General features: G+C 43.8%; 3 protein-coding genes across 41 annotated transcripts; 1 reads left to right on the top strand and 2 right to left on the bottom strand.

Annotated features, from left to right (window-relative positions):
• Positions 1–24,235: 24,235 nt before the first annotated feature.
• Positions 24,236–39,080, bottom strand: LOC113843619 (maestro heat-like repeat-containing protein family member 2B). The gene is made up of 39 exons (XM_072037658.1): positions 38,886–39,080; positions 38,577–38,704; positions 38,120–38,242; positions 37,821–37,986; positions 37,508–37,606; positions 37,012–37,163; positions 36,547–36,690; positions 36,291–36,383; positions 35,928–35,997; positions 35,703–35,816; positions 35,543–35,616; positions 35,130–35,249; positions 34,881–34,988; positions 34,517–34,679; positions 34,219–34,401; positions 33,823–33,875; positions 33,487–33,594; positions 33,078–33,197; positions 32,838–32,960; positions 32,577–32,732; positions 32,258–32,380; positions 31,877–31,956; positions 31,545–31,683; positions 31,333–31,425; positions 30,902–31,006; positions 30,570–30,693; positions 30,274–30,386; positions 30,027–30,179; positions 29,642–29,796; positions 29,307–29,469; positions 28,852–29,039; positions 28,004–28,141; positions 27,695–27,806; positions 27,358–27,501; positions 26,973–27,155; positions 26,677–26,829; positions 26,418–26,540; positions 26,172–26,274; positions 24,236–25,858 (listed from the first exon to the last, which is right to left on the bottom strand). Exons 1-39 carry the CDS (start codon positions 38,908–38,910, stop codon positions 25,797–25,799), a joined length of 4,776 nt encoding a protein of 1,591 aa, XP_071893759.1. The 5' UTR covers positions 38,911–39,080; the 3' UTR covers positions 24,236–25,796.
• A 2,527-nt stretch (positions 39,081–41,607) lies between these two features.
• NSUN7 (NOP2/Sun RNA methyltransferase family member 7) lies at positions 41,608–59,036 on the top strand. Of its 3 annotated transcripts, XM_027457208.3 has the most exons (15): positions 41,608–41,898; positions 42,024–42,106; positions 43,207–43,270; positions 44,566–44,925; positions 45,325–45,383; positions 46,380–46,510; positions 47,876–48,028; positions 49,419–49,602; positions 50,525–50,735; positions 51,494–51,637; positions 52,356–52,457; positions 52,967–53,081; positions 55,498–55,615; positions 57,260–57,907; positions 58,571–59,036. In XM_027457208.3, exons 4-15 carry the CDS (start codon positions 44,613–44,615, stop codon positions 58,583–58,585), a joined length of 2,193 nt encoding a protein of 730 aa, XP_027313009.2. In that variant the 5' UTR covers positions 41,608–41,898; positions 42,024–42,106; positions 43,207–43,270; positions 44,566–44,612; the 3' UTR covers positions 58,586–59,036. The 3 variants fall into 3 exon arrangements, with proteins under 3 accessions (XP_027313009.2, XP_038033912.1, XP_071893792.1); XM_038177984.2 differs by lacking the exon at positions 41,608–41,898 and having other exon boundaries at positions 41,950–42,106; XM_072037691.1 differs by lacking the exons at positions 41,608–41,898; positions 42,024–42,106; positions 43,207–43,270 and adding an exon at positions 44,073–44,162.
• Positions 59,037–60,252: 1,216 nt separating this feature from the next.
• APBB2 (amyloid beta precursor protein binding family B member 2) lies at positions 60,253–219,576 on the bottom strand. 37 transcript variants are annotated; one of them, XM_072037683.1, is made up of 19 exons: positions 219,328–219,482; positions 203,744–203,883; positions 170,558–170,656; positions 161,872–161,984; positions 159,172–159,281; positions 150,731–150,799; positions 146,289–147,089; positions 120,294–120,499; positions 116,267–116,329; positions 115,776–115,861; positions 115,607–115,667; positions 101,335–101,481; positions 96,942–97,069; positions 68,846–68,960; positions 66,409–66,496; positions 65,261–65,341; positions 64,677–64,792; positions 63,987–64,166; positions 60,253–63,406 (listed from the first exon to the last, which is right to left on the bottom strand). In XM_072037683.1, exons 6-19 carry the CDS (start codon positions 150,747–150,749, stop codon positions 63,239–63,241), a joined length of 2,259 nt encoding a protein of 752 aa, XP_071893784.1. In that variant the 5' UTR covers positions 150,750–150,799; positions 159,172–159,281; positions 161,872–161,984; positions 170,558–170,656; positions 203,744–203,883; positions 219,328–219,482; the 3' UTR covers positions 60,253–63,238. The 37 variants fall into 37 exon arrangements, with proteins under 37 accessions (XP_071893784.1, XP_071893775.1, XP_071893781.1 ...); XM_072037674.1 differs by lacking the exon at positions 161,872–161,984 and having other exon boundaries at positions 65,261–65,344; positions 120,294–120,502; positions 219,419–219,576; XM_072037680.1 differs by lacking the exon at positions 161,872–161,984 and having other exon boundaries at positions 65,261–65,344; positions 219,419–219,576.
• Between the last annotated feature and the right edge of the window lie 5,477 nt (positions 219,577–225,053).

Genomic DNA, 225,053 nt, shown 5'->3' with positions numbered 1-225,053 from the left:
CTCGGTTGGCCTGTTGTCATATTTCTAAAATGGGAGAATGCATACAATTAAAAGTTGAAAATATTATTACTGATTTAGAAAAAAAAAAAAGGAAGATTATGTACATAAAGCTTAGAAATCTCATCTATACTGTGACATAATGTTATAATTTCTTACAAAAGAACTTTGAAAACAAATATGATTGGCCTTATACACTTGTTACGGAGTGTGATCAGAAGCTGTAGCCTATAAGGCTGAAGTATGCAGGCACTGTAATTACCTGGTACCAATGTTTGGAAGTAAACTTTCTTAAAATTACTTATTAGTTAGCAAAAGCAATTTGAATTAGGATTAAGTGCAGCAATGGCAGCATGGTTTCATATCCTATTCCAAAATATATATATATAAATATATATATATATGTAAATTTACTTATAATTTTCCACCAACTTCAGGAAGAAAAATTGTGAGAAGAGCAGTGTTTTTTCCTCTCTGTGCATTTCAAGAGAAAATGGTGGATTCAAGAGTTACCAGCAACTGCCAGGCCTGGGGGTAAGGCCTGGTGCAGGGTAGCACCAGCAGCCTGCTAGGAGCAGGCCCAGCAGCCAGCGAACGGCCATTTTGTCCCCTTGGCTGCCAGGACAACTGCAAGAACAAGATGTCTCCAGGAGCGAGGCTTTGCTGGAAAAGAGAAAAACCATGAAGGGCAGCCACTACCTTGAGCTAATGGGGATTGCTGGCTTTATTTTGCAGAAGGCAGAAAAATCCATCCTTCGCAGTGCTGAGGCCATGCTTCCATTGCAGCAAAAAAGCAGTTCTTTCCTGTGAAGAAATGAATGCCTTCCCCATTCATTTATATCAGTTCTTGGTGAAGGGATGCAGAGATCAATACTTGCATAAATACACAAGTTTCCTAAACTCTGAACTACAGAAGTTTTTTTTTTAGATTAATTTACCTTCAGCCCACAGGTCCCTCCCCATCAGTTCCTCTTGCAGCCACACTGCCAAGCAACAATCCCACCACTAGTATGGCCCTTCCATCAGAAAAAAAAGAGTTGGAAGTCCATCTACCTTTGGGTTATCCAAAACATGGCCATATTACAGCCTGCTTCAGTCAAACCATTTCATTTAATAAGAAAACGAGGCCTATGGGCTACATTTTATTTGCAGATGCTTGGAACAAAGGCTGATTTTGGAGGATGGCATATTGCAAGGGCTACTAGGTACTCTGAATCATTTGCATCACTTTTTTTTCCCCTCATATTCTCAGGATTTTGTGATGTTCCTGCTTTATCTTTTAAGTAAGTACAGGCACAGATGGTGCTTAAAGCTCTTGACAGCTTAGCTATGTTGTAAGAAGTGCAAAATTAATGACTTACCCTGTGCAAGAAGAAGCCAGTTGGTTGGCAACGATACCAGCAAAAGAATTCTTTGCTGTCTATTAGACCATATACTATCTATAGACTATTTTCCTCAGTTTATAAACTATGCCAGCAATGAAATATCCCAACTATTTCAAACTACATCAATAAGAGGATCTGCGACTCAACAAACGACTTTCCTCCTAACTCATGCAAGACCTCAGAGAGGAGGTGTTTAAACCATCACTCTGCAAGGATATTTGAGGTATCTAATTTTGAGGATCTTTAAAAAGTATGTCAGTCACAGACTTGATCTTTCAATGTTATGCACCAGCCCCATTCCCTGAAAAGTAGTCGTTTGTTGTTAATGATGGTTGTCAATGACTAGGGTTAAGCTGTAAGCTGATCTGGAATTTTTTTAATAAAGTGCCTATTATTTGTGGAAAACTGCTGAGTAAGGCAGTTCATTTATATAATGCCACCCTATATTTAAAAACATTATAATAATGAAGAGCTAGCCATGCATTTAACTGTGAGGTCTTGCAAAGGGCATGCACCAGTCAAACTCCAGCAAGCAGTACAGGTACAAACTGAACCTGCGGGGCTGATACAAGAACTGAAAACCCAGTGCAGTCAAATGTGACCACTTGTAATTTGCACATATATTCTCCAACTCCAAGCAGTTTCTGATGTCTTGAAGAACAGAAAGATCCAGCAGTGCTGTCTCAACATTAAGTGTCTCAAAGTCTTCATATTGGACAACTGTCTTCCTGAGTCTCAGCTGACTTACACATCCAGATGCAAACTCCTTCCAGCTGAACCTGATGTCTTCAACACAGACTACTCAGCTCTGGGCCATTAGTCTTCTGCTTATACAAACCTCATGTTTGGAAGCTGACCTCACTTGTATTACCTAAAGAGAAAGGCATTCTGGAAAAAAATAAAACAAAACAAAACAAAACCCAAACCAAACAAAAACAAAAACAAAAACAAAACAAAACAAAACTGCTGCTATATTTTTCTTTTATGCATTCTAGCCTGGTGTTTTGAAGCCAAATACTAGCTATTACCTTTGTCAAGAAAAAAACAGAAAACCACACAGCCTTTCTGAAAAGTCTTATATTCTTCCTTGGGTTGCTCACCAAACTGTTACTAGCAGACATGAATGATGCTTGTTTAGGGATGTAAAACTTCTGAAGGAAAGAAATACAAACAGAAACTGGTAAAATCAAGAGAGAAGGGAAAAGGCTTAGAGGGATATATAAAACCCTGGAAATCCCCTTATTCTAAATGTCCCCTTGCTGGTGGCACATGCAGTAAGAGCACAGAGGTGTCCAGACTCAAGCCCACCCTACAGAAGAAGGAATGGCAGGTACAGCCCAGCTGGAGCAAGCCGAGAGTTGTGGGACATGTGAGGATGAGTTGTGGATGCAGGCCCACAGCCACCAACGTCCCCAGTGCAACCTCCTCTTCCTGGTGGCACGTGTGACCAGCGTGGCCAGGGCCAGGAGGAGGCTGGCTGGGGGTTCCTGCAAAGCTACAGCTGCTAAGATAAGGAGTCTTTTTTGTTTTGTTTTGTTTTGTTTTGTTTTGTTTTTAAGTGTCTAAATATCCCCTCAAACCCTTTGGCAGGCCATGCAAAGTCCTTTCTGCCCTGGTGCTGTCCCAGGTGACCTCCTATGAACTCTGTGGTGTGATCGTAGGGAACAGTAGGACAAGCCTCTTGCTTTCCTTCTCTGAGGTGGAAAAAGCTGGCTGGAAAGAACTGGAAGGGAGAGATACAAAGTTAAAAGCTCTCTTTTCCTTTTCCCTACCCCATCTGATTTTCAGAGTGAATATTAGTACTGTTTTATTACTTCGATGGCATGGCAGAGCTGCTCAGAAGCAGCAGCTGCCTCTGTGAGTTCTCAGCAGAACATGAACTACATGAACTCTGACAATGTAATGAAGAGGCCAGAGGACACCCTTCAAATTTATACACTTTCTATTCAATACAAAGCTGTTAAAAATTATTTGCATGGCTTTTTTTATGGCCTGTTAAGTTAGACTTACTAATGCTCTGCAGAAACAAAACAAAACAAAACAAACAGCTCACAAACTTCATGTTACAGGGAAGTAACCTTCTCTTCCTCATAATGAGCCATATCCCATAATAATGATATAACCCACTTAGGTAACAGGGTAATTGTAACCAAGAGTGGTACGTAATACATAGTATTTTCTTTACCTAAAGCTTTAAAATGATCATTCTTTGCTTTTTCTGCAGGCATTGAGTATACCCATAGCCAACCAGCCAATCTGATAAAGTACATGACTGACAGAAATATGGTTCTCATGAAGGACGAGAGACAAACAAAGCAGGTGAATGAAAGCTCAGCAGGGCCCTCTTTGGCCTGTTAGCTCTGTTTATAGATAGACAGGCTTTTGTTTAGGTTCTTGGCATTTTGCAATGGAGTAAAAGAGATCTAATATATAGGAAATCTAGAAGGTGGGGTTTTCTTTCTCTCTGTCTTTCTTTTTTTTAAAACATTTTTAAAGCATTCCAAAGCATTGACCTGGGTATAGATCACCTCACCTACATCAAACAATGAAAACACAACCGCACAAAAAAATCCCTCATTGTAAAAAAACATTACTTTTCAGTGTTGCAACCACATAATTGTATTAAACAATAGTGTCAAATTCCCCAGCTAAAGAAAGCATTTGTAAAGTATTTGAGGAAGCCTCAGTAAAGAAAAACTTAAGACATACAAGACCTAGTCTATTAAGTTACTTCTCAGGGCTATAAAAAAAAAAGTGCTGTTACTCTTTTCCTTTCTTTTTATCTCTCCCTTCTCTCTCTCTTTCTCTCTCTCTCTCTCTCTTTTTTTTTTTTTTTCCTTTTTTTTTTTTTTTTTTTAAGCTATGGTTTTGCAGACTGTAACCATGCGCCTCAGACTGCTTCACTAGCTTTAGGCTATGTGCTCATTTTCACTGAACAATAGGGGAAACTTCTAACCAGCAGCATTACTTGGCTTCTCTCCTTTTGTGCTGATTGTTGAAAGATAGATGGTGAATGCAGACAAGCAAACTATTCAAAGACAGCTCTAGGACAGATTCCTCCAATCCAATGGAGTAGCAAAGGTCTTATAGCACCTCCTGCATCATCCTACACAAATTCGGGAAGGTAAATATAGCTGGGGTTTAGTCTGATGGAAGAAGAGTGTGTGCTGGATCTAACAATGTCAGGCAAAATGAGGGCCCAAAAAATGCAGGTGAGACCATGTTCAGAAAACTGCATGTGTAAATGTGTCCAGTATACACAGGCGGGTGAGAGGTTTCCTGCCCCAAGGTATCACTCCTGGTCACACACGGTCAATGGGAGCTTTGCTACACAAGTGCTTTCACAGGTCCTTGAGCAAGTCAGGCAAGCTAACATTTCTTATTTACATACAGGCATAGTGTTACTTTAACTAGTAGTATAACAGTCTTTCCTTGCTTATGGGGTTGTTATGTCATGAGGAAATTTTTGCCATAATATAATGTTGACCAAATATTCCTGAATTTTGACTTAAAGTGACTTAATTATTTTCAAGACCCCACCAGATTTGAAGAGCTGAAATGTCCCAAACACTGCAGTATTTCAGGGAATTTTGTGAAACTCTTTGTGGGGATGAGATGGAGTTTTCACCAGCACAAGTCACCAGGGGAAATGTCCTCAGAACCATGGCCTAAGGGATGACAAGATCTTTCTTTCACCTCTTTTTTGGGCTATGATAAACAGAATGTAAGCACTGACACCCCTTCACTTCCCTCTCTGCCTGACCACTTGCCTACCTGCTGGCTGAATCCAGAAGGAATAAGTTTAAATGCAATGAGAAAATGAAATCTCTAAAATAACAAGTATCATCAAGCACAATTTTTTATAGCAGATGCCACATATCTGCAAAAAGAAAATATGAAATGAAGACTAGGTCTAATTCAAAATTTCTATTCCACTAGAGCTGTGCTGGGTTGATTCAGAATGGAAAATAAAAAAATTAAATGTAAAATTCAAAATGCAAAATTGAACTTTCACTGTTTAGGTAATTCTGCCTTGCAACTGAATTTCAAAACTTTACTAGAAACACAGTTCTTACCAGGCATACATCACACTGGTGAAATAATACTAGTCCTCATCTTATTCTCTTTCCTTGTCAAGCCATGCCTTTTTTGTATGATACTAGAATACTTAAATAAATTCATATTTTTAGATAAATCTTCCATAATCATGTAATATGGGTCTTCTACTTCACTATCAGCAGACCACAGACAATTTAAACACATAGGAAATGAGGCCTGCAGATTTCTGAGCACAACGTCAGGTGCTTACATTTGGTTGTACAAGATTACAGCACAGGTCTGCCTCGGTTCTCCAAATGAGAAGCCTCTCCTACTTCCTAAGGACACATCTGAAGGATGCATTGGATTAGAGCCTTCTTCATCACATCTCATTCAACCTCCTCATGAAATCGAGCAGTTACTAGCCACATTTGGCACCATTTGCAACTCCTTTATGTACCACAGATCCTCTGGAAATCACCACAGGATTAGCTCTAGTCCAAGACTTCAAAGTAGGGCCGTAGTGACATGCAGGTAAAAGATGCAAAGACAAAGAGTTACAGGTAAATAGAGGAAGAGAGTTTATTTTTATAATATCACACTGCATACACAGAGATAGGCAGAGAGATTTACTAACTAACTGGGATCAACCAACAGAAATTTCTGGGCCTACTTTAGTGATAACTTGAAATTCACCATACACAGGGACAGAAAAAGGTTGCAAGGTATGACTTTCATTTATTTGTCATGGAATTAAATGTCTGGGCAACAGGACAGCAAGATCTGGATGGCATGGGCATTGCAAGCAGTGAAGAGCTAACTTCACTGAAGCTGGCCCAAGGAAGCACAAACATCACATCTTTCAACTTGCAAAGACTCTGTTGGCCTATGAGACTTCCACCTCTCAAATTGTTGAACTTTCTTCTAGCACCTTGATTGAATATGGCCCCAATAAGAGGTGTATGGATCATTTCCTTTTTATTAATTTTTATTATTATTATTATTTATTTATTTATTTTTCTTGCAACCTTTTTTTTTTCCCCCAATTGGCTCTGGCCACTACCACTGGTTTCACAAACGCTCTTCTCTTCAGCAGAGGGGGTTACAGCTGGTTTACAGCTTCACAACTTCTGAGTAGTCTCTATCCACCTTCTCTTGATCCGGAGAGGAGGCTGGCTCTCCCTTCCTCAGGAATTCTCCATTTGTGATGCCACCATCTCTGGGGACCTCCAAAGTTAAAAGCTCGAACTACTACAATTTGGGCTACGGCAGCAGTGCTTACAGGGTCAGCTGCACATTTCTGGACACAGAGGAATGGATGCATAACTTCTTTTGGAAGCACAGTGGGTTATGCTGTATTGATTCATTCCTGATTACTAATGACTGCTTTGGGAAACCACTCCAAAGCCTGCCTTTCCTGCCACATCCAGATCACACTGCCCTGTATTGCAAGCTACCCTAAAGAACCCTGCAAGGCAGCGTTGTGCCTCTTACACAGCTGAGGTGGCTGGAGCATGAGAAGTGAGGAGCTGCTGGCACCCAGCCCTACTGCCAGAGGAGAAAGGGGAGCTGGAGGATTTTCTGAAGGGCACCGAGTTGCACGGCCACATGCAGCACATGTTACCTGTAAACAATTCGTGGCAGAGGCACCACCGGTCTCTGGGGCACGGGGATGAAAACAGAGAACAGGGACAACAGCAGGAAGCTCCAGGCAGCACAGAAGGGGGAAAAAAACTACCATACATCAAGCAAATCTATGGCTTTGCTTTGTGGGAATGTGAAACAAAGGGAAACGCTTTGATGCTCCGCTTTGTGTATCACTGAAAGCATCCTGGGAGTCACTGTAATTGTTCTCCCCAAGTTCCAGCCACACAATTAGTGCTCTGCCTTCCCTTAATGTCAGCAAGGTGTGGCTCACTAGTTTCACAGCACAAAAATGAGGAGGCATGTTAATACAAACGATGCACAAAAAGTGCATCTGAAAGTTCAGTAGAGATTATTGTTATTAGGCACATTTTAAAGTTGCATTTAATAACAAGCGGCATTTCAATGACTCCTACTAAACGAGCGAAGCCTTTTACCCTCATGGATGTGTGCACGTGTGCATGCATGTGAGTCTGCAATGATTTAAGGAATGGGTAAGTGATTTTGATAGTTTTCAAGGACATGGCTGTACTTTTGACAAAGATAGCATTGTGCTTCTTGTTACGTCAGAGCAAAAGTGCAAGTGCAAAAGGTTATGAGGCCAGATCACAAAACTAACTTTCTTGGTTAGCTACTTGAGTAGCCACCTAAATGCAATTAAGAAAAAAAAATAGGATGCAGGAATTTTAATTGTGGTCCTTACTTAGAAAACATTAATGTTCAACTCAGCTTGAGAAGCCTGAAGGGTGATAACCTTGCTCTTAAGAATAACTTGGAAAATCAGGTCAGGTACAGTCCAGATTGGCTACGATTCCCCAAGAGTAATGTTACAAATGAAAATAATCCCAAACCCAAATTTATTATTAATTACCTATCAATGAGTTAAAGGGCATGCAGTAAAGATAATGAAAAACTGCAATAAATACACAGTAGTAATTTATCATTTTCAGGGAAGAGAAAGGATTAGGGACTCTCTACCACTGAGCAGAGCATTGTCTTTCTTATTCTAGCAAAAAATGGTAGAATAAGACTCCATTACAGATGGAGGTACCCCTTCACTATTTGAATATGTATCAAAACAGAATAGTTTTGCTTTCTTTGCGAGCTTGGGGAACATAATGATATGTGTGTATATATATAATATATATAAATATATTTAGCAATGTTTCTTCAGAAATTTGACACGGTTGACTTTGTAAATTCTCCCACTCCTACTGTACTTTAAAAAGATTCATATACTAATTAGTGAACAATATTACCCATCAACGATGATGAACATATATTTTAAGGCTTTTATTTTGTGAAATTGAGCAAGATAGAAGCCAAATTCAGAGATCATCAGACATTCAATGATACATTTCTTACCTTTTAAATCAGACACCATATTACACTCACTTTTTTCTACATTTATTTTTATTAGCCATGGAAAAAAAATACTTTCCTGTTTACATCCACATCTACTTCATACAATTAGAACATCAGTGATGAAAATACTTGTCGAAACCCTAGACATTTTTAGCCAGCAAATTTGTAATCCCTAGTCTTGATTGGGATCTTGCAATATAAAAAATTATATTACAAAGATGGGTAATTACTGACTGCAGACCTTTCAAAGCTACCTATACTGAAGCTAAATCCATGAAGCAGGATTGCTGTTCTCACTAGATGCTAAAGCATGCTCTGTAGTGCTCTCAGTGGAAGCCTAGAGCTATACTCAGATGAAGACACAAACTTATCCCAGCTTTCAAGCTGGAGATAAGGTGGTAGTTGAAAAAATGCAAGTGATGAAAGGGGAAGGAAAATCAATTTCTTTGTAGTCTGAACAGGGTGGCAGATAAGTTTTGTTTCAGGAGTGAGTAAACAAAGGAAGGGCTCTCAGAAAAAGAGTGTGAGGAAGATAATGGCTCACATTCACCTCTGAGTTTCAACTGGACTTTGAAGTAGGACCAAGTCCCTGCATTTCCTGATGGCACATTAGCTCAGGCACAGAACCTGGAAAAAGTCAAGTTGCCCTGACTTAAAAAAACTGCAGATACAAGGTGATCTCTAAAAGCAGTGCAACTCTTTCCTTCACAGTGGTATCAAACGTAGATCCACAAATTTAGATCCACAGATATTTTTTTTCATATTTTCAAATACCTGCATTTCAACACCTGGTCTCTTTGTGTGCCTGCAGTTATCAGGGTGCAACTGCACTGTATTTATGCCTCAAGCTTCACCTTTCTGTTTACAACCAAAGATTCTTGCTTGAAGGTGATCAGAAATGTTCCCCCCAAAAGATGCCATAACCACTGGACCTGCAATTTCCTACTGAAACAGAAATATCCCAAACAGCTTCATGGTGTTTTACATATATCAGAAACATGGGCAGACAGACATTGGGGAGTTCCTAGAAACCCTTCAGCATGACATTTCTGAGCCATGGTCTCCCTACATCAGCTCCTAGTGCAAAAGCTTGGTGATCCTGCCTGGTGAGGCTGAGGCAGACACGACCCAGCCTCCTTTTCAGTTCCAGACTTGCACAGCTCTGCAAAGATTGCTTGTGGGCTGGCTCTGCTTGTGGTTATCCTGTGTGACTGTCTCCCATTCCCACTTGATCGAGTAGCTCTAAACAAATAAACATGTTCACAGCGACACATGCTAAAAGTCCATCCTTTTGATTAAAGGAAGCAGAGGGTCTGATGTTATCACTAAGTATGGCATGGGAAGCTTCCAGGATAAGCTTCTGGCCTTTCCTCACCTATTCTTTGCATGGAGATTTCTCTGCCCCAATCTGACTGGAACAATTCCTGACTGTGTGTGGCAAGACCCACATAAATTTATCACCAGTCAAGTGGTTGCTAAAGCATCTTTTGATGATACGATGAAGTAGGCAGAGAAGAAGACAAATTTCACCTCAGTAAAATTCTTTTTCACCTGGATTTAGGAACATGCCAGGCTGATATAACCAATAGACAGGATAGTATAGCTGGAAATTAATATATACTGCTGATTGGCACTTTGAGTCTTATGTCCATGTCCCTGGAGCTTTGAAGAAGTATTGGGCAAACCACCTGAAAAAAAAAAAAAAAAAAAAAAAAAAAAAAAAAAAGTATATTTCAAAGGCAGCATTAACTGTAAAATTCTGGATCCATATCTTAACCCAACCTTTGCTAAAATACAGATTTGTGTATTTTCTATTTGGCCTTGGGGCTTCTTCTGATCTACGGTTTAGATACACACCTAACGAGGGAGCTCACCTGCCCCAGGACTAGAAGACCTACCAGAGCTGCACATCACTTGGCCATAAAAGGCATTCAGGCAAAAAGTGTAAGTATCCGGTCACAGTGGGCCTCAAATCAATTTATATTCATTCCTTGTGCACGAATGTCAAATGCTTTTAGGAGCTGGACAGTTATTTTATTGTTTACTAGGGTGCCCAGCTTGCTGAATGAAAAATAAGCCATGGTCTTACAAACACTTAATGAGGGAGGGAAAAAAGACCAGTGTGACACTGCACAGTTAGGGATAGAGTCATGAGGAACAAAGATAACAACCAAACCAGCCAGCAAAAACTAGCCAGAGGGAAGTTATTGGATAAACCTGATAAGAATAAGACCCACATCCTGCGGAGAGCTTTGTACTTACTAACTTAAAGCAAGTAAGTTGCCTTTTTGCTGCCCTTGTTTCCTAGGTCTACTCGCATTCATAACACCCCAGAAGTACAAAAGCATTGGCAGGTAGAGGTGTAGGACTGAAATAAAACCCACATAGACAACTTGTTGCAGGATCTGACCCTGACAGAGTACTACCATAAGATAAATGAACAATAAGAAACAAACATCCATGAAGGAGATCAAGGGTAGAGGCTGAGATATAACAATAGAATTAATACATTTTAGTAACGAAATGGACCAATATACAGATAAGGTAGAGGAAAAATGTATGCTGATGTCTTCTAGATTATTGATAGTAAATATCTATTGCCACACACCGGCAATGATTTTAAGCTGCCATTTTAAATACCTTTGCTTATGGCACGCTATTCTCTTTGTTTCAAAATACTCCAATAAATAAGTTTAAAAATAAACAAAATTAAACTTTCCTTTTAACCATATTCATAACATCAAGTCTCTTGTACCTGGATTGCACAGATGTCATATACAGAGTTGCTGATGATTGAAAATGAAAGCAACAACAAAAAATAGTACCCATAAGTACTGGAAAATACTAAGTTCACAATGTATCTTGTAATCCTCAGCAAAACTGAGAATAAATCAGCAGACAGTAGATGAGTGTCTCATAAATAAATGTCGTATATTTGAACTATTGTATAGTACCTTAGAAAAAGGGGAACTCGCCTTACTAATGACTGCAGGTGTTTTTCTTGAGGATTAAGCCTGGGAGAAATTGGCTGCGTTGTTCCTACAACTCCCCTTGCTGGACGAGCTGTAGAGATGCAGGGTCAAAAAGTAAAAGAGAGGCGGTTGATTCTCGCTTTCTTTACTGTAAGCAACAAACAAGACAAGTCATTTTCCAGCTTCCAGCTGAAGGAACCCTTTCATCATTTAATAAAGGGAAATGCCTGAAAATATACGGTGCCATAATGCAGAGTTAAAATAGTGTGGTTATATGCCTCAGTCCTTCTGGCAGAAATATGTTGCCTTCTGGCTGCAAGCTTGCTAAATACTAGAAGATGATACTATGGCAAAAAAAAATACTAAAATGAATTGATAATTACATTGATATATACATTCATCAGTACCAGACAAAACATTTAGTTTCACAGTACTCAGATATGTTTAAAAAACAGCTCAGAAGTCATCATCCATAAAACAGCTATTCACATCAGAATAATTTTCCAATGATCAGTGGGACCCTGGATGTTGAATTGTTTACCCATTGAGGTCTTTGAATCTAGTTAAATTTAAGTTCATGACCCGCATCCAGGAAGAAACAATGTTTGAGAAGTTTGACTCTCAATTAGCATTGTGATTTCTGCTCTATTTCAGAAATAGTAGACCCATAGGTGTCTTTTACATTTAAAGTGTGCTTAATGAAATGGTGGTGAAAAGTGCTGAGCTGCCAGTCCTGAAGACTGACATATAGCATTTACCCAGAGGAAAAAAAAGCTTCCAAAAACGAGCTTTAACTATGCCATAATACATTACAAAATTTTCAATAAATTAGTTTTTACTTTGGGAAACTGCGTATGAAGCTACTGATGTAGGAATTCTAAAATGCTGCCATAAGTTCAGGTCTCTTTTTCTATCTTAGTATGTTTGCATAAGGTTTTCGAATACATAAAGACCCTCTGCATGCCTTCTAGTTTGAAGTCCTCACATAAGCACTCTTTCTGTGATAGAGTTTGCAACGCTTCTTCCTCCAGTGTAGTAAGGCCATGGGAAATTATCTTCTCTTCCAGAATGCTGCCTAGATGATGAGTTTCTCTGCTGCCAGGGTATCTTTTGGCCTCTATTGCCTTCTTTTTCACATGTCTACAAAATGTAATTTAAAAATCTAATTAAACAGCCTCTCTGCTGTTGTAAAACTGGGCATATTCATCCAACCGGAGACACAGAAGAAAGGCTACATAATGGCAACCACAATATTTTTCTACTGGTTTTGTTGTATTTATTAACTACTCAGCACTTTAATGTTTTGATATATTTCTGAGATTTAAATAGAAAATGCATCTGTAAAACTGTTTGCCAAACTTAATGTTAAAATGTTTCATACCCAGTAAGTCGAGGAAGACTCAAACAAAATGGTAAGTCTTTCGCTCTACTTTAAATGAGACTGAGCTCTATGCATACTTCTGTTAAAGGACCCTAGGGAAAAGGGCCATACCGAAAGACAAGGTAGAAATCAGACAGAAAATAGTCACAGGAAAAGTGTCAAGAGATTCACAGTGCTATGGCTCCCAGCTGTATGTTGCCCTCTCTGAACGTGTTCTGCTGATTGAAGAGAACACATGGCCATTCCTGTGCATCCATGAAAAGCCATGCAGTGTAGCTTGAACCACCTGCCACTACAGATAAAGCTAAGCCACCAGACTTTGTCCTGATGTGGCTGAGGAGTGTTCACTCGTGTGATCCCACAAGGGGTATCTGGTGGAGCAGCGATAATAAATCCTGGGTGAGAGGTGTGATACGGCATTAGCTCTAACTCATTTGTTAAACATAAACCTAAACCTAGCTTTACTTCTGTACTGGACGCGGGGTGTGTCCCCACCACATATTGGTTATATAGGAGAGTGGGACAGACGGTAAAGCAGAGGCAAGAAAAAGGAGGCTGTAGACCACTTCCCATTTGTCTTAGGTACTAGAGAACAAACACTGAATTTAGCATCGCACTTGAAGTCGACGCACAGGGAACACCTTAGCAGCCTCCCCTGCAGGGCAGCAGCAACAAGGCAGACACCACAGCAACCCCCTGGCAGTGGGTAAGGAAATGGCCGCCCTGGCCCAGGCCGGGCCGCCCCGGCCGGTGCCCGGCAGCCGCCGGCAGGTGGCACCGCAGCCACGGCCGCGGCCTGCGGCCTGCGCCAGCTCCAGGGGGAGCCGAGCTGATGGCAGCGAGCACCAGGCACGACGGTGAGGCCAATCGTGAACATTAACAGCAGGAATCACGCCGTTAATTAATTCATTTTCATGCAAAGCTCGGACTTACGAGTTGGCCCCTAACTCTGCCGTTACCATGTGCTATGTCTCCAGTCGTATTTTCTGAGCAGCGAGATACAGCTTACCAAAACGCGTGCTTTATTTCTCACAGAGATCACAGCTGTCATTCATTCCTTTGATCCAAAGATTTCAAAGAGTTAGGGAAATTTTCTTATTTGACTCCAGGGCTTGGATTTCAACAGGGAGAGATATAAAGACAGAACAAGGAGAATTTGGATACGTAGCATTAATGCAATCAGATAACTGAGCTGTCTGATCAAACATTGCCAAATTGACCGTGTCCTCTATTGAATTTATATACATATTATGTGTAGGAAATTTAGTGCAATGTTACAGAATTTTGTTGTAAAGTTCATTATTAAAAAATAAAAAATCTGCATTAATCTGGCAAAACTCAGTTTGGGAATAATGTTTTTATTTATTTATTTATTTATTTTCCTCCGCTGGAATTTCTTTTTATGCTAAGGAGTATCAGGTAGTATATTTCCATTTACAAATGCTTCAGTTCATGTATCAGGCTGTAACTGTGACTCTAGCTCTGCAAAGTAAGCTTGAAGAGTGTGAATACTGCCAGGGAGTACTAGAAACATCAAAAACTCAGCATCACACAGAATGTGATTTTAGCTACCTCTACCTGTTCTCTTGGTTGAAATGAAATTACAACACAACCCATTTCTATAAATCTTTCAGACCAGGAGGCTAACTCCCTACTGACCTCTCCACACATGGGGGGAGCTTTCACATCAGTGGGGGTTATTGCCAAGTATCAGAGCTTCAAACTGCTAAAGGAACATGAGAAAATTTGCCCTAAGTTCTGAATCTGTCATCTGACTGTTCATGCTGTGAACTTTAAAGACAAACTTGAGACACTAAACCTGGAAGGTTTCTCAAGAGCAATGTGATGCCTGTTTAGAAGGTTCAGGCTAATCACTGGAATATCACTGAAATTAACCTCGTTGTAATTATTTCTCATTTTTACTGGTAGACCTCAAGTTACAAGTTGCAGTAATTAAGTGGCATGAAACTGCTGGGTGAATATCCTCAGGTCAAAGTAAAATGCTTTTCATTTGCTATAGCAACATTTATCAATTTTCGTAAATGCCAGTCATCTCAATGAATAAATTAAGAAATGGCTCGATTTCATGTAACAAGGACATGTTTAATTCAGACCTTTAGCTAATACAGTTTTAGCTCAAACTGGGTGAGCTAATGCAGCATTTTGTCAGTCCAGGGCTTGCAATGATCAGTTATTCACCTCTGAAACCAAGGGAAGGTGATCTGAATGGACAAGATAAGGATTTAATAAATTAGAAAAGAAAGATTACAAAATGGAGGTCTTGTTCTATAATTTAGGTATAAACTTATTTAAGATCTTGTTTCAGAAAAAAAAAATAGTGCCTAGACTTGCATCCTTTTATTTTCCTTTCACTGAGGTTCTATAGAGAAGGGGAAATTCAGAGGCACATATAAAACTGCTGTTAAGAACAAAACCTTCAAATTAACAATAAATAAATAAATATCAAACATTAATTTCATCATCAAAGTCGAAACTCAGAGCCCTGCAGTCCTTCTATTATCATTAATACCATCACCGGGCTTTTTAACAACAGAAAGAATAAAACAGCAACAGTTTTCTATGTATTTTCACAACTTCATGTTATGATATCCTTCACTAGTGTAATGGAACGAGCTCTTCACCAAGGATTTGGTAGAGGCAAAGTTTTGGAAAAAGGAGATGGATGGTAACTGTGCACTATGTTCAATCGTTTATTTTCTTTCTCTTTGTTTAGTATTTTCCTTCTAGTTTCCTTATGGTACTTTGAATAAAACCATTTTTCTCCCATCAAAATTCTGATTTTAATAGCCTCTATGGGAACACGTAATGCTCATGCACACAGTGTTCTTTTGCTTGAACCAGATCAGTGTACAGATGCAGAATCAGTGAAATTTTACATGAAGCCAAAACAATGTAGTTGTTTTGATTTAGGACAGATAAGCACACTGCTATTTCAGTTCAGGAAAGTTTTGTTCAGAGAGCTAGTATGATCACAGTGGTATGCAATGGGATTCAGCAGCCCTAGCTAATAATGCTAATGAATTAACTGCTCAGAAAATGCAGCCTTATCACCGACATCAACTGAGTAATACAAAAAAGCAAATATAACACGAAATGCAAGGTTCTATACACAGGCCAGTCCATAATAAGAACAGTAAGAGACCAACAGTGTAAACATTTTTATGCTAAAATCACAGGCAAGAAAATTGTCTTCTTCGCTGCATGTTGGCCAACCCGATACTGCAGTGATGACTTTGGCCTGCGTAGAACCAACTTAAACCTGAAAATCTGAAATCAGCAGCTTGTAAATAAGCTCAGTTTTCTGAGCTTATCTCTATGTCTCCATACTTCAACAGTGTGCTTACTTACATGTTTGTGGCACATACACTATTCCTTGCCTACAAGGCCACTATTAGATGCATGAAAGCAGTTGGAAGGTTGTGTCTTCTACACCTGCCTTATTTTGCAGAGTACTTAAACATTGCAGGATAGAGGCTAAGGGAGTGCCAGACTTTCTGTCAGGCCTCTGCTGTGCTCTGTTCCTTCAAATAAACTAGTTTTACAGTGAGGAATATAAAGAGAGGAAAGGATAGGCACTGTGAAGACAGGCTCCAACCCTTAGCAGTATCTGTCCTAGACAACAAAAAGCCAAGTGTGAAAGTCATTGGGGTATGCAGGTTACATGTTTCACTGGCAATATGTCTAAAAAGAGACACTAATCTGAGCTATGTCAGAAGGCACCCAGTGACAAGTTTCATCTAATTTCAGGTTATATCCTGAACAACACTGAACTCCAGCAAAAGGCCAGAGCACAGACTGTGATCCCCAAACCCTGCGCTTCCTCTCCCCAACTTTGATGAACACTCTTATGCTGCCTCTGCTTGTTGAGTGAATTATTTTCTTTTCAACTCTGGTTGGGAGAACTATTTCATTTTTGTTCACTCAGGAACATGAAAATGCAGCTGTGACTTGTCAGGACAAAGAACGTGCATTTTCATTATCTCTGTTTGCTAGGTGTTGGTGAAAGTACTTATCAGAATGCAATAGACATATTAAAAAACGTGTCGATTCATGTTATTAATGGAGTATTTTGTTGTTATTGCTTGAAAACTGTGACAAATAATTTATAAGGGAAAAATCCCATGCAAGAGCACTTCAAGTGAGCTGCAAATGGTAAAAAGCAACAAGCAGTAGCACAGTGTGTTTCTTATTCCAATGACTGCATAATAGATCAAGCAACCTCATTCCCAGCCAAAGATTTGATAATGCATATGCACTGCCACAATAGCTGCATTGAAATTGTATTGCTCAAGAAACAGTTTTCACAAATCTGTTTCATCTAAAATACATTTGAGAGGTAACTGAATGATCTTGTGAATAGGGCTGAGTTAAGTTAATTCTGAGACTTAAAATGGCTGGCATTATTCCAAGGAGAGTTGGACTCATGGCTTTCTCTAAAATATTGCTATCTGCAGAGCAGTGCCAGAGATTTCTGAAACAGGGTGCTTCCTCACCAGAGAAAAATATGTACAGGCACCATGATGAACACTCTTAATCAGGAAGATAGTCTATAACAAAGATGTCCTGTATCTTAAGTGGCAAAGTCAGCATGTTGACATTCAGCTGAGACTTAGCTCTTCAAAGAATAATTTCCAGTAGGCAAAGAAAGCAAGAAAATCATGACAAAGATGCCCGTTTTCTGCCTTAGTTGATAGTTGAGAGCCTGATCCCATGAAGTCTACTGGATTGCAAGAGGGTTTCTTACAATAATGTGCCAAACTAGTTGAGGGTTTAAGCCCAGCAAATATGAATCTCCATGGTTTTAAGCTTCACAGATTTGTTTTATAACACTTCCTAATATATGACAAACTTTTAAAAGACACATGAAAATAGCCTTGGCTGAAATATGTGAAAAGTATGTTGCTGGATGGTAGTGAGTCACAGTGAATCACTGGAAAGCACGGGTCATCTGCTAAATCGTCCCAACATCAGGCATGGGTGCCCTGGACAAACAGGCAAAGTTGTTTGATCTGGCAGACAGGTCCTCCTAGTATTCTACGTAAAAGGCTGGAGCTGGAGCTGAAGATGGAAGGAATTTGAAAAATTATTTGGGACAAATGCCACAATGCACTAAGGATCTCAAAGCTGACATAATTGGTGGACATTAACTGGGCAGAAGCAGGAGGCAAGAGTCTTGATCCTGTATCACTGAATTTGGTAGGAATGTTTAAATTCAGCTCAATGGATGCAGGTTGTGAGAGGGAAGGCTGCCAGGACCCCACTAGCTGAAATCTGTTCTGACTTCTATTAGTACCACTGTGGGGGTACTAAAGAAGAACAAAGGGGTCCACTTCTGTACATCTGCTCAGTTTGTTTTGTTTCTAGACACTTGAGGATTGTCTCTGAACCTGAATTATAGGATAAAGGAGCACAACAGACAAAGTGTTGTGCACCACATTAAACACATTCCACAAAAATTTTACTAACAAGGCAGGTTATAATTTTATTTGCAATTGTAGTAACACGAACAAATCTTTTGAGCTTCAGTTCTTCATGCATTTATAGCTTCAGGGCCTTCTATTCTGTATAGATGTGCTTGCCATTGTACAAGAAAATTAAATGAGTTGTTTATGTCACTAAAACCTGAACATGTTGTCCCTGACAGGTGAAAGAATGTTCTCTCTTACACCTTGCCAAACCACATGACCGCTCCTTTTTGGTGTCAAATTATCTGACTGTGCTTTACTTCTCTTTACTGGATCTCCTTTATGTTCCTGGCTGGCATCTTTGCAATTTTATTAGCATACACATAAATCAATATTGTCTTGCACAAATGGTTTCTATGGAATGTATGCAATGCTTTTGTTTTTCATGATAAACTATGAATGTTGGCAATTGATGTGACACAGATTATATCTGTATTTTTGAGCTGTAATTAGATTACGGGAAGAAATATTTCACAGGTTGGAAGAGACCTCAAGATCATCGAGTCCAACCTCTGACCTAACACTAACAAGTCCTCCACTAAACCGTATCACTAAGTTCAACATCTAAATGTCTTTTAAAGACCTCCAGGGATGGTGACTCCACCACTTCCCTGGGCAGCCCATTCCAATGCCTCACTACCCTCTCAGTAAAGAAGTTCTTCCTAATATCCAACCTAAAACACCCCTGGCACAACTTTAGCCTGTTCCCCCTCGTCCTGTCACCAGGCACGTGGGAGAATAGACCAACCCCCACCTCTCTACAGCCTCCTTTAATGTACTTATAAAGAGCAATAAGGTCACCCCTGAGCCTCCTCTTCTCCAGGCTGAACAAGCCCAGCTCCCTCAGCTGCTCCTCATAGGACTTGTTCTCCAGACCCCTCACCAGTTTTGTCGCCCTTCTCTGGACTCTTTCGAGCACCTCGATGTCCTTCTTGTAGCGAGGGGCCCAAAACTGAACACAGTACTCGAGGTGCGGCCTCACCAGAGCCGAGTACAGGGGGACAATCACTTCCCTAGCCCTGCTGGCCACACTGCTTCTTATACAAGCCAGGATGCCGTTGGCCTTCTTGGCCACCTGAGCACACTGCTGGCTCATATTCAGCCGACTATCAACCATCACTCCCAGCTCCTTCTCTGCCTGGCAGATCTCCAACCATTCCTCTCCCAGCCTGTAGCTCTGCTTGGGGTTATTGCGCCCCAGGTGCAGGACCCAGCACTTGGCCTTGTTGAACTTCATGCAGTTGACCTCAGCCCATCGGTGCAGCCTATCCAGATCCTCCTGCAGAGCTTTCCTACCCTCGAGCAGATCGAGACACGCACCTAACTTGGTGTCATCTGCGAATTTACTGAGGGTGCACTCGATCCCCTCGTCCAGATCATCGATGAAGATATTAAAGAGGACCGGCCCCAGTACTGAGCCCTGGCGAATGCCACTAGTGACCCGCAGTATAAGTACTGCGTGATGACACTCAAGATAATCTGCTCCATGAGCTTCCCTGGCACTGAAGTCAAACTGACAGGCCTATAGTTTCCTGGGTCTGCCCTCTGGCCCTTCTTGTAGATGGGCGTCACATTTGCTAACCACCAGTTGACATTGCCTTCTCTCCCAGCCTTGCCATTGTTACCCCTGGCACAGCTCTAACAAGCCTTGTTTCAGCCCTGTCCCCCTTCTCACCTAATTTAAAGCCCTCTCAATGAGCCCTGACAGCTCCTGGACTAAGATCCGTTTTCCCCTTAGAGATAGGGATCTGTCTGTGGCCATCAGGCCGGGTGCTGAGTAAAGCGCCCCATGGTCAAAAAAAAACAAAATTTCTGTGTTGGCACCAGCCTCTGAGCTATGTGTTTATTAGGTGGGCATTCTGTGTCCTCTCTGTACCCCTCCCTGCCACCGTAGGAATGGACGAAAACACCACCTGTACTCCTGCTCCATCCACTAACCGTCCCAGTCCCCTAAAGTCCCATTTGATAGTCTTCAGGCTTCTCTCTTCAGTGTCATCACTGCCAGCCTGGATTATTAAAAGAGGATAATGGTCAGAGGGGCGAACCAGGTTGGGAAGCTTTCTGGCAATGTCCCTGACCCTGGCCCCAGGGAGGCAGCAGACTTCCCAATGGGTAGGGTCAGGCGGACAAATAGGTCCCTCTGTTCCCCTGAGAAGGGAGTTGCCCACAACAATCACCCTTCTTTCTGTCCTGGTGGAGGCAGTCCTGAGGCGTGGAGTCGACTTCCTTGCCCTAGGCATCCTCCTGGGTAGACTTTCCACCTCTTCCTCAGTTACCGGTCTCTCAAGCTGCAGGGCCTCAAACCTGTTGCATAAGGGCACCTGGGAAGGTGGGGCCTGTAGGAGGGGGCATCGCCTGCGATGCCGAGCAGGGACCTGTTTCCATTCCTCCTCAACTCCTAGGTCCTCTGCCTGACAGCAGCAGGGCAGGGGGTCCACCCCCATTTGGGGGTCTCTCCCCGGTACGTGTCCTTCAGGCTGCGCAGGGAGTTGCTCCACAAGTCTATCTCCCGCTCACACTCCCTGATATCCCTCAACCTCTTGACTCGTCCTTGAGTTCTGCCACAAGGCAGACCAGGTCGCCCACCTGCTCACACCTCACACACAGTCTCTTTGCCCCCCGCAGGTGGTAGCAACAGGCTCAGGCACTCCCTGCACCAGGAGACCTGAACTGCCGCAGTTTTGAGCGGGCAGTCGGACTGGGTGCGTACAGACTTCCTGGAGAGCGCACTGTGCCTGGTGGAGACCATTGCAGCTGAGCTAGTGGTAGACCACTGTTAGAGGAGGTGTTCGTATGGGCGGGGGGGAGGGCGCTGCCCTGCCTGCTCGCCTTGCCTTTGTGAACTGCTGCGCCAACTGCTGCGCCACTCCCTTCTGACGCACCACGCCCTGTTTGCCCGTCTTGTTCGCCATGTTCCTGGTCATTGCGAACGCCTACGTCTCGTTCTCGCCTCCTTCACCTCCCTCACTAGGTCTGCCGGGTCCTGGTGGCTCCCTTGAGTGGGCTCAGTGCTGGAAAAATTATCCCTGCCTGTCCAATCCCCCACTCTGCTGCAGAACGCGTCTGCCCTGGAGCCGATCGCTTCGGCTGTACTGGTTATTGTTCTGTTCTTTACTTCAAGGAATATTATTACATGTATAAATGTAGCTACATTTATTTTAAGGACAACTCAGAAGGTTTTTTTGTTTGTTTGTTTGTTTTTGTTTTTGTTTTTTTTTTTTGAAGGATAAGCCAAAGTTCAGATTTGTTACATGAAATTATGATGAGAATTGTCCACTTATGCCAACAGGAGTTCTTGCCTGTGATGGAAATGTTTCTGAAAAGTATCTGTGAATAGAAAATCACCGTTGAATCCTAACATTAGCAGCAACGATTGCCACATTAGTTAAAGGTCATAACCATCAGAAACAAGGAACATAACCTTACATTTTTCTTGGTAAATAACACCTAACTTATAGACCAATGAAATTAAAGAGGATTGTTTTATGAATACTCCGACTACAGTGTTTCTACCAAAAATCTTAATCATACCCTTTGAAGACTTGGAAAGCTAAGGTCACTAGTGCCAGAATACATTAATCACTACTGCAATTACGGCCATTTTACCATGTTTCTTTCTGACTGGAAACTATTCTTCTCTGCTCCTTTTTTGATGGCCTCTGGATAGCAACTTTGGCTCTATTTCTCTCTTACTCCTGTTGCCCTGAAGCAGTTCACTTTCCTCTTGTTCAAGCACTCCTTTTCTAAGCCTCTACACATCTTAATAGCAACTATTCTGGTGTTTCACATTCAGATTTCTTTCTGAGACTTCAAAATCAGCTTTCCCTTGTCCTTCATGCTTCAAATTTCTAAAACAATGTTTTACTAATACTACTGTTTTGTAGCAGGATATTCGTAAATCTTAAGCCCTTTCATTGTTCTTACCGATTTACGGCCAACGTCCTCCAAGCTGTAAAAGAAATGGTTGGAAGAGTGAATGGGGAAAATTATGATGTTCTGGATCAAACTAAACTTTTTTATTAATATTATAAAACATAATCCAAGATTCTTGTAATCATTATAACAACAACAACAAAAGTAAATGAAAACACAGAACATATCTGGGCAACCATTTCAGTGAGCAGTTGATCATTCGGAAGCTGGTAGCAATTTTTGGACTTATTTGGCCATTAGCTTAAAAAAAAATCCAGACAAACTGAATGTCAAAAATTGTTTTGACATTTTAAAAATTAACCTCTAACATATTTTGGCTGGATTTGCAAGTAGGCTAGAAAAGCAAGGGAGGAAGATTTGTTTTATCATCTTTCTTTTCTCAGTCCTATATTCTCAGTTTAGTTTGGAGGCCAGGAATTAGTTTTTGTATGGTTGAATGGTATTTAAGGTTGAAGTTATTATACTGTATTCAGATTAACTTCTAACTCTAATGAAATACTGACTCTCTGCGCCAGTACTTAAATCTTCCACCTCTGAGGCAGGAGACCTGACCCTAATCAAAATACCAAAGAATATTTCAGAAATTTATAGTAAGTGTAATGCATAAACATGGAGGAATGGCATACAAGAAAAAATGGAATTTAAAGTAGTTCTTGTATGTCTTTTCCCACAGTATCTCCTTGAAGGCTTTAAATTTAAGACACAGTTCTTGTTAAATGCTTTAAAAGCAAAACAAAGACATCTTTGAGCCACCAAAACATTACAGTGACTCTCTGTTTTGAACCATCATATTTCTGAAAAATTCTGCAACAAAACTTGCTTTCAGATTCAGATCTATTAAACCACAGTTAACTCACACAGCATTTAAAGAGAGAAAAAACCCTTGATGTCTTTGTTCTGTTACTAACTTTCTGTTGCTATATAAATAGATCTATTTACAGATGAATTTTGCAACCTGTGTTGGGTCAGATAAAAATGGTATCCTTCCTCATAGGTTTAATCTAGTATGTCTGACAGAGCTACCACAACAGAGCAACAACACAAAGGGTCAAGAACAACATGATGCTAAATGCAGACATGTCTATGTTACACATAAACATGTAGCTAAATGTAGTTCTGGTAGCTAACATTAACAATGTCTTATTCACTTGTTATAAGTAAATTGTATACTAACCACTCATTATGAACAAGTTCACAACTTGTTCCACACAAGTTCCTGTGAGTGAAGAGTCATGAAATATCTCTTCTAGAAGGTGAAAGACTTGGATGATAGGAAAGTCACATGAACAGGTATCTTAGGTTTTGATACGTTTGTTGTCTGCACCTGCCGTTTCATTTGAAAAATCAAATGTTTGGGGTTTCTTGATTTCTTTGGGAAATTCAACATTTCACAAATCGGCAATGACAAGAAGTCTGTGGGCATTGGCCAGATTGGCAGATTTGGGTCTTTTTGCCTTTCTATATTTTACCATATTTGGACTGTAATTTCAAAACAATGGGGATAAAAATGTCCCTGCATGGAAGAATGATTGATGAGAAGATAGGAAGGGAAGCTGTAAGGGGAAGTCACCAGTGGAATTCTACAGTAATTCATATTGGCATTTTCTTTTGTGTTCAGCAACTACCTGGAAAGGGAGAGAAGCAATGAGATAAAATAGTTTGCTTATATATGAAGACATTCAGATTAGTGAGGATGAGGGAAGGTGTTAGAAATGAGGTCAGAAAGACCTTGTAAGACTGAGTGACCAGTCAATAAAATGGCTGATAAAATCAGTGCAGGTAAATGATGCACACAGGAAAAAGAGTCCTTGTTTCAAACACAGGCAGATTGACTCTGAGCTGGCATGTGCCACTCAGGAGCAAGGCCTTGTTCCCCATTATTGACAGTTTCCATAAAAGTATCCATTCAATGCATAGCATTCATTCATTCAATAAATAAATAAATAAATAAATAAATAAATAAGCAGGAAGGAGTAGAAAACTAAAACTTCCATGCCACTGGCTCCATAGTTTCCCAACATCATTAAAACTATGTTTCTGATTCCCCACATCTCCAAAAGTATACAATATGGGAGGGAAACAATAAAACGAGCACATGTATATAATAGGACTTTCTATCCTGGAAAAATTAAGTCTTACTGGAGATGCAAGGTCTCCAAAATCACCACAGGCATAGGCATAGTGTTTAGAGACTAATAACCTAACAGACTAAATTGTCTATTGCGATAGAAAGGAATGTGAGGAACTTACATCAGACAGAAGAGGCTCGAAGCAAATAAATTGCTCTTCAGACAATATGAAGAATCTTTGCTGTAGATGCTGGTGTATGCTAAAAGTTTCCATGGGTTTAAGCAGAGTTTGGAATAATTCTTGGAATAGAAGTCCAATGAGAAGTATGTCACATAAAATACCATGGGTGGCTCAAAGAGTCCTGAGCTGCAAATGGCTTGAATAGCAGGAAGGTACCTAGGGGAGGTATTATGTGCTTGTCCTATTTTTATTCTGTTCTCTAGACAACTGCTTTTTGCTGCTGTTGGGTACAGAACAGCGGAGCAGATGAACCTTTGGTCAGATCCTAGGAAGCTATTCTTCTGATTTTAGCATTGTTGCCCCATTTTTGACCTGTGCGGTAAAGATGAAGTTTGGAGTCTCCTGTGTATATTTTCTGCGGTTTTGTTATGAGCTGAAATTGATGATGGAGAGATTTTTTAATGCAATTTTGCCTACTCATAGGTATGTATAAAATCTTGTTTCCCCACCTAGTTCTCTTGTTCAGAGCACCAAGATGCTTACAACCAAGGCACCCGCAGGATCAGTTTGGGAAGGATGGCATCCCATGGGAGCGACTCCACAGCACAGAGGACAAGAGTGACCAAGAAGGAGCAGTGAAGTGCCATAGACTGACCACAGCCCCCATTCCCCTGCGCCGCCTGGGGGGAGGAGGTGGAAGAGGGTGGATGGCCTTTTGGGTTTCTTTCCTTTGTTTCTCGCTTCTCTAGCTTGTTAGGAAAAGGCAATAAATGTGACTGTCTCCCTACTCTGGCCTGTCACGATCATTGTTGAGCAATCTCCCCGTCCTTATCTCAACCCTCAAGCCCTTTGCATCCTCTTTTCTCCCTGTTCCTCTTTGAGGAGGGGGAGTGAGAGAGTGGTTGTGGTGGAGCTCAGCTGCCCACCCGAGTAAAACCATCCCAGAAGCGCATGTTGAGAACTGCTTTGGAGAGCAGTTTTCCAAAGATGCCCAAGATGAGTTCCTGGAATGTGCAAAGGGTGCAAAGGGCTCTTTAGTGAAACCTGGGGGAAAAAGTTAAGATCCAGGTTAGAGTAGTATACGTTCTCTGCGCTTCTCATGAATTGGACACGTTGGGAAGAGGAGTGGCAAGCAGTTTCTTTTTCAGGGAAGTTAAGGAAGTTAAGTTTCTTTTTAAGGGAGGAAACAAATTTGGAGGGGCGTCGTTTGCTCCCCGGGCCCTACGAAAAAGACCTTTTGTCCGCAGAGGGGAGGCCACGTGGAGTTGGATTTCCCCAAGGACACAGCGAGCGCTGAGACCACGTACATGTACAGAGTTTTATTGCCAAAGGGTGCCACGGTCACCTAGGGCCTTGTCTGCCTTCTCCACGCTCGGGTGTCCTCAGTGCTGCTCGGGCCCTGGAAAGCTGCAACAAGACAGACAGAGCTGTGAGCAGCCAGCCCAGGCAGCTGTGCCCCCTGATCACTCCTGATGCTTGCTGGATCCCTGATCTCCAGATCACTCCTCGATGCTTGCTCAAGCTTTTGAAGGAACTCGGAGGCAGGTTGCAAGGCAAAGCCCTGCGTCCCTGTCTACCCCATCTTCAGCCATGGGACACAGCACGGTGTGTGCCCTGTTCTGCAAAGGCAGGGCCCGGAGGAAAGAGCAAAGAGAAAGCAGAGGCCCCTACAGCTCCCTGGTCAGGAAAGGGAGTGGGAAGTTCCAGTGCGGGCTCTCACCAAGGATTTCGAAGGTCGATGGGTGCAGCCTCTGCCCGTTCTCTAGGAAGCCTCTCCTGGCTACGGTATGGAGCCTCTCCAACATGGGGGGGGCGTTTCTGGCCTAGGGCAAGACAGGAAGGCACAAGTTCACAGGGTCCAGAAAGATGCCTTCTGTTGCCCCTCAGCCAGCTGGGGCAGGGGGAAGGGGAGAGGCAGGGCAGGGCCACAGGGCCCTGACGTCTCGCTGGAGCACAGCTTCCTTACCAGGTAAGTGCAGAGCGCATCCTGCAGCTCTTGTGCACCCAGCCTCTCGCAGAGAGAGATGATGTCCTGTGGCCGCCTCAGCCCCATAAATGGAGCACAGAGACTGAAGGTGATCTTGCACATCTGAAAAAGAGAGTTGTGCCGTCATTCCTCCTCCAGCAGCGTGTGTGGGACCTGCCCAGGGAGCTCAGCCAGCCACGCCTGGGCCGTGGCCACGCAGCTTTCTGGGGCTTTGGGAGCAACCTCCAAGGGCACTTACGCTGGCAACTGCAACGTCGGGATCCCGGAGGTGCAGGAAAAGGCTGACCCATGTTTCCGCCACTTCTCCGGCAAAGAACGACCGCTTGCTCGAGGCTGAGGAGGCCAGGACTGAATAGAGGCGCAAGGCCGAGTAGCGAAGGTACTCTTCTTCCTGCAAGCAGAAAGCCGTTTGTCAGCTGGGTAACGAGGCCGAAGCAGGCACTCAGCCAGCAGAGGCCATCCAGGCAGCGCGTGCAGGCCCCTGCCCACCCCACGCTTCTCAGAGCAGCGGCAGCAAGAGCTGGCTTCACTCACAGACTCGAAGAACATCTTGGTGGCCCTGGCGATGTCTTCAAAGGCCGATCCCAAGTTCACTGCCTGCAGCACCCTCACGAGCTCAGCTAGCGCCAGCATGCTTTCTGCAACCACCTCGGGACAGGCAGTGTCCGCCAGGCTCTGTTGCAGCACCTGGACAACTTGTCTCCCGTGCTTCCGCACCTGCAAAGCCAAAGACGTGCACAGACTTTTTTACTCTGACGTTTGGCACCCAATTTGCCCTCGGCAGCCCTGCTGGCATCAGGGAAAGGAGCCCTGCTTTTGCCTTTGCCGCTCTGTCCAGGCCCTTGAAGCAGCTCTCCCCCAGGGTCTTGCTAGGGAGGGGAATATCCCTGCAGTCAGAGTGCAGGGAAATCCGTCTCACCTCCACGGGCATGCTGCCGGCTGCGTTGCCCAGAGCTCTCGCTGCCAGCTGCCTTATGGTGCTGCTTCGGTGCTGTGCTTTCTCAGCCAAGACACGCAGAATCTTCAGGACGTTCCTCTTCTCAAGAGGCGGCTCCTTCATCAGCTGCAACAGAGCAACACAGCCACGAGAGTCAGGACACAACCTCAGCCCAGGCACAGCACACAAGCAGGCTTCGCACAAAGGAGTCTCGATGGGGACGCTTGCTTCTCATCTCTCCCCACAGCAAGAGGCAGCCCAAGCAGCAATGTCTTTCAGAAAAGCCCTGGGGAGCCCCCCTGCCCTCCTACTGCCTCACCTCAGCAAAGAAAGCCATGGCCGTCAGCTGCAGGTTTGCTGATGGGTAGCGCAACCACTGGGAGAAGATCTCAATCAGCTCCCGGGAGATGAGCTGGGCACGGAGCAGGACACTGCACAAAGAGCACAAGGGGCAACGCCCGGTCAAGTGGGAAGGCTGCAGGCTGCCACCGCGGACTTGCCCTCCTCCAGCACAGGCGCTGCTCTGCCCTGCACAGAGCTCCCCGAGCACGCAGGAACGGGCCCCGGCAGCCGTTCCCCTGGGCGCAGCCACCGAGAAGAAGGCGAGATGCTGCCCTGGGGCTCTCACCTCGTCAGGAGGCACATGCCCTCGGCATAAGTGCGGGGGCTCTCCAGCAGCGCCGACATTTTCTGCCTCCAGAACGGCCTCAGCCAGCTCTTCTCAGTGCATTTGCTCAGCACTGCCATGAGAGTTTTGCAGAAAGGCCTGGGAAAGAGCAAGAGCCAGAGAAGTCTCAGATCAGAGCAGTGTTCCGCAGGGATCTTACAGAACTTACAGGGACTTAGCAGAGCAAGAATGCTCAGCAGCTTTACGAGCCGCTTCTTCACTCATCCCAAGCTCCAGCGACGGAGAGAGAGGCAAAGAAGTGCAGAGGCAACGCTCTGTAGCCACCAGGTCTGTGGCAAAAGCCGGCCAAAAAAGCAACTGTCTATTTAAGCCCTGGCAAGGTGCCCTGTTGTGTTGTGTTGTGTTGTGGGGGGACTGATGTGAGCACTCAAACCTCCCCAGGGAGGCAGCACCGCCTGAGTGCAATGCTTGGTGCACCCTGACAGGCCGGGAATTACACCGGCAGAGCCTCCACGGCAGGAAAGCACAGCTGCCCGTGGCCAGAGCTGGGCCACAAACCCTGCGAGGATGTGGCAGCTGTGCTTGTGCTCCCTGGGAGTCACCGCCCAGGAAGACCCTCAGCACACAGACATCTCTACCACAGTGAAAACCAACTTTGCACAAGCCATCGTGCAAGAATGACAGAGAGAAAAACAGAGAAAAGAAAGCCCCAAACAAACAGGGATGGGAGGAAAAAAGCAAATCTGCAGCCTCAAGTGGCCTCCCGCCTAGGAAGCAGGACAGGAAACAACCAAGCATGCTTGGCTAGGCAATTCAAGACCCCTTGCCCTGCCCCTCCTGCTCCTGACCTGCACACGTTGCCCTCTTGCCGCTGATCCTCAGCGTGCCCTCTCCAGGGGCTGAGGGGCGCAGACAGCATCTCTTCCCCCAGTGCCTTGCTGAGCTGCAGCAGGAGCCCAGGGAGGAGGGAGGGAAGCAAGCACTGGACCCCCTCCTTGTACTGCACGGACACCATTACGGAGATGGCACGGGTGACCTGCAGGGAAATGAGAGCACCCGACAAGCACCTGTTAAACAAGAGCTTTGCCACCAGCCCCGGCCCGCTGGCTGCCTGGGGCACTTCTACTGCCTGCACGCCCCGTCTCCGGGACAGCCTTGCAGCCTGGGAGCAGCGGCTGTCCCGGCCGTCCCGAACTGCTACTGCTGAGACACTGCAGCAGAGACACTTGCAAAGGGCACCCAACGCCTTGCCCTCGGACTGGGAGTGGGGGAGCAGGCACAAAGCCTCTGCCACCGAACGTACAGTCAAGGACTCCGGAGAAGGCTGGTGGGCGTGCAGCCTGCGAGTGGGCGAGCTGGGCTGGCAGCTGTCGTCTCCCACTCTGTTCAGCTTCCTCGCTAAGTGCTTCAGCACACCGAGGCCAATGCTGGCTCTCCCCAGAGTCCTCCACAGCTCCAGTGTGTTTCTGCCAAGAGATGTGCAACCATGAGCCTGTATGCTCTGTTACCAGTGCTACAAGCACACCTCCGACATTTGGCTGGAGGAGAAGGAGCTGCTGCTCCCCTTGGATCGCCCTAGGGGAGGGGAGGCAAGCTACGGCTCTCTGAGCCCAGCAGGAAAGGGAGGAGCGCATGTACCTGTCCAGAGGCACAAACTTCTCAAGGATGACGTTTATCGTGAGCTCCCGGTGATGGCGGGCCAGGATCAGCACCGCTTGCTGCACAAAGTACACGAACGAGGGCTCCAGCATGGACTCTGTGCAGGTGTGCAGGGCGGAGACGATTCCTCGCACCTGAAAGAAGCAGGGGAGAAAGAACGTCTTGGCACGGGAACATGGACGTTCAGCCCATGAGCCACGCCTGCTCCCTTGCCACGCTTTCACGCTCGAAGGCGAAATTTCACCCCTAGCACCCTGCCCGAGCCCTGACTCTGCACCGAGAGCTTCTTTAGCACACAAACGGCAAGATGTGTGGTGCGACAGCCAAAGCAAAAAAGTCCAAGGCATGGCAAAATGTCTCTTACGTCTGGACCAATGTCCTTGCCACACGCTTCCAGAAAGGTGAGCATCCAGTTGCCTGCAGCACACACACGCCTTCCTCTGGAATGCCGGAAGGGCCCCAGGATGGCATTCATGAAGTCTGCGGCCTGTTCTTTGGGGACGTTTTTGCAAACGACCTGGAAAGATGCAAGAACCAGGAGAGATCGAGAGCCCGTCACGGCTCCGCTCCAGCTCTTCAGAACATAAGGCAAGCTTGAGGGCACTCCTTACCTCTGCGATGCGGATGGAGGTCTGGAGCTGCTGAGAGGCGTCGCTGCGAGCACTCAGCCCCTCACACAAGCTCGCAGGGTCGTCTGTCTCCAACAGCCTGTTCGTGGCCTTGGCTGCAACGAGCACGGGGAGAAAAGGGGAGTCCCACTTAGGGCAACTGAACTTCCCTTCCCAGCCTTTGCTGAAGGCCAGGGGAGTCAGTCTTGAACTCGCTGCAGCGGGATGGCCCTTGCCAGGTTCCCGCTAGGGCCAGGCGGGGCAGAGGGCCGGCAGGCGCCTGCTCTACTCACACTCACCTTGGATGTGGAGAAGGGAGCTGAGGCAGGCAGCGGCCAGCTGGCGGGAGCTGCTCGTGGGCTCACAGGTCAGAGGCCCCAGCAATCCCGCCAAGGTGCCAAACGGCAGGTAGGCACCTCTTGTCTGCAGGGGCGAGAGGAAGAACAAGGGCTGGAGGTGGCCCCAGCACTCCCTTGCGTCTCCCAGCTGCGCCCTGCTCAGGCCAGGACTGGGCACAGGGGCCACCCCAGAGCGCTGCGCTGGGGGACCCCACAGCCCGTGCACAGCTGGGCAGAGCTGCCCTGCCAGGCCCCCTTGCAGCTGGGGGCACACGCTGGGCATCCTTCCTCACCTGAAAAGCCACTCCATCTCTGCAGTCCTCCAGCAGCTGGGCGCAGACCTGCAGGGCTTTCTTGCACACCCACGGATCGTCCGAGGAGAGCCAGAACCACAGCACCTGGGGCAAAGCAGCTCTGTCTGCCAAGGGGCATCTTTCCCTTCCCACCATCCCTCTCCATTTCCCTCCCTTCCTGGCACTTTCCCTGCGGCACTGCCCCACTCTCTTCAGACGCACCTGCTCCCACCCAGGAGCTTTTCCCTGCAGCCAGCTCCCTGCTGCAGCCAGCCAGGGGCTGCCTCTTGGCTTTCCCCCATGCAGGGCCCACTTCTTGGCCTCCCCGAGCTCACAGTCACCTGGCATGGCAGCAGGAGGTTCCTGCTCCTCTGCTAATTCCCCACTGGTGACAGGAGGGACGCTTGCCCCAGCGCCCCATGGATACTCACCTCGGCGATGTCTACCAAGTCGACAGGGCTTGGCTTTGCCTTGAGCAGGACTGCCATGAGCCGGCCCAGAGCCTTCGTGGCCATGTGCAGAGACTGAAAGCGGACGAGAGGGACGCAGATGCAGGATCATGGCTGCTGCCAGCACACAGCTTGTGCTGGGGAGGGCAGCTTGTCCTGAGCGAGAGGTGGGCAGGGAAGGGACAGCAAGTTACCTGGAGCTGCAGCACTGCCTGCTCTGCATTCCTGATCTCCCCAGTCTGCTCAGCCGCTGAAGGAAGTGGCAGGATGGCCCGGCAGCAGTCAGACAGCAGGCTGCAAATTTCCTTGCTGCTGAACGAGATCTCCAGCTTGCTGGCAAGGGGAAACAAAAAAAGAGGATTTCCTAGCACTCTCCAGAGAGGGTCACATGGCATCTGGGCTTGTCCTCATTGACAGCCCCAAATCCAACCAGCCTAGGCTGTGGCAGGGAGTGCTGCTCTTTGGGAGCTCCCCGACAGGAGGAACGTCATCCCGCCTCACAGCCCCCGCAGCTCCTCGCTCTTACCTCCACTGCTCCAGGGCCAGAATCACCTTCAGGTGCAGGGACGCTGCCGGGAAGCCCCAGAGAGTCGTCTTCATCAAGTTCTGCAAGAGAAAGTTGCCAAGTGGGCATTGGGCACAGGAGAGCTCTCGCAACCTGCCTGGGGACGGGCACTCCTGCCAGACACTGGCTGCAGTGCTCCCGCAGCTCCCACAGGGGCGCTGCAGGATGGAGCAGCTCCCCAGCGGCTGCCCAGCCATGGCCACTGCCTGCCAGCACCCAAGGGCCCCCCCCACCAGCTGGGGACACGGCTCCAGGAGCTCCCACGCGGCTGAGGGAGACCTTCCTGCCTCCTGGCATGGCCCCAAACTCCCCTGCAAGACAGCCCTGGCTCTGGGCACTCACCTGCAGGATCAGCAGCAGCTTGTGCTTCAGGACAGGATGGAAGCTGCCCAAGTTCCCCGCAGCGTGGATGGCACAGCCGACCTCAAGGATGCTCTGCGCCAGGGCAAGATTGGTCTGCAAGTTCTGGGGCCCAAGAGAGAAGAAAACCCTTGGAACTGGAGGAAGGGCCACGGGCTGCGAGAGGAACATGAGCCCACGGGGGAAATCTAGGGGAAGGCCTTGGATCTTCCTGCTGGGACAAACCATTCCTCGGGGGACCCTGAGAAAGAGACGGCCCAGCTCAGGTGCAGCCCTGCCCCTGCACGCCCCGAGCTCTCACCTGGCTGCTGGAGATGGAGAGCAGCAGGATGTTGCCCGCGATGTCTGCCTCCACGTGGGCGAGCAGTTGTTCCTTGGAGGCACGCAGTGCCATGCTGCTGTGGGCGAGCATGACAGCCCTGCAAGTGGCCTCAGCTCTCCTGCTGGCCTGGGTCGTCTGCGTTGCAAGAGATGCTGTGAGACGTCCGCCCCATGGCCCCCCACAGCCCACGATGAAGAGCAGGTGGAAGACAGCCAGGGAGGGAAACCCCAAACACCTCACCTTCCTGCCTCTGGAAACCCTAAGGCCCCGGACACTGCTCGAGGTGGCAGCAAATGTTGTCAGTGTCTCCAAGGCCAGGCGGAAGTGGCTGTCGGCGGCTTGGCAGACGAGAGAAATGATTCCCTGCAACAAAAGAGCGAGGGACAGTTGGCACAGGCCCAGTCGTTCACAGTGGCGGGAAGCGATGAGGAGCTGGAAAAGGCCTGGAGCAGGGCCCAGGGACAGAGCAGGGAAGCTCACCTGGGCCTCAGATGGCTCCTCAGGTTGTGCTCTCGTCAGATGGTGCAGCAGGTTCTCTTGGACGTGTGGGAGTTCCTGACAAGCTCCCAGCGTCGTCCCAAGAGCCTTGTACAGGAAAGCCTGCAAGGGAAGAAGCCGAGCCTGAGATGCAGCAAGAGCCTGGCGTGCTGCAACGGGGCCAGAGCAGGACAGGCGCCAGCGCACGGGGAGCAGCCGAGCCCGGACGCAGGGATGGGCTTTCGCCAGCCCCGCTCAGCACGGAGGGAAAGGCCGCGGGGGGCAAGGGCCGGGGAAGCAGCGCAGACAGCCCTCGTGGGCAGAGCAGCGCCTGCAGCCCCAGCCCCAGCCCCGCACGTGGGCGGGGGCCCCGTGGCTGCGCTGCCAGGGGAGAGCCGAGCAGGGAACCGACCTTCTCCCCAGAGCTGCTGGGAGAGCTGTCCAGCCGCTGGCTCAGCGCACAGCTCAGGCGCTTGATCCAGGCGTCGTCCCCGATGGTTTCCAGGGATGCCCTCAGGAACTGCAGGAGAGAACAGGAGAGGAAGCGAATGCTTCTTGGCCTTTGACAAGCAGGAAGAGGCAGTGCCAAGGCACACGGCCACGCCAGAGTGGCCTTCCACGAGAGCTGTGGCCCGTGGGAGAAGGGAGAGACTCCTCTAGGAGGAGGAGTGGGGTGCCTGGGAAACACCCCTGCCAGCTGGGGAATGCCACCTCTATCTATATGCTACGCCTCCCAGGGCTGCAGTACCTGAAGCAGACGGCGCTCCCACTCGGCAGCGTCTGGGATGTTCCCCTTTCCTCCTAGAAAGAAGACAAAAACCTTGCTTGGGACCAAGCCACAACAGAAGAGCTGCTGCAAAGCTGGCCTGGCCCAGGGAAGCTGGTGGCTGCACCCGCTCCAGAGGCAGCCGTCCGTCCCTCCCCACAAGCACCGCCCCAGCAGGGCCATGGAGGTGCCACCAGGGCCGGGACGAATGGATGGCTGTGGGACCGCTCCCCCCAGCTTCAGTGCTGGCTCCCCGGCAGGGAAACGAAACGGCAGCAGAACAAGCACTGGGCACCAGGCGGGGATTCCCCTTAGCCATGCTGGGAAGCTGACTTGCCATGCCCTCCCTCCCTTTCCCCCTCCCCAGCAGCACTTTACCTTGGAGGTACTGCAGCAGCAGGGGAATCTCGCTGTTCCACGTGGCCCCCACAGCTCCGTGGATCCTGCTGTGGAGGCTCTGCAGCACCAGCAAGGCAGCAGCTTGGAGGTCACTGCCCGCAAAAGGAGACCCCGCCACCACCAGCAGGCGAGCCAGCAAGTTGTGCGGAGTCAGCGTCGTGTCTGCGGGGAGAAAGAAATGCTGGGTGAGATGCCGAGCCACACCGTGCCCTGCCACGCTGCCGTCCCTGCAGGGCGCAGACCCAGAGGTCAGCATTGGGGGAGTTGCTACTCCTACCTTGCAACAGGGCGTTGAGGACATCGGGATCCAGTTCGTGATGCTCGTGCCCTGCTGTCAGCTCATTGCTCTCAGCCAGGGCGCGGAGACAGCGCGAGAGGGGGATCAGCATGCCCGTGTACTTGGCTGGCATCACATAGATCAGCAGCCTCGGCCACAGGAGCTGTAGGCAATGAGACAATTCAGCCCGTCAGCATTTCTGCCTCAGCTCAGAGATGGGGAGGATGGTGTGCATCTCCCTGAGCATTTGAGAGCATGCTGGGGGGGAGCCTTCAGGTGTGCAAAGGGGGCTAGGAACAAATGGCCTGACGGAGAGGAGAGGAGAGGAGCAGCAGCAGCAGCAGCAGGACAGAGGAGGACTTACTTTGGCCATCCCTCTCACAGAGATGTCCAGTGACCCCAGGACGTCCATGCACAGCCCTTGGAGAGCTCCTTCTTCCTGGGCTTCCTGGGCAGACAGGAGTCCCGCAGCCTGCAAGACACCATTGGGAACCCCCCGCCCCGCTTGCTCTCAGTTCCTGCCCCAGAAGGCTCAGGCGTGGCCCCAGCAGGCTCCCATGCCAGCCTCCTGGCAGCAGATCTCCCCAGGGAAGATGTTGCACGCTGGCCTTACCCTTCTGCTCGAGCTCCGGCTGAACTCGCTGAAGATGTAGCCCACAACGTCCCACGCTGAGCAGCTCTGGGCATTGGCACTGAGCAGCTCCCTGATGAAGTGCAGAACTGCCCTCCTCACCTGCCAGGGGTCAAGTGTGCTTAGCACAGGGACACGGGGACCTGCCCATGCTGGCAGCGGCATCACCTCTGGCTGTCAGCCCTCCCTCCGGTAAACACGAAGGAGCGGGGAAATGGCTGCCTGGGTCCGAGCCCTTCTAGTCCAGCCTTGCCGGGCTCTGCCTCTGCCCTGAGGGAAAAGGTTGCTCTCCCACCCCGACCCCGACCCCGACCCCGACCCCGACCCCGACCCCGACCCCGACCCCGACCCCGACCCCAACCCCGACGGCACAGTCCCTTCCCAAAGCAGCTCACCCGCATGCTGGGGTCCCTGCACACACGCTTGACAGCCTCCACCACCTGGGGCAGCTTCTCTGCCATCGCGGGCTCTGCAAGAGATCCAGTGAGGCATGCGTGGAGGCACAGCCCAGAGGGCGGAAGAGAGCCCTCCAAGCCCTGACCCCGCAGTACTGACCGTCACAGCGTGCCAGAGCACCGAGCAGACCCAGGGCTGCCATGCGCACGGCCTCCCTCTCGTGGCCCAGCTGGGACTCCAGGAACAGGATCGTCTCCTCTGGGCAGATGCGAGCTGTGGGGAGGAAATCCCATCCTGCATTAGCAAGCAGCTTACCCCCATTGCTGAGCTTTGGGAGAGAGCTGCCGGGACACCATGGGGCATCGCCACAGCTCCTCTCCTTACCTTGCAGCAGGATGCACTGGCTCAGCTCTGCCTTCTGGTCCTGGCTGTGCTCTTTGGTGTCGGCAGTGAGCTGTGGGAACAAGGTGGGAACATGGTGGAGAAAGTCCCAGCAGCATTGAGAGGGCCCGAAAAGAAACAGCGCTACCAGCTCTCATCTCCCTGGGCACTGGTGGCAAGAGGACCCCCAGCCAAAACCCAGCCCACCCCACAGCATCCCCAGGGACCCACGCACAGGTCTGGAGCACCCAGGAGCCACCCAGGAGCCAAGGCTGAGCAGCATTCAAAGACTCGGGGCTCTGGAGTCCTCCCGAGACTCAGCCAAGAGGGAATTGCTGTGGCTGTGTGGGTGCAGGCTCCCCTTACCTCGCTGTACACGACGCTGTTAATGGCAAGACACTTGCCCTTGGGGACGGGGATCTGAACTTGCTCCAGGGCCTCCAGGAAAGAAAGGAGGCTCTGCAAGAGAACGGGAGAGGAAGAAAGGGCCGAAGCCATGTCAAGCCACTTGCAAATGGAGCAACTGTGCACAGCCACAGAGCTCCCTGTGCAAACAGCCCCTGAGCCCTCGTGCCACTTGCACAGACCCCACGGCCGTGCCAGGCCCTGCGCCACACCTCACCTTGGTCACCCTGGAGGCGTCTTGCACCGTCCGGTACTGGTGCAGGAGCCAGAGGAGCTGCTCCCAGACATGCTCCCGGTGCTCCTCCTTGTGCAGGAGGACACGCATCAAGGGAGTCACGGCCCCGATGACGGCTTGCTTGTCCTGGAGAGGAAGCGGGGAGGCCCAGCGTCAAAGGCTGAAGGTCTGCCCTGCCCACAGAGAGGCCTTCCCCTTGCCCTTTCCCTTCTGCCCTGCAGGAGATGGGCTTGCTCTGGAGGGCAGAGAGGTTTTCCCCACCCCTCACCCCCCGCCCTGCCTGCCCAAATGCCCTGGGCTTCAGCTGCTTCCCCGCAGGGAGCCCCCAGCCCCAGGCACAGAGCCAGTCTGGGGCCTTTTGCAGCCAGCCCGCTGGGCACAGACAGAGGCACAGGCACAGGGGACATCCCTGCTGCCGTCCCCAGCTGGGAAAGCAGCACTTCTCACCTCTTCCTCCTGGCAGTCCAGCAAGGTGCTTGGCACAGAGCAGAACACCTGGGCAAGGTTTTCGTAGAGCTGCTCCTTCTCCGTAGCAGGCAAGGAGCATCCTTTCCAGGTGCAGATGTAAACGTTGACCACTTTGGCCCACTGCTCCAGAGCTGCAGCAAGAGAAGAGAAAAAGGAGCCTGGAGCAGGGAAGGGAGCGGCACCCCCCGCCAGCCTGCTGGAAGCCCCATTTTTGCCCATCAGGGCACATTCACCCGGTAGGAAAGCCCAGGAAGGCAGCAAAGGGACCCAGGAGTTCCCGGGCACCTTCACCTCCAGCCCACAGAAACCTTCAGCCACCCTTTCCAGGCGCCCCCAACGCTTTGGGATGGCAGCAGCGTGGGCTCAGGCCCGCCATGCCCGCTCTGAGACCAGAGCGAGGTGCCAGGGGCTGCCCTGCCCCTGCCCCTGCCCCTGCCCCTGCCCCTGCCCCTGCCCCTCCCCAGGGTCCACTCACCACCGCAGGCAGCACGCAGGATCCGGCCGCTCCCTAACTGGCCCACCACGGTGCGCAGCCCCAACAGCACCACGCGCATGAAGGGGATGCACTGCAGGGCTGCGAAGAGAGCGGAGAGTGGCCACGGTCAGAGCCCCCAGCCGGCACTGGCAGCGAGGGAGGAGGCGCTGCAGCCACGGTGCCCCCCAGCTCAGCACGGCTTGCGTGGAGAGGGGAAGGATCCCTTTCTATCCCAGCTCTCCCAGCCTGGCCCAAAGCGGGAGGGGAGGGAGGGAAGGAGGGAGGGAGGGAGGATGGCGGTGCTGGACCGTACCGTTGGTGCTGAGGAGTTTGCCCACAGTGATGAGCACGAACTCCTTGGAGATCTGCCCTGGGGCATTCAGCTGGGCCAGGAGCTCGGCTAGCACGAAGCTGAAGTGGGAGCGGGCCAGAGCCACCAGGACGTCACTGGCAGCCACCTTCGTGTCTTCCGTCACGCCCTGAAACAGAGGCTCAGGTTGGCTCAAGAGCCTCTGTGGGGCCCCAAGGCCAGCAAAACCTGCCTGTGTGCTCCGCATTGCCCTCCAATGCCTGGCAGGCTGCTCCCCTCGCCTTCCAAGAGCACCATCTCACCTGGTCAGCTGTCAGGTCCCAGGACACCTCTGCTAGCAGCCGGTTGACGACACCGCACTGCAGGCAGCTGTCATCTCCCCACAAGACGGTCTCCAGCTCGCAGTAAGTCTGCGCTCTGTCGCCCTGGGGACAGAGCACCATAGGGATCACTTGCACTTGCTTTGCTCCTCTTGCCAGCGCGCCGCCAGCTGCCCGCCCTCGCTCTGCAGAGCCTAGGGATGTGCTGCTGGGGCTGGGAAGCTGCAAGAGGGACACAAAGCCCCTGGCCTCTGGGCTTGGGCAGCCAGGGGACCTTGGGATGGGGCCCGGGCAAATGACTGCTCCTTGAGAAGCTCCAGGCTGGGCACTTCCCTGTGCCGGGGCTTCTGGATGACAAAACCAGGAGGGCAGAGGTGCCGCCAGGCACAGGCTCCCCCTGCTCCCCCCGCTGCATCATGGTGGGGAGCCCCCAGCTCACCTCCTCGTCTTGCAGGCGCGCTAGCAGAGAAGTCACAACACTGGCAGAGGTCGGGGCCGCTTCAGGGACTGGCCCTGGCACCCTGCCTCTGCCCTGGCGACGGCTACGTCTGGGCCAGCAGCCCACACCTGGAAGGAAGGAAAGAACGGAGCAGGTGTCATCGGTGCTGCTGGCCGCAGGGGGCTGGAGCTGGTAGGGACGAGGATCTTGGCCAGCTGGGAGAGAAATCTCTGCAGGAGACGCAGCCCCGAGCAGCCTGCTGGGAACGGTCCTGCTTCAGCCCCCAACCTCCCTCCCGCTGCCCCTCACCGCTAAGGGCTCTCAGCCTCTCCATCGCAGCAGGATGTCCCCAGATAGACACAACGCTCTCTCTGGGTCCTCCTCCTACCGGCCCCACAAGCAACTGGGCCACAGCTGGCACGCACAGCAGAGGGATGTAGGAGGGATACACTGTGACCTCAGCACCAGGGCCTGTTACCACACAGAGGGCCGTCCCTAGCTCATGGCTGAAGTAGACTTGAGGAGGAAACTTCGGCACCAAAATCCATCCTGGCAAACCTACCGTATCTTGGTCTGGTTGTCGCCTTTCACCACTTCTCCAGTGGGGTCATAGAACCACAGAATGTCCTGAGCTGGAAGGGAGCCACGAGGATCGCTGAGGCCAACTCCTGAGTCTCCAAAGTGTTATAAATGAGGTCTCAACTCAATCTGAATTTTGTAATATTTATAAAACAAATATTTCTAAAAGGTATAAAAGGCAAGTAAACAGCGCTGGGTGTGCGGGGAGTCTACGCTCCACCAACACGCACACACAAACATCAATTTTCTAAATATACAGCACGTTGCTTTACATACTAAACCCGAGTATGCCTACACATACGCACAATCAGGAAAGGTAACAAACAATACTTTAAGTTCTATTACTTACTAAAATCGAGTACGCCTATACATAATCACAAGCAGAAAAGGTAACAAAGAATCCTTGAAGTTCCACGACTTAACAGTCTCCATTTCCCATTCCTTTTCTTGATTACATACAAGTCTCCATTTTCCATTCCTTTTGACCAATATGTCTCGCTTTAAGTTGTCAAGCAACTCGGTCTTCAGGCCTTATGTATCTTAATCTTCCTGGATCGAATAAAAACATACCAGTCTCCTTTTCAAGGCCAATAGGCCTGGGTCAAAAGGCACGTCCAGGTCAGCAGGGGGTGGAACAGCAAAAGCCTTGGATGGCTGTAGCAGCAGAGGGGCCCATGGCGTAGCAGAAGGATCAGTAAAGGAGCCCGCAGCTCCCTCACTGTCTGGCAAACCACACGTTTCTGACTGTGGTCCCACAGGGCTCTTTAAGGCCTCAGAGATTGCTCGCCAGGTGCTGAGCAATCCCACCGCAACCTTGTCGTTTTTAGTAGCAGAGTCCCACACCTTGACCTCAATTTGGTCCCATGTTTCAGGCTCATAAACTGTCTGATTGTCAATAAGGAGAATAAGCTGTAAGGTTACCAGGACAGTCTTTGTTCCTAAGGACGTACATGTATGATTCCCCACAAATTGCAGCTGCTTACCAGTGAGGGGCAGCTGTGTGCGTGGCTCCGCTTCTCTCAGCTTGAGCTTCTCTCCAGCTCCGGTGTGCCATTTCCAGCGACTTTCTGTGCGAGCTTCTCTGAGCAGTTTGGTGAGTTTGGCCATACCTATCTTCATGGGGCAATCAATGTCACTGTTCCCGTCCTGGTCTCCGTTCTGCTGGCCTGTTCCTCTTCATTCCTTCTTTCTGCTTCTTTATTGATGACATAACTTCATCGTGTTGCCTTCTTTATCTTGAGGGCAGGCTCCCCTCTTCTACCCTTCTCCCCACAGCAGTCCTTTTCAAAAACAACTTTTCATTGGTCAAACAACTTTGCATATAACAGCAACAGCAAACACCCAGAAACTTCCATGCCTTAATGGAGAACAAGAAACCGGAGACTGCATGGCATCTCCTGAATCACCCTTCCTTTTTCCCTCTAAGCTCTTTTACATTCCTGATGGCCTCATCGTTAAGAGTCTGATGTTATCATCAACCACGGGACTTGCTGACCCCCATGGCCACACTCCCAAATCTCCCCTTTCTTTATTAATATCAACCATTTTCTCGACACGAATTACCACTGCATATATAACATTCCCCAAAAGGTCTGGGGCCTCAATTTCTAAAAATGTGTATGTGCTAGATGTGTGCTAAGCCTTACTAAACATAGTATCATCCTAGCCCCAGATCCTGGTTAGTCAGTTTTTGAGCAGTCCTACTGCAGAAGTGAGTCTAAAGAACTTAACTTTCTAGGACTTCTGCATGTGGCAGATGCTTAGGCAACGTGCAGGAAAGGGCACGCTGTCAGGCATCGTTGATTTTAACTGAATCACGGGGGATTTTACTATTTTCCTTTATTCAGCAGAATTTAAGCATTGCCCATAACAGCACTGATGTAACAGGAACAAGGTTTATGGGGATGAAGTAGATTTTTGCAAGGTGATGGCTCAGCTATTAGGAATAGTGTCAAAAACTGTTTGTAAACCATTAAAAAGCCTGGAAGTAAATAAAGGCTTGATCCATTTATGTGCATCAAGATAGAATATAAAACGAGGTTGAGGTGGTTAAAACTCTCTCACAGCACCTTGTTAATTTCAAGTGCAAATGAATAGTGAGTGCCTTGTCTGGGTGGGTAACCGGCGCTACGCATGGATATCCAGCAATTTCCAGCCCCGCGACTGCAGGTGGTTTTGATGGAGTAAAATATGTGCGTATGAAAGATTTATAATTTAAAAGGAGACATTGAGTTTACAAGAATTCGTGCCCTATGGGGATGTAAACGTTGAAAACAAAGCAAAACAAACAAAGAAACCACCACCACCGAAAACCAAACCAAACCAAACAAAACACTAAGCTAACCCTCACCCCAAACCAGGAAGGGGCACAGGGTGAGCTCTCGCTGCCCAGAAATGGGGCTTTTTCGCCGAGGTCCCGTCACGGGCTCACGGCGCACACAGATCCACCCCCGCCGTTGCCAGGGCGGGCTCCATGGCGGCTGTGATCCCTCAGGCGGCCCGGGGAGGAGCCGGGCTTTAAGGGCGGCTCAGCCCGGCCCCTGCAGCCCCCTCCCGGCCGGCCCAGGCCCCGCAGGGCACCCCCAGCACCCCGGCCCCCTGCTGCTGAGGGGCGGCGAGCCCCGGCCCGAGCCCAACGGCCCGGGGGAGCTCGGTGCCCGCCGGCCGGGGCAGGGGCCGGCATAGGGCTCATGGGGCCGTGGGGGAAGCGGCACCCCGGGGAGCCCGTGGGGTGTGTGTGCAGGTGGGTGCCGCCCTGCTGGGTGGGGCCCTGCTTCCTGGCTCGGCATGTTTGCTGTTAAAGGGGTGCTGGGGGGTGTGTTTGGGGCTGGCTTCCGTGGTTTTTAACTCGTCTTCCCTCACCTCCAGCTTCGTTAATGGAGATTGGGACGGTGGGAAGCTTGGCAGTCTGTAGGAGCTCTGGGACAGACGGTCACGGCTGATGTTAGCAGGTATGGTTGTGCATACCCATGCGATTACCAGGGTAAACTACAGTAGGGAGCTGCCAAGGATTTTCCCTTAATGTATAAGGAACCCCGTCCATGCCCACAGCCACTCTGCATCAATTCCTGTTAGCATGAATTCCCATTAACGTGAACAGGTGGCCAGCCTGCCTTACCTGGCATAACCCAAATGCTGAGGGGCTGCTTATTGCCTTTTCTGAATGTAGTTGTGGTAGAGACTTCCAAAAATAGGTGATAACTGATGAAATAGTGAGTATATTTGAGTCTATAGTGAGTAAGCGTCATAGTTCTGTTCACCTGAGTTCATAAAGTTAAAGCTGGAGCCAATCCTAAAACCCAACTGTTTGTGTTAGTTGACTTAAATCTAAGTGAAGTTACATATAAACTGGAAGCATCTGACTTACTCTTCATATTGATCTATATTGTGTGCCACAACTAATGCATTTGTGTAGTGCTGTTAATTCAGTTTGTAACTGCAAGACTACATGGGCTGTGGGCAGCTTTGCTTGAAACAGAGCATTCGAATAAATTAATCCAATTTTTCTTCACTGGTAAACCTCGTGGTGGAAAGGGTGGTGCACCTCTGGTGTTGGGAAGTGATAACTGAAAAATCTCTCAATGATTTAGACCTGATGGCCTTGAGACAATTGTATTTGGTGGATATCCTGTGAGGATACCTGGCAGACGTTTGGTGTATCATTCTTTCCCAAATGGTTTAGAGACTGAGGGCAAAGACCACCCCAAGCTTGTTGTTCAAGAGCTTGAACATAAAGGCTTTATTCTCTGTCACCCACATTCTCTTTATGTGCTGTTCCTGGGACTTCCCTGTAGTCTTACAGATGTTGAACCCTCCAAATATTTGCTGAGACCTCTACTCAATCACTGGAGAAAAAAATAAAAAATGTTATTCCTCCACTGTGAACACCCCGAAGCCTCTTAAGATGCACTGCCTAGCAGAAAGGTTATGTAGCTCAGTTCCCCAGCTGCCTTATTGCTCAGTGCTTGCCACGTTCCTACTCTACTACTGGAAACCTGCAGTATCTTCATTGCTATTGTTTATACTTAGATAACAGTAATTTGTATTACAGGAATCTGCCAGCTTCCATTATACAGGTGTTTTCAGAAGAGAGATGTTTACATCCCTTTGCACAGGTAATGGACACAATCAACTCCACTTTTGCCTTGTGATGCTACTGGTAGTGCTCATTGAACTGTTGTGCTTACAGTGGGTTTCTTGATCATTGTTACCGATTTAGTGGATTATGACTTGGAACCAGAAGTGAGGAGATACTTTCCTGCCTGTTTTCAGTGCTTTTACAAGCACATAGATAAATGGAATGGGTCTCTTCTCTCCCCTCTACTTCCTCCCAGCAGAGCTTCCTATTAATCAAGCTTGGTGTTCTCTGCTTGGCACACAGTTCAGTAATCCAAGCTATGATTAACAGTACTGCAACAATGTGGTGTGTCTGCACAGGGTAGAGCACTGTCATCTCATCTTTATTAAGATGACATTTGTCTTTGGGGAAAGTGTATTCATTGAATCATCTTAATAGCAGTGTCAGCAAAGGCAGCTTGTCAAAGAATTTACAAACAATCAGGAATTCTACAAGGCTTGAAAGTCCTGACACCACAAAAATTGGTTCACTTGCCCCTTATTCTCAAAATAAATATTTTGTGTTCAGATGGAGGAGGGGTTTGAGCTCTGGGTCCATGTTAGGTGCTGTCCTCACTTCTGCAAAATGAGGGATATCTGTCCTCAGATCAAATTAGTACAAAGTAACTTGACAACATTTAAAATTTTTCTTCATTCAAAACACACGAGTTCTGGTTTCATTTAGGTAATCTGAAACTCTACTCTAGCAAAGAGTCACAGCTTTCTTCTGGTAGAACTACTTGCTAGGTTTCAATATGACATCGTAAAATAAATTTACATGCGATCCATGGTTCCATCTGTGCTGCACCTAACACTAGGCACACTGGTGCTTGACTCTCAACAGAAGAAGACGTTTGTCTGACCACAGCATCTTCTCCCAAGCACCAGGTGGTAAGACAAGAGGAAATGGCCTCAAGTTGCAGCAGGGGAGGTTTAGGTTGGATATTAGGAAAATTTTCTTCACTGAAAGGGTTGTGAAGTAGGCTGCCCAGGGAGGTAGTTGAGTCAACATCCCTGGAGGTCTTCAAAGCACATGTAGATGTAGAGCTTAGTGACATGGTTTAGTGGTGGACTTGTCAGTGCTAGGTTAAAGGTTGGACCAGATTATCTTGGGGGTCTTCTCCAACCTAAATGCTTCTCTGATTCTATGACAGACTTACGCAAGTATAAATGTATTTTCAGAATTAGAGCCTAGAAACAAATTCTATTGAAAATTTGAAAATGAAGGTAAAAGAGTGTTCTAGTAAAAGAAAATGTCGTAATTCAATGCAAACTTTTTTTTTTTTTTTTGCAGAGGCAGCAATCCTGTGACTTGCACTTGCCCAATCAAGGACTGGAAGAATGCCACGTTCTAAAAGTAAATCGGTGTCTTTTCATGAGGATGTTACAAATGATACTTTTCACTTGAGTGAAACGAAAATTTCAGATGTAAAAGGATCTGCTGAGAAAAGAACAATGACTCTGATTGGGAAGAATGTCTGTCATGACTCTGTCTACATAAACGCCGCTAAGATTTTTCAAGGCATTCGTAATAAAAAACCTAAAGATAAGATGTTAGTGCGGTATGGTGATGACTCAGTATCTCCTGCGCTAACTTTTGAAGATGAGTATTCCCAGCGTGTGTCTTACGAACTAGCTTTCAATGCTCTGAAATGTAAGTACAAAACTTTTTTTCAAAGAATTGCCAACAGAAGTGATGTAGCAGGGAAAAGTGTATAAAATCTAAGTGATTAGTTTCAGCCTGGCAGCAGAGATTTGGGTAAGTTTTTGCAAATGAAGTAGTAAGTTACTACTAGATGAATACTATCCCTCAAATATTTAAATATATCTAAGTGTTGGTAGTGTTTTGTGGAATCAAGCATTTAAAATCTATGTTTTTTCATGTAAGGTAATTATGCTTAGAGTTGTTACTGTTTGTGGGTGAACTTGGCTTTAATTTTCATGATACAAACTTCCAGGCTTTTTTCTAGTAGTTGGTAAGTTTTTATTTTTCTTGCATATAATCTTGTATTTCATTGTATAACTTGAGAATATTTTTTTTTTTTTTTTTCAGATCAAGAGTTTCTTGAAGAAATACTGCTAGACAGTTGTGTTTACCCTTGTCAGTCAATAGTAAGTGAACATTTTTTTTAAGGAAACATATTTTGTATTTTCTGAGTTGATGTAATCAGAATCTTTTCAGAGGATCCTGACTAGATAGTAGCCTGAGTCTGAAATATTGCTGTCTTTTTTTAGTTATTTGCCTAAAGTGTTTATCTCAAAGCTACTAGATGCGTGTTGTACCCTGATGCTGGGAATTAAAAGCTTCAAAGAAAGAAAGAGAAAAGAAAATCTAGAGGTGGCAGAAGAATCTGCTGTTCCTTCTAGTTAGTCTTTGATGCCTTTTGAAAATTACAAGATGAATTTGAACTGATGTTAATTGTGAAGATTGATGTGAGTAGGCAAATGATCCAACGCTAACGTTTGATTTTCAGCTTATGCTTATAAGGAAATAAGAAATTGAGACTTAGGTAATCACATGTTATGTTTCACGGTATGTCCCTAGTAACTTGAGTTTTCTAGCTTGTTTCAGTCACGTTTGAGAGAAAGCAAGATGTAACTGAAGTGCTTGTATCTAGTGTCTTTAAGGAGACGCTGCCTTATTCCGACATTTAGACATGAGAAGGAAATTTTACATTTGTCCCAGCTGCAGAGTTGTTGGAGTTCATGAGTTGCTATATATCAAAGAATCCTACAAGAGACAAAATGTCAGGAAGTTTGTTACCTCAGCTACTGAGGGAACTACTTTATGAGAAGAATATAACTTGCAAGTTTAAATTCTGAGAACCGTGAAAGTTCTTAAGATATCCATGTTATCTGTGTGTATACAGGATGTTTTTAAGTTCTGATAAGCTAAATAACATTATATTTTGTTGTTTTTAAATTTTTGGTAGTTTACTAATTTTACTAATTCTTCATGAGGAATTATTTACATATTCTCAGAAAGAAGTGTTTAATTGGAGGTTTGTATGCTTCTTATGTGGGAGACTGCTGTTTGATATGGATTTTTTTGCAGAAGTAAAGCAAGCTTTGTGCCGTGTTCTTTACCCAGTTGTTTTTCTGTTGCAGCCAGATGAATTAACCAGCTTGCTTGTTGTGATGCTTTATGACCTCCAAGACCGAAAGTTTGAAGCACGAGAGATTTTTGATGAAGAGGAACCTGTAGCAGAAGTTAGGAAGATAGAACATTTTCTATACAGGTATGCATGCTAAGAATTTTTTTTTTTTTTTGTGTGTGTGTGTTACATATGAGCAGAAACAGATTTTTATAACCACTGCCTTTTTTTAATTTGTGAATATCACAGATGCCTTTCATCTTGAAATTTTGTGGACTTTGTTTTTAATTTTTGATGAGAAAGTGATTTGAAGGGAAAGTTTCATATTCTTATAGCTAAGAAAAATATTGCTAACAAACTATCTTTATACTTTATTAGATTATTAGAAAAAAGTTATGTTATTGTAGAGTTGTTGAACTTTTTTTTTCATACAATTTTAGGAAAGAAGAAATATTTAGTAAACATTCATATTTATGAAAGTAATAGTGTCTAGAGCCTAAGTGTTGTGTAATGGAATAACATACATTTATTTAGCTATGCTGCTATTTTGGAACTTTGATAATATATATTTATTTTAAGTAATGAGAGAAAAAAAACAATAGGTACAATAAACATTTTAAATAGTGTTCAAGTATTTGTTTCCTAAGTCTGAAGAGATCAACTGGTATTTGGTAGACAATTGTTTTGCTGCTAGCTACAGAGTAGCCCCAAAAGTTTGTGAACACCCTAAACACAAGGTATTCCTGCAAGGCAGTAAGCAATGTATCTTAATATTTGAAGTAGCTCACCAGCGATTTTTATTTGGTTTGAAGTATCATGTATCGAGATTAGGCATGAAGCTTTTAGGAGGAAAAGACCAGGAATATTTCATCTGACATTTCATGTAACGAAGAAGAGAAGTTGTGGATGTCTCATCCCTAGAAGTGTCTAAGGCCGGGTTGGATCCCCATTCCCCTTTGAACAACCTGGTCTAGGGGAAGGTTTCCCGGCCCATGGCAGGGGGGTTGAAACTATGTGGTCTTTAAGGTCCTTTCCAACCCAAACCATTCTATAATTTTATGCTAACAAAACTGACTCCCGATTTCCATCATAATTCTATTGTTTCTGCATATGTTTAGAGGTCAGCTTTTTTCAGATGCTCATTCTGCAGTGCATGTGTTTATGTCATTAAATACCTAACAAAAATGTGGTTATATTCCACAGATTGCAGTTCTAATACATATTTACCTTGTTCTTTCAAAGGTGAGAAAATTGACTTGTGGAGTCACTTGTCAGAATTCCAGTCCTGTGTGTATTCAAATAAAATAGTTTCAGCTATACCAGTATATAGTAAAATACCTCTCACTATGTATATAGTAAAATACCTCCATGTATTTTCTGTAACAGCTTGCAAAGCATAGTCTCGCTGTTGGTTTCTGAGCAAGACACTATTGTAATGGAATTGTTGCATGTCAGTAGTTGGTGCAAACATTGGTAGAAACGTATTAAACCTGTGACTATGTTTTGTAGTTTTAGGATCAAATTGGCAGCTGCACTAGCAAGATATCGCATCAAACATGATGCTCTTTCAATTGAATACATCCTACCAGAAACCATACAGAAGCAAGAACAAAGGGCTTCTGCCTTACCTTTGTGTGTCTGGATAAATACATTTAAGACCAGGTAACATCTTAAAAGTATCACATAACATTTAATTTTTTTTTTTACATATGCCATCATATAGGTCCCGTACACTTGTTTTGGAATTTCAAGGTTATGTTATTACCAGGAACTTAAGTTTCTTACAGTAAATGCTGCTTAGTACAGTAACATTGCCTTATGCTTTTTGGAAGTTTTTATATATTGCAGTAATGGTATTCATAAACTGTAAATGAAAGATAGAGTTCGTTATATTCTGTTGTTTTAGAAAGTTAAAAAGAACTATGTGGATGAAAAACTCTTAAAAAGTGGGTGTATTGCTGTAAGTGATAACATTGGCCAAGGGTGCAGAGACAGGTGCAATACTTAAAATTGGTGTTTATTCTGTAAGGGTAGCATAAATGTGAAATTAAAATACACTTTTAAAAATCATTAATCAGTGATTATCTTGATGATTATGATTATTGATTATTATTAATCATTGATCAGTGATTACTCCATATGAACACTAGTGCTCCCAGTCCCATGGTGATAAGTTAAACCATACTGGGTTATTTTGTTATGCATTTTGTTATAAAGATAATGCATTTTAACTTGTTTTAAACAATTTAATACTTTTGTTTTGGATCAGTGTTTTGTGCTTACATTACAGGCTTTTTAAGATAAAGAAGGTGTTTTACACCAGTTGTAATTTTGTAAAGTTTAGCTAAGATTAGTCTGAAAGCTGCAGTGTTGGCTCTGCATTTAAAGTACTATATAAGTTTATAGCACTATATAAAACTGCATTTCAACAAACAAGTCTTGGTGTATATACCTTTAAATCTTCATTATATTTGAACTGCAAACCTCAGCATTTCTAACTTCATTATGTTTACAGAAGGATTACTTCAGATATTAGCTGTTAAATTCATTGGTGAGCTGAACTACTTTGAAAGCAATTGAAAGAACCAAGCTATTTCAGCAGTAAATTTGCTACAGGGTCTCCAGAGCACATGGACAGTTGCATATTGATGCTTTGAATCATCCTCTGGAGACATATGCCTCTTTCTTAATTTCTGTTATCAGACTTACTCAGACTTAGTAACTTAAGTGTTTTGAAATGGAACTTAGATGTCTTAAATAGTGTGAATTCTCCTCCTGCATTAGGCAGTATTACTTTTTTTGTTTTGTTTTTATATATATGTTTGTGTATCTAGTCTGTAAAAATACATGTTTTAGATACACATACAATAAATATTTTAGATGCCTGCAGGTGTGTGTGTATAGTGTGTATATACACACTAAAGAAATCAATCTATAGGCAACACCCACTAAGAAATCACTAAAGGCAACAATCCAGGTCATCAGTATCAATGTGAATTATACTGCTTAAATAAGCACTGTATATTTAATGGTCAGGGCTGTATGTTAACAGCCTTCAAGATGTCGTCAGAGATCTGAAGAATAAGGGATTCACAGAAGTTGAATCTGTGTCAGACTTCAACCGTTACACTTACTGTATGGACCAGCATTGCCACGATGTATTGTTTTTTCCTTCCTCTCTTAAAGAAGAACTGCTGAATTCAGATCTTTTTGCAGATTGCAAACTCTTATTACAGGTGAGTTGATGTCACCCTTGAGTGAGTGATACTAATCTGCAAACTAAAATAATATAATATTAGGATGAAGTCATGTATTGTGTGACTGTCCTATACAGTTGTTCAGACATAAACACACTCTGAATAAGTCATGGAAGCAAATTCTGAATGTTACTATTTAAAAATTTTCAAAGTGAGGAAACAGAACCCTGAAAAGCTCCATTTCTCTCTAGTGGGACATGGTGGTTCTTGACTGATGTATATATAGAGATGCTAATGTGAATTTAGTGCTGCTCTCCCACCCCTAACATAAGTGTTTGCCAGATTTGGTCCAAAAGTTTGCACCTGTGCTTCATATCTTCACTCTGCAATTTCAAGGAATTTGATAGAGATGTTTGATATATATCACTTTTTCCTCTTCAGTATCTGTAGTGTGAGATGATTTACACGTGTTGTCTATATTTTCTGTGTGCAAATCTGTCTCTGTGTTGTCCAAACTTAAGCAAAATATTACTTTTTAATCTGTAAGTGCTTCATTTCACCTATATAGCTCTCCTTCTGGAGCTGTGTGAATAGCTTTACTTTTCCTTGATAAGCTGCACCTGAGGATAAATTTTGCATGTTATGGACCATGTTTGTCTTTCCTAGAACTGTCATTGAGTCCCCTCTTAAGGGGATAATACGCACACATTTCTTTTCACCTATAGATACTATGTTCTATTAAGCATTAAACTATTTAAATTTAGTGAGTTTGACTTCAGATGTTCGAGTTTGTATTTTTTTAAAATTCTATATTAGCTATATCTGATTAATTTATCTTCTCCCCTCTTTCCTGTTTGTCATGAAAACAGTGAAATAACTTCCTAATTTGGAAAAGAAGGGTGGTACTGTGAGAAACCAAATTAGTTGGTCGTATTTAATTTTTTGTGTCATTATTTTGTAGGATAAGTCCCGCAGTCTTGCTGTACACTCTGTACAGGCGCTGCTGAATACGGATGGTGACATTATAGTGGCTCATGTAGGTTCCCATCTGACCATCGCCCATATGTCAGCGCTGAGAAATCACAGCATGTCCAGAGTTTTTGTTTGTGGTGTAAAATCTTCAGCAAAAGCAGATGAACTGAGGAACTTGTTCAATCATATGGGATGTGAAAGTATGTGTTTAAACAGGTGATTTGCATAAGGTATTGTTATGTAGGTGTGTGATCTCTATAGATGTGAGATCAGTATGTGTTACATGTTTATGATATCTATAAATATGATAATTCTGTCAGAATTCAGGATCACTTGTTTGAGGGTTTGGGAGGGTAGTAACAACTTGTTATTAATCTGCAAACTTGATGAGCTTGAGTGTAGCTGAAGAGTTCTCAGTTCACCTGTTAATTGTTCACCCACTACAGTCACAAGGTGAACTGAGAACTCTTCAGCTACACTCAAGCTCATCAAGTTTGCAGATTAATCATGTCATAGATTCAGACTCCTGATAGGTCATGGCAAAGTTCTCCACATAAGTGGTTAATATATTAATTGTTGTTGTCCGGGAACTTTGGAATCAGTGTATTTGGTGCCTTGGCTGTTGCTTTCAGGTTGATCTATACCTGTTTGTGAGAACGTTAATCCAAAATCCATGCATTCATCCAGCATACCCAGAGGACATAATCAGAACAGACTGTAACAAGACTGGCACCCCATTATCGGTCCCTTCAGTGGAAGAATGTAAGGCCTAATCCTTCTAGCTGTTTGAAATCAGCAGGACATACTTAGGAGGATCTGGTCTAGCAGGCTGTAGCTCTATGGCCGTTTGTGGAACACCATTGTTTCTGCACCCTTACCACATTAAAATTAGGCAGGCTTGCCTTCTTGTGGAACCACCGCGTTTCCTCCCTCCCACTCTATTTTTGTTTTCTTTCAGATATTCAGTTGTTATATGAAGATTTTACTGAGATTCGACCAACAGATCCCAGACTTCAAAACGCAAAAGTGATTTTGTTGATACCACAATGCTCTGGACTGGGTTTTAGTAATCCAATAGATTTTATTTTAAGTGAACATGGAGGTAACTTTTGATTTTTTTTAACTTTTTTTTGTAACTTTTTTTTTTAAAAAAAAAACAAAAAACACCCATTTCCCCCAAAACTTCCTTTTAGATTTCTAACTACTATAAAACTTACATTAAACAACTTGCATAAATCTATGCGTGTAATGGACTTCCACAGTAGTCTACTTGTACAAAAGAGAATAATGAGAAAAATCAATTACGATTTTTCTACATAAAATGAGTGGGAGTGTATTTGGCCTAGCTTAGGATTCTCAATAAGAAAAAAATATCTTTCTGTGTGGCACTGAAGGATTAAGAGCATTTTGTCATAGCAATTTCAAGTCAATAGTATGAAGTTTGGGGGTTGTTCTGGGTGGCAGCTTATATATATGTATATCTTTCCCTAAAGTAAAAAGACTATAGGCAGAAAAGTATCATTCAATATACCAATGAGTATACAGTTTTCCATTAATCACGTTCCTTTATTGACTTAATGTAAGTCTATTCATTGTCCAATTCTTATTAAACAGAAACAAAGAAGAGGCAGTAGTAATTACAAGTAAACTTAAGAAAGAAAGAATTGTTTAGGCACTCCTTAGTGTTGTAATTCATAAAGCCTACCTTCCCACTGCACCAGCAATGATAATGTTTGTTACCAAAGCTTTTTCTGCTAAGAACTGAATTTTAAGACGCTAATAGCAGTAGTATTAATAAATTTACAACTTTTTGTATTTAGATGCCGGATTGCTAAGAGACCTTTTACAAGGATCTGTGTCCAAGGATAAACTCTGTCGTCTTGCTGAGCGGCAGCTTACCGAGTTGATGCATGCAATGAAATGTAAGTGTGCCGCCTCTCAGGCTTCTGAGGGCACCTGGTACTATCAGCTTCACTGTACTACAACCAGTTGTAGTATTGTTCAAGACATACTGATTATTAACAGCAAGTGTGTAAACAAAAGCTCTAAATAATGATCCTCACAACACTAAGGGTATTTCTGTGCTGTAATATTCACCAGCCATTAATACAATTATCGTCGGGTTTGTGTAGAGAATGGGCTGAGTCATACTTGGTTCTGACTCCATCTTCATGCTGCAACTTTCTTCCCCCCTCCCATTAGCAGCTGTGTGAAAAGACTGGATGCATCCCTGAATTTGTGCTGAAATCTGCAAATATTTGAAAAGGTTTTGATTATCCTCCTGCACATAAGTTTTTTTATATACTTTATTAGTAAAAGTGACATACAAGCATAAGTTTTATGCTGCTTTTGGTTCTTACTAAACCACTGTGTGTAGGAAGAATTTTAGCACTTATTATATATATATATATTTTATTTTTTATTTTTGTAGTTAAAGTACAAGCTATTGTTTACTGCACTTCTTCGGTTTACCCAGAAGAGAATGAACTAGTAGTGAAAAAAGCACTGGAATCTGGTGTGGAAGGACATAAACTAAAACGATTTAGGTATGAAATAAGTTCTCCATAGACAGAACTACTTAAAGTGTAAGTTTAAGTTGTAGCATAATTCTTATCCTAGACTGTTCTGTCTCTTCTATTAGATTAACATTTACCATAGTTTTTTGCTGCCTCTGATTCTGTTCCTTTTGATGCTCTGAGTACGAAGTAGTACGCAACTTTGTCATCTATTGCTTTCACCCTGTAAGTAGCTTAAAGGAGAAAGAAGCTAGTTTTAAGATAAAATGAGACTAGAAGTCAATGAGCCTGCTACTGTGCTCTCAGCTTCTGACCTAGAACGATCAGTTCAAGGAAAAGGAGAAAGAAGGTAAGTCTTAAAACGAGAACATAATGTAGAACGAGAACCTCTGCTGCTCAACAGTTCGTGCCTGTATTCAGATGAATGGACTTCTGAGGGGGGAACATGTTATAGTTACAGAGCATCCTTTGTAATCATAATAGATGTGAATATATATAGATGAAGAAAGTATGTGTGTTTGTGTGCATACTGTATATGTAGTTAAAACATGTCAGCTGTCATCCTTGTCAGCTGAAGAAGTTGTTAGAAGTCTGATGGATGTTTTGATTTTCCTTTTAGTCAGTTGCATAAATGCAGACAGTTGGTACTTGCTCGCACATAGATAAAACAATTGATTACAGGATGCAGGTTAAGAGTTTTTGTTGCATAATACTGTCTTTATTTATTTAACTATCCTAGATTAAGCTAATGACTTGGCCATCCTGAGGAAAGGTACTGTGGTTCAAGATAGCATTCAGTGTATTTACATTTTGTATAATTAAAATGTTAAACATTAACTATGACCAATCCAAAGACTTTAAAAAGAAAGATGTTACATGTACTAAGATACAGTACAATAAGATGCATCTTTCTTTCAAGTCACCAGTACAAAAGAGAAACCTGCTGGAAACTTTACTCCAAATGGTATGAATGAAAGCAGGGCATGTCTTGTCAGTGGTGCTGTGCTAGTCCAAAAGTGTTTGTGGCCTCCTCCTCTAAATTATCTTTTCCTTTAGGATTTGAAATTCTGTTAGTCTGTCATGTCTTGAAGTCTATGCAGCTATTACTGCAGGTGAATTACGAGGACCTTGGAACACAGAGGTCTCTAAATTATGTGAACATAAATAGTACATAGTTTTGTTATTATAAATAATGAAATTAATACTTTTTTTTTCTAAAAAAAGGAAAAACAGGATTTTTTTCATGAGCTTTGACTTTTTCAGGAAAAAAAAAAACCCTCACTCAAATTTTTCCCCAAAGTCAAAAACAGATTCTGTGTTTTACAGCAATGTTATGAAACTTGTCGTACCACCAAATTATACTTGTACTTTTAAATCTCAGATGGTAGGAAAGGGAAGGTGAAATTACATTAGAATTTTTGCAGACCTGAGCAAATTTGTGAGTGAAGACTGCTGGAACTTCATAAATGCCAACTCCAGAATCCTTCATTGTCATGCACAGATCTTGGACTTTTTCCACGCATAGTTGTTGCTGTAATAAAGCTGCTGGTAGCCAGTGTAAACAGAGCAGTAACAGAATGCCGAAAATAAAATACGTAGCGGGAAGATACTTGTCTTAAGGTGAAAGCTGGAGCTGTTTATTACTTATGACAGTTCCTTAGGCACCTTCCTTAGAATTAGCTAACATTTGACTAAAATAATGCAGAATAGAATGAAAAACTGTCACATAACTACTGGCACCTGTGCTGGGAGTAGTGGCTTTGAGAGAAACAGCTTATCCCAATACAACACCCTGTGTGATCATCACACATCTACTTAGTACTAATTTGGTTTTCCAAGAAAATGGAGGACTCTCAGGAAACTCTCGGGCCAGTTGCACTTAATGTGTGTTAGGTGTTTTGGAATTATTCTGTGTTGTTGGAGTGGTGTCAAACAAAATGGTAAGGCCATGCTGGAGTTTGGGGTCAAACAGCCAGTCTTACGGCTGTTAAAATGTAAAGGGCATTTTCAAATGTGTACGCACTTTTCATGCTGAGCTTTCTTTAAGGATATAGTTCATAGCAAAGGCTCTACCTTACGTAAGAGTACACATTGCAAACAGGTGTATGGAGGAGAGACTCCAAACCATTCATGGATTTTCTTTTGGCCATATCAAATTTAAGTCAAATTCTGCATTAATTTTCAGGGTCAGCTCATCCATTAAATAGACTCATGGTAACAGTGACCTGTATATAGCAATCAGACTAAGGATTAGCATTTTAGCATTTGGTGGTTAATATGATTGAGGTCTCATGTTTGTCTTGAATTGCCTTTTTTTTTTAAAGTGAAAATAGGCTTCATAAAACTTTCATTGCAAGATATAATTTGGAAATTGTTCTTAATATATCATTTACCCTCTTTTATATCCTTAAATAATATCTATTGGTCATTTCTTTATTTTCTGTAGGCTTATTCCTCCTGTTTTTCCTACATGCTCCAATCCAGAGTCCTGCACTGACTTCTTTTTCAGAACAGAACTATCAGAAATTTCCAGTGGCTGTTTCCTAGCTATTATAGCAAGAGAGGTAAGCTAAGAAAATTACAATTTAAAAACGCTACACAGAAAAAGAATATTGTCATTTTCCACAAAAGAATATATAAAATGGAACAGTTTAAAAACACACGCGCGCACACACACACACACACACAAAAACCTTGCTCATCTTTGGATGTCTCAAAAAGACCAAATATCAGGGGAGCAATGCTGCAGATTTTCTAGAGATAATTAATTGAAATGTGCAACTCCTAGGGTTTTATGTTGAGCACAGCTTTCCAACATGCTTTTTATGTCAGAGCAGTTTGTGGTCAGAGCAGTCGCTTAATCTAGGTCTGTGTGAGGAATGTTTTTAGAGGAAACACACTGTTGTCACACCTTGGAATAGAATATGCAGTTTGATTGAGAATCATGATAAATGGTGTCTAGGGAAGTTATACGTTAGGTCTGTATGTATCACCAAGCTTTGCCAGTATCAAAGTACAGATTAAAACTTCATTATAATTTTACTAAAATAGGTATGAATGTTTCTTTCCAAAACTAAGGCATGTGCAGATCTGGGTTGACAAGCAGAAGGCTTTTGTTGGCTAAATGGAAGTCTGAGGAAAGGCCTTACAGGGATGGTTTGTACCCCTTAGCATCTAGCTTTTCATCTTGTGGCTGAGGAAAGTCGGACTTTCTTCACCAAAGAAGAAAGCAGGAGGAGCTAATTAGAAATTCCACTGAAAATTAAAGATACGAGATCTTATTTGGTTATTTGTATCACTTTCTGTAATACTCCCAATTCCAGTGCTTGAAAGAAGCTTGTGTGTCCTGGGGAGAATTGAAAGGGGAATATTTTATGAGAGTAAGAGGATCACACTTGAAAAGCCTTTCAGGTTATTGATTATTGACCTCTTTCTTTTCCATATAGAATATTTTTTAACCTGGTTTTCTGAGCTAGTAAGTTTTAGTGAATCATGGTGTATACATCTGTCTACCCTATTCTCTCCAATCAGAGAGAGAAACACTTGTTTGAGGTAATTGATTTGAATCATTTTTCAGTGAAACTCTACTGCACAGAACCAATTGCTCCTAATTGCATCAGTGATCAGATTTTAGGAGACTCTAGAAATTAGGGTTTTCTAACAAAACTTACCTTGAGAAGTTAAACTGCAGCCTCTGTTTTTCAGGTACCAACCCTTTTTGTGTAGTTTTAAATGATTTCTTCCCCATTGCTTCTCTTCAAGTGTTTGGCTGTTGACCTAGTTCCTAGTTAATGTAGTTTGCGTTCTTTGCTTATGTATTATGAACAGAGATTTTCAGTATCATGAAAATCAGTCATGCTTGACATTACTAAAATACAGAATTATTAATAATAATTATTTCTCTCTCACACACAGTGTTATAGATACGTTACAAAGCAAATCAATAAGGGAGATGCATTAAAAAGTCCAGAATTCATTTCTACTCTTCAGGGCAAAGTCTGTGAAGAGCAACTGTGCAGATACCACTTTACACAACAGCCACATTATTTACTTCTTGAATAAATAGTTACTGTTTATCAAATGTGACTGAAGTATTTCTGCTAGAGTCTGCCATATCTTTCTTGTGGGTAAATTCTGAGGAATCGGATCAATGTGATGAGTTTACAGCTGTGGTGTAGATGTATTATTGTTTCCTTTGAAATTTTCAGAAAGATTCTTCTGAAAATGTGTCCGTTCAAGACATTTTGGCTCGTGCTGCATCTAAAGGACTACTGGGCACCACTGCAGAAGAAACAAAGGACGATGAGAAAAAGCAATGGAAAGTGACAGAACATGGAAATGGTGTTACTGCTAGTGGTACAAAGCCAAGGAGGGCTGCGTTCCATCACCATGAAGTTCCATCACCATCTAATATTAATACTGCAGTTTCAGTATCTAAAGCAGTAACTAAACTGAGAAAAAAGAACATCAGCCAACCAGTCGGTTATGTTCAACCAAAGAAACCTGTCAGCCCAGCTGCAGGCACAGGTCTTCCTCGAGTTCTGAAACACACAGCTCATTTGCCATCCATTGGCAAGGTGCACGGAAGACAGATGCTTGCCAGAAAGGCGCGCGCAGAGCGTAAGAAGGTTGTGTTGAAGCCTGTGGAAATTGTTTTTCCTCCAGTGATATCACCATATGGACGTCCCCAAGCCGGGATGCCAACTTCCAGTTCCTATTTTGATCGGACTGGAGCAAAGAGCATGAGTGACAGGGCGCTTCCACCACCTCTGCCTAAAAGTGGTCAAACCAACCGTGCTAAGGAATCAGCTGTGGCTGCAAGAGTCCTTAAACTTTCCTCCAGATTTACAGAAAAGGTAAGGATTCCTGAATATATTCATTTACACACTTACATTACAGTTTATCATTATTCAGGATAATCTAACTATGGGAAACATACTATGGGATGCCTGGATGGAAATAGCCATGTTAATCATGTAAAATCAGTAATTACATTTGGTACAGCACCTGGCCAAACACATGGTTTGCTTTCTCATACTTATTCCTTCAATTTTTATCCCCAAATGCTTAAAAACTATCATCAGTGGAAACTAGATAAATAATCTGATACTAAAAATAATGAATAGTCATAATAATGTAATGTCAGACAATGCCACGACTCATCTGAGTTGAAAAGAGGCGTTACTGTCAAAGTAGGTTATTTTTATAAATAGTATTGCTAATCATCTGAATAATGACTAAACACAGAGTAGTTTTTCTTCAAAAATCAGCTGTGGGATTCTAACCTGCTCCCTGCTGCAAGCAAATGAAGAGTAACTGGTAAATACCTACACTTGTTTTATAGTCTGAGCATAGCATAAAAGGGACACACACTTTTAATAACTGATTTATTGTTAAATGTGGCAATGTAAGTACGAAAATGGCAAACTGATAGAACGACTGTAAGAGGTAATTTGGGGATTGTTAGGATTTAGACCTATCCAGAGAAAATGTTTTAACACGTGTATGTTTTCCCTTAGCACCAGTCAATGTAGCTGGATGAGCTTTAGAAAAAAAGGATGTATTACACCACCAGTGCAGACAGCTGCCTCATGTTCATCACATAAATATCAGTGCCTCACCAAATCAGTGAACACTTCTCTTAGTGTTTTTAATCCTCACCAGCTGTTGTACTCAGTCATCACTCACCCGCTGTATATCCTTGTGTACCCATGCTCCTTACCTGTTCCAAGAAAAGGATAAGCTCTGTTTCTGGAGAAACTCTAAGGATGTATCTAGACCTGCGTGCTTCTAATGGATAGAACTGAAAAGAAATCCCCATTTTATTTCAAAACCATCTTAAAGGAGGATTCAACACTAGACAAAAAGAAAGGAAAGTAAGGAGTTCTCTTTTTTTAAATACTATTGTTAAATGCCTTAAAAAAAATTAAGAGATTTTGTAGTTAGAGAAGTGAACTCCAATTAAAAAAAATGTATGTATCAAAATCGGTGTCACTCATTTATTAGTTGTCATTGAAATGACTTCAAGATGAACGCGCATTTTCTGATGACAGGTATGCAGGGCTACTTACGTAACAAACATCATGGTGTTCCACCATTGGCCTTATCTTGCTTGGCGAGGTTTGAGTCCCTGAAATGTTGTGGAGGCTAAACCAGTTATGAGCTTGATCTTAACAAAAATATCAAAGAGCCGCTAGTGAAGAACTCGATTGCGCAGGTCACCAGCTTACTCTGCAAGCACCAACCATCGCATGGTGGTGATATCTGGGGCTGACTTCAGCTGTCGTGTAAATAGAAGCCTGAGTACTCAAACACTTTAAAAGTGATTTTCTTCCAGTAACATTGTATCTTTCATAAGAAAACTAGTTGCATATTTGTAACTTTCAACTAGAAATTGTTAATTCAGCTTTCCAGATACAAAAAGCTCCATTGCCTCTAAACCAGTATGTTTTTCCCTCCCAGACACAATTTGGAAAAAAAAAAAAAAAGAATTTCCCAGTTCCATGGCCCAGTAACAGTTCAGACAATCATTTTATGCAGCTAGATTTATTCTCAGAACAGATTACATTTAAATGTGCAGAAGTGGTCAACAGCAGGGAAAATTATCCTTTTCAGTGTCAATTCGGTGCTTTGTGCAAGACTGAGCTCTGCTAATAAACAGTGGCTGTTTCCTTCTTTCTTAATGCTGTTAAAATAAATCCAACTTACTTCTGCTGATTGTACAGCACAAGTTTTAGTAAAGTACTGACCTGCCCGAGGAAGGAATCACGGCATTATTGGTAACGCTGTAAAGGCTGAGCCCCGATTAGCTGCTGAAATAAAGTTCTGTTTTCTGTGGGTGCTTTACTAACAATTTTAGATCCCTAATCAAACAATGACCTATGAAATGCTTGATAAAATGAAAAGGGATGTTGAACTCTCAGTAAATGACACAGAACTGGCCTAAGCTATTAGATACTCCCCAGCTTTTCTTCCTATCACAGAGGGGCCTCTTGTTTCAAGAGGCAGAGGTGGCTCTGCACATAATGTTTATCACTAAGAACTCATTTTATTGTGAGTGGATTCTATGCCCCTTCCATGCAATTTTTGTTACTCCCACTTAACCCCCCTGTAGGTGGCCTCTATGGCCTTACATCTCCCGCATCCCATTTTCCCCCTTCAAATGAAAGTAAGTGGCTTAAATAAAACCTACAGCCAGCACTGCAGATTTCAAAAGAAAGGCTTTTATCTCTAGTTTCCGACTGTGAATATAAATCTCCTTGCTTCTGCAAGGGAGCACATTAATGACATGACTGACATGTGATACTTACCTCTAACTTACTACTTGCATTGAAAAAATTAAGAAATTAGCTTTGCTTTACATGATTTTTCTACAGGCTTCAATAAAAATGTGACTACAAATAATTACAAGGCTTGCCTTTTTTTAGGCAACCTATAGTATACAGAGTAGAGAATGTTACAAGATCACGTCCAGTAAAGACAATACATCAACATAATAATGCAGGATATTTCAGTAAAAATAGAATAAATAAAATAAAAATATTTTAAGCTGTATTTAACAGGTTAATTTAAAATATGGCATCAGACATACAAGGCATACTGAACATGGCTGCCTGCCTACAGAATCACTAGGTATTATAAAAAAATGCATAGATAACTGAAGGGTTGCTAGAACATCAACTAAAACAGTGACAATTACTCAAACACACGTATGGCATACATACATTTTTGGCCATGGTAAAAGTGTCTTGATAGATTGTTTAACAAAAGGTAATGGGCTTTGCAAAATAGTTCTGATTCTGCAAACACCTGGGTGTGTTTAATTTTTTGGAAAATAAGGAGTTCTGCTGCAGCAAAAGGGCCAAATGTATTCAGACCATTTGGCACACTGCTTAAATATTTGCAAAATCAACAGCATTTTGGTAACGGACACAAAACTCAAAACACGTATTGGCAAGTGACTACAGCTTTTCAAATACCTGTCTTCTCCTTCAGCCCTTCCTGCAACTGCACGATTTGCTAGTGAAAGCTAACTAGATGTTCTAGCCTTGACGACACGGATGTGTAAAGGTTCTTCGCCCAGGTTCTTGCCTTTACACTGCTGTTTCCTAAGTGGGGGTTTAGTTTAAACACAGAGTCTGTATCTCTCTTGGGGAGACTCAGCACTGTGTAGGTACAACTTCCAAACTGGATTATACTGCTTAAAAGTCTTTGTAGAACAGCTGCAAATCCGAATCCTGAATGGGGTGGGTTTGCCTTCCCATCGCCTCCAGCTTTCCCTGCCTGCTTGGCATAACCTGTCATCTGCACAGCCAAGTAGCCAACTGGATCACATTCAGAGACCTGGCTGATTTCTCTGTGTCTTCACATTAGGCTGATCTGACTTCTCTTCCAACTGTACAAACAACAGATCTGGTCCAAAGGAGGCAGCAGGAAAGGAAAGAATTGCTCCACTGCCACGGGTGCAGACTCCCTGTCATGCAGAGATCAGAGGAGGCTCAGCTCCTCCAGTTTAGATGTCCACAGTTGCATAGCTAGCCTTCGCCTACACCTGCTCATACCTTAGGCTTTTACTCTAATAGTTCTATATTTTCCATGCAGAAATGTCTTGAATCATAATTATTTTCCCCTATATTCTCAATTTACTTTGCCCAGGTGTTGCTGTTGGTTTCTTCCAATATGAAAAAAATAAAATTATTTGTTTAGAACAATCTAGTAGAGTAAAATAAAAAGTCCTTGTAAAAAACAGCCTTGGCAACATTCTTTTAGAATTACATTGTGACCAAATTTACAGACTTCAGAGACAGATACAGTTTGGAACATACCTGTAAGTGGAGGCAAAACATTTTTAACAGTAGTTAAAAATATCTTTAATTTTCCATTTCCAAAATTTGTACCAATCTGCAGGTCTAAAGAGAAGATGGCAAAGGGAGAAACTAAAGATATGTAACTGCAGTTGAAGATTAGCATGAAGTACAATTTCAAGGGGCAATACTTTGCCAACTTTGTCAGGATCTGCACTACTGTGTGGATCAAGGCAATTACAGGAGGCCTTTGGAGCAAAAGCATCGAAATTAAGTTGTCCCACTTGAAGCACTGCCCTGTTAGAAAACATCTCTCACATTATTCTGTCACAGAGCATTAAAAGTAAAAGAAATTTCATTGAATTGTGCAAATAAAAAATATGATTGTTCTTTTTGTGACACACTAAGTATTCAGCAACAAACTCTGAAAGGAAGGGGGAGTTGTGCAACCAGAAAATTAATTAAACATATAATCAAATACTCATATGGAAAAGATAGGTAACATTTTAGTCTCTGTAAGAGTTTTAAGACAGTAAAACTACCGATTCTTTCTTAGTCTTGGTTGGTATGAGCTCTGTGTGGAACAAACTGTATTTTTGATGGGTTAATGACAGATTCGGGACAATGAGTTTAACTGCCAACATTTGCATTTGTATGTTTAAAAATGAAAAGCTTCAGTGGGTCACCCTGTACTCAATTACTGAAAACACTCCTCTATTTTTCAGCATTGGTTTGGTATCAGACATGATTCTTCTCTACAACCATAATGTAGAAACAGGCGATCAAATGACGCAATGATTCAAAAGCACGTCAGGGAGATGCTGCAGTGATTGCTAGACCAATGCTGACAAACAATTTAAAACTAACAGGTGTAGTTCAGTAAAAAATAAAACTTGGTATTTAATCTACAGTAATTCAACGGCAGCTGATCCTTGGTACCTACTCCAGTGTTGAAAACCGAGCAAAGTGCGGTAGGATTTAAGATTGGTTTGTGGCAAATCCAGCTCGAGACGGTGAACCTATCAACTCTGGCATCACTCATTCCAAGGACTTTAGCATGAGTTCACTGGGAAGGACGTGGCCATATTCTTTTTTTTGTGTGAGTTTTGGTAATGTTCATGTATTTACAGTCAAGCAGACCTTCCATTGCTCATGGTGTAACTCACTGACAGCAAAAAATTATTCATGCTTCTTTTCATATCACACGATGGTGGCAAGAACGAGAGAACATGCTTGTCTAACATTGTTTTGATAAGGATAAATTCTCTGAAGACAAAGCATCAGCAATTTGAAATGGAAGGCCAAACGTTGTCAGTTCATTTTCCTTAGTGTAGCTACTGTTATCTGCAGTTAAACGTTAGGAGAATCTTCTCTTGTACGCAGCTAGGGCATCTCGGTGACGGGGCGTTTCTGTTTCAAAGTGTCAATGAGGGATAACACTCCTCTTTTTACGTTAGTTGTAACTCTTCTTGTCACCGAATCTGCAGGAGGTGGGGGTGGCCGAACTTTCTGTGAAGGTGGTCTGGCTACTAAGCACTTCTGATACCGTAACTGCAACAGAGCAAAAGCATTCTGCAATCCTCACTGTGTCCAACACTTTCAGAGCATTTAAAATACATTTTTAGTATTTTCTTATGAAATACAGTCAAACCTCCATTTTAACTGTGACAAACAGCCCTACCGAAGTCAATGGGACGTGGGTCTGTCAGTCTCTTCTTTAGCACATGACAGATCTGCTATACTAAGTCATAGGAACAACCCTTTGTAAATTGAAAAATAAGTTTTCTGGATTCATCTATTGTTGAACAGGGATTATTTTTCAGTGCATTGTCACTGCATTGTATAACACAGCTCTAAGCACAGTGTTTTTCCAGCACTAGGTAACTTCTGTAACAAAGGAAGAGATCTCTACCTTACACAGGTGTTGAAACATTGGTGGAGGTAAGACGTTAAAGGGGCATTGCTCACTAAATTGACATTTCAGACTCATTAAATAGATCAGAATCCCAATTACTAGCTTTGTGTGTTCCTTCTATCTCAGAAAATTAATATAATTGCAAATTTGGAAATACGTTTATTGAGGTAGCGGAAAATCTTACATACTGTTAGGTGCCTTTTGAAGGTCACTTACCATACAAGCAGCCTGAACAGCTTCTGATACGTTGGCTGCATTTGGCTCACACCAAAAAACATGGCACTCAAAATGCTGGTTTCCTGTATCCATAATGAAGGCGAATGTGTGAACATCCTTGCCGACTCCCATGAAGGACAGGAACCGTACACGACATTCCACCATGATTTCCTCTTCATTCTGGTTATGAATAAAACGAATGTGCATTACTATGGGATATTTTACAAAACTTTACTACCAACTTTAGGTTGAATAAACAGGTGTATAGAAATGTTGCTTTAGCACCTCATCAACAGATGCAGATAAAAGGACAGGATGTGAAACAAACTGTAGTGTTACCTTTGGCTTCCATACCAAGAATAAAGTTGGATTGCTGCTTAGGGCTTATCCTGCAATATTTTAGGCTCAAAACTTCTAGAAAGGATAACACTGAATTTAAGTATCTAATGAATACTTATAATTTATATTTCTGAGAATATGCTTGGAATGGTAAATAAAGCCAAAGCTGAAACAAGCAGTAACAGCCTCTAGAAAACAGAGATGTGTGCAGACTCACAGCCTTGGAAAGAAATAAAATGTAAAGTAAGCAAATGAATTCTAGTAAAAGTGAACACTTTCTTCTAGACCTTATATGTTCCCAGCTTTCAACACTCATGTTAAACATGTTTTAAACAAGACAGTCTGCCTTACTCTTTCATTGATGACTGTGACAGTAGCGTCAGCAACATTCATGGTAACTGGCATCCAGTCCTCCTGGCTAGAGGAAGCCATCAGACTTTCAATAGCACTGTTCAGAGTATCCATCCCTGAAACAGAAGAAAATGCGTGTAAGTGAACAGTAACAATTTTATTTGCACATAGCAGTACAGAAAACACATTGTTTTGGAATCATTAAAAGTAATTTGATGATGGGTTGTGAAGTTAGTTTTCTTCATCTGCAAAAGCAAAACAGGTGCCTCTGACTTAGAAAAAAAATGTGTTTAGCTGCTGCACCATTTCAGTTCTCTAAGGCCCTTCTCATTAGTAGCAGAGCTCATATTCAGAGAAAGCAGTATAAAGAAAATGCTTTCTTAGCAGCTCCCAAAATACCCTGGTTGCAAAACACGTTTACATGAAGTGTTGAACACTAAGATGTCTTCACGTCTGGCTGCTATGACTGAAGTTCAAGAAGTGCTACCCTTTGAAAACCATGCATTTATGCTTGGTGAGCCAGAATCCAGTCCTTAGAGTTTATGAAAGTTACCGTTGAAGTCACAATTCACAGTGGTACATACCCACAGGTTTAGCTACAGGCAGCATGCCCAGGTACTGGACGTGGAACTTCTGCACCAGTTCTGTCTTTGGTGTTGGGAAATCTACTGCATGGGAACAAAGATAGATTTCTGTTTATCACTACTCATGGCTGGGAAAAAGACTTTTATTTCATCAATAACATAAAACAGTTTACCTAGTCATTATACTCTGCAGATATTGTATTGATTAAAACAAATCGACACTTCCTCTGACAAGAATAAAGCCAAATAATTTCTAAGAGAATCAGAATGTTGCATCATCTAATTCTTCACTTCAATTCTTCTTCATTTATGCTAAGAATAGGGTCACATTGTATTGCTGACATATTAAAAAAAACAACAGAGAATATAAATGAACGTGCCTCTGAGACATACAGACCTGAGCTTCACTGCATAACCATATAAAGTCTGGAAACAGTTTTAATACCATCCCTGTTAATGTGTTAAGCACAGGCTACAAGTAATCAATACTTCTGCCTGAGCAGAAAATTACACATGTTGATGGATTAAGGGTAAGCTATTTAGTATGAACTGGTGGATCTAAAAGCATGTATTTTCCTGTAAGCTCACACATAGTACATTTGTTCTCCGGGAATACTTTCAAAACAGCAGCTATTCAGCTAGAACCAACAAAGGCTTGCAAAGGCAACTTGCTTTTACCATGCAGTGAGTGTGCAGAAGACCCTTAGGTCGGATAGCAACCCACTTGCACCTCTTGCCCTGGAAGTTGCTTAAACTGATGATAAAACCTAGGGGGAGGAGTCCTACAGCTCCTCTGAGTCTATGTGGTTAACTGGAGCGTAGTCTGCTTTTAGGGCATATTTGGCCAATTTGTGCAGTCTAAAGTCAAGAGTATTTTGATGTGAGCAGGATATACGTGCAAGTAGCCATAAGTAAGATTTTGTGTTTGCAAAATTCCTGTTTTGGAATGCAAAAGCTGTCATGACTGCATTACTATAAACATGACCAAGAATTAAAAATGTTTCATACAATACCAGCTTACCAGATTCAGTAGTTAAAACAGGATTACACTCCTGACCTCTCCACCCATTTTGGTCAAAAGCAGCAGCAGAAATGAAACATATCTAAAATAGCACAATCCCAAGGATTTGAGCTGTAATGTATAGTACCTTGCAGAGGAACATCAAGGGTGACGTTACTCCTCTCTTGTAGTGAGCTGCAAGCCATAGCTTTAGCATTCTTCCGTTCAGCCATAATCTGAATAAGACAGTGATAACGCGATATTTTTTCAAAAATGTAGTGCAGTAGTATCTCCAAGTATAACTTTACTCCTATTACAAGGCTCATTCCAGAAATTAGTCAGGAATTACATAACTAAACAGGTTTAGGAACTTTAATTTGCTGCCAGTTTATTCACCATTCTTTATCTACATCAAGAGCCTAAGAGACGTCCAAGCCTAGGTGACAGACAAATGGAAGAGGAAAATAAATAAATAAATAAATAAATAAAAACACAGCCATTTTTATCAACAGAAAAATTGCAGAGAGGAGTAACAGAGCAAGAAATATAAATATTTAATGTACAAAGAAGTGCGTTCATTATTTATGTTCCTCTGATCTATCTTCTGCTACGTGTCATTTTTTCCTCCCTTTTTATGTTTCTTCTGGAATTAAAAATCCCATGCAAAATGCAACATGTTCCTCCCCAAAACGTACAATACTAGCACTAGATGAAAACCCTTCAAAATAGGCACTTTGGATGATCATTCCATAAAAATGTATGACTGAGGAGGGACCCAGGGAAGCTAAAGTAGGTTTTCCAAAGCTCATGTATGAAACATTTTTAGCTGCTTCTTTACACTGATGACTATCAATTGTAATTAAGCTACAGAGATAACTAGTGTTCCAGCAGACAACGCTTGGTCTGAAGATACTTCTGGCAAACTTCTTTCTTTTTTTTCCTTCTAAGTTTCATATTTGGAAGTATTTTCTGTTACAGGGACATATGACAGTACTCCCCCTGAGGATGAAAAATGATACGCACTAGCTTAGGGATAAGCCCTGACTCAGCAAAGGGGTCCGGTGTGCCAGAGAGCACATGCCAAGCGCTGGCTGAATCAGTTATACATATTGCTGAACTACGAAGGAACAGGCTCTGCCTAACAGCACAACCCTATTTCATTCAGTGTTACACTTAGCTATGGCTGAAAACGCTCAGTTGCTCTCTGATCCCAAATTATTGCTGGGAGTTTCATGCCACAATTACACACGTGACAGCTCTGCTGCCTTGCTGACAGCACAGATACCCCTGTGTATAGCCACCATGGCATTTCCTAGATGCTGTGCTGGCTGGATAGAAGCAGCTGTGGCAGGGCCCACGTAGCACATTTTTCCCTGCTAGACTTGCTAGAAACACCTGCGAGAACTGAGAGCTGGAGAAGGACGAGGGACACAGCAGGTCCAGGCTTTGCCAGGCTCAGCCCCTGTGGCTAGGGAGCCGAGCATGTCCCCGGGCAGCTTTGCACAAGGACAACCTTCTGCTGCTGCCTCGGGCAAACCCTGCTGCCAGGAAGGTCACAGTAATAAATACAGGGTAAATTTGCTCTTTGTTGGCATGAAACATCATGAATTCAGTAGCCCTGTCTGCAGCATTGCAAAAATTAAACATTTTTAGGCTATACAGCTGGCTACAGAGAGGAACTTGACACCTCTGACCTTCACTCACTAACATGAACACAAAATGTAAAAAGGAAACAAGCACGGGCATAAAATAAATCAGCAGAATTTTAAAACCCAAGGGTTTAATAATGAGCTTTTCTGGAAGAGCTGTGACTCATGAGGAGGACAAGTTACACAGGGAGAACTGATCGTATTCTTCTGTCCCCTCTTCCTCTGGTGCAATCTGACACGTTTTAACAAAAACCAGAATGAGCAGTGTAATATTTTTAAAAAAGCAAATATAGTCTCAAGTTCACCACAGCTCAGTAAGAGAATTCAAAATAGTTTCAAGCAGTCTGGTTTAAGTTTCTTGCTATAAAGCCTTTCAAACAGGTTTTCCTGCTGTAAAGGATGTGCTGCCTTAACACTGCATGAAATGACCATACAGGGGACACTCATGAGCTGACCATTCATGAAAACCAAAATTAATAACCAGGGAATGGTGGCAGATACGTAAGGTGAAAGGACTGAAGAGAACAGTCCTCTCCAGTATTACAGACAGTACTACTACAGGTACCAAGATCCTTCATTTATTTGTAACTACAGTAGCTTAACTCCCTCCATCTCACTGATTTTTTTTAATTGGGCACTATCATGTTAGCAACTGTTTTCATGCTTGAAGAATACCATTCAAACAAGGTCTGATATGAGGTTTCATATCACCATTTCACATTCATTGAAACTGCATGTTCTTTTTCCATTTTGAACCCACATCTTTATGCTCACCCTCCCACCATGCCCATTCGTGTCCTTTCCTTTAGAAATTCTCCACACCATTTCCTATTGCCAGAGAGAAAAAATAAACCAACGGTGCGTAAGATCACCGATCATGCATTGTGCTCAGGGACCTTTCAGCAGACTAATGCAGCTGCCTTTAAATCCACTTGCCTTTGAACAGATTTCGTGTAAACTTGTGGCGATGGCTTTTGCTGGTGTGTCACATCGAAACACATGACATTTCAGAATTCTTGTGTCCTTGTCTCTTGCCACATAAGCAAAGTCTCTGCACAGACAAAATGAATTAACATGTTAGAAACAGTAGTACCTGCAAAACAGTACATCCTGCTTTAATTTAACAAGTGTTACGTCTCAGCTGCCAGAGAATAAAGCATGCCTTAAACAAAGCAGATCTACAAAATTAATAACTTGCATACCCTAAAACATAGTTAAGGTTTGATGCTTAACCTATACAATTAAAGAGCTCATTACAGTTTCATAACACTGGCGATTCATTGAACTTACAACCTGTAATTCCAACTGCATTTGTAAATACACCAGAAAAATTTACTCAAATATTTTATTGAAGACAAAGGAGAGGAGAGAACTGCAGAATAAGACAAAAAAGAAAACACGCAAAGCTCTTAAATGATAGAAAAGCTGAGAAACTGCATACAACATTAGGTAGAGAACAATGTATTTCAAAGGACTATATAAAGTGTTTAAAATATGCAGATAATAATTAGAGATCTGGTTGCATAAGGGAGATGTGAACCTGCTGAGCTTTGCTCACATTAATTGGCCTAAATTTCTGACCTTCTTTTTTCAAAAGTTAAATAAGGATGCCCTACAAAAGAGATAATTTGCACTGTACCAACCAGTCACCACAAGCTGAGTGCAGACACTGCACTCTCTGGTTTTGCACCTCTGCCTTTTCATGTCCTGAGCAGCCACCACCCCATCCTACTTTGGGACCCTTGTGCTGTCTGCAGATTTCTTTGGGACTCTGCTTCTCTAGCAGAGTGACGGTGAGTTGCTAACTGGAATTAGACCTGACCAGGGAAGCTGGAGCCCCCAGCAGACTGCTACACCCAAAGCCCCTTTCACTGCCTTTCCTCTTTACATGTAACCAATTGCCAGCAGTACCCTAACTGGTGAAGAAATAGGAGGGATATCCCACGTGGACAAAAAGAACCATAACGCCCCTTCCCTCCTAAACCATGTGATTTGTATATAGGAATATTTCAAAAAATATGTGAAGTCTGTAAATATCCCTAGCAGGGTTCAACTTAGCATGGATTGCCAAGTTCTTCATTTACTGTAGAAGCTAATTGAGTTGAATATGTTTGTCCTGGAGTCATCAGGGAAAACCAGAGACTGTGGTTTAATCTAGTGTAATAGTCCAGGAAGGTGCTGTCTATTAAGGAGGATGCCTGGAGCTTTCCTAGCTCCAGCTTCATGCTTGAGTACTTCAGCCACAATCCGCAAGAGCCTCCCAGCAACTTTTTCCCTTGCACTGCACTGCAAGCTCACTGAGGCATTGAGTGTCCTGGAAAAAGATGGTGCTTTGCTTCTCTGCACGCGTGCCAAGCCTTGCTTTAAAAGGGCTTCTTTCCTCCTAGCTGAATGGTTCAAAAGCAAAATGAAGATTCCCAGCTGGAATCACACACACGCCAAACTTGCTGGCAGTGACCATCGCTGCAGGCTAACGAAGATGCAGAGACAGGGAGCCTGCTGCACACACCTCACTGCTGGAACAAGCCTGTTCTTTCAGAGGGCAGATGTAATAGCTGAAACCAGTGCTCACATTAACTTAAACAGCACTGAAAGTCATCTGTGGTACCATTAGTTGCATGGCTATTTATTACTATTTATGAGCATTAACCTCAAATCAGTAATACTCCTTCGAGGACACGTAAATGAGTGATTTATGTGTTCCTTTACAAGACAATCCCAGGAGCAGTAGCCTGTGCTGTTTTGCTGAGTTGCTCGTGCTGTGCAACCCACTTAACGAAGCAGCAACCTGCCCAGCCCCTGGGGCACTGTGCGGTACCAGGATTAGACAAAGCCATCACCTCTGAGAGGCTGCACAAACACAGATGATAACTCGCATCTTCTGGTAGCCAGAAAGCTATTGGAAACATATTGTTACTAAAAAACGAGATGGGGCAAAGCCACCGAAACAAGTCACAGGGGCTTGGAAGATGTAATGCATTGCCAGCAACTCAAGCTTTAACAGCCTCAGAGACTGACTGTGACTGCCACAACCAACTACCCAGGACGCCAGGCCAGGCAGGGCTCTGGCTCTGTGCCACCCAGCCCCGATGGGTTTTGCTGACCAGCCCCCATAGCCACATGAAATCTCACCCTGCAGAGGGTTTCCCTGAGGCCTAGAATCAGCTGTGAGGATTTCAGGCCTTAAGGGAGTCTGTGAAGCAACACTACATGCATCTGGCCAGCACCTCACCTCCCTGTGAAACGCTCCAAGGATTGCAGAGATAAAAATGAGTTGAATGTCGAAAATGGTGTTAAAGACTGAGCTCTGTCAGGATCAAAGACAAGATTTCAGTCACGATTAAACAACACTCACAACTACACCCTGTAAGTTGGAAACACCTTAGGCGAGAGTATTTTCAACAGGCCTTTAAAGGGAGAGGCATGGACTGGGGGCAGCCCGCTGAGCCTCACTTCTCTCACAAGCATAAATTCAGTTTTCTGACCAAAGGAGAGCCGTGTGGAAGGAGGACAGCACTAGCACTTAATGAGCATGCCTGCTTTTCAGGCAGAGGTGACACCTCTCTGTCCCTGCAGGCCTAACAGCAGCCAAGGGACCAAGTCACCATACTCGTGGTGAAGGGGCCCACCTCCCTCTCTGGTCCTGTTGTCCCTGTTAGAGGAGGATGACAGCAGTCCTGATGAGAGCTCTGCACTTGCCAAAGGGCAAATACTGCCCACAAAAATGTTCCTTTTAGTCAAAACGCACTGCTTTCATTTTCTGACAGAGCTGGTAGCAACCCCAGGTCACCTAACACTCTCCACCATGGATGTCTTGAAGAAGTGCTAATGCCTCTCTCCTGTTTGTCCTGTTAAGCCCCCTAAGCTGTGAGAAACATCTTTTCTTTGTCCTGTGAAATCTCACTCGCACTCTGTCAACCTAAGGAAGTGCAAAAAGCAGCAGTTCCTGATGTGGATACTGCCGGTGGGTGCTGGGATGGAGCTGCCAGGAGGGCCCTGGACCCCTCGGCTCGGGCAGCGTGGCCTCAACACAAACACCTCTCACAAGCACCTCCCGACTCCGGCATTTGGTCCTGCTGCTTCTGTAAATATTTCTGTGTGTAACAGCATGCATGTGCAAACAAGGCGGTATGAAATTACAGCACCGTTACGGCAGCGAATGAAACACCAGCTACTACATCAATTTTGACTGAGCTAATAAAGCCCGCAGAGCGGTGTTTCAGGCGCACACGCCAGTGTTTCACTTTAAGTACCTGAACAGCTTGAACAAAGTAAATCAGCTAATTACATATGGTAATTGTGAATATGCATAAACCTGTAGATGATCAGGGCCCACGTCTGTAAATCTGCTGAGACAGAGGAGGAAATGTGAGTTCCTCGAAACCGGCAGCAGTGCATCATCCCCAGCCCTGCCAGCACCATCTGCTTTCAAGTCATCAATCAAAATTAGCTAGCAAGCCACCCTCTCCCATTTTGACAGCGTGCAAACAATACTTCCAATTTCCTTAATCCTGAAGTCACCCCAATGCCACGCTCCCAGGAGCACCCCCACAGGGCAGGCCAGCAGCAGGCACCTGGAGAAGGCTGCGCAGGCTGGTGGCTCCTCCATCCCCAGCAGCAGCCTTGCTTCAGGCATTTCTGTGTGCAGGGCCAACAAAGCTCTCCTGGCAAAGGGCATGGCTCTGAGCACTGTGTAGCATCTGTCCCAGCATCATCGGTAACAGAATAAAACTTGGGAGAAGCCTTGTTTCCCTACATAAGACCAGAAGGCAACTAACAATTTGTCCAAAGCCTCGAGTACCAAGCAAGCCCTAAGACTGCTCTCTGATACTTCTTTTGCTTCAGGTCCCTTCTGGGTCGCTTACTCTTTCATTCGATGGCAGCTCACTTGAAGCTGATTAACATTTAAGTGAGATTTATGTGCAACCAGCCCCTTTGATAATGAAGAAGTGCTAAGTAATGTGTTTGTAATAGAAATTTATGGAAAAGGGCAAATGCCTCCTCTGACCGTTCTCCTGCCTTTACACCTTGCTGGGAGAACAAGGGAGAGAAGAAAATGAAAAGCCTTTATAAAACCCATCGCTGGATACAGATTACAGCACAGGATTAATAGATCACATCTCATCCAGCTGGAGTCTTACCCATCTCAAAAAGATGTGTGCACATGTGAAATTTGTAGGCTTTGAACCACAGCTCCTGGTAAAATTCCCTTCAGCAAGGAGAACAAGGGAGTTTAATGGGAGAATAATGTATTTCATTGCAGCAAAAAGCTTTATATTTACTGAAAGTTCACAACACAAACACACCAGCTCTGTTGGTACAGGATTATAGAGAAGGAGACTGCATAGACTGGATTATGTTTTAATCACTTGCAAGTGTAGTACAAGATCCACCGGTATCTTTCAGGATACAGGAGCTGGGTGTAAATCAGTACTCTGGAAAAAAAGCCAGAAAACCAGAAAAGTAGGTGAGAAATTTATTTTGCTGCACAAGACTAATGGGCAAGGCTGGCTCTGCTGAATAGTTAAAAAATACAGCAGAAATTTCTTAATTTTTCATAGAGTGCAGTGCTACCAAGAGACATTTTAAAAAGCAATTTAGAGAACTGCAAGGGCAATGTAAGGTGCTAAGTAGAAAGGAATTTCATTTTTATTTGCTCTTTTACCCTCCTTAATTGTTGAATGTCTACAGTAATTGTCTGCAACTTAGATAGCCATACCTATTTAACACCTGGCTAGGCATCACTTAGATGCTTAACCCTGGGTGAATATAATCACATTAAATGTGATTTATGCTAATGCTGTCCTGTCTGAGTAGCAGTCACGGCCATTTGCCACTATTAGGCTGAAGTCCCAGGAGACATCCCAATTAGGTACAGCCTGAAAGAGCAGCACATCCTCCATTGCCTTCTCAATATAAATTTACTTTTCCAAAGGTGTGTAGAACTGCATTAACCCTTTTTTTTCTCTCGTTGTTTAATAATAATAATAAAAAAGCCAACAGCCTAGTCTTGAACCCTGAAATTTTTACTTGTATCAATCAAAATTGAGTTGTGTCTATTTTAAACAACTGTGTTAAAATGATACCTGTGCAAAAAAAAATGTAAATTGCTTTGCAGATTTATATATTACAAACTGTAACAAGAATCCTCAAAGCAGAAAATGATATCCTCTGGGCTTGGCTTAAAATTCATTCCAATGCACCCAAAAGAGCCTACAGAAAATGACTGTTGATTTCTATGTCCTGATGCACACCACACACGCACCCATGAGTGTGGGGCCACAAAGCACAAGACCACGCTCATTAGGTTTTTCTGTGACACACAAATATTCCAGTATCACGAACCGCAGAGACGTTGAGGAGCAAGAAGCTGTGCAGTAATACATATGACAACAACTAGAAGGCTTCTGGATTAATGCTTTAAATCTTTTACCAAGACTGCTGTTTCACATAGGAGGAAGGGAAATGATTCGTAACTGGAACAAAGTGTGGGATGCTGCTCAGGCCAGTTGTTTTTAGCAGGCTCACATCAAGTAGTTTGCAATGTTGGGGAGAAAAATCCAAAGGCAAGAAACCAAAATTAGATGAAACAACATTCACTCAAGCTGCAAATCTCTTTGGAGAAGATTTACTGAGGACCTTTCAACTTGCATTTCACCTGCCAGATATCAGACACACTGAATGAGACCACTGCTTTCCTTACACTCCCTTCAAAGGAAACTCGTAACCCTCTTCACCAAGTAACTATCTCATCCACTGTGGAATAAAATCCTGCAGGAGAAGGCACAAAAATCCCCACTCATGAGTCTTCTCCTTCCCATTTCCCCCAGACGGTCTCTGTGCATTTAACCACATATATTCCTCTCTCCTCAATGATTAGAGTTGGAAAAGTTGTGGGAGAAAAGGAGTTTTCCCAAAGCTTCTGATAGTTGTTGGCAATCCTAAAAATGTACAAAAGCCATGCAATTTCTCTTCACTCCAGCCTACAGAGCTCCTGTGCTGTTTGGCTGCTCCCCAGTTGCAACCCAGTATGGCAGGCTTCTCCACCATTACATGCCCTGGGCATTCAGTTTTGGCCGAGGTAGTTAAGCAAGCAGAGACTTTTATTTCAATCCTCACACAACTCTAAAAAAAAATAAAAAACGGGGTTTCCTTGAAGCAAAACATCAGTTCTGCACTTATTAAATTCTCCTCAAAGGGTCTGGCGCTGACAGAGTGTAGCTTGTTTTTCTAATTCATGCATAAAATGTGCAGTGCAAATTATCCCCTGCTGGAAGGCTGAGTTCGCTTCGTTCCTTGATAACGTCACTCGCCAGCTCTCGAGGAGGAGCCGTGGCTACTTTGTGCGATACTCAGAGGCTTTCATCTGGCAGCCCTAAAACACACAGCCTGCCGGTTGCTCTTTGATGTCTTATCGTTGCCACTGTTCTGCGCCCTTCCAAGTCAGTTTGTTAAAACCCTCGTGGAGCTGATACACGTCTGATACCCAGCTCGGCCCTCTGGAGCCCAGCGCTTCCAAGCCTGGAAGCATTTGCACGACTTTCACTCCGTTTTCTTTCTGGCACATTGAACCGCACAAAGCTGCAGAAGCTGTTCCCCTAGATGTGTTCCCACATCTCCAGGCTGGCTGCCACCTCCTCTCGGACAGGGCTCCCCTCAGACTTGCTGCCACTGCCTCCCCAGCCAGAGGATGGCTCTGAGATGTTACAAACCCTTCTCTTTTTACTACCAAGGGCTGCAGAGGACCAGAGATTTACATAAACAGAGCCGTGCCAAGGTGTGACGTTATATATGAGCTCTCCAGATCCCTCAGCTGTGCCAACACAGGAGCAGCAACACACCTCGTACAGCTACGATTCCTGTTCCATGCTGGTTTTCCTTCCTAACCTCACCTCAAAATCAAACAGCTGAAGCACTGCCTTCACGGGCAAGGCGAGGAGGATTGCCTATCAGCTGTGGTCACCACCAAGGCTGTCCTGGAGACTCCATCTCGTAGCGCTGGCAGTGTGCTGGTGAGGGCAAGCCCCGGGGTGCCCATGCACCTCCAGCACAGCATGTGGCCACCACTGTTCCACATTGGGCTCGGGGGGCAGGTAGGGCTCACTGCTGCTCTCCAACTGCTGGATAGACAGGGTAGGCTGGCAAGCAGCAGTTCGGGCATCCCGTTTTTTAAAACAAATGTAAATGAAGACAGAACTTCAGGGGTAGATCCTATGAAAACCGGTGGAGACAATGACCGCTGACATTGTATTTTATTTTTCAAGGTGATTTTTTTTAATTGCTTCACAGCGTTTATGAAATATGCATGGGCAGGGGGCTGCCTTCCGACCCCGCGCAGCGTGGCTCAGGGAAAGCACACAAATGAGGAAACTTGTCAGGCCCGCTGCAGCTGCTGCTTCTCTTTTGTAGCAACACAAACTGTTGGTTTAACTCCTCGGGACGGCCGGTCTATCATATTTCATGGATGCTGTATTTCCTTAAAATAGATGAACGTGTTGTTATGCCTATGAACCACCGAACAGCCTTTGTGCAATCGATCCCGTAAATTTGATTTTAACAAATTAGTACTTAGACATTTCTGACAATGCTTCCGTCTTCCAGATCTAATTGGAAGATGTAGGCCTCTGTTTACAGGGAATATTTAACGATTTAATAAAGAAATACATCAAGTTGAGATGCTCAAAGCAGCGCTGCGCGTTTAAGCGAAGACGGCAGACTCCACCAGAGCAGCTAATGTCTCCGCTGAGAATCGTTTTATAAGTGATGCTCCCTGGTTCCCCTTGCTCTTTGTTATGCAGACAGAGAACACCGCAGTCATGCACAGACACTACCCACGAATCTGCTTGCAGCACACTTCTGCCCGCGTTTGTCTGGGAGGATGCTTGCTTCCCGCACGCATGAAGCCTGCATTAGATTGCAAAGCCATCATCAGGAAAGTTCAAACATTTCCCTAGGCCAACGCTGCCTAAAGAACTGATTAAAAACCAGCCAAGCCTGGAAAGCGTCCTCATTATATTCCACAAAGCAAACCTGAGCAACCGCTTGCATCTCTAAACCACTTTTCCTCCACCCGGTCCCGGCATCAAGTCTTTGCAATTTAGAAGGGCAAACAAAACCCACATCTCATCCGTGGGATACGATTCCAGCAGCAGGAGACTTTGGCGTGGCTGCAGCCCTTGTGCTGCAAAGCACGGGACTACAATGCCTCGCTGTGTGTGCTCCCACACACAGGCAGCATTGTCCGGGGTCCCAAACGGTCCCTTTGTACGGCCGAACAAACCCAACGCACCGGTGAGAACTTTTCGTCCCGCTCAAAGGACGAGCGAGCAGCCCAGCTGCAACCAAAACGAATGCAAAAAATGGGAAATAAGGGATCAACGTTTCCAGCTGCCACTATAATTAGCTCCTCTAGCCCCCTGCTCTTAACATCACACTTTTTAAAAATGAAAGATGGTATTTTAATGTAACTTTTCTGCATTTCAGATTACAGAGAACAGCAATATCTACACCAGAAGCCAACATCACAACCCGCTGTATTGCATGGCTTTAAACTGTGCTAAAACTTGAAGGTCTGGGTCCTGGAAAAGAAAGAAACAGTCAGTTCAACTCGGCAGTGCAGTTAATAGCAAGCTGAGAAGGTGACAGACATGTGAATTCACCTCGCTGAATTTTAGCTCCTATAGGACAGTGTTCACAAGCAAACTGATACAAGCACTGTTTGGTGCATGCCAGGAGGATAAACAGAGAAAAATGGGAAAATGAAAATCATTTACCTCTCTCTGAATCCAGGAAAGCATGAAGAAAGAGAAAGAGCAAGTTAGAAAGCACTCACACAGACAGATCTCCAGCATACGATGAGACAGGGCGGCTGTAAAGTGCTGCACATTTTGTATTCACTACTTGTTTGTAGCACAGCGTATCCAAGTGTCCTGCAACTATTTCCTTCCAGCGCTTATTTTGGTCGAATCCTGTTGCTCTGAAGTTCGTATTTTTGGAAACATGCAACGAAGCCAACAGGCATCAGCTGAATTTAGAGAGGCAGCACAGACATATCAACACGGGGAGGTAATGAAGCTTAAAATACCACACACAAACAGGGGAAGTAGTACGCGGTAAGCAAAAATGGACTGACAAAGTGCACAAACCCTCCTTCTTCTAAAATAACTCTACTTAGAGCAGACACTGACAAAACAAACAATTGTTCAGGCTGTGAAAACCTTACAGTTGTCTAAACTGCAGGAGCATACAGATCTGCATGAGCACGTTGAGTGCCTTTTCCACAAGCTCCTGCTCTGAGGTCACTCGGGCTGCCCCAGAAGGCACACGCTGCAGAAGTCACAGCCTGGGGAACCGCCTCGCACAGGCACTGAGCTGACGGCAGGAGCACAAAATCCCCACATGCCTTCATTCTTGAGGCACTCAGGACTGTGCGGACACTAACTCTTTGTATACCCCTTCCTAAAGATGGGCAGGACAGGGCCAGGAGCGTGTCCTTCTAGGGGTGCCACGTGCAGAAAGCAGCTGGTTTCACCTGACATTTCCACAAAGCACTACGTGCACCTGGAAGCTAGGTGGGTTGCTGCCTGCTTCTCCCCACCTCTCCCTGAGAACAGGACAGAGCTTCCTGCAATGCACAGTGCCACTACACAGATAACAACCTTAACCTGTGGAGGTGGGAGCTGCTTTCTGCTCCTCCAGACGCCAGGGAGAGCCAGGCTGAGGAGCCACATTCTGCAAAGCACAACCGTGGATCCAGCTTTCCAACAGGTCCTCGCAAACAAGTCTCCGTGGGCTATGCAGTCCTGCCCTCCACGCCCATGCACCACAGACCTCAGGTCTTTTAAGGACTCATCTGAGCAAGATTCACGCACAGCACAAAAACTGTGGGACTCTACATCCCCCTGGTTAGTTCTGCCTCTGAGAAATGAGTAGTGGAGTGGAAAAGTCACCCCGTGTACTTAAGGGTAGGATTAGAGACAGAACACGCTGAAGGGAAGGGATCCAATTCCCATTAGACATCTCACTTTAGCAAGCTTGTGAAGCTTACACGGGTATCTGTTGCTTAGAAATGGCTTAGTGAGTAGATCTGGAATAAACAGAGGCTTTCTAAGCCAGGTTTTAAGTAAATGTGCATATGGTTAACGAATGCGCCCATCCAACATAGGAGTGTGAGCACACATGGGTGCATATGTCCAGAGCTGGAGGTTTAATTGCAGGATACAACTCCACGAGCCTTCTGCAAAGCTAGCTGTGGCACTTATATAATGTTTAAAGGAACTGTTGGATTTGATTTTAAAGCCACATTTTAAAAAGACAAGAAACACCCTTTAAATGTCATAGCCTGGAATATAAAGCTTCAGGCTTACAACAAGCACACAGAAGTCTGCTTCAGCAAGGACTTGAGACGAGCCAGTGGCAATACCTATGCAAAAAGGACCTCTACAGATCCCATCTTCTGCACCTGGCAAATCTCAAACTATAAAGCATGAAGTTCTACTAAGATTTCATATTCATGCCTTAGAAACAAAGCACACGCATTCGTGTCCTTTAAAGTTGATGTTTTATATCATAAATGAAGCATTCAGTACATCTGAGTACTGAAGCACAGTTTATCCTTGTTGTTTTTGCCTAAAGAACAAATCCATTTTACCAATGTAGTACCCAGATTGCTTGAGAAAAACAAATACGCTCAATCTCCTTAGATACCCCAGAACAAAATTTGTTAAAAAACAAAAAAGCTTGTCTGGTGCAGTTCCTAATGCTCTACCTTAAGAACTGTTGAAACTCTACATGTTACAATTCTTACCCTCCCTCACATAAGTCTATTTCCATTATTTTACTCACTTCTGTCATCACAACGGCAAACACAGGTACCTGACAGAAGTAACATCCTTGACAAAAGGATTCTGACTTATTGCTTAGATCATGAATATCCCCCAGTTTTACCAGGACAGCACAGCAACATCCACAAATCCTAGTACGTTAACTCTCTCCCCAGATCAGTTTCTTCTCATTCCTTAATATTTTATTTCTTCATGTGCAGGACGTGGTTTCTGATCTCTCTATTTAAGAACAAAACCAGGCTTCATTTTTCTCCTGGACTCCCTCATTCTGTTTTGTGCAGAGGGCCAAGGTGCCAGTACAAAGAAAGGCAGCCACTCCTTGAGCTGCTGGCGTACAGTTGCTGTTAGAACACAATGCAGCCCTGACCTATTTTCCTTGTCAAAAGAGTACAGAGGCTGCTCCTGAGAGGAGCTGATGACAAATTGCTCTATAAAGGCTTGATTCAGGCATTTAAATAATTGTTATGGTTACTTTTTGATCCTGTAATGGATTTTTTTTTCTATTTATAGACTCCTTCATCTTAGTATTACTGATTTCAGCATAAGCAGAGTAGTGGTGTGCCTTCCATTGTCCAAAACACTCCACAGCGTGGCTAGTGAAAGCAGCCAAGCTGGACACAAGATCCATATTTATGAACGTAGCAGACATTCCCAGAAATGGTACGGTGGAAGCATGGGCCGTAGTCTGGTTGTAAAGAAGAAATAATATGGGCCCCTCTGCTCTGCTTCTTTCCAGGTGGTGAACTTGGGAGTTCCCCCTTTTTGACATCCAGTGGTGACCCGTGGAGATGTCCTCAACCAAAACCCCACTCACACCTTCGCTCCAGCTCCACGGGCTTTCAGCTGGGCTGGAAAGGATTTCACCAGGCTGCCAGCATGCAATAGACTAAGAGGTTAAAAGTAGATCTCTGTACTGTGAATACTGAAAGTTTTTTGAGCACAGACAGCCCTGATTCTTTATCTCAATGTCAACTTGAAAATATGAATAAAAAAATAGCATGATTTGTATTTTTCAGGAGAATAGAGTCAGTGTTTCCAAGTAGTATGCGCAGCAGAACAGGGATCATCTTCTCCACATGTTAATCACTGGCTTTATATGAAATGGACATGGAGTGATTACCTCTCCCAACAAAGCTTTATATTGGAAAAATATTCCAGCAATTTAGACACAAAGTACTAGGGAATGAAAACAGAACTAGAAGAAGAAATGCCTTGGATCTAGCAGGTTTTGAATGTAGTATGGTTAAACACAAGCCATGACCTGCTGGTGCAGACTCTTGAAGGGAAATCTATTAATTTTCCCATCACTGTGCAATATGCACTTGTACAGAACAAGCACACTGCAGCTGCAAATGCAGACAAACAAAACAACAAAAAACCAAACCAAAACAAAACCAGAGAAGGAAATTCAGGAAGGTGAGAAAAACACAAGCAGTCAGGCTGCCGGACTTCCCCAGGCAGCAAACGGGATTCTCCGGCTGCGGGATTCTCACACATCCAGCAGGGCTGCATCCTGCTTCTAATCAGTTAATTACAGCTTCCAAATTAATCCAGTAGCTCTTCATAGAGTGCCTTGTAATTAATGAATTAATTTCATACAGAAGACTACTTGCCTGTGTTCCTTTCATATTCCAGTAGCTCAAATACAGTTGAATCATTTACCTTTAAAAAAAAAAAAAAAAAAGGAAAAAAAAAAAGAAAGAAATGCACCCCAAGGATAGAAAGCAGCCATGGAAAGTTTTCCGTTTCCTGGCAGATTTTATTGATGGCTCTAAGTGCCAGAAATGCCATGAGAGCAGCTGTGCAAGTTCCTCAGTGCAGCGCTCTATATATTCTTTTCCAAGCTGACTGAGTTAAAAGGGGTCAAGCCAGAGCCTGCCTATATTGGGAAGATGATACCTAGAAAATACTGCCAGGGCTGCTATGCAGCATTTGAGATTCATTTCTGAGGGGAAAAGGCCAAGTCCTGTGTGGAAAACAGCCTGTTACCTCCCAGCCTGCGGGGATGTGAGCAAGGAGCATCCCTGCCAGGGACAGCCCCCAGGGGATGCTTCCTCCCCGGGAAGGAGGTGATGATCTCTGCCAGGCCCATTTATTCTGGGTTGTTTTCTGACTTCCAAGCACATTGCAGTTATGCCAGGGTCGCCTACTTCCCCCGATCACCCCCCTTCATCCTCTCTCCTTTCGCAGAGCTTCAGCACAATGCGTCCTTGTCCTCACCCCTGTCCCAGGAGAGCAGAAATGCAGCAACCCGCAGCCTCTGTGGAGTCTCCTACTTCAACTAAGCAGAGCCACTGTGCAATGGAAAATAAACCACAGCGAGAAACTTAGCAGGTTTTGCTCTTGTTGGCATCTCTGGCAAGTTACTAAAGAAGCAAGGTAACGCTGCTCTGCTCGAGTAATGCTTTGGTGGTCACTGCACTGCACGGGAGAGAATAAGGAGCCTCCCTCCCTGTGCCCAGCAGGTGAATTTAAACACAGCCTGGCCACCTGGGTGTCTGACACACTCAGCTAACAGGGCAAAGAGGTTAGCACTTGACACATCTTCATTCCCGTAGCTTCCCCCAGAGTCTGGCTGACTGCAGCTCCCCCAGTTACCTTGTTTGAGCAGATCAGAAGGAAACCAGGCTGCCACGTGTCGCCTACACCACGCACAAGTGCAGGGGTCTGCCCTCCAACCTCCACAGCCCTCAGACATCTCCACGTGGGACTACACAAGGCACAATCTGCTCTGGCCACCTCTCAGAGATAATGACCAACTGAATTTTCTTTGCTTTCAATTACTGGAAGATTTTATTTCCAGGCACATTTTACTTGGTTAAAAACACTGATGCGTGGCACAGTATTTACAGCTGTAAGTCCCCGTCCAGGCGCACCCTCTGAGGCACAGACGAGGCCCTGCTCTGGTTTTCTAATTTGTAATTACAAAGTGTAGGAGCACTTTATGCAGCAAAATGTTTACGTAAAATGTACTTACACCTCAATATCATAACATGATCAAATAAATGACCTTCATTTCCATGCAGCTGAAGTCCCTCTGTTGCTTAGAGGGTGATTATGTTCTTCCACCTATATATGCCATTAGAAAAATATATTTGTTTTCGCTGAATGTAAAATGTAAAAGCTTACAGTATTCGAAGGGTTCAGTAGCTCCTTAACCTTTTTTTTTTTTGTAAATTATCCTTAGGTTTTTTTGTCTTCCAAAAAGTATCAGACTATTCCAACAAGCTGTGGCCTTGTGTTTCTGGGCCCCTCTCACCACCAGCATGGAGACTGAGCCGAAGCACAGCCCAACCCTACAGCAGAAAGTCCCTGTTCACCGTGGGCCAGATTGTGCCATCAATTTTTAAGCAATTCACTACTGGTAGCAAAGAAGGTTTCTGCTTAAAAATTGATGGCTTGATCTAGCCTTCTGCTGCTAATCATATATTATGAAGACTGCAATAACCTAGTCGGGTTCTATTTTTAAAAGAAAAAGAAAATACGAGGCAGATTGCCACGTCAAATGAACCCAGGTTTTGTAATGGTTGAACTCTGCTCTTAAGACCAGAGGCTCTGAATCTAAAGCCCCACTGATGGTTTGGGTGCTAGACATCACACTGGCATCTGACAGGCAAGACGGGTCCTTGTTACTCCTCAAGCCCAGACCAAAAATAAGCACGGAGCAACCCCAGGTTACTTCACCACATCTTCAGGGCTTCCCTCACCTGTGCACAGCGACTGACGCCCTGAGATGAAAGAGCTGCTGCCCTTACAGACCCCTGCAGCTCACGGCCACCCCGGGCACTCACTCACCTGATGTAAGCCTACATCGGGGGGCTTTCCTTACCCGCTGCAGACCACTGCTTTCCCTCTCCTTGGGAAACGTCATGCTTGGCTTGTTAGGAACCTGGCAGCATGAAAAGAACTTTGAACAGCAGGCCACTGTTCCCAGTGATTCTCTGTTTTAATTTTTTATAGAATTACTGAATTCAGCCAAAAAGATATTCCAGAACAACAGTTTGGAAACTTGTTAAAACACGTAGAGAAGAATTTAATATTAAATCAAAATACTGTAAGAAAAATGGGTATGTTTTTTTTTTGGCAGGCACCAAACCAAATGCAGGGACACGCCACTTACTTTCTAAAACAAGGACATGAACCTGAGCACTTATTACTGGATTGATATTCCCTAATTTAAGTTTTTGACCTGGATTAACTTCACCCAGAGAATGAGGGCATTTCAACCTATCTCAAACTCCACTGGAGCAAAACCTGCACTCGATGGCTAATTAAAGGCCTAGAGAGCAGTTGAATCAATATTAGCGCTTGTATCAATTAGATCAGAGTGGTGTCCACAGTAACACAGACTTTTCACGTCATGAAACACAGGAAAGTCTGCACGGCAAACCAGAACAGCCTGCTGCACAGGACACCCAACAGACTGTCCCAGTGCAGAGGCATCCAACAGACACACCGCTTCCTCACCCAAAATACTAACTCACACCGTTTGTTTGATCCTCATCTGTATTTCAGCTGAGTGTTTAAAATAACATCCACTCTTGTAAAAGGGAAAACTAATCTGTACTTTAACAAATCTAACTTGCATTACATAATAAAGCCACACTATCTTTCTCTTTTTTCTAAATCCTCATGAAAATAAACAAGCCATTTTTTACCGAGAAATGCTCCAGGGCTAAATAACATCCTTCTCCTCACTCACAAGTTGTTATATTTACATTAACTGTGAGGCAACAGCTACACAACCGTAATTAAAGCCATGGTTTTAAGAGATTAAACAGTTCATATATTTCACTAGTAAATATCAAGACTCCACTGTGTTCAGTATCCTTTAAGGAAGCAAAACCTTCTGCCCAGAACAGGGAGAGCAGCGAAGCTCTGTAAGGTGTGAGAGACCTAATTTAAGAGTGAAGCTGCTGAGTTTAAAGAAAAAGATTAATGTGCTTGTCTCTCTTCCCTCCCTTTTGCACACAACGTAACGAGGATTCAAAGCTATATATCAATTAACAAATCAATGAAATTTCTCCTGCTGCAAATTCTTTACGAATACAGATAGGATTAAGCAAGCCCAGAGACCTCAAGGCAATACATTACATTTAAATCACGAAGTTTCCTCTTCTGTCAAAAGAGCCATTAACCATTTCACTTCAACTACCCATATTTTTACATGCACGTATCCCTACACACAGCGTGACACTTCTGCCTGAAAAATGTTTAATTCTTTTGGACTGCCACAGACTGAATGATGCCCACTGACAATTATGGGCTGAAGGAAGAAAGCCCAGACTAGCTGGCTAGAAGTTAGCTGGGAATGACACAAAAATCATTATGTACGCACTGAATGTTTGAGTTAAAACAGAGAGGTTTCTTCTTTTTCAGTACATGAGGTTCTTGCTATTCACAACTACAGCACCTATTTGCCCATTAATGCAACATTAGCAGTGAAAACAAATCATGATTATCCGCTACAGACTCCAGCTGGTCAATACGCATCCAGTAACTGCAGCTGGCTCAGGAACAATTAATTTTGAACTGAATACAGACCCCCCAAGCCCCTTAAACATCAAGGTCCATTACTTACTGCTCAAACGAGCGCATCTGAAGGGAGAGCAGCATCAAACACTCACCGCTTTCCACACAGCCCAGCATTTCTGCTACAGTGCTCTCCCAAAGGCTGTTAAGCGGCAGCTCTTGGAGAAAAGAGATCTGACTTGCCTTTGTCACACCAGGAGCTGCAATTTGCCTCGCAGGCATCCACACAGAGGCTTTAGGCTAATGGACCAAAGCTTTGAAAATACAGCTAGAGACAAAGGCTCCTACCAACATGAGACTGTTGTCCGTGAGGGGGTGGGGATAGGGATGGGGCAGGAGGATTTTTCCTGCCACTTTTTTAAGTTTCTTACCTTGTTCTTGCAGCGAGCAGGAGCGTAACTCCGGGCAGGTGGCACGCCAACACCCAACGCAACGCTCTGCCCGCAGCGCGCGTCCCGGCACCAGACGATGCACGCCACGCACAGGCTCTCCATCAGCGGGGGCCCGTCACCCCCGAGCACAGCAGCTCATTCATTTTGCAGCCAGCATCACACACCACACAGGCTCCCCCTCTCCCGACAGACTGGGCACGCTTCTGTTCGCCTGCTCCAGCTGCGAGCCAGCAGCGTTTCCCCCAAAGGGCTCTGCTCTTCTCCTGCCTTCCCGTTGGCTTTACCATGGGCTCCGAGTGGCTGGAGAAGCCCCTCTCCTCCCCCTGCGCCACGTTGCCAGCCCGTGAACTTGCCAGGCGATGCGCTCTGACAGCAGAGATCTTCTGGGGGATGCCGAGGTGCGCAGGGACTCTTTCCCCCGCAGTTTCCCCGACCCCGTGCAGTGCGTTCACAACGTGACTGCAACCGGCTGCGATGGGGAAATCCTCTTGAACAGGCTGCCGAGATGCACTGCCAAACCCGAGGGGTCGGGCACAAATACAGCCGTGTTTACTCCAGTGGAATTACCCCTGCTCATGCTCGGAGTCAGATTGATCCCTGAGCCGTAAAAACAAACACGCCAAATAATTTGATTTCCCGAACTGCCACACGTGGCAACAGGAAATCTAATTTAGAGGGGCTGCTTTGCTCTAAAGGTGACAGCAAAACCAGCCTCCTGCAGCTCCGGTTTTTATTCTCTTTTGGGAAACCTCAGAGAGAAAAGTGGGTGCCTCTGGGTGCCGGGGGGACGAATGGCTGAACACGAGTGCCAGCAGGGCAAGGAACACCACGGGTGTTCCCCCCCGCAGACAGGAGGGTGAAAAGCATCCAAGGACGGCTTGCTGGCAGGTGCTTCTTCCAGCCACCCGGCTCTTTCTGGAGCAGGATGTTTCTTCACAGCCTAAAATTACCCTGAGAGTCTACAGAGGTTCCTTCCTTCCTTCCTGTGTGCCATCAACAAGGTTTGGCAGGCTGAATTATGCAACCTGTGCCATCCCGAAAGCTTTCTGTTGATTTCCATGGGAATAACAGGTTGGAATTTAATAAACAAAGCTGTCAATGCTGCCTACGAAGAAACAGATCCAGCGCTTTCTTTCTTGGACGTGCTGGATGCCCAGCACTAGCAAGAATTCAAGACCATATAATAATGTTGACTCTTTCAGCATAGCTCGTTTAAGCTTGAAAATGATGACAATTAACCTGACAGTGATGAGAACTACCCTCTCTCTCTGCTGCTGTTCCCCTCCTTCACTCTCAGCAACTACAGCACTTACAGGCTGTGGTGGTTTTCCAGCTGGCCAAACGACAGCGCTTGTGAGAACAACGTTAGACACTGACTTGAAAGGCTCCTAAGGACAGAAGCCAAACTTTGCTGTTTTAATATGCTGAAACAGTTTGTGGGAGAGAGCCACTGTTCCCTGAACTTTGAAAATGTGTAAAAATTAGCCTAATGAACACCACATCCCAGGTTTCAACTTTCTAGCTGGCTATCCAGTAAATGAACTGGGACCGAATTCTAATCCCTTGTTGGTTTTGTTATTTTGGTACACGATGCTTGTGGTCTGTGCACCTTTCAGTAAAGATATGGCTGGGTAGGAGCATGCTGGCTCCACTACTGAGCCCTGCTGTCAGCCTTTCAGCTTCCCTTCCCCTACCCCATGCTCTCTGCTCTAAGTTTGTGCCTTCTAGTTACAGAAAAGCAGCAATGGGTTTACCTCTGCCGTCAGCAAGAGGAAAATCTCCCAGGGCTTGGCCAACAGGCAATTCCCAAAAATGAGAAAGCAATTTGGGCCCAGCATCTTCCATTTTGTGCACACACAGCTTGCTCAGGAACCACAGCCATAATTCATACTCACAGCTCTGGCAAAACTTAACTTTGCCAGTCCTCATCCCAACCCAAAATAGTGCAGTGGCTAACCTTGGACATGCATTTAAAATTCTGTATACAGGCTATATCTAGGGAGCTATCACAAACACTTCTAGCACAAACTGCACCAAATCCAATTCCCCACTGCCAGCCAGAGGTGGGAGCTTGCACCCAAATCCCTCATCAGGAAACGGGAGGGCTGTCAGTGGTGCACTTCACCTACAGGCAGGAGAAAAATTGAGCTTGCAGCACAAAATGGGCCAACGTGTTCCCCACTGCCAAACCCTGACAAGGTGAACACTTCCCAGGAGAGCTCTCAGCACCCAACAAGTTCAACACCTACACTGATAGATGTGCTGATTTCAAGGCAGCAGGGATGTTTTGGGGCATGCCTGGTATGTGAACTCAACACATGTCGTTCCAGCCTCTCCCAGCTATCACGTGCCCCCTCTCCTGGGTCTCCAGTTGGGTTATATATCCCCAGGCTGCTCTGTTCCTCACTGGAGATAAGGTTCAGCCAAGCTAACAGTGAGGGAATGGATATTTAACAGGGAAGAATCTGGGCAGGTCTCCATGCACTTGGCAGTGGTCCTGAGCCCAACTCCCCGGTTAAACTGGCAGAGAACAGCAGGGCAACTGAGCAAATGAACCTACTTATGCTGTAGGCACGGGGATGGGAGCACATCCTCCCCAGATTCATCAAATATTCCTCTTGCACAGCCAGAAGCTGATTTAACTCGGAGCAAAACACCACACATCCCAACACACAGCCCTGTAATGCCAGCAGAGCTGTGGCTGGGCTACAGAAAGGTGAACATCACCAGCAGCCGAGATCCTCGCTGCACCCACCCTGGAGGTACTGGCAGATCTTCAAAAGATGTGGATTTGGGGAGTGTTGTAACACACAACTGCAAATCCAAAGCACGGTGGATCTGGAGTCCCATTCTTGCACATCCTCTCTATCTAGTTTCATCACAAATTACCAAGAAGCCACAGCACTGCCAAATATTCTAATTTATCTGAAACTTCATATTGTTTTCAAAAAGAGCAGGGAGAAAGTGAAGGAACTTTTCATAAAGTTTAAATCCTGGATTCAGACAGGGATCTAAGAATCTCCATACACACTGCAGAACAAACTTCCAGCATCCATGGATGGGTGAGGGAAGTTTGAAATCCTACCTTTACCCCTAAAGGCTCTAATGTGACAAAATGATTACCATTTCTGAATGCCTCAGTTGGCAATATCCCATAAGGGCTTTGTTTGCTTTTTTACACTCAGCCCCCTGAAGCCATGTACGTACTTCAGAAATGAATAGAGGCCACGAGCAAGCGTTCAGTTTGCTTTGTCTAATTCATCTCATTATGCTGCTATTGGAAGTTGAGCGATAGCAGAGATTAAAAGCAATTTTCCTAATTAAATACACACGGTGCCAAAAAAAAATCTTTCTTAGTGCATCTGTTCTTGTGGGTTTGGGTACTTTTTTGTATCATATGTGTATCTACATTTTGGAGACATACACGTAAGGTTTATTTAGACTCTTCAGACTGCACCAAAAGGAACAGGCAGAAGATGAAACTTCTCAATCAACAAATACTGATGATACACAACTACAAAGCAAAAGCAATTCAATATATCCTTAGCCAACTGAACTAGACCTGCTATCGGCTTGCCCAAAGACCTACACCATTAAGAGACTGTCTGCAAACGCAGAGGACAGGCTACAAGGACCCACGTGGACCCTTCCACTTGGAGCTACTGAAAAATGATTCCTTAAGTAATCTACAATTCCTCTTTATGCATCTTCTTGACAAACACAGCATCACCCCAAACACGGCCATGTGTCAGTAACAGGCATCCCAGAACAAAGGCAAGCTCAGTATCACAGGTGCTTGGCTAAAACAGAAAAAATCACTGACTTCATCCACATTAAACATAAGGTCAGCAGGATACCAGGTCAGGTACTGATGCCAGCCATCCTTCCTGACCTAGCAGACCTCAAACTCCTTTGTACTCTTTTTAAGATTAATCGTTTGCTCCTTTCTTTTCCACCAGTTATTTTCGGCTATTACAAGAACCACCCTAGCCCTGCTGGGAAATAACAGCTGAACTATCCTGCTGCTCCCCGAGGTATTACACGATTGTACTCAGCAATGCCCAGGGTTTCCAGCCCCACACCTGTAAGTTATGGACTAACCCAACTCATGCTGAAGGTAATGAAAGACTTCCCATTAATTAAAAGGGGAATTTGGTCAGACCCAGAGGGCACAAGAGTCTACTTCTAGCCAGCTTTGAAATTTGTCACAGTGCAGAAAGGGGAACTTCAAGCAATAAATTTTAGAGGCAATTGAGTTCTGTATTTAATGCATCATTCAAATTATAAATTTAACTTATTTTTACAGCATTAAGTTGAATTAAGACGAATAGCATTTATGTGAGATATGAAAGATATAATGCACAGATTTTTCAGTGTCATCAAATTTTCAGTGTCATCAAGCACAATTTTCTTCCTGCAAAACCACAGACGTTCACGTAACACTAAACACAAAACCAAGTCAGTCAGTAAAAAAAAAACTAAACGTTTAAGACACTTGCAGCATCTGTTGAAAAAAATCTTTCAGTTTACTCAAATTAGTGTTTAAGTTTCTGCTAATCAATTTGCACATATCAAAGAGACTTCAGCAGGCTACCTACCTCCATGGCCGGAGGGCGAATTGTGCTGAATGCCACAGCCAAACAAAGGCCCTTCCCCTGTGGAGCCAACATCAGGAACCAAGCCAACACATCGCTCTCAGAATTATGAGCCTGGAGTGAAAACGGTTTCTAAGCACACGTAATGGTTAAGGCTGTACACGCTCTGATTTCCATAAAGACATCCTGCATATAAATATTTGAATCTTAATCAGCTAGTAGCGAACAGGGAAAGGGATCCCGAGGCAGACACAGCATTTAAATAATTGAAGTGGGGAGCTGAGAGCAAGCTCATCCCCTTGTGTTTTAGAGGCATGTTCCAAATGACTACAGCGGTGCACTTCAGTCAAGTTTGTGACAGAGCTCAGAGACAGCACAACACTGAGAGCTTATTTTACTCTAGCACATGTTGAATTTCAGAAGACCTTCAGTGGTTTACAAATACACAGGCATCTCACAAGTGCCCTTGATATCAGAGTATAACACTGATGCAAAGTGTTTACGTAGGTGGATGTAAATATTGACACGGAGAAGGCACATATAGAAACATCCCATCTATAACTCTCCAGCACAGCACATGAACTGCTTGAAGAGAAGGAAAAACAAGAGATGGATCGTTTTCTGGCTGCACTTTTGCTTTTTAATTTGCTGTATTAGCAAGTCATGAATGCCCCACATTTCATTAAGTAGTGTAACACAGAGATAACCAAATTAAACCCTTTCTACTGCCCAGGAAGTTTTCTCCTCTGAATTACTTTACCAGAAATGACTTGCCCAGTCCAGTAATCATTTGTAGGAAGTCAAGTTTTTGCCTACCACACAAAACAATGAGCGAAGTAAATATGTCTTACAAAACGTTGACCTTTCCAAATAAGCTCCCGCATGACAGAGCGTCTGTTACTGCTCACAGAGACATGCTGTAATCAAGGTAACAGGGAGCTGTGTCGGGCATTTCAGCCAGCATGGGGCTTTTAAGTATTCTTAGCATGATTTTTCTTTAAACACTGCTTGTTTCTTTGGTGACCTGTGCTCTCTGTGCCTTTTCTGCTCAGGTTTTCACATGCCCATCTTATTGGTAACTGAACAGCTTCAGAGGGAGGATGCTATTTTTTAGTGGTCTCTGCATGCGCAACTGATTGCACGTGCACCCATGTGCATGACAAGGCAAAGTAAATAAATTAATTTGAAATCACCTTTAATTGGCACTTAAGAGCCAAGCTTCTAGTTGGTGTTGAAAACAAGGGGGCTTGCAGAGAGCTTGGGAGTGGGACATTTGCTGTCCCAGAAGGAAAGCAGCTGCCTTCTGCATCACTTGCATCGGTGTTTTGCCATGAAGTTAAAGCAGGTAAATAGAGGAGCTCAGCCTGCATGTAGCACCTGTTTGATTAACATACAGCGGAAAGAATAACAGAAGCATCAAATTTCTACCCTACAACAGCCGACAGTAGCTCTCCTGTGCCACAGGTACTTTTCACAGGCAGTCCAGCTATTATCAAGGGACCTGAGAACTTCAGTGGCTATCACACAGATTACCCTAGTTGTATCCTAAATCCTTTAACAGCTGGAATCCCAGGGAGTGCACGGAGATTTTCTAGCACAAATCTGTACAAACACACTAAGCCTTACTAAGTCATTATGCCATCTTTTCTACTAATTGAGATAACCCAGCAGCATCACTGTGGCTATTTGTAGTCCAGGCTCAGATATACAATTTGACTTAACTGTGAGAAAGGCGTGTCAGAAACAGCAAAATCCCCTGTTGTCACATGTAATCATTTTTCATCCCATTAGTGGAACTGGGCAGAAGGGATATTAGAGATGCTGCCCTAACATGGTGTAAACCACTATTGATACAAAACCATACATTAGAGGAAAACTAGAGATGCTTATTTCAAGTTAGTATGGCCCTATTTCAACTCACCTTCAACGTACTGTCTTTTAGGCTAAAACTCTGAAACTAAAACACACCACTTTTGTTAACCAAAATAAGAATGCACACATACAGCTTTTTGCACCCACTTAACCACATTTCTTTGAAAATACATTTCTCCCTTCACAGCTGCAGTGTTTCATTACTCCTCACAACACACTGCACCTGCAAATGGTCATGTCAGGCCTTATGGGCATGAACTGAAGTTTTGTACAGAAAATCATCTAAACTATTGTTTTGTGAGAGGAAAATGCTATCAAAATATATCAAAAAGGATATTCAGGTGCAATTGGCTTAGGGAAAAGGAGAAAAGAAGAGATTACTTACAAAAGCCAGCAAAGTATATGGGTGAGAAAAGCCAGAGCAAGCCTTTTCCCCCGTGTAATCCCTCACCTGTGCCCTATTACCTGATTCCTAACTGCATGCTTTGTCCTCATTCCAAGGTTATGAGGCCCGAGGGGAATAGGCAATATTGATTCACGGCATCTCCGAGTTTGAAGAGTTCAGCTGGAATTACACGTGCTTTGAAGGGTGTTATCTCCTCAGAAGAGCAGGTGCATGCACCATCCTGGTTTTAATTTATTTTATTTTCAGCTTTTCTTGACCATGTCTCTTTATGCGGAAGAGAAAGTTTATTACTTGTTATCTCGCACAGCTCGATAAGCTGCTTGCATGGAATTGGAGAAAGGCTCGACCTCAGAGCACATTCAGGGTTTCAATCACCACCTTAAAGGGAAGGCAAATCTAAAAGGCCTTCAACACCTCCCTGAACAATGCAATTATAAGCCACACTACATCACCAAAGCCTGATGTTGTGCTGCTTGTACACAGAATATTTTCTGAAAGGGGGAATGATAAATTACAGATACACCAGGATACCCCAGGCACACTAAACTTATCTTTATTGTACACACTTAACTTTTAATTACCTAATTAAGGCCAGGTATCCCTCCCCAAATCTGATGCCTATATGATAGATGTGCAGTGGGGTTCAAGCCAGGTAGTTCATGTAAACACACAGTCTCAGCCAGGAAACAGGGGTTATAACTCCACGAGACAGCCACCCTACCTGCAGCACAGCCTCCAGATTCCCCACCCTCCCCCTCCTCTCCTCTAACAAAACAATTCTTGCTCAAGCCTTTCTTCATCCCTCTTAGCTTGACATGCACTCACAATTAAAAATAAAATGCTTAACCTGCTGTAGCAATGCTGTTCAAGTGAAAACCTCCAAATCTGGCTGTCTAGAGAAAGGTAGTTCCCGGTTTGCTGAGACTTTCTTCTCCTCCAGCCTTACAGGATTATTCCCATCTGACTTGGGGCATTCATTCATTTTGTTGCCCACCTCCCATCCTGAGGTTGACTGTGCCTCATTCCCAGTGTGTGCATCATGCCACTTTCTCCAGCATCGTCCTCCCCTCTGCCCCTTTTTGATTGCCAGCCTCATTTTAGTCCTGGTATCTAAGGGAGCAATGAACCACGAGCAGTCCAAAGGAATGGGAGTATGGACATCCACACAGCTGCAGAGATCCTCACCATCACCACCTGCCCGAACGGGTGGTATTAGGGCAGAGGAGGGAGCACAACACTTTGGCACTGTCTGTTCAGGGATCGTGAGACCATAAAGCCCCAGTGAGAGAATCTCCCCCATTTAAGAGCCAAGAGCAACTGCCCTCCCTTCTCTGCCTCCACAGAAACACACAAACCATACCAAAAAAAAAAAAAAAATCATGAAAGAAGTTTTAAAAGTTGATCTGGGCTTTGCATTGGTGGAAGAGCAATGAAGATAGAGGAGGATTCAAGGGATGTGTTAACAGAAACTCGTACAAAATGGATGGGCCATTACCTCCCTTACTAGAGTGGCTCAGAAAGCAAAGGGCATGCACCAGCAGCTGAGAAGGGGACACAAAACCTGACCTAAAGCATGATTAATGTACAGTCCTGCAGCTCACAACTGAAGAGAACAACCCTGGCACAGCTTCAGGAAGGCTGATTGTTTCCACGATGCTTTTAATGCCCAGAAAAAAACACACCATGGCCTAATTGTTAAGAAAGGACTGCAGCTCCACAAATGATGCTGGTACACCTGTGATACCACCCCTCACACAATTTAACCGAGTGCCAGGATTTTTCTCATATTTAAGAAAAAATAAACGAAGTATCATGATCTTTTTGGTAAAGGCAACAAAATGCAATGGCTTTCACTCTTAAAAAGTCACAAGATGTCACCTAAGAAACACAGACTCTGCCAAAAGGATGGCCAGGTACAATATATTTATTTTCCTTCACTGCCCATACATGCGTATCAAACACAGGAGCTCAGAGTCTACACATACAGCCATGCATACAAAACCTCCAGCTTAGCTTCTCTGGTGGGAACCTGCTTTTGTTCACGATTTTATGAAGGCACTCTGGTCTTTCCTAAGGTCAAACATACTGTACTAAGGGATTAATTTGAAACAAAGGATGCTCCTTTTCACAACACAGAATCACCACACAGCTTAGGTCAACAAAATGATGGAGCCTTTGCTTATCACACAACTATTTTGTGTATGTTTTTTTTTCTCTCTTTTTTTTTTTTTTACAGTAACTCTAGAGGTCAAGATAACAGTGCAATGTATGGAGAGAATTATTACAGCCTCCCAGTAGATGTTTCTGCCTGAGGTGAGCTAGCTGACATATCCTTAGATTAAACTTTCATCAGCAAATCGCTGTATTTCATCAATCTTTCATTATGGCATTGCTTAGAAAATCATCCGGTCAGGTGTCATTAGAAAACCTTTTCATCTTGCAAAGCCAGATCTACCCAAAAAAACTACTACAAGGAAAATGCAGTTAAAAATGAGGGCTAGTGGGTCATGATGCATTTCAAGAAGGTCAAAAGAGAAGAAAACATACATTTCTACAGTATTTAAACACTGTCTTTCAGAACAAACCCAGTTGATTTTATTATACGGATTCTTGGAACACGAAATGTAGCTAATGAACAACTTCCATGTGCAACAACTTCTGGGCAAGTTTCATGCCAGAAAGTGGGATTTTGTCACCATATCACACAGTTAATCCACTACAAACAGCAAGGCGTTCCCCTTTCTTTTCTCTAATGATGACAAACTCATCGTCAGGGAAAGCTGCGGTTGCAGTTATTGCATGACTCTGGTGTTTCTTACCTCGGGACCACAGCTAATTTTCCCAGAATGAACCCAAGGTCTGCATGCGAATGCGTACATGAAAAGAGATACAATGCAATTTCCTTTCCAACTCAGCAGTGATGTTTTCTCCTACTCCCAAACAGTAAACCAAATGCTGAGATGATAGGCTCTCTTTTGGCCTTCCATCACAGCTCAGGTTCTTGTCACCTGAAGCGTTTTTCTTGTGTGTTGGTGCTTGTTGAGCAAATGTTACATCATTTATGCTACCCTCCAGAGTGCTTTTCCTACACTGACCCTCTCTATATGCAGAACACGTTGTACATCTGGCTGCTCAGTCACAAGTTTGTAACTTTCTGCTTGTCTTTTGGATCTCCTGTCCGTTAATTAACATCACGTGCAGTCTGAGTTTACTTACAAATAATGTACACTCTGTTTTTCCAACTATCTTTTTTTTTTTTTTTAATGGGTTAATAAAATGTTATATAAATTGCATTTCAAAAAGCATGGACTCCAGTCCCAAAAGCCATACTGGACACACAATATACATTGAAGAATCCATCAAAATTCTTGAAGGAGTAAGAATCTGAAATCAAACTTACTCTGGTGAAAAAAAAAAAAAAACACAACACAAACACAACAAATGCCAGTAAAAGTAGTATGTTCTGTCTCAAACATGGCCACAAAAGGCAGCAGCTCTTTAGCATGACTCAATCCTTACTACTCAGGATGGGTACTGCCTGAAGATCCTGGGATTGCTCTACGTGAATGGAAATATTCTGGATAGATCAGAAAACTCAGTGAGACAGGGAAACAGCTCGCTATCCTGCTCTAAATAAGTTACCTTCACAATCCTGTTTCCACAGCAGATATAGCATGGAAAAGGATGCTCCCAAAAGATCAGTCAGGAATGAGAGCTAATGCAAGACAGGCTCCTGTTCAGGAAAGCCTTTACGCACACATTCAGGGTTGCTCCCTAGGGCAAGGGAGAACTTGAGCTCACCGTCAGTCACGTGTCAGTGAAAAAACTCACTTTTCTGCAATACGCTTTGGAATTTTCTTGCTTCAGAAGCTTTAAGCAATAACCACAGAGTAAAACCATTACTTTTCCCTCAGTCAAATCAAACATGCCAAGAAAGTGGAAACAAATGCACACAGTCATGGAAAAATAAGGAGCACAGTTAACTTGCAGCAGCAGGAAGAATTGCTTTCACACAGCCAGGAGAACTATATTATGGGCCATATTTGAAAACATGGTTTGACATGAAATGATATTAAATACACAAACAAAACAAAATAATGTTGCATGTCCAGTTTGATGTGCCTAGCTGAATCCATTTGAAATGTTTCCTCAACACAGGTTTAGCAAAACAGGATACAAGCGATATGCTATGAAAAGCAGAGATTAAAAAAAAACGTACTACGAGTAAGAAAAAGAATTTACCCATTGTCTCATCATCCCAGGACACAATTACCCAACCAAATGGATGGTTTTGATACCTAACTCACTCCAGATACATCCACACTCCTGTATGTGTATGTGGCAAGACATAGGAAGCACCAGGTAGTAGGAACAAGGAGAGTGCAGACTCACCGGCCGTTGTCACGCCCCACGCCCCACACTCTGATGCTCACGATGGGCTGCGAGTGAAGAACTGTGCGATCCATGGGGTCGATCAGGTTCAGCATGTCGTTCTCCAGGATCAGGTACATGTCCTTGCCCTGCAGCTCCAGAAAAGGTACAGTTACAGAGTACGTCCCCCTCTCAAAACTGGGATCAAGGTGTTATGCCTTCATCTTCTTGGGACAAACCGAAACTCAAAGTTTCCATTTGTCCCAAGAACAATAGAGAACAAGCTTGTTCACTTCTAGTGTGAAAAAGATAAAAGATAGCATTTTGTTACTACTATATTTTTGAATTATCCCAATTACAAAAACCTTTGATATTTTTTAAATGCAACTGTTGGACTCATTCAACCACAATTTGTTGAGTAACTCAATGGCTTATTTTGTTTATCCTATCTCTAGTAAATTCTTCTAAATATAGCAGAAGAACCGTGTTAATAGTAAAGGCTTGCATCAACCTCTCTATACTCTTAGGGCAGAGTTCCCTCCTTCGAACAATACGTGCTTTGTTTCCATAAACTTTAGCCAGTGGGTCATAGGAACAGACAGCAATTTGTATGTGCCAGAGGATTTATAGGATACTCATTGAAGAAAGATTAATTAAAGGGAAAAAAAAATAGCATTAAGGCATGAATGCAAATTGTGCCAGTGACTGCAGATTCCTGGAGCCGGTATTTCTCCCTAATTTTTCTGGCATGTAAGAACATGAAGAATCCTTTTTCCCTTTAGAGGAAATAAATTTATGGGCAATTTTCCTTTGGATGCTAATTCAGAAGTGTTAATCTTCCTCCTATTGCTAGCATCTGCAGAAAGGCTGTTGCTTCTTCTGCCACATTTAATAGCTCTCTTCTCAGAGGCTGCAGACTGTGGGATCCCATGGAAATGATCCCGGACTTATTGCCAGAGACATAAGACAAGCTCCTGCTGATAAGAAGGTGGGAACTATCAGCTAAATATAGAGTAATTTGTTTCCCCTCTATTGTGCCAGAGTCTATAAATGAACAGAAAGAATGGAAAGGGTCTGACTTCCCACTGACAAGTATTTCAGAAATGACCTTTTTCTTCACCTCAATGACACAGAAACCCTCTCCCTGCCTGGTTACAGTGGCTCAAGTTTTAATGATGTCTAATTTTGTGTTTGTAAGTGACATATACTGATGTCACCCTGCCCCCAGGGCTTCAAGGCCAGGCAGCGAGGGGCAGGCACTGCCCACTGATGGGGGAAGGTGGTGAACCACAGGGACCCCAGCCTAAACCTTCTGCCCTATGTGGGTCCAACCACCTCTCCCCCCGAAATCCCCTAATGAGCATCCAAACCGTGACACAGAGCTGGCAACGTGAGCTCTGAGAGGGGCATGGGAGAGGAGGGGGAGGCAGGCTGCTATACCTGGTGTCTGCACAAAAACGTCATTTAGCCCCATAACCATGCATGTAAACGGGGCAAAACCATGGGAAATAAAGGACAGAAACCAGGATAGCATAGGTAGACCAGGACGATGGAGGAAACAAAACTGAGAACATATTCACCATAAAGAAAAAAGGGTGAGAAATGTGCTTGGAGGTCTGAAGCAGTAAGTAGTTTGTGTAAAAAATGTTACCAAGTGCCACAAGATTGCTTTTCTGACCCATTTTCTACGTATGTATTTATTCCAGAAGAAAATTATTACACGAAGGTAAAATCTGTTCATCATGCAAAATACGCTGGGATTAAGGTAATAAAACTAAATCCAAATTAGCTGGAGAAGATTGGAAAAATGGACAGATAAAGAACATAAGTCACAGGAAATTATCCTTGCAATGCTAGAGGGACAGCTTGGCTGCAGCCAGAAGCAATACATTTTGCTAAGTTTTGTTGCTTTATTATACAAAAGCTATTTTAAAGATGGAAATACCACAACGGGCATGGAGAAAGGATTTAGACTCAGCAGAACCTGATTGTCTCGGATGGCTGAAGAGCTGCAGGGACCTGATGCTCCAAGGAGGAGGGCTCTGGCAGGAAGGACCACGAAGGGAAAGGGAATAAAGGAAAGTCTCAGACCCAAAAGCATTTCAGGGAGGTGTTATGTATGGTGGTATAGAGGCCAATGGCATCAGTACATCTTCACTGAAGTGATTTTGGAAGGTAAAGGGATATAATGCACGGCAAAGTAGTGATACAAACAGGTGAGTTGCTTTTATTTTTTCCCTTAGATTCTAGAGGACTGTGAAAGTTAGAAATTTACAGGGAATTTGTCTTGGGAGGAGGTGTGAAATCCTGTACCAAAGCCAGTGACAAAGCTTCTGTAGGGTCAGAATTTTATTCAGGGTGGTTTATTTTTCTATTTCTTTATTTTTTATTCATGAAAATTTGGGGATAGTCCTAGTCCCAATTTCACTTTCATTACATTCTAGCTAAAATAAATCTTGAGGCAATCTTAAAACCCCTATCTGCAGCCATCAGTTCTAGCTTTGTAATAGATTTCTGCTGTACAAGCTCTGTTATGACAATGACAACCACATTTTTCAGATTCCTCTCTAAACCATGTCTCTTCCAATCACTCTCGAAACACTACTTTGCCAGCAGAAAAACGTGGTTGTAATGATTTCTTTTTAAATCAAGAAGACAATTTACTTCAGGAGCCACCTACTCAAGCACAGCATCTCTACTGTTTTGTCGTGCTCGTTTTTATTTTATTTTTATGAATATCATGATGAATTAAAAATTCATTTCCAGGGGACCAAAACTTGTCACCAGCTTGGCTTGAAAACTGGCAAGAGTTTTGAACAAAGAACAATGGGATTGACAGAGGGGAATAAGGACAAATCTGAACATTAAATTTTAAACAACATAAAACACATGATTTCAAAGTAAGCATTTAAAGCTCATCAAAGTTCTGTTTTCTTAAAAATAGATGAGATTACACACATTTGAAGAGAATGTGGTTTTTTTTTCACCCCTGCCAGGAACAGCAGTAAGTCCAAAGTCTACAACTGAGTCATCTCTATCTGCTTGTCTAGGTATGCTAACTGAATAAAACCATTTCCAGAAGTAGGGAAAAGGCAGACCAGTTATCTTGCTTATTTGTATGCATAATACACACTTCTTACATTAAAAATACACCTTCTGAAATTACTTTCTATAGATGGGGTACTTTAAATGTGTGCCCCTGGAAACATTATTTTCATTTTTCAACAGGTTCTTCCTCCCAGCTGCTCCTCTGAAGGGTCTCTGCGTTGCTGTGGTTGAGCCAGGACTGAGAACATAAGCCACAGACTGTAGAGAATGAAGCATTTTTCCCCGATTTATTTCTTTATTTAACCTAAACAGGCGATTCTCTTCTGTTTGGCAGTGCTGTTTCGCTACGATAAATACCAATGAAGCTAACAACATTCACTCTTACATCACTTTTGCATTCAGATCTTGTGCAGTAAATGCACATTAGCGTAACTCCCCTGAAAACTGGCCAGGAAAGCGGGTGAAGATGAGATGTAACTGAAGTTTAAGGATGTTGTTTCATGAACAATCAAACAATGAAGACTGATTTCCTGTGGGTTTGTCTTGTGTCCTCTGTACATCCCACCAATACAACACCAGGTTTTCCTGTCTTATTTCATCTACTGATTCCTCCACACCTTCAGCTCTTTCATCCGTCCCCAGCACACCTGCTTCCACGTCCACACCACCTCTGCCTACCTTCATGTTTGCACCTTAGCTCCCACCGTGTTACTCCATATTTGCTGCCACTCCAGAAATACAGCACGGACCTTGCAGCATTCAGGTTGATGAGGGTGCACAGCCCTTCAGTTTGTGGGAATCTGACACCCTTCACAACTGAACAACACTGGTCAACGCATTCAAGAACTATTGGAGAGGAACCAACAGACAGACTGATGAAATTCATTTCTTTCTGAAAGACTGATAAAATAATCATCTTAAAATAAGCCATCTGTCCATCACTCTCAACCTTCTCACCCATGTTAGAAGCACAGGTCACGCCAGCCAGGGTTTCCTTAAAGCCCTGTTGTCCCTGGGAAACACGTGAAGATGCTGTTCCAAAGCATCACATTAAAACCTCTGGCCAAGAGAAGGATTTCAACAGTTTTGCTTGCGTGTCCCCAACTCTGATATTGCACAGGTGTGTGCTAGTAAAGATGTAAATGTTAAGGTGAGGTCTTTGGGGTCCCTGCTGTCCTGAGCAGTTTGGAACAAAAATATGTCAGCACTGTCCTTGAACCCTTTCATATTTTCTAGCAGGATTAGCTGAGATAGAGATATCCCAAACACAGAATATGGATATATTTGCCTTAAGAGCTCTTCTTTCGAGCTGTTTTAAAACATGAGAGGGATGTTCCAAGAGGAGGACAAGTTTATCTGTTCTTACCTCTCCCCAGATACCAACAGTGTCTCTGATGTCGTTTTTACAGTAAGAGAGTTGTCTGATGCAATTGTTCACAGCAACACTGCTTTTCCCAGGAGCAAGATCTTCTTCTGCCATTTCTACCCAGCCCAGAGAGCGCACAGCAAAGCACTAGAAAAGAAACCAGAAAATATCTGAACATGGATCATAGTGCACAACACAGTGACTGCCGCGACACAAACACAGACACACACACAGGGAAAAAGGAAAAAGCCCAGATACAATAGAAGGAAATTTTAGCAAGTATCTTGAGCTCCACTTGACAAGAAATAAAATACTATTGGATTAAGTCTGTTGTGAAATTCATGCTCATAGTATATCTCACTGCCTGGCTTCTATCTGGATTTTTTTTTGTGGATTACAGCAATCATTTTTTACGGTAAGTTTAAGGTAGCCAGCAATAACAAAGTTAAAGGACTGACAAAATGATAAGCTAGCGTAAGAGGAAGGCAGGATTTTCCTAGAAGAAATTAAAAATGACCTTTAAAACAAAACAAGTTAATTATACAGTTTTTTAAGCAGAAGGATGTTTAGCCAACCAGAGCACAAGTTGGCAGAACAATCTATGGTGGCAATGCTTTACACATATGGTGCTTTCTGCAAACAAAACAAAATGAGAGAAATTGAAGGGAAGTATTTTTACCCTACATTTACCAGGGCAGAGATTAAAAAAAACAAACACCAACTTTTGAAAAAGAAACACCAAACCACACCATATTTGCTCTCAAGGTTTTACAGCAGGTGAAATACAGACTGCACAGTAAAGCAATGGGAGCTTGTCTGTGAGACTAAGATTTGAATCAGAGAACATCACGAGCATCTCGTTCTTGTGTTGCACCACACTGCCAGCAAAGGATGCACAACAGACACGCCAAACTTTTATGACGGTCCCAAAAGGTTCAGCAATAATAGTTCCTGAGACATCCCGTATACAATTCCTGCTCCTTTCTAGGCATATAATATGGCGATGGGCCTCAAACACTGCTAAATCAAATCCCATCCCATCTCTGCACTCCAGTTTTGCTAGAATAACATGAAGAAACTGTTTATTTAAGTCAGTGATTCAGGAGTGCCTCAGGACCAAACCTGTGCTCACTCCCTGCACTCAAATCCTCATTGCTAGCCTCACTGCCACCCGTGGAGGTGCAGGATTTGGCAGGCACAAGTTACAGAAGCAAAGGTGGGACAAGGAGGAACTAATCACTGAAAACCTGCCACTGTCCATCATCGTCGTTCTTTTAGCCTCAGCCTCCTCTTTCCAAAGTGGGTCAAGGATCGGTGTTAATCAGCACTGAGCCTTCTCATCGAAGGCAGAAGGCAACAAACACCCTGTGCAAATTGTGCTAAACTCCTTTGTGAGCGTGGGTAAAACATTAAAGCCTCCCGTGCCTCCATGTTTTTCTTGGCTTTTACTTTTTTTTTCCTCAAAAAGAAGGAAACCAATACGCAAATTCTCCTGCACCGCCTGCTGCCTGGCCCGGCTCTGCAGGAACCCACAGAGGTGTTGCCTTCCAGCTGCACAGAGAGATGAGGAAGAAGGTGAAAGAGGAAACAGTGGAGGGGTCACCACTGAGGGGGTCCTCTTCACTTCAGGGCTATACAAGCTATCAACCCCCCACACACACACTTGTTTTTTAAGCCATTATTAAGCTCATCTAATCTTAAGATTGCAGGATTAGTTTTGGCACATCAGATGCTCATGACTCTTGCTGAAAGTGCTGTGATGCCCATGCAGGTATTAAATATTTATCTTTGCAAGCTTTTTAAATGCAGATTTTTTTATTTTATTTTTTTTTACTGGGCCAGAAGGCTTTTTTGTTGTGTTTTGGCTGGGGTTTTAATACAAATATTTCAATATTGCACTGAGTAGAGGATACTAGCAGTGAGAATAATTTCCTAAATTGGCTGAGGAGAAATGAAAAGCTAAATGTATGTAACAAGCATATTGCTTCCTCATTATTCTTCATATCTCAACAACATCTGCAATTTGTTAGCTGATTTCCAAACACAGAGAGAAATCCAGTCCTTGCGCTGAACGGAGTATATATCTTAAGGCCAACAACTGGTGAAAAGCAACCAGCTCAAGTTGACAGCAGGCACAGCTCTGATTAATAACAAAAGTGAGGATGGCGAATTGGTGTTTTTGTTTTTTTTCCTCCTCTTAGACATCATTATTCTATGTTTTAAATTCACCAGTGGTGGCACCTGCTGCATTTCTTTCCCTTTGTAGCCTGCTGTCACGACAGCACAGTGAGCTGAAGAGGATGCTCTGCTGTCCATCCCACACGTTCCCCTTCACAGGGGGAGCTTGGCATCCTTCCTCACCTCCAGCCCCTCTCAGTGCTTCCACGCCAGGTAGACGAGAGAAAACCAGGCAGCTGCTGGCACCTGGCAATTTTTTGTTTGCGTGGCTTAACTGAATAGCTGTGCTGGTCTGACTCGGAGGTAGGGACAGACTTTTGAGCAGATTTCTGCTCTAATTGATATGATTAACATGAGATACATACTATGGTTTATTTTTCATGAGTATAATAAATAACAGAAGTATATATACATGCACCTGTACAAGGGGAGGGCAGTATAAGTGTGTTCATGCATACTGCATGCCCCTCTTGTGTATTGCCAGTAACTGTAGAAAACTTACAGAAGTGCTTCAGTAGCTGGCAGAGCATCACGGCATCACGGTTCCCAGCTCCCCCCAGCCACACTCACAAGCCAAGAAAGTGCTTCCTTGAGCTGAGCGAGCTCTGCTCATGCAGCCTCCTCTCTCCTGGAACTAACACGTGGAGTCAAAACCAGCCTCACTGGAAACCAGAGTGCAGCCCTCCTTGACTAAGAGCTTAGGAGCTCGTTAAAACAGACACCCCTGGTAATGCCAGCTGGGTAAGTCCCTCTGCTCAAGGCTCACAGCTAATTTTTGGCAAATGATCATTTCGAGGTAATCCAGATGCCAACTTTAAGCCTACAGAAGTCTACCTCATTATAATTTCCCCCCCTCCCTTAGGGAGTAAACAAACTGCCGTTTGTTTGTTGTACCTTTATGTCATGTTAGACGTTTTCACCACTAACGTACAAAGCAAAATCTTAGCTTTTTGTGCCTGGTTAGGACTCTCTGCATTATCTTAATATTAAGTCCCTAAAAAGGATGATTTAGAAAAACGTATCTGAATAAATGAAGCATGATTTTCCTGCCTGCTTGAATCTAATGTCCCGAGACTTTCCAAGTGCTGGCAAAGGCAGCTAGGTCTGAAGCAAACCAAAGAACACAAATATAGGAAGAATGACAGGTTTAAGAATGGTGTTACTGCATTGGAAGCATTTGGACATTACTGTTTGGGATGGGGAGAGATCAAAGATATGGAATGAAAAGGCAGGTATCCCTGTTCAGTTTTCCAGTTGCAGAGAGCATTTGTTTGCCTAGCTGCAAATCCAATTACTGTTTAAGAGTTAATGGTCTGCAGTCAAAGAACCAAACTCATAAATGCTGCAATCCAAGCCCTGTAAAAGGCTGTAAATCTCTCTCGCAGTGCAATTCAGACGTAAAGTATCACATAAAGCTGAGTAGTTTTAGAGGTTTGAATGAATTTGGCGAATCATGGTTTGCTCTCCTGCTCTTTAGTGTCACAAACGCCTTCACAACAGGGAATGGTCCCGCTCTGCGAGAACTTTTCCAAGAGGATCATCAGCAGGAGCTTTTCAAGGAATGTAGGACTCCGATATCCCTGCACGAAAGCAGGCACCACATTCTAGCTGTTGCCTCATGTAGTGCTATAAAGGTAGCGTTAGAAAAAAACACAATGAAAAACCCAAAGCAAATGCAATCCCCTGCTAGGCAGAGGACAATTACACAGGACTGAAATCAGAGCAGTACTGGGAACTGGGTGGATCGTAAGGACACAGGTAGACCAGACCCCATGACAAGGAAAAATTGCTTTAGGACATCAGCTTGAGTACAACGAACCAAGGGACATGCTAAAAACACAGACTGACTGTTTTTAGGTCACACAGCTGCAGGTACCCACTACAAACTCGATCGCATTTGGGTACGTGTTCCTTGGTGATTTATACATATGCTACTGATTTCTTCTCTGCTTCTACAGGACTTTAATTTGAGCTTTTTTCCTTCGTTTCCCTTTATGTTTTTCCTTTTTAAAGGCTGTATCTGTTGGCAGATATACGTAAATCACTACAGTGTTCAATAGGGCCTTTTATCACAGGCCACTGAGCAGACTTGTGCCTGAGATGCAGCATGTAGGTCACATTATTAATCGCTCCTTATGCAGCCAGCACAATCTTGAAAATTCCAATTACTTTGTCTTTAATGGCTTCAAAATAAAACAACCCATCTCCTTGCTTTATGTTTTGGAAGTACCATAAAATACAGCCGCTGCATCCAAGGAAAGAAATACGTCCCAATATGTTTGCCTGCTCCCATCAATTTGCATCGATTTCAGATGAAAATATTGGAGATGATCAAAGCCAAACCGAGTAACAAAAGAATAAAGAGATGCTGCTATGCAATTAACCAACAAACACTTCCATTTAATTGCTGCGAACAGACATCATTGCATCCATTTTCTCATAGAAACGCTCAGTTGTCACATAAAACTTCTTAATTAACAAAATTTGAAATGCAGAAACAAACCCATACTAATAAGATTTTTCACCATTTCCAGCTTTCTGTTGCAGTTCATGTTGTATCATCTGAACTGCAGAGAATGTGTAGATCATACAGAAATTTGCACACAGATGCTCAAATCACAACAGGATTCAGAAATCCACTAGTAATTGCTATTGCAAGGAGGGGGTTATAAATTCAGCTCTTGCGGAGTAGAATGTGAGGGCTTTACAAATACTGTAAATTAACTTTTTAAATAAATTATATCTCTAGGGCAGGTCAATATTGAACTCTCTGCTTTGTCAGTCCCTCGCTCATTCTCCAAGACACTACAGCCTCATTTTTTCCAGACACTCAGACTCCGGTGCGTGGGATGACAGAAGTGGCTCTCTTCTTTTCAGTTTAATACTTGTCTCAGTGGTGCCTACTGGCTCACAGCCAGAGGTCAAATCCACTCTATCAAGACAAGAAAGCCTTGCAGGACCATTGTGCTGGTTCAAGATTTTTATGAATCCCATTTTTTTTATTCATTACTGCATTTCTGATCAAGTAAAAAGCCTACTCAGTTGAGCAAAATGGAATAGATGCTATTATTCTCAACTGATACCCATTTGGTAAATACAGTTCTGAAGTAGAAATTAAAATTGCCTTTTCTCTGGTCTTCTCAGTAAAGAATAGGCTTTGATTTCAGATGCTTTGCAGGTACCTTAACTTCATACCCTAAAAGGCTGGGGTTATGGACTTTGCTTTAAACTACAAATGGTGTTTTGGGTTTCATTTTAATACAGTGAAATAACAAATATGCTTCCTCTGTGCAGAAAAGGCAGTCACTTTGTTCACCAGAAACTACCAATGGATGATTGTTACAATAATGCTCAAGTGAGGGTCTATCTTGCAGAATTACTGACCTGTAGGATAACTCAAACAGGTTTTGTTTTTCTGCTACGCATAAAAAAAAGCACTAGCAAACACATATTTGCATTGCCAGTGAAGACAAGCCCTGCAGGAGTTCACAGGTTATGGAAGAATGTGTGTTCATTTTTAAAAAACTGATGCTCTGCAGTTGTTATCCTTAACCTTAAGTGAAATATAGCTGTTTTTCTGATGAGGGCTCTTGTGCAGGCTGATGGATGTAAGAGGCTCTAACACAGCCAGAAGTGCCTCATTCAGTACTGCTGTATGCAATTTCAAAGGTAGTATGTATGACATCCAACTAAAAAAATAAAAATAAAAAAATAAACCTTTAGGTGAACTCTCAACCTTAATGAAACAATGGCAAAAAAATCTGCCTTCAGTACAGTCAGGATTTCAGGTCTCTTTAGAAGCAATGTTGTTAAAGAGTAATTTGTTTTGTGCAGTGATTACATTTAGGACATGTCCTGGTTTCAGTTAGAACAGAATTAATTTTCTTCCTAGTAGCTGGTGGAATGCTGTGTTTTGGCTTAGGATGAGAAGAGTGCTGATAACACCCCGATGCTTTAATTGTTGCAGAGCAGTGCTTATACTAAGCCAAGGACATCTCAGCCTTTTGCTCTGTCCTGCCAACGGGCAGGCTGGGGGTGCAGTAAGAGCTGGGAGGGGACAGACCCAGGACAGGTGACCCAAACTAGCCAAAGGGGTATTCCATACCATCTGACGTCATGCTAAACAATATATAGGGGTGGCTAGCCGGGGGGAGGGGGCCGGACTGCTCGGGGTTAGGCTGGGCATCGGTCAGCGGGTGGTGAGCAATTGCATTGTGCATCACTTGTTTGTACATACTATTATTACTTTCATATTATCACTATTGTATCATTATTATTATTATTGTTATTATTATTTTTGTTATTATTATTTTTCCCTGTCTTATTAAACTGTCTTTATCTCAACTCACGGGCTTCACTTTCCATTTCTCTCCCCCGTCCCAGAGAGGGAGGGGGGAGGGTGAGCGAACGGCTGCGTGGTGTTTAGCTGCCGGCCGGGTTAAACCACGACAGTCTTTTTGGCGCCCAACGTGGGGCCCGAAAGGTTGAGATAACGGCAGATCTGATCAGAGTGTGTTAAACTAAAATTGGTGTAAGAATTAGACCTGCTTAATAGTCACCTGTCATGATGCTGATTGCTTTAATCTCAACTCTGCTGCGCCTGTTTTCCAAATTGAGTATTATAGTACATTATTTTCCGTATTTGCTCTCTGTCGTGTTGTTTATCCTCTCCGGGCCCTGGTTTCAGATCATTATGGTACTGAGTGTTATAGCAATGGCTTATGAGACGATAAGATATCTGGTCATGACTCTAACTTGGTATTTATACTCAGTAACATCGTGGACTCTGTACTTTGGAAACAGTATCTTGGGAACTATTAGCAATTATACCTATTGTTTTTCTCCACTAGAGAGTCAATCTGTGGAGGGAAAAGGGGAAGATAATTTTTCTTACTTGATTACTCTCCCTTTCTCCTTCACCACCCCTGTATCCTCCTGGATCACTCTGCCTTCCTCCTTCACCACCCTCTTATCCCCTGAGCTTGTCAAAATAGCTCTCCAAGATATTGAATATTATTGGGATACTCGGAATACCATAGTCTTGTTGTTCTGCCTCATGAATGCACTTCAGATTCTGCTTAAAGTTAAACAACTACTTGGGGAGCTCATCTGGAGATCTGCCCGGAGGCTTTTTTTTTTTTTTTTTTTTTTTTTTTTTTTTTTTTTGAGATAAAGAAAAGACTGTCGTGGTTTAACCCGGCCGGCAGCTAAACACCACGCAGCCGTTCGCTCACCCTCCCCCCTCCCTCTCTGGGACGGGGGAGAGAAATGGAAAGTGAAGCCCGTGAGTTGAGATAAAGACAGTTTAATAAGACAGGGAAAAATAATAATAACAAAAATAATAATAACAATAATAATAATAATGATACAATAGTGATAATATGAAAGTAATAATAGTATGTACAAACAAGTGATGCACAATGCAATTGCTCACCACCCGCTGACCGATGCCCAGCCTAACCCCGAGCAGTCCGGCCCCCTCCCCCCGGCTAGCCACCCCTATATATTGTTTAGCATGACGTCAGATGGTATGGAATACCCCTTTGGCTAGTTTGGGTCACCTGTCCTGGGTCTGTCCCCTCCCAGCTCTTACTGCACCCCCAGCCTGCCCGTTGGCAGGACAGAGCAAAAGGCTGAGATGTCCTTGGCTTAGTATAAGCACTGCTCTGCAACAATTAAAGCATCGGGGTGTTATCAGCACTCTTCTCATCCTAAGCCAAAACACAGCATTCCACCAGCTACTAGGAAGAAAATTAATTCTGTTCTAACTGAAACCAGGACAGGATATATAAGTCAGTGAAGTTCAATCACTGCTGATTGATTTCACTCTTTTATTTGAAAGTGACTGAAATGAAAATGAATCCCAAGTCCAGAAATCTTGATTCCCAAACCCTGGTGGGCTTCCCATGTCTGAAGACCCATTCACTGTCCCACTGCCTCCCTGCAGCACTGCAGAGCTATCATCCTAAAGTATATGGAATATTGCATACCTGAAGACGTAGAGACGTGGCACCACAACGTATTGCATATCTCATGCTTTTACAACTTCTAAGTGGTAAATATTGCCTCCTACTCCCTTTTCTCTTTGCTGAAATGCAAGAAATGCTGGCACCCAAGACCTCTGCTCCTATAAAGTACAATCTAGAGCTAGAACTAATACCAAAATAAAAATGCACACAGGTTAGAACTATCTAAATATTGCTCTGTCATTCGACACAATGTTGCATTTAAATTGATTTTTAAATTAACTTCCTCCATAAATCTAGCTTTCAGCAAGTCCACTATAGACAAATAACCCACCAAAGTTTTACCATGCTGTTTTCAAACTGTGTATAAATAATATATATTGTGTATATACATAACATACATAAATATGTAATGCATATGGATATATAATATCTCAATATGCACTCTGTGTTTTTTCATTAAAAATCTATGCAACTTAGTGATAAAGTTTGTGACACTGCAGACAAGCACGGGCTGCTTTCCCTGAGCCGCCCTCAACTGGCAAGCTAATATAAATAATTGAAGAGAAGCACAAAAATATCATCTGATCAGTTCATTTTGTAGCAGCAATGTGATGAACAGATATTCCAGAGGCAGTTCACGATCAACAGTCTCTTCTAAAACTGGAGCTGGTAGAGGCTATATATTGTTTTAGAGGTAAAATAATCGGTCTCCAGTGGGGAGTATGAAGGGCTGCAAGCTGTGATTACTTCAGCAGTGTATTAACAAAGCAATAGCAGCAGAGGCTGAGCTAAACGGGGAGCTTCCCGCACACCAAATCCATCGATCTGCAGAACAGCAAGAGGAGCTTTCTGCCATGGGACGTAAGTATGATGAAGATTGCTTCTTCCCCCAGTTTCTGCCCATTCCCAAGGACTCCTTATCAGTCACGCATACAGCACTGCTGGCCCAGGAAGAGTTGATACTGTGCTGTGCCACAGAGCACTGAGCAAACTGTGATTAATTAAAAATAAGATAAAATAAGAAACATTAAAATAAAACCCACAACACTTATGTCATTGCTTCAAGGGAAAAGTATAATTTGAGACAAAAGGGTTCTCGTATTTTAGCTTCTCTTTTCCCACTCCTGTAGAAACCCAGCAGTGCAAACCTTTCGTCCATTGTATCTCAATAAATAAAACACTGATGAAGTCCCCAAATTCAAGACATTATTATTGCTCTACAAACTTGGAGACTTACAGTAAATTTTGAAGCATCTTCCATTCTTGCTCCCATGAGGAATGGCTTTGTGATACCTTTTTCTAAGAAAGGCTTCAAGAAAATCTTTCCCTACACATCTCTTCTGCTGCTCAGTCACCCATGTCCTGATCTGCCACAGCAGACTCATATCTAATTACATCTTAGAGAGAAGCTGGATTTCTAGGAGTGAAAGACATCCAACATTTTTGCAGGATCTAACAATAAATCTCATAGTCCTGAAGGGCTCAAGAAATTAAATTATATTATCCCAGATATTTATATTATACATATATTATAATAAATAAGCAGATTGTAGCTATGTATACCACTAACAAGCCAGTCGACGAGATTTGGGTACAACCATGTCTTCCTCTTTCTGGGGCTAATCTTTGTGTTTGATTATAACTAACACCCCATTTTGGGACAAGAGGGAAGAAAATATCCTATAGATGGAAATCCATATTATGATGGATGCCACATCATAACATTATCACTTATAACCTCACCTAATGACACAGTAGATGTTAGTAGTATTTATTAAGACTTCATTTCCAAATTACCATTCTTCCCTCTGAAAGTCTTAAATAGGCCAATACCAAAAGGAAAAAAAACAAATGAAAGTACTTAAATCTTATTCTAGTTCTTCTGATTTAAAACATTCCCAAATATCATTTAAGGAAGATCCATGAGCACCAAATATAGTCTTTTTTCCTGCATTTTGAGCAACCATTTTTATGCTATTTCATGAACAACAGGAAAAATCAAAAACAAACAAAAAAAACACCTGCCTTTCAGTCTTTTCAATGTCCTTAGGTGTTCTTTGGGCTAACCCCCCAAATACAAATTTCTGCTGTTTACAAGAAAATTTCATCTGCCAGCAAAAATACTTGAAAAAATAAGGCTCGCCCCCATGCCCAAGTGATATTGAAATCGAGAACTTTTCTTCCATGGCCTCATCTGACGATCACTTATAAATACTGCCTGTAACTATGGCTTAAGTTGCAAGGAAAGGGATTACAGGCAGAAGCTGAAAAAGTAAATGGAATTGCATATCAAGAATTTTCCAGTAGGGAGGGTGGCTATTTTAGATCTCCTCTACAAGGTTTTGGAAAAAAGTCCATCCGAAGTTACAAACCTGATCAGCTGTACTTAAAGGCAGCAGCTCTTTGTTTTCTGCAATACTCAAGGAAACAAGCACTCGTATTATAGGAAGATAGCAACCCCAGATTTTAGTTGAGATGGACTAAATCAAAGCTTTTTGTAGAGTTTCATGTGCTCACGAGAAGTTCATATACAGGACTGTGGAACTACTGGAAGAGCACTGAATGCTCCCTGTTTGTACCAACAATTTTAGAAGCTACTCTGAATTTGAGAGAGAATTACAGACTTTAAAGTGGAAGGATTATCTTTTCTTGTAATTACTTGACAGGACAGAAACTACTGCTCTTTGGTTAAGTCTTCACTTGGACGAGAAATCAGACTCATCTCCATCCTTAAGGAGACAGTCAGACTGCTAAAAGTCCTGTGTCTAGCCAGGATGTTTGCTTCTGGAAAAGATGAGAATCAAGCAAACACAGGGTGTCTCAAAACCACACGTACCTACCTCCACAGCAAGAGAAGCAGCACAGAGATGGAAATTAATTCTTTGGGGGCCACTTAGTATTTTGTAAAAAATATTTCAATAGTACTATTTACAGGCTGCTTTCAGGACAGCCACAAGTAGCGTGACAAGACACCTTGTCAGAAACGTCCCTTGCATCACTGCAAAAGGCCCAACTGGTTAATCCTTAGTGCTCAGGAAATGCATAGGAGTTCATCACCAACTCATTTTCTGGATCTTCAACTGAATTGTCATTCACCTGCAGATAAGTCATCAAATTTAAATACCTGACATCAGCATCTTCTACCTCTGCCCAACTCAGAAATGATGTCCTCTTCCTTTCTTTTGAACCACTGAACATTTACTGATTTCTAAATTAGAAAACAGACTTTTGGAGCAATCACTTAGTACTTCAGCAGGTATAAATACTTCTTCCATTTCTTAGACATCAATACATAGCTACTCTAAAATGGCAAAGCTGGGAAGCAGAGCCCTGCTGAACAAGCTAACGTAGACTGGGAATTTGAAAATCCATACAGAAAGACTACATTAAGCCTAAGCAGAAAACCACATTTGAATGGAAAAAATAAAAGCAAGTCCAAATGTCAGGCCAATTCTGTTCAGATTTCAGAGAAATTGAGTCCCACTGCTCTTCCATCTTCCACCCCCTCCCTGAGGATGGAGACAGATTTCCCAGGAGGTTCAGTTTCTTTGCACCACCACAACGAAAAATTTAGCATCTTTCTACTCTTTTACACACAGCCATCATATTTTACAGCACTGTAAAAAGAGACAGGCCAGAGAAGTTTACAGTCCAGGACTGGGAAAAGTATCTTTTTACCTCCCTTGAAACTCAATTAGGAAGGCACAGGTTTCTCTATAAATTAACTAGGAAGGTTATGATCTGTCTCCTGGGAAGCACCAATTCAAAATTCATTTCCAGTTGTGCATGTTTCACATGCAGAATTAGTATCCCTGTCAAGTGCAATGAGCCATCTCTTCAAGAAATTCCTACCAAAATAAATCACTGAAATCGAGAAGCTGGATGTAATCATCCTCCCCTTCCTCCCCCTTCCCCTTCTCTTTTATGGTCTTGTGCAGACAACCTGCACCAAATGCCAAGGATCTGAAGCTGAGAACTGTACCTTGAATGCATGATATACAGGGAAATGTTTGTTTATGCACAACTTTGAATGCCTGACTGCATCACTGCATAAATCCTTTTTCTTACGGGATCTGTGTGAATTCTACGACACACTTTTCTTAACCCTGACATTTTTGCAGTGCTAAAATCTTTAGTCTCTGGGGAAGGTAACTACCTGAGCTTTCCACAAGGTGGCACAGTTCCCTTTGCTGAAAGATAACATTACTCAGTGCCACTGAGGGAATTATTTTTTTTTTTTTTAATGTACAGGCCATTACCATGAATAGATTTAAAATCTCCAAAATATCTCTAACAAGGATCGTTTTAACAAATTCTTCCAATAGAGAGATTAATGAGTTCAAAAAGCTTCTTTCTAGGCTGTAATGAAAGAAAAAAAATCCGTGCTTGCTAATACAGCTAAGGCAAGCCACGTGGCAGAGGAGAGGCTAAAATTCTGCTTTATACAAGTGTCAGGGCACCAGTTTCAAATCTTATCACACTTTTTACTCACAATATTTTGGGTACAGTGGGCTAGCAAGGAATTCACCTACCACACACACCTTTACCATCCGCGTGACCACTGAAGATCCCACCGGTAATGGGATCTCCCTCTTGTTTCCTGACCATCTCCCATCCCTGCCAAGTATGGTTATGCAGCAGCTGCTTGTCTTTGAGTCAAGAGATTTGGGAAAACATAAAATACATGTGTAATTCCTCCTCTATTTCTCATCTTGCTCCTCTCAGTCAGTTCTCCTGTGAATGTTTCAGTGTTCAGCTATTACTCATTTAAGTGTCATCAGCATGGTTTGGCCTAAACAGGAAAAACAAACAGCTGATAACAGACAAGCTTTTGGCTTCAACCCGTTTCACAGATACTGGATGGGTGTCAGTTCCATAACTCTTGGAGTTAAATTGCTAGCCACACAGGGAGGGAGATGCCAACATGAGTATTCCTTGTCCACACGAGCACTGCCACAGTCCTCCATGCAGGACAGGCTCCCTAATCCTACCTAGCACCTGGTAAAGAATCAGACTTAGCAGAATACTGTCTCCCTGCAACGCTTTCCACACCCTAAGACTTATCTTTTAAGGGACAGCTTCCTGGTTCTGAGGACTGCTACCTAACGCTCATCACTCCCCCACTCCATTACCGTGCCTGTCATTATAAGGAGCGCAGCTGAAACCTTGCTTTTTAACTGCCAGCCTGCCAAGCGGAGCACGCTTATTTACATCTGATTTAAACATCACAAGCCAAATAATCAAGATGACAAAGACGTTTAAGTGCCCTGATCAATCTGTTTTCTCTCCTAAAATATATCATTAATGCTATTATAATTATTAAATCTGTTGCATACATACTGTCTTTCTGCATATAAGCAGCTTCTGCTCCTGTCAGTCACTGCAGTTACATGGCACAGCCAAAACACTTATTGAAATTACTTGGATTTCCAATTATAGCAATTCACATACATCCTTAAAAATGGATGCAAGCACATGGCAAAACTGTCAACAAGACAAATCTGGAGATATGTATGCAAGCACTCAAGACCTTCTGCTACTTCTTTCCCCTCAAAAAGTTTAGATTACATCAGTAAAGGCCCTGATTTAATTATGGTACTTGCTCACATAGTGGTCTCATTTTTCTTCACAAATTTTATCCTCAAACTAAATTGCATTCTCTGTTCTCTAAAATACAAAGTTCCTTGTTTTAAAAAAGCAGATTCCCTGTTACTAGCTGAGAATTTGAGAAGCCACATGAACAAGGGTATTTAAAAGGGGGATAGACTTCAGAATACAGAACAAATGCTGTCATGGAAAGCCCCAGGAAGCTATCCAGCCATGATAAACTACAGATCCCTCTCGTATTTAGGACAGAAGACTTGCTTGGTTGTGCAAGAGGTCATTTCTTACTTCTGGACAGTAGAATCTCCAGCTGTAACACTGTCACACTTTCCTGGCCAAACTGAATGAAGCAAATCTGCAAATTTCTTTGATGGAGTAAGTCTGGAGTGGTCAGTCTACATTGTGCCAAAAGAAGGAGTGTATTTAACTTCGCAACCAAGGAGACATTCTGCAGCATGGAAGTTATGTTCACAATTGCAAATTTTTAATCATTATGCCATTTCGTGTATCTTGTTACAGACCTTGGCTTCTGGATCACTGTTGATGCTACAAGAATCATCATCATCAGACTGAGGAGCATTTCTGTTACAGAAAAAAAATAAAAATCAACCTTAAAATCACAAAAAAAAAAAAATACAGCAAAGCACGAGATAGATCTAGTCATTCCAGAGACTTCTGAAGTCACTGTACCTGAGCTTCAAGGAGGCATAGCGCAACGTTGCTCCTTCAAACTCCTTCAGACTTGGGTCTGGGTTCACAGTGGCTGCATGCAGATCCTAGAGATAAAGGTAGCATTGTCAGCATAGTATTAAGGACACCACCACGTTAGTTCTTATTTCAAAGGGAAATTAAATCCTCCCTGCAAAGAAGCGATAGTATTTCTGGCTGAAGTTGAAAAGAGGCATGCATACATAGTCTCAAGCTGCATTTCATTCAGTGCAGGCATCTTATTCATTACTTATGGCAGTTGCCCTGCAAGTTTAGACTGAATCCATTCCAAGTGGAAAGATCAGAAAAAGCAGCATGTTTGTGAGCTAGACATCCCTAGCAGTACCCCCATTCACTTCAGCCTAGGTTATGAATGACATTCATGGAAAAATAAAAGGGGAAAAAACAGCCACTGCCATGCAAAAAACAAGGGTAATAGTATTAAAGGTTCTAAAATCTGACAATATACTTGCCTTCCAAATGTCACTATTAATCTTTCCCCCATTCAGTACAGCAAAATCACTCCATGGCTGTTTCTAGACACATAATTATTCACACAGGAAGAAGCACATTGATAAAAAAAAAAAAAAAGAAAAAAGAAAAAGAAAAAAAACACAAGACACTGTTGTTAGCATTGATATTTACAGGATGGGTTAGGGAACAGATCACCTCAAACTTCAGCTAATTACTGTATCGTGGCATTTGGAGGAAAGGGGAGAGAAGACATGCCTCTAACAGTTACTTACCAAAACAAATGATTAAAACAAGGGAAGTTAATATAAATTAGGAACGGACAATGAAATTACTCTTTAACTATGATCTTAAAAAGCAAGCAAAATGAATCTGAATATGAATGTTGGCCACAGCTGCTACAGCCTTTGATAAACAGCAATTAAGGGGAAACATTAGGATTTCCATTTGATTGGCACATTTGTTAAAAGACTAACACTACTGGAACTAGGTATACTGAAACACAACGATATATACAAGGATAAGGTACATACAAGGTAAAGATCAAATACTTTCTAGAGAAAAAGCACAAGAAATGGACAGCGAAGGGAAGGAGGATTAGTAAGGAGTACAGAGAGATGTCTGGCTGAAGAAATAGTTTTGTAAAGTCTACCGGCCTTTAAAAACAAAAACAGAACCAGTAAAAAACAAGCAAAAAAGAAACAAACCACCCACCCTCTCGTTTTCCATTCAACTTTCTAAAAGGTTTTGGAGGCCTTCACTGGTGCAGTCAAGAGAGAGGAGCGGGTTTAGCCCTACAGCAACCTGAGGTTTGTCCTCTGCAAAGCCTGGCAGGAGCAGCTGGTGGTGGAGCTGTCCCTCTGCTTCCCCATAGGGACAGGGACCCCAGAGTCCTGAACAAGAGCCAGGTGGGACAGGAGATTTCGGTGCTGAGACGCCCCTCTTGGCAGCTCCCCAAACCCCCAACTACTCACTGCTTAAGCCCTCTCAAGATGAGCCCTCCAGGTTGCCCAGCTCTGAGCCCCTCACCTCAGAAGTGTTTTCAGGATGTCCCCACTGGAGCAATTATTTGTGAAAAACAGTTCCCATCAGTAACTCTGCCTGAGCACACCTCTGAATTGCTTAACAGCTGTTAGCTTTTCCTACCAAGCCCCTCATTTTTAATTATTAGCTGCTAGCAGCTACATTACCTACGGAAGAGCTCCTACAGGTGATGCAGGCCTGTGATGAGTCAGCCTTTAAGAAGACACAGCTACCATCACCAAATGGGGCCGGGACCTCAAAGAAGCTCTTACTGGATTACCACATGTGTCAAAGGAAGAAAAGTTTCTGTTTGCCATATCATTTGAGAGACAGGGACACGAAGTTCAAAATAAAAAAAAAAAAGAAAAAGAAGGAACAAGACAAAGCGTGAAAATAACATTAGTCTGGGGAAAAAAAAGAAAAAAAAAAGAAAAAAAGTGTTTCTAAATGTTTATTTGACAAACCCAAAAGCTGAAATAGCCCAAATAAACTCATCTCGGGTCTAGCACATGATGCTTCACAGAAAAATGTGAAAAGGATAAAAAGACTTTTAGGGACTCATGGAAGCCTGCTGGGACAGGTAAGAAGCGCTACCCATGCTTCGATCCTAGATTATACTTTTCCATCCCTCTAACACCTCAGTTTCCCCAGCCTTTTCAGAAGAAAACAACACAAATACCAGCACATGGGAACGAGCTACAGCAGCCCTCCCAAAGCACAGGCTTCCAACAGCTCTGTGGGAAGCAGCCGAGCACAGCTCCCGCGTGCTCCAACTTGGAGCTGGAGCCCGTCCACCACCGCTGCTGCTGCCAGTGGCAGCACCAGGATAAAGATGCTTGGGAGCCCCTATCCTAGACCAAAATCCGCATATTTTGTGACATGTCAGATCGGCCAGACCACAGATTTCCAGATTAATCCTATCAGTCTGCTGGTATTTTAGGGCAATGTTATCTTTGGTAATGGCCACGTCAAAAAAAAATAAATCAGTATCATTTAAATAATGGTATGTTAGAAGCTTATAAATGAATGCAAAACCCTCAAGAGACAAATGCTTCAGCCTATACCTACAATTTAAATAGCCATATGATATTATCATATTAATATAAGTATTAGAGACTTGCTTATTTTCTGCATCATCTTTTAAACTGCAGTGTATGGTTTTGATGCTGCCAAAGATCTGCAAATGCGTACAGCGTGGCTGGATCTGATTGTCCAGTGCATTAGCACTTCCACATCAAAACCTAAATGCGCCTATTATGTACTTGCACATACCACATTTTAGAATAACTCCTCAAATATATTATTTTATGCATCTGCACTGTATTAAAACCTATATTGTTACAATGCCTACGTTTTATACTCTTGATGGTAATGCTGGAAATTATTATTTATAGTGACAAACTTCTCTTTTTAAAGCAAACAAAATTATAAAAGGTTAAAGGTACATCTGCCACATTACTAGCAGGTCTGACATTTTCCTTGTAGAGACATTTTAAACAGGGGTAGAAAAATATTTCAAATGAATATATGCATTCTGCCTCTGCAGTTCTGCCAACTAAACTGATTTCTGGGGGCTCCTGAAAGACATCTCTAACTTACTGTAATTGAAGCCCTGTTGTCCATATCCTAGAGTACAAGAAAGTGGTGAAGTGGTGAAGTTATATCCCTCACTTAAACATTCCAGGAATTTATACTGGAAGAATGTGCAGCACTTTACTTTCAGCATTTCTGAGTGTTTTTCTTGTTTTCTACATGACTGATACAAATTGTTGTCTTTCTCCATGAACCTCTCTCAGAAATAATTTCCGATGTGTTTGGTGCACAGTGCATTTCACAGGAGCTCCACTGTGAACTGTAACTGAAATGTTGTGGTTGTTTGTAACCTTACGACTACCATTTATGAACATGTGGGAGCATTCCTTCTGAAATAAGGAACAAGAAGGTACATGTGTAAACCTATCTGGGATAAGGGTCAAGACTGTAATACACGCTTGGATGTCCTTAACTGCTCTTAGCTTTCATTTAAGCTATTTCGGTTCATGTATCAACAAAATCAAGAACAGAAGAAACGTCATATCTAAATACATTTAAAAATAAATAAAGACCAAGGATTGCCTGATCCAAAAACCAAAGCTAGTACAAAGACTTCCATTGATTCTGTAAAAACTGTGCACATTCTTCTGAAAGATTAGTTCAAAAAAGATGACATTTCAAAATGATTTGATAGTGTTAGTACTCCAGCCCACAAAAATCTTCCCAACTTACAAAACTAAAATGATAGCACTTTTTGAAGCACACTCTACTTTCTGAGGATTTATTTTATATTTCTACATATATGACATCAATCAACCTTCTGGATGGTGCCTACAAGGATTATTTTAAGAGGCTGTATCATCTATTGCTCTTTCAGCCCATGTGGAAGAAAAGAGCATGTTTCTTTCTGTTTTTAGTTAAAAGACTGACTGCAACACAGTGATCCACTTGTGCAGCTATTTTGTACTCATGGGAGTTAAGAGGCTTATACTTCAGAATATTTGATGTTTAGTTAATAAAAGCTACCCTGTAAAGGAACTGGTGTCTCAAATGATGACTCAGGTTATCTTTGTGTGCTACTCCTACCACGTGAAACAGAAAGATGCAATTACAAAGAGTCTGGCAAAAAAAGAAAAAGACTGCTATAATGTGCAAAAATTTTACGTATCCTGTACCCATATAATGGAGTAATGCTTCAGCACATGCTAGAGAACAACAATCATTTCACATCAATCACACACTAAGTAATTTATGTGAGATGTCTGATTTCATCCTACGCATCCAAGGTCTAGGATGCTCCATGAGGCACAGCTAGTACAAAATATACATCAATATATCAACAAATAGCTATGCTTTGGGATAATATCAGGCCCTGTGTTCTAAAGCTTACTTTAGGTAATGAACTGCTACTTCAAAAAATTATATCAATATTTTTTTATGCAGTATGCAGCACATAACAGGACAGTGTGTTACCTCAGTTTCTGGAGTAGGGGATGGAGTAATGGAGCCAAGGGATCCTTTCCGTGAGCCCTGGAGATCTGTTGGAATGGACACTGGACGTTGCCATTGAGTTGTTCCTGTTGGTATGTGCCAGTAGTAGATCCCAGCAATGTCATTGATCTTTTTCCAGCCAGGTGGTAAGTCTGGGTCTGTCTGAAATGATTGATCACTCCATATATCTGCTGGGAACAGCGAAAGAAAAAGGAAAAAAAAAAAGAATCAATGCTACGAAGATATGAGCTGTTTTTTCATGGGCTTTCTCTGTGATGCAAGCAACGCACAGCAGGTACTGCTGATTACTGCTCTTGTGAAAATGAACACCAGAAAAACTCACTGAATTATTGAGTCTCACAATATGGTAACAAAACCTGCATGGCTTCAATTAGCCTACAAAGAGAGGGAAATCTTACCAAAGAGCTATTCCAATACGGAGGTTACCTAATGCCATCAGATAAACTAGTTCTTCTAATAAGGTTTAGCTTCAACAACAAAACAACAAATAAAACAATAAAACAATTGGACAACTTGCACTGGCTTTACTTGCAACATCCAAGAAATTGCTTGCTCAAAACCACGTGAATAAAAGAACAGACTGATCATTTTACATACAACCATGACTGTCACAAACATACTGGTTTGAATTGGCTTTATAGTGGGGTAGGAAAAAAACAAAACTCACCAACAGTGCTAACACAGGGATGATAAACTGGGTTTTCTGGTGAATCTCCTGTTAACTTAAGAACATGCCAGCAATACTTATCATAACCAGAGACATTCCCAGAATAATATGGGTTTATAGATGCACGTAAGAGATGTCACCAGTAGAAAAAAAACAGTGCTTTTTAGAAAGGCAGGGGTATTGCCTGTGTGCACACCACAGGGACAATTGTCTTCTGAGGGCTATGTGCTCTTCAGAGGCTGGGAAGGGAGCCAGTGCTCTTCTAAACCTCACTGCTAAACTGCTTTGGAGGTGTCATTATGTTCAGTGCTATCAACCAGCTGCTATGCTGTACTCCAAGAACTGCCAAGCTGCAGGGAAAGACAAGTACCCTCCTGGACATTTCACCAGCACTCGAGCAGACATGACAAGAACTGATCCTGGCACTCTGAACTGAGCTATTGCGAGAAGAAAAAAAAAAAAAAAAAAAAAAGGAAAGAAAGAAAACACTATACCAAGGAGCAGTGGCTCATCTACTCCAGCAACTTTTCCAGCCTTCAAAGACAGTCCTTAAAACACACAGAGCGGAGGGCAGATGAATAACCTGACCAGGGGAAGATGTCCACCCCATCAGAAGCACTGGAATTTGTTTAGGAAATTGTTCTGAAGCTGATAGGATAAACACTCCATTATTTTGACTCATATGAAATTAATGGAAGCTAATGGAAGGTCAATAATTTGAAACTGATGGACAACACATTTTATGGAGTGTTTTCTTACATTATTGTGAAAAAAGAGCCAACAGGAAAAGACAAAAGAACATCTTAATATCTTCATTTATACAGTTTTATTTCTCTTCCATGTCTTTTTTGAATTAAAAGTTTCTTGTTAATCTGACCTCAAGTCTCTTAAGTGCTTTAGCACTTCTGTTGCCCATTGAATCCCTCTCATTTCTGCTATCCATATTTATGCACCTGCATGCACGCAAATGCCATGATAACTTGATCTGACTCTCACTTTAGGACACAACCCAGGTTATTTCTCCCACAAAGCCACTCACAGTTCTTAAGTCACTGATTTACGACTTCAAGACTAATCTTAGAAAGCTCTGCAGAGAAGAAACACGACAGCATCATTACACTTAAATTCAATAATGAGCCTCACAGACCACAATTCATGGCCCAGTATCTGAAAACAGTGACATTCGAATAATCAACTACAAAAACTCCCAAGTACAGTGAACACCCACTTCTATATGCCCCCCTCTATATTCTCTACTGCACTCACCCACGTAGTTCCTGACTCCAAGGTCTTACGTGCTCTAAAGCCCCATTCACCTTCAGTCTTGCATGTTTTATTTTTCCAGTCTAACAACTTACCTGCACTTTTCCCAACCACACAAAAATAAAAGCAAGACACTTTCAATAATTTGATCACATCAGGCAAAAAGTGACAGGTACAAATACTGAATGTCTAAATATCACACTGAAGTCTGTGTGGTGACATCTGCAAGTCCATGTACACGTGGGTAAATGTAAATAACCGGTTCATGGAATTACAAAATATCACAATAATGCCAGCGTTCACAAAACACGTATCAGGCCTTTCAGTGCATGCTGGAACAGGAAAATAATAAGTCTTTGTTATATAGAGAAGAGAATTTCAAATTAGTTCAGGTTCATATAGTTTATGGCATTAAACAATCATACTTCAGCATTGCCATGACATGAAATGCCTTCTCCTTGCTTTAATGTAGACACTGCTTCTGTCCCTGGCTTACAGACACGTGTGCACACGTATTTACAGATACAGTTAGCAAAGTGTTATGCTATGGATGCACTGAATTATTTATTTCAAACCAATCAACCACGGATGCAGAGGACACAACAAACTTGTTATAATAATTGTACCAGAAAGACCTAAACAAAATGATTTCAATTACTACAGCCCAGGACATTCAAAGAGCTGTATTTCCCACACAAAACCACGATGCAGTCTGTGGGTGAGACACTTGGTGCTCGTGTTGGGGTACTCCTCGTGCAGAGGTACTGGGCTGGGACCACACGCTGAACACGGCTGAACAGGACGAAGCCAGACCCGATGTGCTCACACTGAAACACCATTTGCCAAACCAGTCGGTTAAGGGAATAAAAACACAGACTAGAAAGCCTGCCTACTTCACTGCCTGCTCTCGGAGATGAAAGCATTCATCGTGCAAGTCAAAGGCAATGAACCACTGCAAGAGATGCAGCATGTGAGAGCTGGAAGTAAGAGTCAACATACAAATACAATCTGACAGGGCACTGTGGCACCAGAGACCTACTACAGGACACCCACACGTTTTCTGTCCTTCAATATAGAATTATAGGTAGTAAAATATTTTTTTTTTTCTCTGAAACTAAAGGACGTTGTTAAATAGCATGACATCGAGTCACAAAGCCTACTGTTTGTTGCATGGGCCACTGTAAGGATGGTTCCTTACCAGGGCACAGGGAACATGAAGGCACCATACTGATACCCTCCTACACCCAATGGTCCTTTCAGTTCCAATTTTCTTCAAAAGGGAAAGTGCCAGCCACAAGATGAGGGAGAAGGGAAGCAGGCATCTGTATCTACTCAAGCCAATTCTGTTCACTTTGCGCCAGACAACCTGCATGTAACAAACCCAAGAGAAAATATAATTGAACACCTTGGACTTCATCTGAAATTAAGAACTCCTCTTATGTCTCCAAGGTTTTGGAGCATAAAACATTAGATGGAAGCTGTTCCTTCTGGTCTGTGGATGACCAAGCCATACATGCTTCCTCAGTGGCAGATGATTTATGGCCATCAGGAACCCTCCTGCAATTCCTTCCCAGTCATTCCCAGGAGGTAAAGTTCTGCCTGGCATCTCCTGGCCTTTTCCGTGTTCTTCACTGATTAGCTGATGAAATAGTTCTGGCTGTGACTCCGTGTAGACTGCTGATATGAACTCTTATATCCTGATGACATATGGTACCATCATGCCTTCCAAAAGGCAGATGTGAGGCCAGGAAAGGTGGATGTACCCCCTCTAGAAAGACTTTTTGTGAAACCAATAACTGAAAAATTTCTGTACAACAGAAGCAGGCCTATCACAGTGAGAAACCAAAAGCACAGACATGCTCAAAGAAACAGGCCTGCGTGTGCTTTTTGAAAAGTGTTGTTGTTCTGATAATATGAAAAGCATGGCTTACAAAACAAAATTAGGATATAATTCAAGAAAATGTGTATCCGTTTGTACCATGGTTGGTTTATTTACCACGCATATTACAGAAGGCCAGGGTCTCCTGAAAGGCTATACCAGAAGAGGTTTCTTGCATGAAATGCATAGAGCAACGGGACTACGAAAAGCAATTCTGAAATAGAGTACGATAAAACCACTGTATCTGAACTGCAGGAAAAAAAAAAAAAAAAAAGATACTGAGATTAAGAACCTGGTTTCATATTACCTCTAGAGCTTGTCTCTCTACAGCAAGAAAGATTCAGATTCTGATCAGTGGAAAAGACCATTGCACAACCACACAAAAGGATGAGCTCTAAGCCATGCAGGTTCCCACAGGGCTGCAGATCTTTGAAAGCCAGTTTTTCTGGAGCACTTGGTGCACAGGGTGACTCCTCTGCCTGCATGCACACAGGTGATGAAGTCCAGTGTCAGCCCCAAAGGCAGGGGGCTAGAAGCTCCACGTGCACAGCTCAGCACAGCAGCAAGGACTTGTTCTCTTGCTGCAACTGTCTTGTCTAGTTTCACTCAAATAAATGCTTGTGTCTGAATTTTTGTCTGAATGGCTGAAGCAAGCTGCCTGTAATGAATAAAAAAAAACAGCCACCACCTAATACAGCCTTCATCCCGGTATCACTGTAACTGAGGAGTTCAGAAAAAAATCAAAAATACCAGGAAAATAAAGCCTGGTACACAAAAGGAAACCGCTACTTCAGCCGTTTGAAAGAACTAGCAGACACAAACCTCCGTAAAGACGAACACATTTAGCTGGTAATTCAGGCTAGGACAGCTTTGTGAACACATTTTGCATTCTGAAGAAGATACCATAAAGCCCATACAGTGTACCATACTGCTGCTTGTAACTCCCTTTCCCAAATGTCAGCCTCTGCCAGCTACCTGACAGCGAGCACTCAAATTCCACGCTGCAGCTCCGGATCAGGTACTAAGCCTGGCACAGCAACTAGAAAATGTAGGAATTGCATTGTTATTTCAAAGTAAAACTATTTTATGATCTGGTGCTGATCTAGGAAAACTGTGTTACGATACTGAAAAGAGATGGTAACGATATATTTTACTGAAGAGCACATGTGATTGGTGAGGAGGTTCTTCTGCAAAAGTAGGACTTTGATCATTTATTTCACTGCTGTTTCAGGGGAAGAAAGAATACTAATCAAACTGCTGCCACGACGAATCACTCTTTAGCCCTCATTCAATTACCGCAGCATTCAGCAAGATCCATCAGAGCAAACGTGCAGCATGCGAGGCCATCTATTTCTCCATCCTTTTGCAACGCCACAACCATGACTGTTCCCTCACAGCAGTCACCCCGTGTCACTCCAGGGCAGCGCTGACCGAGTGCAGGCCTTATCGGTGGCACCACGACAGATGCAAACAGTGCGCCCTGAACCTAAACGCAGCAGCCTCCCAGCTGCTGCTCCTGACTGCTGTCTGTGTGTCATTTGTGGATGTTTCACGATTAGAGAGGCTCAGTGCCATGCAGCAGGAGCAGCCTGTAACTAGTTCAGGCCTTCTCCTGCAGGCAGAGCTAGAAACCACTGCCAGGGGAGACCCAGGCCAGTCACTCAGAAAAAACACAGACTGGAAGAAATTGGCCAGAGCTCTGCAGAAAATTTCCAGAAGAGCAGGAATGCAAAGGTGCAGCACAATATTTGTTAATTAAAGAGTAAGCTGCGTTGAAGTTTTCATTTTATATATATATATCTCTAGGGGAACATTAGCTATACACCGGATTTCCTGTGGACCAAATTCTGCTACCCAGTAATCCAGTATCTCCATTGTCCCTTGTAAAGTTGGCATTTATCAGTATAAAACAAGCCAAGCACTCCACCCACTGCTGTCGTCAGTTGATTTATCACCAGTCCAGTACTGAAAATCGGGCTGTATGGCACTGTGTTTGTGCTAAATTAAATAAACCTGGATCTCTTCTTGACAAAGGCTAGAAATCCCACCTCATTTCAGTAGCAAATCTCAACACTCTTGGCTGGAAAAAAACAATCTAGCTCCTTCCCTTTGCAGAGATAAGGTAGAGGAAGATGCCTGGTGTATTTACAGGTTGCTTAGGCCTGGAAGAAAAAGATCGCATTTTGTGATACAAAGAAAAGCTGATAATTGATACCTCAAGGAAAAATGCACCAGCACGGGTACTGTACATGAACACAAAAAATAATTTAAAATAGATCAGAAGCACCTTTTCTGTTTTCCTTTAGATAAACTAATCAAAGGCTGATAAAAGCAGCAGCTTGGTGTTATCTCCACTTCAATGAGAACTTGGTGGTGATGACAAACACGGCGCAGTGGATGGAGACAAAAGTCAGTGACTAAATTTTTTTTAAGGGATTCGCTTCCATGGCCATCATCACTTGTACTTGGAAGCAGCTGATGATGTAAATGTAGTCTCCAGCTGATGCAAATGCAGCTCCACTGGAATCACGGGAAGGGCCTGATTTTCTGTCAGTCCTTTCACTGTGTGGCAGCTGAATGACCAAGGGAGACCACTTGCCAGCAAGACCCAACAATACCTGCAAGCACTTGATCCTCATTATCTAAATAGGTTAGGAAATAAAATACCCATACTGTGCGAAGATAAAGATGAGAGATCTCACTTTTCTCCTTTCAGAAAGTAGGTACGCTTGGTTTAGCTCTCTCAATTCGTGTTTTGTGTCTGCTCTTCCTAAAATAATCCTCCAAAGAAAAGGGATACCATCCAACTGCAGGACTTGATCTAGACTTTGATTCTCTCAAAAGCATATTTCCACATTGAGAAGTTAATTGAAAAGAAAAGGAGTGTTCAGTGTCCAGCCTGGAAGTACAATGGTCTAAACAGGGACATGGTCAGATTTCTCCAAATCGAGAAAAGTAATCTGGCCACCAGTAAATCCACTAATCCATTTTTTCAGTCTCTCACATCCCAGCAAATACATTGTACACGAAGGAATTTAAACTATAAAGGCTCATTTTAAAGTAAAAGATCTGCAGCAAAGTTCCAAAAATTGCAAACAATGGGACAGAGACAGGATCCAACAGCGTGCTGCCAACAGCGTGTTCAGGTAGCAATGGGAAACCACTACATAAAATCTGACGGCTTCCTTCATTGCTGGCGTGAAAGCATAAGGAAAGAGCAGGCTCATAATGTGATGTGTGTGTTGTAGATATTGTACTTCTGGGCACACAAGGAGAAGATGGGAAGGGGGAAAGAAAGGTTTTATTAAAAATGATAGAATGGATAGAAAGGCTTTATTAAAAATGAGGGGGGTAGGGTGGGGGAAAGCATTTCTTCCTCTTCAGAGCCTTTAGGATTTTGAAATAAAAAATGTTTTCCTTCTATCTCCTGGGCCTAAACAAAGAAAAAAACAACAAACAAAAACCACACTGATTTTTTCTTGAGAAGAGCCCACTGATTTCAACAGATTTGGCATTTGACCCTAAGAGGAGTGTATTCCCCCCTCTGCCTGCCCCATATTCACACTGAAGATCAAGAAAGGCATGAGAAGGGACAGGAAGACGAATTAATAAGTGAAGGCAAAAATAAACGAGCACCCTCCATTAAACAGCACAACAGAAAGAGCACTGACCCCGAATGTTTTTATCCCATTCATTTCCTGCAGCGGGCTCAGTGCACGAGGTCCAGCTGCCAGGGTGTGCCAACCAAACACACCCAGAAGCCAAATTTTCTCCTCACTCGGCATGCCTTACAGCACTGCTGATGGTACCACCCATCCTCGTAATTCAGAGCAGCGATGGGCAGCAGGTAGCCCTGCCGAGCATCACCACGAGAGGCACGAGTGTTATCTCAGAAATAAAGGCAGCAGAGCCGCAAGTCACCGGGACGGGTGATTATAAATCAAGCAAGCCTGCCGAATGTAGGAAGCCGAACGAGGAGGAGTGACAAACAGGCAGAAACCGGCCATTCGGTGTCACCTTTCCTCACAGATCAGCAGGCAGCTGGTTGGCATGACAACCCCATCCTCCTCCTCCTCCTCACGGGGGCTGCTGAGCCAGCCGCCTGCGTTTCGTTTCGGGAACTCAGAGGAGGGAGATCTCCAAACGGGTCCAGGAAACGGTGCTGAAGAGTGGTGTGGATGGGCATACCCCCACCCGGCACCATCCGTGCCAAAAGGAGCTGCCATTTTGGCCACCTGTGCTATAAGGCATTACCGGAAAAGGCTGATGACTTGCAAATCCTACAGAAGCTTGGGATGAAGCGCTCGTGCTGTTCTCTCTTAATAGTTTTTTTTAAAAGACGATGTGATCTTTGTCCTGCTATGTAAATAATGAGCTACTACAGGCACACAAGGCGTTCAAAGCAGAGATGACTAATCTGAGGGAAGAGAGAGGAAAGCAGATTAGTCAACATTCAGCGGTAAGAAAAAAAGCATTAAACCCACTTGTTTGCAGGACCTGCCTGGCACCTTCTCTCTTTCAACCACCAAAACCCAAGCTGTTGACATAGGAACCAAAGCAGCAGCACAATAACAGAAGAAAACCAAGGGCAAGTGACTTGAGGAGAGAAAAAGCTACACTTTCTCAAGAGGGATGGAGATAGGCTTGGGGAATTATTGCTCAGAAACAGTTTTCCTGTTTAACAGGAGCCCATGAAACCATGGGGCAAGAAAGCCCCAACCTACAGCATCAGAGGATGTGCGTGCTCAGCCTGTAGGATCATGGAAGGATCTGGGGAAGAAAGCTTTGGGGTCCTGGAGGTATCTGTTGATAGTGGCTCTGGATGAGTATCCAGAACAGTACTGCCTGTCCTGAGTAAAAGGGAGATTTCAGGGGCTCTGCGAGGTCTCTGCAGAGAGGGAACACAGCCTGAGGACCAGAGGTGAAGCTGAGAAACCAGCCCCTCTGCTTGTGCTTGCAGGAGTTGTTACTAACAGCAGGAGCAGGGAAAAGTGCCTCAGAGACACCACGAGGAAACGTCCACGTGCTCCCTCCAGGAAAATGGACCAAAATAGGTAAGAATGGGAGGACTAAACCATTTGTTAACAGGAAATAGCCAGCCACAAAACACGCGGAGTCTGGCAAATGTAAGAATTGAGACTTGGGGGTGCCCTGCAGGGCTGTTGTGACAGAATCTGTGGTCCAAGAAGAAGCAAGCCATGATCTGGGAAGGCTCACCCCACCTGCAGGAAGGAGGAGGAGGAGGTCAGAGTGATGGTGGCACAGCAAGAGCACTGGGAATCAAGTGGGATGAGGATGGAGCACCTCAGCAAAGGCTGATGAATCACTGCTTGAAGGTGCTGTAGTGGGTTGCAAAAACTTCTGCATCACTTGATTCATTGCTTTCCTTCACTTGTTAAACTGTCTTCATCCTGAGAGAGCAGCACACAAACGAACACCCTTTGTTCACCAGCTTCGTGCTTAAATGAGACACAGCCCTAAATAACACGTGAACAAAATGCTCCACTACCTCAGAAGATTTCTGCTTCTAAATTCCAAGTGAAATCAGAATAATCTGCTCCTGTTTTAGCGAGTTACCCATGCATGTAAACACACTTTGTATATGACCAGGGTGAGGGGCTTTCTTGCTTAGCTGAAGTGCTAGTTTTTTTCCACTAGGTGGCAAAAGCTTTTGCTTGAAAAAAATAACAATAGGTCAGCACACAACAGAGCCTACCTCTGGCTTGCTCCAAATCCATGGCGAGCGTGCATTGTGCTGTGCCTCGAGAGATTATAAGCAACTAAATTCATCCAGACCAATACCTTCTGCCTCAGCAGCAAACCTGTAAGTGTGGTTTCGTGACTTAGCTTGCAGGGCTACAACAATCTGGCAGCAGCAGTTTGCACCTGCTTTTCTGATTTTTGGCACCATATCTCTCCTTCCTATACCTTTCCCCACAAGAGTGCTGCATGTGCTCCTGTGTTCTGGGTTCATATCCCATTTAACCACTTGTCATTGTTTTAAAAGGGGGATTTGCCTGATCTAAAGACAAAAAAAACAACAGCCATGTGAGAGAAGGGACTGCAGGACTCAGGCAGCAGGGTCCCCACAGGCCCCGCCACCCCAGCAGGCTCCCTGCCCAGCACACCCCAGCACAGGGAGAGCAATTCATGCACGCAGCGCCCAGCCTCTCCCACCCCCAGAAAATTCATCTGTCTCAGCAACGGCAGCCAACTCTTTGGCAGAGAAAGCAGGGAAACATCAGCTTGGTGGCACCTCTGAATTTATGTGCTTCTCTGCTAAAATACAGAGCCTGACTCTGTCTGATCAATGTGAATCCATATGTTAGCGTGCAGCTGTTCAGAGAAGAAACCATTAACGATTAAGGGTCCCTTCCAACTCAGGATATTCTATGATTCTATGATTTAATTTTGGGCAACGAACAAGTATAATCCGGGATAAATTCAGGCTGTAAGTGCTGACACAAAGAGCAGTTTTACACCGATGCCTTTCTGACTGCGAGAGGGGAAGCAGGCGCTGTGCAGAGGGACTGTGCGTGCTGCAGGCAGGGCAGCAAGCTCAGACGCCACAATTTTACAGATTTGTTCCAGCTGAGGGTAAGGAGCCTCGAGTTTAAGTCTGGTGGCATTAGCACATCTCTTCAATCTGAATGACAGTAAGAGCACGGAAGAAGGGATCCGCCACAGTCAGCGCTTTTTTCCCATTAGAATACGAACTGCAGAGAATAAAAAATGGCCTAAGAAGTAAGGTGCCAGGCAACCGATCATTTTCTTAATGTAAAATACGAGGAAGCCTGCCGAATTCAGGGGGGAACAAGGTGCAGAGCCAAAGGCAGGACTGCACTTCTCTGGAGAACGTATTGAATAAACACACTGACAGCCTGAAATTTTAAAGAAGCTCTCATTAGCGGGTTTTGTGCCTATCATTGGCTAATTAAGAGCCAGTCAAGTTGGCCACTGGCGCAGACACAATTCAGCTTGGCTAAAACCGCCTTCCTTTGACGGCTTCATTCACAGCCCTGTGCAAATGCCTTCAAAAACCCTCTTTTTCTGAATTTAATGATTCAATGAAAACAGAACATAAAATTGAATTACAACCGTGTTACTCTCTGAAATTAAATGTTTCTCTTGAAGAAAAAAGTAAAACCTGCAAGAAGAGCCGTTTCCTTCCTCCGGCACAAGGTCTGCACATCCCTCAGTCAACGTGGGTGCGTGGCAAATCGCGGCGGTTGTTCTAGAGCACCACAAAGTGTTGTATGAATGAATTTATCTTCATAGCAGCAGAAAGTGAGCTCCACTTTAAACACAGTGAACAGAGGTATGAGGAGAGGTCTGAGATACACGAAATAGCTTGCCCAGAGCCATGCCCAGGCTTTGTATGCCCAGCTGGGCCGCTGAGCTCCACCACAACCTCTCTCTCACTGCCTCTCCTCAATGTGAAAGGGAGAAAAAATACCATGGAAAGGGCTCAAGGGTTGAGATAAGGACAGGTAGACCACTTAAAAATTCTCTGCTCCTTCACGGTCACTCTCGGCTCTGCTCCCCATGGGGTCCCTCTCATGGATGCCGTCCTTCCCCAGCTGAGCCTGAGGGGGCTGCCCACCGGCAGCAGCTCCTCAAGCACTGCTCCCACACAGCTCCGTCCCACAGGGTCCATCCCCCAGGAGCAAACTGTCCCAGCACGGGTCCCCCACAGGCGGCAGCTCCCCCCCAGACGTCCTGCTACTGCGTGGGCTCCTCTCCACGGGCTGCAGCTCCGGCCCGGGGCCTGCTCCTGCGGGGGCTCTCCATGGGCCGCAGCCTCCTCCAGTCCAGAGGGAAGCCTGCTGGTAGAGCAAACGGGGCTACCACAGCCTCGAGGTTTAAGTATTTCCCCTCTCTACATCATTATATGCTTTCCATTAAAACTTTATTCATAGCATCCAGGTATCTTTAGGCATTAAAGCAAACTCAGAGAGATAAATCATCTCTGAAAGCATCCACCCAGCACAAGCAAAGTCATTATTTGCATTCTTGTATCTATTTCACGTCACCCCAGCGCTATAATTTTGTATTTATTTTTCATAGGGATGGATTTATGGACATCATTGAAGCTAGATTCAGTAATCCAGATTTAGGGAGACAGAACTGGTATCAGAGAGATAACCACCACCAAGAATTAGAAGAAAATACAGAAAAATAACTTGTGTCACAGACCATCCTGGCAAGTCTAACAAGAAATGGTAGCCAGGAACAAAGCTAACACATCAGCTGGAGTCTTATGCTGGACAAGCACTTGAGAGAAAAAAAAAAAAAGGGTGAATTCTGCAGAATCACAACAGAATTTCACTTGCAATTTGCACCTCCTGTTTTCTTGTTCGACGCAAGGTTTATCATCAAAACTCACTTTGAAAAACTGAGGACAAACTCTCCTTAAAGCTGCATATGTCCAGAACGTAACAACCATCAAAAGTCTTCTCCATTGTGAACCCAGAGCTAGAATCTCCTACCTTGCAAGAATGTAAAAATGACAAGATCGAGTAAAAACAATACACAAAATATCTCCAGCGTACAACATACCACAAGCCATTGAGACCTATTAGCACTATGGAAAAAACGCAGCTAATTGTCACAAACCATGAAAGATCGAGATATGCACGGGGAATAGCGTGGTCCTTCCCCAGCTAAAAACATTATCTGATCTTTGGTGGATATGCTGTAATTTGTGGATGTGCCAAAGAGCTGCAGGGGCTCTAGGGAAAGCCATGGTTGTGTAGGATGAGAAGTTTTCCCCTTCTGGATTTGTACTTACCTGGTTGATATAGAAAAACAAAAGACTGCCAAAAGGCCCTCCAGGACTAGGACACGCATGGCTTCAAGAGCAGCTTTTCCAATATGCAGCCTTCAGTTTCCTGACCAGATGGATTTCCAGGTCCTGGTTTTTATTAATTTCTCAAAGTTCCTTTACTGTTACCCTTCTGTTCTGCTACTTAAACTGCTCACATGCAGTGACAGGCAGTCAGTTACCTTCTGCCACTTGCAAGGACCAAGGTCACTGACAAGCTCTCTGAAAAGAGCAGCGTGGCATTACGTTAGGAAGGATGAGCAAGACAAAACCCTTATGCCTGCACTTTTTATGTAGAGTGGCACTATCACGGGACTAGTGCGCACACTTCCACACAGCCCATTATAAAAACGGGCACAGCAGAATGGGAAAAGCCATAAAGAGATAAATATAAAACTGCTTCTGCAGGCAGAGCCACGGAGCGTGGTAGGAGCCCGGAGGGACGGTGGGAGGAGGGCAGGATGTCACAGGAATCTGTAAAGCCACGAATGGTGTGAAGAAGGCAAGGATGGAAAGGAAATGAACAGTCGCTGTTATTTACTGCTTCCTACAGCAGTAAAGCAGGGTGCACCTAACGAAATTACCAGAGAGCAATTTTATAAGAGAGGGAAGTACTTCTTCATGCACCACGTAATTAAATTGCGGGACTCCTGGTCACAGGATGTTGTGTATGCCAGAAATACAAATGAGATCAAAAATGATTAAATAAATTCATGTTAGAAAGGTCTATCAAGAACAATTAAAGAAGATAATGTGAATGGCATACCAAGTCTGAAAGCCCTACATCCACTGACTGCTAAAAGTGGAAAGGATATAACAGCGGGAGGACTGCATTAGATAGCCCTGTTTTTTCTTGCTTTTTATTTTTTTTTCTCATAAATTTGTGCTACTGACCCCGGTCAGAAGCAACCATGAAGAACTGAGTCTAAGGTCTGCCGGATACGGCTGTTCCTACAAGCTGATGTACCCAGTGAAGTACAGACCTGAACTGTAGCCCCTGTAACCTTCATATGTGAGCTCAAGCTTGGAGTCAGCAGAGGGTTTGCATTGGAAACAGTGGATTTAACAACAGGACTGAAAGATTTTGATAGCAGTAACCACAACAATTACACCGTGTCAGATTAAAAAGCCACATCTGATACGAGATTCTTCAAACTGCTTTATCATACCCAAGCTTCCTCTGAGGGGTATACATTCCCAGAAGGAAAATGCACCAAAAAATTGTTCTCATAAAGGTACACAATGACTTGATATGACAGCAGCAGTGCAGGAGTTGCGGGACTGAATATCATTATATCTACACATTTTTCACCTTCAATTTTCTATTAGCACATGTTTAAAAGGACAACGTTACTACATTAAATTGTACAGAGCCATTTAATGCATGGAAATGTCTTCACAAGCAAACACATTTACCTGGTTTCAATACCTTGATGAATATGGAAAGAGGAATGTATTAGAAACGCCATGAAGTACAGGCACTGTGAGTAGCTCTGATCTAGTGATTAGCGCAGAGCCCATTAGCCCATTGCTCTTGAGAGACACATTTAGGTGTTTTGTGGAGAGGGGGAGCTTAACCTCAACTATTTTCCTTTACCTGACTGCAATTAATGTCATTAGATGCTTAAACTACAAGCTTCTGCATAACACCATTATTATGGTTCAAGAGAGCTCTGTCAGTAAATGTTTATAGGCTTGTGTCCCATATTATTTGTATTCCACGAGAATTAAGAGATAGAAGGGAGAGATGACAGCAACATACTGCATGTGAGATGCTAGCTAGGAATTCACTGTTCCTGTACCAGTGTTCATTTCCCAGTGAATCCTGTCACCTTCTGCAAACAGCCTAGATAAAAGACCTCGGGCAGCACAACATGCAGCTCTAGCACAGCATCTGTAAAGCGATAAACCAAAAGAAAAATAACTGAAGTCAAAAGAACCTGATGTGGTGGCCTTTAAACTGACCCGTCTGCAACAGCTTTACCAGAAGGTACAGATTCTTCTGTCTTCCAAACACGGACCACCACCTTGTCCATCAGCAAGCCATAAAACACAAAAGCATGTCCCACAGAAGATCATTAGTCTATTACCAAGTGAAGTTCCAGATTTGTTCATCAGTGCAGAACTGAAGCTGCAAGGCTTTCAGAAACTTTACTTTTAAAACAATAAATAACAATAAACAGGAAAGAAATACTCCACTCATGAATGTAGGCTTACTTTCAATGCTTTGACAGATTTTATTTAATTTTATATTGTGTCTTGTGATGTTTGGTATTTAAGTCCCCAACTTCTGGAATTAAGATAAAATCTGAAGATAGCCCACGAAAAAGGACAAGTTTCACTAAAAACCCTAGAAACTTTCACGTTTACCAAAAAAATGAAAAAATGAATTTAGAATAAAATCTTAATCTAAAAGATAAACAATGACCTAAATTCAATTCTTGTTTTTGAAGACAAATACTTTTTAGACTACTGCTTGGGGCCTGGGTGTATTTATTTTAAGAGAAAAGTTACAGCTCTGCTTTCATGTTATTTTTAACTGGTTTCTTGGTGTAAATTGAAATAACCATTCTTATTCACCCGTACTAACAAACAGCCTTTATAAATGCAAGATACCAATAAGCATTCTTTTATAATTAAAGAGAGGATGTAAAATAATTGTACAGTTAATAAAAACTTTTAGATCAGTGGTAGATTTTCTTTTTCCTCCTTTTTTAAAATACCATCAAGTACTTATTATAGTGAAGTTACCAAAATTTGGGAGTAGTGGTTGGTCAAGCATGTAGATAGCATCTCTTTGTACTCCTGGCAGAGACACTTCAGAAACAACCCTCCCTTCTGCACCACTCTCGGGAAACCACCATTCTTTTGAGGCACAGCCCACACATCTATTTGGGATTGCTACAGCTGAAGCTTGTCACAGACTAGGAAGAGTCACTCCCAAGTTAGAAGCTCCGGAACAGACAGGCAGTTTTCCTCTGGGAAGCATTAAGCATGCTGAACCCCTGATTTCTGGATCAGCTCCTTGAAACTAGAACCACAGAAAGTGGACAGAAGTCACTGAAAGGAACAGAGAATGGGGCAACTTCCATGGCACTCTGCTCCCTGAGAAGCCTTCTTAAGAAACTGCACTTTCCCTGTGAAGCAATTTTAGAGTTGGATAATCTCAGGGTAGAGAAACTTCCGATAAAGTAATACACTCAGTATATTTAATGTAAAGAAGTCTGGTGTACAGTTAGGAAATTAGAGTTCCACTATGACATGGAATCAAGAGAAATACAGAAAAGACACTTGCTATTAATGATCCCACATTCATTTTGATCACTGTTAAAGGGACCTTTTTCTTAATGTATCCAGAATGCAATTTTACAAAGCCTGACACACCCATTTCAGAAAACAAAACAACATGGAACACTAAATCCACCCTACTCCCCCCCTCAAAAAAAACACCAAGTCACCAACGCTTCATGAAATAAAAAAGTCAAATAAAATTCTTGCTCTGTGCAAGTAAAAGCTTAGTCCTAAAATCTCTATTTTTCATACGTATTCTTCCTACTCGTTAGGTCTCTGTTAGCAAAGCGTTGGCTATGTTTGAGCACAATTAACCAAGGGAAATTTGTGTAGCCAGGAGACTAAAAAGTTCCTTAGTCAATCTGCTGAAAGGCTCCAGGGGCAAAAAAAAAATAACAAAAAAAAAAAAAGGAGCCTCATTATTCTGGTTTGGTTAGGCACGAAAGAAAACAAGGCAATTTAAGCTTAACAAGAAATATTATCTGAAAACCTGCTATGGCTACATAGTGTGACAAGTGATGTTGGCTTACCTACAAAAAAAGAATTGAATTTGAAATGATTTTTACAAACGCCAAAACAGATCACCACTTCTTATTGCTCGGTTTTGGAAGGAGCAAATACAGTTACATTATTTAATTACAATTCCACAAACGAAGACAAAAAAAGCTGTATACAGTAAGGTTTTGTGTGGACCAGCTTCCTGACCAAAGATCATTTTTCTGAGCCAGCCAAACTGATTGATTTAGGACTGGCAAAACTGGTGGTCACTAAAAACAGACAAAAAAAGTTTCCAAGATGTCAGTCAACACTCTTTGACAGATAGCTATCAAACAGTGTCTATAAACCAGCTCACCCTTGTAACCCCCAAAAGCTCACTCAGTATATCAAAAGTTGCTTTACCTTGAACTTCAGGGAACGACTGCAGGTACTGCTCTAGCCAGATTTCCCCCACGCACCCCTCCCTCAGCTGCATTAAATAAAGCAGTCCCAGGGGAGGCATTTGTGACACATGAAGGAGAAAATAAAAGTCCAATTCACAATGGATTTCCAACCTATGTAAAAACCTTCACGCTCTATGGATCACAAATCTAAAACATCACTTGTCAATTCACTCCTTTAAGTGACAAGCCAAGCATCCAGAAATGACACCTTTACAGTATTTACTCTGCACCATGCACGCTGCCTTTGTCAGATATCAGCTGATCTTCCACTGCTCCATTTTTATTAACAGATGAACTAACTGTATTCAACACCCAGAGCTAAGAGGCATTATAAACCAGAGTTTGGAAGAAGTAGAATAAAAAAGAAAGCGTTACTTACAGTTACCAGATGCTCCCATATAGTTCAACACGTACTGATCTGCTACCAGCATCCTTAAAGTTTGCTCTCTGCATGTCCCAACAGCTTCATATTCTCCTTCTGGGTTGTACCTCCAAATCAGTTTCCAGCTCAAATATGGGAAAACACACTGCTATGCTTAAACAGACACTTACTTAATTAGTCTAACGAGGAATGGTGCTTTGGGTGGGAGAAAGGACAAGCCACCCCTATTCCACTGACGGTAGATGTAACAGAGGAAACACCACATGTTGACCATATAAATGACTGCATTTTCTAGGAAGCCAAGAAAAACTGAGAGAGCTTGCTACAGAGGAATTGCAGCAGTGTGTGCATACAGTGTATTCTCTACTGAATTGATTCCAGCTTGCAAGACATTGATTTGATATATTTTCTGACTGACTCTGCTCAGGAGACAAGCTTTTGAAACAGTACTTTCAGCCCACAAGCCCCTGGATATCAATCACATCAAGATTTAATCAGCTCAACTTTGGACCAGAACAGCCCCTCACCCTGCAAATCAACCCCGGAAATATGCTTGTGGTGTTTTTCTCTTTTTTTTTTTCCCCCCTTTTTTTTTTTTCTTTTTTTTTCCTTTAGCTGCCTGTATAAACATGAAAAGGTTTAGAAAAACGTATGGCAAAGATCCACTCTTTGAGGACAAAATTCTTCTTAAGGCTGCTAACCTCTAACTCCCCGGAGGTGCATTGCAGCAATGGTAGAAATTGATTTAGTGAAAGGCTTCTATTAGCAGGAGCGGTGTTCTCATCACAAAGTCCCTCCCCTTGTTATAATCAATAATTTAAGCAAAGCCAAGAATCATGTCAGCCAAAATGACCAGGATAACTGACTTTCTCTTTCTTGCAGAGTAAAAGTAAAAATTAAATTAAGGCCTGAATGGGAATATATTCTAATTCAAAAGCTAATTTGGACAATTTGAGACATGCATTCTCTAATTGGCTTTCATTTTGAGATGGGAAGGAGGAAGGGCTCTTCTCTTCCTTACCAAAAACTTCTCAGGTTCAGGGAAAAGCCAAAATCTACTTCCTTCCCTTTTTAGAAGCTACAACCTTAGATTTAGAGTATTTTATCCTGTAGTGCTTGCTTACGCACAAACAAGAAATGCACCCTACAGTTTTACAACTGTTATTTGAGTATTATGACAGTGCCACTGTGCCCATGTCAGTTCATTGCAACGACCTCTGAGATAATAATGGAAGAAGGGCTTAATTTTTAAATTTAGCCCTGCAGAATCTGAATTGAAAAGCTATTAAAAAGAAAATAATTGGAAGAATTAGTTGAATTAATGTTAAATTATGACACTGTTTAGGAAAAAAAACAACAACAATTTAAGACAGTTTCTTGAACAGTTCTAAGACTGACTACTTGATATTAAGTTATAAATTAGTCCAGAATACCAAGTGATGTGCGTATATAATGCCTACATAACAAGTAGTGGTTAAAAACAACCCCTGTAGCATAATACTGTATAAAAACAGATTTAAGCTTCAAATGCCCCAGACACAGAGAGCAGACAGAAAAAACACACCCATGGGATCTGGAGCTGTTCTCCCCCTCAGCTTGAGGATTTCTCATCTTGGAAGTATCACGGATAGATCCACTGTGCAAAATGAAGGGCATGCTCTGCTGGCTTTAGAAATCCCGATCTCAGACCCTACAGGAAACCCATGTAATGTCATTACCCCGGGCTCTGTGGCATCCTGGTATTGGGCATTTATGGCCTAATGCTGAGCACCCAGGGACTCTACACATCTTGATATCAAGCAATTGAATTTTAATGGCAAATATACATGTTTTCATGGGACTGCTTAAAAAAGGCTTCACGTCCCTTAGGGCAGGGAGCAAACACCCACTCTCAAGCGAGGCCTGAGTTCAGAGCAAGTTCTGTGAGGCATGCCAAGGCCCACCACAAATCCTCTCCTGAATTCAATTTCAGTCACTGAAAGCTGAACGGTGTGAGAGGTATGCACATAAGGAACCAGTGCCCTGAGAGATTGGGGTCTGAATGAGCCATGAACTAGGGGAGATGAAGAGAGAGGCCTCCAGGTGTGGATACAGCAGGGCAGGAGCTCCCCCAGGTTAGGTCTGTGCTCCTCAGTGCACTTACATCTCCTTAGCACAGCCTGAACCCAGCCCTCAGCAAGGATTTCATTTTCTCTTAAAGGTACTTCAGGATTAAAAAAGACTTTCATCCAAAGCTCCTCTGGTTTTGCCTGCTGTGAGTTTTCACGACTTCTATAAGAAACTTTACTTTTCTGTAAGAAAGCGCGAGTTTAAGTAACTCCTGTAGGCCCAGCTTGAAGCACATGGAAAGCAACAGGACCAAAGCATTGGCTCTTCCTGACATCCCTCAGTGGAGTGACTGGGGCAGACTGCTGGGTTCTGTGAAATCCAGGAATAAAGCGGGATTAGATGCTTTTTGCCCAGGTTCATACAGGCATCAGCAGACAAGGTGGAAGAGAAGCAGGGCACAGTCTGGCAGCATCTCAAACTCAGCAAAACGGCCACGAATTCGTCCACTCATCCAAATGCCCTGGAGATCACTGAGAAAGAAACAGCAGCGCTGGAGGGACCTATTTCTAAGATTTCTCAAGTACCATGGATAAACCCATGATACAAATTCCTTCTGCTGCTTTATCATCATTCTTTGGCCATCCTCTTTATACCACCTTCTCTGTAGTTCCCAATACTCCTGCTGCCAGCTTCTGCTGCCTCCAGCTTCTCCCCAGTTCTCCTAGATCTTCACAGTTGCAGTAATTCTCCTTCTACCTCCCCCTCCAGCTGGTCACCTCCTCTCATCAGCCTCCAGGCCACCTTCCACCCCTTTCTACCTTCCTCCCCACCCCACAACTCCTTCTCCCCCACCCGAGTGCCAACACCATTCCTTTATCACACCTACTGCAGCTGAGGCACAGGAGCACCTCAGGTGGCAAACCAGGACCTGGCCTGCTCCAGAGTGCCAGGCCAGCACACACAACGCACCCAGCCCACCCATTTCTGCTGTCAGCTACTCTTAAATATTCGTTTTGCCTTAAGGAACAGTGGTCTGCAGGTTAAGAGCCTTTCCAAAGGTAGCTACGGGTCTTCCTTCCCTCCCCTGCAGATTTCAGCACCCACGTCAAAAGCATCAGTCAGGCGGACTGAAATTCGGTCTGGGTTTTATGCACCATTCAGAAGTGCTGAGGCAGAGGTTTGCTGGATCAATTTTGGTCTTAATAAGCTATTACTTTTACAGCTTTATGAACTGATTTTTTTTTTTTATAAAAGAAAAAAGAAAGACTGTTAGTCTGCTATTAGTGGTGAATTTTCTTCTCCACAGCCTCCTTCCTTAACATCCTTCTGAAAGGGCCATTAGGATCCTGACTTTTTCCTATTACCCCCTCTGAATTCCTTCCATTAGGTTGTTTTCCTTTCCCTTTTCCATGGTAATGCATCTGACTGAAACTGAACTCTTTTCCATAGTCTCAGATGAGAGAGACTTGTACACCCCTGAAACAGCAGAAGCTTGAAAAGCCTCCAGAAATCATTTGTCAAGTAAGAAACATGAAGCTACCCATCCATCACTCCTGGAACCCAAGTTTTCCCTACAGATGCTCAGAAGCCTCTTCTATACAATGAGCCCTGAGAGGCAAATCCAAATGTCCCTTGGCACCACAAAACAATGTAATTTACACAGTCAGGGAGAACTTTTGGATCTGAAGATCTTGCAAACCACGCTCTAGCTTCCACTCTGGTGGTAGTACAATGCCAGCATTCACTTTCCTACATCCTCTCACCACAACCTCCAGCTACATAGGCATTAATTACCCCACAGTCATGTATTTTACTGAGTGAAAATGCTGATTTTAAAACACTCACAACCATAGCACAGCACTTAAAGCAGTGCTCTGCTTTCATCCAGACCAGGAATTGTGTGCTTTACTACACCACCAAGTAAGACGTCCACAAAAAGACCAGCAGTGAACAAGAAATGATGCATCACAGGCAAAATAAGACAGCTTCTTAAACTCTATGGAGTGGTCAGAAGTTCAGGCAGAAAAAATATAAATATCAAAATTAATGAAGCTATGTCAGCTAGGATAGGTCAGTATTTGACATTATTTTGGGCAAAGCACTGAGCTGGCACGGTGATGTGTTGGTAGCCAATGCACGGCCACTAGAAGACAACTGTCAGCTCAATGTCCCCTGGCCCCGGAGCACTCAGAGATGTCACGCTGCAGAGAGCTGTGTTTGCAAAGAACATGACACAAACATCCCCGACCCCACAGGCACCATGTCGCAGAGGTTACCAGGGAGCAATGTTTAAAGCAAAGCCAGGCCCAGGAAAGGAACAAATTTCTTTTCTGCGCTGCAGGGTAGATGTTGCAGGCTCTATCCAGCTGGTTAATACGCTCTGTGAGTGCTATCTGATGCGTGTCTTGCTTAGCCTGCAGTCGCTCCTCCACAGCTCAAGCCCTCGTTTCTGCCTCCGTGCTCACCTGGGACACCGCCAGGCACCTCGGGGACAGGAGGCAGGCAGCTGGATCAAGCCTCCCTGGGGAGGGAAATCAATGGCTCTGACAAAACAAAGAACCTTTCTTTATCTGTTTGGTAAACAGCAAGGATGAAACTACAGCTGTGACTACACAACGTGTCCTGTATAGCCCCAAATCCCCGGTGCTGGTAACAGTTTGGGAGAGGATGCTCATCGCTGCTGTGTAAAACATCTGTTCTCCGATTCCTGAATTTATGCACGTTGATTCAATTTATATACCTATTTTTATGAAGTGTCCAAATCCAAAAGTGTCCTGATCACCCCTCTTCACCTTGAAAACATCGTGTTTCAAGTCAGAGCACTTCTCTGAGAACAGAAGCTGAGGATTTAAGAACCCCAGGAAGGCTGCCCCGGCTGCCCCTGGGCAGCTCCGGGTAACCGACAACCGCAGCGGGTGCCAAAGAGGCACCTCTCGAGTTCAATTTTCTACCAACTTCCATTTATTTTATGGCCTCCCACCAGTAGGCCCTGAATGCTGATCATTATTGTGGACGTTGTACAAATAACCACAGAGCCCTCCTGAAAGTCAGTGAAAATGGGGTGTTTACTTGGAATCCTATAACTGTTAGGTGACAGTATATTCTGTCCCCGGCTTTACAGGACCTGGGTTTAGCCCAAGTGTAATTGACTGGATTTCTACCACCATAAATCTTTTTCCACACTCAGGAGCAGAGAAAACATGTTCTGTAGTAAATAACATACTTGTTGTCTGTATCAGATAGGTACTGCAAAGGAAAACGGGCGCTTTTAAAGGACATTCATTTTAATTTTGTCAAAGACGCTGGTTAAAATCAGGGGCAGGACTGACCATTGGTATAAATCTTTCTGACTAGTTCATGATTTGCTGCAATTTTTATTGTATTAGGGGGCTATTCCAGCCAGACACACTATTACTTCAGCATAGCAGGCTCTATTTACAAGATTCAAACTCCCAATCCCCAAGGGCCAGTCTCATTGCTGTCATTTCTGCACGGGGCTGAACTTGTTTGTTTGTAACCAGCTATTAAGCTGCCATCCTGCATTTGCTGGGAGAGCAGCAGCAGGCAGGCGTTCGGCGCACGGCACTCACATCCAGCAGCAGCGCTGCCCGAAAGGAGGAAAATTGCACTTTTGACTCCCCTTTGATTGATATTTTCATCCGGGGAGAAACAGCACACTGCGTGAGCCAAGGGCTGAGAAGCTGGTGAGCAGGGGGAGGCTGTTGTCACTGCTCAGCTGCAGAAAAAAATAAAAATAAAATAAAGCTGTAGCTGTACAGACCCCAGGGGCCTTCCTCCTCATGGATCAGGGGTTCTTAGTCTCCTTCCCCGTTTTCAGGAAGGTTCAAATGATGATGAAACAGGAAGCAAAATTAAATTCCAGTACTTTTCTTGGGTTTTGGGCAAACAGAAATCATTTCTTCCCCCACTGAGGGGGCTGAGGGCAGCAGGGGAAAGCTCGCCTGCTCGGGGCGGGCCACCTGCAGTGCTGGGAGTGAATCAGCTCTGGGAAAGGCTGCATGAAACCCATTCGGGCTTGACTCTTGCTAAGCACCTCTAGCAAAGTATTGGTTTGCTGTCCACAGCTCTTCCCTGCTTCTCAAATCAGCCTGGACACTTTCTTTTTTGAAGCACTGAATCTCAGTAAGACGGTCAGAAAACTGTAAAACCTCATAAAAACCTCTGGCGGCTGAAGTCAGTGCTCTTCTTGTCCAGCTGTGGATACAGAGAACTTCTTTGGAAGAGAAAGGAGGCATCCTCAAGGCACAACCTAACAGCGTACCGTACTGTGCTTGTGGTGTTCGGCGCCCCTGTCATTAATTGGCTCCATTACATTTGTTTAACAATATTACTAATTAACTGCATTAATGTCTGTTTAATATCCAGCCAGTTGTTGACCAGAAGTTGTTTTGCTTCCTGAACTTGGGCGGTGTTATGTTTGCCTCCTGACTCAGAAAAAGAGGCCAGTCTCCTGAAAACACCTCACGAGATCACAAAGACGAGCCTCCTGCCTGAAAGACAGCTCAGGAGGACGTTGTCTAAGCCGTGATGCATCCCCAGCGCACGCAGTTAAACTTGAGAGTAAATTCTTCAGGGTTGTTGAATTCCGTACCTCCGAAAACAAGGAAAAGGAAATAAACCACGAAAACCCCCAAACATTCAGTTAACCAAGATAGGGAAGAGTTGTGTGAGAGAGATGAGAAGGCCAAAACGATCCAACAGACCTGAAAGCAGCCTATTGCAATTTTCAACCACGTACTGCAAAGTACCCGGTATCTCTGGCTTGGACATTAATAATTCTTCAGGCATCTGCTCTCACTATTTAATGGATTAACTGTTCTTGAAACTGCATCTTTTTTCCCTTCCCAGAAGCCATATAACTAAAACTGTCTGCTTTTGCAGATTTTTCTCCTGGATGCCCTTCTCCCTTTGGTCGCTGCCGTTAATTGCTGAGGCACGAGCACAAGGGTTGGAGGACCACATGCAGCGCACTCCTCCTGCTCAGGTGCAGGGGCAGAGAGGAGCCCTGGTGGTCCCCATCTTATCAAGCATTAGCAATGCTGCCAGCCCCTAAACATAACCCAGAAAATCCTCTTTGCTGAGTGCTGAAAGAGCCCAGACATCACACAGGGGCAATACACAGCTTGGAAGAAAAAAATTAAACACGTTAATTAACAGAAAGAGAGACAAAACTTACACCAGCTCATCCTGGGTGACCCTAATTTAATTAAGTTACTTGGAATTATTCTCATTTAGTTTTCACTGCATGTAAATCTTCTACCCACATTTCTGCCCCCAAGCCTGCAGCAAGCACAAAGGCAGAGCTGACACACTCGGCATTGTTATCTAAAAACCTCCTATTGATGTTTTCTCCAGCAAATGCCATCAGTGCTGCCACACACCTTGAATTCACATTATTGCTCAGGACACACAGGCAGCAATCTCAGTCAACTGAAAACAAATTTCACTTTGCACACAAAGAGATGACTGCACAGAATTTCTCTGAACAGCAAAAGGTTTGTTACGCGTCAGAAAAGATCAGAGGATCCAGTGTGTGTCACGTAGTGGGTGGGGACTTCTTGCTGCGCGTAGAAAAAAACACGCTAAGAAAAAATCAAACTAACTGTTTGTTGTAATCACACACAACAACTGAGACTGCCACAAATGCTACCAACACGTAATGAAGCTGTGAACCTGGATCATTGCCATCTCCACACAGTACAAAACCCCTATACTGTAATAAATGAAGTCACTTAAAATACAAACAACATGCGACATTTGTTTAGCCACACATCACCTTGAGACTTGCACTGCCTGCCCTCATTTTGACAGTCATATCTTTTTTTTTCTATATCCAAGTCTATCTACGAAGTCCATGAACCAGAATAAATGAGATCTCTGCTGTTTAAAAATAATACAGACGTGTTGTAAATCACAACAAAGCCCGTGCAGAAGTCACCATTACTGCTCAAATAATTAATGAGCCCAGGCTTTCAAAAAATGACACGCCACGATTTCAGCTTCTGAATTACTGCATGGAGCTGCTGCATAAAAAAATCAAACACATTAGTTAAATGACCCAAGTTAAATGGGTCTTGAAAAGTATATAAAAGTATATCAAGTGACTGGGAGTGGAGTGGGGATGCTCACAGAGTCAAAATACAAAACTAAAATCTCTGCGCCTGGAAATCCTTGCTCGAAAGCAACAGCTCTTACTCAGAACCGTTTCTGCTTTGCCATCTGTAGGCAAATATAAGGCAATGATGCCTATTAATTACCAGGCACCTCCAGACAGGTACATCTCATAACAACTACCCACCAAGCAGTGAAGCAATCACAAACTAGCACTGGTGAGCTCACCTATTAGTGATGGTGTTGCGGCAGTTTGGAATTACTGCGAAAATTAAGGCCTCTTGATTTTTAGGGCCCTGAGTACAGCAGCTGACAGCGCCCTTCCTAAAGGGAAAGGCAAGCCACTAGGACCAAACAGGAGGCTGCCACGCATTCCCTAAAGGATGGAGAGCTGTATGGTGGTCCAAATTTGTGTTTCAACCACTTCCCCACTAAAAGCAATGCTGAGTCACCCCACTCCTTCCAGCCACCAGCTGAGAAGACTCAGCAACACGTTCCCAAAACTACAAGCAGCTTTTGCTCGCCTACCTGTCTCGTCGGGTGAGCTCGGTGAAGCGCTGTCCTGGGACAGCGTGGTCCAGCTGGAGTCCTCGTCGCTCGGAGCCAGGTTTTGAATCCTGTGGAGCGCACAGTCCGTTTTGGCCCCCGTTTTCGGGTGGTCTTTCTTAGTCTCAGGGCTCGAAGACACCGTGGCAGTTTGGCCATCCTCTGGGCTTGACTGCTTGTTTTGCTTCCGGGGCAGGGCCTCCCCATTGACAATAATGGTAGAAGCCTGGCTGTTGCTTTGGGCAGATTTATCCTCCATCGCCACAAAGCTCTGCTCTAGCTCTCTAGTGGACGTCTCCAGGTCTGCATAGTAATTCAGGAAGCTCTTGGTCCTCCTGGGCTGCATGGGTAATATTTCACAGCTGGAGGAATCCTGCGGGGCTGGCTCTTTACCTTCAAACTTCTCAGAAGTTACGTTCATGCCTGCCGTGGTAGTGAGGTTTCTGTTGGGATCCTGCTGTCCCTGCTCCGCCGCTTTCCTCAGCTGGTTTTCTCCGTTCTTCACCAGCTTTATATTGGCAGAGCTGCTCCCCAGAAGGGGCTGTGCTGCAGGGTCGGAAAGGCCCATGGCCGTCTGAATGTTCGTCAGGGCGTATTTCTTCCTGCATTTGGGGGGAGTGCTGTTCCTGGCCTCGGCGTGCCTGATCTCCGCGTTCAGCAGCTCGTTGTGAGAGGAGCGCAGGTGGAGGGTGGTCGGCGGGGTGGCGGGGTTATTGCGATTCACGGCATCCGGCGTGCTGCTGCTTGCCATAAACACCGCCAGTGCGTCCACACCGGAATCGACTGCAAGAGTAAAAAAAGAGCAGCCATGAAACACATTCGTTATGTAGTATTTTGCCAGGGCTTCTGGTGAAGGGACGCGGAACTTTACGTACTTGCTTTACGGTAGGAAAATGACCACAACCTAAGCGGGTAAGAGAATAGACAAAAGCTTAGCTTATTTAATAAGGAAAAACAGAGGCAGAAAACCAGGGAGAGATCAGGACTGTGAAGCTGAGAAATGAGCAGAAAGCTTGACCCTATATAATGGATGCAGCTTTTTCATATCGGAGTTTCCGCGGCCCAAGGGGACTGCAGGGGACAGGAGAGGAGCCCGTGGCAAACACCTTGGAGTCCAAACACTGCCCAGGTTGTCGTTTTATTTTAGTATTGCACCTCTACCACCTCAGAGGAGGAAGAGGGTAAGAACCCCGTTATTCTGCTTCCTAGTGATAAGCCATATTTGAGAAATTTGTGAACAGACTGCAGGCAGATGTTGCTCCTTTCCCACTTACTGCTAACTGTCAGCCTGGCTGGCCAGCCTGCTCCTGCCTCTTAACTTTATTTTCTTTTTGTGGGAAGGAGCGATGAGGGTCAGAAAGCAGAGAGGAGAGACAGGGAAGACAAAAAGAGGAGGAAGCAACCTGGATGTTTTGCTAGACACAGCACTGTGTTACACAAAACTGTACTCGATTTCTGGGAGGGGGGGAGATGGTTATCAAAAATCACTCGATAATGTCCTACTCTAGTTCAATCCACTTAAAAGAAGACTACTCCAGAGATGAGGACGGGTCACTATTTCTACAGCTCACAAACTTCAAGCTTAAGGATGTGACATACATCCTAAGACTACACGTCACAGTTAAATAAAACCAGTCTTCTCCTTGTGGACAAGTTTCTGATTTTAATTAGCTGGGGTACAGCTCACACTGAAAAATTCAAAGTTTCTTGAGGGAACACATTTTTAGACTATGAAGAAATGGTTTTTAAGAAATATCACATGTTCCTCTGCTGCCTGTTCACAGCTCCCACTAATCTGCACAAACACTCCCTGAGCACCTCAACCTGCACACTGCAGTGCTCACGGTGCTTTGACACCTGGCAACCACAGAAGAGGCCAATTAATAAATGACTCCCACCTGGCACAGCACGAAACACCGTTTCTGTTGGTACCAACTCCCAGCTATCACTGACTGCTCACACTGCACCTGGGAACATGTTTGGGGCTTCCCCAGGAATGAGAAGCTCTAAGCTGAGCTAGCTGATGAGGGAGACTTCCAGCCAAGCTGTGCTGCATCCTTGTGTGTTTGATATCGGATGGAATGGACTGCTGGATAGATTTACAAGAGGTTAAACATATGGGTTTTAAACAAATATCTATGTAAACACAGTGAAAAGGAGCACTTCACAGCGTTAATAACCAAAGGCACAGTCACTCATATTCCCTGCTCTTTCATGGGCTTGCTCCCATGTGCTCCCATGTGCTCCCAACCATCACTCCACTCCATTTAAAACCAAGCAGACCATATTTAATCTTTGTTCTTTGAATCACTCACCTAGAAAAACTTCTAAAGCTTGTTCAAAACAGAATTTAAACTAAGTTTTACAAGTTCACATTTCTGGTATTTCCTCAAATACCTCTCTGTCAGTCTAGACCAACTGCAAGTTCTTCAGAGATGGACCATCCGTGCACACTGTGCACCAGCCTGTGTCACTTCACCTAACAGTTAACAAACACCCTATGGACAATTCCAGTTTTAGTCATGGAAGACTTCTAAAACACAATCATCGTATAATTTAAAGCAAGTTTTAAAGCGTACGTCCCATAAATACAAAATAAATGTTGCTTCCTGAATCTTGCCTAAAAACAATGAAGTCCAGCGCAAGCAAGGTCACATCTGATCCAACTTAATTTTACCAAAGCACATTTTAATCTAAAAAACATTAAAAAAACCTGTTTATAGACTGATGCTTTGTGTTTTTTTCTGAATCAGTTCAAGTCTGACAATTTGGAAGTTGGATATAAAAATAAATGTACAGGGCAGAGTAAGTTTCATCCATTGCCTGACCCTTGCAGTTTGTGGAACTGCACGATATCTGCGGATTTCACCAGATTAAGTTTTCCTTTACATTTCAGGAAATTAAAAGAAGCATTTATTTTTTCATCAATAAATACAACTGCCACAATCTGAAACAAGACCAAAAGTTATTCTTGTCCTTTGTCGAGTTGCTGCATTACCATGTTTGCCACTATTTTCTACCACTGAATAAATTTCTTTAAAAAAAAAATAATAATCCTCCCTGATAAAGCTTAAGTATCTGCCTGCTGGATTATCTTCAGCCAACATCCTGCAGCTGGAAGTTCACATATCAGAAATACTGTAAGAATAAGCCCGGAGAGACACAGAAACAAGATGCACTATCTTCTGCTAATCTACTTAATGAAGCTGCCCAGTTGATTTATGACAAACACTGGCACGTGGACCGATGACTGAAGCAAAGCCTTCAGAGGCTCCACGTGATGCCTTGGCCACCACCGAGCAATGCTGATAAGCTGGGTACCGAATTGGGCTGCTCGTAGTGTGATCGTATGCAGAAAAATGTCAGTGTGAACCTTTTGTTGGGTACCACCTCCCCTCCCGAGCTTGTGCAAACAAGCAGGACTGGGAGGTGCGTACAGAGGAGCACCCTGCTCTCCTGCTGGCTGTCACCTCGCGAGCCAGGCCAGGCTCTGCAAGAGGCACAGCCAGCACCGTCCTCTCTCAGTCAGGAATAAAGCTGGGAAGAAGAGAAGCGACAAGAGAGGTGAAAAAAAAGAAGAAAAATGGCAAAGGAGAGGTTTTGGATTTCAAGGTCAGAAGTTGCTACCAACCCAGGATTAAGTGAAGGGCTGGAAAAATATTTGAATGCAAGGAAATGCTTAAATACACAAAAGAAAGCCTAAACTGCTTGCACAACAGAACAGCATAAGGAAAAAGGAAGGTAGCCTGTCCCACCTCCTTTATACAGGAGACCACAATGCTCAAAACACATCTTTATTCCCAAAAGAAGCCCATCCCAGCTATTCCCAAAGGAAGCCCATCCCAGACATCAGCAAAATGCAGGTGTTTTAAGACAGCACTGAAAGTAGGCAGAGGATCTGTCGTAGCAATTCATTAATGATTCTAGCTTGCTTACTATTAAAAAGCAATCAGTCTCAGCTGCATAAGTCTGCTATACACACACACAGCTATAGATAGATTAATACACTTTCACCAGCATAACATGCTGAACAGGAAAAAGCCCCGGTTTTCTAAGCATCATAATAATATAAATAACACTATTACTTGAATGGCTTTTATTGATGTTTCTCAATCATGTCATAAACCCAACAGAGCTGGGAGGAGGAGAGAGAAAATGTCATTACAAACAGAAATAACGTTAGTGCATGACTGATTTAGCTTTAACTGAAATAAGAGTTTTTTGCATCATGTAATCTATAGGAATAGGTTTTAAAAAGCTGAATAGAATTTATTCAAAAAGGCAGTGTTAAAAAGAAATGAAAATCCTTGCTCTTTTTCATTTTTTAAGTGCAGAATGAAAGCGAAAAATGGGCCTGGGAAGAAGAAGAAAAAATAGAAGGTTTCATATATTTGCATAGCAGAATCTTTTAAAGGGCATCTGACCTTGAAGTACTTCTGACATGGCTCACGGGGCGTCAGCAATGCATCAGGAAATAGATTATAATTTGAAATCTGAAAAGAGGGATCACGTAAGAATTAAAACCAAAGGAAAACACAAAATTAAATATTTAAGTATTCTAAACAAACCCTGATAATATAACAGTGATGATCTACTGAGCTTTCAAAGCTATCTGACAATCAAAGTGTGGTAGTCACTGGTCTACAACTAATGAGAACAAGTAATTAAAACTAACACAGACATCATTTTCTTAATGTATGGTTTATTAAGAGCAGAAGTTCAACAATATTCTACAGTTTTATACAACATACTGCAGCAAAAACATCAGGAGGTTAGCAAATCTGTTTTTGTCACCCCCCCCACCCCCCCTCCCCAATTACTCTCCTATAGCTTACTCATGAAACTACACCAGCACTGGTAAAATAAACCCAGCAGTAAGGCATATTCACATGAACAATTTGCAGAATGACATCCAGCATATCAAACTAGTAAATGCAGTCTGCAGAGCAGATCCGACCAGAGGGAATCACTAAAAGCAAACTAGGCAGCTGCCTCCTGTACAGGTCCCTCTTATAGCCATCTCTTTGGAGCTAAGCCACTTTTGCTGTAGTCTCTGGTTTGGATGCAAGCAATGCATACGCTGGAAGCCAAGGCATTTCTGTCTGCCTATGAGTAGTGCTGCTGTCGTGTCGAGGGAACATAGAAAAGAAATAATACAAACCTTTCATAAAGTAGATTTCCCTTCTGCAAGGCTCTCTGCTGAAGACAAGATGTTTAATGACCAAATCAAGCTGTGGGGCTACGCCCACAGGTCCTACAGACTTCACCTCATTGAAGCCTAAGCAGGTGGAGAGAATGGTTCCAGCTTGGCACTAGCTAATCCCCCAGCTTCAAAGGGTAAATGGCCATATTAAAACATTAATTCACAATTAAGTATCCTAGCACCATCTTCTCACATCTCCATTTTTCTTCCATTAGAACCAGCTAAATGGTAATAAACAGATTTCAGCTGAAAACCTCCTAATGAAGTCTGGGCTTACATTAACCCAGCTGAAATCAGAATGGAGACTAAAAGACTCAAATCAAGTGCTCCTTTTAGCCCACGTACCAACACAAATTCAAGGGGATATAAAATATTTTCAGAAGGGAAAAGGAGAGGGAAAAACACTTGGATGAAGTGCTGTGGTAAATGGCAGCAACAAAGGGTGTTCCTACAGCCAGTGGCTTTCTCCCCACGGCTCCCTCCAGCAGTGACATCTCTGCTGGACCAAGCCTGGAGGGAAAAAGCTCAGCAAAGTCAGCAAAGCAAGCTAAGCCCTAGACTCTGAAAGGGCACAGAGCAGTTTGGGGATCACAAGAGCAGGAAAGGAGCAGGGTTGCAAGCAGTTTGCACGTGTGCCCTCACACTTGTCTGCAGACTCCTCCACACAAACCTCTGAGCTGCTGAGGATCAGAGGGATCTCTTGAGGCCACTTAGTCAAGCTCAAGCACAGCATCATCACTGCTTTCTCCACCCACCCTGGCACCTCTCATACCACAACAAAATCACCTCCCCGACCTGCTTGCGAATGCAGCTTCTCCCATTTCCAGCCCCTTCTGCTCACGTAGCCCCACTGAAACCACCACCCAGCGACCAGCTTCCCCTCCTGGCTCCCGCTTCCCCGAGCGGCCGCCCGCCAGCCTCTGCTGCCACAAAATCACATTTCTCCCTTCAGAGCTAACCACGCTGCCAAGTGCCTGCACCAGCCCAGCAGCAGGGTTGTGTTCTCCTGATGCGCTTATTAATGGAAATCCATAATGTTGATCTGCCTTTCGATGAGGTTTTTAAGGAAAAGACAACGTAAGGTCCTGCAAGGAGTTCTGGCGCTTTGGCAGAGCACACCCACTCGTTTGCCATTTTTTCCTTCCTCCTTCCCATCCTTCCAGTCCAATTCCTCACTGAGCAAGAAGCGAGGTACAAAATATCTCACAAAACAGATTCTAGCTGCTATAAAGGGAAAAATAATCAAGAAATATGCTAAATGTACTGCTTCTTTCCTTATAATGTTATTAAGCTTGATGCACGTAAGTGAGCGGTAGAGATTTGGCCGTGACAAACGCCGTGCTGCCGACCACCCCAGCTCATCTCACACTGCTCAGTGTCCTGCAGCCAAGTGACCCCAGGAAACAAGGAGCAGCGCTGCCATTTCCAGAAGGCGTCACCATGACACGCCATCGGGACTAAGCCAGCATTTACTAAGGGGAAAAACAAGGTACCAAGTCTTCTCCAAATTCGATTTTCTTCCCTTAATCAGATTTTCACCCCTATGCAGAATGGAAAAGTCTGGCAGGCAAAACCGGGGTTGTCACGGCAAGGAGACGGAACGTGTTTTATCTTTTGGCTACTGGAAAGCAAAGATATTAAGACCTTCTGCCATCTGATCCACGCATTTTCAGACATTTATTAACTGAACTTCAGCCTTTTTTTTATCCTATTGTGTAAATTAAGCTCCTGAGCCTTAGGCTCTTTTATTTATTTTATTATTACAGGTATTAACCACTCAATCTCTGCAAATAAAGATAATATCTCAGACTAGTTAATTACAAATAAACAACTCTAGTTTAAATGCATGCTTCACTCTAGAGAGCAAGCATTCATTTCATTCTCTCTTACAGAGACTAACTCAGAAATAGTAACTGAAGTTTCTGCAGTTGAGACCAACAAAGTAAGGAGGACTTGGTCCTCTAAATCCTGCAACTTCTCAAGTCTCAAGTGTCTCCCCAAAGCATTTACAAATTCTGAAGGTAAATAAGATGTAATCAGACCTGATCAGAATTATGAAAACCAAAGCAACCAAAATGCTGTGCAGGACAGGCAGTCCATCCGGGTGCTTAATAAAACGACAGTAGGGAATCAGTGGTCACAGGTTTGGCACACAAAATGACTTAGACTGACTCAGGCTGAATGCAGACCAGGGAATTTTGAGCCTCCATATAAATTTAACTTAGATCATCTGACAACCCCATAACCAGGAAGCAGCTCTATTAGAAAGATGACTGATTCCTGACCAGGGCTAAAGAAGCTGGCAGGATCCACCACAACACTGGCGTTCCACCTGCTCGCGATGGCACCAACTCAGCAGCACCAGCCTCTTGGGTCAGAAGGCACAGGCAACAAAAGTAAAGATCTAGCACAGGTGACAGCATTATTAACAGAAGGAGCAAAAAAAAAAAAAGTTAACTGACCCCCTGTCAGATGTGATGGATGAGCTCAGTTCCAGCACAGCATCTGTGCTGAACAAGAAATAAAAAAATTACGATTATCATTACCCACCTCTCACACATCTCGTCTGCGAGCCTGCTGTTTGCAGTTTGCAAACACTTTGCTATTCCCACAAAGCCTACAAAGCCTACTGCATATGCCTGAGCACAAACAGCTTCTCCAGGAACAACTAAGTGTATATACACAAATGCAGACAGTTCAGGTTTGCCTTTTAAAAGAATATATTTTAGCAATTAAGTTCCTGGAGGCCTGGAATCAGGATTTCACCTGCAACAAACTTCAGTTGCCCTCTGAATTACATATAATAAATTTATGGCTAGTTACACATTAAGCTCTTATAAGGTTATCCAGAAATGTTTTTACCCTCAAATTACCCTGACTGGCAGTAATAGTTCTGAGCCAGCAATTACCTCATAGCTGATAACTCAAAATACAATTGAAAGAGCATGGTACACCTGCACTGTTTTCTTGTTACTATAAGATTGTACTTAATGTCAGGTTGGGCTCTACACATGTTAATCTGAACACCCAAATAAATGGGACAACCTTTCAGAAAACTCTCTACAACGCTATATGAAAGAAAATATATTATATTATTAAGTATATATTTTTAGACTCAATATAAAGAATCAAACCTCCTAATTTAATTTATTCATGGTGTTTTCATTTCAAAATCATTTCAAACTGCAAACAGTAAATTGAGACAAGTGAGCAAAAAAAAAAAGTACAAGTCTTAGAACACAATTAAATTGATTGCCAGGTTTTGTAAAAGGAGATGATCAGGACTATTAAGGAGAGGGAACTACAGATTTTTCACATTGACAACATTCATTCTGTTCCACGTATTTTAAAAACATTTTGTATCTATCCTAAGCAAGGTGATTGTATGTACACATCTGCTAAAACTGTCTTAAAGTTGGACCCGTGTCCTCCCCACATATCCCTTTCTCCCAGTAATGGAGTAAGATGTATTTCAGAGCAGAGGGTGCATTAAACCAGAAATCACATCCTCATTTTTAGTTTGTAGTTTGTTCTTCCATTAAAAACCAAACTAAAATAAGGCTTATTACACAAAGAACAATTTCAGCCAGACTCAAAATTTGCCAGTGAAACTACGTATTGTCCTCAACCAAGCCTTAATGGGACAACCAGGAAATACTTCACTACACAGGAACAGTTTATATACCAATTGCTGCAGTACTGCTTAAGCTGACAGGCAGCTGCGAGATGATTAAGAGGCCCATATCCCATAGTAACTCCCCTAAGTGTTACTGTGCTACTAGAATATAGAGATAAGTTTAATTTTGGCCTACTGAAGCAAGTAAAGCTCCTTGAGAATGCTGCTGTACTGCAACAAGAAACTTTTACCCACAGAACTCTTATATAAAACAAAAGGGCATGCTTATAAATAAAATCAATGTTTTATTGCATGCCTATTTTCTTTATGGTCCCCATAAACTAAACAGATCAATCCATAATAAAGTGGAAGGAGAACATAATAAAAAAAAAGCAACAGCACTTACTGACATTTATATTCCTCTGAAGTGTGGCTAAAAGTGTGTTCAGTTTCAACAAACTTGGCTGTGAAAGCCTTCAAACAAGTGGCAAAGAACAAGCTGCTAGCATTACTGGCCTAGATTTCAGCAAGGAGTCTGAGGGTCTCGATGTGCTAGCTAAAATACTCTGCTCCTTTCTCTTGTGCTGTCACCTACCTACAAATCAGACCTTCACGAGGTGCTTTTACACTGAGGGAACCAAAGTTCCCTTAGCAAGCACACACCGCACAGCCCCGTAAGGTGGTGGTCGTCCATGAATGTGCAGCAGAGCTACTGGGAAACCTTCAGCTTCAGGGCACTCTTCTCCAGTTTTATTGTTGAGGAGAAGTGGACCTGTCAGGGAGCTGGTGTATTGCAGTGACCTGCAAGTATTTAACTGTATTAAGAAATACAGAGAAGTGTCAATATGCACCCATGGTTTGTAAAGGAAGCTTTTTCTCCACAGGCTCCCAGTCAGCTGGCAAAGGAGGTCAGCGCTACAGACTTGACTTCTTATCTGTGGGATCCAGCACCTGTCCTGGGGCTTTGCCAGGATTTCCCAAGGGACCTCGATGAAGCTGTCATGCAAGACTCCACAGAGCTTCCTAAAAAAGGTAGAAACCTAAACAAGAGAGGAGGAGAGCAACGTATGTACCACTGGGTACCTTTGTAAGTTGTACTCCTTGAATGGTATTCCTGCCTTTTCCTCGTCTAAGATATAATGATTTTATGCAGCTTGTCAGCAACTTTATGAGAACCACACCTCCTGAGCATGACCCAAGCAGTGCTGATACCTGAGTCTCACACTAAGATCTCTTTACACCGAAGTCTGGAAAGGCCAGAAGATACAAGGCAGGAAACCGCAGATTGAATCAAAGAGCTGCTCAGGGTGACTTACATGAGGCAGACCTGGTGCTGTCTTCTGCAGAAGGAAAGGACGAAGACGGAGCTGCAGGCACGAGCATGTCCTCTTCCAGCGAGTGCCAATGTGGGACTGTGCCTCCGCCCTGGCATACTCCAAAGGTCAGCAAGTACTGAAACTACCTCCCAGAAATTCTTGCATTTCCTCGCTTCTCAGGTCTTCTGAGAACAAAACGGCGCTGAAACCAACTCCAATTTCTCAAAAATTCTTTGCTTCAACTTCAGTAACTAATACGAATTAATTATCCCGGGGACAGACTATGCACAGGCATCACATCAGAAAGCTGTATCAGACATACAGAAGCCTTTTGCTCTGGTGTGCAGAACCAAAATTTTAGCCAGTGTGGAAGAAAATTTGAGGCTACCTAAAAAACACAACTCTTGTGTTTCCAGGTGGGTTGCTGCAGAAAAGTGGGTTTTACAGGCAAATATTAGAAGAGATAAAAATATGAATGAAGATTACAAGAAATTCATGAAGGAGAAGTCTGTTTACAAAACGTAGCTTCTCATTAGCTGGAGATTTTCCATTGTTAAGCCTATAATTTTCATAAGAAAAACACAGAAAAAAACACCACCACCAAAACAGCACACAGGGGCGGCTCCCTGTTGGGTATGAAGTCAAGACAAGCAGTGTTAAGTAGAGACAAGAAAACACCCAAGACTGTTTCCTTCATAGTAGTAATTAAGAGACATCACTTCTCTTTAATTACACATTTAAAAAGTCTAAACTAGCAGGCACCTGTTAAATTCACCACTCTCAATTTTACATTTTAAACATCTTGCTTCTTCTATGCCTTCAGCACCTGTATTTCAAATGTATTTCCCAGCACTGGACTACAAATAAGCTGTTTTCTATTTAAACTGTTATGTTTCCTTGCATGTAAAAACTTCTGCTCCTTTCCTAAGACTACGCAGTACGACATTTGCTAAATTTATGAAATAATTCAACAAAGCAGTCAGTGCCATAAGTGACTGAAAGGTCATCTTACCACCAAAGGAGCAATACAACTGGCATACTCCGCACACACCTAGTTCTTCCCCTCACAGAATTAATTTATTTACAGAAAGGTGGTTATCTATATCCATGCAGACAGACAAAAGAAAAGCCAGAGACAAAGGCTTAAGACTGCACCAAGTCCTTAACAGTGCAACAGGAAGATCAGAAAATGAGGGTAAAGCAATTCCTGTGTTTGCAACAACTGTGATGCCTGAAATACAATAACTGAGATGCTGCAATTACTCATCACTTACACAAAGAAAACAAAAACAAAATGATGTATTTTGCCAGTACTTTCACTAGGATCTATTCTGCTATTAGAGATGTATCTCCCAAAGACTGGGCAATTTCAATGCCATTACTGTTGGATGCCCAAAGCCCTTATTATGCCAGGCACCAGGAAGTCGCACAACTCATACAGCAGCAAAACCAAAAAAAGAAAGCTAATTTCCTGGCTTAGAGACCACAACAGGTTAAAGGAAGGGAAAACTTGGATAAACTAAAGAATAAAGCAACCATGAAGCAGATGTTTTGCTATCCCTGTCCTCAGACAGGAGCTCTGGCATCAGTTATTCCTGACACAAATCTCTGACTTGGCAGATGACAGAATAGAACAGTTCACTTGGAAGGGACTTTCAAGGATCATCCAGTCCAACCACCTGACTGCTTTAGGGCTAAAAGTTAAAACATATTATTGAGGACTCTGTCCAAATGCCTCTTGTACACTGACATGCACGGGACATCAACCACCTTGCTAGGAAGCCTGTCCAGTGTTTGACCGCCCATGAGGAACCCCAGAGAAGAACCCCACCTTCCCCAGGCAAACAATTCCAGTTCACCACTGTCTGCAGCTATTAAAACAGACAATAGGAAAAACATCCTAGGCTCTTCTGACAATAATGTAATGCCCATTACTTGTTCTGTCTAGGTAGAAATGGGAAAGACTCAACCACCTACCATTACAAAGGATCATTTTAAAGCTCTGAGCTTCAAGCCTGGGCTGAGACACATATACCATATCTTGCAGGATGCATGAGAGGCCAGGTTTGAAGGCCAGTTCCTAGATGTAACATCAAGTGATTCAAACAGATTATTGCAAATCCGCATGACTGCCAGAGACATATCAAAGCTGTACCAGCCACTTCTTCCCCCAGTTCTAGCATTGACAATATCCCAGTGCTAATATCTAAGGCAAACTCTTTGCTGAAGTACCATCTAAAATGTACAATGCATGAATGGTATTGACCTCAATAGTCAAAACTGGTGCTGTTAGTTGCAGTTATAAGCAATTAAAGCAATAGTGCACTGTGACGCTTTAGGATAGGCTCAAGCTGTCTGTTAACTTGAAGGTACGCGCTGCTAAAAACTTGGGATGGGAGTAAGAAGGAATAGCAGCTAAACTTTTGAACCCTGTAATAAATGAACCATGGATACAAAACACAGCACACGGCCATAGACTTGGTCAAGTCAAACTGTACGGTGTTTTTTTGTTTGTTTGTTTGTTTTATTTCCAAAGTTCTCAAAAATGCCTTTGCAGTTTGAACATAAATCCATATACTTACCATTTGGGTATACACACAGGAGAGCTGTGTGTATCGATTAGAGTGTGTCAGCATCCTTTCACAAATACTATTTCAAAAAAAAATTATAAACTTAGCCATCTTCCAAATTAATGCAGTGACAAATAAATTAGACCAAGTGCATACGTACACGAGCTGCTTGGCCGATAGTGAGCCCCCGGGTACCGCCTGCCCATAGTGCCAGTCAGCACATCACCGCACGCCGTCCGCTGCTCTCCCAGTACGGATCGAAACGCTTAGCTGGGGAAGGAGAAAAAAACGAGTGAAGATTTAGTGCAACAGCTGTATCTTTTTCATTAAAATGCTAATGACCCCTACAAATTTCAGGATAACTACATGTATAAATTATTCATGGTCATGTTGTCAGAGTAGATGAACTGTTGTGCTATACATGCAGCATAAATTTATTATTAGTGCTTGGCCTCCATTAATAAGCTTACATAAATTTTGAGGCACAGAAATGTCTCAGGTCATACAGCAGTTTAATTTGGCCCTCAATACCAACAGAAAAACAAACACCGAGAAAGAAAGAGTATGCTTTTAGCTTTAAGTACAGGCAGCAGGTCAGACCAAACATCTTAATTTTTGTGAAGCGATTAGTAAGCAACAAGTTGGTGAACAGATCACTATGGAAGCAGAACTTATCCGTACAACAACAGGGTATAATTGCTTTGAATCTGTCTCTAAAACCATTACTGGCTTTACATGAATGCAGTCTTAATACTAGTGCAGCAGTTTTCTTGAAGTATCAAAACCCCCATCTGACCCAAGAATTGTACAACACGTATCAGGGTCAGCCTGGAATAAAAAAATCACAAATCACAAATTCAAAATCTTAACTGAAATGCTCCCAAACTTGCCAAATACCAAGTGTAAATACCAAGCCTGAAAACAAGAAGTTCCATTGTTTCTATCTTTAGTGCAAGATTTAGTACAAAATCTGAAAGTTAATTTTCAGCTTTCCCCTTTTCTCAGACTACCTGAACAACCTTCACATTCCCAGATGTCTCCCAATACCCACTACCCGTCAACCACATGATTTATAAAGATACTTTTATTTTGATTTCATTCTCTCCCTTCTGTTGCTCTGTATCAGCCTTCAGTCAACCCAAATCCAGCCCCCCGTGTTACCCCAATTCTTCCTCCTGTTGCCATTGGCATCGCTGCACTGCTCTGGTGATCTGGCCTTCCCTCCCTAGCAGAACAGCCTTGGAGGGGGCTGTCTGCATCACATCATTAAATAAATAAAAACTCCCAGTCCCCATAACTATGATCTTAAACAGCTGAATTCCACTAGAATAAGTATTTCCTAAAGAAGTGTGGCCACAACGGGAACAAATCGCTCTTAGGAGAGGCCAGGTAGGGACACAGATGTAAAACTGTTTTAAAATAAGACATTTTAACAATCCCCAAATCTCTGAAAAAGACAACATGAAGATACATTCTTGGTAAAGCAGAGGTTTTATCAGTTTCTGTATAAAATGAGACCAGCAGAAATTTACAACCTGGCTGAAAGCCTACCTATCAGAAGTCAATTTGGAAACAAGTGCCACACAGACAGGGTAAGGCAACTGCCCTGGGAAACAACACGGATACTGGCTGGGCTGTATGTGCGAGCAGGAACACACCAGAATTAAGATAAATGAAGCAGCAGCTTGGCTTTTTGTTCTTTTTCGAGAATTATCTTTTAATTGTGAGCAGAATGAACATGCCTTTCAAAGTAGGATAGAGGCAGATTTGTTTATTCAATGTACACCACCCAGCTATCCACCTGCACACGGATCTGAGGTAAGCCTAAGTGTACCTAACGCATCAGGTCAGGTCTTCAAAGTTTTTAATCTGTTTTTTGTGCTTTTTTTTTTTTTTTAACAGCTGTTTATTTTATTTTATTCTATTGCAAAACCACATTAAGTCATGCTTTATATTAACTTTTACATCATTGTAGTTAAATGAAAAACTATATATATACACACACACACACAAATGCACATATAGTCTAATGATTTTTCTCCAAGAAGTGTTTTGATTCAACTCTGCCTGAAGAATTATTTTTGGTCCTTTCTCGATGATCTTCCGTGATTTCTCTCCGAGGTGAAGGCACGGAGAAGCCCAGCACTGCGAGCACTTGCGGACAGCCATCACACAAAGCCTGAGCAGCACCTTCTCATCCCCGAAACCAGCGTCCACCTCACCTGATGCCCTCACATTTCTGATAGCTGCAGTGCCAGACCTTACAGCCACCCGTCACCATGCGTAAATGAGGGCATAAATCACCTCGCAGAGAAGTCTGCTCTGACTTTCTGCTGAGGCTGTCACCTTCCTAAATCATCTTCTTTACAGGGCTTGTCGCAGCTCTTCTATGTTTTAGTGTTTATAATCGCTGCATAATAGTTTTGTTTGACTTGTACAAATCTGACACTAGTGAAAAATAAATACAACTCTGGTTTTTTCTGTTTATTTGTTTTAAATGTGTATCAAGAAGTTATGTCCAAACACTGGGTGGATAGGATCATTTGCTTCACTTAATTCTGTAGCACAACCAATTCATAATCTAAGTGCCATGCATGTAGAAGACATTAAACCTTTTTTTTTTCTTTTTTTTTTTTTTTTTAACTTGAATTTGTTCAAGTACGCTGCTGCTTATGAGAGTATTAAATGGCCAGCTGACTCCTTCACCTTCCCTGGATCCCCTCCATCAATATTTGCAATAAATTACACCTGCATTCAAACACAATCTACAAGATTCTGGTGGCCAGTGTGTATGTACAACAGGTTGCCAGCAGATGCCCAAGAAAAAGGATATGAAAAAAGACAAAAGACTGCAAATTACCTACAGAAGTCACTCAAGCGTGACTGACTCCATCATTCAGCAGCCACGAAGAAGAACAGCTACACACAGCAGGGAAAGGAAAACGGCATTGCAAGAAGTTTCTCAAGGGATACCTACTCAAAAAAAATAAAATCACATTGCAGTGCTCTCTGGGTGATGTTCTGACAAAATGCACCATCCTTCCTTTCACGTCTGGCTTTGAACACCAGGAAATAATTCTGCTAGGGGATGTGCAAGGGGAATGCCTTTCATAAAATAAATAAATAAAAATAATAAAAAAAACCCCACAGCTTTCCCAGCCAGCTGCTTTTCAATCTGCCTGCACGCAAGGCTCAGAGGGCAGTGACCACGGTGTGTGTGCACGCAGACCTCACTGCGTGGAGCAATCATCATCAGCTACCACCGATCTTCCAGCAAAGACCAAAACAAGGGGGTTACAATATTTAGGGTTACAATGGCAATTTCTGAATCTCATTTGCACCAAGATCAGAGAACAGCATTTTTCAGAGCTGACTGGCAGTAATTCTGCATGAGAAGGTGTCTGTTCCTTCTGCAGCTGCAGATGCCACTCTGCTTTTGTTTTCCACGGGAAGCTTTTCAAGCATGACCGGGACTTCTGTCACAGCATTTCAGCACTACTATGCCACCTTTTTCCTGTATATTGTAGGAACAAACACAATGTTGCCGCTGTCCTTCTAAGAACGGATGCAAAACTTGGAAGCAGAGAAAAATAGTACTAGAAACATCAGAAAATGTCTTAATTTCTGTGCTTGCCAGCTCTCAATTAACTAATGGCATGAGCTACAATTTCTTTCTTCAAACCGATGCATCTGCTAAACCCAAAATGTTCATTAACTGCTCAAATGGGAAAACAAGGCCCAAATGACCACATTTCTCATTTTGTTGGTATCCTCCATTAAGCACTGAAACACAGCAAAGAGAATGACTGTGTTTTATTACTTGAGACTATCTCCCAGTTCATTCATCCACCTTACCCATTAGCAGCCACGTTAGCATTAGAGCCTAAGAGGCTCTCCCTGCATTTCACCCTTACAAAGGCATTAGGGAGCAAGTGGATCCCATACACTGCCAGGAGAGCAGGACTTCAAGCCAAGGCTGTTTCCAACTCCCATGGTTACAAGAATGCCCTCAAAAGACAAGCTGGACGTAAGATGAAGCTGAACTCAGCTGGTTTCCAGAGTGCGAGGACAGAAAAGCAGCAATGTGAACCAAAACAAAAAATGGTTTCTTTAGACAGCTCCTTCTGGAGTAGTCGTCCCACTACCAGCCACCACAGATACCTCCTGCAACTCCCCTTGTCACTGTCCCAAGCCGCCACTCTCTTTCTACCTTCGAAATGAAACACCAAAATAAGACCATAAGAATTCTGTTCAATTCTTATTCCTCATTCCTTCTGTCATCAAACTTCTGACTCCTATTGCTATTTAATTAACGCATTACATCCCCAGTCTGCAATGCACCAGAGCCCCAGCACTGGCTGTTGTTTGGGGACCCGGAGGTAGCAAATGCAAACAAATGCGGTGAACGTTGTGTTTCAAAACCTCAGGGCAGGGATTCTTCTCAAAAAAGTGGAGCCCAATCACATATTAACCTATATGGATCACATTTATCACATCCATACAGATATATACAGGCACAGCTGGCTAAAATACAAGTTATAATTCACGGCAGAGGACTGACGTTGGAACAAAATTATTTTAACAAAGTATTATTTTACTTGTGGCAATGGAAGACATTAGCACAGGCTTTCTTCATACTTGATTTTGATCTCACACATACAAACTTCAGCCGCCCGGACAAGCCCAGGCAGCTTCTTGCAGTGTATTTTTCAAAGATCATAAAAAAAAAAATACTTAAGGAATGGACAATTATCAAAGGTATTGAAGAACTCTGATGCATGGAGGGAAGCTCAAAATGTTTACCTCAGAGGAGGTAACGAGGCTGAACTCAAAGAAAGGTCCCAACAAATGGTTCAGTGGAAGCAAACTGGGAACTTCTGGCCATCCTGTGCCACAATCAGAGGAGAAAGGAAATACAAGCCATAGGGAAGAGCTGAAAGTATTGGATGTTAAAAGAAAATTGCTATTTGTATTACCATTAATGACTTTGTCATAAAAGGTGTTAGCGAAATCTGCTGGTGGCACAAATACGGAAGCTCTTCTGCAAGGAGAAAGCTGCAATCACCAGAAGGAAAGCTGAAGCCTGGGAAAGGAACGTAATAGAAAAGTAATGAAGTGAAATGAAACAGAGCACAAGGTCAGTCATTCAGGGAACTGCTAAGAAATTCTGCTATCAGTGCTGAGCCACGATGGAAGGAAGAGACCCAGGTACATCAGCAGGGCACTGACCAACGCTGTTTTCGGTGCGATGCACTCACGGGGAAGGAAAATGTGCTGTCAGGTGCCAGCCCCCTGCAGAGCGTTTGTACAAGGTAATGCCCAGGCCTCACCCCAGCAGCGCAGCAGCATCTGGTCCCTCACACACCGGAGTGATTAATGGAAAACACGGGAAATTGGAAGATAATCAAGGTAACAGATTTTTGTCTTGTACGGGGATATTAGGAGTTTGGCTTGCAGCAAAATGACGGCTGAGAGAAGCACCAAAAAAACCTGTAATGTTGGCACAAGAAGAAAGAGCACCTAAAGCAGTCATTACTATATTTAGGCTGGAAATTAGAACACAGCTAACATCAGAGAGATGTGGTCCAAGAACAGCCTTCTGAAGGGTGTAATAATTAGCTAACAACAAGCTAATGGGGCTTCATTGTAAAAGTCACGAACTGGGTAACATGATGGGGTTAAGCATCTGAAAGGGAGATGCTTCTCAGTGGTTTAGTCCTCTCAGGTGATTTTGCTTTTTTTAACCCATTGTCCACAATTTGTCTGTGGAATTCACCAAGAGGTGAACAAGCATCTAAACCACAATCTCAGGACTAGAATTCAGCAGGGTTATAAAACTGCAAGATTACCAAATAACAAGCGCATCTGGAACACAAAGTTAAAAAAAGGTAACTAAGATTTGGGGTATCAAGTTTCAAAGCATAAAACGACTTTCATCTAGCAGAAATCTGGATGAAACTTTGTAAACAGGTTACTCAATCTGCCTTCTGCACTTTTTCTCTGACTTCTTACTGCTCTGAAGCAGCTGAAACCAGCAATGACTGAAAACAGATGAACCATTTCTGAAGCACGATTCAGAATAATATTTACACTTTTTTTTTAAGCTCTTTTGTTATTGCTTTGTTTGTATTTGAGGGGGATTGGTGTACGTGTGTCTTTTTTTTCCCTCCTCACAGAGATGTGAAAGAATAAGAAATGGAAAGTCATGAGGAACTTACACAGAACAGCACTGTAGAGTCCGAATAGAGTATACACAAAATAAAACTCTCCTTTGTTTCCAGTTATGACAGGTTTTATGAATGAGACATTAGATACTTCCATACAACATCAAGTCCAGGCTGGATGGGGCTCTGAGCAACCTGGTCTAGTGGGAGGTGTCCCAGGGGTTGTGATTAGTTGACCTTTAAGGTCCTTCCCAACCCAAACTATTCTTCTGTATGTTTGAATATTTCTGTTGAATTAACAGCTATTCATTAGCCATACAATCTCCAGCATTTTAGTAATAAAGTAGTATTTTTCCAGTGATGCTGCAGAAATTACTCCTATTATTTAAGACTAGTTAATGAAATAAGGAAAGAAAAGGTTGTGGTTTTTTTTAACATATTTCTAGAAGAAAGCTACAGAAACTACCCCTATAGTTCTACAACAAAACGTCATGATTTATGTAACAATGTTGTACTGAAATACTTTGGAAGAAGTTTACCAAATAGTAACTATACTGAAAACAATAGAGGAGTTTTTGCCAACGTGCTTCTTTAACCCCACCATCTCTCAACAATGACGACTACAAGAGACAACCAAACCATAGCATGTTGGATTTGTAGTTTCATTTAACTAAATGCCTATTCAAAACCCATAGCCGGTATATTGACAAAAAACACTTGGTAATCCTTTTTTGTATGTTGCATTACGCAGTGGACATGATCCTCTCTGCCTGTTGCTCTAGCTCCGTACTGCCGTCAGGCGCTGCAATCACACGCGTGAACAACTGAACAGTAGCTGTGAGACAGGCCCTCATTTGGGGCTCTTTGATTCTTTCCTCAAAGACAACGATGAAATGCTTTTAGAATAAGGTAAGCACATTCCTGGGCACCTCTTCTCTTACCTCTTCCATTCACATCCCATATTATACTGACAGATGTTGCAGTAAAGCATCAGTTGTTCCTAGGTTGACAGGCCACGTGCCACGTTTCTCTGCCACCATGCAGTGGAAAGGATTCTCAGCATTCAAAAGGGAAAAAATACTACCTGAGACACAAGTCAAAATATGGTTTATTACCTGTTATCACATAAAAATTTCCACCTTTCCTGAGTCTGATGGAAGAACTTATTATTAGGATTATTTTTTTTTAAATTAATAATCTGTCTGAATAATCAGAATTGAGTTTTGTGTTGTGTCTGATGCTTCCAAATCCTGAGCCAGGAACAATGTTGTTAAGTAACACAATACTCCATTAAAAATAATTTAAAAAACAACAAAGGATTCTCTTTAAACATACTTTAAAAAAAAAACTGCACATTTCTACCTCACGGTACTAATTTACTTTATTTGACAAAGCAGATGAGTCTGGTGAAAAAAAGCAAACCACCAGCTCAGACTCAATTTTTTTTCCAGGTCTCTCCGCTCCACGATGCCCTCCCCCCAAGGCAAGAGCTGTGTCCTTGGTTTGCAAGGACAATTGCCATCGATATAGCACGAAATTTATTTCTTTTTGGAAGTATGATATACCAAGGTTGTAAAAATGGCTGAACCATGTCCTGTATTACCCCCTACTACATCTTCTGCTGCCATTACCAGTGGCAAAAGGCAACGATAAACGATGACAGCACAAGCACAGCCCGTGCCATGCACCTGCTGCAGTTTGAGGAGTTCCCCAGGGCTTCCTTTCCACCCTACTGCACAGCGCTATTGTTAGGAGACACATCGGGCACCAGGGAAGTGGCCTGACTTTGTGAATAGCATCTTCCACAAACAAGAAGCTATTCTTTCCAGTCTTAAGTGAAGATAACATACAGCAGAAGCTTTCTGACAGCCTCTTATGCCATGGAAAAAGGCTTGAAGGGCCCAACTGGCGAGCTACCACATTTGCCAAACAACAAGTGCTCCAGGTCATCCCCTGAGGTTCCAGCTCCTCTACTGGAAGGGCAGAGACAGGCCAAAAGGAGGTCAATCACAATGGGACACAAAACTCCCCATGAAACACCACCAAGCACGTGTGTTTTGGGCCACACTTGGTCAGACTCCACCAACTGCATGGCTTCGTACCCAATAGTATGAAATGTCTCTCAGTAAGAAACTGTTGAAGTAAAAAGGGGTCACCAAGTACAGCCTGAGGTGACAGCAACCACTGATTTTCTAATAAGCCTACAAAGCTAATGATTCTGGGTCAGCCCCTAACATAGAAGCCCACACATTACAGAAATTAATGTCTCAGCAGAAATGCAGCCATGAAAACTGAACTCATTCACTGGGCCACGGAGGAAGATGCTGATGCACCTGAAGGACAACCTGAGCTACTGCTGTGTCCACACACAGTTTGTTCTTGGCATGGACTTTGATCCTTAAAGCATGTTCCACAGACACGTTAAACATATATTTTGCTTTTTAATAACCACAAAGAACCATATTCAACACAGACATTATATATACACACGCGGTAAACACAAGACGTTGTGGTTACAGGGTGTTTTATCAGAAGATGAAGTGCCTGGGAGTAAAGCTCACAGCATCATGTGAAGCTGATCAGCACTGCTGCATGTTAGGTTACGTGATAAAAAGCTCATCTCCACACACAAAGGAGTTCAGTGGCAAGTGAGGGAATCCCAATTACCCCACAGACACTAACCCAGCTCCTACCAGGGCTGTCCCAGGGGAACCTCAACCCCATGGGCTGGATGTGACCTCAGATGAGTCAAGGGAAGCAGCTCTCCAGGTCAGCCCTTCAGAATGAAGAAGGTCACTGCCTACAGGAGTAGGGAACTCACCTATTCAACTCGCCCTTGATCCACCAAGGCTTCTCACCTTTACACTTCCATCCTGCTGGGGGAAAGTGGGCAAGCAACTGGCATGTTTCAACATACATGTTTCAGCCTCACCTTCCTGAGAAGGATCAGGTGCTTCTGGCCATTCCCTACATCCTTTGTCTCTATACCCCTCTAATTCCTTCTTTAAAACTCAACTGCACCCTGCAAATACCTTAAATAGCACATACACATGGTGTATGTGTAAATATTACCAACAGCACACACAGCTGCACAACCCTCCAGCTGGGGATCCGGGCACATTCCTGGGGTGCTTGTGGCCTGCCCTGACCCTAGGGACGTGCTCCTATTTCCCATTAACAGCTCTTCTCCTGGTCAGCCCAAGAGGGGCCTGGGCGAGGGCACTAGCTGTGTTTGTGCTTGCACAACTGCTGAGTGTTCCTGCCTGTGTTGATTTCTGCAGCCAGATGAGTGTGTTTGGTTGGCTGTGCTCCTGTGGGACTACGTGCTCAGTCTTGCTCCTGGTTGGACCTGGGGTCACGGAGCTGCAGGCCCACAGAGGCTCTGAAAGCCCCCATCAGGCTGCTGGAATCTGCAGTGCTGCAATCAACAAAGTCAAAAGTCAGTAATCTGGGGAAGTACAGACATTCAAGCACTCCCTTTGGCAGCAAAACCACACAAATGCTCCAAGGTAACACAAAAAACTTGATGTGAGGCAAAGGGAGCTCAACAGCTCCAAATCCCAGCACCTCCTCGTTAGATCATCACGAGAATTTGACCACAGTAACATTATCAGCTAATAAGACCAGAGGTAGACAGACTGCTGCTCAGCTCCTATTTCCTCCCTTTCTTTGTCTGAAAGCATTCATTAGCAAGGAGGAACTCCAAGAACATTTACTGACCAAATTAATCATTACTCCCTTAATAGTTTCCTAGCTGTTAGAAAAAGAACCAAATTATCTCAAAACTCAAAAAAAAAGTTACACCAGGCAAGAACCAGCTAAACAAAACACTGTTCTCCAAATTATTAAAATCACATGGCCAGGCCTTTCCACTCTGCCTGGAATAAGGGGGCACAAATAACCACTGTGCCCCAGCAGGAAATTGCAACCTCAGTTGCTTCACCTCCTCTGGAGAGCCACTTACCCCTGGATTCAACAGCATCGTCCCCCCACACAACAGGGATCAGTTTGTGACTATTTGCTTTGGTCAAAAAAATAACATGACTTCTGCCACTGGATGTGACAAAGGCAGGATTCCTGTGATTTGTGCCTTCCAACTCTTCCTCCTGTTCTGCTACTGAATGTGCCAAGCTCAAGTCTTTGGCTCATAAATGCCAAAACTCCCCTACTTAGGGTTACCTTCATTAGGAAAGTACAGCATGTAACCAGGAAGCCATCAGCCAGCGCTTGCACACCAGGCTCCTAGAGCCAGATTCCATCCTTTCCCAACTGCAAGAGACTACAACCTAGCCAAGGATTGCAACCACCACAATGTGAGAGAGACAGCACGCAGCGTACTACAACTCCAGCAGATTATTCAGCGCCCAGGAACAGCTGGGAACATGGTTTGACGTAGTGAGTACATGACTTAGTGAGTAAATAATCCAAATACACATATAATTATAGTCCATAACTGCTGTACACTGAAACCTGAGGGGGGCAGCAATGGCAGTCTGACATGACAGTCAGATGTCAGATTCTGAACACAGAGTTTGTGAAGAACAAAGGAGAAAGCTCTGTTTTGAAGGAAGTCCACAAGAACCAGTATTCTCAAAGCAAATTTCCTGGGCTTCCTATGGGGAAAAAAAAATCAGGCACCTTCATAGCTGTAACTCAGCAATAATTAAAGAAAGACATAAAGGGAGTCCAGACCTACAGACACGCTTAGCCGAAGCCTCCCAGCTATCAGCACTCTTAATGGACAGGGAATGCCAGACCTCTTAAACACCTTCCTTCTGAGGATGGGAAGCCCCATGGCTTACCAGGTGTGGGGAAGCACACCCAGCCTGTCAGGTTGCTGCAGTAGAAGGGAAAGCCACGGTGCCAGAGGCTTCTAAGTCCCTTCACGTAGATAGCCTCAGCCAGTAACACAAAGCAGCTGATGCTGGCTGTCTCCCACTTCAAAGCGCACCCTGAACTGTTGAACACATCACAGGAAGCCACACTCCTGCTATAAAGTACACTGAAATTTACCAGGAGTGTCCATGTTAGCAGATTTACTGGTACCACAGAGGAAGAGCACTACTACAACACACCCTTGTTGCATACAACCCTTTCTCAAGTGAGGAGGCAAAGCTGCAGTGTTTTGTTGCACAAACAGCTGAAAAAACCTACAATATGCACGACTAAATAATTACTGCTCTTGCTAGAGTCGCAGAGGAGCTGGAACGTCTTTGTTAAGAAATGTCACGATAACAATGTGAGTGATACGTAGAAACACAGGCACCTCCTGGCTGTGCTGGAAGAGGTCTGAGAGCTCAGTGCCTGAGATGTGAGATATGAGAGGCGCAGAAGGAGCTCCCCCACCCCAGCAGACCCCTGGACCCACGGCAGATGACTTACCCTCCCCAGCTCGCTGGTGGGAAGTCCGCACTGGAGCACTAAGTCCTCGAGACCTTGGCACTGACACCCTCTCAGGTCACAATGAAGAAATGAGAAAAGCTGCAAAACAAAAATGTGGCATATTAGGGCTCTTGTTAATGAGGAGTCAAGAAGGGATTAATGAGAACTGCTGAGCTGCTGGAGGTCAGGGTTAATGGAACAAATGCTCACAGCCACCCTCCACTGCACCAGGAGGCGACACGAGTCTGGGAACCAGAAAAGCAGTGCAAGTGACCAAGTAACCCCAACATCATCTCTAGTTAGCCCCCTAAAATCTTCCACAGCATACTGCAATGCATTCTCAGGAGAAGTAAAAGCCGAACAGAGGCAGAGACCCCTGGATCCTTATATTATGGCGCAGGGATCTTCACGATCTGGGCGGGTGTCATAAGCTGATGTTGGACAATGACATGCAGAAACACTGAATATTGGTGAGAAAGTGCCTTTAGATGAAAGAGGAGCCCTAAATTACTAAAAAAAGCAGCAAGAAGTCCTCACTAAACAGCACATTCATAACCTACTTCAGAAAATAAAGTCAAAAATCTTCTCCGTTAAGCCTGTGTTCAGCAGACACCAAGTACATCATTCATTTTTGCAGTCTGTACACTACAACACAGTCAGACCTCAGCCTTCCTGCCCTCTGGTAAACAATTACGTTAATGCTGTGGATTTTGGTATTGAAAAATATATTGGAATTGTTGCCACATAGTGATAGAAGCGAGGTTATCTCCCCATCAGGAGATGCTCCGTCAGTGGCAGCAGATCTGTCAAACCACGCTCTAGGATTCAAGGTATTATTCAGCTTCATATTTCTCTCCCCATCTGGAGGAAATAAATATGCAAGACTGCAGATACAAATCTCATCTGCTGTAAAGCTTCAAATTTATTTTTTTTATTAAAGCAAAAGCCAGTCTAAACCAAGCCAAACTACATCCCATTTTAAGAGAGCTGTTCTTTCCTGTCCTTGTTCTAAAAGTAATTCAAGAACTCTAAATCCCAGTTAAGTGATCTGTTTTGTCTTGGTACTTAAGAGAGATAAAAACGCTCTCTTTAAAATTGGATTTGTCATTTGGAGGCTTAAAAGTTGAAACTTTTATAAACAAATGAAAAATAATTTTAAAATCTAAAGCTTTTTGAATAAATCGAGAAAATATACTCATTTTGATTTCAATAATGAAACAGATTAAAAAAACTGCCACCTCTTCCAGTGGGCAGGAAGGAAGCAGAACAATGCTTCGTGCTCATTAGCCTAATGTTCTAACCCAATTTAATGGGCACAGTTGTGTGGACTTTTGTACCAGACGATCAGATTTCATTGAGAGGGACAGAACGTGCTATGTGAACACCCTCGTGCCAGCAAAGCCAAGCAAGTAGGCACTTGCTTCTGTTTGAGATTCACAGGGTTCATATGAACAAACCTTCCTGGGGTAAGCCTTAAGACCCCAGCCTTCTGCACAGACCGGGCACGCAGGCTAGGTTTTTTCCTCCCTAATAATTCTAAGGGTTTCTTCCTGAGATAAACAGATGCTGGCGTGGCCATTGTTATAATTAACCCTCTTCATCCTATATATGAAACCTAATTTGCTTTAGACCAAGCCTAGTGTAACAGCAGCAGAAGCAGTGGCTAATTCAATAAAAACCAGACAACTCAAAAGGCATTTTATGCCTGGAACGAGACAAATTCTCTCCTTGCCTTCCCTTCGCAAGACACAGGAGGAAGACGATGGCTAAATCACAGCTTCCCCAGCACAGGGGATCTGTGATGGTGCCTTTAAGACTACTTGGGAAATTCTTCAATAACTCTTGGGAGGAAAGTGCAAAACAAAGTCTCAACAACTTCAGATCCAAGGAGACACTGCTGCTGCCATCAGCTCCTGCCACAGGGCTGCTGCACCCCCAGCATTTTTTATTTCCCAGCTGAGGACGCTCGCCCAGCCCAGCCCTCCCCAGCTCTCCTGCATAACACGTCCACCTCCCCACCCACACTCTCACCACGCTGCCTGCCTTGAAAACTGGCAGATTGGAGAACAACGACTGGGGGATGAAGACAGGACCTGTTGTGTTTTGTTTTTTTCCCCCCTTCCTACTTACATAACTTAATGTTTCAAAGAAAACCTCAGACAGCCAACAGCGCAGCAAGCTGTCTCCCAAACCTATACGAACGAGAATAATTAATTTAGGACTTGATTAAAAGCGGTAAATTGGAAGGCAGATAACATGCAAGCACGGAGAGCATCCTTCAGAAATGAATCAGCAGATGCTTAACGCCCACAAAGGACAAAGGAGGCACACACTGTTTCAATTAGTGAAATAAACAACTGGCTGCTTGAGGCAGCTCTAGGTGCAAGTGCAGAAAATCAAATAGTCCCCATCTCCCTCCTCTGCAAAGACGGAGTGACAGCTACGTACACTTGAAACAAAATTAGATGTTGCTGGATTTCCACAGGACACAGACCTGTAGTTGGCTGCTCAGCTAGCCTCGCAGGTGCCACCATGCAGCACAGCCTTGTGCACATGACAGCACCTGAATTAGAAATAAAAACAAAACAAAACAAAAAAAAAAGCAGAAAACACCATCTGGCAAGGAAGGGATCAGGAAGCTATCACCCTTGTTGAGATGCTAGCACAAACCTCACTTTGTTTTGAGAGAGCTGTAGAAGTAACACCTAGCTGATGAAGACTCCCTGTGATCTTCAGCATCAGACCAAAGCCACCTTCCTGAGGCTAAGCAGTCTTTGTGAGCAAGGAACCACCGCAGCTCTCCCCCAGTGCCCCACCACAGGCCGCATGCGCGGCACGGAATTGAAACACACATGAATTTATGTATGGAGACTGAAGATGTATATTACTTATGTAAAACATTCATTTCATGGTGATGAATGAACCGTATCACTACAAACCCTGTAACAGGTATCGTGCTCCAGCCTTCCCCCTGCACACGCAGACACGCTGCAGCTGGGTTGTCGGACTGGGAACTCTGCCTTAGGTGTCCTTTAAACAGGGAGTGAAGGATCTCACTTCCTAAAATTTCCACCTCTTTCCCCCAGTTTAAAAATACTGCAATAGAAAGAGTCCAGCACAACATCAATATTTAATAAGTACAACGTGGTCATCTATTTTAGGGATGGATTATTCTCTTTCCTTCCAGAAAGCCAATTACCAGTGCCTAACTCCAGACCATTAGCCCGCCGGTAAGTCACCTGCAACCACACCACAAACACAGGCTGCTGGAGGTTCTCGAAAAGAAAAAAAGGAGGAGCTGAGTTTTGTTCTGCTGTTTCTAGGGCCCTTAGCGTGGAAATAGTTAAAAAAAAAAACAAAAAAAAAAAAACAAGCAAACACAGATTACGATTTTCTTAAAGCAAGGAAAGTGCCAGTTGTATTAACAAGTTGTGCTTCAGTCTGACACGAGTGAAGGATGCTGATGACACGCTGAAGGGTAAAAGAGTCATTAAGAAGGGGGTAGGGGAGAAAGCTGCTGTCACTGCCTCAAGATTTTCCTGACGTTTTTAGTATCTACCTTCCTTTGTCTGCAAAGAAATCTTACCTTCTTTGACAGCAGATTTTGCCAAATCCATAGAAGGGAGCATCTTATACATTAATTCACTGAGTGCCCTAGAGGGCTGCAAGTAAGAGAGCATCATTTAGATGGCATTTTACCTTCCCAAGTTTTTGAAGGTCAGGAAGATGTAGTGGGAGGGAAGGCTTTCACTTATCCCATCATAGCTCAGCGCATTCAGGAGCATTTCTTTCACAATTAGTGGCTACAAGTGAAACTTGTGTGGTGCTGCATTAATTATGAGCTCTGCGAAGTGCAACAAAAATGAAGAGATTTGGTAATCCATTATTTACAGGAGGGGCCCCACCCTTCCCCTTCCTGGTTAGAAAAACATTCTGGGCAATGACCTTCTAATCCTACCTGTAGAAATTATTAGGATTTTTGAAATATAAGCTCTACATTACGTGCCAGGGCTGCAAGCCAGCTCTCACCCACCCAGATGAGCAGCCCATTGCCAAGCTCCCTCCCTTCCTCTGCAGGGAGGGCTCCAGCAGCCCCCCGTGCCATGCCATAGGGCCAGGACATGCTCCTGGAAAGGGAAGAGGGAGAGGTCAGGTCCTGCTGGGCCAGGACTGAACGTGGGGATGGGTCTCCTGCCTCCCCACAAGGCATGTCAACCACAGAAGGGACAGGGAGAAGAGAAGGGCTTGATATTCGTGACTGATACCCAGCTCCGTCCCCTCCGTTTTAGTGAATCTTTCTATGAAAAATGTCTGAAGTGGAAGTTGGAAGGTGGTTTTGGCTTTTCCTTTTTAGAGTTTTGCACAAAGGGACAAGGGGAATAAAGGGCAGACTAACAAACTTGCCTTTCACGCTGCTCTGGACTGAATCTGTATCCTCATTTTGGCAACTGCCAGATGTGCTTCGCATCCTGCCCAGGGCAAAGGACGAGTCTGCTGCTCAAATAGCTGCCTCTCAGCTCACTCCAGCTGTAGCACCAACACGAGCTGCTCCTTATATTTCTCCCCATGTTTACTTTAAGCTTCTTACCCAGAACTTCCTTGCCTACCTTGTGCTCTTCCTTCACGCCTCTAAAATAAAACCACCAGTTGTTTTCCAGGCAGCACTGCAGCTCTGTCCACGTGAAGGCGATGCTGCCTGAGGGGCTGCAGCATGCTGGCTCCCTGCCCTACAGCAGGGACTTCACCCTCCAGGCAAAACCCAGGGAATCCTGCACACCAAGGAGGTGCAATCTAGTCATGCAGACCCGTTGGTGGGGGAAGGAGAGCCCAGAAGCGTCCTGCACATAATTCCGGTGCCCTGAGACGGGTTTGCAGAGCACTCAGCATCCCCCCAGGCAGCATGAACCCTTCTCCCCCAACTTTCCATCCCCAAGCCTGTCCCTTTCCTCTAGCTTTCAGCGCTTCTCCAGCCATGACTGCTGCTCATCCTGCAGCAGAACCCAGACAGAAGGGACAAGTGGCTGCTATTATGAAACTGTCTGAGCAGACATCTGGGCTGAGGCTAGCAGTCCCGGGTTACGATGCCAAGAAGCCCAGCACAATCCCCACAGGGTACGCGTGTAGTGCTCCACGGCGACTGGCAGGGCACAGCCCCAGCACCTCTGCAGCCTGTTTTCCCCCCAGCGGATGGCAATCAGGTTGTGTTTTCTGTTCTCTTATCCCTCCTGACCCACGCTTTACAATTCACAGAGGCCACATTTGATTTGCTGCTAACACTTAAGCAGCAACACGAGTGTGCTTTGAAAATGCTTAAGCTGGAGGAGCTGAAGAGAAGGGGAAAAAATAAAAGTGGAAAGAAATCTTATTCAGTATTTGAAAGCAAAGGAGCCTGCAACTCCTCTCAGAGATCTTACCCTTAACACTCCACACAATGGGGTGCAACTTACTTAGCTGAGCATTTTTCCAGCTACACGTTAAGAAGCCAACTTACTTTTATGGAGACATCAAATTTTAAGGAAGGACTTGAAAGTCTGAGAATTCATGCCGATATATGGGACAGAGGGTAAACCACAAGGTTAGAGGCAACTAAAGATGTTTGTCCAGAAGCTGCTGGAGAGAAAAACATTTCCAAATGATTCAACTTCCCAGCAGACATACCAGCCTGGAGACCAGGTCTTATCTGTCACTTGGAGAAAGACCTGAGGGCGATGAGCATTCAGGTCACACACACCTTTTCTGCAGCAACCCACAGCACTGCTATTCCTGTGATAAACACCCACGGCACAGCAGGAGCCAGTGGCGATGAATAATGCAGGAGATGCAGTCACTCCACCACATATCATCCCCATGGGACACGGAGGCAGCATTTTAGCGTAAGCCATCCTTTTCCCCCCTCAGGGCACACCACGCTTTTTCATTATTTTCTCTCCCCTTCCCATTCCACGCATCCATTCGCAGGTCAAACCCAGCAAAACAGGACGGGCTGTTGGGGAAGAGCCGGAGACACAAGCAGGACTGCACAGTACCCTCTCATCAGGTGATGTTTAATACTACATCTGCTCAACACAGGAGCTCCACGAGCCAGAAACATTTTTCCCAACCAGGTACTCCTCAGTCCACGTTTCCCAAGAGATGTGCTTCACCATGAGGCACTTAGCAATGCCAGCCTGGCTCCTCTGCCACTTTCTGCCTTTCCACATCTTGCTTGGCCAGGCCCTCTGCCAGTACCGCTGACCTTTGCTCAGTTTTCACATCAGCTTGGGCATCCACTCACTCTACACATTTATTATGCCATTAGAAGAGCTTTGTCTCACATCTGCATTATTTCATGCTGTTTCTTTTACATTTATTTTCACATATTCAAGAAATCTATATAGGCATATCTGCCCAAGAGGAGATTTGAGAAAGTTCAGGCAGACTCTCAGACTGCGCACTTCGAATGAACGCACTGAAAAAATGCAAAACAAAAGGCTCAGGTCTCTCTCCCGTTTTAGTCATAATCAATGTTAATGATGCTGTTACAAGCCCTCCTGAATTTGGCTTCAAAGCCAGCCAGCAGTCTATACAGAACCCTTAACTGCAACTTCTGCAGCGTGTGCTAACAGAAACCACACCGAGTCTGCGTGCTAGGACAGCACGTCCAGAACTTCTTGCTGAGAAGCTGTTCAGCTGCAAAAGGGGATCTTCTCTTCTCTTTACAAGCCCTGGCCATTTCTGTTCAGGAGAAATGGGGAGAAGACATCACATTTTTTCTATACCATAAAAGATCTTCTGCAAAGCTATGAAGGATTTGGGATGCATCACTTATCCACGTGCTCAGTGGAATTAAGGCAGAACCACTGTTAGAATTAACTACCAGACCTGTCCCACCTCCATTACCTCAAATAAAACAATCGATTTTAATTTAAAAAATAAAACAAAAGCCAACAAAACAGGGTCAGTGAGTCCTGGGAATATTTCTTGCTCAGAATAGCTTGTGGTTAATAGGAAAGTCCTTATTTAGCTTATTGCTCGATTAATCATTTTTGCTAGCGAGCTGACTCACCATCCAGGGTTGATCTCTCCAGGAAGTAAAGCAGATAAAAAAAATACAGCAGCTGTGATTTCACAATTCTGACCAAGATAAATATATTTAGATTTATTTATTTATTTATTTGTAGTTAAGGCCACGGGTCTAGTGCTCTGAAGTACATGCTCAATTCCTTATCTCTGACAGGGAGATCTATCAGTGGAACAACAGCCTGAGGAAAAGAAAGGTCAACCTTTTGATCACCTACAGAAAAAAAAACAATCATCTTATTGCATCATAGGATCTGCTCTGACACTAAAACCTCTTCACTAGTGTATGCTTTTAGGTTTTATTTGTTTGTTGATTTTAAATATACCAACTGGAGGCCACTGGTAGAAACACTGCAGAAACGCTGACCAACTCCTGTAGCACCACCAGGAAAAAATACTCTTTCCACAGAAGAGAAATAAGGAAAACAAAAGATACAAAAGCATCAGCTTCAAAAAAAGTCATTAAAACCAGTGCCTAAAGAGTAAACTGCAAAACAACAAGAAATTTGGTACTTAATGGAGACATTATTTGTGCATCTTGCACTTGCTTCCTGTTTAGACAACGACTTGGCATTGAGTTTAGGATTACTTCTGACTTGAGGAGAGTGTTCACGAAGCTTTTGCCATAAATTATACAAAGTTTTCCTTGATCCTACAGGCTTCAGAAGTTTATTCCCTTAAATTTAGCCAAGTTCCATTGTGTAACACGCAAGCACATTTCTTAATTCATTTGAAAGACAAGGCATGATATTCAAAGAACAACGTGCTGCAGGCCTGCATTCAGTGCTTCTGCCTTGCTACCAAAAATTAACACTTCTCAGGAATGACTTCTACTGGTGTATGATACGGACGAAAAACACAAGATGTGCCCACAAGTCAGGATATACCAACTAGGCCCCAGACTAAAAAAAAATAAATTCTTTTTATTTATTCAAAAGAGTAGGAATGAAGTTACTTACTTTGGAAGCTCTTTCAGAAGACAAGCACTACCAATGCCTTTAACAAATTAACAAAGTAAGGCTTCAGATTAATTAGATTTATACTATGCCCAAAGCGTGCTCAGTTTGGTTCTTTTCAGGTTCTCCATTCCTAAGATCTCAAGACCTAGATTTCATTAGCAAATGGTGCATGGTGGGGTATTTTTAACTAAAATCCCACGGACACAAGGCGGCTACGTCTTCATTACAGCAAGAGCCTCTAAATGAACTTCCTCTTGAAGGGGAAGGAAGTTTTCCCACAGGACATTACACACACGCTGCCACATGGTTATAGTTACACTTCAGGTCTATTCCAAAAAGTGGAAGGTCAGAATTAATACGTTGCTGCAATATTGTTGTGTCTCCAGTAAAATGCCCTGCACGCTGCTACAACCGCTTTCATTAAAACAGAGGAAATACCACGTCAGGACAGACCTGACAGCAGCTAATACCACGTGCTCCAGAAAGAAGCTACAATAAAAAGAATATTAAATTCCCCCAGATCATGTTCCTTCACCCTTTTCTCCCTTCTCGTAGCCAGAAAGGATTAAAATCTCCTGCCACCCCCTTGTTTTTAATAAGGCCTCGATTCCCACTCACCTCAAGATTTCCATTCATGCAAAGCCATCCAAACCCATATGAAACCAAAGAGCATCACTCATAACCACAGCAAGAAGGATCTCACCTACCAATGCAGTGCTCCACATTAAATTCAACTGTTTTTTTTCCAAATAAAGGATTTTCCTGGGTGCACACTGCCGTGCTGTGTCCTAGCACCCACCGACTGACAGCACACCCATTTGTGCCGCACCAGGAATGCGAACTATGTTCAGCATCTTGCTTGGAGGTGCTGCAGGAATTTAGGGTCAGCAGCAGCCAGGGGCTGTAAAATTTACTCAAAACGGTTAAGTTAATCAATATTGCAAAAATGTGACCTCTACACCAGAGGCAGAGGGGCCAGACTCATTAAACGAGTACCAATAACAACCAGAAGCACGAGAACAATGCTGGTTTTGACAGGGAGCTTTCTGCGTATTGATCTTCAGGCTAAACTGTGACAAAGATGCCAAGTATTATGAAATAAAAAATTAAAAAGAAGCTGCTCTACAACAAGAAAAAAAAAAAGGCATGTAATATATAAAGCTAATTGAGCTGATGTACTAATGCAGAAGTCTGAGGAAGGCTCCCGTAAAACAACTGGAGTTTAGCCACTAATTTCACAGAACCCAGACAGATTTCGCAGAATCTATGTGAGGTCTTGCCAGAACTGAAAAATCAGATTTGAAATCCTGTTGGGTTAGGAATATTTTCCCCTCAGCCATGGCACCTCCAAGAGGTACTCTGGTGGATTCAGAGACAAGTGCAGGATCGCACCTTTAGGAAGAAAGTCCCTGGCCACAGCAGCACCGAGACTTAAGAGAGGTGGCTGTAAGTCAAAACATCACAACTCTGTACCAGACACTTAAAAAAAACAAACCCTAAAGCTGCCAGGAAACACTATGAGAATGAGCAGCCTCAGCTGAAGCCCTCAGCAGCCAGGAGGAAGAGCTCCATTGTTCGCAGTTTACCCAACGAGGAAGCTGGCTGTGCTCAGCATTCCTACAACAGAGCCAGTGGCTCCAAGACTTCCTTCTGAAAGCAAGGATATGTGTGTGTGCAGGACTACAAACGTACGTACAGATATGTGCATGGACCTGCACAAACATTTTAGATGCCTGCAAGGACAACCAACTTTGAATCTTCACGTAAAAATCAACTTACTCCTACAGTCAGTAAAGACAGGGGAAGTTAGAATAGCTTTTAAGTTTATGCTCAGCTTACTATGTGCATAAATAAAAGCTGGAAATACGCTGGAATAATTCTGCCTACTTCACGTAGGCAGAATTTAAATGGAATAAAGAGTGCCGGACCCAGCAATGTGAACTCTGAGTACGACCGTGCGGTGCTCACCTCAGCTTCAGGGATCGTTTCACAGACCTTCAGCTGCACAAAGTGAACGCTGCTGTTCCACAGCCAGCCAAGTCAAATGCTTCACGCCATGGTAGGGTTTCACATCCACGCTGATTTAAGCCACCTGTCCCTCCCAGCAGCAGCTGGCCTTTGGAGCAGCTCAGCTGTCTCACCGCAGTGACACCGCCAGAAGGATGCTGGCTGCGGCTGCTTCCAGTCCAAGCACCACCACCCCCAGCCTGCCCGCCCCTGTGCTCTTCCCCTCTTGCTGGCAATCCCTCTCCGCTCTCCAGGCAGGAGATTTCAAAGCAATGCGTTGTCCAGAGTTGGGCTGTGGTGATGGTTTCTGGTGGGGACAGAGCAGGCAGTGCAGGAATCCAATAGTTTCTTAAGGGTCAACCTCCTGACTTGTGCTGGCTCCAGGGCTCCCATGATGGGTCAGATCCGTGCTGGGCAAGACCAAAAGCTCTCCTCTTCTCTTAGGGGTTAGTTTTCAGCTGGGTCATCAAACCACTCAGCTTGTACAGGAGGCCATGAGGGTGCAAGGGACAAGGAGCAGGTGTGCTGTAGCAGCATGAAGAACAGGGACAGCCCTCACCAGCTGCTGTTGGTAACAGCCGTAACGCTGACTGAAGCGATGTGAAACCGTGCCCGTAATCTTTCACCACGCCTTTAAACCTTACTGAAAGATGTCAGACCTAACGCCGGGGACAGGCCAAGAGCAGCATCAGCACAGTGACTCAGATGACACACGTAACCTCACCACCGCGCCTGACTCACATCCTGGCCAACTGCGCTTCCATCATTCATTAGTGCTTTAATGAACTGCAGCGGGGATTCTCACTGCAGCCTTCCCCGAAGCTCACGGGAACACACAGAGGGGCTCGAATAAATACCAGACAGCGTTCAGAGAAAGGCAGTGAGGAACCTGACCTAACTTCAGCACAGCAGAATGGGTCCTTGTCCTCTGAAGGTCCAGACGGAGGACACAGCAGCTGCCACAGACAGCCCTGCTCACACGGGAAGGGTGACCCCAACATCTGCCTAAGCAAAAGAGCAAAAGCCCTCCAAAAGAAACTAGCATGCATAGCCCGTGGTAACAAGCTGCAAAGAAGCATTTGTTAGAGAGAGACCTTATGTCAGAAGCATCAGCTGGGCAGTGCCCAGAAGTCCTGCGGTCTTCAGCAGGTGCAGGAGGTGGAGTGCAGCAGGCAGCAATGGGGTTTCACTTAGAGAAGCATAACAGGAGTCCCTGTACACTGGATACCTGGTCAGAAAAATGCTTACCTGGCAAAGAGGTGACAGTGCTACTGCAAGTTGAATAGCTGATGCAACAGTCACTACAGTATTAGAGTCAAAACGTAGATAAAGTTGATGAAGGCACCAACACTGCAGTTCAAAGACAGCCAAAGATTAAAAAAACATAACAGAGACCAGGGAGTTCTGCATCCCTTCCTGAGGGAATTAAAAAGCACTACTGGCAGAGGGATTTTCCATCACACTGATTTAAGCATGGTCCCAAATCAGCGCAGAGTGCTTTGGTACAAGCCAGAGGAGGAACCTCTTTGCAGCAGCAATTAGCAGACAAAACCTGTGCCTAGTGAAACCAGTGGGTTCTGCCTGTTGCTTCCACCACTAACACCAGTGGTTTGTTACATTTCTTTTCAATTCTGTGTACACCAGCTATCAAATCTTTAGAGAAGTCAATGCACTAAATAGATAAAAACCCCACAACACACCCTACATATAATACACCGAGATAGATGTGTGTTTAAAAACCTGGTTTGAGAGAACACCTTCATGTTCTCAGGACGTTCCTGCCAGGAGCCATCTGCCACCTGCCCCCTGGGGTGCTACTGACCATCCTTCTAATTAATCCTGCTTCTGCCTCTGCTTCTAACTTCAAAATAGAATATTAAAAGAAATAAAATATCGAGCCTATTTCCAGTTAGAAAATAATCCATAACTACTCCAGGACAAGCACTCTGCTCTACGATTAAACCTTAAGCCTCAGCTGAGGACATGGCAGCCCACCTCACATCTAATGTAGGTCAGCCACAGCAGCTTGCCTCAGGCTGAAGAAGCACTTGCAGAGCAGACAGACCAAAAACCAGAAGCAGCAGCAGCTTCTCTTCCCACTTCTGTGAAAGAAATCCACAATGAAAAGAACAGTTAAAAAAAAAAAAAAAAAAAACAAAACAACACACACCACACAAGCACTTGCCTTCTTTTTCACGAGCAGGTTTGTAATGCCCCAAAAACGTAACTGGGCTAATTCTGTGAATCCTGACAGCTAGGAAAGGAAGTGACTCTGCTTTGTGTAAGCCAAGCTAAGATTTCTATTTTGATGGCTTAAATAAAACAGGCCCCAGGAGAGGAAATAAATATGAAGTGAGTCATCTGGCACGTTACCTCTGTTGCAGGTGAGGCAGAGAGCAGCACTCCCATCTCTGCACGCAGTAGCGGATGAAGTGCCCAGACAAAAGCACGCCTTGCCAGGGTAGCAAGAGAAGATATCATTGAGAAATGACCCAAAATATCTTTCTTCAGTAATTTTGGGGCAGATTATTGCTGACTTTGCAATAGTCTAGAAGACTTCTGAAGGGATACCTTTTAAAGAAAGTGACATTCCTGGTTTTCTTCAAGTTGGGCTGTTCTCCGCAGTTCCTCCGAAGTTCACTCCCAGCCAGCTCATTTGCCAGACGTGACGCCAGGCACTCTCACTGGCCAAGGCTGCAGTTTTCTAGCCTTTTTGAGCCCCAGTGCCATTCAACAAGTTATAAGCCAAAGTATTCTTATACTGTAGGTAGTCTAGCCACCGGCAACCCATGTATTAATCACTTTGTTAGGGTCAAAAACAAAGGGGAAAAAAACACAAGAAACTGTAGGTCATTCAACGGGAAAATAAGAATTAGAATTCACAGAGGACTAAAAATCATGCCATCTAATTCTGTTATTTTCTGTCACTGCTGCCAATTACCATAGATATTATAGATATTCTGCACTGCTGACATGGGGGCTCGCTGCCACAGTCACAGACTAGACTGTATGTTGTGCTGCATCTTCCAAGAACCATGGATATAAAGTAAAACACAAGGCTAAATCTCAGTACAAAACCTGTTTCAAAGCTTGTTCTTGGAGAGTTTAACCTACACTGAAACAGGAGGCATCTGCTCAGAAACGCAGTGCATCGGCATGCTTTTTCCAAACACGACATGTTTCCTCTCCAGCTATGAGGTCTGGTTTGAAATGTCAACTAGAAATTTTGTCATCTACGGTTTTTCATTAAGAAGGTACAACTGTTACTTGGAAATTAACAAATTGCACAAAACACAACTGATTGTGACATCTATCCCAACATAGAAAAAGCCCCTCTCTTCCTGATGAAGATATGAAGCACCAGAAAAAATTAAGATACTCTATTGCCTTTGTGTATTTACAACAAATGCAGCTCCTTTGCAAATAACTGTTGAAGATGAAACATGGTTTCAGTGGGGAAACATGGGAACAATGGTTACAGTCGGGGAAAAAAGACAGAGAGCTACTACAGAGGTTTTAAAACAATTGAATTTATTTCACCTGAGAGCAGGAAAAAATCAAACTCTTCTTTTGCACTTAAAATTTGTTTCTAAAGGCTCCATGTTTTCTTCACAGATGCAGTTTAGCAGCAATTATACATTTCCTTTAATCTCCCCAAACAAAGGGAGGACATGGTAATTCCAGCACGCCTCAGCCTTCCTGAAGCTGAACTGCTCTCAAGTACAGTGGGAGGTAAATAACAACCATGCAGCTGTGCTCCTACTAGTTAGCTGCAACTGCTGGATACTTACAGGCACCTAAACTTCTTCTTGGATCCAGCTGAACTAGTACCACTTCAAGAGATTTCTTTAAATATTAGGTCAATGAAATATGGTAACTGAGGCCAAACACAAAGCGAGAGCTCAGAACTGTAAGACCAAGGATTTTCTTTCACTATTAACAGTGAGAGTAGCCTTGTACAAGCTGTTCACGCTTGCTGTAAAATGGGCAAGAAGCCTACTAAAACACACAGCCACCACAAATAGCACCTGTGGCTTCTTGACAGATGTGATAAGACAATCTGTAAGAGATAACAGCTAAGATCCTTTAAATAACTCTTTTTGACACTGCTTAGGGACCCTCCATTTAGATTTGCCCTGTGCATAAGAAACAGAATTGAGTTCTCTCCACAATTTTCCACACAGAGGACAACAGCAGGGTACAACAAAGCGATAACCAAGCAAATGGGACATGGCACGAGCCACAGAAAAACGAAGGCACCTACTGCTCACAAGCAAGAAAGCCTCAGCAGGCAGTCAGAGGAGCCGCAGACCGACAACTCTCGCACCAAACCCCTGCAAGATCAGAAGCATCTTCAGGACTTCAGCCAGACCTGCCCACAAGGCAGGGAAGCTGAGCCAAGCGCCTGCTGTCACCTCCCCCTGTAATGCGACTTGCTGCCTAGAAATGCACAGCTTCTGGTGCTCTTAACCCCTAACTTACAGGACGAGATAAGCTGCTGGAAGCCTGCATGACATCTCCAGATCCACTGATAAAAGATAACACACAAGTAGATATCATTAGTAAACATAAGCTACACATTTTTTGTTCTTATGGTTTCCTTCATTTCAGGTTCAGGTAAGGCATTTTATACAAAAAAAAAAAGCTATATAAAGATTGTTTTGTTTTATTATGAAGCCCTAATTAGTGTGTAATTTATGTGCAGTTTTACTTGTATCCCTTGGAAAGTTAGGAGGTAATAAATTTGGCTCCATTTGAGTGGAGCACAAAGCTTCCATTAATTTTACTCACAGCAAACCCAGGCTCCTATAAGTGGTAGCAACAAGAGCAGCTCTTCTCAAGCGACCCATTTAGCTACTGGAACGACCGGTAACAACAATAAACTGGAGACTGAGCAAAACTGCAGGCTGAGGAGTAACACGTACCACAGCCCATGACTGAAGAGTGTCAGAAGCTTCCACCTTCCTTACAGGGCACGTGTTTCAAGAAACTGCTGCACCAGATCATTACTGTGAGCACTGCAATCGACAGAAGCCATTCCCAGCAGCCAGACCTCTGAGGATGGGGCAGTTTGATCCTCAAATCCTTACTGGGTTATGCTCAAGCTGTGGGCAAACACAGCAAGTTAGCTCAACTTCTTGCTTTAGGTCCGGAAAAATTGCTGAATCCTGATCAATTCTTAAGACGTCAAGAATCACAACCTTCCCTCAGCAATTCCAGGAAGCGATGCGCAGCGTCCTACAGGATATAACCAGGGCCTTTCAGGACAACATCTGCAAGAACTAAATAAAACCACAAAGATGCATTTACTTTGACCATCTGAAAAACCTGTACAGCACTGCTGCAGTTGCACAAAAGTCTTACAGCTGCGAGAGCTGGCTGCAGAAGTGCTGTCAAATGCAGTGCTTGATTTAGAGCTGATAGCAGCCACAGCACTGCACAGCACAAAGGCTTACACACACGCCTGGCCCTTGCATTAAAGAAGCTTTGATTCTCAAAGTCCATCCACGTTTTGCAACACTTTCTTTTCTGGCAGATTTCTGCAGTAACAAGTACATATTTGATGTCTGCAACACTCAGGGCCGGTCTGGTACCAAAGGTCCTTGAGCTGGTGGTGGTGGGAGAGAACTGCTGCAATTTACAGTGACTGAGGGAATGGCTCCGTGCAATCAGCATGGTGGTAATCAGCGTGTATTTGTCTTCTCTGACAAAGTAAACAGCTTCAGTGAAAAAGGCTCGATAGCCACTTTGCTGCTGGGGAGGGGGTTAGGTGCACAGAGCGGATTTCTCTTCCTGACAGGGACGCAGGCAGGAGGCACTGAAGGAAAACCCAGCCGCTCTGGGTACCTCTGGGAATCCACACCAGCGGCACAGGCGTGAAACACAGCAGGGCTACCAGCCAGCCAGCAGCACAGATCACAAGCAGCAGCAATACGCTGCAAGACACTAAGGATTCAAGGGCAAAAAGCTTCCTTTTTACCTACTGCAAAGCGTACGAGACGAGCATCCATTGCATTTCAATGTCTTTATTCAATTCCAACTGTCAGGAGCCCTGACAGACCATCCCTCCAGCATCCCAAGAAACTCGTGATATTTCTGAAAAAATAAAATCCAATGCACCCCAAACCTGACGCAGCTGTGCCCAGTGAAAGAAATGTACGAGCTCCAGTACCCATTTCATTGCACAGGGTCCTACACAGGGAAATAAGCCACCAGAACCCCAGGGAAACAGAGGGAGTAGGACAAACCCTGATGGTGTGTTTAATTCCTAGTGTTGAATCAAAAAAAAAGTGCCAGTGCTGGCAGAAACAAGGAGGCAGGGCCACATCACACAACGTGCACAGGGAAATAAGAATAAATAAATAAAATAAGGATAGCCCCTTTCAGCAGCAACCTACCAGCTTCGCTATAACATTAGTTTTCCTCCCACACAAAGGTATTTGGCTAAAAGGATGTTCTTAATTCTGTGAGAACTCCTTTCCCAGAGAGCCTTCTGTACCAATATGCACTCACCCTCCCTCCCTTGTAATTAAAGTTGCAGCAATTCAGTGGAAGCCCTTATTTCTGCAGCGCTCAGAACTGCACGGCTTGCACAACCACGTGCACTTCTTACAACCAAGTGGCTGCAAAGTTCAGTGATTGCACGTAAGGCTCCAATTTATAATAATTAAAAAAGAAACAAATACAGGAAAAAAACAGTATTGTTTCTCTGAAGGCAGCACAACTCCACCTCCCCATTCCTCAGCATCATGTTAAGTCAGTTCTGTTTCTCATGGACACAGCTCATGAGTTTTGGAGGCAGAGCTTACATTGACCTCCCTCCTTTCATTTAAGTCAGAAGCTGGGGACTTAAAACATTCATCTTTGTTCTCCAGCCTTTGGCTTAGCACTTCTGCACTGTTTTGCAAATCTCAGTTCCTTTCAAGAGAGAAACAGGCAGAGCCCCTGACCTCAGAAACATTTGATCTTAGATAACTGAAGAAGAAACTGAAAAATAAATAGTAAATGTATTAAATATTAAATGTTAAATTCCTTTATTGTGAGGAGGGAAAGAAAAATCGCCACTAGCTACACGCAGACCAACAAACGCCACGTGCAGGCCTTAAGTAAAAAAAAATAAAAAAATAGTAGTTTATAGTTGAAATTATTTCAAATGCAATTAAGCATATTTCAAGCAAGATTTATATTAGTTCATGAGTGCTAGCCTGTGATTAGTTGGCAGCGTTATATCTAAATTCAACTTTTTTTTATCGTGTTAATCTTTAATGAGAACTGCCTTCAATTTTGATGACTTAGTGGAGGAAAAGAAGTGCAACCCCATATTAGCACAGATCTAAGGAAAGAAGTGCTTAGCTCAATTCTACCATCTACTATTTTTTGCAAGCATTTGAAAACGCAGCCACTAGGCAACTACTGTAACAGCTGCTAGATATACTGAGCTGGCTGTTTTAGAGAGCAGCACAAGAAAAAAAAAAGTGTAATTGTAGATCAATTAAAAAAACACAGCGGAGTTCAGATCAGCTTCTTTCTCATCACAGAGGTTGGGTAAAATTGCAAGTGGAACAACTATTTCTCTTGCAGAATGTCAAGAAGGTGGACTCAAAACACCAACAATTGCATCCTATTAAAAAAAATATGTCCCCCGATCCGTTTGCCCTCAAAAAGCAAGGATCTCAGCCCTGTGACTTATGCCTACAGGGCTGACAATCTTCAAGGGGAGAGCACAGTGCAGGCATCAGGATAAATACAAGAGCCAGTTTTTGGCCTTACCTGAGCCTTTGAAGCACCCTGAAGCCTCTGGAACAGTAAAACAGGATCAGAAAGGGAAGAAAATGTTTTGAAGGAAGAGCGATGGAAAAAGCATTCAGACAAAGCACAGCCAAAGTGAATTTTGAAGCCTGCTGAAATCCTGCTCAATATTAAACCTTCCCAGCGTCAAGTTATAAAACAAATGTAGAAAAATTAGTCATCATCTCCCATTTGTCCTTATGCAATATCATCCCCCTCATTAGAAAGGTGCCTGCTTTTCTGGACCACAGGACAAATGCAGCAAAACTGGAAAAAACAAACAAACAAACACCCTGCAAAAGCCTCGGCCCTCCCCAGACAAGAAGTCCCAACCACTTCATCCAGACAGAGTTGCTAGGGCAAGGTGATGAGCACAAGCTGCAAAAAGAAAAAAAAAAAAAAAAGGAATTCCAGAAAGCATCAATACTCTGCCAGTCCAGAATTACTGCCTGGTTTTCTCCAAACCTATGCCAGGGTGTTAAGTAGCAATGGAAGCATCAACACCCAAAGAAGCACTGCACAGAATTATCCGACCTAACACCTGAACCTGATGTAGACCTAGAGCTGTAATTTGTTTTAATTAGAGATGACTGGTAAAGCTAATTAGGAAGCTTTCAAGAGCACAGCATCTTAGGAATACCTCCACACTGCTCAGAGAGCAGCAAGAAGCTGTATCAGCTCCAATTTTTCTATATATATATATAAAAAAAAAAAAAGCCACATTTGCCCATCCATCATATGGTGCAGATGCTTTTTGGACTCCCAGCTGTGTGCTGGTGTAAGGGCACAGCTCAGTTATCTAGCTCTGCAAATCAGTAAATTTCCATTTTGCTTTTCAGATCCAATTTTTAATTATCAGGAGGGTAAAAAAAATCCTCCACTTTGTAAAAATGCAAAACATTTTTATTCCTGTTACAAAGCCAAAAACAACACCAGATGGAAACTCATTTAAAATTCTTACATGCTTAGCTGCCTTTCTACAAGGAGGTTCCTACTACCAGCCAGACAGCCCTAGGAAAAAAAGAAAAAAAAAATCAATGGAATATGAAAGTGATTTACATGATATCAGATGACTGGAAGCAGATGAAGACTGCTGAAATCAGTGGCTGCTTTCAGAAAACGCCTTCATATTTACTTTGATAACAATGAAAAGTGATGAGAATACCACGCTGCCACAGGTAGATGGACAGGATTTGCTCTTGCAGCAAATCTCCTCGCAGCACTTCTGAGCACACAGCAGTTCCCACCAGAGGAGACATGCACCACACGTGTTCCTCGGGGCAGGGGGAAAACCTGGCGCAGCTCTCCTCTCCTAACAATGCTGGGTCACAAGCCAGCGTGTCTGAGATCAGACCAGCCTAAGGAGTGCCATGCCACTAGCAGAGCACAAAGCAGCCCGAATCCAAATCCAGCTCCCCCCTTTTTCCCCTCTGGAGCTGTACAACGAGTGCTGTGAGAGCAGGGAAGGGTCTGAGAGGTGCCCAAAAAAGCAGGCACTTCCAGGCTTCTTATATCCTGAATTTCTAGCTGCAATTTTAAGCTCCTCTGCATGTCACCAGGTCTCATTTCCCACTGGAACCACAGGACCAGCTCTGTGACTCGTTCACAATCCACACAATCTTGAGTGCTTTGCAACTCTATAAAAGAGCACAAAGCATCCTTTCTGGTCTCTTTTATCACTGCTAATCTCTACAGCAAACTGATATGAAAATCAGTAACAGAAAAGTTTTCTAATATTGAAAATACTTTGCAAACAGTGTTAGCGCAGCATTTCTACAGCACTTCTATTCTGAATACATGCAATGGCCCTTACCTGATCCACTCCTACAGAAATCTGAGCAGTGGCATGTCTTTTTAAGAAAGTGAGATCTGTTGAAGTGCTATATTTACACTATTTGCAAAGCACTCTTTATTTAGATTTCTATGGTAACTGGTGAGAGGACTGCAGTTTGTATTTCGAATGTTTTCATTCCCCATGGTCTGAAACAGTAGAATCACTAAAAAAAAAAAGAAAGAGTTGTAAAGTAATAAGAAAAGACTTGACTTAAATAGAGCCAAGTCTCTACTGAACCATGAGTTCTCAATTGTATTGTAGAACAATGATGTTCTCCAACACAGTAACAGCATACTCATGTAAGTTACCCTGTTCAGTGAGACTTACTACAAGAACTAGAGCCAGGTATGCATTACACACCAAGCAAAATGCATAAGAATTGCATTTCTGCTTTGACATCATCTCACCTATTTGTTGAAATACAGCTTTTGCAGAGGAAACAGGCACAACCTTGTTCTCCCGTAAGGGATCAGGGACTGGATACGCTGTGGGGAACCAGTACCTGCTGCAGGAGTACCGCTACCATCACGGGAAGCACTGTTCATTATTAAACACCGCTAATTAATCTGAGAAGAGCTGCAACAGGGTGCTGCTGCTAGGAACACTGCAGCTCCAGAACAGCCTTTGGCTAGGCTGGCTCCCTTGCAGCTCCTGCCTCCTGTAAGCACCACAGGCCTGCAGGGAGCATCTCCAACTATTGAAGTCTAATACACTAAGATATACGTTACACATCCTTTTCCAAAGAGGACACCAGCCCCAGGCACTAACTAGTCTTTAGCCTCAAATACCAGAGACTAAGTTCCCAAACTATCAGAGAAGTTATTTCAGAGTCAACTGCAGCTGGTTTTTATAGGCTATTTCTCTCCCACTTTCCCCCCTGCAGCTACTCTCCCCATGGCCTTTAGTCTGCTAGAGGCTGTACAAAACCCATTCCCCCTGGGAGGCCACAAGCAAGCCTGCAGCAGGATGAGTTTTGCCCAGCACATTGAGTCAAGCTTCTGGGAATTTTGATTCCTCCTTAGGCTACAGGCTATTTTTAACAGGGAGAGAGGAAATCCTCCCCCTTTCTGCTGCAAGCTTTGTAATACATTCACAATTCCCAAGTGAAACTAAACAGGACCTTGAGAACTACCCAAGTCCAGCAAGAATACTTGACCGTTTACCTCGTAGCAAGACAGCCCTAAAGCAACCAGAGGAAAGCAAACCCTGAGCATAGCACAGCGCGAACCCCACAGCACCACATTCCCCTGCTCCATGCCCAGAGGCCGGATGGCGCAGAAGGCAGCCAAGGCAAACTTGCTCAGTCACACCTGAGGGCTGCTCTGTCTTTGAAGTCATCTTTTTCCATGCCAGCTCAAACTATTCACCACAGGACACAAGCCCTCTGCCACATAAGCTTGATCGACACAGGACCAGCCTGGATGGGCTGCGGGGAGACAAGCAGCCCCAAGATGGCAAGGGAGCTGCCTGAGGTACCTCAGGCTCAACCACGCAAAACACCCTGGAGCTCTGAGAGCCTGAAGTTTTCAGCAACTCAGGCGATTCACAGAGCCAAGAAAAATCAAGCAGTGAGAGACCTGGGAAGGTATTCACTAGCAGGGCCCCATCAATGGGGACCATTTTGCCCCGTTCCTCCTGGGGCCTGCAAGCACCAGCCGCCCACTTCCTCCCACCGATTCCCACCCCAAAACGGCACCGTCTGAGCGGGGACAAAGGCACGCTGTGTTACCTCACCGCTGGATGTGGAGAGCATGAAACGGCAATACTGGGAAACTGTCCAAAAAAATAAGGGAAACGGGAGTTCTGTGGAACAGAAAACACTTGCAAAGCACCAGGTTTCTGTGGGCTGTCGAGGCCAGTGAATGAGCACTCAGTTTTGCTAAAATGCTTACTTCAGACTTGTAAAGAGTAACATTACACAGTAGAATAATTTCTTTAAATAAGAGCTTGTGAGATACAGCAAGACTGGAATATGTTCTGTCCAAGTATAGCAACCTTAATCCAGCAGTAAGCAGCAGATGGGTCTCCCAGGATCACAGCAGTAGAAAGGTCACCATCACTACTAACACAACAGGATCTCCCTGCTTTTAGCTCTTCCTCTGGTCTTCACAGTGTGCTTCACTAACTGGAAGGTACAAATGTCAGTGAAGTGACTTTAGCAGTCCACCATCATATACATAAAAAGGAAAAAGCACTCCGTTTCTGTCCAGACACTCACAAGCCAACCTGCTGTTGCACGAAATATTGTAGTGTGATAAACCTATGCAAGGACATAGGCTTTTTAACACAAGAGATGATGGTAAAAAAGGGGAGATGATGATTCCCTTCCACATTTTACAGCACAGAAAGCTCTCCATAAGATGAAAGATTGCACGTGCATAGCAAAAGAGTGGCCAGCTGTCACCCTGCCCATCTCAAGCAGTTACGCCAGCCTGGTACTTAGCTCTTTACGCCACGGGAGTTACTCTGAAAGAAATGCTGTCAGCTGCAAAATGCTTAGATGAGCATCACAAGTCCTGTCGTCTTCTTCCTCGGCTCTTGTTCAAAGCGGCTGTAAAAGAACTAAGTCCTTTAAAAACAAATCCCTTTCCACTTTTCAGTTTGCAGCATACTTTAGCTAGCTTCTTCATTTGTTTGGCTTGATTGTGCCAATGGTCCTCTCTTTGCTCCAACAACTTAATTCCTGAACCGCTCAGAACTCCTCCTAACACGGAGTTAACGTCACTGCTAACCAGTGGCTCAGAGTATTTAGAAACCACTTGGACACACCGAAAATCCCTGCACAGTTCAAACTGCTCCACATCAAAAAATGCCCCCCAAGCCCCTCAGAAAATATCTCTAGCTTACAACTGCAATGAAAGGAGAGCACATGTACACGCACTTCAGCTGTCCCAGCTAACAAACGTCAAGTTGCTTTACGTGAAAAAAAGATAAAGCCAATTTTAATCAACCACAGAAAACCCAGGCTGAGACCTTAAAAATGAATAAATAAATATCTGTGCATGAACAGGGCTATTCACGAGGAACACCAACCAATGTTTTGGTGCATTGTTCTCCACTAGGGGTTTGGATGCAGAGGTTGTAGTGGTCCCTCTGTGCTTCTGCTGGCCTTGCAAACGATGCAAGCCAGCTGTAAGCAGTGTGAAGGCACTAGAGCCATACATTTGCATTACAGGAATTTAGATTCTTCTAACATCTGAGATAATGTTTGAAATGTAGCAGCAGGTCCAGAATCCACCACACGGCCTGATGCTCTGCAGGGAAACAAACCACATTCAGACAATTCTCAGAAGCATTTCATAAGCCACATACCTCGGGTGCCCAGCTTCTTCACAGCACAAGCAGGAACAGGGAGTCTTCCTTGCTTCCCAGCACCAACCTGAACAGTCAGGCTCCGTTTTGTACTATCAGATAAGAACCAACTTTTGGAAAGTTAAAGAGTCTGACAGCTAATCAAGGAAATTCACCCTGGGGAACTGAACACTTAGCTTCTCCAGAAGCTGTGAAACACGTCCAGTTGCTCCCAGCACAGAAGTCTAACCTGGCAGCAGCCCGCAGTGCAAAGGCTGTAGCCTAACGCTCGCAGCTTGCCCACAAGGCATCTCCACCACAAGCACCAGCTTACGCTGCTATGAACAACGCTGTAAAATCTCAACCTAATAGAAAGAAAAGTACCCCTGCAAACTGCCAAGAAGAGACATACATGTCAAACCTTAAAAAGGTATGAGTAAATGCTCTTGTAGACATGGCTTTCACTGACCAGTGACAAGACCGAAGAGCGAGGAACACAGCAGGGGGGTTCTCTGAGTTCACAGGGCTACCACCAAAAATGCAAAAAGGCCTCCAGAAAACCCCTGCTTAGACCTAGCCAGAAAGGCATACCACACAAGCACTGTTGTTCCACTAACAAAGCAGCCTTTGGGGTGGTTTTGTTTATGCACCGATTAAGCTGTTAAAAGCATTCAAAGGTACCCCACCTATACAAGAGTGCATTCCTCAGGGTATGCAGAAACAAAAAAAGCCCTCTTTCACTGGAGGTCTCTAAAACTGTAACAGAGAACAGATTGTTCCCTAACATCTTTCACATCGTCCTGTTGGTTTTTCTAAAACTACAACACGCAGTTGAGGAGACTCAGCTTCCTCCTCACCTTAATCCTTTAGATTCAATGAATATATCAGCAGTTTCTCCCCCCCCACAGAAACCCAAAGTGAATTTATAAAACAGCAAGGCTTAAAGACCTTCAGGCATAGTGCCATAAAATAATACTATCGTAGAGTCCAAGTGTTGTTTACATACATTACAACTTTATTTGCCTTATAAAAACGAAAAGGATAGAAAGCCTGGACAAGTGACTTGTTACAAGTGATTTTTTTTTTTTTTTTTAACATATAAACCCTTTTCTTTTAAACAGTCTTTTAAATACAAAAAGGAGAAATAATGCAAGAGACATCAACTAGGGTACAGGATCACATTAGAAACACCAGTGAGGCTGATTCTAAAGCACAGATGCACCCTGCCACAGCATCAGCCCAGACTGATGAAGTTGCTTATTGCTGATGATTATTAAAAATAAAAGCTGTGAGTTCCTAATTCTTATTTCAGTGTACCAGCTTCATGAAATGAAATATATCCTGTACTGAGGCAAGGGAAGAAAGAGCACGCATCTCTTCAGACAGCTGGCAGCCTGCACATGGTACATAGGTGGGTTACGACCAGCAGTTGTCAAAATAAGGGCATTGCAAAAAGTGACGGAGGTTTGTTAATTTCTCCCTGTATTCCCCTTTAAAAAAAAAAAAAAAAAAAAGACATTTTGGATTGTCAGGATATGACAGGCCCTCTGCATCCCCTGCATCGCTGGCCAAGACTAGAAACTGTGTGAAAGCCCAATGCTACTCAAGTCAGCAGCAATTTTGTCACCCACTCAGAGCACAAGTTGGGCTCAACCAGCTCAGGTGTCCTAACCTAGTTCCCCATTTACTACATTGCACTGCTCTTCCATTCTTGCATTTAAAACCTTTAAAACGATCCTTGCCTGAGCACGACCTTTAAAAACAGAAGAACCACACTCTGGAACCACGCTCTCAGGAGAAGACGCTGAGATAGGGCATACGCAGAACTCTAACTGTTCGTATCTCCAGTGGGGCCAAATTCAAAGTGCTGTTTGGAAATGTTACACAGCCCTGCGATAATCTCAGCCAGGGGGTTACTGCCATGCTCGCTTGTATCCAGATGCAAAGTCACAAAAAACAAGCTGCTTGCATTGTTGTGTTTCTGTATCTTGCTGCCTGAAGTCTACTTGCTTTACCTACCAACAAATAAAGCCTACGTCAGAAATTACATTAATTTACGTATCTAATACTAATGACCCTCACTTTTTTTTTTTTTTTTAACCCTTCCTAATTCCCTCACCCTTGTTAAAGTTTGGGTTTAATCTCTTCCCTTTCCACACTTCTGCTGCGTGTTGGCTCTAATTTCCCAGAAACACATCCTACCCATAGCATTGTAGCTGTGCGTTTGGGGAGATTTGGGAAGTTGACCTACAGCTTCTCAAGGAGAAAGTGCAGACTGGGCTTCAGCTTTGAAAACTCCAAGTAAAGGTATTCCAGAGCAAGAGTCTGCTTGCAGGATTTCCCTTCATTTTTTCTCATTTAGCATACACTATTATAACAAAAATTGCCATGACGCTCTTTTTCCAGACACCTTCATCTGTACTGTGCAGCACCAAATGCCAAACATGCGATTTTCAAGCACTGCAAAGGAAAGAAATAACTGTCCTATCCTAAATGACCACCTCACAACTGCACAGGGAGAATCACAAACACAAGCTAGGACGACGTTCATGCAGCACACCATGTTTTCAATGCTTCTGAAGTAATTGGCATTGACTGTCCTACGAAAAGACGACTTAAATTACGAAGAAAGTGGCTACTGTCTTGGAAAGCACAAAAATAATGGGTACGATCAGCACACCATATACAGAAACAACTCAAGAGCATATACTTGACCCACACGCACAGAATTACTGACTAATGCTCAATCACCATTTGATCCCACCAGTGTGCTCACACGTTGCTTGATAAAACTTCCCCAAATTAACACACATGCCATTATCTGGGCTAATCTTCCAATTTTCCATCAACTCAAGTAATTTTTACAGAGAGTGTCCTTTTTTGACTGCTTGCTCTTTCTTACTAACTCATTTTTTTTCCTCTGTCCGTATAAGCACTGAGATGTTAATGTGTTGAAGGATAAGCCTTTTATACCCATTTTAAATAAAAACAGGTGACAGAAACCTCAAATTCTGGCTGTCATTTAAAAAAGAGGTAATCATGCTGAAGGTGTTTTGTTTGTTTGTTTGTTTATTTTTAGTTGGTTGGTTTTTAGTTGTTTTCTTTTGTTGTTGTTGTGTTGTTGTTGTTTTTTTTTTTAAAGTGTTGTAATGCTTCCTTGCCTTCACATTCTGGCTAAAATCATAAGTAGAAATGACACAAGAAAGGGTGTTTTTTTAACACCATTAATTTTAAGCCAGAACAGAAGCAGGAAGCACAGGAAGTTTCACAGGAAATCCAGTCAGTTTAATTTTATTGTTGGAAGCTGCCCCAAAATATCTTTTAACATTTGAATACAGAAGAAATAAGAACCTTCAAAAACTAAGGCTCGTACCCACCAAAACCAGAGCTACATGTCAAGTGATGCTTTCATTAAGCCAAACTCTAACCAGCGTAACACCACGTTCACCACATGTGTATGGATTCTGATGTGATGTTTTATTTAATAAAACCATAAAGCCTTGTTTCCCTAGGATAGGGAGCACACATTTTGAGATAAAAATGCCATTGTGGGTCAATAAAAAAAATAACACTGAACTATCTCCTCAGCACTCATGAAAACTTGGACTACAGCACAGAGAAATGCTCGTAAAGCTGTATTTCAAAGCATGTGCTTTTCCGTCAAATAACTAAAGATACTGAAGTCATAACGAGCAATTTTGGACCAGGGGATGGGAACCAGCACCGCACTGGAAACCTGAGCTGAGCACTCCCATTTTGCAGCTCTGAGTGCCTGCCAGCATCTGCCCAGAGCCCAGCTGTGCAGCCACATCTCACTGCACATCAGACCCACGCTCCAGAAATTTCAACTAATATAAGTTTTTACACCACGGAATTAACCACATGCTTTCATCGTTACTGATTAGTGTTAAGTCTTAATAGAGGCTTTTTAGAAGTTAATAGTATATAGGCACATGTATATAAGAGGTGGACTAAAAATGAAAGGAAATCGAGTTCTCACATCTGAGTCACCAGAGTTGATGTATTTCTTGGCATAAAGCTAAGTAAAGACGGAAAAGGAAGAAGAAAGGCTTGAAAGATGAGGTTGGAACACACCCAAGCTTTCCATGTTTCTAAAGCAATTGACATTTACTGGCCAAAGACAAAAAATAAGTTAATCCCAGTTAAAACATTTATTTTAAATTATTATTTTTCATAGTTCTTAAATAACTAGTCACTACGGCAAGACTCTGGACTACTTGCCTGAATTGCTCCTTGTTCTTTGAGCTACCGCATTACACACACAATTATCCATACAGACATATTTTACAAAAAGAATTAAAAGCACAAATGAACCCATACTGGACTGGCTCTGGGAATACCACCAAGACCTGCCAAGCGAGCCCAAATTTTTCTGGTCACTACATTAAAAGACCCTGGCCAACCACAACAAACTGAGATTTTTGAGAGCAGCTTTGAGACTCGGTATTTCCTGAAGCGTTTTGAACAAGGTGTGCTTTGTGTTGCCTACCCAGTCAAGAGAGGATGGAAACAGGGATTACCACTTGTGCTTTCCCAGGTGATGGATGGGTAGATGGATGCACACATACTAAACCCTGGTTAGGAAATCACCAGCAACAGTGAGAAAATAAAAGGCTCAGTGTGAATGGCAGCAAAGGTTTGCAGCAGCCTGCCTCCCATGCCCTTGCGTTTTAAAGTATTTCATAGTTCAATGAACTGAAAGCAAGGATGGAGGAGTGAGAGGTTAAGGGCAGTAACATCAGCAGCTGACATGCTGAAAGGCAATATCTGAAGGGACTGTCAGTTCTCAGAGAGAATTAAGCAATATGGATGGATAAGGAATAACAGCAGTGAAATTCAGTAGTGACAAATGCAAATTAATACACACCAAATGCAAACTTGTACATTTCGTTATAAAACCTCTTATGATTTTTAAATAAACCATTAACTCTAGAAAGGAACTTGGAATGGCTCAGCAGAAATCCATATTCAAGATACAGCCATGGTTTAAAAGACAAAAAAAGCGAACCACAAATTCCATATCCTTGCATGAACAGAACTGAGATAATGAATGATGTTATTCTAACCATTGTCTTCCAGAAGACAATAGTGCAGGCTCTTCTAGAATACCATGCTGTGCTAGCCATCCCAAAGGATGCTGCTAAAGCCAATGTGTTTTCAGGAATAGACAACGTGTCTGGCTCTGGGAATGGAAAAAGAAGTAAGGACCAACCATGTAGTGCCAAGATCCAGAAAGAAGACCATACATTCAACCTTAAAATGCAAGCTTTTAGATAGGAAATAGTCCGTGACCTAGTGTTTGTTCAGTGCACAGCCCACTGGAGCCTCTGATACTCACAGAAGTGGGGAAGACACCCCACACAAACAGCACCCAAGAGCTGCACAGAGAAAGTTAGCTTTGCTTTGAGTGCTGTCTGATCTCAAACTCACCTCTTACATAGCTCTAGAATATCGACTTTGATGATGCTTTAGTGCATCTCCTATCCAGAGATTTGACAGACCTTTTTGGAAGCCATCTACCCCAGCCACAGAGCTCTCCTCCTCTTTTTGTTGCTCCACAGAAAAAGGACACAACAGGACACTCCACATAAATTGCCCAAAGCTTAAATTGTTCTGAGAATTAGATATTAAGCATTGGAGAATGTACAATTTCCTTAATGATTATCTCAGTAGTGCATGTGTTGCTAAAGACATCTCAACCCTTTCACCTCAGGAAGTATATATTTAGAGCCATGCGTGGGCAAAGATCTATTTTCTCAGAGAACTTAATGTCCTGGCTTGAAGTTTAGATAAATCAATACCCCATAGATTAAAGCACCTCACTGCCCTCTGAGAGGAAACTAGAAGAATTTATTTCCCACTGAAGAAAAATGAAGGCTTTATGCATTTCATAAGCTAGGGAAACACGATCAGCTCTGAACACAGAGCAAGTAATTAAGTTGTCTTTGGAGGCCACGAATTTAGCCATCGAGATTTGTTATGCTTCTGAAGCGAGCCTCGTGTCCTCAGGTTTCACCAGGCAGAGCGGCACAGCCACCAACCTCCAGCCTCCACTCCTTCAGGCTGCGAACCCTGCAGTTTTCCAGCTGCTGTCACTGCAGAGACACACTGAGCCGTCGGGAATTTGGGCCTACACACGTCTCCTTCTAGGAAACCGTGACATCAGCTGACTAAAGCAAGGCTTAGTGGCAACTGCTTCAAAACAATGTTTCTACCCAAAGGGATCACTACAGAGCCAGGATATACGAAAAACCTTACTTTGCATTATGTAGTATTTAACATTCATGACAGGCCCAAGGATATGCCTTCCTGTCCTAGGAGAGCAACTGGCACTGCTGTCCAAGTCCCTGCTTTTCCAGGCTGTTACTTTCTGAAATGGGTAACCTCTTCCAGATCATTCAAATCCCATCTTCTTCCTAGGATCTTCTTTTAAAGTCCTCTTGACCTGAGACATCAGCTCAGGAAATGTAATTGGAATCTGGGTGGGCCTCCTCATTTTCTTGCATAACTAAAGACTCAGTCATCATCTCACTGCCAACTGCAAGATGACGAGCACGTCTTCTCACTCTCTTGTTACCAATTCCATTGAGCTTAAGTCCTTCAATATGATGAAAGTCACTCCGTATTTCCAAAAAAACCCTCAATGGCTACCTTCCAATTATCCACCAAGCTGTGTTAAGACAATCCCTAGTGGGGGATGCAATATCAACAAGTAAATAATTCAACACCAATTATTTCAGTATAGATGCTAGAGAAGTGCAACATCACCAACAAGACTGTTATGTACATAAAATAGCTTGTAATTTCCTTCCTTCTTTCCTGCATAATGGTGAATTACCAACACTCAACAGGTCTGCCTGGCTGGAAGACACAAGTGTCATCAGTGAAGGAGACACAACTGGAAATCCTCCACTGTTTCCTCTGGAAGCTCATCAGCTCCAGTCACAGAAAGCACGTCACCACTCGCTGCTCCCAGTTACACTCACCTCTGGGCAGTGTTAGATTTTAAGGCCAGGTTGGAGGTATCCCTGCCCACGGCAGGGGGGTTGCAATTTGATGAGCTTTAAGGTCCCTTCCAACACAAACCATTCAGTGACTCTAAAGGAGAACATTTCAACATGCCTGAAATCCCAGCCGTTGTAAGGACCTGAGGCACGGGCAGATCCCACTCCACTGCAGTGCCTCATTAGTCCTGTCCAGAAACAAACTGTTTGCTCTTCCCACTACAGTAGGGTGACAGTGGCCCTTACACAGCTGTCTTGGGCAGAAGCTAGGAGCCAACGCTTCCATTCAGGCAGCAGCCGTGTTGTGGAGGCAGGGCTCCATCGGAAACTGCTAACAGCAGAGATCCCTGAGGTGTGCATGTGTGTACTAACCCAGTTCGAAGTTAAAAACTGAGGACTTTTGCCAGTTTTGCCTGTATGCTTTACTCAATCAAAACAAAAATAACATCCAGTGGGGATCCGTTTATTATTCTCTCTGCTATCATAATTGGGTAGCCTAACTCCTCAGCAGATTAATTATTCCAGCGATTCAATTGCACTGCAATACAAATAAAGATATCTGCATAAAGTAGGCTGCAAAGTACTAAAAATTAAGACCTAATTAATTATACATTTGTGCAGCATTGCCCTCTATTAGAGTTTAAAAGACTGAAGGCAACATGCTATTATACATCATGTGCTATTATTCACAGAAGTGTCTAAATTACAGAGTTTGGGAGATAGTAGTTACAAGCTTATTAAAAAGCCATTTAATTCACCATATAATACACAGACTCTGCTAGAGATTGAAATAGGAAACATAAAAGAAGCATCTGAATAGCAAGTCTCAATCGGAAATTATTTCTGCTGCCATAATGACAGCTTTTCCCTCCAGAATTTGGTTTCCCTTCTCATGCATAGACATCAGGCGCTGGAGAAGCGTTTCTGGAGTCTGATTCATGCACTTCACATCTACCTTCTTTAAAGAAAAAGAAAAGCATGCTGAGTACAAACTGTGAGGGGAGTTCACAACTCCTCAGGCAGCTGATATAAACCAGATAAGGACAAAGTTAAAGGATCTGAAGAAACCACATTTAGTCTGAATGCGTAGACCAGAAACTCCTGGGGAATGAGGTGGAAAAACACCGACATTGGAGAGAGCAGCGATACAGGTCAGGTTGTTTTCGAAGTAGAGAACGTCCCTGGATGTGCAAATAGTTAAATGTGGGGATAAAAGTCAATTCCATATGTGCAACCTATGCTATGGATGCTTTTGGCACAGCTTGCTCATACACAAATGAAGGTGCTGAGTAGCTGTCAATCACATGGCCCTTAATAAGTCCCTGCCGATTCTAGAAGCCCAGATATCGCCTTTTGTATTTCTTTCCCATCCTTTTCGCCTTGTGACTAATTGATTACAAGCTCCACTAGCACTGGAATTTGTTCAGCTTGATGGCACACTGGGCAGGAGGGGAGCTCTGGGGATGAGTTTCAGCTGAGTGGCCAGCCCTGGGCCAGGTGGCAGCATCCTGCCGGTCCCACCTCCAGCAGAGCAGGGCTGGGGACCGATGCCAGAGCCTGATGGGCTCCCCAGACCTGTGCATGCCTCCCCTGGCCCTGCACAGACCACTGACTTCTAAATAAAACCATTCCCATCCTGCGAATGCAAACTCCCGAAAGGCAAATTCAAGGTTTTATGCACTCAGCATTTCTGAAGCCCTTTAATGTCAGAAATAGCTTTCTGAACACTCCCTTCCTTTCCCCTCAAAGGACTTCACACAGCATCAGGAAGAGTGAAGAAAACTTCCTCTCGGAATTTGAAGTATTTTTAAATGTAAATACATAATCAAAACGGGCTCAAAATATTTAAAAGAATTCCTAAACTGTGGTTTGATTCATGTGAAAGGATTTACGTGCCTTTATCACAGAAACCGCAGCTGCTAAGTTAAAACAGTATCTAACATTCCATTTTTCCTCTCATCATTATTCCTTCAGCAGCAATTCAGACTTATCACAGCGTATCTTTTATCTTAACAGTTGATAAGATTTTCAGAAGTACAAATTTATACAACTTATGTTTGAGTTAAGAAGGCTACTGCCATCTTCATGTCCAAGACAGATTAAACTGCAGCTGCCCCACCACTGCACAACACAAAAGTGACATAAGCAACAACCTTCCCAAATTGCTAATCACTCAGTATACATGTCCTCAGTTAGCAGCCCCAAGCAGAAAGGAGCCCTGCTCCACAATCTACTTGTATACAGACCATATAATATTTTGTAACAGTAAGAGGTAGCACTGAATTCATCACTATCTGCAATGCATATATATTTGTATTTATCATATACATATTTATAAACTATAAATGTGTCTTGTGAGTCTGCTATTATACTAAATTACATTTTGGCTTTACCTCCTCCTGCGCTTCCTAGGTGCTGTGCAATTATCCCTGCCAAGTTTGGCCAAAAAAAAGTGGAAATGGGTAACAGGAGTTGTAGCACTTTCATCACGTTCTACTCTGCTCTAACAACATACACGTTATTGTTCATTTCATTTCTCCACGTATTCTTTCTGCTTGTTCTCAGTGATGTGCACTAAAAGCTCTTGAAAAGAAGCAGCATGAATATAAAATTACATTTAGCCTGAACGTGGTCTTCGAAAGTTTCCAAACCTGCCTTTTTTTGGATTCAACTACTAACTCTTGGAAGAGCTAACAGCAGCACCTTCCTCATATCCTTGCAGATGAGATGGCCATGACTACTGCTGTTCTGCTGTTGCCTAAACCTTTGCCTTAAAACCTCAAGTCTGGTTTCTCTGTAGAGAAAAAAAAAAAAAAGGAAAAAAAAACACCACTACCCTCTCCCCCCCCCCCCCCAAAAAAAAAAAAAGAAAAAGTTTGGAGAAAAAAAGTCTAAAAATTCTAAAAATTCCCTTCCAAATTGTTTGCCCTTGTTTTGACCTGTCTTACTGTAAATTAATTTAAAAACTATGAGTGCAGTTGTCAAGGCATGAAAAAAACCACCAGAACTGAACTTTTCCATTAAGGAGAGGAAAGAGGCTGGAACCAAGTAGCTGAATATCAATGCTTTTAAAGAACTGAACAGGAAACTTATGAAATGCAGTCCTTAGCCACAAACATTGTTTTGTTCTCATTTAAGCATACTGATGCATCACAGCTTTGACCAAACTTTTAACTGCACATATTTTAGGGAATCAGGCAAGTCTCAAAAGCACCTAACTTACATTTCCAAGAAATTCTTCCCGTTTCAACTTGGAGAGCCCCAGCTCAGCAGAGTGCCAGAAGCAGTCCTCCAGAACAGCGCAGCTGCTTGAGTTGCAAACAAGCTGGTGGGCTTTGCCTTCCACTCTGACCAAAGCGATCACTGAAGGGGAAAAAGAAAAAAAACACTTATGATTAAACATTTAATGATTAAACACTTGATTAAACACAAAATGATTAAACACTTAAACAACTTCAAGCAAGGCCTAGACAGCTCTTTCTGTCGGTGACTCCAGGTCACTTATAAAGTCTTTTCTCATCTTAAAGAGAAAGATTCTCTACAAAAAAAAAGGGACGAACTGCAAGTAACCAGCCAGACAAATTTCACTTGTGCCAACTCCTGGATGTCAGACCACGTCCATATTATATCCACCAACGTGCAAGTTATCATCTACACGACCAGCAGCTGCCATTTCTAACAGCAATGCTGGCACCCACAGCACTTACAGCTTCCATCTGAAAGCTGAAACTGAAGCCAGGTTAACAGATCAAACTACCACCCAGGTAACTGTGGAAGGGGGGTGTGCACAGCACCACAAAAAGCATCCTCGGCAGCAGCCAGGCAGGAGCTGAGACAGGAATTCACCCCTCCAAGGTTCTGAAGGGATGGAGGTGGAGAAATCTCCCCGGAGGCTATGGAAAATGAAGCCGTGGGACGCCTACGTCTCCCATCCCGCTGTGACTCAGGAAGAAAAGGCAGATGCATATCGAGCTTACCGCCGACTGCACAGCATTACTCAAGCCACCTCCCAAAACGCATCAGCGCAGTTACCAACTATTTAATATATGCAGGAATCCTGGCATAAACCAGACATTAGAGCACGTCTTGAATTCCCCAGCACCACCAACATCCACAGGCCCTCTCGTGATGAAACAATTACACAGTTACGTGGGGAACTGGAGACGGGCACCTTCGTGGCACAACCCCCAACACCCATGTTGTTCTGATGTCTTGTAAGGTGCTACACGGTGCCTTCGCAACATAAACCTTCTCATTGGCATTAAATATTATTTTTATAACATAATGTTAAAAGTATTTCACAATAAAGTGTTTTTCTGAATATAAAACTTTCCCCAAAAAATGCTGAGAACACAAGGTAGGCAGTTGGATACAACCAGATGAATTAAGAATGAAGATGAAAGGGCATTTAATAACAAGCTTGAATTATTTGTTTTTACAAAAACGTTAAAAAAAAATCAGAACATCAGCCACACTGAACTTTCCTATGCACTTCACCTTGGAGGGGAAAAAAAAAAAGGTGCAGCTGGAAAGCCTTTATTAATCTTTTCCTATACTTGTGCTCACGCAGGGACACGAGCAGTGCTGCGAAAGGTTACCCATGGCAAGGGAGATGTTCCGTCATGATCACAGTCAAAAGGTATGTCTGCACAGAAAAGAATACTCTGCAGGTTTAAGTTTTCCTTGGCAGGGAGCACAATCTGCAGGGGGAGACGGAGGAGAGAAGTTTATGGCCCAACCCTCCAGGAAAGGCTGAACGAGAGCCAAATGGCACACGTGCCGGTGCCTCCTCTGCTCTGTGCCACCTCTCCCCTGCCTCTGCCCATGTTTAATCGTGCACAGAGCCATCAGTAACCTTCCCCAGCTGTGCTGCTGCTTTCCACGCAAAGCCACGTGGCTTCTGAACACTGCTCTGCATCAAGTTCTGCAGTCTGTAAGCAGACGCTGGGCACTTGAGTCCAAATACAGCCATCCTCCTCCACAGAGCACTAGAGCCCTTTTCGGAAAAAAAAAAAAAAAAAAAAAAAATCTAAGAGTCAATAAATCTTTGGCTTCCGGTAATTTTGCCTCATGTTCTGCAGTTTCTTTATGGCAAGAAGACACACTACTTGTCAAAGCTAAAGAGAAAATATTTGCAACCGAAGAGTATCCTGACCTCAATCCTTCAGCAGCCTAATTCAGCCCCCAGACACACAGTTTGACTTAGCTCTTGGATACACATCAATTTTAAAGAAGTACCAGCTGAGCCATTAGGCCTAAAAGCACAGATCTGAAAAACAATATCCTGAAACTACAAAGGTCACCCTGTCTGCCAGGAGAGGCTGTCCAAAAGGCGCTCCAACCCGGCTGGTGCTCAGGCACCGCCAGCCCACAGCCAAACCAAGAGCCTGATGCTGCCTCATGAGCTTCGGGATCAAAACAACCCAACCTCAAGGCACAAGGGGTAAAAAAGGGCATAAATTCACCTGAACAAAGCGACGTGCCTTTGAAACATGATCCAGACCTCACTCACCTCAGAGGGAAGTACTTCAGCCCACCTATCCCATTAGCGTCAGTGGGACAAGAAGCTGGCCAAAAATGTCCCCTAAAGGCACTAAATCACAAGAGCAAAACAGAAGAATTGGACATTGCTAAGTAAAATGAACAAAGTCGTTTTCTGGCAGGTAAAAACATCTTCCCAGACCATCAAAATCCCTGTGGTAACTGAATAGCAGCATCCCCAACCATTCAGACCCATAGGTCTGAGGATATTGGAGACAACATCTCTTACAGAATTAAGCATGCACAGTATTTAAGTCCTGACTTTCAGGGGCCCAAATTTAGCAGTCCTCCTCCCAGCCAGTCCTATCCTACCCCAGACTCAATGCAGTAGAAGATTTAGGGAAGCCCTCCCTCCTCCTAGCCCTAACACCCTCCCTGTCTAACCTACAGAGCTGCCTCCATTTGCTGTGCCACTCTGCAAGGAGTAAGCACAGGCACCACTTGGATCATTGCTCCCCGTCTTCATGGGATGGAGATGGAAGAGGCAGCTCCCAACCTACCTACCACAGGAGGAAGGCTGGTGATGGCACAAAACTCAAACTGACCTCCAAACACTGCTCCTAGGACTGCTCGTCCTTCCCCAGTGCTATGTTTAAAGCTAAAATCACTTGCACAGAAGTAGGGCTGTGCTGACATTTAAAAATCAAGGAAGGAAGATGGTGTGTGTTATTTTTATATTTATTTATTACGACAGACAACTATAAAGCACAAGCTAAGCCTGAAACCCAATGGGGCTTCAGGTTACTCACAGTCTACTTTAGTTCACAGTCAAATATACCATTTAATTAATATAAACGTATGAGGTAACCGTCTGCATTTAACGTCCTGTTACTATAATCACGTAAGCAGTCAAGTCCTTCCTCAAGTCTTTGCGTTGCAGCAAGCAGAGAAAAGCCACAACTCTACCAATGCCTCATGAATCCACCTCACGGCAAGGTATGAGAGGCCACATCGGAAGCTGCATCCTCAGCCTGGGAAAATATGCAGCCACAGGCAGTCCAAAGACCAAATCTTTGGATTATAGAGACCTTATATGTAGGCCTTGATATATATAGACCTATAGAGAGAGCCCTTACACATAGTTTTTTGGGTTATAAAGACTTACAGAGACTTTAATCTTTGGATTATAGGCCTTATAGAGGTCCTTCCTTTCCCAGGCCAAGTAAAGCAGCCCAAGTTACCCTGAGTGCTGCTTCCAAAGCCCATTAGCACAGTCAGCTTTCCGGGATCCCGAGCACAGCACGGTACTGTGCTACTTTGTGAAGAGAAAGTGTGATAAACCAAGGCAAACTGAGGCAGAGCCGGAAAGGAAACTGGGGAAGACCTGAGAAAACACGAGATGAGAAAGCCCAGAGCATCTCCCCGTGAAAAGCTGGGTACCACTTGGGCCACAGCCAGTGAACGTGTTCAGTACGAGGAGCTGCCTTCACACAGAATCTCAAATCATCCTTCTCACTATCAATATGATTCACTTCTTCCTAGACGAGACCTTAGCAGCACGCTACATAGCAGCTCGATACATCGCCATGCCTACAAACATCTCGCTGAATACCAGCAAGATTAACACATCTTCTATGCGTTCCTAACTTCTGGTTGCCAAAGCTCTTGTGAAGATATCCCAGCACGAGTCCTCCTCCAGCCAAGGCGGCTCCTTTGCTCTTCAGCCTCCTCTTTCCCCTTTAACCAAGCCTTTCACCCATGGCTCAGCATTTTCCTCTTCATGCCATAACAGATGTTTCCTTATAGACCAGATAAACGTAACACACTTAACCCAACTCACAGCTCAAGGTAGAAAGAAATAAAAGGCATTTACTCTGGCACAGACTCGCTATGGATAAACTTATGTTGCAATTTTTCCCATTTCCCTTCATGTTTTTAGTTATTCTTTCCTTCGATATTTGTTTTAAAACTTTACATATTACAGGACTGTTTGTTCTGTAAACACACAACACCTCATTGCAAACACACCGAGGCTGCTACCATTTAAGAAAATAAACAACTTGTGCACTGGTTCACGTTCTATTAGAACCAAAACCAAGAAATAGCAAAGAATAAATAAAATAATAATAATAATACTTCAATGTGCAGGGTGGAAGTTTAAAAACCATTTCAAGGTTGAAAAAAAAAAAAAAAAGCAAAACACTGAAAACCCACAAAATTCTCTACAAACAGGGCTGATGTACGAGTGGAAAAAAAACAACTTGCTTAAGTCACGCAAACCTTTTCTAGAGCAGGGAAGCGATGCCCTGCCATGAGGCTCTGGAAGAGGCGTTGAGCTGCCCTGTGCTGGGGAAGGGGCATGTGGGGCATCCTCCTCCCAGCTCCCCCCAGCACACCACACTCCTCAACACTTCCACACGCCTGTCCCAGGGTGACCCAAGCATGTGTTTGTGCAAAGTGATCACCAATATGAAATCAAACCGAAAGGTTTAAGCCAGTTTTGATACCTGAGAGCATGAGAATGCATCTGGCATAGTGAAGTTCTCCGGGGCTTATGCGCCAAGCTTATTGGGAGAAGCAACTATAGGCTTCCACCTAAAAGCTCATCTTAAGAGAAATAAAAAAAAAACAAAACAAAACAAAACAAAAAAAAAAAAAAAAACAGAAAAAATAAACAAAACAGGCAGTGCTGCACACAGCCAGGGAACATCACACACAATTCAAACACCAAGAGTTCCTCAGCAATCATATGATCCCAAAGCTGGTGGCTGCTCACAGAAGAGCAATTAGTGATTTACACAGAAACAGGATGCAGGCTAAAGGTAAGATTAGTTAAATCAAGACAAAAAGAGCTAAGTGATAACACTTATCAGCAAACATCCAGCCTAACAGATCCCTTTTGCTAAAAGCAACCTTGAAGAAACTTGTGTGCTACTATCACTCCTGGGCCCTAGTTCTATCCAACATCTCTTCGCTTTGTATTTAAAACATGTAATTAAAAGACGTTAACCCCATGCTAACAGTGTGAATACTTTGCTCTCTATCTTGTAAGAAAAAAAGGTGTTTTCAACACAAATTGTTATACCATGAGATGTGCAATAGTAGCACAGAGACCACACCTGCTCAGAGGCAAGAAAGCAAATATCCTGAGCTTGGTTGTTACAGGGAGCTTTCTACAACAACAGTTCAATTTCTGAAGCCATCTCTGGTGTTCCTTAAGGCAACAGCATAGAATTAGGCTACCCAGTAGTGGCTCTGGGTTGTCCCAATACTTGGTCCCCACTGGAGGGGATCGGGACCATGCTGTTATTTCACGGCGATGCTTTGTGTCCATCAGCCTCCTGCAGCTCAGTGACCCCAACCTGCTCCAACTGCATTGCTCCCACCATGCGAAACAGAGAGGTTCTCCATCACTGAAGTTCCTTTAAAGCAACTGTTTTGCTTCAAGTTTAAGCATTTTGCTGAGCTTAAGATACTGCGGTGCTTTCAAGTTATGGCTAACAAATAGGGAAATACTCACTTCAAAAGCGCAGGTAATGTTACTACCAATTTCCATATGGCAAGCAGATACTTCCAGTATCACGTTATAGAAAGCTTCTCTGTAAGAGCCAAGTTTCAACACGTGTACTGCTCTGCTTAAAAAAAAAAAAAAAAAAAAAAAAAAGGTTCTTTCATGAAAAGCTTTTGAGGAAGGCAGAACTGCTGCTCGTCCCTGAGCCTGTCACATCCAAATGACATCTTGTTGGAAAATGCCTGGTTTTGTTTTAATTTTTACCATCCAGCTGTGGCCGTTTTGCTAGCTTTATACTGAATCTCTCAAGGCCTTCTAGAATTTCCTGTTGTGCTGAGAAAGCAGTTGAGTTATCTAGCACTTCTGAATTAAAAGCGATAAATAAAAGTTACGGACACCACACTACGCTAGGAATTGCCAAGAAACTGCAAAGGAGCATAGCTTGAAACTCCCAGACCCAAACTTAGTTTCTGTGAAACAAATCAGCTTTATTCTCAAATGTATATAATTTTAGAATCTTTCAGAACAAATCTAGGCCTTAAAACAAGTAAGGAGAGGGGAAAAAAATAAAATAAGCCTAGAAAACATTTTTAGGCGTGTTTATGTTTTACTTGGTACAGAGCATTCCTCCCCACTGCTCCACAGTGGAGTGCTATTTCCAGTTTGGTGCCTAATGCTGCCCAAGAGATTTAGGCGTATTTTGCTCCTGGGTTTTGCAGTCAGTTTCATCATCTAGCTCCGCTGTGTAATTAAAATTCTTCTCAATCTATTTATATGCTAGCTGCTGCCTCCACCTGAGCTCACTGGCTCGAGCCTTTCCTGAGCCATTGTTTGGGAGCATCGATACCTTCGATTTAGATTCACAGGGTATGCACATCACTATCCTTAGATATCCTTACCTCCATCAGTTTTTAAAATCTAAGCAAATTCAGCTTAAGCCTCTCTCTTTAGAGATCTAGAATTTCCACACCTCCTCCTGCTCGGAGGCTTCATATCCTGCCATAGCAACACATTGCATTCACCTACGCCAAAACCATTTTCTTGCAGTCTTGATTCAAAAAGCAACCCCAAAACTGGGAAAGCCCAGTTTCCTGCTTGCGGAAGCTCTGTAACACTTCCACTCAGCAGCAGGGAGAGCCCAGGAGGTGCTAATGCCCACCCACCAAGCAAGAACTCCACAGGAGAGCCAGAGAGGGACACCACCACCGAGCGAGGGGCACACCCGCAGCCCCTATTTCCCTGCCCAGCAGAGTACACCAAAAAGTGTGCAGCTTTCAGCCTCGATGGCCAAGGGGCAGGCAAGCAAGCCTGAACTCAGCAGCTTCAGCATCTTCATCCCTCCACAGGAGCTCTCCTGGCAGGGCACACAGAACACAATTATCAAATATAAAGAAAAGGATCCTTCAGTGGGCAACTTGGCTTCATAAGGTCATCCTTGAGTGTTTTTAATCAAGAATACTAATGATACTAGTGAAAAAATAGGCATAGTGAATTTTCTGTCCCTGTACAGCAGGCTAGCAAAAGCAGTCCAGGCAGCAGGAGTTAAAGTTGAACGCTAGGTAGGTCTGAAGTTGGATAGGTCGCTCGGTGTCTCCTGCATTGATTCCACACCATCCACTCCTGGTTTTACAGCTGGCGTGTCCCGTGCATTAGCAGTCTTATTTTAAACCTTGGCACAGGCGGAACTTAAATAATCCATGGATTTAAAACATCCTTAGCGCTTACCGAGATGAACCTTAACAGCTTTCTGGGAGTAATAGGATTTATCAGGCCAAAAATTAAGGGGTTACAAACCCAAATTTCTGATTTGTAGCGTAAGCTCGTATTTCTTAATTTAAGTCCTAATGTGAGCCGCAATATTGTCAGCCAGCTCAAATGTTATTTTTTCCAGCGCTGTATTTACAGTTCAAGGATTATTCAGAAGCACACGGCAGAAGCAGAGGAGCAGGCCAAATCCCTCAAAGTGAATCTTCCAGGGAGGGTTCAGAGAAGCCTGGGTTATCTGTCTTCAGAGGGGTTTTCAAAGTGGCACAGATTTAGCCATCCACGGGAACTCAAGGAAGAAGAATCCAGGCTTTAAATCTAGGAGAATAATCATTTTACCTTGCACATTCGCAAAACCTTGGGCAAGCGTTCGGAGGAAGACGGGTTTCTCTTCCACTGGAAGGCTGAACAAGGCACAGCTGAAGAATTTCGGCCTCCCTCCTGTACAATCCGCTATGGATTTGGACAGATCCCACAAAATGTCTTTCTTCCACACCAGCAGCACTGCTACCTGCTGAGCTAGGACAGCAGCGAGCCGCGCTGTGCTGCAGGGTGGCAAGCGGCCAGGAGCCAGCTCCTGTGTCTTCTCAGGCACTCGCAGGGTGGCTGGGCTCGTTACAGCATGCAGGTTACCACGAGGCAAGGCCCAGGAGCTCCCAGCACCACCACAGTGGCTGCTACCAGAGGAAATCTTCCACACAGCGCCCACCGGCAAGGTCGGCCACAGCGGTAGGGACGTGCACGCAGATGTAGCACAACCAGGCCGTGGCAGAGCTGGCTGATTCTCAGCTTAAAGCAAGCTGGGAAACTAGAAAAGCTTGACTCCCACCTGAGGGACGAAGCTGGTACAAATGCTCTGATGTTCCCACTCCTCCTGGTCCTCCTCAGGAGCGAGCCTCACTGTAGTGCTGACATCCCCGGGAGCCTCCTGGCTCTCCCTCCGGATCCTCCTTCCCCACACAGATCCCTCACTGCCACACCTGAGCTTTCTGTCATTATTTTCAGTTCCCCAAACAGCCTTCCATCACACATCTTTCAGCGTGAGGCCACCGAGGTGTCAGCACGCTGTCAGGCTGCAAAGAACCTTCCCCAGGACCATGGATGTGACTACCCTGACCAACAGCATCCAGCTTTGTCACCTTCAGATACATCTACTTTCTTCCAAAAAGACCTACTGGCCTCTAAATGCCCACACACCTCCACCAGTCAACGCCTGGATACTGTTTTGGCATATATAATATCTCAACCATTAAGTTTATTCATTTTTTTTGCCCAGTTTGTTCTTGCATCAGTTGAAAACATACAGGATATTTTACTGAAAAGAGTTTAGAATTGCCAAAAATTGGTGAAAAAACACAACAAACAGATAAATGCTGATGTAACAGCATGCAAAGATTATAAAAATAAGGTTAAAACATGTATATAGTCAAGCATTGTTTGCTAGCAGTTCTCACACATGTTTAAATAACAGCACATGTTTGAAGCAAATACTGTCTTGTCACCAAGTTATTTTAATCTCCTAGGGTAGTCATCTTATCAGCCCACAAACTTATATAACAACAAATCCAATCCCAAATACTTCTGAAGAACAAAGATGGAACACACTGAAGCTATTTTGCTTTGTTAATACTCCAGTTTCCATATACACGGGTACCAAACATTTTCCTTACACATGCATTACACAGTTATCCTCATAACCTTTCCCTTCCCCTTTATCCACCCACCAGTACGTATGCTATTTCTATTGTATTTTTAAGCTGACTTTTATGTCTGTACCTTTGGGAAAAACTAGTATCAAAATGAAATTTAATTTCTTAAAGGGCACAGGGCTTTTGGTCCCAAGCTTCCCCACTGCAGAGCCTCTCCCCATGCCCCACCTCAGCCCGGTTGCAGGGGTCAGGCCCACGCAGCTCTTCGAGGGGCTGTGCCGCCGAAAACACCCTCAGTGCTGCACACACCCAGGGAAAAACGCCCAGCAAGGCACTTTGGGGAAAAAACAGCAAGAGACACTTGCAGAAATGGCTTTCTTTTCCTGGATACACCCTGCAACTCCCTTTCATCTCCCACAGGCACACAGGTCAATACCTCGCTGAGAAGCATCCCTTCCCTGCAATAATCCTCCCCTCAAACAGAATTAGCTAGGCAAATGTAAACACCGTAGCAATGAATTAGTTGCCACATTTACCCAAACTACTGCTTCCAGGTCCTTACAGTGAGTTTCTATACCGAATACATGGGATGGCTTCACGTCAAGCTCCGAATTTTCTAAGCCAGGCAGCTGGCCAGCAAGCGCCCTGCAGCATCTCCCTCCATCCCATTTGAGAAATTACACTTAAGAGGTTCCCGATAAAGGCTTCACTAAATCCTGCCAATATTAGTCACACCAAATTATTGTAATTTGGTAACTGTTTGGAGTGCTTTCTACCCTGAAAACGCTACAAAGAAATGGCATGTTTCTACAAATAGACAACAACAAAAATATGTAAAATTTCTGGTGGGTTATTCTGCTCCAACAAGTTGATTCATAACGGTAGGGAACATTTTGTTCCTGCCGTTTTCACTCCCTTTGGAACCAGGAAACCTCCCCCCACAGCCAGCTAATAAACATAAGAAAAATTAGTCCTGACTGAGCTACATTTTAGTGCCCATATCCAGCCCTTGGGGTGTGGTGGTTTTTTGTTTCAAACACCCATTCTCCGTGGATATCTGCAGAAGTTTAGAAATACTCCTCTTGGTGCCTTTGAAAATTAAGCTATATTTGCATTAAAAGAAAAAAAAAAAAAAACAACAACAACCCACAACCCTTCAACAAAGGAACTCAACACGGCTTAAAAGCGTGTCATCGCAGAGCAAGCCTCGTGCTTCCAGGAGGCTTTTCCCCAGGGCAGGCAGGGCTGATGCTTGTCTGCCGGGATACATTACCTGGGGAGCAACACAACCCGGCCAGGAAGACAAAGGAGAGAGAAAGATTTCTGCAGGGAAAAAAGGACAGCCAAACAATAAGGGCTAGGAGACTACATCAGCAGGTTATTACTCGGTTTTGGCCATGTTGGAGAGGGACACCGCTGACATTTCAGCAGAGGTTTTTTGAGTCGTGAAGTCCAAAAGATTAAGCTGTCAATAAGAGGTCTGCCAGAAATTTGCCGAGCAGTACTTTAAGAGCAGCAGCACTATTCACAAGGTAAAATAAACCACAACTACGGACACCGGCTATCCCATATTGAGATCAGAAGCAAAAATTTACACGTTTTGATTTCGTAGCTACCCTCCTCTGTCACATATCGTTACTCTTAATGTGCTACTACTGAAGTTGATTGTTTACATTCCCGAGGAAATATCCTCAAGTAAATCGCACCTGACTCCATTCAGCTGAGATCCACGGCAGGTTTCTAAGCGCACCACACAGGCAGCACGCAGACTACTGATAAAAGCAGGAATCTGCATCTTTTTAATCACCCTAATTGTTACGCAGAGCGCTTTAAAGGCACTCATCAGTGTAATACACAGATGTAAAGTTTCTTCAGCAGTAAAAAAAAAAATAAAAAATGAAAATATCTAAGCAGTTGCCCATGCGAATGACATATTTTCAAGGGAGAAGACAGAAGCTCAGCATAATTTAGTTTAAGAAAAAAAGGATTTGACTGCAGGAGACAGAATTAGAGATCCACCTTGGATCCTATGGAGCAGGGGAAAGGAAAGCGGCAAAAGAGGCGAGGATTTCAGCACGGCTTCAGGGAAGCATGAAGTACACGGCCAAGCACCTCTGCTGGGCCCAAAATGAGCTTAACAGATGCTGGTAATAAAGGGACAGGATTTTGGAAAAGTCCACAGTTTCAGGAGGAGCAGCCCTGCTTTATAAGCCTTTCAGAGTTGGTACCAAACGTGGGATATACCCATTTGTTTCCATCTCCTTGAGTTTCCAAAAGGGCTTACCAAACAGGTATGGGGCTCCTCATGGGAACTAAGCCAAGAGAGGTAAGAGAAGAGGTCCCATGTGGACATGCAGAGGGTGGAAAAACAGAAGCAGGGTAAGGACAAAGGTAAACAGTCTCTCTTGGAGCAACCAGAAGTCACCAGTGAAGTTCAGCAGCAACCTGTGCTCAGACTCGGGCTGCCCGAGATGCTCACATGAGACCTGGAAAGGGGATGGAGCAGCGGGCCAAGGAAGTTTGCTGATGAAACGTTATTCAGGTGGCAAGGACAGGATGTGAAGGATTCCAGACAATCCTGCGAGACTGAGTCAACAGCACGGAGATGAGAACTAATGCAAATAAACACAGCAGATGGAAGGAGACGGACATGGGAAAGGCACAACCGCAGCTTTACATGGCTGATAGGCCCCAAAATGATCGTGCGCCAGAGCAACATCGCGAGGTTACAACTGCACGCATCCATGAAATGAGCTCAGCAGCAGCCCCACAAGCTCATCAAACGTTATAAATCGCTACGAAAACAAAGCACGGTTATGTCACTGCACAGCCCCAGAGCTCACCTACTTGCTGAAAACTGCACGCAGTCCTGATCCTCCCGCCCTAAAAGGATCTTTAGAGGTAGGAAGGACTCCTGGAAAGGGCACTCAAACTCAGGGACAGCCTCTGTTCAAAGAACAGCTGAGTAGGCAGCTCTTCAGTCAGGTAAAACTACAAATGGAAGAGGAAGACAGAGGACTATGAAGTTATAAATGTCATAATGCAGGATCTCACTGCCTCTGCCACATGGGAGCTACGAGCCACCAGAGGAAGGAATCCAGCAGAGAAGAAACAGGAGGAGGGAGTTCTTACACAACCAGAAGCAGGCCTGCAGACAAGCTGTGCTCCTGGGCAAAGGCCGTGGAGGCTGCAATAAGGTCCCGGGGGGCTGCAGAGAGATCAGACGAGGATTTAGAACAGAAAGAGGCTGAAGGTGAAGGAGTTGTTTATTTTAAAAAGGAAGCTAAAGCAGAACACTACACAGAGCACTCCCAACTCCTCACAGCTACGGGGCAGCAGCCAGCAGTGCTCACCCCCAGCGAGACGAGGACAGTGACACAGGTCCAGAGGTGCTGGGATGCTGCCCACCAGGGCTGGGGGCCATCAGCCCACCGGGCTGCAGAAGCATTTGGAGACACCTGGGAGGTGCTGCTCAGAGACGAAGCCAGCTGGGTGCCACATGGCTGGGTCGAGCCCCAGCTGGCTACCGGGGCAGACAGGTGAGGCCTTGGCCCACCACTGCTGCTCTTCCTTTTTTATATTTATTGCATCTTCTGGAAGCTGTCACATACTTCTGACAGTCACAGGACCTATTACGCAGGATCTGCAGCTGGTTGTGTTTTGTGCTGCACACCATATTTTTAGAATGGCCTACAGACTTCTGTACGAGTCGGACTGCTATAACCACCACTCAAGATAACTCTCAGCTGTTCTGCCTAACAGCAAATGAAACAAACCCGCAGACAACTACATAAACTAGACTTGTCTTCAAAGTTACTTTCAAGCCCTCCAGCCGCAGCGTAGCTGGGAGCACTGGTCTCAATTCACACCATCTGGATCAGCTGTCCCCTCCCAACTCCTGCTTTTACAGGATTTAACAATTGCTTCAATCAAGAAACACTTTTTCTGCGGTTTATTTTGTAACCTGAAGAATAAACTCAAACAGCTGTGATACACAAACTAAAGAATAGTCTTTTGCACAATTTTCACAATGAAAAATAGACATTTCCCCATAATCAGATACTGCTGCAAGCCAATACAACATTTTGGAGGAAAGAAAACCTAAACTTGTAAAATATTTCAGGAAGCAGCCACTAAGCACATCACAATCCTTTCTAAGCAGCGATACAAACCATAAAGCGAGCATTTATTCCAATGTCAGTTCTGAATGTCAGATTTTTAAAATAAGAAACATTAACACAGAAAATCCATGCTCGGTTAACTCACACGTACAGAAAAGGTTTCCCTGAGTCACCGAGCCTCAGCTCTTAATGCCACAGAGCCAGGCACATGACACAAACTTCCTCAATATATCTTTAAGAGCCAGCCAGGGGTCTTGCTCCCACTTCTCCCCTTTGAAGGTCATTCCAGAACCTCACTCCATTTAGGGAAGAAACGAAATTCCAGCCGAAGTTTATTCATGCCAGTTTACATCCATTTGTTCTCGTGCCAACATTGTTCTTTAGTTTAAATAGCTCCTCTCTGTTTCTACTGTTTATATGCCTGCTGTATCTGCAGATTGCAATCGTATCCCCTCTCAGGCCTCATTTCCTAGGCTAGACGAGCCAGGCTTTCCTTGTCTCCTCTGGTGCGATTGTTTCTTTACCCCAGCCACTCTCTGCACCTGCTCCACCAGAAGCACAAGTGAGAAGATGTGCCTGATATTCCCTGGTGCTCCCACCCATCCCACCAGTCCTTCCTGCCAGTCTCCTGCCAAACACGCCCCACCATTTGTCACCTTCTCCGTGGCAGCAGGACAGCAGCAGTTTAGCAAGTAAGGAGCTAACGTGCCCTGCACATCTCCTCCTGCTCTGGTGTTCCCAGCAGCTGAGTTCACAGAATCACAGAATTGTCTAGGTTGGAAGAGACCTCAAGATCATCGAGTCCAACCTCTGACCTAACACTAACCAGTCCTCCACTAAACCATATCGCTAAGCTGTACACCTAAACATCTTTTCAAGACCTCCAGGGTTCCTCGCTTACAGCACAGGACAGAGGCAAAACCTTGTCTTTTACCCAAAGGAGACATATGGGTGGTATCATCTCTTTTCAGCATGAATTTCAAGTGGGATTGCACATCCTAGGTCAGAGCTTCTGAAAAGCATGGATCTGCCATCTGATGGAGATGCAATCAGTTGATTACCTACCATCACCTACCAACTACCAGGTTTCACTGTGGCCTTCTCCCAGCCTCTGCCTGCTGTAAGGATTTCTCACCAATCTCAAGCACTCACGTTCCTCCTAACCAGCTCCTCAAGTCACAACTCTCTTCAGCTCCAACGCTGCACCAGTCCTCACTACACCCCCCCAAGCATTTCCTAAGCACGTCACTGTCCCTCCTGACCAAGGGAACAGCAGAATCCACCCAGTGCCCCACCAAAAGCTATCATTTTTGCTCACTGGCTCCTTAGCTGCAAAACTGAAAACAACAACAATAACCCAGGCTTGCAAGTTGTGCATCCCCTCTGCTAAGAAATGCTTCCCACATCACTGCGACCCACTGCTTAGACCTTCTCCTTCATCACAGAGGATGAAGTTCACTTGGGCTGCCTCAGTGTTAAGAATGGTCACACATTTCTCGTAACATGCAACAAAACTGGTATTCTTCTTGAAGAGTCCTCTCCAAATCTTCTCTTAAACAACCAGGAAAAAAAGAAAAGCCCCAAAGCGCTCCATCAAACACTCACTGCTGCAAAGGAAGAGTCAAAACACCCATGCTTAGCTTGGCTGCTTTACAGAAAGAAGTTAACCAGCCAAGATTTTGCCACAAGGTCACCGCACGAGGATGTCTCCCCCTCCGAGTGCTCCAGCATCCGCACACACTCCAGCTGAACCTAGGCAGAAAACACTTCCAACCGCAAGGCAGCCAACTCGCTGGCGCTTTTGGAAAGCAGCAGAGCATCAGGCAGCAGGGTGGTGGCGTGTGGGATGCCGAAGGAGCCGGAGGGACCCGGTGAGAAGCCGCAGGGCACGGCACGCCCGCAGCCGGCCCCCGGGGCAGCGCCGCGCAGCGCATCCTGCCCAGAGCCCAACCCTGCACAGCCTGCGGCACGGCAGCAGCACAACTGCGCCCTGCAGGCGGTGTGGGCTGCAATATTTGGTGCTGGAGGGGCAAGACCACAAGGTTGAGCCCCAGCAGGACACCGCCAGCAAGCCCCCCCGCACCGCCTGACATTAACGCGGCTCCGCGCTGCGCCCCGAGGGCTGCTCCCCCCGGGCTCCCACCCGCACGGCCCCCGAGCAGCAGTAACCAGCGCTGAAATCGCGGAAAGCCCCGAAACCCACCCAAATTTCCCCAGGGGAAGGCTCCGGGGCTGCCCGGGAGCCCCGCACCGCCCCGTCCCCGCCGCGGGGAGCGCGCACCTGCCCTGCCCGCCGCACCGCGCCGCTCCCGAGGCGCCCAGAGCCCGCTGCGGGATGCAGCCAGCCCTCCGGAAACGCTTCCCAGCCTTACCCAGGAAACGATTCCGGCCGCCGGCCGCCACCGCCGCCCCTCCTCTTCTCTCCTCTCTCCTCCCGGCTCCTCTCCCTCCTCCCTGGCCGCCGCCCAGCGCCGCGGCTCGCAGGGGGCCGGCCGGGCGGGGCGGCGGCGGCGGAGGGCGCACAACATGGCGCCGCCGGTGCCTCAGGGCGGCCGGCTCACACCTGCGGCTCCGGGAGCGGCTCCCGGCCGCCAAGGAGCTTCCCCCCGGGGCTGAGGTGGCTTCCAGGGCAGCTTTCCCGACCCTCAGGGGTTAGGGGTCGTGTGGGGAGGCAGCGGTGGTTTGTGCTGCCCCCCGAGAGGAGGGAGAGGCAGGCGGCTGCTTGACAAAGGGAGCGCGCTGGGGGTGCTCCAGGCAGCCCTGTGATGGTGGGGGGGCTCCAAAGGCACCCAGCGCGCACAGGGGGAAAGGTCCAGGGTGTGCTCCCAGACGTGGAAAATGAGCAAAAGGACCAGTCCTGGAAACCTCGAGGCTTTAAGGCACCTGCAGAACAACAGGAGCAGGTTGCGAGTGAAGCCCTGGGCATGTCTTGAGAGGAAGGAGCAGGGGATCACAGCGACGTTGTGGGGAGTTAGTAGGGAGGCTTAAAAGAGCACACCTGTGAGAAGCTCCTTCTGTTTAAAGCCTTACCAAATACTTGGGGTTCTGTCCTTTCAACGTAAGCTTTTGAGGTTACAGGGGAAAAAACTATTCATTACCAAGGCAAAAATATTAAAATGACACAGTAGCTGAGTGGCAACTGCAGGCGGATCTTTCATTCTTCCACCTAACAATCTTACAAAGACTGGAAAAGCAGGTGCAAAACAATCACTAATAAAATACAGTGCCACATCAGAGTAACCGAAGATGCCCTAGGAGGTCAAAGAAGACTGTTACAATAATGAAATGGCCAGGCTGATTTTCTCTTAAATTAAAACACACTCAGCAATCCTATTAAGAGTGCCCAAGACCATTTCAAAATTTATTGCACCATTTCTAATGGTGAATCTATTTATCTAGAAAGGATGTGTTTTTTTCCTATGCATTTCCAGAACCTTCACTATTTTGTTCTCTGGGTTTATAACTATGCCCCTAACAGCAGAACTTGGATGGACTGACTATAATTATAGGGACAATTAAGATGAATAGGAATATAACATCTTTAATTAGAAATATTTGTGTTTTTAGCAGGTCATACTGACATCCATCAGCCTAAAGAACAGAAAAAAGAAAAAAAAAAAAGCAATTATGAGCACTACTGTGATGAACAAGAAGAAGCGACAATTAGACAAAGATGTCATAGTTCAGAGCAAAGCACTTGGAAATTATACTTAATCACTTAACATCTTACTCCTAAATTTATTCCTCTTGTTTACAGTGGTACTTGCATTTTTCTCAAATGTGGACATGATTTAGTCAAGATTTGTATAAAAAGAACAATACTTACTTATGCTAAGACTCACATTTTAATTTACTCTTTCAGATCCAGAACATCCAAATTTTGGTGGACATCCAAAGAAAGCCCTCCAAATAGTCCTAATTATCTGTGATAGAAATGTATCTTGATCAGCTCAGGAAGGACTGATGGCCTCCTGAGACATCCAAAGGTGATTCATCAAATTCCAATGTCTACAAATCAGGGTGCGTTCCTCTCCAAGAAAGCACATCATCCAGCAGCAGGGAAAGCCTTTATGCAGAGACTTTGAAGGCATAATGGAGCAGAACTCTCCCTGGAATTTGCACTTCATCTATAGGAGAGATGCAAGGCAACTGTTGGGTTACCCCAGATTATGAGTGAATAGCCTATTAATATGTTCTCCTGACATCAGTGGCCAAGCAAGACGGTCATAAATTCACGTTCCTTTGATGAGAAGTGTAAAAGCACTGCATTGTGGTTTTTGCTATGTGGTTAAAAATATGATTAACATTTAGTTATATGGTCTATATAATGCACTTTGGTTTGCAGTATAGTAAGCAGAGTCATAAAAATGAAGTGTTGAGGAAACTAAATACGGAATTTCATATACATCCTAAATGGACAGCAGCTCAATACACTCAGACTTCTCTGAAACGTTTCCATGTGGATATACTGCTTGCATAGGCTCGGCCAGTCTCATCAAATATAGATCTCTTGTTTTAGAGCAATCTGATGTGTTAACTTTCTGAGTACAATGAAATGGCTCCTGCAGTTGCTGCAAGGTACTGATACAAAGCCCTTACTACCTCTTTTTGTAAGCCACAAACATCCAGTGAAACAACACCTCTAAACATTACAAATAATAAGAGGAGAGGCCTTTCTATATTACCAGTTCATAACCAAATCATTTCATCATAATCTTGCTGTCTCAATGTTTGAACTACGAATGCAAATTGCAAATTTATTTTGGTCAAAGCCCATCTGACTTTGCAACAAGGAATGAGCGACCATCTGAGCTTCCAGTGGCAAATAGCTGCCTGCACACTAGCTTCCTCAGTGCAGCACGGGTTTACAGATCCTACTCTGAGATTGACTGTGCCTCTGATTGCCCTCTCAGGAGAAGTTAATACAGTTTCTTCCTCTGCCTTCTTTTATATCCCAGCTTTTTACTTAAGGGTTATTCCCTGTAGGGGGATAGTTAAAGTACGCACCAATCCCGTCTCATGAGAAACGGTTTCTCTCTGCAGATGAAAGTAGAAAAGCGGTGAATATGGAATAAGCAAGACTACCATCTAGCGGTGCAATCGTGGTTATTATTTCAGAGGAACCTACACCATCAAATAACCTTTCACTGAATATATTATTCCAAAAACCGAGCTTAACATAGAAACTTAATGAGGAAAGTTCAGTTATAGCAGAACAGTAATTTGCTTTGGAACTGAGTCTCTAACATTTTCACACTGATCACTGTTCTATCAAGTCTCCATCTCAAAATTCTAAATCAAATAAATTTCCGCAAAGAAAGAATGCCACCACATGCACATACAGCTAGAAGATTCAAGAATTAGACTCACAGGATATCTCTCTTCATTACAGGCTTATGATCTTTGAGATATTTTACTAGATGTAATTCTCTGATCCATCCTTTCCCTGTCTGTTGTACAGTGGTATACAGGGATTTCCTGACAGTGAGGTGAAGGAAAGGCGGCCAACCACTCATCAAGTCTGGAGCAGCTCCATTTTTTTGTCATTACAATTTTTGGGGGAGGCAAGCAGGATGATGGTGTTAGCTTAAAAACTATAGCAATATTTGAAACAAACAAACAAAAAAAAAAAAAAAAAAAAAAAAACACATTTAAAATGGAAGAACCAGAAGACTTTCAGCATGTGATCACTGCAGGAAAACAACCCATTTTGGACCTCCTTCTAGCTAGAGCAGCCAAGTGAGGGAAAACTGTAAGAAAAGATGCAGAATTTTAAAATCCTACAACAGCTGCTTAAGCACTGGGATGGAAGGCAGTAGGTGCTTTCAGAGCTGACTTTTCAGCAAGCTCCATTTACTGTTTTATGTGTCTCTGGCACACAAAAAATATTCCAAAGTCCTAAGAAAGCAAGGGCTGTAATTAGTCAAATAAAGAAAATAGCTCAAATTTGCAAAGCTAAAATGTATCTAGTCTTGCCTTGGATGCTTAAAATGAATGCAAGAAATATAGCTCTGCTTTGTGATGGCCACTGACACACAATCTACAATACTTTTCTATATCTGAAAAGCAGGAATACAAGACAAAGATTTGGGAATGCTGCTTGCCTTTCAGACTACATTTTTTCCTTATTTTGAGAATACGCCAGCAGCTGCTGGCTTTCAGCCCCGGCCCTCTCACACCTTGGAGCTTTTGCTGGAAGTGCTGCTGGTTCCGCTCCCGATGGACATCCAAGGTGGTACAGCAGGGTAGCTCCCAGCGAGGCCACCAGCAAACCCAGGTCTCAGGTCAGAATGTCTATCCCACTCATTTTCCATAGATATGCCTGTTTACACATTCACATCCACTAATAAACACGAATTAAGTGGTGAAAAAGCTAAGACAAAGATGGAAACAGTAAGCTTACTAACAGGAGAGCTTTGTCTCTGAAGCAAGAGACAAAAGTCCAGTGTCTAGTGCGCTAAATACAGCCAGAAAAACCCAGGCTGCAAATGCACTCGATGGGAATTTTGCCCTGTGTGTACAAACATACCCTGGAAAGAGTGGCATGTTTTGCATTTGTATTTACAGCTGCAGAATGCGATACAGTCCCGTTGTTTTTCTGATCCATGCTGCAGTTCCCCTCACCATGTAAATATTTTTCTCCACTGAGACAGGGATGTGTTTCTGCATGCACATTCCTAAACCAAACACCTCCACTGAAACGAGTAAGGCTTGAGGGCCAAACGATGGTGTTCATCCCTACATGCGGCCTGGGGAAACATCTCAAAACAGTGCTTGTTAAGCTGATCTTCAGGAAAACACTTTCTCCATCAGCAACAAACACGAAACATTTCTCTTGAAGGTGGGGGGGGGGGGGGGGTTGGAATCCATCTCCTCCTTGAAGAACGTGGAAAAATTCCTGGAGAAGAGAGGACGTAAAGCCTCCCTCTGCTCCCCACTGCTGATGCTCTGAGGTAGATGCAAAGGTGGCACCACGGATTTCTGCTCTGAGAGCAGCTCAGAGCAAAGGCAGGTCTAGAAGGAACAATTGGTCTGGTTTCACTGGGTTTTAATGCTCCTTGCTTGCAGTTGAACCAGCCACAGCTAATAACCTTCCTCCAGTGGCATGCCCAAGGGAGACAGAGCGGTAGGGCCCTGGTGCTGTCGCGTCCCCCAGCTGGTGAAAGCTCCACGTCCAGCACAACTGCTTTCCATTAGCAGTTCCCTGGGTGGTCACCATCTGTAGAAGGCCTTGCGACAGAATTAAAGCTGAACCGAAGGGGTATGTTCCTCCAGATGTACTTCTGGAAAGTGGTTGTAAACGTGGGGTTAAGTCTCTCACTCTTACATATTTTGAAATCAAAGCCTTGTCTTATAAGTACAAGTGAATAGCTACTGTTAATTTGTAATTAACACGAGAGCTGGTTCCGTTTAGCAGATCAGAAGAGCAGATCTAGGCCTGCGAGGCTTTGCGTCTGCTGCAGTCACACTGAGAAAGCGTCAGAGCTGTGCTGCTCTGAGTCATTCCCAAGCCAGCGGCCCCCCAGAGCAGCACACCAACAATACCTGTGTATTTCTGTGGCTGGGAGCTCTAAGATATGCCACGGGCCTTAGGAATGATGAAGAGGAGGTAGCTGGGGCTGGCTTAGATGCAGAAAATGAACTCACATTTGAACTCAAAACTGGTCTGTGCCTGAAGATTTAATTCGGGGTGCTTCCCTTATTAAAAACAAAATCCTCGCACTTCCCAAGAGTGACATATAGGTCAGAAGTCAATGCATACCGTGGTGTGTCCCTGTTGATGTACAGAATGGTAGTGAGACTTGTACTGCCTGAGACAATTTTGTTACTGAAGCACAGCTTTCAGCAGAATATGTCGAGCTGAGCACACCTTGCTTCAGAATTTATATGTGGCAGTAAATATATATAGATATATGTATAAAACAGATGGAAATGTTTCACCATAAAACTACTTACAAGATACAGCAGGAACACAGAACTGTGCCAGATGCCTGGAACAAAGCAGGC

The sequence above is a fragment of the Anas platyrhynchos genome, chromosome 4 (assembly GCF_047663525.1).
Source record: "Anas platyrhynchos isolate ZD024472 breed Pekin duck chromosome 4, IASCAAS_PekinDuck_T2T, whole genome shotgun sequence".
Lineage (NCBI taxonomy): Eukaryota > Metazoa > Chordata > Aves > Anseriformes > Anatidae > Anas > Anas platyrhynchos.
Note: the sequence above shows the minus strand (reverse complement) of the source record. Positions and strands in the feature narration are given on the sequence as shown.

Coding starts and splice junctions, on each gene's coding strand:
- LOC113843619 (XM_072037658.1), bottom strand. CDS start 38,910: ATGGAGAGGCTGAGAGCCCTTAGCG. Junction 37,987..38,119: donor GGGACCTGACAGCTGACCAG/GTGAGATGGTGC, acceptor CCTCTGTTTCAG/GGCGTGACGGAAGACACGAA. Junction 37,607..37,820: donor CAAACTCCTCAGCACCAACG/GTACGGTCCAGC, acceptor CTCTCTTCGCAG/CCCTGCAGTGCATCCCCTTC.
- NSUN7 (XM_027457208.3), top strand. CDS start 44,613: ATGCCACGTTCTAAAAGTAAATCGGTGTCTTTTCATGAGGATGTTACA. Junction 44,926..45,324: donor AGCTTTCAATGCTCTGAAAT/GTAAGTACAAAA, acceptor TTTTTTTTTCAG/ATCAAGAGTTTCTTGAAGAA. Junction 55,616..57,259: donor TAGCTATTATAGCAAGAGAG/GTAAGCTAAGAA, acceptor TGAAATTTTCAG/AAAGATTCTTCTGAAAATGT.
- APBB2 (XM_072037660.1), bottom strand. CDS start 159,217: ATGGGCAGGCGGTACCCGGGGGCTCACTATCGGCCAAGCAGCTCGT. Junction 120,503..146,288: donor GAGCTCACCCGACGAGACAG/GTAGGCGAGCAA, acceptor CGCTGTTCCCAG/CAGATATATGGAGTGATCAA. Junction 63,407..63,986: donor CTGTTCAGGCTGCTTGTATG/GTAAGTGACCTT, acceptor GCTCTGTTGCAG/TTACGGTATCAGAAGTGCTT.